The sequence below is a fragment of the Oryzias latipes genome, chromosome 15 (genome assembly GCF_002234675.1).
Source record: "Oryzias latipes chromosome 15, ASM223467v1".
Taxonomy (NCBI): domain Eukaryota; kingdom Metazoa; phylum Chordata; class Actinopteri; order Beloniformes; family Adrianichthyidae; genus Oryzias; species Oryzias latipes.
The window spans coordinates 4,082,536-4,370,893 of record NC_019873.2 but is presented as its reverse complement, the minus strand read 5'-3'; the positions used below and the strand labels follow the sequence as shown (position 1 = coordinate 4,370,893).

The window sequence follows — 288,358 nt, the reverse complement described above, 5'->3', positions numbered from 1 at the left end:
ATCTAAAAACATTTTCCATCTCCAGGATTTCAGCTCTTTGTTCATCCAAACAGGCCCTGATAAAACATTGAGTAGTTAGGAATATAAAAGATCATAAAATTATTTTTTCTTTGTCTTTATTTGATTCTATTAAAGACATTTTGATAAGAATGACGGTACAGCTTAAGCTGTTTTAGGAAAAGTCCCGCCCCTTTAACTGTCTCCGCCAATCATTCTTGAAGGCTTAATCACATGTCATCAGTCTGACCAATCAGAAGTGGTTAAAGTCTTCACTTCCTTGTTCTGATTCTGTTGATAAATTCTCTCAGTTCCAACAAAAATACAAGCTAAAGCTCGTCTTTAGCGGTGTAGCTTTCCACAGAATCCGGTATCAGACCGTGGAACAAGTGAACAAAACAATGAAGCTCAGAGACGCTTGTCTATCTGCCCTTTTGCAGCAGTTTTCACACCACATCTCCCATGATGCATTGGTTTAAAGGGACAGCGTCTCAGCGCACAATGAGTCGTCCTTGTTAAACGTCTTGAAACCACAACGAACACACATCAAACAGTTTTTCAATTTTCTAACTTAACTTCTATTACATCTTTTAGAAAAAACCGCTGCAACTTCCTGCTTTTTCTGCCACAATTATCAGAAAAATGCATGTGAGATTGCAGGGGGGGGCTGTCAATGCAGACTATGAATTCTTTTTTTTTTTTTTTTTGGTTGCTTGTGTGCCGCAGGATTTTTGTCAAGGTTAAAGTGTGCCGTGGCTCAAAAAAGATTGAAAAACACTGGTCTAGATGACCCAACTCCCAATGTTAAAGTGCCTAGGATATCACCAGGGTTAACAAACTCAAGGCTCAGGTATGCTGCAGTTCTTGATCCTGAATTTTGACCAAAACATCCAAGAGTTTAAAGCTATAAAGATAAGAGATTCTTTTTTGGTTGTTACCAGTGACTCCACTGAACCACATATACACAGAGATCAGTGCTATTTTTTCTTTATTTTTTTATCTGTGTTAAACTCAATTCATTTAGGAAAGTCTAGTATTTTGTGGCTCAAATGCAAGTTAACTCCATACGATGAGTGTTGTAACCTCAACTTGTACCTGGGTTGCTCCTCGGTCATGCTGTCTCCCTCCTCTCTCTAAAGGTCATACCTAACAAGCATAAAACAGCAGATCTGGTTTTCACCATAACTTACGGCAAAACTGGAGTGCTGTGTCACTGATATTCATCTGAACCGTGACCGTGACCAGGAAGCAATTTGTTAGGCTTAAAAAGCCCTGAGGAAAATGGTATGTCTTCAGGTCAACATAGCACATTAAAGTCCCTTCAGGTCTCTCAGAGGTGAAGACTTGATGCCGGTTCATTTAAGGAAGCCATTATGTGTCACAGAGAGTCTAACACTCTATTTACCAGTGCCAATGGAGTGAACTCTGTTTATGAACATGAAGGTCAGTTAAAGGCTCCAGTTCATTTGGCACTTTGAGTGAAATGCTTCTCTGCTGCTCCGAGGATGGATTGATCCTGGAAGCCACAGCAGCGAAAAGACAGAATAGATCGTTGTGGTATTCAGCTTTTTAATCCGATTCACCACTTTAAATCACAAATTGTTTAACTAATCTTATTGTCAAGTGCTTCAAACATATTTGGAAGTTTGAAATTAAAAAAAGACATCACGAAGAAGCTCTTACTATCCACCTCCTTCCATAATTTCTTATTGCTCACATCCTGCTTGGGGGCCACAGCCACTTCCAGCCAACTTCCAGCTTCTGACTCGTCAGAACATTTTCAGTCAAGTCTTCCTTTTGGATCTCTCCCTTTTCCATCCACACCATGGTGAAACAGCTTGAACCTGCTCCCACTCAGTAAGCCGTGCTCCTTTCTCGTCTGGTCTTTTTTCCATCACTTCAGCCAACTCCCGAGTTTTCCCTGTCAAAGTCTGAACATCCAAAGTTCTTTTTTTATTTCCAACTCTCCTCGCTTGCTTTTCTTCTCTCCTCCAGCCAACAAGAGTTCAATTTCCGCTAGGACCCAATAGGTTAACAGCTTCTGTGGCGATCAGTGCTAACCAGTGCCATGACCAATCTGGTTGTAGGGAAGCTGTGAAACACTTGATAGACATGGCTTATGTTTTAGGTTAGATGCTCTTCTTGACAGAAGAGCCTCTGGATTTACCTGGATTGGGACCTAAAGTTATTGGAGCATGATTCCCTGTGGCTGGGTTATCTTATTATTAAAACAAAAACACAATTTGATTCAATTCAATTTATGCCATTTAATGTGTGAACAGGTGATTGGGGCTGTGACTGTAAAGCGCTTTGGGCTGTCTAGAAGGTAACAAGTACACAGCATTTACCATACAAGCACTTTTGTTCATGGTAGCACAAAAATGTAAGAGTCATAGCATCCTTGAAGTACAGTCATTCTAACTGTATTAGAGGGTTAAATGAAGTACAAGCATTGCCCTTTTGTTAACATTACAGTTGGGTTTGAATGATCTTTGTAAGAATCTGTCCTGTCTGTCCTAAGCAGATTAAAAAAAAAATTGGCCAATTTTCTTTTACCACCAGAGTATTTGTGCAGATTGTATAACTTACATTTATCTACTGCTAGGGCTTTTGACTCTACTAGAGGAAGTGTTTTAAGCCAAAAAGATAATTCAACTGGACAATGGGCAATAAAACTGCAGTGAAGCCCAAGTCAACTGAATGCATGGGAAAAAAGTGTCCAAAGATAAAGAACATAGCCAGATCCAAAGTAGCTCATAAATAACATGGCTCAAAATTTGGACCTTGTCAGTTCTACACATGACAGTTTCTAAAATTCCCTACCAGAGATCAGTCCAAAGTAAACAATGGCTAAAGGAGGTCACAGAGAGGGACTCAATGGAAAAAGATGGAATAGGGAGACAGAAAATAGCCACCGGGCTGAACAACAAACTACTGTTCAGGATCGTCACGCTCCTAGAGGACCTGAGCTTTGCTGAGAAACCACTACAGACAGTAAAAGAAAATGATTATTTATATATCTTAGATTATTTGAGTTTTTCTTTTTTATACCTAAGAGCTGCTAAAATCCGATGCTTTACGCTTTATTTTGACTTTTCGAGAGCTTAAAAAGGGCAGCATGGTGGCGTAGTGGTTAGCGTTCTCACCTCACAGCGAGAAGGTGCAGCAGGGGGTTTTCTGTGTGGAGTTAGTATGTTCTTCTTGTGCATGTGTGGCTTCTCTCTGGGCACTTCAGTTTTCTTCCACAGTCCAAAAACATGCTTCATATGATAATTGGTGAGTCTAAATTGTAGGTGTGATTGTGTGGCCCTGCAACAGACTGGCGACCTGTTCAGGTGTATCCCATCTTCATCCGACAGCAACCCATGACCCCAAAGGGATTCAGCAGGTTCAGATGAATTAAAAATAAAAAAACAAAACTCATAGGGGAGCTTTTGAGCATCAGAGACACTGGCTTGGTTTTCTTAGTTGTTCTCCTTTTGGTTTTATTTTGTAACCATGTTCAAATAATAGAATATTTATGCACAAATTCACTCTGATCCCTTTTGTTTCCCTGATTATCCTTTGTTCTTCTCGAAACTCCTTGGCTTAAGTCTTTGTCAGATTTTCCGCCTTGTTGTCTTTTTTTTTTGCACATTCAGGGTTAAATTTACAGCTGGTAAGGTTTTGGTTTTCAGGATTTTTAATTTACTGTAGTTTATTTATCCTCTCCTGGATTAAAACCCTTAACCGTGTTTTTTGAAAGTACTAACTTCTTTGCATTGCCGTCCTTCATATAGACTTTGAATTTTACGGTTTCCCTTCCATTTGTTGGCACCTTGCAGCATTCCATGTCTCATTTGGCTGTAAAATTCTCAGCAGGAGTTTGTTTCAGCTCACCTCCACGTAGTCCTTCCTTTCTCCACACACAACAACTCACCCAGAACTTCACATGACCCTGCACTTATATGAATTTCTGCATTGCTACATTGGTTTTTACAATGGACCGTCACACATCTAACGTCCAGCCAACACATTTTTTTAAGAACCAGATCGGCTGTGCAACATTTCACTCAAGGAACTTGAAGCTCTTAGGAAGCTCTTACCCTCTGAGAAAGAACAAACCAAAGATGGGCACACTGGGGAGACATTTGACTTTTAATGCTCTTCAGTTACCCCACCTCTGTTTATCTAAGCCTGGCAGTTTCAAGCAAAGTATTGTCAGAGTGCACAGCTAACATAGCAGAGACATCTGTGTCTTCCAAAATGAAACTTGTGAATTTCTGTTTCTAGAATTCCATGAAATACATCTGTAATCTTCAAAACATCTTTCCTCAAAAGCTATACTGCATCGAGTCAAAACAACCAGAAAGTAACTCTTTCTTTGACCTAAAATTTTAGTGTGAATGGACTTTATGTTGTTGTTGATGATGATTTTAAACAATAAAGTAGACTGAAAAAAGTTAAATTCAGTTCTAAAGGAACGCTCCTTCCTTGGCCAAAAGAAGTTTATTTAAGTGAGGCAGTACAACTGAATTTTACATTTTATCTAAACTTATAATGTTTTAATTCAGTCTAAAGAAGTATTTAGAGTGTACACTTCCTACACTACACGTACATGGATTATAGTAAACTTGCTAAACTTATAAACTTCATAAATAATAAACAATGAGTGTACTACTTTTCGCTAAGGGCTGTTCAGAGTGTCATCGTCTGGGAAATGCTTTTTGTCCTCCCCCTTAGAACAAAGTAGTTTATTGAAGTTTACTACAATTATACTTAGTCTATACTAAAAGAGAGGCAGTATACTTGAAGTTTACTATAGATGTAATATTTATAGATTGTAAAGGTAAAATTTTCTAATTAGGTTTGGAGAAGTTTCCAATTAGTATACATCCTACACTACGTGTACATGATCTATAGTAGACTTGCTATACTTATACTCAAGTATATTTACTAAAATAAACTCTAAGTGTAGTACTTTTTGCTGTTGCAGTTCTTTAATCAAAATGTGTGTTTTTGTTTGTGAAGGAGCCTCATAAGGCCTAAGAAAGTTTACTTTGATGTTACATTTTTACAAAAGTGAAGCCACTGATGATTACCCAGGAATTTAAGACAACTTGAACTTAAATGCAAAAATTGCGTAAGTAGGAACACAAGCCTCAGAAGCCATTAGAGAATCCATCAAAGGATAATGTTTTCCTCGTGTGCTTCCATGCTGTAAACAGCTTAGATAACAGCTCTGCTTACCTTTAGAACAAGGCAGCCAACCATCAGCCTGCTGTAGCAAGGCAAGCATTCATGTTGATAAGAAAAACATCTCAGCTACAGTCTGTTTCCATTCCATGAACATCATGTGACCTGAAACTGCTCTGACTGAGCAAACATGGGAAAAACACAGCGTGTACTGTATCAGGGAATGAAAACATTAGACAAACATCTTTCCCTTCAAAGATGCTTTTAGAACGATCTCTAAAACAATCTGAGGGGGTTCCGTTCGTGCTCAACCAGTGCTTTCTGGAGCATGCTCCTCTTTTACCAGCAGGTGCAGGGCTGTGCTACAAAATATTGTACCGGTACATTGAAATATCTGTGGCTGCATGGTGGTATAGTGGTTAGCGTTTTCGTCTCACCGCGTAAAGGCCCCCGTTCAAATCCCAGCAGTCTTTTCTGTGTGGAGTTTGCATGTTCTCCAGGAACTCCAGCTTCTTCACACAGTCCACAAACAGGCTTTAGGAGTTTATTGGTGATTCTAAAATTCCCCCTAGGTGAGCATGTCAGTGTGTAAGTGAGTGTGTGACCCTGTGACAGACTGGTGACCTGTTCAGGGTGTACGCCACCTGGGATGGCTCCTGCAACCCCGTGACCCCTAAAGGGATGGATGGATGGATGGATGGATGGATGGATGGATGGATGGATGGATGGATGGATGGATGGATGGATGAATACAATTTCGGACACATCTTCTCTAGATTATACAACAAAGTGCCCCAGAATCCCGTAAAAAGATCCCCATGCGGATTTCAGGTGTGTAGAAAGCCTTGTGTTTCACACACTATGGTTTCAATGGAAAACAAATGTTCCTGGTCTACTTTACCTGGTTCACAAAGTTGCACAGACAAATTTGACATGGATTAGTGCAACCTTTTGTACACAGAATCCTTATTAGGACTATACTAAAATACTCCCACTTACATGAAATCTGATCCAAAAACGGCTCAGTACAAAAATGAACTTTGCGGTTCGGGGCAGTCGCAAAAATTAAGAAGAGCAAAAGAGTTTACAAAAGTTTATGTGCTCTTTACCTAAAATTAGGGAATTCAACTGGTTAACATTTTGGGTTGCTACCCATCCGATATTAACTTGCCTGAATTTTCTTTGCTCCTCTCCTGACAGACTATTTGTCTAGTTTTTGGCCTTCCTACAGTTTTAGTGTTTTGTCTTCAAGAAAAAAGGCAAAGCTTTGTGATGTCATCTTTGTCTGCTGCCTTCAAACCTTTTCCAATTTTCTTTTGTTCATTTATTCACAGAAAGTGCTGGTGATATAGACGTGAACTGACCTGAAACGGCAAATCTTGAGATTTACGTCTTCTGATTTTGAACATTTGATGTACCTGTATATTATTATGAGACAATTCTGGGATAACAGGAAAACTGTTTGTTAACACATTATCACATTTCAGCACAAAATTGTTTTTATTTTTAATTAATTCATTCCCACAAAACAATCACAAAAACAAAATGATTTTTTGTGACAAGAAAATAAGAACAGAAAGAATAAAAATATTATTTCTGCCTGTTTACGTTATAAAGTTATTAGTACACGTTTTTAGACTCTCAAAAAAATAGACAAAAGGAAAATATACAACAGACAGCATGAAGCATCAAATGTTAATTCCTTAATCTAAGCACAAAATATAATATTAAAATCTAGACAGAACAACAATACCCCAGACATCTCACCATGCCTTCTTTGGGAAACAGCAAAGGCAGTGATGAGAGGGAAAATCATCTCTTATTCAACGCATAAAAAACGTAAAGAGGAACCAGATTTATTAGAATTAGAAAATAAAATCAAAACCCTGGAGACTGCTTATGCTGCTTCTGCACAGGAACACATTCTGGGCGACCTGAAAAATTTAATCATTTAATCATAATCATTAATAAACGAACACAATTCCAAATACAAAGGCTACGACTTGAAAGATTTGAAAACTCTAATAAATCTGGCAAATTTCTGGCTAATCAGTGTAACCGTTTTCTGATCTCTGCTCTGCGTTGTGTGATTTTTGTGCACCATGAAGCCACGAGACACCGGAGGAACTTTCTTGGAGCAGTTTTCTTTATTTTCTGCATGTAACAAAATATGGCATCAACACGTGCTGCAGTCAGATAATGCCCCAAAACTCTTCCCGATTAGAATTGCAAAAGGGAAGAGAGGGAGGGGGAGCATGAATTTATACCCAAGTCTAAAGGACCCTGATGGCATGCTAATTAATTGCCAGATGTAAAATAAATTAAATAAAATAATACAATTTTGTGTAATTATATAATACTTCTGTAAACCTGTTACATTTACCCCCCTAGAATTACACAAAATAAAGCATGTATAAAGGAACCCAAAAACACCGGTCCCAACACTCTGAGGAGTAGGTACGATACAATTACAGTTACAAATCCCAGTTTAGAAAAACATCCCAAAGGATCAGCGTGAAGAAAGGAATGGCCAAAACCCATCCACACACATAGGGAAAAGAATATGCCCACTTACATATCACAAACAAATGCAACTGTAATACATGACTCCAGGAAAGAAGAAAAAAACTGAAAACACAAAAAGACAACATTACAAAAATGTTGCAAACACTGTTAGCATAAAAAGAAACCTCAATCACACTCCTACATTCAAAAGGCCGACGGAGATCTCTGGTGCATCATTTCAATAAGTCGAGTCACTGGTCTCAGAAAACGTCCAGCTCTAGATCTGCGGGGAGGGACTCTGTCAACTGTGAGCACAGTACAGTCAGTAGTCAAAACAGAGTCAGGGGCAACAGTCTCCAAGTCTGGGCATATTGCAGGAATAGGGTCGCACACTCCAGCATTCGCGTCTGATGCGTCATCACCCACTGCAACACCCTGCGGACCGTTTTCCTCAATCGTCAAAACACTGCCAGATGCTGACGGCAGCTCAGACACCCAAACTCTCGTTCTGAACTCAACTGATGCAGAGGAAACATCACTTGCAAACCTGTCATCCCTAGCATCCACAGAGCTTGAAACCGAGGAAATACTTGGTTCCTGGGCAGTGATGTCAGAGTCATGAAGAGGCAGAAAATTAACAGGCATGAGCAGATTACGATGAACAACTTTCGAACGCCCACTCGTGGGGTTCTGAATCTTGAAAGTGTGGCTCTGATCATTTTTCTCAAGCACGACATAGACTGTATTTTCCCACCGATCAGCGAGTTTTCTCTTCCCACGTTCACCCTTGTTGGCTAACAACACATGATCACCCACATCTACTGGTGCACCACGCACTTTCCTGTCGTACAGTTGTGAATGGCGCTGAAGTTGTTTCACTGCCATTGACTGCGCCACGGCCATAGCCTCTTTCATGGTCTTGCGCAGGGATTCAACGTAACGGTCATAGTCCACAACCTCCTGATCATGAAGAACAGAGCCAAACATAACATCCACCGGCAAACGTGGCACTCGCCCAAACATTAGCAGAAACGGGGCGTAGCCTGTTGTTTCGTGCACAGTGCAGTTATAAGCAAATGTTAAGGATTTCAAGGCATTAGGCCAACGATGTTTCGCTCTGGGGGGCAGTGCTCGAATCATGTTGCCTAGAGTACGGTTCATTCTTTCGCACGAACCGTTACCCATTGGATGGTAGGGGGTAGTATGCGATTTTTGTACCCTGGCAACACTCAACAACTCCGCGATGAGCGCACTCTCAAAAGTGGCACCCTGGTCAGAATGTAACCGTCTAGGAAATCCATAGACACAAAAGTAGTTGTGCCAAAGTTGGTGAGCAACTGCTTTGGCCGACTGATTAGGACACAAGAACGCGTGCGCCATTTTGGTGAAATGGTCAGTGACGACGAGCACATCCAAGGACCTGTTGCTGGAGTCTTCAGCCGACCAAAAGTCAACACAAACCAGTTCAAGAGGTTCAGAGGTATGAATGCTCTCCAGAGGCGCCCTAGCTTCAGGCTCAGGTGCTTTAGAAACCACACACCGTCTACAGTGTTTAACATACTCCGCCACATCGCTAGAAAGCCCAAGCCAATGAAACCTCTGTCTCGCCAGGTAAAGAGTCCTATGCTGTCCCTGATGACCCGCTTCATCGTGAACACCACACAAAACTTTGCGGCGCAAGGAAACAGGAACAACAAACTGGTAGGATTTCTTTTTAGTCACAGGATGCACAGCCACACGATACAGAACCCCATCTCTCATAGTGAGTTTCCCCCAGCTCCTCAAAAAGTTTACGACCCCAGCAGATTCCATGGCTCGCTCCCTCCTTGATGGTCTTCTTCCTCTTTCTAAAAAGAAAATCACTCTGCTCAACTCCAGGTCTGTCCTTTGTTTTTCTGCCAACTCATCGAGAGAGAAAACTGCTGAGCCAACATGTGGGGCATCAGGACTGTCTGGGGAAACTGAGGCAAAAGCATAGCATGCTGGACCAACTCCGAGTTAAAATTTCCGACGCGGTCGAACACAGCAGCAACTTCATCGGACGAAACAGAACCAGACTGAACAACTGTTGCGCACTGCATAGCGACAGGTTGACCACACACTGAAGTCACATCACATGGGTTAGCAGACCATCGAAAAGCATCCTGGATGCCAGTGGCCCCCACTGCAGCAGCCCCAGCAAGCAACTCAGCATATGGCATTCTGGTTAAGAGATGAGATGCGCTGGACTGCACAAATGGCTCCCTGCTCAGAGCATCAGCAACGACATTACGAGGTCCCGGAATGTACTTGATGTCAAACTGAAACGGAGCAAGTTTAGCTATCCACCTCTGCTCACACGCATCCAGACGAGCTTTGGACAAAATATAGGTTAAGGGGTTATTATCCGTCCACACAGTGAACGGATGACCCTTTAACCAATAGTGAAATTTATCACACACTGCCCATTTGAGTGCGAAAAACTCTAATCTGTGCGCAGGATATTTTGACTGAGCAAAACTGAGGGACTTGCTGGCAAACGCTATAGGTCTCGCTATTTTACCACCAACAGGAACTTGTGACAAGACAGCGCCTAAACCGTCAGCAGAGGCATCAACAGAGAGCAAAAATGGTTCATCAGGATGAGCAAGCATGACCTGGTCCAACAATGCCTGTTTGAGTTTGCTAAAAGCTGACCTACACTCATCAGTCCAATCATCAGCACCAAGCTTCGTTTGAACATGGCGCTTTCTGCCAACTCCGCGTGGACGTCCAGAACCAGATGTCAGTCTGAACAGCGGCTTAGCTATGGCGAAACAGCCCTCAATAAACTGTTGGTAGTACACCACCATACCCAGGAAAGAACGGACCTTGCGGCGTGAAGGAATATTCGTGCCGTTCTCCATAAGGTCAGATTCCGTTATGGATGTGATTTCCGCCACTTTATCTCGGTCAGACTGGATGCCATCGGCACTGATGAAATGTCCCAGGAACTTAACTGAACGTTGTAAGGATTCAGTGGTTTGGTTTTCTTTGTCATGTTTTTGGTTTCCTTGTCAGTCACACCTTCAGGTTCATGATCCACAGCTGTCTTCAGTTCAGTTAATTGCCCTCAGCCTATTTAAGTGTCTTGGTTTCTGTTCTTCCTTGTCAGGTCAACTGCTCTGTTTTGTCACAGGTTTTTTCCCCTCATAGTTTTGTCATGTTTCAGTTTGCTAATTAAATGTTTTAGTTCCTGTCATCAAGCTTGGTCTCCTGCATTTGGGTCCTCCACCCCGAGTTCGTGACAGAATGACCTGACCAGCTTGGTCCCAGCAGGGGAGTTTTCCATCATGCCCATTCCATGCCTTGCCAGATGAGTTCCTGCAGCATTGTTCATGCCATGCCCTTCCACATCAAGCCTATCTGTTCCTGAGGGGGATTGCCGGGACCATCCTTCAAGCATCAAGTTTCCTGTGGAGGGTCACCGGGGCCGCTCCTCTTCATGTCTGTTCCTGAGGAGGGTCACCGGGCCCACACTTCATGTCCCCTGTCCCGGAGGATGGTCACCATTCCCCCTTGGCTGTGTCACCTGGTCCACAAGAGGGTCACCAGTGCTGCTCCCCTTCATGGTTCCTGTCCCTGGGGAGAGTAATTGGGACTTTCTACACTTCATGCCTGTTCACAGAAGGGGTTCTGATGCCCCTCACTTCCGTCTGGCTGCAGGAACCCAAACTGTTCTGGACTTGTTTTTTCATTTTCTGTTCCTCCAGGTCCCCTCCTCCTAGGGGTTTTTGGGCATCTGGAATCTGCCCTTTTCGGGAGGGGTACTGTAAGGATTCAGTGGTTTGGTTTTCTTTGTCATGTTTTTGGTTTCCTTGTCAGTCACACCTTCAGGTTCATGATCCACAGCTGTCTTCAGTTCAGTTAATTGCCCTCAGCCTATTTAAGTGTCTTGGTTTCTGTTCTTCCTTGTCAGGTCAACTGCTCTGTTTTGTCACAGGTTTTTTCCCCTCATAGTTTTGTCATGTTTCAGTTTGCTAATTAAATGTTTTAGTTCCTGTCATCAAGCTTGGTCTCCTGCATTTGGGTCCTCCACCCCCAGTTCGTGACAAACGTCTCAAGAAATTACATTTCTTTGGCGCGAGGTTGAGGTTGTGTGACTGGAGTCTCTGAAAGACCATTTCCAAACGGTCAAGGGCCAGACTCTCAGTGGGAGCAAACACCAAAACGTCATCCAAATAACACAACAGACTGAGAAAGTTCTGATCGCCAAAAATGCCCAACATCATCCTCATGAACGTCGCCGGACTGTTACAAAGGCCCTGGGGCATCCTGTTGTACTCATACAAACCAAATGGCGAAGGGAAGGCTGTAAATTTCTTGTCGTCCTCATGAACTTCTACATTGTAATAGCCAGAGGTCAAATCCATCGTTGAGAAGAAGGCATTACCACCTAAAGCAGACAATGCATCCGCCGGATGGGGAAGCAGACGTGCATCCTTGACTGTGCGAGCATTAAGCCAGCGGAAGTCATTACAAATTCTTAAATCCCCATTTTTCTTTAAGACCACCACAAGGGGTGACGCATACTCACTGCTGGACTTCCTTATGTCACGCTCTTCCATTTCATTCAGAGCTTCTCTGAGTTTCTCATACTGGGTCGGTGGTATGCGCCTACATGGAAATCTGAAAGGTTTGTCATCTGTTACTCTGATACGGTGTAGGCAACCAGTGGCCTTACCACAATCTAACTTCTCCCTAGAAAAGATAGACTGGTATTTCACAATGAGATCTGTCAATTTAGCTTTGTACGCCGGAGAAACTTCACACGACTCAACATCAATGACTGATAAACCCAGTTCACCCAACTTTGACTGAGGTGAACTGGCTACAGTGAGTGGTCCGACTTGAGGACGGTCTGGCAAGGTGGACGTGTCGAACACAAGGCTGGACACGGTCACACGGTCGCCATGGAACTGCACTTGCTGACTAACTGCAGACCGATCAGCATCAAACTCCTCAACCGTCTCACAGAGAGACACATCAGCCAACTTAGCGTTTCGTTTAATGGTTACAGGTTTGTGAGATGGATTGATCACTTTGAGAGGCAGCCATCCATCCTCCCTCAGAATAGCAACTGATCTTCCGACTATAACTGATCTTGGTCTGGTTCTAGCACGCGTAGGCTCAACTACCACTACACTGCCTGCAACCTGTTTGTCCACCAACTGCAGCTTGGCCCACACCAGATGTTCGGTCACAGGCTCCAGAGTGACAGCTTTCCTGAGTTTGACAGTTCCCACCGCATCTGGGACCTTTGTCTCCACTCCAGCTATTAAACTCAGCAGTTGCTGTCCTGAATCACTCTCGCAGTCACGCGCTGTAGTGTCACTGTCAAGACGTTCCTTCTCCAGGCCACTAATCACGTATCTTAACAGGTTACTGCCAACAATCAAGACCTCGCTCTGGTCATCCACCACCAAAGTAGGGACTAACACACTGCATCCATAGAGTTCAATCGCAATGTCACACATGCCCACTGGTAAGGTCTTCGAGCCCCCGCACCCAATTAGCACAGCGTCCGTAGGTTGGAGGTTGGGGTCCTTCAACACAGCATGTTGTAACAGCTGAGGAATTACTCTAGAGCTTAGAGTAAAAGCCATCGAACCACTGTCCAGTAATGCCGAAACAGTCACTGTACCACCCAGCATCACCTTTTCATAGAATAAGTCATCATTCTGTTTGAGTCTTCGAACATTCTGAATCACCGGTATCCGTCCCATTTTACTCTCCTGGCACACACTTTGATACACTTGATCCATATCAACTCTGTCATCTTCAGGGGGAACACATTCAGGCCCAACACTTGCCCCTACCACATGCAGGCCACCTAGTTTTCCTGCTGCCGTACATTTTGTTTCACTGGACTGGAAGACTCTGCCTTCGTGTGATCGGGTGCAAAACAACGAAAGCACAGACGGTTAGACCTGCAGTGGTAGACAGTATTGTGCCTCGAATCTCCACAGACAGCACAGGGCACGGTGGCTTTAGCTCCAGGTTTCCGTGTGGGCACAGCGCTGGTACTATGCGACCTAGGCTGTTGTTGCGCAAGAACACGTTCAAGCATGGAAATGACCTTGTCCAGGCGATCCTGAGAGCTCTCAATTGGCTGTTCGACAGGAGGCGCCGCAGCTGCAGCTCCCGCAAAGACAGGGGGTACACTTTGCTGCGTAGGAGATACACCCTGCTGTCGCAACAACCAAACACTGTCACCATGTTGCATGGACTTGCGTTTGTGGACCTTACAATGTTCAACCAACCTTTCATGAATGTCTGCAACGGTCCAATGAGTCATGGGCTTACACCTCAATATCAATGACAGTTCAGGGTCTGGACAGTTCTGAATAAACATTGTGACCAAGTCACGTGACAAACAGTCAAAAGTCACATTCTGTCTTTTTAAGGTGTCTTCAGTCAACTCCAAAGCCCTGTTTAGTCTCAGCCAATAGTCAAATGGGTGTTCACCAGAGTGGGGTCTCGTCGCATAAAAATCAGCTAAGGGCAGATTAGAGTTCCCTGTGTCACTGAAATGCTGTTTCAATAACTCAAAAATCGGCTCTGGGCCTTCAGTCAACGTTAACACTGGCTTGCTACGTATGCCCACTTTAACGACCTCACGCGCCCTCCCAGCTAATTTTGATAAAACTTCTTCAGCTTGTTCAGGCACAGGGATGCCCCTTTTTTTCACATAGGACAGCATCAAAACTTCCCACTCGGTAACAGAACATGTGTCGGTACCATCTCCTCTAAAACTCACTGGTTCCTTGACATCCTGTCGTAAAATGACATTTAACATAGAGGAGTCATTGATGGCTGACCCAGACACACCTGTAACAGCACCACCAAATCGTCGCTCGATACATGATGCAATGCTCTCACCAATAGAAATGCCCACCTGAGAGGCTATCTCGGCTAATAGTTTATCAGTGACACCATCCTTCGAGTTTGCAGTCGCATCACATTGTGAAGAAACATCAGCGACTCGGGACAATTTTTCAAACTGTGGTTTAGGTGTCGATGCATTTGGAGGAAACATGGCTGTACCTCTGCCTCTACCATGTGCAGGAGAGAGAGCAAAAGATCCAATAGATCTTTCCTTATCCATAGTTTGAAGAAAGATTGGGAAAAAAAACAATGCAGCTTGTGGCAAAACTAAAATAACATTATCATCTAACACTCTCTAAATCCCCTATTTTTTTTTATTTTTTTCTTCAAAAAAATACTCAAGGAATTGAAACCCAAAATGTCACATCACCTGTTGCATGAAACCTTTCTCACACACCTAATTTACTGACGTCAACCGTCCACGCAGGTGGAAATCAGCTCCACCGGATACTCTTGTCAATCACTGCTGACGTGCTCGCGGCCCAGGTTAGATGACGAACTCCGCTTCGATTCCTCCGCAGTGTGCTGCGCAGCGATCCCCCAGATCAGGCGTGTTGGGCGAGGAAAAACCTTCACGCCCGCCTGACGAATCCGAAGAACGGGTCACGGCACCAATGTAACCGTTTTCAGCTTGAAATTAATAGAGAAAAATCAACAATCACTTCTACTATGGACCAAACAGGAAATGTCACTCACGACCTGGTCAAAATTAATAACGCATTTGAAAACTTTTATAAAAACTTGTACACATCACAGATCAATCCGTCAGAGTGAAGTATTGACCCATTTCTTAATCATGTAAACCTACCCAGGCTAAATGAGGATCAAATCACAAACTTAGACTCTCCGCTCTCGCTGTCTGAACTTCATGAAACTCTGTTACTAATGCCTCATGGTAAAGCACCAGGGCCTGACGGCTTTCCTGCTGAGTTTTATAAAGAATTCTGGGAACAGCTGGCACCAACATTTTATAAAACGGTCATATCTATCAATGAAAGTCAATCACTACCACCTAACATGAACTCAGTCAACATAATCCTTCTTCTAAAACCAGACAAAGATCCCACTAGTCCTTCAAGCTATCGCCCCATTTCTCTAATCAATGCAGATGTAAAAATTATCTGGAAAGCAATAGCACAGAGAATAGAAAAAATCACTCCTCACATAATTCACTTTGACCAAACTGGATTCATCAAAGGCAGACACTCGGATGACAATCTCCGAAGACTTGTCGGGGAAGACTTGTGAATATAATAGACTTTGCCACCATTAAAAACCAGGAAATTACTATATTATCGCTGGATGCTGAAAAAGCTTTTGACAGAGTTAACTGGAAGTTCCTTATTGCTACCCTCCATAAGTTTGGCTTTGGAGAATCATTCATCAATTGGATCAAAATATTAAATCACAACCCCAATGCATCAGTTAGAACCAATAAACAGACTTCCAACAGATTTTTTCTTGGAAGAGGAACCAGACAGGGTTAGCCACTCTCTCCTTCTCTTTTTGCTATATTTATTGAGCCTTTAGCTGCAGCAATAAGACAGAATGAGAGCATTAAAGGAATTAAAACCAAACACAGCCATCATAAAATTAGTCTCTATGCGGATGACATATTACTGTTTTTAAGTAATTTACATTCTGTAAATGAAACAGCAACAATCATTAATGAATTCTCCTCCATATCAGACTATTCCATTAATTGGAATAAGTCTGTTTTATTACCACTCAACAGGAATGCGGAACAAAGACTCACAATACCAGTCAAATCAGGAAATATCAAATATCTCGGTATCTACTTTTCCCCCAAACTATCAGAACTGGTGCAGCTAAACTACACCCCATTACTGAAAAACATACAGGACGATCTAACACGCTGGACCAACCTGCCTCTGTCCCTTATGGGCAAGGTAGCCACGGTTAAAATGAAATTCTTACCTAAAGTTAATTATCTCTTCTCAATGATTCCCACACAACCGCCACTAAAATGGTTCAAAACATTAGACTCATCCATATCAAGCTTTTTATGGAACAATAAACCTGCAAGAATTAGTCTAAAAACTTTAAAATCTGCAAAAAGATGTGGAGGATTAGAACTACCTAACTTCCACAAGTACTTTCTTGCAAATAGATTGCAATACATCTTAATATGGTTAAAAAAATAATCCAGAAACCAACTCATGGTTAGACTTGGAACAGGCGTTATGTGGAAAGATCAACCTGTCAGATCTACCGTTTATTAGCCAAACAGTTAAAAAACAGGATTGTTTTCAAAGTATTAATATAAATACGACATTAACAGCCTGGTGGGAATTTCTCAAAATATCAAAATCATCAATTCAACCGTGCAAAATGACACCCATCTGGAACAACCCAGACATCCTTATAAACAAAAAAATGATACAGTTCCCATCTTGGCAAGCAGGGGGCGTAAAACAACTAGAGCACATAATTATTGATAGAAGATTCATTGCTAAAAAAAACTATTTTAATAAATTGGAAAAACAAGAAAAATATAAATATAAGTCAACACAGAAATCTGCTGCTTGATCATATCAGCTTGGAAAAATGTCAGCCCAAAGTTCAAGTAACTTTGGAAAAATTCGGTCTCTATGGTCTTCCATAGCTAACTCTGTGACTTAGGGGGTGGGGGGCCTGGTCATCGCCGCTCCTTGTCCTTCTGCCGTGGTCGGGGTGGGGGTCGGCGGGGGGGTGGTGGGGGCTCCGTTGGTCGGGGGGCCAGGTCCGGTGCCTGGGTGGGGCGGGCTGGGGCGCTGCGTGGTCCTCTGGGCTTGGGTGTGGGGGTGCGTGGTGGGGGGGTGGGGTGGCGGAGCCCTTCCCTGGCTCTGGGACGGGACAGGACAACCCTCTTGGGACCCCCGGTCGCTCTGGGGGTCATCCGCTTTGGTCTGGGGTGGGGTGGGGGGCTTGTCGGCCCTGTCCTGTGGGGGGGCGTTCTGTGGGGGAGGGGGAACCCACTATCGGTACGGGACCTTGGGGGGGTTGACGGGTCGGGGTCTCCGCTGAGGCAATCTGTGGTTGCCCCGGCCGGTTGGCTGCCTCGGTCCCGTCGAGGCCTGACCAGAGCTCTTCTGGGGGGGGGGGGTTGGGCTTGCTCCGGGGGGGGCGGCGCTTTCTGGCTCCTCTCTCTCTGTGTGGGGTGGGTGGTGCTGGGCCTGGGGTGTCGGCGCCTCGGGGGATGGGGTCCCTGGGCTGGGGTGGCCTGGCCCCTATGCTGGGGGTGGGGGGGGGGGGGGGGGGACAGCTGTTTGACCACCGGGGGGACAGTCTACCAGCTGTCCCCAACCTACCCCCTTCCTCATATAACCTCATATTAGGGTGAAGGGGTGGGGGGTTTAGCCTGCGATGCGCCTGGGGGGGGGGCTACTTGGCAGTGGTACCCCTCCCATGGTTGCCGTATGGAGTGGCCCCCCCTCTTTCGGTTTTATTTGCACCTTAGACATGTAGGGCCCTTGGTAGAGGGGGTGCTTGGACATCACTGCCAGCAAGCAGCGGATGTCCTCCTAGCACCCTACCTGCCAATTTTAACCGCACCTTAGACATTTAGGGCCCCTTGGTGGGGAGGATGAGGGGACATCACTGTGAGTAATCAGGAGATGTCCCCTCAGTGCCCTACCCGCCAATTTTAACTGCACCCCCTTTAGTACACACACCCCTTCCCCCTCAAAATATACACTCCAACATAAAACACACACACGTGCACACACACACGCCCTCACAAACACACATACACGCACACACATTTTGCAAGGAAGGGGGGACTTAGGACCATCAGTCCCCTACCCCTTCCCTGGTGGGGGGTACGAGTCCCTTGGCAACGGCTGCCGTGTCCCCTGGGTGCTGGTCTCCTGGGCCCGGCGGTACTCTCTCCGCTCGGGGGGGGGTTCACATTACACCTGAGCCGGGGGGTGTCCGTGTCCTTGGGGGTGGGTTCTGGTTCGTACCTGGGGTTGGGGCGGGGGGATGCCCGGTACTCCTGGGGGGTGATGGGCTGCTCGTCTGGGGCTGTGGGCACCCCTTCTCGGGTGGGGCCCTGCGTTGGGCTGGGGCGGCGCTCCCTTTCCCCCCGTGCCTCCCTGCTCTCTGGCTCTGGGGGCCTCGCGGCGGTCCTGCTGGCCCTGGCCTGGGTGGCGGACTGGGTCGCCCGGGGGGGCGATTGTTCCCTGCCTGCTGCCGTGTGGCGTTGGGGTTTCCGGCTGCCGCTGATGCTGCGGCGGGGTCTTGGTGTGGGGATGGCTGGGCACTGTACTTACTTCTTTTCACATTCCACCGTCCATTTTAGAAAAACATAAACACTCACCTGAGCACAGGTGTTAGCTCACCTTTGCATTAACAGTTTGCATGATTGAATGACTGAAATATTTCACACTAGTTGGTTTAAAGGCATAGGTATGCGTGTGTGAACACTATCTGTTTTGTGTACATGTTGACAGGTGGACATTTTTGCAGCTAGCAGGTATGTTGATAACGTTTGAGTGTGTGTGTGGACGGGCCCCGCCCTTTTGTACTACATTTGAACCTTCCCTTAATGATAAACAACCAGTAAACTTGTTGCTTTGTGCCACTTCATGGTCTTATCCCCTCCCTTCCTATTATCACCCTCTTACCCCCCCCTCTCTAACATCCCTCTCTCTTCTTCCCTTATTTCCTTTTCCGTCCGGTCCAACACCAAAGATTTTCAAACATGATTGAAATTAATAAAGTTTGGCCTCAATTACAAAAGGGGTTTATTCAGACATACCTTTGGTTTGTCTGAAGATTAACAACCCCTGTTGTTAAAGTAAAATATGTGCAACACAAGAGGCCGTCAGCTCTCAGCTGCCTGCCCAGCTGTTGGACAGGACAAGTTAAAAAAAGAAAATATCTAGACAGAACAACTAACAATTCTTATTGTTCATATTTTTGAAATATTACTTTTTTACCATGCTTTTTGTCCTTTCCCTTAGCACAAAGTAGTTTATTTAAGTTTACTACAATTATACTTAGTCTGTACTAAAAGAGAGGCAGTATACTTGAAGTTTACCAGAGATGTGATATTTATAAATTACCTTAAATTACCCCGGGGAAGACCCAGGACACGCTGGAGAGACTACGTCTCTCGGCTGGCCTGGTAACGCCTCAGGGTTCCCCCAGAGGAGCTGGAGGAAGGGGCTGGGGCGAGGGAAGTCTGGGCATCTCTGCTGAGACTGCTGCCCCCGCGACCCGGTCCCGGATAAGCGGAGGAAGATGGATGGATTACTTTTTTAAAATGTTATTGGATTTACCCTCTTTGATTTGTGATTGGAGATTAATTCATAACCTCATACTCAGTGTCTTTTATTTTGCCATGATAAAGATGTTATGCAAACAGTGGAAAAAATCTAAGCAATGATGGAAGAACTGAACAAGTACATTTTTAAGATTGCAGGTTGTCTCTGAACGCATTTGCAAAGGTGTCCTTGGTTCATTGAAAACAAACGAAATACTTTAAAACCACAAATACCTCCTTTAAATGATGGGAAGTGGATCTGGATGGTGACTCTGCTTCACTATGAACTCAAACATGACACAAAGAAAAAGGTGCTAAAAGTAACTCAATCAACAGGATTTCCTCATTATCAACAGGAGTTCTAAGGAAATCCAGTGTTTGTTCACAGGCTCTGTAAATCGCAGGTTTTTATTGTTTCATAATGCGTCACTTTGCAGTTTATCAAGCATTACTTTTAGGCACAAACATATCAGCTTCAGCCTAATGATACGCTAACAATTAGGGGACAAGAGGCTCGTTTCAATCCAAAGAAGTTCCTACCTTTTTTCGTTTTTGAGGACAATAGGATGATTATTTTTCAGTCAGGCCAAGGACAGTATGACAGTTTCCTCTCAGGCCACATCCTTCCCGCTGTCTCTGCTTATGTCAGACACCTTTCATGGTGTTGAAACTTCTAAATAAAGCAAGTGCAATGCATTTGTATCATCTGGGCTTTGGACAAACACCATTTACAAAGACAACTACACAATAGGTCAGCTAAAACAAAAATTATATCCAAACAGGACTCAGAGTCAAGAGTTAATTCCATTTTTTCATCCATAAGCCAGGTTTTAATCATTTTTAGCCGTGTCTGAGTCCGCTGACAGAGAAAAGTTCTTCATCATACTTTCCATGTTGTACCTGCAGTGGCCCCCTTCGCCCTGTCTCCATGGGTTACTGAATGGGTGCGTGGAACTCACAAGGTGACCAAAAAAGAGTGAGAAAAAGTCTTTACATTAAGCAAACCAAAGAACAACCAACTGTGGGCAATGAGTAAAATATTCAGTTCATTAACTATTCACTTTTGGACACTTAACTGCAGTGTCTAGTTACAAATGTGGTTGTTAATGAAAATAAGACCAGAGTTTAAATCTCTATAGGTTTTCAGCCGACTGATCTCTGATGGAACCGTCAATGCTGCACCGTCGATGCTCTGTTTTCAGACACATTACATTTAAGGCACCACGAACTATAAGGTCCCTGAGCCAGTCAGACTTTATTAACTGCATTTACAATAATTCTAGACTTCTTTAACACACTACACATTATTAGAAAAATTAGCCACGTTAGCGTGTTCACAATACTTGTAAGTATCAACCACATTTACAACACATAAAAGCAGACTGACACCACTAAAACAAATGTTACTGTGACTACGCTAACTCCAAAGTAGAAAAGCACAGTCAGACACCGCTACATGTTAGCTGCGTTTGCGCATTGACACTATCATTCAACCTTTCGATGTAAAAAACAAACTGACAGAGCGCTCCACATCAGTAAACACAACCAGAATCTATAAAAAAGGCACTCTGAATCCGACATTTTTGTTTAGTCTGACTTATAGTGCAGAAAATCCACAAAAAAAAAAAATTTAAACAAAAAATTGACAACAAACAAGTATTCACACAGTTGACAGATATTAAATGTTGTCCATTTCAAGACGTTCATAAAAGAAATATGTCTCTCTAACAAGTTGAGAATAGTTTTAAAATAGGACTTGGCAAGGAAAAACATGGTCATGTTTTTTCAATGTAACACAAACCTGTTTGTCTATCAATATGTGCTTTTTTCCCTTTGCAAATATTTTCCAGTAAATTCAAACTTTATCTATGTATAGAGCACTCTTACTACGCAAGAACTCAAATTGCTTTACATAAAAATATAATCAAATTTAAAAACAAAAGGACAAGACAAACATATTTTGTTTAAAACCGCACAATGCCACACCTTGATAAAATGATGCAATGTAGAAACCTGGCTTTGTACTGAAGTGGGGAAACAATGTTTTGGGGACATATCCACATCAGTGACCCCCCCACTCAAGTTCACAGAATAAACTGCCACAGGACCCCCCCAAGGACACTGACTCAGACCCGGGGGATCAAGGCTCTGTCACTAATGTGGAGGATCCCTCTGACTAAAACACTTGAGTTACAACTAAAATGTAAAAGAAAAAACATGACAATTAAAAGAGATTTAAAACAAAAAACTAACAAGTACATAAATAAACATTAGAGCAAGTATAAGACAAAGCAGAACAGCACTTCACTTATCTGGATGGCTGAATGTAGTTTTTAGTTTTCAGTCATACAGCTAAAAATGTATGGGAAATCTATGTGTTGTAGTTTTTGCAGATTTGAGCAACTAGTGTCTCAAGCATATTTTGGTGGGGAACGGTTGATGGAACTTCATTCATCTGACCTCTCTGACCCCAAATGTTCACTGTTAATTCAGACCTTTACTGAGTCTGGTTCTGCTGGTTTGTTCCTATTTATCCCTTTTAAGACGTTGTTCAAATTCACAGCTTCACCTCTACATAGTTATGTGGTGGGGTGATCCCACCACAATCCTTTGAAGGTCATAACTTTAAGCCATCTTTTACATATAAAGGAAATTATGTGGACTTATTAGAATCATTTGGACCAAATTAGATGAAAAAATATTGAATAAAATGAACCATCCATCTATCCATCCATCCATTCATCCGTTTTCCACCAAGTTTTCATTTGTGTGCATTGGGGAAACTCAGAGCTCCTTTACAAGTGTTTTATTTGATTTGCAATAAAGGTGCGATTATAGAGGACTTGGTTCCTCGTCTGTGTTTACAGCTGCAGCTGTGAGCCTGATCACTGATGCTGGGAAAAGGTTTGATAAAAATTATTTCTCAAAGTAGCCCACTCACACCCATTATGGGGTGATTGCAGTTTCATGTGCACAGCCACTGAAACAGAGTAAAAACAACAGTTGTCTCTTTGTAGTTTAAGTGATTCATCACCCATTTGGTTTAGAAATGTACCTTTGAAAGAGCCATTTCTCTCTCAAATGCTCTTAAAATGTCATTCATGAAGACAAATGAATCAGCCTCTCACAGCCAGAATCCCCACTCACATCTGCTGAAATGGTCATTAACAAGACCAACAGATCCTGAGTTAACACTGGGAGTGATGCCTGTAACAGGCAGTCCAGTCAAACACAGAGGGAAACTGCTGTTGAAGACTCATTTACCATTGAAGAGTTTATTTATCATACCACATTAAGATTTTGTTGTTGTTGTTGTTGTTGTAAAATATTAAGGGTGGTAAACTGTGGAAGATTGTATGTCAAATATGGTATTAATAAGTTGTTTGCGGTCACAATTTTTGGATTGCTCAGAAAAGTGTTTCCAATTTCTTATGTATTCAATTACAGCACTCTGGACCTGATGTTTTGTTCCGTTTTTTTCTTTCCAGATTATCTGGAATGAAAAGAAATACCCCTCACTGGTGTAAAAGTAAAGGTCAGAAGTCTGTTATAATAAGAAAACTTCATAAAGCCACTTTATTAGTTGTAAATTGATCGTTTACTGTGTCACATTGTCTTAAATTTAAATGAAATTGCTTTAAAATTTGTTTTTTTACAGCACTTATAAGTTTAAAAAGTAGATTAATAAGATAATTAATCATAGGTCACGATTAATTAATCCAAAAATTTGAATAACATGACAGCACTAATACACAGACGCATATCTATCTATCTATCTATCTATCTATCTATCTATCTATCTATCTATCTATCTATCTATCTATCTATCTATCTATCTATCTATCTATCTATCTATCTATCTATCTATCTATCTATCTATCTATCTATCTATCTATCTATCTATCTATCTATCTATCTATCTATCTATCTATCTATCTATCTATCTATCTTTCTTATCTATCTTTCTTATCTATCTAATCTAGATAAAGATACACATGATTTGTAAGACAGATTCAGTGTTAAGGCTTGTGTTAAGGTTTATGTTTCTTCTGCGTAGATGTCACAGCTATTTTCTGCACTTATTTTTTATGATAATGTGTTTATTCACTATAATGGTACCGTCAAAGAAAACACTGATTTTCTTTAAAAGGTCAAAGAAATATGAAAGCTCACCTTGAAGAAGGATAATATCACAAGGAACATAGATGTGACATTGAGTTTTTCTGTTAAGGAAGCTCAAAATAAATAATCACATGAGTTAAAATCCAAATGTTTTTCTTCTGTTATTACTTGCTAACAGAGGTAATGGCTCTCTTTTGTTGTTTAAGATGGCAGGTGGCTGAAAAAGAAAGGAAATGTTTACCTCAGATTCTGGTCAAGGACGTTGACTTTATAAACACAGAAGAGGTCAAAGGTCATGGCTGCAAGTTGGTGGGAGCCTGAAGGTTGCCAAATGGTTTCCTCCAAATCTGGGGAAGAAGACTAGTCAGAGGTCAAACTCTGACCCCATGGATCAGGACAATCTTCCTAGAAAATTTAGCTTATGTTTTTTTGTAGTTGGTTAATCGTCATTACATGTGAATTAAATGTGTTTTAATTTCATTTTTGTTGTATGTGCACTGAGCTGTCCTGAAATGATAAATATTGCTCAGGAGTATTGCTCTTCCAGGTCACCAGTCTGTTGCAGGGCCACTAAACCACCTTGGGGCAATTTAGAGTCACCAATAAACCTCCAAAGCAGGATTTTTGACTGTGGGATGAGGCCGAAGTAAACCCATGCATTCTCGAGGAGAACATGCAAATTCCACACAGAAAGGTCCCAGCTGGGATTTAAACCAGGACCTTTTTGCTGTGATGTAAGACTGGTAACCCCCACACCACCATGGAGTCCTCAAAAAATGTCAGTTTTGTCAACGTCACAAATAAGGTCAGCTAATCAAGTAATTTCAAGGAAATAAAATGGTGAAATTAGGATCATTTTCAGCCTCATTTAGGAGTTAAAAAAGACAAAAAGGCAGCTATTAAAGGTACATTTACAATGACTTTGAAAATAAAAGGACAGAAATCTACATTCTTTCTTTTTTTATCTTTTAAATCAACCCATGCAATGGCAGCAAGGTTTGAATTCCACAGCTAACCCTTGCACACAGCTCCATCTTAGTCCCTGTTGCACTAAATATAAACACGGACAGCTGGAGAGGGCAGGACTCGGTGCTTCCTGGGGTTAAACTGATGATTTACGCCAAAAGAACACCACCAGACCATTAACTGCAATGTTCATGGTTGGCACTAAGTCTTCATGGGATTGGGTGACTTTCAGTCCAACTTAGTTGACTCACATGCAGCTGTGCTGGCATATCATCTGCTCCTTTTAATAAACCAATGCTGATATAGGCTGTCAATGAAAACGATTTTTGTTTGGGGGGGGAGGGGGGGTGTATTAGGAGCATAAAAGTGAGTTTGTAGTAATAAGTTGTCTCAAGTGTTTAAACAAATCTGAGCTTTATGTAACAAGATTAATAATAAGATGCTGGAATGGTCACACACAATGTTGAGCCAACACACAAAACCCACTCTGCTTTAGACTTTTAATACAAACTGCCTTGGATCAGATTTGATCCAGCCTTTCCACAACCATCATGGTTTCTTTTTTAAACTCCCTACACTAGGCAGTCCCAACTGTGATCCTTCTGCTGACACCCCATCAGCTGCTTCCTGCAGGATGTGGCAGTGGAACCAAATTCTGTCGGTGGCTTCAGATTCATCCTGATAGACTTCTCTGGTTTTTTGATGCAAAGTTAACCCAATGAAGAAATTGAACTTATTATTGTAATATTAAGATAACGGGAGGTCTAAGGTATTGCGTTTTAATGAAAGTAAAAATTCTGATGAAGTAACAATTTTGGTGTATTCCCACGGGGAATTTAGCTGACGGACGTGGCTCAATGTGGGTCTGTGAGGTGAATATCCAAAGTCATTGACTATTAAGCTTCTTTTAACAATGGGGATGTTGCCTGTGACACCTAAATAACACACGTACTGTGACATTTCGCAACTCTTTTACCGCAATCAAAGTAAATCAGCTGATTCTGATGCAGAGAAAAGCAGTTTTTGTCATGATTTCACAAGGATGAGGAACCCAGATGCTGCAACCCAGAAGGAAGACAGGTAAGTGGAGGATGAGAATGGATTTATTGTTTGCTCCAGATGTGAAGATGGCTGGTTTGAGGAGTGTCCAGGTTAGACGTGGCTGTGGCGTGGCTGGAGGGTCTTGAAGCAGTTAGCGGCTGCCGAGAGTTTCCGTGCTCCTGAGGCGTAGAATGGAAGGTCCGTGCTGCTGTCACTCGTGAGCGGTAGGATCCTGAGACAGGGAGCAAAGAATTAGTTAGAGCCAGAGACTTGGAACAAAGCTGTAACGAGGCTAGAACCAGAGCAGTCACCATAAGGGGTAACAAACTGGCGTCGAGTAGTGGCGTTGATCTCCTTTTGAATCCACAGAAGATGATCAGGAGAGTGATGGCAGCTGGTGGCAATCAGGAACATTAGGGCAGAGCTGGAGGGGGGAGGAGACCGCCAGGCACCGTGACAGTACCCCCCCCTCAACGACCGCCTCCAGGCGGTCCGGGACGCCGATCCGGGTGGGCACGGAAAAAGTCAGCAAGGAGGACACGGTCCAGGATCAGGGAACGGGAGACCCAAGAGCGTTCCTCCGGACCGTAACCCTCCCAATCCACGAGGAACTGGTGGCCGCGACCCCGGCGGCGGACATCCAAAATCCGACTGACCGTATAAGCCGGGGCACCATCGATGAGCCGGGCGGGTGGAGGGGAGGCGGACGGCGGGCAAAGCGCGCTGTCGACGACAGGCTTGACCTGAGAGACATGAAAGGTGGGATGGACTTTGAGAGCCGCTGGGAGGCGGAGGCGGACACAGGTGGGATTGATGACCTTTTCCACAGTATAGGGACCGATGAAGCGGGGGGCGAGCTTGCGGGAGGTGGCCTGAAGAGGAATATTACGGGATGACAACCAGACTTTCTGACCAGGGTGATATGTAGGACCCACCACGCGATGACGGTTGGCCGTACGGCGATTGGTCTCCTTAGTCTGGAGCAGAGCAGCCTTGGTCTGATGCCAGATGCTCTGGCATCGGCGGAGATGGTCCTGAACAGAGGGGACAGCGAGGTCTAACTCGTGGGAAGGAAACAGCGGAGGCGGGAACCCCAGAGCAGCCTCGAACGGGGACAGGCCTGTGGCAGAAGAGGGGTGAGTGTTGTGCGCATATTCGGCCCAAACCAGATACCTGGACCAGTCAGAGGAGTTCCGGTCGGCGAGACAACGCAGTGATGTTTCGAGCTCCTGGTTAGCTCTTTCAGCTTGGCCGTTAGATTGGGGATGATAGCCTGAGGACAGGCTGACTGTGGCCCCCAAGGCCCCACAGAAAGCCTTCCAAACCTGGGAGACAAACTGGGGGCCCCGATCCGAGACAATGTCCACAGGAATACCATGGTGACGGAATACATGCTGGACCAGGATCTCCGTGGTTTCGGTGGCCGTGGGCAACTGTGGGAGCGGGATGAAAAGGACAAATTTAGAGAAGCGGTCTATGACGGTGAGGACGACCGTGTTTCCCTGAGAAGGAGGGAGACCGGTTACAAAGTCCAGGGCAATGTGGGACCAAGGACGCCCGGGAGTGGACAGCGGATGGAGGAGACCAGACGGTGGTGAGTTGGAGGTCTTGGAGCGGGCGCAGGTGGTACAGGCAGCCACATACTCCTTAACGTCCTTAGTCATGGAGGGCCAGAAAAAACGCCGACGGAGGAGGCAGAGAGTCCTGGTGACCCCGCCGTGACAGGCAAGACGTGAGGCGTGGGCCCACGTGATGACGTCGGACCTGAGAGATCGGGGTACATAAAGTGTTCCGTCAGGAGGTTCTGGGTGATTGGGTTCCTCACCTTGAGCTTGCATCACTTTATTCTCAATGTCCCAGGTAACGTTTCCAACGATGCAGGTGGAGGGAATGATGGGGTTCGTGGTGCCGTCCTGGTCATCAGAGGAGCAGTACTTCCGTGAGAGGGCGTCGGGCTTAATATTGCGGCTTCCTGGTCTGTAGGTTATGGTGAAATTGAAACGGTCAAAGAACAGGCACCAGCGGGCTTGACGGGAATTCAGTCTCTTGGCGGAGCGAAGATATGAAAGGTTCCTGTGATCAGTCCAGACAATAAATGGATGAACCGCACCCTCCAGCCAGTGTCGCCATTCTTCCAATGCTAATTTAATAGCGAGAAGTTCACGGTTGCCCACATCATAGTTGCGCTCAGCAGGGGTCAGTTTCTTAGAAAAGAAAGCGCAGGGCTTCAATTTGTTGGAGGACTCTTCCCGCTGAGATAATACTGCCCCGACGCCTGAGTCGGAGGCGTCAACCTCGACCACGAATTGTCTAGCTGGGTCGGGTTGTATTAGTATGGGGGCTGTAACGAAGAAGTTCTTGAGAGTGTCAAAAGCTTCTTGGGCATCCGAGTTCCATTGGTAGGCCCGAACAGTGGAAGTGAGTCGCGTGAGGGGAGCCGCGATGGAGCTGTAATTTCTAATAAACCGCCTATAGAAATTAGCGAACCCTAAAAATTGCTGAAGTTTCTTACGCGTGGTAGGGGGTTCCCACTTGGAGACAGCCTCGATTTTAGCGGGGTCGGGTCGAATGCTACCTGCCTCGAAGATGTACCCTAAGAAGGGGACGACGGTGGAATGAAACAGACATTTTTCGGCTTTGACAAAAAGCTGATTTTCAGACAATCGTTGGAGTACCTGACGAACGTGGTTTCTGTGCTGATCAGGATGTTTAGAGTAGATCAGTATGTCGTCAAGGTAGACAAAAACGAAGCGGTCGATAAAGTCCCATAGAACGTCGTTTATGAGGCGCTGGAACACGGCAGGAGCGTTTGTTAACCCGAATGGCATGACGAGATACTCATAATGACCGAGAGGAGTTTTGAAAGCGGTTTTCCATTCATCACCCTCCTTGACCCGTACGAGATGATAAGCATTTCGTAGGTCAAGCTTGGAAAAGATACGGGCCTCCTGAATCGAGTCAAAGACAGAGCTGATGAGCGGAAGGGAATACTTGTCTTTTGCCGTGATCTGATTTAGTTCTCGATAATCTACGCACGGTCGGAGGGTTTTGTCCTTCTTCTCGACAAAAAAAAACCCTGCACCGACAGGGGAGGAAGAAGGACGAATGTGCCCCGAGGAAAGTGCCTCTTGAATGTAAACCTCCATAGCGGCTTTCTCGGGGCCAGAGAGATTGAACAGCCTACTTTTAGGGAGAGGAGCGCCGTCCAATAAAGTGATTGAACAGTCGTAAGGCCGGTGGGGAGGTAAGGCACCAGCCTTAACTTTGCTGAAAACGGTGTGAAGATCGTGGTAGCAACTAGGCACGTTAGACAGATCGATCTCCTCAGGAGATTTAACGGAGGCAGAATTAGCGGGTGGAACAGCGGATTGCAAACAGTTAGCGAGGCAGAACTCGCTCCAACCAATAATACGACGATGGACCCAATCAAATTGCGGGTTGTGGTGACGAAGCCAAGAGTACCCCAGAATAATGGGGTTCTGGGGGGTTTGAGTTACGAAGAACCGGGCGAGTTCTCTATGATTACCAGAAGTAATTAATAACACCGGTTCCGTACGGTGAGTAATCACCGAAAGGTGTTGACCCCCCAACCCAGCGGCTCTAATAGGGGAAGGAAGGGACTCTGTAGGCAGGGACAGGCGAGTAACTAGGCTGTGATCTATAAGGTTCTGTTCAGCGCCGGAGTCAATCAAAGCGTGGAGATCCAGAGTTTCAGAAACATGACTTAACTTGACAGGAATGCGGAGAAAATCTTTAGAAGATGACAAGACTTGACCCGCCCGCGGCCTGTCCTCTAGCGGGGGGTTTTGGAGTTTAAACGCAGGCTACATTGGTGTACCTGGTGTCCTGGTTTTCCGCAATAAAAGCATGCCCCTTCGATCCGGCGTCGCTGCCTCTCCTCTGCGGAAAGCTTGGAGTGTCCAATCTGCATGGGCTCGTCGGTCTGACTGCGAGAGGTTTCAGACTGGGTTATAGGAGAAATGTGTGCCGCCGTACCTTGTGGTGGATTAGCAGGACTTCTGCGTGGAGGCTGAGGTCTTTCATGCTGTCGTTCACGTAAGCGGGTGTCCGAACGGAGAGCCGCCGTGACGAGCTCCTCAAAAGAGTGGGTTTCTGGTTGCGAACACAGGTGGTCCTTAATGACTTCATTTAAAGACTGATAGAAGACCCCTCTCAATGCTGGATCCGTCCAGCCGGCTTCCACCGCCAGGATTCTGAAGTCTATGACGTGGTCGCTCACTGAGCGACTTCGCTGCTTAAGAGCCAGAAGCTTTCGTGAGGCTTCCTCCCGCTTACGGGGTTGGTCAAAAACCAGCCTGAATTCATTAATGAAGTGCTCGTACGATAGGTGGGTGACAGGATTGGCGGCCAGGAAAGCCTGAGCCCACTGCAGCGCTTTATTGCGGAGTGAGTTTATGATCAGGGTAATCTTGCTGAGGTCGGAGTCATAATACCTCGGGGCTTGCTGGAACAGGAGACTACATTGCAGCAGGAACCCTCCACAAGCTTCGACGTCGCCGAAGAAGGGTTCCGGCTGCAGTCGGTAGTTTTCTGGTGACGGACCGGAAGCGGAAACTGCGGCGATGCTGGAAGCGGGAGGTGATGGTGCGGGGGTAGCCCCCTGGACAGTTAAATTCATCAAAGTTTGCGTTAGACCATCCAGGCGCCGAAAAAGTTCCTGTTGGGCAGAGGATACTTGCGACAGAGCGTCGGCTTGGCGGCCCAGGGCGATGCCTTGCTGGCTGACGGCAAAACGAAGTCCCTCTGGATCAGCTGGGTCCGGAAGTTGGCCAGTTTGTTCTGTCATGATTTCACAAGGATGAGGAACCCAGATGCTGCAACCCAGAAGGAAGACAGGTAAGTGGAGGATGAGAATGGATTTATTGTTTGCTCCAGATGTGAAGATGGCTGGTTTGAGGAGTGTCCAGGTTAGACGTGGCTGTGGCGTGGCTGGAGGGTCTTGAAGCGGTTAGCGGCTGCCGAGAGTTTCCGTGCTCCTGAGGCGTAGAATGGAAGGTCCGTGCTGCCGTCACTCGTGAGCGGTAGGATCCTGAGACAGGGAGCAAAGAATTAGTTAGAGCCAGAGACTTGGAACAAAGCTGTAACGAGGCTAGAACCAGAGCAGTCACCATAAGGGGTAACAAACTGGCGTCGAGTAGTGGCGTTGATCTCCTTTTGAATCCACAGAAGATGATCAGGAGAGTGATGGCAGCTGGTGGCAATCAGGAACATTAGGGCAGAGCTGGAGGGGGGAGGAGACCGCCAGGCACCGTGACAGTTTTTCATGTTTTCATGCCACTTTTCTCCACGACAAAATGAGCAGATACTGTACACACTATACACACTACATCTATGCATCACTACTGCATAGTGTTGCATAGATGTATTCAGAATCTGCTGGAATCTTGGGAGATACATTTTTAATCATAAATGTATGATTATACTTCTAACCTGTAAATATGTGTGCAGCCTTTGTACCCCCCACTCTAACCCCTTATCCCCCATCTCTGACATCCCACTCTGTTTCTTTCTCTCCTCTTTTGTTTCTTTTTTCCGTCCGGTCCAACAAGGAATGCATAGAAATCTAATTTTCATAAAAAAAGCCTCAAATACAAAAAGGATTTATACAAATATACTCCCAGTCTGTCTGTAGATCCATGAACCCCAATTGTAACAATAACATCTGTCCAATACAAGAGGCACTCAGCTCTGATCTACTTGCTCAGCTGTTGAACAGGACAAGTTAGTCAAAAAATAAAATAAAGTAAAAAATAAAGAATCTGCTGGAATTACATGAATTGCATACACGGTTGAGGAGTTCAAAATAATCAAAATAATGTCTGGAGCTAAAGCATGTAGCAGTAGTGATTACTGAGTTTTACTGGTGAGTTTTTCCTGTGAGGAATGCTCAGTCAGGTGCTGTAGTAAAGTTGTCCATAGGTAAGTGCAGCATGCTGCTGGCCCAGAATGGATGCTGAAACTAAGGCCGAGGCATTTCATCCTGTGTAATCTCTGAAGGGCGATTGGTGGCATCTGATTGGTCTTTCAGTCACATCAACTACAAAAGCTGCCTTCATGTTTTTTCAGCTAACAGTTGAGCTGCAGGCTGTTATTAAGGCCTATTTGTTTTGATAGCCAGAGAATCTATTCACATGAACGGTCTAAAAAGAGGACTAAGTTCAAAGAGGAAACATGCAATGCATTAGACTCTTATGTGTTAAATAAGGCTTGATAAGGGTTTAGATTCACTTTAAAATGATAAGAACAACTGTGATGGATTGGGGACCTCTCAATGGTACGTGGCACATATTTATATAGTGCTTTTCTACCGTCTTAGAAGGCCCAAAGCGCTTTACAGTCACAGTCCCATTCAATCATGCTGCACACATTCACACACTGCTGCCCAACACTGGCGCCGACCTGTAACCACCAAGAGGAATGTGGGGTTCAGTGTCTGTTCAAACATTATATAAACAATAGATACATCTAAACACTCGCTGGTAAATGTAATCAGTCATTCAAAAGAGTGTCTATTTGATCAAACTTAAAAACAAAACCCGTATCTGAATGGGAGATATTATCTGTCTGAAGATTTATCAATCATCAGCACATCATTATCACGTCATATAAATAAATAATAAAATAGACACCCAGGCAATCATTTCCATTATCACAGGATCAACAGAAAAAAATGGTCATATGACTTTTATTCATTTAGGGATTTCATGTAAGATAGAAAATAATTTCTTTGTATCTGTTTTTGAAATGACAAATGTTTGGACATTGTTTTGCGTCTGAATGTAGATTATTCCACAGTTTGACTCCAGTTACTGTACTTGATCCAAACATGAATTCTAAGTCTAAAGGTTGTGTTGAAAATCTGGTTCTGGCACTGAAGGCCCTGTACTTTACAAAAGTTATATGTGGGACTAATCTCTAAAGAAATTAGCATCATTGTTCATTTAAAATCATGGAGACTGGGATGGAGGTCCCTCTTTTTAAGAACAGGTCTGAAGGGTGTGCTCCAACTACTCAAATCCACTCCAGGATACTGGCAAGGAGAATTTAAATGGCCTATCTCATTCTTGGTCAGACAACTTGATCTCTGAGGCTCCGCCTTTCGCTCCGTGTGGGTGCCGCCCATTTTATGACATTAACCTCGGTCTCGGCAGCTTATCATCATTTTGCCCACGAAAACAAACAAACATCCAAGCTTCTGCAAAGATGGATGTGCATATAGTGCATTTAAAAGGAAAGCATTTTGCCGATCACCGCTAGCTTAGTGGAGAAATTGGGTGTTTGTGTTAGCCTGTGGACGGTGCTGGCAGTGCAGACTCCTCTGTTCTCCCTGGTCTATGTCGGTTCGTGAGAACCTGGTTTGGAAGGGGCTGGTGCTCAGAGCCCAGGTTTTAAGAGGAATACTCAGAAATGTGTCAATGGATCAAAATATTGCTTTGGGGTTTCTTTTTGTTAGGAATGAACATCATGATACACTTAAGAGCTCAAAAACATAATTTTGCATGGTATAGGCCCTTTAACAGATAACGGCTTGTGTAGAAAGAAGGGAGCACTTTTCCTTCCGGTTGTAGAGCAGTGAGATTTTAAAGGAATCCCCCCCCCCCCCCCCTCCACCCATCCAATCTCCAAGTGCTGAGTGCATTTTGAGAAAGGATTCAGTCTAGTTTCTGTGGGGGGAAGTATGAGTCCAAGGCCTCTAAAGGTGGTCTTGCCTCTACAAGACCTCAGAATTTCAGTAAACATAGCCTACAGTAGAAAACAATTTATTATCAATAAGTATCTAAAGGTTATTTATTAACAGAGAGAGGAAAAAGAACAAGGGGAAAACAACACATTTCTCATAAATAAAGCACTAACGAACAAAAAAAGGTTTTGTGTTTCAATATGTAAAATAAAGCTGTGGAACATAATCAGTTAATGCTTGAAACAATATACAAAAATAAAAGAGTGCAAACAAATACAGAAATATGATTATTGATAAATATGTACATATACACAAACAAAACATTGGCATTTGCAAATATGCATGCTTCCAAATGAGACTGTTTAATTAATTTGGGTGTTCCATGTGCAGCTGTAACAGAATGTACTCTTAGCTTGGGCACTGAGCTTCAATAGTGGCTGTACTGAGTTATGGAATACTACTGACAGAAGGTACGCATTGAGAATATTTCATTTCTTTTTCTTTTTCTTACTCTCTTCAGATTTTTGTTGTTTACATACTTTTATCTTGCTTTTTGCTCTACATCCATTTTTACATGTCTGTTTTTTTTTGTTTACACTGACTTGAACCTTTTGCCTGGTTTGCACAGTCAGGGGTTTGTGCTCAGCTCCCTGGCACAAGCAGCATGCAGCTGGTACAGCAGGCAGTGCTGAAGGGTGTGGCTGCTAGTTTGTCTGGGATCATTTCAGCTGATTTAATGTGCTCACATTCTCAGAACTTCTCAGCACACTCACTGCATGACTGTCTGGTTGACTCTGCTTCAGAGAACTCGGCTGCAAACGAGATCCTTTTCTTTAAAGCCAAGGAATTGTTTGTAGATGTCAAATAGCAGAGTCCTTGCTCACGTTTGAAAGGAAATTATATTATATTTTATTAAAGGTGAGGGTAAGGATCTGGATGAACGGCAGACTCTGTGAAGATCTTTCTCTCTTTTCCTCTATTGCATACTGGAAAGTGCAACAATGTGGATGTTGGATGTCATGTAAAGTTTCTCTAACTTGAATACTATGAATTGTACTTGAGGACCGGACACTGGTAGGTGGAAGAGTGTGTTTGGACGATGTTTAAGGAAGTCCACCAGAGGTATAGTTTCTTAGAAAGGTGTGGAGAAAATCTGCTGCAGAGAAAATCAAGACTCTCCTGAAGATGACACAGTTTGCTGTTTGCTGTGATTTCTAACTGTCTCTTTATGTTTTGCAGGTGAGCTGTCACTCCTGGATGTACCCACCCACCTCCCCTGTGGCTCTTGGTGAAGGAACGTGCAGCTGCCTGCACTTTGTAATCAGTGTCATTTGAGTTTCAGCGTCTTTGTCCTCAGTGTCACTGCGTCACTAATACTAATACTTCCTGCCATGCCAACACTAAGGTCTGTTTGGCCTTCTATCTTATTTGTTCTACCTTTGAATCTTTAATTTATACTCTGCATTTTTTGCCTCTTGTGAGGTGTTTTGTTTTCCTGATCTCCCCTAGTGGTGTTTCTGGGTATTAAGTGCTACTTAGTGCGTTCCCAAGTCTCAGCTTGACTTCTCTCTGCATCTAGTTATTCCTTGCTTTACAGAAGATGAGGGGGTCAGAGACAGGAACCCAGACTGAAGTGCTGGCTTTGATGTGGAGTGTGAGTCGGTAGTGTGAGCTAATGTCTGGACATAGATTAAAGCTGGAATGAGCAGGTAAACCACCACAGTATGGAGCACTACTATACTACCACTGAGAATTGGAATGTATGTATTTCAAGCAATTAAAACCAAAGAAGACAAGAAAGAAACTTAAGATAATTAGTCATGATTTTATTAGAAAATAAAAAACTGAAAGCAAAAGAGATCTATATATACATTCACGGACACATTAATGTGTTTGTCAAAAACATTTTAACTAATTGCTTGAAAAGGAGAGGGAGGACGAGAACCCACCCCATTTTATGCTTTGATTAACTATATCACTTGTGTTTTATACATAGTTTTCATAACTAAAATTAAAGACATTGCTTTTCTCCAGAAATCATTATACATTTCACAACCTTCACCACCACCACACATCACTGATTCCTGGTCCACACATTTCTCCATTATATCGATCCCGTGGTTTAATTGTTCATTCAGGGCTCATTATTTTTTCTGTTAGCTCCGTTATGCAGTCCATGGTCTGTGCAACTCGTTTGCTAAGCTCCAGCAGTGGCTTCTGTTAAATCTTAATAATTTTCACGCTCTCAGCTAAGTCTTCAAGTGCTTTTTTGAAATCTTCATATTCAGACGTTGTTGGGCCTTCTTCGAGGTCATGGTCAGCTCGCTTTTTGCAATACCTTTTTAATAAAATAAACCTGTTTCAAACTAACTCAATTTTTAGAGCTTTAAACTGAATTATAATGTTCGTTCCTTTAAAAAAACAATTCCAAAGCAGTTTTTGATCCATTCCCACATGTCTGATCATTCCTCTAAAAACCTCTGCTCTGGGAATCACCCCTCCCAACCCACGAAAATGAGCGAGTCCTCACATTGTGACATAGACCAGTGAGAACAGCCCCTTTCAGGAAGATTCTGCACTGCCAGCACCACCCCCAGGCTAACACACACCTACTTTCTCCATTGACCTAGCGTTGATCGGTAAAAACACTTTCCTTTTATATGCACAATTTGCACATCAATCTTTGCAAAAGCTTTGATTTCAAAAGTTTGTTTTCATGGGAGAAATGCAGACACGCTGCCGAAGCTGACTCTAGGTTGACGTCATGACATGGGGGGAGCCCACAAGGAGCAAAAGGCTGAGCCTCAGAGATCAGGTCGTTTTACTTAGCACAATACAAGCCCTTTAAATTCTCCTTGCCAGTATCCTGGTATCACAAGAACAGGTAGACGGCTGGATCAAAATGCAGCAAGTTTATTAGCTCAGCTATAAGTCCTCAAAGCTTAATTTAGGGTCAGACAGGCATAGGAGTCGATAACAGGCAATAAGTTTACCGGAGAAGAGAAAGGGTAGTCAAGATCCAGGCGAGACTCAGAGTCAGGGTTAGAAAACAGGAGATCAGGTCCAAATATAACACTCGGTAATGAAGGAAGAGTGGCACAAACAATACTTCGCACTGAGTTGAGCTCAGTACAGTGTTTGAGTATGCTGTGGATGATTGAGAGAATGAGAGTCCGGTGTTTGACATTCCGGAAGGAGATGGTTCCCGCTGGTGACCAGAGGGGGAGACAGAGCTCTGACTTCTGACACCTGGAGTGGACTTAGGCTAAATAGTTGGGGCACACCCTTTAGACCCATTCTTCAAAAGAGGGACCACCACCCCAGTCTCCATGATTCTAAAATAACAATGATTCCTTTAGAAATTATTCACACAAATAACTTTTGTAAGGCACAGGAACCTTTCTTCATCCAGGTAGGTCGACTAAATGACGACCTGAGTTTGGCTGGAGAGAGAAACAGAATCACAAAGTAATCAAAATTACATACAAATAAAACAGGACATTTTCACACATCACAATTTACTTTTTTCTAACCTTTATTCATCCAGGAAATGTCCCATTGAGATTAAGAATCACTTTTTTTAAGAGAGCCCATGCTAGGGGGAAACAATAAATTACATTTACAATAAAAATGTAAACATTTAAAACGTAAATTAAATGAAAAATACAGCTTATATAAAACAAGATTCTTGATTCTTTGTGGAGAGGGCGAAAAAGACAAAAGCTTTTTTTCAAATCTCTTTCAAATCTTTCAAAAATTCAAATCTCCTAAATATGAACATAATAGAAATGAGAGTGGCATCAGACAGTTAAACATGAGGAGCTCAAACCCTTTGGAACTCTAAAAGCGAGACATGTCAGAAAACCTCTTTCAATAAACTGTTGATGGTGTATTTAAGTAAACTTTTAAGTCAACAGGATGTTAAAGACTTCACATCTTGAACATCATAAACCAAATAAGTGTTTGGTTATGGATAGTTTTATCTGTTATTTGAGGTCCAGGGTTAGGGCAGGCCAAGCCATGACCTTTACATGAGTTCTGCTACAACAGTTCAAGTGTTTCGTCTGCATTCGGCAGACACGACAGAAAAAAAGTGGTTCTATCAAATAAAATTGCTCTAAGACCGCACTTTCCTAGGTCTCCAAAAATAAACCGCTAAACAAACTCACTCAGTGTAACTGTTGTCCAAGTTAAACTGTTAAACTGTGGCTTATTTAGAAATCCAACTGCTGCTTTAAGTGAAAGTCTGAAAATATCATTTGAAATAACATCTTGTTAATGATGATAATAACAGCTAATAGATGGGTGGGGTTGTTTTCCTCCCCTTTTCCTTTGCAGGTCTCTCATACTTTCATTTTGGTTAACTTGTGTGCGTTATTAAAAAGGAGTGCAAGAGTTTCAAAAATTGAAAACTATTCTGTCACTAGAAACAGGGCGGAGTCTGACCACCACATCAGTTCATGGTGTGCATTGGAACAAGCAATTTACTTCAATTCTATTTGCTGGGAGTGTTGCAGCTGTGTGCTTTACTTATACGGAATAGGATTTTAAAACATAAAACTAGAAAAACACTATTTAAAAAAAAGCTAATTTGTTTTTAATATGATGTCTATGCAATGCATCCAGCTTAGTAGACTATTTAAAAAAAGTTTTGAAAAATCTTTCTTTTTTAAAATAGGAATGGATGATCACGCCCTGTGAAGACTGTCCTCTCTAGTTTGTTTTGTCTTCAGTTGTTTGCTTGATTCATGTCATCTTCTGCTTCCAGGTTTTCCCACCTTTCAACGACTTTTATGGTTTCATTTGACAAAGTTGCCTATATAAATAAGTCAGTCATACATTATAAATCAAGTTATAAATCAGTCATCCTCTGTATAAGTGTGTATTTTTCCATGTATGCCATAGCCGCTCCCGTCCGGGGGGGTTGACCTGTATGGGTGCTGCAGGTTTTTGGGCTGTCTGGGCCCGTGGAGAGGCGCAGAGAGAAGTGGCTGCATCTTCAGTGGAGCGCAGGTGTGTCTTGCAGTTTTCTTGAGTCTCATGCAGCTACCTTAAGGAATGTGATGAAAATGGAACATACCATTGTCCTGCATGTGGGAAGTGTATCGTGAAGTATTTGAAAGGAAAATGTAAGGTGCATGTACTTATGATGTACAGGTGATGCTGTTGTACAGTGTCCTTACACCACACTCTGGTCATCAGTAGGTGTGATTACTGGCTCCATACTGGCCATATTAAAAAACTGCATGCAATTCATGTAAGTGCTCACACAAACTACCCTCTTATCGATAGCATATCGGCAGAAGAAACTGTGTGTGAACATGAGCTAATACAAGCTACAAGCTAATTTAACTCTTGTGCTATCTTAGATGACCCCCCCCTTACATTGACGTGTTCTCCCTACCATGACAAAGGTGGATAAAGGTGGAAAGATTTCATGTAATCCATGGACACCAGTGAAGATCACAAATCGTTGAAGAAAAAAGGTTCAGAGCACTGTCTAGTGGGTCTGGATGACCCAACTCCCAACGTTAAAGTGCCTAGGATAGCACAAGGGTTAAGTGGGAAATAGTCTTGAAATTTTGGGTGGGCCACCTGCATGCCCTGTAAAGGTTTGCCCATTTTTTGCCCGCATATAACGCGTATCCATCTGTTAGGGGTAGTTAGCTAGCTGGCGTCCAGACAGAGACCCACTGTAGGATGGAGAGCCAGGCTGCTCGGGCCTCCAGAACTTTATGATTTTTCCCCCATTTTCATCGAGGCAAAAATAAAACAGGTCCCCCGATTTTCCTCTTATTATTCATTTTACATTCTCTGGTTAATCCGGGACAGCCGGGAAAGCCTTCAAACTCGGTCGGAGAGAGAAGACAAATGCAGAGAACACATTTGGGACTTTAACTCTAAGTTTCAGCTTAAAAACACGCAGCCAACAACAAAATTCAGCTTTGGACGCACTTAAAATATGTGCGGGCATTGCAGCAATGTACCGTCTTCTCTTCTCCCACACCTCAGCTAATGTATACGCTAGACAGGGCAAATCAGGGTGCATGTGCAATGCGTGTGCACTCCTGGGCCATTGGGACACCACAACACCCCATTAATTCAAACCGAGCGTTTAAAAGCGATTTAAAAGGAGAGATACTCAAAAACCCAGAGTAAAAGAAATATCTTTTTATAACATTTGTTCTCTTTCACAAGTAAAAGGCACCAAGTATATCTCAAAAACTCAAAAAACTTTATTTTAATTGGAAATATAAAAAGACATATATACACTTTTGGCTCCGCCTTTAAAGTGGAGTCAAGTATGTAATTATGTTTTCCCCTGTGAGGAGTTCATGCATTTATCCAGCAGCAGCTCTCTTTTCACTACTTTTCTCCCTCATTTCCCATCATAATAGTAATTTATAAATTAATCCATGCAAATTTCTTCTGCCAATGTTTATTGTGCTTATTAGATACAAATCGTCATGCCAGCTTGAGTTACCTAAAAGTTAAGTTGAACTAAACTGGTGTCTCTTGCTTCAGAGACAACCCAAAGTCATAAGCCACACTCAGTCTGCTTCATTTTGTGTCCATTTTGCCCGTTTGGTGGGAATCAGGCTTTAAGAACTGAAACCCTCATAGTAAAGTCATCATCCCTGAGCCTGGAAAATGCCACCTTCATCCATCTTATCTCAAGATTGAAATGGAGGGAAATTTTGAAAATGGTATTGATTTGTTTCCTGGAACAGAGTCCATATTCAAATCAGACTTATAAGCATAAAAACAAAGCCTTGAGATAAGATGCACTGTTCTGAAAGGCTTAGGTCTTTATAATCACCCCTTTATCCACCATAGAAAATTTAGCAGAAAGGTCCACCGGTTGGACTGATGTCTGACAAGCACAATCGTGTTTTTTTTATAGGCAACTTTGCTAAGAGATCAATTGCTAATTTCAGATACAGATGGCTTTCCCTTTGCTTCCCTGTGCTTGTTTTGTTTCTGCTTGAAATAATTTTTTACCACTCCCCAATTTACATCGTGAAACCTCAAGATATCTGGCTGTAATTTCTCATCCCGAAAACTAATTAGTGATGAGGCACAGGACGGTGGTGAATGGAAGGAATTCAGAAGAAAGACACCAAAGAAATCTAATAAGCACTTTGCTTTTTGAGGGATGTTGCACATGGTGCTTCCTAATGAGAAGGCTACGAGTTTGTAGTCATATTTAAAAAAACACTACTTACAATGTGTATCTCAACACACTATTTAATATAATCTAAATTCTAATTTCTCATCAAATGTGCCCGTTTTATCAACAGTGCTGTTAAATGGTAATAATAGGTGGTTCAACTCGTATTTTGTGAGTCACAGAGGGAGGAAGGGAAGACTTTACTTTTACAACAGTTGCTTTTTATTTATTTATTTTTTATTTTTATTTTTTTTTTAACTTGTCCTGTCCAACAGCTGGGCAGACAGATGAGAGCTGAGGGCCTCTTGTGTTGGACATATTTTACTTTAAAAAGGGGGGTTATTAATCTTCAGACAAACCAAAGGTATGTCTGAATAAACCCCTTTTGTAATTGAGGCCAAACTTTATTAATTTCAATCATGTCTGAAAATCTTTGGTGTTGGACCGGACGGAAAAGGAAAGAGGGGAAGAAGAGAGAGGGACGTTAGAGAGAGGGGGGCTAGGGGGTGATAATAGGAGGGGAAGGGGGATAAGACCATGAAGCAGCATAAAGCAACAAGTTTACTGGTTGTTAATCATTATGGTAAGGTTCAAATGTAGAAAAAAAAAAAAAAAGAAAAAAAAAAAAGGGCGGAGCCTGTCCACACACACACTCAAATGTTATAAACACACCTGCTAGCTGCAAAAATGTCCACCTGTCGACATGTACACAAAACAGATAGTGTTCACACGCATACTTATGCCTTAAAACCAACTAGTGTGAAATATTTCAGTCATTCAGTCATGCAAACTGTTAGTGCAAAGGTGAGTTAACACCAGTGCTCAGGTGAGTGTTTATGTTCTTCTAAAATGGATGGTGGAACGTGAAAAGCAGGAGGGAGAGTGCCCAGCCATCCCCACCCCAAGACCCCCACCGCAGCAGCAGCGGCAGCCGGAATCCCCCCAACGCCACACGGGAACCGGCAGGGAACAACCGCCGCCCGGGCGACCAAGCCCGCCACCCAGGCCAGGGCCAGCAGGGCCGCCGCAAGGCCCCCAGAGCCAGAGGCCAGGGACGCACGGAGGGAAAGAGAGCGCCGCCCCAGCCCAACCAGGAGAGCAGCCCCCCCGCCGCGCCGGGAGAACCCAACGCAGGGCCCCACCGGAGAAGGACACCCACAGCCCCAAACGAGCACCCCACCACCACCCAGGAGTTCCGGGCATCCCCCCGCCCCAGTGACGTGCAGTCAGGGGAGGCAGGTGAGGCTGTGCCTCACCTGTTATTATGGGAGGAAAAGAGAAAAAATAGATTAAATTATTATATTTAATCAGTAATTTGTGTTTTGCAGTCATTTTCCATTTAAATGTACCATTTTTGGGTGTTTTTTCTTTTCAAAATCGCTGAATTTCCGCATTTGCCGTTCAGATACTAAGAAGCGACGTGCGATGAGGCACCAGCCCGCTGAGCCTCACCTTGGATTGCGCAATACCTATGCAGTCAGACGGTACTGCTGTCTCTCTGTATGTTGGTTCAATCACTTGTACTATATTAGCTGAGTTTACATAATTTAGCAGATTTATTTGATGTACAGTGTTTGTTTTTATAAATAACTGTATGTGAGGGACGTGTTTCTTGTGCTGAGCGCTAAACGCCGGCGAAAACGCCACCGGGTGAGGCCAGAAGTTCTCGTGCCTCATGTTAGGGGGCGCCGGTGAGCCCTGAGATTATGACGCTAAAAAATAATAGAATAAGTGATAGCAAGCGCGGCAAGTCATTTACCGCCTTCCAGTCATTTTCAACATGGAGGATTACATCTCTAACCTCAGGAATTTTTCCAAATTGGACTTTCAGTCAAAGCAGGAGATTATTTTGAAAGGAAGACCAACGCCGGATTTACGGATCCTACAGACAACGGGACAGAAGAATCGGTCATTCCAGGCAGAGTGGTACAGACGAAAAGACTGGCTTTGTGGATGTCCAGCAAGAAACCGCCTTTTCTGCTTTTCCTGTCTTTTGTTTTCCACCTCTAAGAACGTCTGGACTGAGATTGGATACAGCGACCTGAAGAACTTGCAAAGAAGTTTGATTAAACATGAGCGGTCCACTGCGCACATCCAGAGTCAGATCGCGCTTAAAACATTTGGGATGTCCAGGATCGACTTGGCTTTGGATGAACAGCGACGACTCAACATTAGCATCCACAATGCTAAGGTGAGGGAGAACAGGGAGATTTTAAAAGATCTCATAAATGCCACCTGCTTCCTCGCCAAACAACAGTTGGCATTTCGTGGAAATGATGAAAGTGCAGGCTCAGCTAATCGTGGGAACTATGTCGAGTTATTGCATGCTTTTGCAGAGAAAGATGACAGGCTAGCTCAACATCTGGAGACATCTACTGTATTTTCTGGCTTGTCAAACAGAATACAGAACGATTTAATCGAAGCAGTTGGTGATGTTATAAGGAATGACATTAAAAAGGAGATCGGTGCAGCCCCATTTGTTGCTGTGGAAGTAGACGAGACCACAGATGTCACAAACCACGCTCAGATTTCCGTCATATTACGGTACGTGGCTACATCTGAAGCAGGCTGTGAGGTGAAGGAGGCTTTTTTGGGCTTTGATGACGTGAGTGAGGACAGACGGGCTCCTGCCATTGCCGAGTACGTCCTGGGAGTGCTGGAGAAATATGACTGTACTGACAAGCTTGTCGCTCAGACGTACGATGGTGCTGCTGTAATGGCCTCAGAGCTTAATGGTGTCCAAGCTAAAGTTAAAGAAAAAGTGCCGGAAGCAATTTTTACACACTGTTACGCACACAAGCTGAACTTGGTGCTCATGCACTCAGCAAAGTGCATGCCGGAATGTCGCACGTTTTTTAAAACAGCTGAGGGACTAGCATCATTTTTCAGCAAGTCCACAAAGCGCACTCACTTACTGGATGATGTTGTCAAGCGCCGTTTACCCAGAGCGGCACCTACGCGATGGAGCTCTAACTCTCGGCTGCTCCAGACAATAAGCATGCACCAAAATGATCTGCGCACCTTATTCCATATAATTATGGAAAATGCCGACAACTGGGATAATGACACACTGATGATGGCAGCGGGATACGATAGGTGGCTCTCAAAAGCATCAACCTGCTTTCTCCTGACAATGTATGAGGACATTTTCAATGAAACTGACGCACTTTTTAGAGTGCTGCAAAACAAAATCATGGACATTGAATACTGTCGTGCACGCATCCGCGACACCGTTGCAGCTCTCGAGCGGATGAAACTGACGTATGACAGTTTTTGTGACCGATTTCAGCAGAAATGCAGCACGCTGGGCCTGACAGAGAGCGGAGACAGACAGTCGGTCAGATATGAACGAAAACGACTATTTTGTAACATTCTGGATGACGTCAACTGTCAAATGAAGACACGCTTTGATCATTTCGGTGAGCTGGCTTTCCTTGGTTTGGTGGACTGCGCAAAATTCAGTGAAATGTCGCAACATTTTGATGAGACGAAGCTGCGGAGCCTGACAAAATATGCCAAATTCTTTGACTTTGTTAAACTAAAAGCGGATCTTGTTGGACTGTATGGCTCACAAACAGTGAGGGATGAATGTAAATCTGCTAGACAGCTTCTCAACTTTTTGGCTCAGAAGGATCTTATCCCAACTGTTCCTGAAGCGGCAAAGTTGCTCCAGCTCGTGCTCACTGTTCCCGCTACTACAGCATCGGTGGAGCGGTCCTTCTCTGCGCTGAAAAGAATCAAAACGTACAGTCGCAACAGGACTGATCAAGCCCGACTCTCTTCCCTGGGAGTGATTTCCATTGAAACAGAGAGACTTTCAAAACTGAAGAAAGACAAGGAAGACTTCTACAAGCAAGTTATCGATTCTTTTCTTCAGAAGGAGCGGCGCATGGACTTTACTTACAAGTAAAGGTAAGACGATAATAACGTTTGTGCTTTTTTCTATGCTGCAGTTTGTATATGAAAAAAAACGTGTTGAAATGATATTTTAAACAAAACACATTAACTGTTGTCAATCAAATGGTGAATAAGTTACTCAGTATGGTTCATATGTTTGTAAATCTGACTGATGACGTCAGTGCCTCACCAGCCATAAACCCCACCGCACGTCACTGCCCCGCCCCAACCCCAGGTACGAGCCAGGACCCCCCAAGGGAGACCCGCTCCGCACTCCAGGCAGCCACCCGCCCGGCCCACGGTTGGTCCAGGGAGGAGCGAGGCAGGGGCCCGCCGCCCCCGCCCAGGAGGGTGGAACCCCGGGGAAAAAAGAGGGCCCACAAGGGGTGTTGTAAATATGGCCCGACCAGGCTCGGCCACAGTTGGAAATTTGGCGGGGCCCAGCACTCAGGAGCAAGGACCAGAACCTACCCCCCAGGGACCAGACACCCCCGGCTCAGATGTAATGTGAACCCCCCCCACCGCGCGGAGAGAGCACCGCGGGGCCAAGGAAGCCGGCACCCCGGGGACACGGCCGCCGCTGCAAAGGGGCCCGTACCCCCCACCAGGGAAGAGGCAGGGGACAGACTAAATGTCTAAGGTGCGGTTAAAATTGGCGGGTAGGGTGCTAGGAGGACATCCGCTGCTTGCTGACAGTGATGTCCAAGCACCCCCCCTGCCAAGGGCCCTACATGTCTAAGGTGCAAATAAAACCGAAAGAGGGGGGGCCCACTCCATACGGCAACCACAGGAGGGGGGCCACTGCCTAGTAAAACCCCCCCCCAAGGCTCATCGCAGGCTAAGCCCCCCACCCCCTCACCCTATTATGAGGTTATATGAGGAAGGGGGTAAGTTGGGGACAGATGATAGACTGTCCCCCGGTGGTCAAACAGCTGTCCCCCGCCCCCCCCCCAGCAAGGGGGCCAGGCCCACCCAGCCCCGGGGCCCCACCCCCGGAGGCGCAGACACCCCAGGCCCAGCACCACCACCCCCACACAGAGAGAGAGGAGCCAGAAAGCGCCGGCCCCCCCGGAGCAAGCCCAGGCCCCCACCCCCAAACGCCGGCCCTAGAAGAGCTCTGGTCAGGCCTCGACGGGACCGAGGCAGCCAACCGGCCGGGGAAACCGCCGATGGCCTCAGCGGAGACCCCGACCCGTCAACCCCCCCTGCCCCGTACCAATAGTGCCCCCCCCCCTCCCCCAGAATGCCCCCCCACAGGACAGGGCCGACAAGACCCCCACCCCACCCCCCCCAGACCCCGCAGCCGAAGCGGATGACACCCAGAGCGACCGGGGGCCCCAAGAGGGTTGCCCCGTCCCGCCCCAGAGCCAGGGAAGGGCTGATCCCAGCCCCAGGTGTAGATGGGAGTTACTGACTAATAAATAATCTAAACGAGATTGTGAATGGTGAACTGGAGAAAAAAAGGTGAACCCCTTAGTGTTTGGATGACATGAGCGCCACGCGTCACAGAGACCCAGATCATTCATGTACTGCTTTAGAATACTTGCAGACTGCCATGTACGCTGGTTTGCTGCTGTGCTGAGTCTGTCAAGTTCAGGGTCCAAAACAAGGTTGACGTCTCCTCCTATAATGATTGTGGAGTCAGAGTGAACTGAGAGTGAGGTGAAGAATCTGTGAAAGAAGGAAGAGTCGTCAACATTAGGACCATAGATGCTGGCTATGCAAAAGTCCTTATTCTGAATGGATATATTAATGATTACAAATCTGCCTTCTGGGTCAGTAACTGTATCCTTATGAGTAAATGTAACATTTTTATTAATCAAAACTGCAACCCCTCTTTGTTTGGAGTTGAAACTGGCAGAATACATAGCTGGATACTGGGAACAGCACAGGAGATGACCAGCTGATATAGATAAATGGGTCTCCTGCAGCAGAGCTATATCTGCTTTAAGATCATTCAGGTGATTTAACACTTTCAATCTCTTTGGTCCAGAGCCAAGTCCACGCACATTCCAGCTAACGATGTTAAGACTGCTCATAGCTGTTCTAACCGGGAGAGTGCAAGGCTAAATAGTGCGTGTGCCCGTCCGTGTGCGCGTGCCCGCTGTGCGTTCCTGCTACACTGACAAGCGCTGTGCGTTGTGGGTGAACGTGTCTTAGCTGTGAGCTGCATGTTGCGTGCATCCTGTGTGAGCCTAAGTGAGGTTTTTGCAGTTTATCAACGTGTGTGTGCGGGATCGCGTGTGCATGCTCTTATGCGCGCTAGTATGCGCGCGCGCCCGTTCCGTGCATAAATAAATACTCACCGTGGTTGCGTTGACTTTACCTGATTCACATATGAGGACATGGGAAGGGGGGGGGGACAAGAGAAAAGAGAGAGGGAAAGAGAAAGAACAAAAAACAAAAACAACGAAACAACAACAGAAACATGAATGTGAGAGAAAGAAAAAACACTTTTCCTGAGAGGTGTGGATTATTGATGATTCGATTATTTCCTATTCAATTAAATAAGTTTGCGGGTTTCTTCTGGGCAGCGCAGATGTCAGTGCGCCTCTGAAAGCCTTCAGCACAGCCAGGGTGTTACCTCTGGGTCCCGGAACAGCTTGCCATTCACAAAAAGTTTATCAACGGCAACCACCGCGCGTGCTCCAGCAGACAGGTGCTTCCTCCTCAGCGGGAAGAGGATTTTCCGCCGGCGGAGGATCTCGCCTGGAAACTGATCATTCACGCTATAATGTTTGTCTTTCAGCTCTCGCCCTCTGCTTTTTACCTGCATCTTTTGTTTATAATGTTCAAATTTAGCAACAATAGGACGGGGACGCTGATTGTCCGGCCTTTTTCCTCCGAGCCGGTGAACCCTGTGAAAGGAGATCTTCTGGACCTCTTCCTTGGGGAGCTTCAGGTGGACCTCTATGAAGGACTTAACAATGTTCTCCGGGACTTCTCCTGCCTCTTCTGGAATCCCTGCGAACACTAGATTGTCCCTCATGCTCCTCGCCTGAAGATCCAGGAGGGTTTCTTTGATGGATCGGTTTTCCTCAGAAAGACGGGCGGTGTCGTTGCTCAGGGTCTTCACCGTCTCTCTGAGGGCCTGGTTCTCCGCTGCGAGCTCCTGCCCCTGCTGTTGGCTGAACTCCAGAGACTCTCGCAGACCTTGGAATTCCTTATGGAGGATCTCCAGCAGATTTAAACGACAATCAAGGCTGGAGAGCCTTTTATCAATTGAATCCAGGATATCACTCATGTTGCTGCCTGGGGAGGAGGCAGCCCCCGGGGAGTCTTCGGGACGGTTGCGTTTGGTGGACGGAGTGGCGGTGTTGGATTTCTTCATGAGGCAGGTATTGAAACACTCGTCGATGTAATTCTCCAGATCCTCCAGGTCCTCCAGGTCTTCCAGGCTGGCAAATGCTTGACAAACTTTTTCAGATTTTTATTTTTTAACTTTCTGGATTATTTAAATATGGCGGTGTAATTAAATAAATCAAAAATGTTTGTTCACAACTTACGCGCCGCCAAGTAAACTCACCACACTCCTCTCGTCGGCTCTCGCGATACTACAGCATCACGTGCTCGTCCACAGTTGCTTTTTATTGATGCAGTGCTGGAATATGTTTCTTCTGTTTAAACCTTGCATCACCATTTAAAGCCCAGTCAGAAAGATCTGGGAGTCGGAGACACTGTAAAATCATTTCTACTGTCCTATAGTTTGCTGCATTATAATAATAAAAAAAAAAAATATATATATAAATATATATAAAAATATATATATATATATATATAGTGTCTTGCCCAAGGACACTTCGACATATGGCGGGAATCGAACCAGCAATCATTCGATCAGAGGTCGGCTGCTTTATGTGGAACAGGTTTAGCAGTAGTGAGAGAAGCCATGTTGTTGTTTTATAGAATCTGATGCAGAGACAGGAAGCAGGGCTGGAGGTTGCAGAGATAAAGATGTTGAGGTTCTCTTTGGGAGTGACCACGATGGAGAGGATCAGGATTTGGACATGTCTGGTCTAGAGGAACACCACAGAGGAGGTTCATGGACAGAGAAGGGGAACATGAGGGTGGTTAGTGAGAGCGAGGAGGATATATAGGATATGGTTAGATGGAAGAAGACGCTTCACTATAACAACCCCAAAAGGGAGCAGCCAAAGGGCAATGATTCAGTCCCAGAATTTAAAAGTTAATTCAAAGAAAAGCATAAAAAGTTCCCTTCCGAGAGACAGTTTCTACGGTGGATCCATTTTTTTTTTAAATCTTTATCTCATAAAGCTATTAGAGAAAAAGACTGCAGGATTTCTTCTATAGCAAATTCTTCACCATGTCCATATTGACATGATAGGATTACATGCCAATCTCCCGTTCCACCACATCCCAAAGGTTCTCTATTGGATTGAGTTCTGGTGACTGTGGAGGCCGTTTGAGTCCAGTGAACTCATAATCAAGAAACCAGTCTGAGATGAATCCAGCTTTATGACATGGCGTCTGATCCTGTTGGAAGTAGCCGTCTATAGATGGTACACTGTGGTCTGCCTTAGAGTGCGGAAAATATTATCACTATTTTTGGCTAAGGAAAAATAACGTTTTACAATGTTTCATACTAAACGGCTGCTGACTTTTAATGCAAAGAAACCCCCCAAAAAACAAATATGTGTCGGAGCAAATATTAACAGAGTACAACTGAAAGCCAAAACCAGATGTTTTCACTGAAATTAACAAAAAAAGAAAACGTTTTCAAATGTCTGAATAAAAATCGTTCTAGCAATGATTGAGTGATTTAACAAATCTAGAAAAAGTCTAGATTTGTTCAAACTTGTCGTTCTGTGTTCTTTTAAAGTACAGAGAGTAAATAGATGTAGTCTTAATGTTGCTCACCAACTCTGGAACCAATATTCCCCTGCCAAAGATGATGTGTGTTACCACCCTTGAGTGAGTCTCTGAACACTTTCATTTATGAGCAGCTGGAAGTTGGCAGCCTTCAAACACGTTTTCACAGAAGACATTCAGAGTGGGGGAGAAACAGTAGATGAAGACATATCGTTCCTTCTTCCATCTTCTCTGGGTTTCTGTTTCACTAAGTGTGGGTAGATAATTGCAAACAGACAAATCCTTTCTGTAAAAAAAAAAATACATACACTTCACTTTAAACCGCACTGTCACACTCAATGTAAAATCAATGTGGAAGTAGTCTGAGTAACCCAAATGAAACAAAAGGTAGAATCTGACTATTAGGTTACAATTCATGATTTAATTTTAAGGTGAAATGATGTGTATAATTCTGCAGTCGTCTTCATAATCAGGCCTCTAATGTTTGCTTTTTTCAAGCCATTTTATCAAAAACAACAAAGACTGTCTGTGTGGGTTAATGGGTTCATCGCTTAAGAACATTCAACAAACTTGAATGTTTGGTTTGATGTTAATCAAGGGATGTTAATTCAGAGTGAAACCAAAAACATATAAGTTGTCAGTACAGTATTCACTTGTTCCTTTTTTGATTTGATTTGATTTGAAATGGTTTATTTCAAGCAATTAATTAGAAATAATACACAACAGCAATATAAACATCAGTTATACATTCATACAGTAACTAATCAAACTTAGGATAATTAGACAAATTAATAAATATTGCTTCTTCACTTTCACTTCTACACTTTCTCAGACAGACATGAACCTTTTCATTCTTTTCTCACTTGTTTAAACTTTCAAAGTTCAAACCTTCAAAGAAAACAAGTGCACAAAGATAGAATTAAAACAAAGATCTGAACACACACTATTTGTCAAGCTGAAGGCTTTAAAGGAAGGACGGCACTGTCATCCATGTGAGCTCTAACATGCCATAAGAAGCTATATTTGATCAAGCAAACCAAAATACCTTTTTGAAAGAACTGCACACACTGACCAAAGAGGCTGAGGACCTTAGTTCCAAAGACATCAATATTTGACGTTACAGAGTGGGCATATGAGCAGCTGGCAAATGCACTAAAATATTTTGTCTGCTCACACAAAAGCACCTGTAGCGAGAAAGATCTTACGTCTTTCATTAAATCAGCGCTCCATTAAAACAAAAAAAGTTTGCAGTTAAAAAAACAACACAGAACCAGTGACGCTGAGCATTTTTGGACCCATAACACAAATTGGGATAGTATTTTACCCCAATGGTTCAGCAGGGATGATGATGATGATGTTGATGTATCATTTTAAGTGACAAGCAATCAAAGTAAAAGACCACCATGGATTCTAATCTTTAGGATTAAACAGGGATAAAAGTAATTTCCCGTTTTTGGAGTCACAGCCACAAAGAATTTCACATAAAAATGAAAAATAAGAAACGAGATAAACACAATAAAATTAGATCTGCGTGAAAGCTGTTGGGAAACACGCTCTAAATTGACCTTTATGTATCTGATCTACATCACAGCTGCTGTAACAAGATGAGTCTATTTTAATCACATTTGATTTTAATTACATGATTACAATAAATTACGTGGGTACTTTTTAAAGTCTGCAGTCAATAGAATCGTAAAGCCAGCTGGACATGTGCTGTAATGACAAAGATACACCACACACGGAGTGATTACCTGGAGATTGCCTCATTATCTTTTTGTCATGAAACCTGAGGAGGAAACACATAATGACTACAAATGGCTGACAGTCAATGGAACTTCATTTCATCTGACCCTATCAGAAAAATACAAAGACAAAAAAATATTTTTGGGTTGAATGATGTACTCTGAGTCCATTGAAAATTCCCCATACTTTATTAATAACCCTCAACAAGTTTATCTTTGAGAACCTTCCAAATTTGAGAACCTGCTTGACTGACTCTTCTGTTGGTCTTCTTGGATTGATTCCAGTATTGTGTCTCAGGTCACATTCAGTTGAGTTAACTCTATACATTATTATCTCACTCTTCCCCAGTAAACCCTGGAGTTCCCCAAGCCTGTGTCCTGGGACCCCTACTCTTTATTGCCTATCTACTTCCCATTGGAAAGTTTTCAAGCATTATTCAATATCTACTGCTACGCAGATGACACCAAGCTCTACCTGTCAACCAAATCCAACTCCTCACTCCTCCTTTTCTTCCTCACCAGTTGTCCCTAAGAAGTTCAGTCTTGGTTTCCCTCCAACTTCAATTCAAAACCCACAAAATAGAACGTCTTCCCATTGGTACCAAGTCCAACCTCTCAACATCCTCAAAACATCTATTCCTTCTGCAGGGAAAACTCTACAGTTGTTTCCATCTGTGCATTATCAATCTTTGCCCCTCCCATACCCCCAATAGCACCTTCATCCTGCTGCACAGCCTCATTACCAGCTGCATTGACTTTTGCAACTTTCCTCTCTTCCACCTTCCCAACAAATTCCTCACCAAGCTCCAGCTGATCCAGAACTCAGCTGTGTGAGTAGTTGCATCCTCCCTCATTCCACCACATTACACCTGTTCTTCAAATTAAATCAAATACAGAATTGACACAAAATTTCTGCTAACTCCTAACTTTTGAGAACAAGTGACGAAACACGTCAAAATAGATGACAGATGCCATGACTCGATTTCAAGACAGCTTTACCTAAATGAATGAGAATCTTCATCAACATATTTGAGAGAATACTCATGAAGATACTTGTTTTGTTAATAAATGTTACATTTGAGTTATTTAGTAGTACTTCAGGCCATAACCTCCTCCAGAAAAGGCGAGAAAGGCATGTGACCAACATGAGTGACCAAGCATGCTGCAAAAGTTAGCATTTTTGATATTTTGGAATTTAAACTGTAAAACTACAAATGTTTACCGCTGTTTCATGTATAGAAACTGGGACAGATTGTCATTTTTGTATGTTTGATTTCTTTTACAACTTGGATCTTGCTTGATACTTAACCCTTGTGCTATCTTAGATGACCCCCCCCTTACATTGACGTGTTCTCCCTACCATGACAAAGGTGGATAAAGGTGGAAAGATTTCATGTAATCCATGGACACCAGTGAAGATCACAAATCATTGAAGAAAAAAGGTTCAGAGCACTGTCTAGTGGGTCTAGATGACCCCACTCCCAATGTTAAAGTGCCTAGGTTAGCACAAGGGTTACAGGCTAGGACTTAAGATTTATATGTGACTTAAACATTAGTGGCTCACTACGCACCTCTGAACTGTTGCAAGATGTTATATTCTTTATTTCATCCTATTGTTAAGTCTTTTAAAACAATCAAAAAATGTACCTCTCCTGCTCTTGTTGGCCTAGACAATAGATGATAAAAATGTAACTAATTTCCCAAAATGGAAAATGACAAAAATGTAATTGTTCATCAGGTAAGAACCGCTGACAAATGATAAATATACAAATTGAAATTTATTTGGACTATTGCTTCAAAACTGCAGAAAGATGGGACATTTAAACAAAATGACTAAGTAAAGGCCTCATCATGGTCGGAGAGGACTCACTGTGGTTCCAAAAAAACAGTTCATTGTTGGTCAAATGAAGATGGAAGACGCTGAAAACAAAGGATAGCAAAGATTAATCCTTAACTCTGGGAACAAGAGAACAGTTGGTTCAGGAATAAGGAGAAGAGAAAAAAGTGATGCAAAGCAGGCAGCAACTATTGACTAATGTTTTTTATTCAATAAAAAATATTTTTAAAATTCAAAAAGATTCATTTTGCTTAGTCTTCCTCTAAATGAGCACTTTTCAAACTTCATGCCTGTTTAAGGCTTATATGTATTTAGCACAATCCCAAAAACAAAAAATGGAAAATCCTAAAAAGAATCAGTGTTTTAATGAGGTATAGGGTCTTTTAGAAGCACAGCGGGTGCCAACTGCCAATAACCCTAAAAGAAGATGAAGTAAAAGCTCTCCAGTCTTTGGAAGAGTGCACATAAATATTTAGGCGACTCCAAAAAGAGTTTGGTTCAATGTTTAGACTTTGTAAATTGTATCATCTACAGTTTTAAACAGCATGCTTTTTTTGTTTGTTTTGTCTGGGTGCTTATTTGTTCTACCGTCATTACATATCGTTTAACCTAAAATTGACACACGTGTCCACAGATTCTATAGCAGCTGGAGGATACACGGTTTTACAAAACATGTCAAACTTTTTTTTTCTAAGAAATGATTGGTGTTCTCCTGATCAACTGTATGTTCCACACTAAGGAACACTTAAAAGCGTTAATTCAAAAAAACAAATCTACCTCCGGAGTGCCTCGCGTATGGATTATGGCCTGCAGCAGCAGTCACTGACTGCAAGGACCATACTGTTAGCAACGATGGAGATAAACTCAAAAACTTCTATACTGTTTCTCCTTTGTTTCATTATTATTATTATTTTTTCTAGTTGTGTTTACTGATATTGAAGAGATTTGGTACGAGTTACTAGGTTGGGTGTCATTGTGAAAACACCAATGTGGCTAATGTGTTGGTGGTGTAGAATTGCTGTGAACGCAGTTAATAAAGTTTGACTGACATACTGTCTTTCTCTGACTCTTTTGTCTCACTTAATGCGCCTTAAGGTTCAGTGCGTCTTATATTTGACGTAAGTTCAAAAATAGATCATTCAACAGTGTGCCTTATAATCCTAGGGTGCAGAAAATGTGGTACTTGTTGCAGGTATGGCATCTGAAATGAATCTATTTTATGGATAAAACAGAATATGTGGAGAAAGATTTATCCTCTGGCCCATAAATGGTTAACTCAGCTTTTGCTCCAGACATGCAGACTGGAAAAGGAATCCAAACTTCATCCATTTTCAGAACTGGCTCAATCCCTTTTAGGTTACTGAGGTTGCTGAAGTCAACCCTGTTGGGCAAAGGCAGGGTTCATCCTGAACAGGATACCGGTCTATTGTAAGGCCAATCGACTGCATTCACACCTATAGGGCCAATTTAGAGAGAGCAATTCACTCGTAACCCTTGTGCTATCCTTGGCACTTTAACATTGGGAGTTGGGTCATCTAGACCCACTAGACAGTGCTCTGAACCTTTTTTCTTCACTGATTTGTGATCTTCACTGGTGTCCATGGATTACATGAAATCTTTCCACCTTTATCCACCTTTGTCATGGTAGGGAGAACACGTCAATGTAAGGGTGGGGTCATCTAAGATAGCACAAGGGTTAAAGTGTGTAACCAAAGTGCCTGAAGAAAATCCAGAAGAACTCCACAGAGACAGGTCCACCAGGACCTTCTGGATGTGAGGCGAGAGCACTAACCACTACACCACAGCCCTGAAGAGTTTAAGGAGATAAAGAAACTGGTGTATCTCTTCAAGGTGCACTTTCATTTCATTCATTTTGATAAGTCTTTCCTACATCACTTATTTTGCTGTTTTCTTGCTTGTCTATTAAACATTCAGAACATTTTTGTTTCCATATGATTTGATTAAGGACAACAATAGAGGCGGATCTATCAGAGCCTTATCTGGATGAAAGTGCGCAAAGAATCCAGTAAAGCCCAAGATCGGAACTACAAAAAGCAAGGCACAGTGTTGTTTTGATCCGGACTTGCAGTACCAAAGCCAGATTTGAGACCGTGCGCCCTGGCTTTGCACACCCCTAAAAATATCTCCACCAGCGCGCGGATCAAAGCGGGCGCAGCGAGGCTGCCACGAACCGCGCTCCGGTATTTAACCTCAGGCCTTGTCAGAGGAGGGGCGTGCGGAGCGAGCAAAGGGCCCGCGGCATCCGAGGCTGGGAGGAGGAGAGGGAGGCTGAGGCTGGCTCGGGTTTCACAGACGCGCTCTGACTGCAAAACCTGCCGCACCGCGTGCGCTCTCACAGAGCAGAGCGCGCGGGACTGGGAGAGAAGCCGAGGAGGAAAAGCCGTATCCAGCAGGCCAGCAGCTGCTGATGAACTTACAAACTATTTATCGTATTAGCTGGATGAACTTCTGATTACGTTGAAGAAGGCAGGAGTTTGATCACCGCAGAGTCACAAACTGAAAGAAGTACTTTTTCTGTTCTATTTGGTGCCCTTCACCCGAGGAACACGGGAGTTTCCTGGTTGATAAAACTAGTTAATAGCTTAGAATGGAAGTGGATCAGAAGCGGAGTACTGCGGCTTCAGCAGGTGAGAAGAGGAGGCTGAGCGCGGAGCGTCAGCATCAAACTCCTAAGCAGCCCCTGCGGATAAACTGGAGGCTGTGGTCAGCTCTCAGCGGCTGCATCGTGGTCTCCTTCCTCTGCTTTGGAGTTTGCGTTTTGGTTTTCCTACGGAGCTCGGACCTGCAGACCAGGATAGTAAGCGTGGAGCAGCGGCTGCAGGACGCGCAGTTGTCCGCGTGGATGTTGTCTCCAGAGCAGGTGGAGCCTCTCGTTCTGGCCCGACTGGACCAGATCCTGGAGGAGGTATGAGCTGGAAAAGAGCTAGAAAAGGGTCCAAACTTTGAAAAACGTGTTGGCCTTAATTAAAACTTTGAAACTTGTCTGAGTCTCTTTGAAGCAGACGATGATGTATTTAAGAAAAAACGAAATTCACAGGTTTAGGACCTTTTTATTTATCCCTATGAAGCTATGAAGTTTCATTGCATAAGAATATATGTTATAATTGTATTCTTTGTAGTCATATCTCGTTGGTTATCATTACACAGTCTACTGCCAAAGAAATGTTGAACTGCACACTAAAAACTCCATATCCAACAACGCCATGGTTTTAAATGCACTAAACTAACTTGGAATATTTGATCTCAGGGGGAAAAATCTCAGGAAAAAAACTAGAAATTGTGTTCAAATAAAATTACTATGACCCAAACAAAATGTATTGCTCTAAAAAGTAATCAAAAATATATTCCAACATGAATAATCCAATAATTGGGTTTAAGAAATAACCGAATGATTTTAAGAGAGTGCATGGTAAAAAAACAGATAAACAATGTAATTCCATTATATATGAATAGGTAAATACAAGTCTTGCCCAGCAGTTTCTTAATTGCTGCCTTACACTTTTAGTTTTCCAAGCTGTCCTGTTCCTCAGAAAAGCCATCACTCCCCCAACACTACCTCATTTGGGTTTAGATTTGTGAGGGTCTAACTAACTCAAAATCGATGACACACCAGTGTGACTGCAATAAAAGATTAAAACTGCCTTCCTTGGCTATTTGGAGGCAGTCCTGTTGGTACACCTTTATTCACAAGGCCAGGCTTGGTTTGCTCCCCCTTTACATATGTTCCTTACGCTGAATCTCCCTCATTGAGATCGAATGAGCTGATACTGTTGACTGTGCCTTTTGCTCATACAGCTGGAGAAAAAAGCATTTGTTCACTCTGCTCCTCCTGGCTGGAACACATTACAGAAAGATTGGAAGCTGACAGATCTGCTGCCTTTAAATGCTTTTAAAATGGTCTTTGAGACTGCTTCATTAATTTGGAAGAGAGTTAGAAATTTTAATGCAATATAATGGTTATTGTCATCCGTTTAATGTGCGTTTTTTTTTTTTTTTTTGAAATTGCTCCCTTTTGGCCAGGACTCACTTGGACAAGAGGTTTTTAATCTCTATTGGACCTTCCTGGTTAAATAAAAGTTTAATAAATAAATACATTTTAATTTGAAAGTTTATCTTCTGAAATTAGGCAGCGCTGCAAACATTAAAAAAAAATATATGTGAATGAGTGATAGCTTCATTGCTGTTCTCCAAATATGATCCTATTTTTGCTAAAACCATTTTTTTCCAACACACGTGAACAGTCGCGGGATGAAGAAGAAGTCATATTCAGTCGTTGCTTCCTGCTGAATATAACATTTGATAGAGCTTTTAGAAGCTCTCTTTGTCGGCTTAGTAAATGTTTTAGACAACAGAGTAAAGAATAAAAAAAAAATCCTTATAAATCCGTTTTGAGTCAGGTTACATGAACTATTCATTAAACCCCATTAACTGTTTTGAAATCCAGCGTAATCTTCAGGAGGATCCGTGTCTGTTGAGGGCGCCGAGCGTCAGTGAAGGGAGGACACATTTCCGTTCCTCCTCCCCATGTGAGGCGTTCTTCAGAGGGGTGACCATGTGGCAGAGGCATCACTAGCTCATCTTTGCAAAGATAACGCCCGGCTCTCTCTTGGCTCTGTCACATCTGTTGCTACAGCTCTGGTCGCTGCCCTTCCACTAATCACAGCTAACAATAACTAACAAGCGGTAACTAAAGTTGCACTTCGCCCCCATCCCCCCCCCCACCTCCGTTTTCTCTCCTTTCATTTGGTCTGGGGCTAGCTTTCATCATCCCCCCTCCATCCTGACTCTGTAGGGGCATTGTCACTGTTGGGGATGGGACTGATGTTTTGCAGAGAAAAAAAAAACAGCATTATTTTGACTTGTGAATATTCTGACCCGCAAACACAAAATTTCGAGGCGATCTGCTAAAACAAGCCATAACTGTCATCCTGAGACACAGAAAGCTCAGTTGTCTTCTTGTTGCAAATGTGTCTATTCAAAGAAATACTCTGAATTGATGTTTTGTGCACAGTCCGCATGCCATTTTTCTGTTTGTAGACTCTCACAGGAGCAGCCCATCACTCATGTATTTTAGCTGCAGCTTTGCATTTGGACAGAACTTGCTGAGTTATATCTCCCTGCTTAATGTAAAGCTGGGCCGATGCTCTGACGGGAGCTCATGCTTTCCTCTCTGGGGAGTTCAAAGCTCAAAGCAAACATCAAGACCTAATAAGACAAGACCATTTATTTTCAGAAAGTTGTGTGCTGAAATGTGCACTGCAAACAGTTGGTAGCAGTTTGAAGTTAGAGGTTCACTTGTTTCCAGCTAATGATTCCTTCGAGATTGTTGTAGTAGGAACTATTTATCTAAAACCAGAGGTGGCGATCAGGTTCTGTTTGAGTACTTTGTCCTGGAGTTTCTCTACGGGGGCCCAGCCAGGAGGATTTCTCTGCAGACCAGCTCGGGGCGATGCAGGCTGCCTCTCTGTTTAGCTTTGCTCGTATAAATAGTAATTATTAATGGGACACAAGCACAGATGTGGCCTTTTGAACAAAGACAGAGAGAAAGAGGGCGGACCCTGCGGTACTTTCACCAACACTGTCCAGAATCCACCAGCCTGTCTGCTTCAGTGATGACCGGTTTCCTCTGCTGAGGAAAGCACCGTCTGGCCCTGCAGCGTGTCTCTGAGTTTGAGCTGCCGTGTTTGTACTCTTGTGTTTCCTTAGTCGCTGTGAAGAGCTGATGGCTTCTTTGAATTTTAGATTACACAGTCAATGCACTGAAGTGTTCTTTTACCTCAACAGAAAGTATTTCCTGAATTTAGTTTCAGGAGTCAGGTGAAGAAATGAATGACTCAAGTGTGCCTTATGTGGAATAATCAGTGAAACTGTCATCTCACAAATGACCCTCAACAAAAGTTTACACACTTCGACATTTGGCTTGATTATATTCACAAAAGCTGTGACGGTCAGTTTAAATTTGCTGAAAGTGATCATTTTCCACTACAATCAGTGGCTGTAGTGGCTGTGTATAATTGTTGAGTAATGGCCAAAGGCTGCAGTGACTTTGGACCTAATCAGACAGGAAAAGAAAAAAGAATTCTCTAAAGGTCTATCCAACAGAATCAGTAGGGAAAAAAGATCCGAAAAGTTGAAAATGTCCAGTAGTAATGCTCAATTTTCACCAACTTGTATTTTAACACTATATTTTCCACACTATAAGGCTGTCGGATGTCAGAACTCTGTCTCCCCCTCTGGTCACCAGGGGTACCTTCTCCAAGTTTTAACCACACTACAGTTCCCAGCAACCCCAGCGTGTACTTCCTGGTTGCCACACACCTGACTCTCATTCACCCAATCAATCACAGCATACTTGAACACTGCACCGAGCCTCACTTAGTGTGAAGTATTGCTTGTGCAGGTCAGCCTTCCTTACTCAGTGGTATACCCAGGCCTGATCTTCTGCTTTCCTGACCCTGTTTGCCTGCCCCCTGCTGACTCTTGCCTTGATCCGGATTACTCTAGTTGTTTCTCTGATGTTCTCATCCTCGTATTTGACCCCTGCTTGCCTGAACCTGATTTAGCTTTGTTGACTCGTAGCAGAGCTAATACACCTGCTGCATTTGCATCCAGCCGTCTGCCAGTTCTTGTGACAAAGGCACGCTTAAAGTAGTGATGAGTAGATGAGGTTTCGTGAAGCGTTTCGGCACATTGCCCAAACTGTATTGATACTGTCACTCAATACTGATCCCTGCTGGACCAAAAACGTCATTGCAGGCAACCACGTTCTCTCAGCTGAAATACTGTTTAAATTTAATCTAAACACAATATTTGTCATTTTAGGTCCTTATTCTCATGTATCGCTCTATAATATCCCAGAATTGAGGAGATGTTTTTAAGTTTGCCAGGTCTACTGACAAATACCACTTCTAACCTCCAAAACAGAAAATTATTCATTTCAAATAAGAGTCAGTTTAATTCCACGAACCTCATTAAAACACCAAATTCAACACCTAAAGTAAAGATTCAGTAAAATAAAACCTCAAACACAGGTGGACGGGGAAAACGGGGTCTCGAGAATCTGTCAACAGCTGGAAGCTGGGAGCGCATCCAGGGCATCAAAAATCCCCCCCACCACTATTCTGTTAAACTCACCGCCGGACTGATTTAGTACCCAGGTGACAGAAATGTAAGCGAGAAGATCTTCAAAATAAAAGATAGCTCAGACTCATAATAAAACTAACTAAAACCCGCCAAATTGATGCGAAATCCGCCCTAAGCAAAATTTCTCCACTATATCAAAATCACCCAATTGGGTGGAAAACTGCAGAATCTGGCAACACTGCTGGCTGATGCACTTCCTTGTGTGACTCCTTTGTGACATACCGACACAGTGGCTCGATAGGTCACATGACTTTTCCTAGAGCGATACGCACACCGACAGGTCTCACTTTATGAGCTCGACTCGTGAGCCGACGCGTCGGTGTCGCAGGACTCATCGATACATAAAACCCTTTTTTATCAAGTGCAATGAAAAATGCAGAGCGCCTCATACATGGGTCAATTGTGATTTATTACTGATGTCAAAGCCATTTTGAGAGGTATACAGCGCTCCGTCAAAGCGTTTGTTTGGAAGTTTTTGAGAATACGCTAATGTGGCTAACGTGTAGCGGTGTCAGACTGTTTTTTCGCATTTTAGTAACAAGGTCGGGAGTCAGCGTAGCTACAGTAATGTTTGTTTTATCTCTATCAGCCTGTCTCTTTAAGTGTTGAAACAAGGTGGGAGTGACAGGTCATGTAGTTTCCGACTCAATTGAAATCGGATGTTGCATCCCGATCAGGGATTGGATATTTATTTCATTCTCTTTACTTTGGTCAGCACTATATATTTCCGGTTTATTATTACATATGAATACTAGAAGTCTGCAGATCATAAAAAGATCACAACCTTTTTATTCCCTTAAAATGCAGCAGAATGCAGCAGCAGAAAGCATCTAAAAACAGTTCTGTAGTGTTAGTAAGATGCACACATTTGGCTCAAATATTTCCTTCTCAAACATTTTAAACTAATGCAAAAAAAGACCTACAAAAGCATTTTAAAAGAAAAAGTTATTTTTATTTTTAATGAGCTACCAAAGTGGAAGCTCCATTATCTCAAAAACAACAAAAACTCTTAAGTTTTTACATTAAAAATGATCTATTTGTCATGATTTGAACTTGTTGTCTTGTTTTTGGTCCTTGTTCTGTCTTGTTTCTGTTTCCTGTTTTATTTTGAAAGTCTCCTGTCTTGTCTGTTTTCTTGAGTTTTACTTCCTTTGGTCCCCATCAGCCCTGATCGTGTCCACCTGTGTCTTGTCTGCCCTGTCTTTATATAAGTCTTGTCTCTGCCTTCCTCCTGTGTTGGTCCATTAGTATTCCTGTTCTGGTGTTCATGCCATGTCATGCCCTGTTCCTCGTTCCTTGTCCCTCGCCACGCCACAGTGAGTTTTCGTTTGGTTTTTGTCATCCTGCTCTGCAGCGCTTTTGTTTGTGTTTGTAATTAAACCCCTTGCCCCGGAACTTTGTGCCTCCTGCCTCTGCATTCTGGGTCCTACCGGCTCTCGAGCCACCTCACCGTGACAGAATGGACCAACCAAGTTTTCTGGACCCAGCAGAGCGGGACATGCAGCTTTTGGAGGCCTACTGCCTCGAAGCAGAGAGGACCAGGTCCTATTGGGACTTTAACACACTCCAGTTCTGCACTCCAGCTATGGAGGGGAGCCATCTCACCATGAAGGGGGGTCGTCGCCGTCGCCGCCACCGTCCCCGTCCATGTCCCGTTCCTGTTCCAGAGGTGGTCCGGCACGCACCACATCGCTTTCCAGTGGTGGTGCCGGATGCACCCCATCCCCGTCATGTTCCGGTGGTGGTCCCGGACGCACCACAGCCATGTCCAGTGGTGGTCCCGGACGCACCCCAACCCGTCCCGGCTCCCAGGGGGATGCCGCCTGCACCCCGACCCATCCCAGCTCCCAGGGGGGTGCTGCCTGCGCCCCGACCCATTCCTGCTCCCGGGGGGGTGCCGCCTGCGCCCCGACCCGTTCCTGCTCCCAGGGGGGTGCCGCCTGCGCCCCGACCCATCCCTGCTCCCAGGGGGGTGCCGCCTGCGCCCCGACCCGTCCCTGCTCCCAGGGGGGTGCCGCCTGCGCCCCGACCCGTCCCTGCTCCCAGGGGGGTGCCGCCTGCGCCCCGACCCGTCCCGGCTCCCAGGGGGGTGCCGCCTGCGCCCCGACGGGTCACCGGTTCCACTGCCAAGCCTGACTGCTGGCCCGACCCGCCAGAGCCTGACTGCTGGCCCGACCCGCCAGAGCCTGACTGCTGGCCCGACCCGCCAGAGCCTGACTGCTGGCCCGACCCGCCAGAGCCTGACTGCTGGCCCGACCCGCCAGAGCCCATGCCTGACTCCATGCCTGACTCCATGCCTGACTCCATGCCTGACTCCATGCCTGACTCCATGCCTGACTCCATGCCTGACTCCATGCCTGACTCCATGCCTGACGACTCCATGCCTGACGACTCCATGCCTGACGACTCCATGCCTGACGACTCCATGCCTGACGACTCCATGCCTGACGACTCCATGCCTGACGACTCCACGCCTGACGACTCCACGCCTGACGACTCCACGCCTGACGACTCCACGCCTGACGACTCCACGCATCTCATGCCGGACCTGCCACGCCGGACCGCTCGGCCCCCCGGCCGTCCTCCGGACCTGCCACGCCGGACCGCTCGGCCCCCCGGCCGTCCTCCGGACCTGCCACGCCGGACCGCTCGGCCCCCCGGCCGTCCTCCGGACCTGCCTCGCCGGACCGCTCGGCCCCCCGGCCGTCCTCCGGACCTGCCTCGCCGGACGGCGCGGACCCCGGCCGTCCTCTGGACTCTTGTGCCCGTCGAGGTTTTTCCTCCGGGGCCCCCCCCTCATGTGACTTTTGGAACCTCGGAGCGGTTCCTTGAGGGGGGGGTACTGTCATGATTTGAACTTGTTGTCTTGTTTTTGGTCCTTGTTCTGTCTTGTTTCTGTTTCCTGTTTTATTTTGAAAGTCTCCTGTCTTGTCTGTTTTCTTGAGTTTTACTTCCTTTGGTCCCCATCAGCCCTGATCGTGTCCACCTGTGTCTTGTCTGCCCTGTCTTTATATAAGTCTTGTCTCTGCCTTCCTCCTGTGTTGGTCCATTAGTATTCCTGTTCTGGTGTTCATGCCATGTCATGCCCTGTTCCTCGTTCCTTGTCCCTCGCCACGCCACAGTGAGTTTTCGTTTGGTTTTTGTCATCCTGCTCTGCAGCGCTTTTGTTTGTGTTTGTAATTAAACCCCTTGCCCCGGAACTTTGTGCCTCCTGCCTCTGCATTCTGGGTCCTACCGGCTCTCGAGCCACCTCACCGTGACACTATTCATGAATTTGTAACATCATATTTATGTTATGAGTTTAAATGAAAGTCATCATTCATTCATGATGGAGATTTAAAATCACACCTGATATTAAAAGCTTAATAGAGCTAAAGATTCTAAAACCACAGTCACCAAACTTAATCACATGACTAATTATCTATTTTCCCTGGTGTTCTTTTCTCTGGATTAATAAACATGTTTATAACTGCTAAAACTGGTAAAAGGTAGGAAGTAGTCAAAGAGTGACTACAACTTTCTATCAAATTGTCTGGATTGGCTTCATGTGGATTTCTAAACTTTTTTTGCAGGTGTCAAAGGCATCCTCATTACTTTCTAGGAGTGGAGGATATTGACGCAACAATAAATTCAAAGAAATTGGCACACAAATGAAAAAAGAAGGGAAATTTGAGAGTAATAGTGGAATTATATTAGATGAAACACTAATAGAAATAAATATAGTGCTTAGAAATCACAAGACTCCACTTTGCCTTTTTTTTTTTTACCAGAGTAGGTTTATATATTTTTTCCAGAAGTTCCCATTTTCACTCTGAAATTCAGCTTTAATTATTATTTGAATGTCTTTATGAACTTCATGTCCTTCGTCCCTCCAGTTGTAGTGAAATAATCATAAAAATGTATTTATCTGAGCTTTTTCCAGCTGCTCAAAGCGCTTACATTATGTCCATTATTCATTCACTCCTCGTTGAGACTTGATGATGGTATCTACTGATGTACCACAGCTGCCCTGGGGCAGACTGACAGAGGCGTGGCTGCCAATTCACGCCTACGGCCCCTCTGACCATCACAGAGAAATTCATGCAACTTTTAACGCACCAGTGGAGTCACACTGGAGGCAGGGAGGGTGAAGTGTCTTGCCGAAGGACACACCGACAGTTGACTGGGAGGAAGGGGATCGATCCGCTGACCCTTTGATCATTGGCCTGAACTACTGCCGCCCACAATGTAATGTGTACTTTATAGGATTGAGGCAGAAAACCAGTGTTATTACATTTAACAAATTGTGTCAAAAAGGCTTTTTCATGTTCAAAAACTATTCGTTTTTTTCATTCGTAGAACTGCTAAGTTTCAAAAGTGTGACGATCCAGAGAAAATTTGTGAGGTCTTCAAATTCAGCCATGCCTCCCAGAAAAGAGGTGCTACGAAGCAGACCTCTGAAAAAAAAGCTGACCCTTGGTCTGCCCCTCTCTCTGCTGTTATCTCACCCTCAACATGTCCCCCTTTAACACTCATAATTATCCTCATAGCACTCACAGCAGACCTGCTTGAAGCTTGGCGCACAGATTGAGTGAGGAGGTCTGATGGGAGCTGGAGACCATGCTGTGAGGTGTGGAAATGTGTAAAATATAGCCTCCCTTTGCCCTGGTTTCCTCACTGTGATCCCCAAAGAGTTGTCACCCAGTTCACTGTGAGGCCCACACATGCACAGGCAACACAAGTACATGGAGATGAATGCTGGAATGACCCACGTGCTAATCAGACAGCCCACTATAAACAGCCAACTCCAGCAGAACTGCAGGAGTCACCTCTGCACTTCATCAGAGCACAGTTAACGATTACGCCACCCCCCACGCACAGACAACAGGTCTAACCTCACTCAAAGGGCATTACAGCTGATCGTGAAGCTAAGCAGGACAGTTTAAGGGTTTTCTTGATGAAACGACACGCTCACTGACAGGATCAGATTATTAGGAAAAAAAGGTTTTAAATCTGCTTTAAGTCCAATAAAACCATGATCTAGGCAAGAAATATGGATGCGCTTGGACGCATCCTCACTGATGTATCCTGAGAACATGCGGTGTTTCGGGTCTCACAGCATCATACACCCTCACCCAGGCAACGCTGGGGTTGATCAGACCCAGACTTGTGTTCTAGTAGTAGTCCATGGATCAGCCCTCTTAATCCACAGCCACCTCGTGGCCTTCTCTGCGGCTTCGCTCACGGATTGAATGGCCCTCTTCTTGGCCGCTGCTGTAGTGCCTAAATGACAGAGGACTTTGCAAAGAGAACCTCCGGCAAAGCCTCTACAGCCAACTTCTACAGGCTCATACAGTAGACGGTTTTCCAGCCTCTGTCCCTTCACCCCTCCACCAGTTCCTGGTACTTAACGCGTTTCGTCTCATTTGCTTCCTCAATACGCTCTTCCCAGGGCACCATAAGTTCCAGCATGATCAGATGTTTTGAAACCTCAGAGATAACGGACATGTCTGGGCGGAGATTTGTATTTACAATGGGAACCTCAGCTGTTTTTCTAGGCCGACCTGCAGTTGCCAGTCTGAGGCTATGTGGATGAGGCCTGTTGTGGCAGCGCCTGAGGTTTCTCTCCAGCTTTGATGAAGGGGACTGACTTCTTTGCAGCGTGATGGTTTTTGCTGGTTTTATGGGCTGAGATTAAGCTTTCAGCAAGTGCCAAAAGCACCTGGTCGTGGCTCCAGCGGTAGCGACCATCAGCCAGAGCCCTTGGGCAGCTGCTAAGGAGATGTTCTAAAGAGCCTCTTCCAGAGCAAAGAAGGCAGGATGGCGTCTCGCTCTTCCCCCAGACATGGAGGTTTGCTGGGCTTGACAGGGCATCATAGACAGCTTGTACCAGGAAAGGGACCTGATGGAAGTCTGCCTGCAAGATGTTTGCCCAGGTAATCCTGCGCTGCAGCGTACTCTCACACCTAGTCCATGCTCCCTGCTGCCCAAGACCCGTCGCCCTGCTCACTCGCTCTTTCTCCACACCTGCTCGGACCTCTTCCTGGAGTAGATTGTGTCTTTCCTTGCCACGGGCCTGGCTGACCAGAGTCTTTGGGAAGCTCAAGCCCGATCTGCCTTTCGCCACAGTGCCCACCCATGCCTTTTGTCTCAGATGTGACTCTGCCCCCTCCACTGCTTTTCCAGCCTTCCATTTCCTTCCTGTACCGGCTGCAGACACTTTGCAGTCCCTAGAATCCCTATACTGTAGGGCTTCTCTTCTGCAAACCACTATAAATTCTTCCGTGAGGCCACCGAAGGGCAACTGCAGGATATTACTCGTCCCATACAGTGCAGCACTGGTAAGACTACGTGGAAGGCCCGGCCACTTCCGAAGAAAGCCACTGATCTTCCTTTCTTGGGACTCTACTGTTGTCAATGGGACTGCATAGACCAGCAAAGGCCAGAAGACTTGGGGCAGGGTGGAATGCAGGTAGATCCAAGTTCTTTGTTGGATTTCTGAATTGCAGCAGAGTCTTTCAGGCTGGAGTCAAAAAGCTTCCTCAAACTCTTAACAGGTTGCTCTGTGATAGTTGAGATGACAGTCCCTGAGATAGAAAAACTGAACTTGTCAACCACTTTATACCTCTTCAGCACCATGGACCTTGACTTTGAAGGCTTAAATATCATCCTTACCCAGGTGAGGAGTCTCTCAAGTCCTTGTAAGATTCACCTGCTTCCTGGGACCAATGTCATTGTGATGGTGAGGTCATCCATATAGGCTCTTATAGGGGGCTGTCGTACTTGGTTAGGGACCCTCTGCATTCCACCTCATGATTCCAAATTACTGCATGAAGGTAATATTTATTTATAGGAGGCATAAGTTCAATTAATGGTGTGCCTTACGATCCGAGGGTGCAGAAAATGTGGTACTTGTTGCAGGTAAGGCATCTGAAATGAATCTATTTTATGGATAAAACAGAATTTTTTATGATTTCTGTTATGTTGTTTTACAAATGTTGGTGGATGTGATCTCAAAAACTTAGATAAAACATAGAAAATTCCCACATCTGTAGATGTGGAGAAAGATTTATCCTCTGATCCATAAATGGTTAACTCTGCCTTTGCTTCAGACCTGCAGACTGGAAAAGGAATCCAAACTTCATCCGTCTTCAGAACTTTACAGATTTGTTACAGAGTAATTGTAAGAGCAAACCTGAGAAAACTGTTGTGATTTTCTTTTCTAAATAGCTTTGATCTAAACTTATCTGACTGGGTATGTGGGGGAAAAAAACATGCATGTGCTAACCAACTGTCAACTGTGGGATTCAATCTACAATACCAGTTTATTTTGTAGCTAATTCATTTCTTTCCAGGGGTTGAAAGGAAATTACTCAGAAAAAGAAATTAAGTGATTTTACTAATTTAATTTGAGCTATTTTATCACAATAGCTCTACATTTAAATAAAAAAGACAAACAGGATGGTCAGTTGTTCTCAGTAAAAGAGGGAGAAAGACAAAAAGTTGAATACATTTGGTGTATTTTATTAGGACTTTTTTTGGAAGAAACCAATGCACAGAGGGAAGCTACAGAAAAAATAACATCAGGAAGAAAAATCCATTAGGTTTATAAAAATAGAGACCTTTTTGTTTTCTGCAATATAGATTCAAATTAAAGTTTGGACTAAAATACTTTTTCTGGTTTAAAAAGGAAAGACCACTGTGTAATCTGAGCAGCAAATTGATTACAATGTAAGATAATGCATAAGAGGACACAAGTTAAAGTCTAATGACAGTCCTTGAAGTGTGGTCATTATGTTCTTCTCCTTCTGTCAGACTCTGCTGCTGCAACCTTTGATGAGGCTAAAGTTGCAGCTCTTTCTCGTTTGGCAGGAACTTGCAGCTTGATTTGAAGCAAGTATCCTCTCTGCTTTATCTCCATTATCTAGTTTGGAAAATGCCTATTTAAGTTTTCTGCCTTCCAGCTGAAGTTTAGCGAGCGAGGTGGAGAGCGGATACATGGCGCTTTGGTTAATGGTGCTGAAGACTTTTCCAGTTGTGAGTGGGGCCCGCCGGTATCAACCACATAAATTCCTTCCAGTGCTTATGAATAGTAAAGCAGGCAGAGGGAATTTGGTGAAAGTGGACTCCTGCAACTGATTTTGCACTTTTGAATGATGAAAGCACTTCACTTTGGAATCTGATGTTATTTTGAGGTAATGGTAGTCTTTAGAGAGTAGTTTTCTTTGCTGTCTGCACACTTAAGAAAGAAAACACATCTATTTATTTTTGGTTCTTCTCAAAGTCTCCACATGTTTTCTCCTCAGCTTTAAAGCCTCGTCTGACATCCGCACACTTAAAAAAAAAGCTTGTGGGATCATCTAACACCGTGTGAGCTTGTCTGTGAAACTCAGACTTTCAGCTCAGTACTTTTCAAAATATTCTGATTTGCTAATTTTCTCATGAGTCCAAATGGTCGCAGGGTCTTAGAAAAGGAACTTTGCATTTCTGCACCATAAGAAATATACATAGCTGTCACTTTTTAGTGGCCTGCTTTAAAGTATAGCAACAGTACAGGGGTTGATCCGTGCTGTAGGTTTTTAAGGTGTCCAGGTCGGTAGAGGGTCGTGGGGAGGAGCGACTGCATCTTAGGGGCCGCAGGTATGACTTGCAGTTCCCTTAAGGCTTGTTAAAAATGGAATGCATGGTTTTTGTGCATGTGGTAAGTGTTGTTTTTTCTTTTATTTCTATGCACTTATGACATATGGGTGATGCTTTTCGTATGGTGCCTTTACTCCTTTACTCTAGTCGTTAGTAAAGCCTTTTGCTACATTCACATTCAATGGGATTTGTGCATTTCATTCACATCTGCTGCCTCTCTTTTGAGGTGCGTCAAATTCTCTGCCAGACGCTTTTCAAAAAAGCATTCATAAGCTCGACACCTTTGACACGTTTGGGAGGATCTACCGTCAACTATTTATAGCCTCACCGCTACATGACTGTATATCCTATACCAACCCGTAAGGACAGTTGTGACCAAGCCTTTAGATGTGCTCTTCTTGTACATTCATTCTTTGAAAAAGGAAGCAGACAAATGCCTTTCATATTCTTCTAATGACCCTAAGTTTCAACCTAAGCTATCTTCTCAGTTTGGGTTTATTGGACACACTGAGGGCGCATGCTTTACCCAGAATACCAGAGCAGTGCTTAGAATGAGAGTGCCTTAATAACATCCCATTCAGCACCTGTTGATGGCTTCTAAACAGCTCCGCTGCCATTCCTTTACGAGGAACCACCACCAAAGGGACTAACTGCTATGCTTTGAAGAATGTACTTGGATGGTTTTGTGTTCTGCTCAGGGTCAAATGATATGCAAGCTTGTTATATTGACGAGGTTAGCTGGCACACTTTGATACAATGAAAAACAAAACAAAAGGAAGAACTCCTGAAAAACACATTTCCCTTAATCATCTTGCAAAAAGATTATTTTTATAACAGACAATATTACCACAAGGAAACCAAAAGGATTCCCAATGAAAATCTTGATGAGGGCCTTTACAGTTATTCTTTAACGCTGGTGTAGATTTTATCTCAAAAATCTCTTTAGTTGGAATTAGAAATTGGCACACGACATTTCAGTTTGGTCGGTCGGGTGCATTAAGGTACAAAGAATGTTCTGACAATACTCTGTTCCTGTCTTTACAGAAACTTGCAGTTCGATTGGCGAAGACCCGGGCGGTGAGGGAAGCTCCCTATGGGTGCCTGTGTCCCCCCGGTAAGTTCCAGAGCTAAACTCACTCAATCATCCCTCGTCTCCGTTGCTGCCTCTCTCATTTTTGGGAGATCGAATCATTTGTGTCTGCTAGCTTGACTTCCTGTTCTAGTTTGCAGTACTTGGACTCTGAATCCAAGCAGCATCTTGTTGGGTTTTTATCCAAGCTCTGTTATAAATATTGGAATGACTCTCAGCCTCTTCTTCATGGCGTAAGTTTAGACATTTAGAAAACCTGGAGCTTTCTTCAAAGTAATGCTGGGCAATTTGGCCTAAAAATAAAATCTCAGATTTTATTTTCTTTAATTCGATTTTTTTCTGCCCCCCCCCCCCCCCCCCCCCCACTTAAGGAAAGCAATAAGTACAAACGGCAGAAAACTTCAAGCAAATTTTGCTTTTATTTAATCAAACACAAGACAGATGTATCCCCCGTTTCTGGGATGAATAATAAATAAATGAACACACTCTTGGAATCAAAGTCCCAGCTGTGTTTTATGTCACACTTTGTAGTCTAGACTAAAAGGAGACAAACGTTCACCTTGAAAGTAGCACCATTTTCTAAAGGATGGTCTAAGGTTTTAATTAAATTAATAAACCCTGTCTTCTCCACGGTATATATGGGTACCATGTCTCTGGCTATATGCAAAGCGACCGCTTCGGTGATTGTTGTCCACCGTGCCCCTTTCCTATGAATGGGTACCGAGCCCCGGTATTGAACGAGCCCTGGGGCTACATTCTTCAAGGCCGCAGTATACCTAAGATCTGACCTCAACGGTTCTGCTATCGGTACTACACTCAAAAAAATAACTCATTGGATGAACTCAATTTAATTGTGGGCAGGATTTCCATCCAATAAATATGAGTAGCCCCACTTCAAAGAAAACTCTTCCATGTAATGAAATATAATTGAGTTAGTCGAACTCAATTTGATCAAGAAAGGCAAGACACAAAATATCATCTGACGCCAGTCTTTAGCCGGTCTCGAACCTCTGCATGCAAATCCCAATGACTAATCTACTGAGCTAACACCTTTGTGGCAACTTGCATTCGTCAGTATAATGACATAGAATCATTTTCTCTATAAATGAGGTTTGTCGTGTTTAACCTGATTGGGAGAAACTGAGTTGAAACGATTCCAAGCCACAGTACGATTTTTTACGTGGAAAAACACGAACAAAAGTTTTCTCTCTACGAAAAGTCGAAGGATTTGAAGGACCAAAAGTCATAGCAGACAATAGACAAAAGAGGTGAACATTTTAATAGTTGAATGGTCAAAATAAGGTGAAAAATTGTAGCCGAAAAATGTCAGAAGATACTATAAAAAGAATAAATAAAGAGAAACAGGAAAACAGCATTCAACATGCGCACAGCATGCCCCCTTACTTGAACTCATTTATTTTGGATAACTGGAGTTTATAGGTGAAACTATTAATACATTTTATGTTAGGTCAATTAAATGTAGATACATAATTTTAAAATGAATATATTTAAGTAAAAAAAACAGAATGTAATTGTGTTACATGAAAGAGGGGCTTGAATCATTTTTTGGGTGTAGAGAAGTCGCATTTTTTTGTGTCCCACAAGAACACTGCCCCCGCCCCGTCGCCGCCAAACACAAAATCCTCCGGCGCAAATGAATACAATTCATAATAACAACGCAGTATTCTTTATTAACAAATAACAGTAACAACTAATTATCTAACTAATGAACTATATAGGTGTAGTAGAATGACTATGTGTATGTGTGTCAGCACGCTGTATGTGTAAGAGGAAAAAGCGAGTGCCACACGAGACTGAGTGAGAGCGTGCACAAGTGTTGGGGGTGCGCATGCAAATGTAGGCAAATGTTGCAGCATGTGGGGGGGGGCTCTTCCTCCACGTCTGTGGCAGTAAACTCATTCCAGTTCCAAACAACAGATGATTTTATTCTTTCCCACTCTCACTGTTAGCCATGCTGTTGCTTGCTGTTTCGTGTGTGCCATGATGTTGTTGTTTGTCGCTCGCCATACCGCTGTGTGAAACTAACGCTACGGAAGCTCTGGAGAGTCAAAAATGTGCCATTACACAAAAACTCGATTTAGTTCTTTTTTAAATCGCCCGTGACAAAAAATTCAAATTAATTCATTTGATCGATTTTTCGCCCAGGCCTACTTCAAAGCTTAGTAAACCATAACTCCAGTCCTTTTTGTTGTGGAATGTAACTTAGTTACTTGGTGTCTTTTAACCTTTTTAGCATAAAGTTTACAGCAATTATTTGTAGGACTTGTGCAAAGGTGCAATTCATCTTTTTGTTAGTGTTTCATGGAATCAGCCCACCACATGAAAGGAACCTTGATAGTAGGATCAGATCTGACCAGTTCACACACCACATTTCCATATTGTAGACAAAGAACATTCATTTTATACATTTTTAGGACAACTTTACAGCTGATTTTTTTTAAATACATGAAAAAAGGACATCATAATCAAATTTTAATAGTAAATTATTTCCCTATTATTGTATAATTACAACATGTAATTATTATTCATTAATTGTTTTAGTAATACACGTTTTTGTTTTCATTTCTAACATCACTAAAAACTAATCGTTCCTATTTTTTTGATGCAGGGATGCACTTTTCTGTCACGACAACTTGATCTGAAGAATAATTTATATTTAATTGGGAGCACTTTATGATGTAACAAAAATGAGGCAGAGTTTACTAAGATTCCCATCTCTTTCAGCACTTTGAACCGTCTACGGCGTGATGCACACAGAAAAGTCCCTGCTGTATTGGAAGCTGTGTGAGAACAGGGGGAGGTGCTGGTCACCACACATTAGTGCTAACTGGTGCTGTCAGTAAGATGTTAGTGTTTTAACATGCTGGTAAGCGCTTGTGGGAAGGCTTGTTAAGGTGGCGGCTTGCATGCTGTTTCACAGCAGACTCTTCAGCTGCAGGTGTGGATGCCTTTCAACTCTTAAGTGTCCAGATGGTCTGTCACTTTTGCAGCTTCCTGTAATTTTCTGTTTGGCCCCTTTTGATAGGGGCGATAGTCTGCCACCCTTTAAAACCTGTTTAGGATGAGACCAAATAGCAACAATGTGAGTGAAGCTCATTTTAAAACTAGACAAAGCAGTTTTATTTCCCAATTATTAAGAAATTAAATCAAAAACAATAAATTCACGGGAAAAATAATTTATTTCCTGCAGGCAACTGTCCAGCTGACTTCATTATTCAGTATTGATAAGGAATACATCTGCAACTGTCTTGGTAGAGAACTGAAATGTTTTTTGGAAACATTTTTATAATTGCTTTAAACTTACATCAGTGTTATTTTTTACACATTAGCTAGTATTTATTCATTGCCTTGTCTTGTTCAATCAGCTTCTCTGAGAAGTGAACAATCTTACAGTCAATACAGTTAAAGAAAAGCACAAAACATTTCATTAAAGTTCCTCACTCGATACTCAGGTTGGAAGGTTTTTCTTTTACATTTTTCGAGAATACTACAAAACCTAGGGCATACCTTTTTTTTTGCGAATTTCTCTGGTGTTCTGAAGAAAATATAAAATGACCCCTAAAAGTATTATACAGTCAAAAACATATTTAGCTATAGAATTTGTGCGTTTTGGTGTAAAAAAAAAATTAAATGATCAATTCCTCTTTCTTTGTCAAACTTGTTTTCTGACTAACATATCAGGGATATTCTGAAACATCGTTTTGTTTTATTACTTTTCTAAAGCTGAACATGAGGTAAATGTAGAAAACTACAAAATCCCTCCAGAGGTCATAGAGGGGTCAATGTGATGTCCAAACGCTGTCACCTTCCACTCTGAAATTTATGAAAGAATAGCTATGATGATAGATTTGATTAGAATTGATCAACTCTTGTCACCTTGTCAGGCTTCGGCCAGGCTGCAGTGAATTATGGGATGTATTGGTGCCCAAATGCTGTCAGAGCGTGCCTGGTGTCCATCTGGTGCTTGTCACTCAGCACTGATTACATGTTTGAATATTGGGTCCAAATGGCTGCAGAGCTGTTTATTATTTACACCAGCCAAATGTCTGAATGTGGAAAACTTTGCGTTGAGTTGGTTTGACACATTTTTAATAGGCATCTCCTATGGGATTATCAATGCCTAAACTTTGTGCAATAACCTAATTTTGGAGGACTAAATGTAAAAAAAAAATAAAAAAATTGGACAATGGAAAATGGTATCCAATAACCCTGCACAATACATCGCAAATTCATCGTTATCGCAATATCAAGCTGTGCAATACGCTTATCGCAAAAGACTTCGAAAATTGCAATAAATGGTTACCTTAAAACAATCTTATGGCGCCTTGAAGTATTTAATGAATCAAATACATCCATTTCTGCATTTGACCAATCGGATGGACGCCTTGACGTTGTTGACCAATCGGATGGACGCCTTGACGTTGTTGACCAATCAGATGGAGCTCTTTTATGTTAGATGTCTGTGTCCTAAGTCGACGAGGATGATTTGGAGTGTCATTTTTAAAATGGGAATGATGTTTTTGGTTGTTTTGCTATTTGTTTATATACCTCAAGTGTTATCGTTATAGAAATATTGATCACTAATATCACATAACGCGATTTTTATTCATATCATGCAGCCCTAGTGTCCAAGTTAGTAAACAAAGTTAGTAAACAAGTTTGATAAAGATGTACATGTTGGATATTAAGGCTAAAACCTATAACTGAACCTAGTTGCACACCGTTTACCTGAAGGACACAGAGCTTTATTCTGAGCATGGCATGTTTGGGGGTCAGCCTGTAAAAAGGGAACTACGTCAGTTGCTATAAGTGGACACTCTAAATGTTGCACACTTTAGACATCAATGGTGCCGCAGAGTCTGTTGTCTTTCGAATGTTTATCCTGCGTGTGAAACCCAGAGATAAGCCTAAAAATATGTGGATGGAGAGGAATTGTGCACATGGAAGAGGTGGCATCAACCGCCAGACTATTGATGCATTACTGATAGCCACATGATCCTGTTGGGCTGAAGTCAGATGAGCTTTTTATGCTTAGCGGTAATAGAAAAAACTAAGCTGGTACAATCAGACAGCTGGAGCAGCCTGACTCACTCCAGTCTGGGTCATACGTACCTCCTGTCTGTGTGTAAAACTACATTTTACCTGTTATAAGCACCCAACAAGTGTTCAGTTTAAAATTCTTTTTTTAAATTATGTGCCAGTTTAAGCCAAAATCTATCTAGTTGCTTAATAATTCATGCTAATTTCATCTACATCAGTCCATTTCTGTTTTTAACAGAATTCTGGTCATTTAACCCTTTAATTGTTTACATTCTTTCGACTACTATTTAACTGTTTACTCAATTAACGTAATTCCAGCAGATACTGAAGTGGAAAAAAACAGCCGCCGATATGCAACACTTTACAGTAGTGAAATGTTTACGAGATCAACATGAATCTGCTGATTAAGTCATGCAAAGCTTTACTTTAGTAGTATGTCAAAGAAAGTGTGTTGATTAGATGTTGTTGGCGACATTTAAACAAATGGTGAAAGGGTTAAATATATTTCACATCATTCTATTTAGAATTCTTTTCTAAAACCAGATTTCAGTTTAGAGATATTAGAAGTATTCATCACCAACATCTTTCTACAGTCTAGACCAGGGCTGGGCAAACTTTTTAACATGTGAGCCACAAAGGGTTCTCAAATTTGACAAAAGGGACAGACTACAAGCAGATGCATGGAGTATTTTAGTAATCCACTTTATAAAAGAAAGAAATTACATGAAATCTGAACAAAAACATGCTTTATTTGGTTTGTATTAAAACTTAATAAAACACTTAAAAACAGAACATTTTGGAGTTTTTATTTCAAAACTGTGTCTTTTGTTCTCATTTTAGAGCCAGTTGCACCAATGAGTTGAGGTCCCACAGGAAAAAACTGCAAAATTAGAAAAATCCTGCGTCATGGAGTGTTGGAGTGATTGTAAAAATGACTCTGCGACTTGGAAAACCCACATGAACGTGAGAAAAACAACAAATCTTCCAACACTTCATGAATGGAGAATAATTTTCTGCACCTAAGCAAGGCTCAACAAATTGATAGTGGAGTTCCATGGAGAGACACTAGAATAACAGGAAAAATCAAACTTTAAAAAGAATCATCAATATCATTTATTTCAGTTTGGCGGGCCAGATTAAATTGTTTTATGGAACGCAGTTTGCCCACCCCTGGACTAGACCAATGGTCTGTCATGGACTGTCTTCCTGATATGTATCAGTCATGGCATACCACTTGGTTCTGTAATCGACCCTCTTTCTTTCAGTTAATATTTGCAGGAACATACATGTCGAATAATTCTGTGCTTGTACTAAAGAGCAGCTACTGAAGAAATCTAAAATGAAAGAAATATTGTCTCTTCTGTCAGTTCCTATTAGATAACATGGTGATCTGTAGTGAGATCAGGAAGCAGGTGGAGGGACAACAAGAGAGGTGGTTTGCTTGGAAAAGAAAAGGAATTCAATTCCTAATTGTAAATGAGAAGAACTTATGAGGAAGAGTGAGGTTACAGGGAGCAGAGGTGAAGAAGGTGGAGGACTTTATGGACTTTGGGTCAAGACAGTCCAAAACAACAGAGAGTGTAGGAAAGATTTGAAGAATTATGTGCAAGCAGGTTGGAACAGGTGGAGGGAGGTTTCAGTTGTGACGTGTGACTAAGGAGAGTCCTCAAGAATGAGAGGAATGGTGAAGAAGGCTGTGGTGGGAGCAGACATTCTGTTGGTTTAATGCAGAGACAGGAGGCAGAGCTGGAGGTGGCAGAGATGAAGACTTTGAGCTTCTTTTTGGGAGTGACCAGAATGGATCGGTTTAGGAACGAGGACATCAGAGATCATGGTAGATGTTCTAGAGATGAAGGCAGGGAGGCAGATGGAGATGCTTTGGACACATTGAGAGAAAGAACAAGGAAGATGTTGAGAAAAGGTTGGAGCCACCAGGAAAGAAGGCTCATGAGGTTCATAGATGTAGAGAAGGAGGACATGAGGTGGGGGTTAGTGTAAGCACTACCAACGCAGAGAAGAGGGTTAAAACAAGATGGATGACTCACTTTGGCGTGATTTACTACTTCGGCGACTTCTAAAGGAAACAATCAGAAGACAAACAAGACACTTTTTCTTATTGGAACTCAGAATATGGCTTGATGAGAAGGAGAAGCTAAACTTTAAATGTCCAGAGACGTCTTTAAAACAGACAGAAGTGGACATGTACAATAACGTTTTGAGATTATTTAAACTGTTCACGCAATTAGTTTTGCTTTCTACAAATTGATGAAAAAACTCACAAAGCCTAACTAAAAATGATAAAAAGTAATGTCATTCTTACTGTTCAGAATGATTTATAACCTCAGGATCAGTGTTGTCCAGGCAAATGCGGACTGTTGTACAGCTGTTGTCCACGAGTTGCTAGATCATAAAGGTTAGTGTGCATGTTATTGTTGAGATGCTGTTTGGTAACAAACTCGCATCAAAGTCCTTTGCTTGTAAAAAGTCTCTTAATATCGAACTGCTATTTATGTGTCATGTAAACCTCTGCAAAAGGAACGTGCTTTGATATCAAGTGTATAAATGAGCGAAGGAAACAATGTGACAGTTACTCAAAGTTCATCAGAAGGTTTGTTGAAGACACCTGCTGGTGAGCAGGTTGGGTTTACAGATTCAGTTACCATGGAAACCCACCAAAGTGCTACAGTGCAGCTCTCATTGAGGCCTGTGGAAAAAACCCATCAGGAGTGTTTGTGTCCTCATCTGGTAAACAGAACGCTGCGACTTTCGGTGTTTCCGTGGTTCTTTGTGAGTTTAAATTATTGCACATTCTGTGTACAATATGCAGTGACTTCTGACTGCACAAATACACAGGCAAAAATATTTTAGCTTCATCCCAACATAAACAATACTTGCATTTCAAAGAGGGCAAAGGAGCAAAAAAGACAAACAGTTTTTTCTGAGAAAAACACACTTAAAGTTGTGTGGTCCAGTTGTTAGCATGAAGGATAGCAAAAGAAATCTAAGAGTCAACTAAGCAAAAGAGAATAAATAAGTCTGGTAAAAAGGTCAATAAGCCTTTGGTGTTGATTTGTGATCCTGAAGGTTTGTTAAATTGGAACGCTTGCCTGATGTTCTGAGGGTTTGATAGGATGCACAGGTGAAATACTTTTGTCATGAATGACAACATTAGAGTTTGCCAATGTAGGGCTGGTATTTTCAACCCTGAGATTGTTTACCTGCAAGATGGTAACACAGATGGACAAGGGAAGGAACAATCTTTAAACATCCCAGTGAAAGAGGGGATGCTGAAAATGAAGCTACGTTCACACCGCTCTCAGCACCGCTTGCGTAACCCTTGTGCTATCCTTGGCATGTTAACATTGGGAGTTGGGTCATCTAGACCCACTAGACAGTGCTCTGAACCTTTTTTCTTCAATGATTTGTGATCTTCACTGGTGTCCATGGATTACATGAAATCTTTCCACCTTTATCCACCTTTGTCATGGTAGAGAGAACACGTCAATGTAAGGGTGGGGTCATCTAAGATAGCACAAGGGTGAAGCGACACTTTCAATGGAAAGTTTACGCAAACGCAAGTAATTGCTTCCGCTTTCAAAACTCTTGTGCTACCTCATGGCTACGCAATTTCCTAAGACAGTTTTTGGGCTCCCATCACTTTACAGATGCCCATTAAACGCGTGTTGAATGTTAAACCAGTTGAACTCTGACTAATCAGGGATGGCATCCGTTTTAATGCACTTAAGTGCCATTCATTTCAAATTTGACCGTTGGGGAGAAATTAATAATTGAGGCTTTTGTCCGGCTAGAATTATGCAACAATAAGTCTTTCATGTAGCAAAATAGAGGTGTGAAAAAAAAAAGCCTGGAGGAAGATTCACCAGATTTGAACCGCTTTGGCTTTTACACCAAGCCTTTTCCAACTGTAGGTGGCAGAAATGCGCTAGTATCAAAAAGCAAAAGAGAAAGAAGGCGTTCTTTAACCCTTGTGCTATCTTAGATGACCCCCCCCCTTACATTGCCGTGTTCTCCCTACCATGACAAAGGTGGATAAAGGTGGAAAGATTTCATGTAATCCATGGACACCAGTGAGGATCACAAATCATTGAAGAAAAAAGGTTCAGAGCACTGTCTAGTGGGTCTAGATGACCCCACTCCCGATGTTAAAGTGCCTAGGATAGCACAAGGGTTAATATGGATAACAGCCTGGTGTGAACATACCCTAACACAAATGCAACTTGACAAGCAGGACACGTGGCAACCAAATGTTATGAAGGTTTTAGTGGATTTATTTACTCTCTATTTTTATTGACCTGCATGTTCATATTGTCATTATTTTAGAACCTCCTGTTACTGTTTTCACACAGCTTTTAGGGCCTGTGATGGAATGCCGCGACCTAAATCTCCCAAGGCCAGAGTTGTTTTCTAGTGAGTAATTTTTGAATTCATAGAGCCACTTTATGCCTGACCAACTGTCATTGTGTTGGAAATGCTCATCGGACAAGAAGTCTACTAAAATACTAAAAGAGTACTGAATGAGACTGCTTAAATTAGGTATGAGGTCATCTTCCAGAATAGCTAGTCTATCATTCTTCAGTCATTTAAGCAATTTAAATTAAGATTTATTTTTAGTCTATTGAGTGTAACTACCACACAGCATAAAGCTAATAACAAGTAACAGAAGTCTTTTCATTCATTGACATGTTTATTCGCTGTATTTATAGTTGTACCATTCTCCTGTCTTCATTTAATATTCCATAGGATGAGTTTATTGACATGTTTTCTTTTTGAAAAGGGAAAAACATTTTCATTTTGATATCATCTGAGATCTGTGCCATATTTTTCAGGTAATTCAGAGTCTTAATGTTTGTAATTCCTTGTTGAATTCTTTTATGACAAATATGGTGCAGCAGAGAAAAACGTGACAATCCCCTGTCTAAACAAGCCACTTCCTCTTATATGCACAGCTGACATGGGGTAGGAGCCGGTTATTTAAGAAGCTCAAGTTCACCTTGACATGTGTGCTGACGGAAGAACACACAGCAGATCGCCTTGCTTTGTTTGTGATACGTTTACAGGGCAGCTGCCAGTAGTTCAGCCAAACCTGTAAGAATGTCAGAGCAGCATGAAAAGTTTATTTTTAAATTAAGTATACAATTTGACAATACTTTTTACATTTAAATTCAGTTTGAAATTCTTTATTTCGATGGATAAAAAGTTATTCTGGCCTATTGGCTCTCATAGAGTTTTTGTGCCATCATTCTAAAAAAAAAAAAAAAACAGCCAGCTCAGCTTAGTTTATTAGATTTGCTCATCGTCACACTTTCACAAATCTAATGGCACTTAATGCCTCATCAATTGTAAGGCAAAAGAACAAGCAAAAAAACTACTGTGTTCTTAGAATCATCAATAATTTTAATTAAGGTTGTATCTGAATTCCTTTACTACTCACTATAAAGTGCACAATATAATGCGTTCGCCATTTTGTCGAGCTGTCTGAATCTACAATTCCAAAATGGAGTGCCCTAGAACTTTCCCAGAAGTCTCTGCGAAAAACCAGTGTGCATCAATGCTCACTAGATTGACGAATATAGAACACAATGGATTGCGTCGGAACAATTTTTACCAAAAAAAAAAAATGCATTTAAATTTGTTTTTTTCAATAAACCATCAACCTTTTTTTATCTTCAGAAGACAGTGGACTCATAAATTATAGCCGCAAAACGCTCAAATCAGTTAGATTTTAACTTCGTGACGTCAATAAAAAAAAAAGTAGTGAGCATGGTGTCCGAGTTGCTTTCAAAATTCAGGGCTCTAAATTGTGCCACACTGTATAGTTTTTTATTTACCCTTTTGCTATCTTAGGCACTTTAACATTGGGAGTAGGGTCATCTAGACCCACTAGACAGTGCTCTGAACCTTTTTTCTTCAATGATTTGTGATCTTCACTGGTGTCCATGGATTACATGAAATCTTTCCACCTTTATCCACCTTTGTCATGGTAGGGAGAACACGTCAATGTAAGGGGGGGGGGGGGGGTCATCTGGACCCCATAGGATAGCACGAGGGATACTTGAAAAGAAATTATAGAAAAGAGGCACATTTTAACCATCAAGCTACATACATTATTATTTTTATTTTTTTTGCTTCATTATTAATAGAGAATGTGCTTCAGCTCTTAAGCTTTGCCTCAGTTAAAATAAACATTGAAAATGTTTACCTGAAGTTCCTATGTTATCCCTGCTGGGACCTTCTTGCTTCCTGTATGGAGTTTGCACGTTCTCCTCCTTCATGTGTAGGTTTTCTGCGGTTTCCTCCAACACTCCTAAAACGTGCCTCATAATTGGTGAATCTAAATTTCTACTCAGAACAAAACTGTTTTCCTTTTCAGCTGCTTGTCATTTCAAACCATTTTCCCTTATTCTGGTATTTTTTTAAGTTGCTAAAAAAGCAATAAATAATTGTCTTTGTTTTGTAGTTTTTACACATGAAAACATTCATGTTTATGTTTCCAGTGCATCTATGGAATATAGATTTTTTTTCTTTGCGACTGCCCAAATCTTATCCTGTTTTGTAATTTTTCATCTGCCTCGTCCCTCAGATGAGACGTAGAATATCCTAAAAAAAACTGCTATTACTTTCTTGTTATTTTGTCAATTAACTGTAAAATTGTGTATTTAACTTGACAAGCTTCAGTACTCCAGCTCCTCAGCATGTCACACATTGCAAAGCTCTATATTATTCTGTTTGTTTTGGAAAGCCCTTCATCTTCTTCTTCTTCTGCTGCTTTGCGGTCAGGAGCAAATACTGATACACATACCTACAGTGCCCTCTAGTGTTGGAAAACAACCACTAAAGAGCAACTGGTTGTTAGGGGAACATAATGAACATATGAGTCTATTTAATTTTTAAAAAATCACAAAACTATGAGAAAGAAAACGACTTCTACTTCAGAAAATTTGGTAGTTTAACTTCTCTGTAATCTAATGATAGCATTGGTCTTTTCTTAATCAATTAATATATTGTAGTCAGCACTGTGAGTCAAAGCAATTGTGGGCTGCATTTAGACTGTACACATTATTTATTTAGAAGACAGAAACAATTCAAAACATAAAGCTATTGGTGCCTGCTGAACCAATTCCTTGGCAAACGCTGAGCTTTTAAAAGTTAAAATGAAGTGGTTGCTAAAGTGTTGCTCTGCAGAATGAAATATGTGAATACAAATCATCATGTGTTTGCATTGGATCAAAAGCCTCTTACATGTGCAGCTCAGTTTATTTGCTAGTGGCATGTTTTTCTCCTGCTCTGCAAAGTTCTTTCCCAGATGGTGCTGAAATCTACAGCAAAGTCATTTATGGCATTCAGGGTTTTTACCTTCAGCGCAGACTCACCTGCTGTTGGGCTTGTATGGACATTTACCTTAATGTATTGGAATATTTCTTAACTGTGCTGATTACTAACGTTTCCTAGGTGTCACTGTGGAAAGTCTGCTTGTTTAAGCTACACTTCTAACACCTCCTTTGTCACATTTTAAACTGTTTAATTCATCTCCATGTGAATAATAAACCTGAGAAGGTTTGCAACATTGTGTCAGTGGGGCTTTCCTAATTTAAAAGGTTAAATAATAACTCAACTTTATCGCTGGACTTGATGTTAGTTGCCTTTCGTGGTGCACCTTCAGACCACTTCAATCCTTGTACCGCCGCTTCATAAAGAACCAATCTGAATTGAATAGAATTGTAATTGTAGGTGTGACTGAACAATGTCATTTACCTTTCTCTGAGACCAGCATACAGCTGAGGTTGGTCTCCATCATAACAGAAGGTTAGACAGCATTTGATGTCCACAAAGAAAAACCAAAATGCACACCCAAAGAACTTCTCAGATTGGCATACGCTCAGGGAGACATTTATCGCTCGGATTCGGACATCCTGTAGGTATCCCTGCGATTTAGCAAACCTGTGGCGAGGAGACTCTTGAGTGATCAGAACTGGGCTACCAGCCAACAACAGTACACTTCAAAGGCATTTCCAGGACGGGAATTTAACTCTTCTTTTCTTTTTCACGTTCATGCAGGAGTTCCTTTGTGAAAAGTTTCATACCACCTTCAGAGTTTGGTTGTAATAAGAGATCATACAATCTACAATCAAAAAGAGATGCTTCCAACATGTGATTTCAAAGAAAAAAGGAAATTAGGTTTGCACAGAGAATTCTATTGCTGAGATATAGTCAGGAATTGTAATAGAATATCGTATGTCTGTTTTTAAAAGGAAAGCGATACTCATTCATTCTGCTGCTACATTTACTAAGCATCTGACAATAAAAGGGATTTTTCTAAGTGGCTAATAATTCAGTAATGGTACAATCACGTCAAATTGGTGTAAATGTTAACTTAGATGATGTGAGCAGATCCTGGACCACATTAGGTGAATTTTCTTTTCTTGCTACTTTAGTTTGAAGTCAAGAACCCAAACCAGCATTAGAATGTTTATGTGCAGAATATTAGAGTAATACAATTATCTTCATGAGAAGCGGCCTCCAACTAATGGCCAACTAATCAAATTTGATATCATGGCCCCCGATCCATGTCAACAGCCTACGTATAGTGTCTGCGCTGCTACCATACGATGTCTAACAATCGGACGGTAGCAGTGGGACAGCAGCAGCACAGGGGCAGGGTGTTGGCCTGAAGGTGGCAGTCCGAAATTGGCCAATCATCAGAAAATTTTGGGGGACTTGGAGACACTCCTATCAGTCAATTATCCCACTGCTGCCTTCCTGATGACCTACAAATGTCCCTGGGCGGCCACAGACCAATGTCAAAAATGTGTCTAGTTGCCGTTTACTCTTAACATTTCTGTTAAAATCTCTGCAGCTGCTGTGCAGCGTGTAAAAACCTGCCGATTTTGCTTATAAACTTGCATTTAGGTCGCCGTGCAGCAACATTCTTGTATATGTGACTGTAGTCTGTCAAAGCTCAGTGATGACATGGATGAGGAACTAGTCAAGTTCTGGTTCCTGTGGTTCAGAATAGAATCCTAAAGGAGACTGACTAAACAAAACAGAGGGATAATGACAACAGTGGGGATGCAGAACTGAGGAGAGGTCCGACAAGGTGAGGAGCTACTACAGGCAGGTGACAGAGAGGGAAACAATGGCAGGCAGAGGATCTGCCGTGATGTTCTTACTCCCAGAATACCACAGAAGGGGATGTAGGAGGAGCAGAAGTAAACAGGACCCGTCCTGAAGAAGAGTGGTAGGAGCCTGGGACTAGTGATTATCCAATAACTGACTCAGGTGGAAGTTGAAAAGTCCAAAGATGTCATTCAGATCCAAAATAAAAAAAAACAGACAACATATATGAATTCAAAGGCAGACTCTGGGTCCAAAGCCAGAAAAAGGACCAAAGGATGGAGAATGCAGCTGAGGAAAATAAGCACTTCACACCAGAATCTGGTCCTAAAATCACATCTAAATGACTAAATAATAACAATTGAGAATCAGATTGGTGCATTTTAACACTTCCGTGTAAAATACACTTTACAGTGCAGCACTAATTTACTGTTGTGACTTCTTCTTGCACTAATGATTAAGGCATTATTGTTTTTTCTTGGTTATGACTTTTCTTGCACACAGTTTACTACAGTATGCACACCTTAAGCCTGACGGTGCTAGCTGCTCTTTTGTTGCAGTGTTACAGAAAAGTCTCCTTTAATATGTTTCAATAAAAAATCAAAGCGACAAATGGTAAATGTGACTCTACTGCCTGGCTTCATGCTGCTTTTATAATGAAGCAGACTTTTCCAGATGTGACCCTGCTAAAGGCTTCTGCTGTACCTCCGGAGTGCTTACCCTTCATGTTGGATATACAGCTCAGTTTTGTCCAGTCTGTCTTCGGGTTGGACCAAACTCCAACTTTGCTGGGATTAAGATTTCAAAAGAAGCCCTTATTCCACAAGATTTTTGACAACTTTGACAATTAAGTGGTGGGATTAGATTATTTTTCTTGTATAGAACTAATTTTACTCTAAACCCCTACTTTATCAGCATCCTTCTTTGGGATCTCTTATGCAGAGAATTAGAGGAAGAGCAGGTAATAATTTAGAAAGCAACACAACAGAAACCTTTGTTTTTACACGAGATACTTAGCTGTAACTCACCACAGACACATTTGTTTATATTTATTTGTGGGTTGTGACTTCTTAATATCTTTACTAAAATGAATTCCAGACTTTCTACTTCAAACCTTTATTTTAAATAAAAAGCAGCAGAGCTGCCATGCAAAAGATGCAAAGACCACAATCACCGTTTAACCAGCATAAACAGAATAGATCTTTGTTAATTAATGTTATTTGTTTTAAACTACAATAGAATTAAAAAAAACTGTATTCCCTCAGAGGGGAAATGACTTAATACAGTTATCTCTCATTCATTGTAGGACTTTGGCCCCATAAATAGACTGGGGTGGATGAAATCTGTAAACTTCCAAGGCTGTAAAACTCCTCACTCCCCACTTTCTGCACTTTTCTCAGACAGACGCGAACATTTTCACACTTTTCTCTACCGTATTAACTCTCAAAGTTCAAACCTTCATCAACAAAAAGTCCAGTTTGGAATGAAAAAAAAGATCTGATCGCAATCGAGGATTTATATAGATGTAGCAAACTGAATGCTTTCTGTACAGGAGACATGCACAAGTGAGATTGATTGACAAGGTCTACAGCCAATCAGGACGCAGAACAGAGTTTCCTGTGAAAAAAAAATCAAAGGAAGAGTGAGACTGGAAAAGGTGAACCTGCGATATAGTGAGGGAATTACCAAATAACTTTTTCCCCCTAATATTGTTCATTTTAAAGAGTCCGTCACATTCAGCATTGTGGAATTAGCTTTTTCTTTCACCCTGTATGCTTTATTTTTCATTGTTTGTCTTTTTTTTACTTTTATTTTGAACATTATTTTCCTTTTGACTTTTTAGATCTGAAGACCTGGCTTCCACAACACAGAAATGATCTTGTTACGATGCAAAACTGTTGAAAAGCGTTACGTTTTCATCGCTGTGAAAAGGGAAGATAGAACTGTTTTTTTTTTCTTCATTCCTTACAGGCTCCACACATTCTGCTCCTACTTTGACATCTGATCTCGTATAGCTGCTTTTGTAGATGCTGAAAATGTTACGGACACAACCAGCAGCCATTGTGTGCAACATATAAAAAAATAAATTCCTGCCTTCTTTTCATTATGTCCTCTTTAAATCAAATCAAATTAAATTTTTATGCATTATTGTTAGTAGTATATTAGTGCAAACGTACAAGTGTTTTGCATCACTATCATAACACTATAAAAGCGGATGTGTAACATTTCTGTATTTTTCTGAAAAAACCTGGAAGTGTGTCTTGGATGAGAGACGGGAAGGAAAGAGCTTGGACGTCTCTCCTTCTTTGAGTTAATGATGCAGAGAAAACAAACAGTTAAGATTAATGGCAGCTGAGTTTTCCTCACGAAAAGCACAGAAAAAACAGAAATGTTCCTTCCTGGTTGCTTCTCAGATGAAAATATTTCTTTTAAAGCAAACAAATCATTCCCCTTCAAATGGGTCTTTAATGTGTGAAACTGGACATGGATCCAAAGTGCCTGAGATTCTTCTCAGTAGCTAAAGAATGTGCTGTACGCCCACATACGTACTACTTGCTCCTTGTTGTCTTGTAAAGACGTTAGTACGTCGGGTCTCCGAGGTGAGTTGAGAAATGCAGCAGGAGCTCAATGGCTTTACCAGAAGAGTTCAGGAGCAGTGAAACCCACCATTACTGGATCATTTTATTGCAAAAAGGTGAGAAGTGAATGAGCTCCGTTGCGGATCTCAGGTTGCATCTTTATGTGACACCCTGCAAGACATATTTGATCCAGGAGTGGATGAAGAGGGAGAGGTCATTGAGGCTCTTTTCACAGAAAAGGACATATCAATCCTTCAGCAGCTGAAAAATCACCTCCAATAAGCTCTTCATGTGCCTCCTCAAAAGTCTTTCCTTTTGTTTTCTTTGTCAGGAGTGCTGAACAAACTAAAAGCTTAGGTGAAGTTTTGTGTTGCATTTGAGAACTCATTTTGCTGGATCAATGTCTTTTCCATAATCATTTTTCTACACACCTGGAGCTTCGTGTGACTCAATTGTACGAAAACACGGCATCATGTCGAAACTGTTAAGCTATTGGATTTTTGTGAACCCTTTAACACTGGAGACGTCGCTGTTGACACCTACATACAACATGCTCTTTGACATACCATAACCCTTTGACGGGTCACACCAGGGGTGCTCATTACGTCGATGGACGTGTGGGTAGATCGCAGGCCATCAAAGATTAGTAGACAAAAAGTTAAAAAATCTAATGAAAGAATTTGCCATCAGTGAATCATCATCCTCGCTGTGAAGTCAAGAAAAGGTTAATCGCAGGTTCTTGAACATTTAGCACAAGGTGTTGACACTGGACTGTTGCCTCCTGATACTAGCGCATCTCCACCACCCACAGCTAGGAAAGGCTGGGTATGACATGTGGAAGCGGTGGCAATCTCACAAGTTGTGCTCCAGCCTTTTTTTTTCCACAGCTCTACCCCAGTAAATGAAGGATCTGGTGTTATTCCACCCGGGCACAAAACCTCAATTATAAATATCTCCGTCATGATGAATTGTCCAACAATTATCACTTCCATGAATTAAGGGGATGCCATCCATACATCACTACCAAATCTTTGTCCCTGATTGGTCAGACTTCCGCCTGGTTTAACTTTCAATGCACATTTTGTACTTGGAGTCTCAGATCGGTCATAAAAATATACGCAGCTATATATGAGAATTTTTTAACACCGAAGCCTGAAACACTTTTTTACACATTTACATAGTCTTTTCATTGGAAGTGGTTGCTTGAATGTGCGTTGCCAAGGGGGATGTGAACATAGTTTAACTGTTGATTCAATCTGTGTTTCCTTGTTAGTCTAATTTTAAAGTGTTAGTTGTTTTATCAATCCTATTGACTTGGTTTAGTCTGCAGTGTGGTTGTCAACAAAACTGATAGCAATGCTTATACCTTCATCTTTATGGACATATTTATTAACTTAAAGCTTTTGATCTCAACCTTTTACAGAAATAAATAAGACGTCAGCATAACCACTAAGGGTTCACCAGAACCTGAACAGACTGGACTAGAGATGTGAGAGTCTTACAGTAGACCCCCCCCCCCCCCCCTTCAATTGTTTGGTTCCTGTTTGGTTCCAAAAGAAAGGTGAACATATAAACATGTGTCTGATTATGATCTGCTAGGTCACGCAATATTCACACCAAATCGATTTTTTTCTATGTGAATGTTTTGTTGGCAAATGACGACACAAGCACACAATCTGTTTTTAAATGTGACGTGCCACAGGTATTGTCTGGAGATTTCTGTCAATCTTTTTAGTTAGGTTGCCGATCACTGAATACGTCTAACTAAAAGTATGGTCTATATAATTCTGTTTATTCTTGCAGACTCCCCGGTTGTGAAACGGTTGTGTACCAGTTTCGATTTGGTTATTTTCAGCATTGATTACATTGAGGGAAGACACACACACACTGTTGCATTTCACAAAGTGCAGAGTTGGTGGGATGGGAAGTTTCTTGTTTCCTGTTCTCAGAGTGCCACTCTCTGAGCTTAGAGACTCTCTGACATGTACTAATTGGAAGTGAAGTGATGTCCTGTCTCCAGGGATCTGTACTTAGCAAAGCTCTTATCCAGAGGGGTCAGAGGTCAGGGCCCCACCCCCGGGCTGTCTTATGGTGTTTGTGAGCAGAGGTAGATGATGACACCATGCGTGTGTGCACAATGACTTCCCCAGCTGTGAAATGAGAGTGGGTTTTGTGCTCATTGAAGGGGAGCGGGAGAGCGGGATTTATTTCATTGTTTTTCTTAAGGTGAGATGGCCTGCTGAAGCAGCGTGACGGGGGAAGGCAGGATCAGTGGACATTTGGTTTGGTCATCTAACTGTTAGCCAAGCATCCTAACCTTGTTTACTGAGCAGGTGAACTCAGGCAAATGTTTTAGGCAAAAAGTTTAGAGCTGTGGTGGTATGTGAGGAATGGTTCCACCCATTCCTCACATAAATCCTAACAGCACCACTTCATATTGTTTTGACTCCAATTAATGCTTAAAATAAGAATAAATCAAATCAAATGACTCCATCGTCTGCTCTAAGTACCTGAGGGCCTCACAGCATTAAACATGTTTATTCATGGTTGAGTTTTTATTATTGAAACTGCTGCAGTTCCAAGTTTATTAAGAAAATCTGATGTTTTGAGACCCCAAAAGAGTATATACTCTGTGTGTGCTTTGACTCAGGGTTTTGAGCAACCATTATGTTTGAGGATTTCCACTTTGTGTGGTGGGGGATGACTGTGTGTGTGTGTGTGTGGGTTTGTGTGTCTGCAAGGAGAAACCTTGGAAAAGCGTGTGTTGTTCTTATTGTTTACCTTGTGTCAGCATCAACTCAGCAGGAGGCAGTGACTGAGACTAATCTGTAGAGAGCGAGCGCGAGAATGCTGCTCATGCACCCTCCCACACCCCCCCTAAAAGAACAACCGGGGTCCTGAAGCCACGTCTCTCCCGTGCTGTCACAGGAACTAAACTGTGTATCGCCCAAACTCTCTCACAACATTGAATGTTAGCTCGGTTTGTATTTCTGTATTTAAAATTAAAGTTAAAGTCCCAAATGTGTTCTCTGCATTTGTGTTCCCTCGCTGATCGAGTTTGAAGGCTTGCTGTCCCGCAATGACCAGAGAGGGTAAAAATAAAAACAAGAATAAAATCAGGGGACCTTTTTTATTATTGCCTCCATGAAAATAAGTAAAATATAACAAAATTCAAGAGGGCTGAGTTAGCTGGCTCCCCATCCCGCAGCAGGTCTCTTTCTGATCACCAGCTCGCCTCTTGGGAACCTTTTTATTAAAAAAATGTTGTCATGGGGGACTTTAGGCATTAATATAGGGGCAGACATACTGTAAAATAAGAATGTAATTCTTCTCAGTTCTTCTTTCCAGTCATGAAGATGAGTGGACTTATGTCGCATTGAATATCTTTGATGGATCGTGGTGCTTCATCAAAGGAATAAATAAACACACTGAAGAACACAATTAAAGATTTTTATAGAACGAGCAGTACAGTTACGGCTGTGGATCGTTACTTCGGTGGTGATCCGATTCAACTTAAGAATCAAGATCCACGATTCACAAATTGAACCAGGATACTTACCATTTAATGTAAACATGTCTGAATGGTTGCTACATGTGTGTTTTTTTTGTTGGATGAATGAAAATTCAAATAAAAAAAAAAATTAATCCAGCTGCACGGTGGCACAGTGGTCAGAGCTTCCTGGGTCTGACTTTCCTGTGTGGAGTTTGTCATGTTCTCCTCATGCATGCATGGGTTTTCCGGTTTCCCCTCACAGTCCAAAAAGCGTGCTTCAGAGGTTCATAGATGACTCCAAAGCAGAGGCTGTCACTTAAACTGGAAACAGTGTTTCCAACACACATGTTGTATAAAATGACTTCTTTTGATGTTTAGAGGAAAAAGATCACAAGGATTTGTGAATATTCCTTAATTCAAACTAATCAAATTTTTTATATACTATTTTTCTATTATTTCTTTATTCTAGTCTATTGATTAATTTTGTAATATATTTCTTATAGATTTAAAATCATATGAATTTACTTCAATAAACTGAACTTCAGGTTTTTTTTCAGATATGAAAAACACTCAATACTTGTACTTTGAAATTGAGAAGCTTCACCGACTATTTACTTTGTAAAGCAATAATTACTCATTGTGAATGCTCAAATATTCATACTCTTATTGGGAACAGATTGCAGGTGGTCTTGTATTTGGATATTTGTTACAGCCCTACTAGCTAAGGCCATGTGATCGGCTGTGGAGAACTGTCCAGATACACCTTTGGCCTGAAGTCACTAGGATAGGCCCCAGCAACCCCCAATGACCTCACACAGAACCAAGCAGTTGAAGATGGATGGACCACTTTCTGTTTTGTTCTCACTGGATTAAGTTCAGCATTTTTATTACAGTTGGTGCAGCTGAAGCTGCAGATGGAGAACTGACGATGAGTGATTGCTGCTGCATGTGAGACTGATGGGATTAGGATGGTGTGACAAGTGCTTGTAAGGTCGCACGAGTATTTGATGATTTAGGAATACAACTGTATAGAACATAGCCTATTTGACACATGAATTAAATTATTTTTTTTGTTAATTTTTGACCTTTAGAATACTTTGTTTTCTTGTCCATGGTGGCCAGATGGCTCAATTGGTTAAGTGCAGGACTGGCACATGGAAAATCAAGGTTTGATTCCTAGGGGGCGTTGAGCTTCTTCCAGTGTGGGTCCTCCAGCAAGACCCTGCACACTATTGCCTAACTATGTAGCCACCAGGGGGCCCAAGCCTAGATAAATACAAGGTTGCATCAGGAAGGGCATCTGGCGTAAAAATCTCTGACAAACCACCTGTGTGAATCAGCGAAAGCTGACTTCTTGTGGTGACCCCTGAAGGGATAACACCAATCAGTGTTAAATGTTGTGACATTCTCTACTTTTAACCTCACAAAGCCTTCTGTATGAAGCATTTTCGACAGACATGTCCTGAATTGTTTCCGGCTCCGAAAAAAGGACAAACTCAGGAGTGTAAGACACCAGATGTATTTATTCCTGAACTTGAAGGAGCCCAGGTACTGGAGATACACAGCCAATGCACAGATGTGAGATGAGTGTGATCCACAGGTAGAAGAGAAGGGCAGAGTGAAGTCCTCAGTAAAGCAAGTGGGTGGAGGTGTGGCTCCAGACAGAACAGTCAGAAAAGAGAGGGACGCTCATTGGAGCGTGGCAGAACTCAGGAGCCTGGAGCTCAGTCACAAGCACCCTTGATTTTCCAATCCAAATAAATGATGTCCAGAAGGTTCTGTGGGAAACACTTCCAAAAATTGCAGAGGAGGACTTACGAGGCTAGGGGCAAAATGGTGTGGCAGGGAAACAGGAACAGACAATGGTCGTAGAAATGAAGCTGAGAGCAGAGACAGGAGAAAGGCTGAGCAGGTTAGCAGGAAGCCAGGCTGAGTGGAGGGCAGCCAGGTAGACTAGCTGGCAGTGACACCAGAACAGGTGAGTGACTGAATGCTTGCAGTGCAGCGATGCAGCAGAGTGAAGAGCAGAGGCAGAGATTTATAGGTGGAGAAAATCAGACAATTAACACCAGCAGGGCAGCTGCTAATTGGGACATGACAAGTCAGTTGATTGCATTTTACATGGATTGATGCCCTTATGTTTTTTTTATTTCTATTTCCAATCTCATTCTCTGTGTGGCCTTTTTGAGGGCCGGTAGCAGCGGGTGCCACACCCACGAGTTCTTTAGTTTGAAGAGGTATTGACTAATTGGGTCAGCTGGGACAGAACTAAACGCTACCCTTTAGCAAAGCTATACATTTAAGTATATAGAAAATTTTTAAAGAAAACTATGGAATTTATATTGACGACAGATGCGCAATGGGTGTTAGTGATAACATGATTCATTTGTAACATTTCCACATGAGATCTAAACTGAAGGATTCATGTAGGTCAGGGGTGGGCAAAATGAATTATATTTGCGTTTGGGCGCCCCTACTGTCCCGTCAACTATCTGCTACGATGACCGTATGATGCGCTGTCTGTGTGAAGGGGTGGTTGCACGCGGGGAAAACAACGAACAGGTAGAGAGGTGGGGGGCGGGGCTTAGACTCAACGGTTATGATTCCAGACCCGCAACAAACCAACAGCTGCTTCCTAACAAAAAATAGTTCTCATCCATAAAATTAATATACTTTATTGTGTTTACTGGATTTAAAGAAAAAATAAATAGAATGGAGTCTGCATCAACGTGAATCTGTTTCCAACATCTCACTCATCAAACACAGATGGAAAAGTCTGTTCAAGGTTGTGGAAAATGGAGAAAAGATCAAAGGAAACATAACGCTCATAAATAATGAAATACTTAATTAAATATCCTGACAGCATTTTGAATCAATACAATTACTGCCAAATGAACTTTAGGGATATAACTATATATATATAAACGATTTTTTTCTAACAGCATTTTTCAACAGGTTGCTGACCCCTGATCTAGATGAACTACCTCTGTTTCCATCCACACTAAGGGGCCATGTTTCACAGATCAACTGGGTTTATTTGGTTGGACCGGCTAATCTGCTGACATCTATGAGCGTCTCTTTGCTGTCTGCTGTCACTAGAAGTGTCAAGGACGATGCACAGAGCTTGTTTCAATGGACAAGGACTCAAATCCCAAATCAGAGATATCTTTATGCAACACCCAACAACAGTTGTGCTAAGAAGAAAACTAGATTGTAAAAAGTCAGTGCTGGAACCGACACAGAAAGAGATTTGTCATCAAAATTGGCAAAAATAAACTTGCAGCAGCAAAAAATGTCATCTGCAAGGCAAACAAAAAAATAATTCATCTTAGTTCATTTTTCTATGGATCATATTCAAAAAATCTGTTATAAGATCACAGAAACCAAGAGATATAAATTAGGAGTGAAAAAAATGTCATCAAATCACAAAGGATTGAATTTGACAAAACAAGAAGAGACATTTGAAAATGAACAAAAGAAAGAATCAAACTAAATAATTTAAACAAAAAAATTGATTTGTCACAATAATTTAAAACAGAACCGACTTCCTTCTGATAACTCCATCATGCAGCAGACACACCTTAGTGGTGAGATCATGGATCCCGATGTGTCCCCAGCTCAACATTAACAGCGCGGTCCAGGATGCAGCCATCAAGACAGCCACAGAAAGATCCAAGTTCTGGTTCCAGGATATCCTCCTCCCATCCTTAAAGCCCTCCGTGAACCTTTTTCTATCCGTCCACATCGATGTGAATCAAAGAAGAAAGACTAACTCTTCCCTATAGTTCCAAGTATTTAAATTCATTTTGGAATAAAAAAAACAGAAAATAACAACATTTAGAAGAAAAAACAGTTAAAAGTGTAACAGGAAAGCACCATCTGTTAAAAAATAAAACTGCAGACACCCACATTGTCCGCTCCATCCAAACAAGTCAGTATTTCCTGACAGCGTGGTCTTTTCCTCCTTCCCTGATCAGCACAACAAGTTTTTCATATTTTATGAAACAGAGAGCTGTTGTTCCTGAAGATGGGAATTTATTTAACTTTCTCCTTGTTGCCTCCAGACTGGCCAGGATTTTGTTTTGGTGGTTTCAAATGTCAAGATTCCTGTTGAAACTTAAACGTAATGTAATGAAACTCCGCTGTGGCTGATCACATGACCCTTCAGAACACATCTCAGCTGCTCACCTTTAACCTGCAGCTGGGTCTCCCTTTAAATAGTGGCAGTTTTACTTTTATGCTGTGTCTTCTGTTTTTGTTGAGCCTCTCTCGTCTTTTCACAGGTGATAACATGAAATCAAAGTGCTAATGCTTCATGCTACTGCAGAATGGTAGCATGGTCATCACAGTGCCTCTCTGCTCTCTATTTTAACACTGCAGCTCCCCCGTCTGCAGCACCGTGTCAGTGTGTCTGCCCTGATGATCCCAGCAACAGACGTGCACGTTTCAATAGGAATACTGTGCACGCTATGCTGCAAAAGTGGAGTAATAAGTCAGGGTAAAGAAATCATAAGGGGCTGGGGGGGGGGTTCTAGAAGCTTCTAGTGCCTCCGTCAGATTTTCAGTGAACAAAGCCACACTTTACATTTCTTGAATACTTAGTTTGACCTTTGTGACCTTTCAGTGACAGAGAAGGGGAGCAATTCTGGGGAAACTCAGAGAGGGAGTCGAAAGTTTTCAATCGTGTTTCGGAAGATTTACTACAGTCCTACGTACGCACACCCAAACACACATTCACACTCTGAAAGGACCTGGAGCATGTTGGCTCACATGTTTTATCGACTCAATAACAAAAAACAAATATGCAGCTTAAGTTCCTTGACATCAATTTTTGATGGCTACTCCTGTAAAGCATCTCATTAAAACTCAATGCCATGGTTTGACTATGGAAGAGTTTATGTTGATAAAGGACTGACACAAAGGCAGCATGATGTACTTTCATTTAGGGCTTAACAGAATCTGGACCAAGTGCTCAAAATCTATCAATCTTTATGCAAGTTTTTTTTAAATCTGCAAATGTTTTTACACAAATGACACACCAGTAGCGACATTATGTAACAATAAAGCATCTACTAGAATATTGTAGTTTGTGACTTGCTTGTTCTTTCTTCTCTTAATTTTTTAACAAAGAAATACAAGGATATCAAGTATTCCTGTGATTATTACTCACCACTTCATAAACAATGAAGGTATGAAGTTTATGCTCTAAGATTTCCATGTGTGTTTTGCAGAGAAGTATTTAAAGAGCATTCATTTGAAAAAAAAACCTTCAGTTTTCCACTCGTTTACACATAAGCATTTCAAAGTTTTTTTAGTTTTTTTAATCAGTTTTGTAAAGGTCAGCGCTTGGAGAAGTTCTCCTTAGTCAACGGGTTTTTCTCTCCGTACTCATTTCACTCCAAATCTGTCATTTCCATTTCCAAACCACAGACTCTGAGATGTTGCCTATCACCTCTTTAGAAAACATTTTAGCTCTTCAGCATCATTTCTGTCTTCTGTTTGGCTCCTCTCAGATCAGGACTGGGGGTTGTTGGTGGTAAGATGAGGGGATGCTGTTGCCCTCAAAGCTGGAGGTAAAGTGCCTCTTTAGCAGCCAGGTCTGGTTTTGTCGTTTGGGGGAGCTCCGTATGAAACTAGATCCCATTGTGTGATGGAGCTTTTCATTTTGTTTGCCTTTGCAATCGATGCTGGGAACCTCGTCAGCTTTTACTGTTTATTTTAATGGGTGGGTTTGGAAGTAGAACGAAACCATTCACTGACCACCAATATGAGGTTTGACCACAGGAATTACAATGCCCTTCAAGTGTGGGTCAGGCTCTCATTAACCATATGCCTGCTGGAGCAGATTTAACGAGCTCTATTATGCTTAATGCGTGCTGTGTGCCGTCCTCAGGCACAAAACTGTGAAAGTACGCATTAGTGGCTACTGCTGCCTTTGCTCTAATGTGATTTCACTTTGGTGTTTGTATCAGAATCAGAAATACTTTATTAAATTTGTTTGTCACCATAGCAACTGACAGCAGAGGGAAAAAAAGACTTAGAATTAAATAAAAAAAGCAAGAACAAGAAAATGTAGCATAAATGCAAACATCAAGGTATTATAATATAAAAAGCCATTTACAGATCAGCTCATAGTTCATCCATGTTTAAATATCATCTGCCTTTGATAAGGCTGATGTTCTTTATTATACAGTAATAATAATTAAAAAAACTCAGTATATCAATCTAAATGAATGTATTTTCATAATAAGTGTTTCAATAAAACTTTATGAACAACTTCTAAAAGAAAGAACTGTTCAGTTTTTTATAGCACCAATACAAGTACTTCACCAATTCCTGAATAAAATATATTCTAATGTTTTTTTTAAATAAAAACATTTTTACTAAAAGAAACCTCTATTGAACTAATTGTTATTTCTTTTAAATCGTTTTATTTACAAGTAAAGATTGATTACAGTGAAAACTTTACAAATCAATCTATTACTACTATTGCTCTGTGATATTAAAGTCCCACTCTGATCTATTTTCAAAGCGTTCCCAGTGCTCTTTATTATGATTATGCTGTAATGACCCAGAATTTAAAAACCCTGTGTCGTTGGGCAACTCCTGGGCTAAAGGGCCACATTCATGCTTGCTTTCCAACATACCGACTCTCTCATGTTCTAATTGACTAGACACACCTGAACCAGGTAACCTGTCATGAGTAGGGCTTGGATATCTGGAAATCATGCAGACACACCGGCCCTTAAGGCATGCAGATACTGTTCTAGGACATAGTTTCTCCAGAGCAGTGGCAGCAAGAGTGCATCTGAAATTCAACTCTGAGTTGTGGGTGGGACTGTTGGCGTGGAGTAGGTCCTCCCCCCACTTCCCATTGTGTATCTGTTTACACTTTCACGCTAGCTTACAGCCCCTCACAACCCCAACCCAACATTACCAGATTCCAGCTCAGACAAGGGAAACAGAGACGTACATGGATCTGTTTGTCTGCTAGTTGATTCATCAGAATGGAGCAGAGCAGGGAGCTTGTGGCCCACTGATTGTAGTTGGTATGTAACAGCTTCAAAGTTTTGTCTAATGGCATTTTTTCATCTGCTCCAGATTCACAGTGATTTTAGTAGATACTCAGAAATGCAATTTTGCATTTTGCTTTGTTTATATATGTCCTGCATCATCATAAAGATCCCTTAAGAATATGTTCAAAACACCAAAAACACTTTTCACGAACCAATTCTTTCAGAAAACAGAGTAAGTCTTAAGCTTACAGCGTAGCAGCCTTCACACTTTCTGTTTTCATAAACACCTAACATTTTGCCCAGTTTGAGGAATCAGCTGTGTACTGTTCAGAGGCGACAGCTGACACACATCATGTCCTCCTGGGCACATGATTCATCTGCTGTGGACACCAGAGTCCAGCTGACGAATGCTGGCGATGACATCTCCATTCTGGGGCTGGCCTTGTGACATTTAGGTGTCCCTGCAAACGACAGACAGCCTCCATGGTTTCTGCTGTTTTCCTGGTACACTAATGCTCCAATTTGAGGCCTTACTTCTTCATACTCTGTATTAGCCAATAATATATAGAATGATGTCAAGTTAAAGTATAGAGGTTGATAGGTAATAAACAAAAGCTACATTTACACAAAATAAATCCCTAAAGCGAAATTAACTGAAGAACTGCATTCATAGGTAACTTTGTTTTCAATAATGCTTTATTTTTCTCGGTTGTAGTATCTGTTTAAGGCACCTTTATTCTATATTTGACCTCAAAATTGTCCAAATGCCCTTTCGATAGAACATGAAGGCTCACCTCTAAATAAACTCTTAAAATACTTAGAAAATAATTCTTAGTATATTTTTAAAATAAAGTTCAGTAAAAGCTTTTCTAGTTTCTAGTTCTCAGCAGTCTGTCTCCTGTCTGTCTTTATGTCTCTCCTGCAATCCGTCTGCTTTGGGTTCAAGGGCATGGAATGGCTTCCTTAGGTGTCCAAAGAAAGTGAAATCAGAGTAATGTTGTGGTTGTGGCTCCACCATCAGACTACACAGGGGGGCATAAATCTCAAGCTCAACTTTCTGGAGTCTAAGAACTTATATGTCTGGAAAGACCTGGATGTGAGTTTGAGAAATGTGACATTTCTGGGGTCTACATTTTACAGAATTTTCTTTCTTATTGACTTGGTTTAACATCTTTCTTTTTCAAGTTTTGCTTTACTTTCAGCTATTTTAGGCTATTATAAGAGTCAAAAACTAGTTTTTACCCGGCATTATTGAAAAAAGTGTCTGACTAAAAATGTCTATTTTCATGGATTTTATAACCTGATCAAGTTTACCCTTTAATGCAGTGGAGATGTTCTTGTAACTTTTCAACTATTCACAGAGTTGAAATCCCATTCCCATACAGTTTAGATCCAGATTGCAGCTCAGACAAGGAAAACAAAGACGTTCATGGATCTATTTGTTTGCAAGTGGATGCATCAGAATGGAGCAGAGCAGAGAGACTGTGTCCCGCTGATTGTAGCTTACTCATCACTGTTCCAGGCTTTTTTCATCTGCTCCTGATTCACAACAGTTTGAATATAGAAATACTCAGAAATGCAATGTTAAGCTTCAGTTTTTAAAGGTGTCCTCCGTCTTCAGAAAAATCCCACAGGAACATGCAAAAAACACCAAAGATGGCCTTTTGATTGGAGGTGGTCTTCACCGTAATTCCAACTGATTCTGATGTTTAATGTTTTAATAGTTTATTGTAACATACCATTGCCATGCAATATAACTCTGGACTTGTTTTCATCTAACCCTTTATGCTTCCCTTGACTAAATCAACAGTTTTTCATTTCAAATTAGTCTAGTTCAGATGTTTTCATTTGATCTACTTAAATTGATCAATACATAAAATAGAAAAAAACTTGACTCAGATATAGTGAAAGCAACTTGTTATTGTGGGAAATGATGTGATCTTTGAGTTATTCCGCAGTATATTTAGCTGAGACTGGGAGAAGATAGAAGGTAAAACGAGGTGGGGGAAGCATGAATGTAGGTATATTTTCTTAGTGCCAAACTCAGGAAGAGCCATGTGTTTATGAGCTAACTTACTTTAATCAGAGATGCTTTTTGTTATCATCTTTAGATGTTTATACTGGAGGTTCTGTTTTCGTTCTTAGACAAACAGGCAAAAGTCATCAGAGAAAACCTTCCTTTTAATGTGAAGAACTGTGCAGAGTGAGGCTGGACAAATACCAAAGTCCCAAAGCACATATGGTAAATGCATTCAGCTTTGTCCATTTATTTCAGTCTCTCCCCCCTCTGTCTGAGCTTCTGTTTAAATAGATCACATATTCTAGCGTGTAGGCTACCATTTGTTCTGCCTGGTAGCTCAATTAAAGGGTGAATCACATTATTTAATTTTTACAGCTGCTTATTCTTAAACTTGGCCAAAGAACGACTCACGGAGTCCCAGTCACACTCACCTAACTGCTGCTCCAGGCGCCTGTGACGTTTTACATCAGCGCTGAAAGTATTCGCCTTGATCTGCAAGCTGGGATGATAGAAAAGAGTACACATAAGGGATTACTGGGAGACCTAAAGGGTTTTGTCTGTTTTAAGACCACAGGGTGGCCAAAAGTAGCTACCGTCCATGTAAAGCCCTTGGAATAAAAACATTTGTCAGAAAAATCAGAGGATAATCTGTAGCTGTACAGTGGTCCCTCATTAATTGCGGTAGCTAGGTTCTTAAACTAACTGACAATAGGTGAAAAGTAGTTTAGTTTGTACAATTATTCTAGATGATTTAAGGCTATAAACCGTGGTGTCCATTATCAGAAATTATACCATGATCTGGGTGAAAACCTGATTCTGATTGGCTGCTGGGTGTGCATTAAAAAGTGATAATGTATGCCTTTAAAAGAAGTTCCAGTCCATCCAATCATTATCAGTGATCATGCACCAGTCTCTGTAAACATTTCTAGGGAAAAATCCACACCCTCTGGTACAACCTGGAGGTTTAATACGTCTCTGTTAAAGGACCAGGAATTTCTTGAATTCTTTAAAAAAGAGTGGGCAACCTTCTTAGACTTCAACAATACTCCAGACATCCCACCGTGCGTTCTTTGGGAAACAGCAAAGGCAGTCATGAGAGGGAAAATCATTTCTTATTCAACGCACAAAAAACGCAAAGAGAAAGCAGATTTATTAGAATTAGAAAATAAAATCAAAACCCTGGAGACTGCTTATGCTGCTTCTGCACAGGAACACATTCTGGGAGATCTGAAAAATTTAAAGCTGCGGTTAAATGACATCATTAATAAACAAACACAATTTCAAATACAAAGGCTACGACTTGAAAGATTTGAAAACTCTAATAAATCTGGCAAATTTCTGGCTAATCAGCTTAAAATTAACAGAGAAAAATCATCAATCACCTCTATTATGGACCAAACAGGAAATGTCACCCATGACCCGGTCGAAATTAATAACGCATTTGAAAACTTTTATAAAAACCTGTACACACCGCAGATCAATCCGTCAGAGCAAAGTATTGACTCATTTCTTAATAATGTAAACCTACCCAGGCTAAATGAGGATCAAATCACAAACTTAGATTCTCCGCTCTCGCCGTCTGAACTTCATGAAGCTCTGTTACTTATGCCTAATGGTAAAGCACCAGGGCCTGACGGCTTTCCTGCTGAGTTTTATAAAGAATTCTGGGAACAACTGGCACCAACATTTTATAAAACTGTCACATCTATTAATGAGAGCCAATCAATGCCACCTAACATGAACTCAGCCAACATAATTCTTCTTCTAAAACCAGACAAAGATCCCACTAGTCCTTCAAGCTATCGCCCTATTTCTCTAATCAATGCAGATGTAAAAATTATCTGCAAAGCACTAGCACAGAGAATAGAAAAAATCACTTCTCACATAATTCACTTCGACCAGACTGGATTCATCAAAGGCAGACACTCGGATGATAATGTCCGTAGACTAGTTAATATAATAGACTTTGCCACCATTAAAAACCAGGAAATGACGGTACTATCGCTGGATGCTGAAAAAGCCTTTGACAGAGTTAATTGGAAGTTCCTTATTGCTGCCCTCCATAAGTTTGGTTTTGGAGAAGCATTCATCAATTGGATCAAAATATTATATCACAACCCCAATGCATCAGTTAGAACTAATAAACAGACTTCAAACAGTTTTTTTCTTGGAAGAGGAACCAGACAGGGCTGCCCACTCTCTCCTTCTCTTTTTGCTATATTCATTGAGCCTTTAGCTGCAGCAATAAGACAGAATGAGAGCATTATAGGAATAAAAACCAAACACAGCCATCATAAAATTAGTCTTTATGCGGATGACATATTACTGTTTTTAAGGAATTTACATTCTGTAAATGAAACAGCAATGATCATAAATGAATTCTCCTCCATATCAGACTATTCCATTAATTGGAATAAGTCTGTTTTATTACCACTCAACAGGAATATGGAACAAAGACTCACAATTCCAGTTAAAACAGGAAATATCAAATATCTGGGTATCTACTTTTCCCCCAAACTATCAGAACTGGTGCAGCTAAACCACACCCCATTACTGAAAAGCATACAGGACGATCTAACACGCTGGACCAACCTGCCTTTGTCACTTATGGGCAAGGTAGCCACGGTTAAAATGAAAATCTTACCCAAAGTTAATTATCTCTTCTCAATGATTCCCACACAACCGCCATTAAAATGGTTCAAAACATTAGACTCATCCATATCAAGCTTTTTATGGAACAACAAACCTGCAAGAATTAGTCTAAAAACTTTAAAATCTGCAAAAAGCTGTGGAGGATTAGAACTACCTAATTTCCACAAATACTTTCTTGCAAATAGATTACAATATATCTTAAAATGGTTAAAAAATAATCCAGAAACCAACTCATGGTTAGACTTGGAACAGGTGTTATGTGGAAAGATCAACCTGTCACAGCTACCATTTATTAGCCAAACAGTTAAAAAACAGGATTGTTTCAAAAGCATTAATATAAATGCCACCTTAACAGCCTGGTGGGAATTTCTCAAAATATCAAAATCATCAATTCAACCGTGCAAAATGACACCCATCTGGAACAACCCGGACATCCTTATTAACAAAAAAATGATTCACTTCCCAGCTTGGCAAGCAGGGGGCATAAAACAACTAGAGCACGTAATTATTGATAGAAGATTCATAACCCCCCAGGAACTTCAAGACAAACATGGAATAAATAACTTCTTGGAATATCAGCAACTTAAATCAAGTATTACTAAAAAGTATAAAATTAAAGACGACGATTTAAAGCTACCAGATGTAGTTACCACTCTGATTAATTTTTCAATGAATAGAACTCTCTCCAAAATTTACAAACTTTTATGTAATTTAGATAACAATATTGCCCTTCCAACAAAAAAATGGGATGCAGACTTGAGCATCAGCACAGATGAAAGCTTCTGGTCAGAACTTTGTCTAAACACCTTTAAACTGACAAAAAGTCCAAATCTGCAGCTAATCCATCTCAAAACTCTTCACAGAATTTACTACACTGGACAGAGGATGTTCAAGATGGGTCTCAGTAACTCAGACATTTGCGAGCACTGTGATAATAATCTACCCGACAGCTACATGCACGCACTGTGGTTCTGCACTCCTGTCCAAGCTCTCTGGCAGCAGGTATGTGCCGATTTATCAGTCTGGCTTAAGGTTTCAATCACTGCCTCACCGTCACTTTGTGTGCTTGGTGACATGAGTGCCATCGATATAGAAGAAGGATTAGCATCTATCATTTTCATAACTCTTTGTATTGCCAAAAAAACTATTTTAATAAATTGGAAAAACAAGAAAAATATAAACATAAGTCAACACAGAAATCTGCTGTTTGATCATATCAGCTTGGAAAAAATGTCAGCCCAAAGCTCAAGTAACTTTGAAAGAATTCAGTCTCTCTGGTCTCCTGTGGTTGACTCCATGACTTAGGGGGTGGAGGGCTTGGTCGTCGCTGCTCCTTGCCCTTCTGCCGTGGTTTGGGGTGGGGGTCGGGGCTTCCGGTGCCTGGCGGGGGCGGTGGGGGGCTCCGTTGGTCGGGGGGTCGGGTCCGGTGCCTGGGTGGGGCGGGCTGGGGCGCTGCGTGGTCCTCTGGGCTTGGGTGTGGGGGTGCGTGGTGGGGGGGTGGGGTGGTGGTCTGGCTTGGCTTGGGGGGGTGGTCCCTTTGCCTGTGCTGGGGGGGGTTGGCGGGGGGCCCTGCTCGGGTGGGGGGGGCCCAGCGGCGCCGGATGGGCTGCCCATCTGCACCTGGGGCTGGGATCGGCCCTTCCCTGGCTCTGGGACGGGACGGGACAACCCTCTCGGGGCCCCCGGTCGCTCTGGGTGTCACCCGCTTCGGCTGCGGGGTCTGGGGTGGGGTGGGGTGGGGGGCTTGTCGGCCCTGTCCTGTGGGGGGGCGTTCTGGGGGGGAGGGGGGGCCCATTATTAGTACGGGTCGGGGGGGGCTAGCGGGTCGGGGTCTCCGCTGAGGCAATCAGTGGTTGCCTCGGCCGGTTGGCCTCCTCGGTCCCGTCGAGGCCTGACCAGAGCTCTTCTAGGGCCGGCGTCTGGGGGTGGGGGCCTGGGCTTGCTCCGGGGGGGGGCGACGCTTTCTGGCTCCTCTCTCTCTGTGTGGGGTGGGTGGTGCCGGGCCTGGGGTGTCGGCGCCTCCGGGGGTGGGCCCCTGGGCTGGGTGGCCCTGGCCCCTTTGCTGGGGGTGGGCTGGGGGACGGCTGTTTGACCACCGGGGGACAGTCTACCAGCTGTCCCCAACTTACCCCCTTCCTTATATAACCTCATATTAGGGTGAGGGGGTGGGGGGTCTAGCCTGCGATGCGCCTTGGGGGGGGGGCTACTTGGGAGTGGCCCCCCTCCTATGGTTGCCGTATGGAGTGGGCCCCCCCTCTTTCGGTTTTATTTGCACCTTAGACATGTAGGGTCCTTGGTAGGGGGGGTGCTTGGACATCACTGCAAGCAAGCAGCAGATGTCCTCCTGGCACCCTACCCGCCAATTTTAACCGCACCTTAGACATTTAGGGCCCCTTGGTGTGGAGGGTGAGGGGACATCACTGTGAGTAATCAGGAGATGTCCCCTTAGTGCCCTACTCGCCAATTTTAACTGCACCCCCCTTAGTACACACACCCCTCCCCCTTCAATATATACATTCAAACATAAACACACACACATGCACACAAACACCCTCTCAAACACCCATACACGCACACACATTTTACAAGGAAGGTGGGACCTGGGTCCATCTGTCCCCTACCCCTTCCCTGGTGGGGGGTGCGGGCCCCTTGGGGATGGCGGCCGTGTCCCTTGGGTGCCGGCTCCCTGGGCCCGGCGGTGCTCTCTCCGCACGGTGGGGGGGTTCATATTACACCTGAGCCGGGGGTGTTCGTGTCCCTGGGGGGTGGGTCCTGGTCCTTGCCCCTGGACGCTGGGCCCCGCCAAACTTCCAACATGGCCGAGCCTGGTCGGGCCATATTTATAACATCCCTTGTGGGCCGCCCTTTTTTCCCCGGGGTTCCCCCCTCCTGGGCGGGGGCGGCGGGCCCCTGCCTTGCTCCTACCTGGACCAACCGTGGGCCGGGTGGGTGGCTGCCTGGAGTGCGGAGCGGGTCTCCCTTGGGGGGTCCTGGCTCGTACCTGGGGTCGGGGCGGGGGGATGCCCGGAACTCCTGGGTGGTGGTGGGGTGCTCGTCTGGGGCTGTGGGCGTCCCTCTCCGGTGGGGCCCTGCGTTGGGCTCTTCCGGCGCGGCGGGGGGCTGCTTTCCTGGCTGGGCTGGGGCGGCGCTCTCTTTCCCTCTGCGCCTCCCTGCTCTCTGGCTCTGGGGGCCTCGCGGCGGTCCTGCTGGCCCTGGCCTGGGTGGCGGTCTTGGTCGCCCGGGGGGCGGTTGTTCCCTGCCTGTTCCCGTGTGGCGTTGGGGGGGCTCCAGCTGCCGCTGCTGCTGCGGCGGGGGTATGGGTGTGGGGGTGGCTGGGCGCTCCTCCTCCTTCTTTTCACATTCCACCATCCATTTTAGAAGAACATAAACACTCACCTGAGCACAGGTGTTAGCTCACCTTTGCACTAATAGTTTGCATGATTGAATGAATGAAAGATTTCACACTAGTTGGTTTAAAGGCATAGGTATGCGTTCGTGAACACTATCTGTTTTGTGTGCATGTTGACATGTGGACATTTCTGCGGCTAGCAGGTGTGTTGATAATATTTGAGTGTGTGTGAACAGGCCCCGCCCTTTTTGTACTACATTTGAACCGTACCGTAACGATAAACAACCAGTAAACCTGCCTGCTCTATGCTGCTTCATGGTCTTACCCCCCTTCCCCTCCTATTATCACCCTCCTACCCCCCCCTCTCTCTAACGTCCCTCTCTCTTCTTCCCCTCTTTCCTTTTCCGTCCGGTCCAACACCAAAGATTTTCAAACATGATTGAAATTAATAAAGTTTGGCCTCAATTACAAAAGGGGTTTATTCAGACATACCTTTGGTTTGTCTGAAGATGAATAACCCCTCTTGTTAAAATAAAATATGTCCAACACAAGAGGCCCTCAGCTCTCATCTGTTTGCCTAGCTGTTGGACAGGACAAGTTAAAAAAAAAAAAAAAAAAAAAAAAAAAAAAAAAAGAAGTTCCAGTCATATGGTTTAAATGTTCATATCACTGCGCTGGCTTCTTTCAAACAGCCTTTTGCTTCATCATCTGGACAAAAACAAGCGGTAAGAGGCGAACTTTCTCTCTGAACTGATGCTTTATTTATCTCATCGTGACGATCAGCATTTATATGTCGCTTTCCTCTGCCAGCTTAGCTGAGCTGGCTAAGGGGCGCGTTGTCACTGTAACGCACATAACAAATAGACAGCTTTTTGTGAAAAAAAGTGATCCAACTGAAAAAAAAACAAGACTAAAGTACTAAAAACTGATTGAATATTTATTTCTTTAGTAAATGACCATGGTATAAGTGGGTTAATGGCCTTCGAAGTGTGCATTTGCGTCAGACGGTTCAGGCTTCCACGGTGTGCGTTAACTTCTGATAATGCACACTACGATGGACTTTAACCCGTACTTGACAGAAGGCTGAATCATCCAACGCCAAGCAGAGGACGGCTGCTTTAACTGTAATTCAACTTAAAAGAAAAAATGGAACCATCTATGAAACCAAAAGCTTTACTGTAGAGTCAATTACTGCTTATAAAAACACTGCTCAGGTGGTTGAGCGGGTCGTCCAATGATCGAAGGGTCGGCGGTCCGATCCCCGCTCCCCCCAGTCAACTGTCTTTGTGGTCCTTGGGCAAGACACTTCACCCTCCTTGCCTCCAGTGTGGCTCCACTGGTGTGTGAACATGCATGAATGTCCTGGTGGTGGTCAGAGGGGCCGTAGGCGTGTACCGGCAGCCCCGTCTCTGTCAGTCTGCCCCAGGGCAGCTGACGCTACATCAGTAGATACCATCAGCAAGTTTGAATGAGGAATAAATGAATAAGGTAAATAAATAGTGCTTTAAGCATCTGAAGAAAACGCGGATGAATCTAATCGACTAAAAACAAAAAGTACTTTGAGGAAACTTAAACGCTGTAATGACTCCACTATAGATCTCTAGTGTTGTCTCCCTGTTACTCTGAGTTTTAACTTTTAAAGAAAAGCACCATGCTTTTAGAGTTTTCTGACACTTTTTCAAACATTTGAACTTTATTCTCACCTGTGCTACCTGTCTTCCCTTCACACTGGTTTGCTAATGTAGTTGTTTGTAATGTTAATCTCTTGTTGCAGTCAGTGATTGCTTTCCCGTGTGCCAGGTCAGCATCTGGTTTTCTCCGCTGCATGATGTTGAATTTCCTCCTTGGCAGCATTCTCACTTTGTTTTTGCTCAATTTGATACCCCGTGTATTTGGAAGCAGTTGGGCCTCGAGCCTCACCATGCAGAACCGTAAAAACGTCTCAGTTATGTTTGAAAGTAAACATGCAGATGAGTTTGATGGAGCAGTCACAGACAAATGGGAATAGATGGTTACAGCATCTGATTAGGAAAACAATCAACAGAAATAGTTTGAGGTCAGACTTTTTATTCAAAAATGAAACATTAAACAAAGTGTTCCATACCCATTCTGCCTTTAGGGTAGAATGAATCGGGAATAATTGCAGGTTCTAGTTGGGTAGAGACATAAAGCAGGACTATTGATCACACTGACTAATAGCTAGAAGGTTCTTGTTCTAATCCTGGTTTCAACAGCATTACCCTGGTTAGTTTTTGCTCTAGCCTTGCCTCCAGTGGAGCAGCTCAGTGGAGTGGAAACCAATCATCCTTGAAAAGGAAAGTTCTTTCTCGATAACCCACCTTTGAAAAAGCTTAAAGGAGGTAAAACTGGTCAAATAACAAAAAAGAGAGTAACCTTTTTAACAAAATTTAGACTAAACATGAACATTTCTTACATGTTTTCTTTATTTATTACTTTATTTATTATTTATATATTTACCGTATTTTCTGGACTATAGAGTGCACCTGTATAAAAGCAGCACCTGCTGTATTTAAAAAAACAAAAGATATACAAGCCGCACCGGCCTAAGCGGCCCAAGCCGCAGATATCTATGTTGAAAAACTAACATTTACTGCATGAACAGAATGATTTTGTACTGTAAATAAACATGTACCTGAACAGATTCTTTCCGAACGGCGCTTTTTAACATGGCAGCGACTTTGCTGATTAACAAAACCAAGAGAACAAAACCGGTATTTATTTACCTTCATTTCTCTAATGTTTGAAACCACAAGTTGCTTTAAACATCTTCGCTGAAAGCCATGAAGTTGTCTTCTTCAGTTTTGGAGTTGAACAGCCTCAGAAGCGCTTCGTCACATCTGTCTCCATCGGTCTTGCTCTCCGTGTCACTGTCATCCTCCGGTAAAGTTGGCTCTGAAGGTCCGTCCCCTCTCTTTGTGTAGCAGTCCGGCCTTTCGGGAGCCGTTGTTGATGGTGGATTCTTTCACAGCACTCCATGCTGTTAGGATCCACTGACAGACATCAGAAAAGGATGCTTTTCGCATGCGGCCAGTTTTTGTGAAAGACTTCTCACCACTTGTCATCCAAGTCTCCCACTCAATCCGGAGTGCAGCTTGAAATCCCTGATTCACACTGATGTCAAGTGGCTGCAAATACTTTGTTGTACCTCCAGGAATCACAGCTGGAATGGAGTTTGTTTTCTTGATCGCTACTTTCACAGAATCTGTGATGTGGAGCTTAATGCAATCCAAAACAAGCAGGGTTTTTTCCGGGGAAAGGGTCCTCCCGGGCACTTACCGCAGTTAACCATTCCTTCATTAGGCCTTCCATCATCCACCCTTTGGTGTTCATTTTGACCACTCTTCTTCCTCTTGGGGGTTGTTCTTTCATCATAGTTATGCGCTTAAAAATCACCATCTGTGAAAGTTTTTGTCCAGATGCCGTGCACACCAGAACGCAGGTAAAGTGCGTCCTCTCGTGTTGTTTTCAAGAACACGGATGATGCTCCTGTCTTGGTCAGAGGTAGATCAAACGCCAAAGGAAGTTCATCCATATTTATGATGTCGTCTGGTCCAAGGGAGTTTTTGTGGACGTTTTCAACTTTTTCCTGATAGGCAGGGTGGAGTTGTTGACAGAGAGTATTCCGTGCCCGAATGGACATGTTTTTACATCTGCTTTTACACCAGCAGCGCGGTTTCCTTCCTGGATAGCAATCTCGATGGCCTTCAACTTAAAACTTGCATCATATGAACTTCTTCGTGTGGTTTCCATGAGGAAGGGGTGAGGATTTGAAAACTAATTACCACTTAGTAATTTGTCCTGCGTGGTCTATCTGCTAAAGAAAAAGTAGCGTAGTCTATTCTTCTTTGCGTTGATTATTCGTCTCTTATTTTTACATTTTAATTCCGATTATAGAGCGCCCCTAGGGGTGGAAGAAAAATCCACAGAATAGCCGCACATTTGTACAAGTCGCAGAGTTCAAAACCTTGGAAAAAAGTAAAGGCTTACAGTCCTGAAAATAGGGTATATAAAAAAGGCAACCATACCAAAACCTCCAAATAAGGGACTGATATTTTAAAGTGCTGTACCTTACATTGGTGAGAGTTAAGATGATTTTGATATTTGAAGCGTTAAGACAATGAATAAAACCAACAAAGCTTGGAGAGGATTAACTCTTGCACCAACAAACAGACTTCTTTAGGGCTATCATTATAGGCTACCTGTAGCTTCTTCATGCTGGATGCCCTGTAGTTGGTCCATAGGTGGCCAGTTTACAGTGGTGTGCTTTGAATATAAGAAGTTTAAGATTGTCAGAACATAAATCCAACCTGTGTGAAAGCATGTTTGCCTGAGCATATGAAATATACCCCTGTCTGTGGATATCATCATCATCTGTCAGTTTATCGTTTATGATATGTCCAAGATATTTTACTTTGTGACAGACATTAAGCTCAGAATCAGACAGTTAAAAAGCAGGAACATTCAATGTAACATCCTCCTTTGTATGACAAATCAACTCAGCGCTTTTACTGGAATTGTGTAAAATATCATTCTTAAAACCAAATTCAGGACAGACATTTAAAAGTTGTTGCAATCCAGAGTCGCTGGAGCTAAAAAAAGAAAAAGAAAAAAGAAATGCAGTTAAATCCTATGTATAACCTGGAGCATTGCTCTGTGTCATTACACTTCATTCATACACTTTATCATTTGAAGCATGAACTAGAAACAATAACACACAAGACATAGAAAGAGACGCAAATGTCTAGAGGAAAAAATGAAGCAGGGACAGCGGTTCAACCTGCACAATACACTGCACTGTTGTTGTAACCTGTGCAGAACACAGGTTACAGCTTTAACCTTTGCTGAAATGCTGTTTGTCTGGACTGAGTGATGTGTCCTGAGGTCAAGGAGAGGTGGAGTTTCCTCCACTTGTCACCCACATCCGGCCACTTTAGTGGGGTTCAGAGGAAGCGTGTGGTGCCTGTATACTGCTGACAGCCGAGCTACCAAGTCAATGGTGAATTGTTAGAATCCGCAGTAAAGGGGAATAATGCCAGATGGAATTATTTATGATAAAGACAAAATGGAACAGCACAGTAAAATAAACATACGACCAATCTCTGAGGATGATTAAGCATCAGTGAAGAAATCTTACTGATGTCAGTGAGGATGAGGAAGGTTGTGTTTACTAACATTGGAACGGCAAGGAGATCACATGATGTGTTATATTTGCCTTTGATAATTCTGCACTTTCTGGAATCCTGTTTTTAACTACTAAATTGTTGGAAAAATGTAAATAACATACGTCCTTTGTGGTGATAGTGAAGTTTCTTGGCTTTACTCACAGAGCAGATGTGGCATAGATCCTATTGAAGCCTTTAAGGTTTGTCACTTTTCATGTTTTTTTTCCTTAGAGATGCATAAATAAATATGCCAGACTTTTGGAACAGGGGCATTTTGCAGATTAGTGTTCCAGACCCCTGACTTTCCAAGCAGCCATTCATCTTTACCTCTAGTGTGTGCATGTATATTTATACCACAACTTTACCAAACACCTCAGCCAGTCAATTCACTGACATGTATGCATCCAGGGTAAAATAAAACTGATGAGAACAATGACCAGCAGCCTGTGATTCCTACTGTTGCTACATTAAAACCAGGCATGTGGCGCACTTAGCTAAAGGTGTTCACACTGGACTGTCGCTACCCAATAATAGTGCGTGTCTGTCACCTACGGTCAGAGATGTGGTGTGAAATGTCAGAAGTGGTGCAAAAGAGGTGAATCTTGCTGCAGGCTTTTTTTTACAGCTTTAATCCGATATATAATAATAATGATAAATCATGTAACGAAAATGGTTACGGTAGAACAGGGGTGCGATGATATAAGTTTGTTTCCTTCCACTCCCTTTCAAGCAATCTTTGGTTTAATGTGTAACTATCCTACGTTTGAAACGTCTTTTTACGAATGTATAACTGCTGATTGTATTGTTTTGAGCATTATCCTCACTTTTATTGCTTGAAATAAACCATTTCAAATCAAATTTAAATATGTGAAAGACTTGGTGTCATAGAAATCCAGCAGGGAACAAACTGCAATTATTAATTTCTCCTCCAAGATTAATTTTCAAACAATTGCTACTTCCATGAATTGAAATCCATCCATTCGTCACTACCAAATCCCAGTACCTGATCAGTCAAAGTTTAAATGGTTTAACTTTCATCGTGCGTTAAGCTGAGCCCAAAAAACACTTAAAACTTGCCCAGAACAGTCATATACAGGCGTCTAAAAAGACTGTTCGTTGAAAGTAGTCGCTCAAACCCATGTTGCTGAGGCTGGTCTTAACGTAGCTTCAGATGCTCCAATGATGCACCTGTTTGGTGTTATTTGGGATTATGAGTGTTCTTTCTTCAGTCCTATGTTGATCTTACTCTTTAGAGCAGTGGTCCCCAACCTTTTTAACACTACGGACCGGTATTACGTCACATAAAGTTTTCACGGACCGGCCTTTCACATGTAGGCTGATGAGTAATAGAGCAACACTAGAACGAAGGGGGAACAGAGGTGTGTCAAAACAAACTATGAGCTTTTATTTTGACACGCATGACATAGTACATCGCACAGGTGTCATCATTCTCTCCCCTTCCCACACTCATGGCGCAGAAAAGAAGTGCTGTCTGTTAAATGTAGCTTTCTTTTTTTTTAATCGAAGGCTCCTCTTCTGTCTCCTGGCTGGGCGTTTTTCCCCTTGGCAAAGAAACGTTCCAGAGATTTTTGTTTTTTACTCATTTTGCTAGGTCCTGGGTTTTATTTTAGCGGTGACCTATCACGTGACAGAGAAGAATGCCTTGGCCTGCATCTAAAGCAGGGGTGGCCAACAGGTTTGACACCAAGAGCCGAATTGTTTCGCTGTGAGAGTCAAAGAGCAACACCACACCTGCCAATACATCAACACACAAACATGCAATTAAAGCCATATTATTTTCCATAACACACTCCTCTCCCTACAACACAACAGCAAGTATTGTACTTGTGTTTATTTCAAGTTTCATTTCAGTTGAGTGTAGCATAAATTAATTTTAACCTTCAATAAAAATAAAAATAAATCTTTAATAATTTTTTTATTTATAGTTTTACAATTGTTTTTTGTCATGAAAACCATTCAATTGATGACAAGTTTATGTAAATTGAAATGACTCAGCTTGTTCACCACTGTAGTAAAGGAAACAAGTATTGACCTGCTTCCTACCAGCTTTTCAGTTTCCTGTACATATCCTTGTGACGGGGTCCCGCCGAGAAAGGATGCAGAGGAGCCAAGGTGAGGAGGTTCTGTCTTTATTTAGGACAGTAAGCACCACAGTTGCTACACGCAGGGCCGCACCAGCGCGTGGCACCTCCGTCTCACTCCTCATTTCACTACCTGTGGCTCCCTTTTGAAGAGCGAGCCCCTACCATTGGGCGTGGCTCTCAATTATTGTCCAGGTGGCACCACAGGTAATGATTTTAAACATAAAATACATGAATACATAAATAATAAAACACAGTGTGGCCCCCCCTCGTCATCTGACGGTGCCACACCGTCACAATCCTACTCCTATCTTTATTTTATTTGTATTTTATTTAACTTAACCTTGGCATTCGGAGCAGACAGCAAAGTACGAATTTCTTTGTACAGGGAAACCCGTTTCTAAGTGTTCATATGACAATAAACCCTTTGAATCTTGAATCTTGAATCAATTTCCTTCCACCAATCAAATTTTGAGTTGGTGTCAGCAGGGCCTTCTAAACTCAAACTCAAACTCAAACTTTATTTATTTATATAGCGCCTTTCATTTCAGTTAAAAACACAAAGGGCTTCACATAAAAGCAGATAAAACAGTCATAAAAACCGAAAATTGTTAAAAACAGCAAACAAAGGACAATCACACAAAGATGGGACCCCTCCCTCACCACCACCCCCCAACCCACCCACCCACACCCCACCTACCCAGTTCCCCCCGTAGAACCCTGAACAGAAACAAAGAACTGCAGCTTAAAGAAGCAGCAGGCTTGGGCAGCGTCACAGTATTCAGACCTTCTGATTGGACAGAAGTTCCAGGAAGTCACATGCAGCCTTGCCCAGTTTGACACAGAGCCACCGAGCACTTTTTGATCTGTCTCAGTTAAAAACAGAGCTGACTGTAATGTCCTCCATAGAGGATTAAGCAAGAAAATCTCCCACTGAGATCCTTGTCTTCTTTCATCAGAAAAATCTGTGTGAATCATGAAGCAGCTGTACAGATTTGTGTGTTTGTCAGTGACCATCCCTGTGTCCACTGTGTCTGTCGAGCAGACATTTTTGGCCCAAAACTGAATTAAAACCTACGCAGAAACACAACTGGACATGCTGGGCTCTCAGCACTGGCCTTGATGGTAACAGAAAAGAACTTCTTGATGGAACTGAAGCGATAATCTACATGACAGGGTCATGAACTGTTTTTGAGGAAAGAGAGGAGGATGGATTTTGTCTTTAAATAATCTGATTGTTTGATGAGTGAAATGATGAATATCATAACAAATAATATTCCAAGTTTATGTGGTTGTTTTCAATGTTTATTTCTGGCTGTAGTTGCATAACGAGATTTGTTTACTCTTTTGTGCAAAGCTCCTTTCTGCATTGTAATACGGTTCATGAAGGGTTGAGGGATTCAGACATAGAACTACTGAAGGCCCAGGTGTGGAAGGCACGGTCCGCCACCTGTATGTACAAGTTGCAGTAAAGCTAGATGTGTCCAGCGTTATGCCATTATGTTCCTTGAATGGGCTAACAACCACAGTTAATCTTCAATAGCTCAAAACAAAGCTGTTATTACTCCAGCCCTACACTTCCAGGTGAGCATCACTTTCAAATTAGCTTCACTTCTCAGCTTTGTTGCTCTTCTGTAACGTTTGTGAGTGCAGCTGTGCTTTATACTCAGTGCCTAAGGCCTCAGTCAAATGCAGCTGCACGGGGGTTGACCCGTGTGGGGGCCGCAGGTTTCTGGGTCAACAGGAGGGCCATAGAGAGGAGGGGCTGCATCTTAAAGGGAGGGCAGGTGTGTCATGCAGTTCCCTTGAAGCTCATCGGCCACCTTAAGGGATGTCATTAAATGCATCGTACCATTGTTGTGCGTGTGCACTCACTGTCGTACAGTGCGTTTTTGCCGCACTCTAGTTGTCAGTAAGGTGCACGCACTGTCTCCTTACTGACTGTGTTAAAAAAGACATGCCTGTCGGACACCAGAATATCCTCACAAACTGCACTCTGATTGTCTAATGCCATCATTTGTATCAGCCAGGCTGCATGCACAGTGGGCGCACTAATCACTTTAACAGCACTAAGCACCCCCTTGCACTGCGCCTGCGTCTCACCTACTTAACCTTCAATTACCCTTAAATGTTGTATAAGTGTTCACTAAGACCTGTTTCCCGCAGCATGCCTGTAGAAAAAATGTACAACATGCACTGAGCGGTCTACAACCTCAATATTTCGTGTGGACCACTTGTACAGGTTTGCCCATTCTTTGCCTGCAGACAATCCATATCCACCTATAAGGGCAGTCTGGATTAAGGTTAAAACTAAAGATAGAAAACATTCAGGTTACGCAACTACATTAATGATGTGCCTCTATTTCAGTCACAGCCATTGTACATCACATACAAAAAGAAACCTGCCCTTCCTTTTGGATGGAGTAGTTTGGAAGTTATAAGACATGCATTTTCTTTTTCCTGAGGGCAGATTTTGGAATGACGACAGAGGACGGTTATTAGTTGCGTCTCACATGAAGATACAATTTCATCTTTGTGCTAATCAGCTGTTGAACCACTGTGTGATTATTTAATCCTTGTCAGAGCATTGTTTTTTTGTCTCCTTTCTGTCTTTTGGCCGGTTAAATAGTCCAGTCTTCTTTTTTCTAAAAAGGTTTCCGAAAGGCCTGTTAACTATTTTCTTCCTATTTCAGAGCTGACAAAAATCAAGTAACATAAAACAGCTGGACTGAGCCCTTTCCAAATTAGTAGCCTTGATACAGGCCAGGTTAATCAGCACTGAATAGATTTGACCCATTGCGTATTCCATATATTAATGCATACATGGGTTTTTACAGCTACCATATGGATATTTCATCAGTGAACAATGTGCCTTTAAAGCATATTGGCTCCTTAGCCTGTTCTCTGGAGCTTTCAAATCTCAAAAACTAAGTAAAATTGCTCTTAAGATATGACTTTCTGCCTTGAACTTCCCTTGTCAAAGTGAATGGCATGAAGGAAATGGAACCAAATCAACTGAGTATGTTTCCTAAACTTTCGTACAGGTTCTCCACTACAACAAGCATCATTTTTTATGCATTTGAGTTTCTTTTATTTCTGCGTTTTTAAAATTTTGTTTCCTATGTAAATTGATGTCATGTTAGCCTAGAGCCAGACAGCTGTCAAATTCTGAATCAATGTTTTAAAAGGCAGGAGAGGTGTAACAGCAACATGAGAGAGGCAGTTTTTCCCTTCTAATGTGGTCATTCCCTTTCAATCAATAGCATATAAAATATCATTTGACCTCAGTTGGATTCAGCTGTTTATTTTCATGTTATCATGCTTTGGACCTAAATTGGTGGTTTCATTAGTGCCTAAATGGATTCAGCCATAACAAAGCAAATATCTGTTTTTATTAGCTTTTTTATCAATATGCCAGCCTTACAGCATTTGCTTGTGATACAGTTAGTTCACTTTTCTAATTAAAAGTCTACAGACCTTCAGGTATTAAAAGTAGAGGGCAGTTTTTGCAGAGTGGTGGAAATGCATGAATCTGTTTTCCATACTCGTTGGCTCTCAGTGCAAAGTGCAAAAGTTCATTTCTGACAAAGACACCGCCCTCTGTAAAGCCATCCACTGTGTGCACAACTGCAGCACAAATCCTTCAAATATGAATTTGAATTCACACCAAGCTGTGCTTTTTATCCATGCAAGTCTGCAAGCTTCAATAGTTTGGTCTTCAGGTGGCAGGAATTAATGTTTGGCTGCAAAGGTGATTGGACATGTTCTGCTAACAGGCTTTTTTTTTTCATTTTCCTGTCACATTATCCACAACTGAAAGCTTTTGACGTCAATGTGGATTGAGTTTGGGAAAAGCTCTCAAACTCACAGCACTTGCAAAACTCATCAGGGCGCTCAATGAGGAGTTTTGTTGGATTCACAGAAAAACTACTGACTGAATGATTTAAATTTGTATTTTTAAGCTAAATGTTTTTGCTCTCTAAAACTGAAAAATCACTGTTTCAAATAGCAACCCTATGTCAAAGCACTCAAAGTATTTCTATATATAGTATTCATTAATTAAAACTACATAATTTACAATGATGTTCTTTTTTTATTTATTATAGGGCATTCTCACTGTAATACTGCCATAGAAGAGGTAATAAAACTTTGTGGGACTTACCAAATTATTTATCAAGTATGACTTCCTAAGACAGTCATGTAAGTCATTTATTCAAAGCCTGAACCTTTAGTTTAGTCCCATTCTTTTCTCCAGGCGTTGTGCTTTACACATTTGTGGGGGATATTTCCATTTTCTGGAAGCTTTCCTATAGTGATCATGACAGTCAAAAATCTCTTCTCTATATTTATATAAGTATAGGACTGCCTGGCTTTAATCAAAGTGAATTTTTTAAAGTTTTTTTTTAAAAATGTAGCTGTGTTTACTAGGGAGGCCACAATCCTTCAATTAGAACCTAACTGTTTGCTCCACCATTGAACCAAATCGTGGAGAAAGTGAATTGTTGCATTCCCTACTGTAATCCAAAGTGTTTCCATTAAAGTGCTTAGTATAGAACAACTAAAAGGTCTTCACTTCATTGTTACCTGATTATTAGCAAACAAAAAAAATTTTTGTTGTACTTTTGTAATGCACAAATCATATTGAACCTAAACAAAACCAAGACAAAAAAAAAGAAAGAAAGAAAAAATGTGAACCATAACATTGGGAAAGGGAATCATTATATATATAGTGATTACTGTGAAGGCCTTTGAAATTACTCCTTAAAAAATATGTACGATTTCATAACATTACTGAAACTTTTCCATTTGAACTGGAATAGTGTTTTTCACTATAGACAGACTATAAGAAAGTGTATTTGAACTATTTATTCTCCTTTGACTTTGCAACGATTCCCTGTAAACACTAACTTAGTTTTTATCTTCCATGGCTTTGCTAGCTTAAACATCTTGGTATCCTCGTCCCCTTTTCATGCCCATTTCAAATCATCTTTTGAATGCAGGCAGCCAATTCTGCACAAAAATGTCTTGAAGTCTCTTGTTGGTGCTCACCAACAGAAGCCTGACAGCCGACACATTTGCACCAGCCACTGCTGTGTGTTTACGATGGCAATCGGAGAAGCGAGGAATCTGACAGACAGGCAGGGATGATGGGGAAGCTGTCCTTGCTGTTTGTGTCTGTATATTTAAAGTGCTAAAATTCCATACGTTATTCTGGGGTCCACATGCAGAGATGGTCTCAGGAAGGTCGCCCACCTGCCGTTCACACCAGTTTCCTCGACGAAACACAGAAGATGAAGTAGGCCGAGGGAAAGTGCATCTTACCAGTTTAGAATAGAGCGGAGACAGAGAACTTCAGCTACATGAGATATAAGCTCATTAAAATCAAATATAGAGAAAAGGGTTCTGCTACCATAACAAATAAGGTAGCTGTTCTAATGAAGATGAGGCGTCTAGTTATGAATTGTTATAGTTTGCATACAGGTTTACAGCAGAGATATAACTGAAGTCCTGTTCTGCTTACATTCTGCTGTTGTTTTTTAGAACTCTGAGATCTTTTCGTCTTGAGACATACCTGTGAAATGAATGATTTAGCTGGTAAACTGGTGGGAAAATTTGATTTTCACTGTGTCATTTACTGAGAGACCCCATGAATCAATCCTAAGTGAGTGACATTTCTTCTCCACATTTGACCCATCTCTTGGCAGTCGCAGACACCTTCAGAAAGGTTTTTGTTGCCGCATTGAGCCCCTGGTATTTTCAGCACAACAGCAGCTCTTTACTGTCTAAAATCCTCATCTAAAGGAGCAACAACTTTTAAACATGTTTGCATTTATCATTCTTGTGACTGTAATTGTTACATTTGTTCACAGATCAGTACGTATTGCTGTGCCTCAGAATACGTGTGTTGAATATAAGGGGGTGCCCATGATTTTGCATGATGGTATGAAATATCAGATGTCCATTTCCGGCTGCAGTAAAGCAGTGCTCTTGCATAAGCAGAAGCAACAGGTGTTGGTAATAGACAGCATTAAGCCCAGCGAACAAGAAGCCTTGGAATACATGATATCATTGCAGACGAGCAAATTTCCTTTACAAGCTGTGTGTGTGAGTAAAGTTTGTTTCATGTTCTGCCCAATGCTTGTTGCACACAAGCTGTTGCTTCAGAGGCCCCTGTCAGGCGCCACTTCATGTGCTATATTTGAATCGACTTCCCACAGGCCTCTGTGAGTGCCTTTGGATCAAGGTGATCTACAGTTTGTCCCTTAGGTGAGCGGGCCCCGCCAGCAGAATGTGATGGCAGGCCAAGAATGCAACATGAATCTGGCTTCTATGTCCAGTTCCTGCATGCTTGCATGCAGAGATGGGTTAAGCTTAGCCTCTGGAACACAATGTCTGGAAGTGAGATGATTTGTCCATTTTTGTCTCTGGATGGGGCGGTTGGTAGGGTTGCACAATTTTGGTATAAAGACAAATTGGTTAAGTATTAAGTGATGGCTAATGCAATGGCTAATGTTATGGTCATGTAAATAATAGCTTTTTTGTGGCTTGGTGTTTTCGCCAAATTCCTTTGTTTTAACTCTTAGTTTCTCACTTTATTTTTCTTCTTGTGAATGGAGATCCTGTGCAGTAGTTGACATGAGAGATGCTTTGTCCTCAAAGCCTAATGATTGGTGTTTGTCAGGCATTCAAAATACTTGATTGCTGCCTTTTCTGTTTGAAGTGACTATCTAGATTTAGTAGGCAATCACTTTTCTAAGAGAGAATGGTAGGTTAACCCTACAGTTTTTGTAAAACTGAGAATGTGTGCGTTGCAACCCGAGTCCAGGATCAGTTGGTGGAGGGGGGGTTTGTTTACAGCAGGTCTTTGATAAAAATCACTTGCAGTCAGCAAGCAGCAAGCCACACCTTCATAAACAACAGGAAATGAAAGAATAATGGTCTTGTCTTGTAGGGGGAAATATTGTCACCCTGACAGCATCAACAGTTGGTTCTGGAGATTTTTACACACCAAATACTTTGTGCTTTATGAAAAAGAACCTGTATGTTTTGCTGAAGTAAACAATGCAGGATGTATGAAAGAGCCGTCATAGATTGTTTTACGGCTTTCCTGCACATTTATAAAGTTACTAACATAAATGACATGCATACAATATCTCTTAAAAACTACTTAAATATTTTTTTTCACATATTTAGCTTTTTAGTGAGATGAAGTTTAACTGTTTTCTTCCAGGTGTAGATAGACTGGTCTGAATAGTAAATAGAAGTATGGCGTTTCATGGCCAATAATTGAATGAGCGCAAAGATAACTGAGCGAGTGTATTCAGGAACTGAGTGTTTTAATAGCATAAAAAAGGCGGATGTAACATGGGTTAAAATATTAACCAACGTCCTAAGACCAAGGTAAAAAAGTGCAGCGAGTATTTTGTGCTGTAAGTTTTTCCTACGTGAAAATAATTTTATACGTTAACGTTTTAATCCACGTTCCATCCACCGTTTTTTTTTCTATTAAGGCCTAAAAAAAAATGAAAATCCCGCCCCGCCGCTTCGCCGGATTGGGCATGGAAATTTCAGCCAATCAGATCAACCAGAAAGGTTACCGCCCCCAAGTGACAAACACACTCTCTGATTACCGCGCCCAAACCCAGCAAGCGGGCAGGAGCGCTGCTCAGTTAGCATATCAGGCGTGCAGTTGTAAAATCCGGGGTTGCTCGGTTAGCATTGCATCTGCGTGGTTGTAAGGTTCCTCACTCAGTTCCTGAATACACTCGCTCAGTCGTCTTTGTGCTCATTCAATTATTGGCAGCCATGAAACGCCACACTTCTGTCTACTATTCAGACCAGTCTATCTACACCTGGAAGAAAACAGTTAAACTATGACTTTTGTCTTCATCTCACTAAAAAACTAAATATGTGGAAAAAATTATTGAAGTATATTTTAAGAGTAACATTAGAAATTGTAGCATGCATGTCGTTAATTTCGGTAACTTTTACAAATGTGGAGGAAAGCCTTAAAACAGCCTATGACAGCTCCTTCATAGTCCTGCAGACATGAGATTATTGTTTTTTTTGGATAGACTCGTGTTTTATTGTAAATAACCTTTGTAAATATCTTTATCTCTAATATTGTGCTATTATATTGTGTTGTAAAAGTAATTGCTGAACCTTTAATCCTGCCTTAGGACAAAAGATGAAATGTAGCTCCTGTGCTTAACTCTGGCATATTTATGTTGAAGCAACTGCTGAAACATTGTTTAATATGCACTGTCCTCATTCAAATAAATAAATAAACTAAAACTAAACCAATCAATTCTGCAAAGTTAATGGGTTTGTTAGTTTTAATTTTGACATTTACTGATGATGATTGTCATTACTGGTTTCCTCATCTGAATGGAACTGTTGGAACAGCCTGTCTGACTTCAGCATTAATTTAGCTTGTCAGATAACTCCCAGTTCTCCCATTGTGTTTGCAAAAAGGTCAGGGGCAAATAGATTAGTTTTTGCGAGAGGGCTGTTTTATGGGTCTGAGTGTGAGTCATGAGGAGGTCCTGAGTGCCTTAACGTACCACATCATTGATGCAGATTACAGCTCACAGTTTCGGATGGTTTGGATGGATTTTGCTTTCAGCTGATGTATTTACCATTTTAGACAGTTACACGTGTTTTGTGTCATGTGTCACACTGCATTAAACCAGATCATTTACCAGACTGCTAATTTTTCTAAATGCCTTAAAGAGCCTAGACTATGCAAAAACAATTTTGGGGGGCTTTTAAGTGTATTATAGAGTTCATTCCTCACAAAAAATAACCACAAAGGGGTATTTAGATCTACTAACACATTTCTGAAAACCTGCTCTCTGAGCAACAGCCCCTCCCAATCTACGAAAACAAGCGGGTTCTCAGATTGTGATGTACAGCGGTGAGAACAGCCCCTTCCAGGAAGAGTCTGCACTGCCAGCACCGCCCCTAGGCTAACACATACACACACATAAATAAATAAACACAAACAAACACATAAATAAATCCAACTTACTGACACTTTCTCCATGGAGCTAGCGGTGATCTGCAAAATGCTTTCCTTGGGGCGGCACCCACAAGGAGCGAGAGGCGGAGGAGATCGAGTCGTCTTACCTTCCGGGTAGAAAAATTAACTCATGAAAATAACTCATATTTCCTTGAAAATATGAGTAAATAGTTCTTTAGTGTGCCAAAGGTAATATATTATCATATAAATGGATATTTTTTTGTTAATTTTTTTATGAGAAAAATAATAAAAGACAGGGTATGTGTGCATTAATGTAAATAAACTACATCACTAAAGGAGAACTCATATTTTCAACACTAAACACAGAGTACCACTTGAAAATGTCTAGATATAGTACAGTATAAACAAAGTCATCTTTGTACTGATGGACTTACTTCTGACTTTCTTGTGTTTAGTTTGTCCTGTAAGTCCACTAAGTGCAGTCTGTCAGATGAAAGTTTTCCTTTAAGTCCCACTCTGATCCTCTTTGATCTGTTTTCAAAGTGTTCCTAGTCTTCTTTTAATTATGAAAATGACATTTTAAACTAAATAAAAAAAACCTGTGTTGTTTTCATAGTTTCTGCAGAGCAGCAGGAATTCATTAGAAATTCACCTCTGAGTTGTGAACAGGACTGTTGGTGCAGAGGAACCCCGCCACCCTTCCCATCACCTATGACAGAGCTCTCTCTCTGTGTATGTCATCTCCCGCTTGCTTAAACCCCCCACAGGCCCAACCTAACATTAACAATGCACCAAAAAGGTGAACAATATTGAAGCTATCCATTGTACAGTTTTGATCCAGATTCCAGCTCTAATGAGGAAAACAAAGACGTTTATGGATCTGTTTATCTGACAGTGGATGATTAGAATGAAGTGGAGCGAGGAGCTTGTATTCTTTGCAATTTTAAGCTTTACTTTCTTTAAATATGTCCTCCAATATCCCCAAAATACCACATGTTAAAAACACTAAAAAATGATTTTCATCAGACAGGATATTTAAAGACTGATGTGGATATGAAATAGAAACTCTCCAATTGCAACCTGCTCTGGTTACAGATGAAGTCTAGTCTGCCATCTCCCTCACTTCTTCCTTCACTCCCAGGACTGATTGGAAGGCAGAGTATTTGACGTGCTGCCAGCTGGAGAAATGTTGTCAAGTGTCAGAGGTCTCTGTGGTTCTCCCAGGGGAGATTACGTGTAACCTCCCAAAGGCACGATGGTTAACTAGTGAAAAGAATACTGTGCTGGGTGCTTTGATTATTGGGAATGTTTTTCATAACAGACCTGTCATGGTTTTGTGTGAGATGTGTTCCCTTTCCCTTTGTTTTTGTTTTTTTTTGGCTAAAAGGGAATGGTACAAAATGTGATTTCCATGTATGAAAAAGATGTTTATCAGAACTGATGAAAAACACAAAGACTCTTTAAATTGGGTAAACCAAAGACTATCTTGATATTCAAAGTACCACTATGACTATCATTATTTAAGACACTGTGCTGTCTGTGTGTAACATCCAGTGCGCCAAACCCTGGATTTAATTGTTTCCCTTTCTCTGTTTTTCTTGCAGGACCTCCGGTAAGTAGACCTGCTGCCCGTTGTGATCAGCATGTGGTAAAGTAATGCTAAACACTATTTCAAATAAATGACATTAACAACCTGTCTTTACACACTTACATTTTTCCATATCAAAGACTGTTCTGATGCATTGGCTTGACATGTAACCTTTGGTGTGGCATTAGTGTAACAGTTCAAACAATTCTTACTTCATGGTTATTCGCAGACAGGTTTTGCAGATTAGTTTTTATAAATATGCATTATTGTTTTGATCGGCTATTCTTTTTTCAAACTCAGAAATTTCTTTCTGGGTTTCTTTTCAAACAAATGGCTCCCTATCTTTAGGCTGGAATTGAATGGGTTAATTGGTTGTTGGTGTGGTTGACTATTGACTTAGACAAAACACATCCTGCCTCATTTATTAATGCATTTGTGTCTGCACACAAAAAGTGAATTATACTTTCAGTTCAGTGCAAGCAAACAGTTAAAAATGGGAAAAGGAAAATGTTCTTACTTCTATTTCTTAGGGCCACATGAATAAGGAAACCTGCTCCAAACATCTGGCTAATCGGACGGGTTCAACAATGAAAAATATGCAGCCCTGCTGCTGTTGCAATCAGCTTTTCCAAATATTAAAAGAAGAAAAGGTTAAAAAACAGTAAAGATTGTTTGTAATTTTCAGGGGAACTTTGCCTTATGTCCTTAAGTGAAAAAGTAAACCCCTTTCTTTGTTTCTGTTTTTTTTTTTGTTTCATCAGAAAATCCTCTTATTTGCATCAGCTTTAGAAATTGAAACAAAAAATGTAATATGGCGAGCAAGAGATGATATTTTTCTACATGACATTTTTGTACAACTGCAACCACATTGGAATCATGCTAGGATTACATGTACACTTCATGGACCTCTGTCTTGGTAAATCACATTTAGTAGCAGTGACTGTAAATCCCCATGCATTGGCAGTCTTCAAATTTTGTCATCCATGATTTACATATTAGCCTTTTTGCTTTCGATTGGTGTCTGTATTGTGAGAATATGTTTTTTTGGACACTTTTCAGCAAAGTATTAGCTGTAGAAAATCTTCTAGAAAACTCAGGTGTCAAGAAAAACATCAGTTGACTGCAAGAAGGCCTGGTCCTGAGTGAGAGATGAAGTTGATGAAATCAGCACCTCTCTACGGTGTTAAGCAGTTTAAATGGGATGTTTGTACTGCTGCTCTTTGGTTTTCTCCATGTTCTGGGTTGTGGGGCTCTGGGAAGCTTTCCATTGGCTACTCCTGACATGAACCCAGCCAAGTTTAAAATGTCAAGGATTTAGATTAGTGAGTTAATGAGCAATCTGCCAATTAGTTTGTTAGAGCTTCAGTTTGTAAACGTCACAGGTAATTGGGCAAGACACCAAATCCCACTTTGTGGTGAAATGTGAGTTCCATTGAATCTAAAGCTGCTGCTAGATTGTTCCTGTCTTTAGACACAATAAGACCAGGATGGACAAGAATGCAAAAACATTTCAGACTTTCGTCTCATTTAGCATGCTTTTATGTTCCACATATTTTTGAGAGAAGACCAATCTTCTTGGAAATTTTATGCAATTACAACAACTGCTAGATTGGGGGCTGGTTTTGCCTAAACTAAGAAATAATAAGAAATCGAAAAGTAAAGAGAATAAGAACCAGCAATTCCTGTGAGTTCTCTGAAGAACATTAGATGTTGGTTAGCGCCTCTACACTAAATTATATTAACACACAAAAGTTTTTCGACATTTTCTACATTAATTTATTTTTTTTGTTTGCACTAAGGACTAATCCTATTCTCATGTTTAGTAAAGATAAAAAAAAAAGTCCAGTCAAAATCATTTTTAATCTCACAATAACTACAATTCCTAGAGCCTCACCCTTTCACATTTGGTGTCAGAACAGTTCCAAATATCCTCTGCAGGTAACAAACAGAGTTTATTAGTAAGTGTGTAGTGGTTGGGAACTAGTCCTGTTCAGAAATGTCCTCTACAGAGGACAAATGTGCATTTCTGGTAGTCAGGATAATGATGCAACATGATGTTCACACCACTTTGGTCTCAATTTGATTTACTCACATTCACTTGGTTTGCTAGAAGTCTGTCTGCATTGTGAGTGAAACAGTGCAGGGTTTGATTGCAAGTAAAGATTGACTTTTAGGAAGACCAGTTTATCAGTACAGTCTGCATCAGAGTTAACATGGACTTTCATTACTTGTAAAAAAAAAAAAAAAAAACATATCCAGGAAAATAGCGTTGGTCTGAACGAAATATCTGTGATGTAAACACACCAACACTGTATAGCAGGGAGTTCAGTTTTGCATGGCACTAAAATGACACAAGCCAAAACAGAGAGAGCAGTTTAATGAAACCTCTCTCCTATACAGCCTAAAAAACGTTGTATCCAACAGAGTAGGACACAGGGGACTATGAATCCCACGTACAACTTCCAAATATATTCTTCTCCTACCACCCCCTCCTTTCCTTCCTATACAGCAGCACTTTGCCAAATGGGAGCCACATGTTGGAGGGTTACTGTGTAATTTAAATGAAGGGTTCCTTCCGCCGCTGGGGTGACCTTCACCCCTTGCAGACAATCCCTTGAGAGCCGGTGGCTGAGGGGCCAACATCTTAGTGCAGGGTGTTCACACTCAGCACTTGGCAGCTATGCACCTTTGTGTGCTGCTCTGTAACTGCATGAATTAGAAGAGAAGGTGTAAATGTGAGTCATTATACCAGCCACAAGGATCTACAATTCCAGACTTAATGACTAAATGTGAGAAACCTGTGTTTGTCCACAGACTGCAGTGTGTGTACTGTTTGAAGGGAACTAGCTCACCAGACAACAATGAAGAGCTGACGTTTGCTAGAAATGTTTTGAAAGGTTCTCTGTAAATGCAAACCCTGATTTGTTGGGAACGAGTACCACATCAGAGTTACAGGGCAATAATCTTTGAGGCAGGTGACAGTTGATTTTGGTTTATTTGGAACTGGCACATGGATGTAGTATGACATGGAGGAATAGTGCTGAAGGAAAAAACTCTGAGTAACCCTCCTCCTTTATCCGGGCTTGGGACCGGCAAAGTGATGGTAAAATAAATCTGGCTGAGTTACTTTTTTGTCTTTTTTCCAAAAACTACAGAATTGGTGTGGGAAGCAGGAGTACCCAGAGAGAAACCCACAGGCCACTTAAAAGAGCTCACAAGTTAAAATCTATGATGTTTACAATTTTCTATTTCATTATTATTTTATCGTAAATTTTTCAATTATTTTTATTTCTATAGTGCTTTATTTTACTCTATTGTATCTACTTTTCAAAACTTTAGCTATTCTGTTTGCAAAATTAAAGTACATTGTGCAGTGTATTGCTAACTATTATGCTGCTGTAATGACTTTATGTCTGCATTGCCCCTTATTATGTTGTACTTTATTTATTATGCTATTCTAATTTTAAGTTTCTCTATTACTAATGCTAAAGTACATCTACCATCCAAAAACACGCTTCATAGGTTAATTGGTCAATCTAAATTGTCCCTAGGTGTGAATGTGAGTGTGCAGGGGTGTTTGATTGGGTGTTTGATTGCGGCCCTTGGACAGACTGGCGACCTGTCGACCTTGGGACCAGGATGTCCCAAGGCTTCGCCCGCAAGTGGCCGGGATAGGCTCCGGCAGCCCTGTGACCCCGAAAGGGAATAAACAAATTAGAAAATGAAAAAAATACCCTTTAAATTAGACTAGTGAAAATATAGTATAATTCAGAAATATTTTCAGTACAAAATAAACATTATAAATCAAACAAAACAACAATGATGTAGAAAATTGCAAAAATATCAGAGTTTTAAGTTTATAAGCTCTTGCCATGACAAGTGGGGTTTTTTCCGGGTACTCCGGTTTTCCACACAAATTTAGTTGTTCAAATAGTAGATGTATTGTAGTTTTAGTAATAGAGAAGCAAAAGAAGGAATAGTAAATAAAATAGGACTATTTTACATACAGAATGGAAAATTAGGCTGATTTGGCTGCATAAAAAGAAGCTTGACATACCAAAATGTACTTTAGTAGTAGTAATAGATCAGTATATGTCATGATTTGAACTTGTCTTGTTTTTGGTCCTTGTTCTGTCTTGTTTCTGTTTCCTGTTTTATTTTGAAAGTCTCCTGTCTTGTCTGTTTTCTTGAGTTTTACTTCCTTTGGTCCCCATCAGCCCTGATCGTGTTCACCTGTGTCTTGTCTGCCCTGTCTGTATATAAGTCTTGTCTCTGCCTTCCTCCTGTGTTGGTCCATTAGTATTCCTGTTCTGGTGTTCATGCCATGTCATGCCCTGTTCCTCGTTCCTTGTCCCTCGCCACGCCACAGTGAGTTTTCGTTTGGTTTTTGTCATCCTGCTCTGCAGCGCTTTTTGTTTGTTCTTTTTGTGCATTAAAACCCACTAGCCCTGATCCTTGCCTCCTGCCTCTGCATCTGGGTCCAACCGGCTCTCGAGCCACCTCACCGTGACAGTATATTAATTCAAGTAGAACATAATTAAGGAAGAAACAGAAATGTTTTGACAAGTAGATACAACATCATGGCTTTGGAATATAGAATAATAAAGGTGGTACATGTTTACAGTAGTTTGACCAAAAAACTTCCAATGAACATACCTTAGCTAAAAGAACTGATATTATGCAGCTTTAAGTGTTTTATTATTTGCTGGAAATAAATAAGCATGAACCTTTTCTATCATTGTTATTAACCATTATGTCATTTCAGCTTTGCCAGACTGTGTTTAGCCTCGTTCTCTAACAGTGTTTTTGCAAAAGTCTGATTTTCTACAACATTAAGCTTTTAAGGTTCATAATAGCTAAGCTCTAGATGACATAACTAAGTTAGGCTTTTTCCTAATTGTTGTGAGAGCATACCATGTATAACATACACCAGAGTTTTTCATTGTTATACTGCTAGTTATGGGCTGTTTTCAATGTATACCATAAATATAGCATATACTATTCATATTAGATTTTTTTCAATTAATATTCAAGTAACATTTCCTAAATAAATTAGCCATTTAGGCTTGTGTAAACACTATTTAACTTTTTTCAGGTAATTTCTGATGTCCTTCACCTTACTCAGTTTGTCTTTTAATCTATACTGCCTATTCTGGGAATTCTTTGTTTTAGAGGTCTTTTTTTTTTTTTTTTTGCTTTTATGGTTTTATACTAAACGTTGAGCCATTTCTTTGTCAGAAATAGAATAAAATAAGGAAGGGGCACAGTTTTAGTGGACCTACTAGTGATGTTACACCTTCTCAACAGCTCTTCAATTTATTACCATTGATAACTAAAACACTGCTACGACACAAGTCAAATGTGATAGATGTTTTTAAAAAACGGCTTTATCAGCCCTTTAATATCAAACAAAAGAAATGTTGTTTGCCTAGATTTCATTCAACTGGCTGGATTAAAGTTGCTTTTTAGTTTTCCTAACAGCTCATGTTTGCATGTGTAATTGACTTCTGTAGTTTAAATTTTTACCACCAGTATCAAAAAATTACAACAAAACTGTAAATGTCAGCCAATCTGTCTCCAAGACCACGCTATGCATTTTATCAGAACAGAAGCATCTAAATAATAATTTCAGAAAGTGTCCGTTTTTGATCCATCAAATGACAACTTAACAGTGACCTTTTATAAGTAAAACTGGGTTTGTATTTCTTCAAAACATGCAATTTCCTGACAAAATTGTTGAATACATATTTCTTTTGAATATAATCAAAATTAATCCACTTGAACGCTTAAACTGTCATTACTTTCATTTGCATATTTGTACTTCATCTACTAATTAAGATCACGACCTATTAAGTAGTTTAAAAAATGCAGCATTTTAAAGTTCCGGTTATGTGTCATTGACAACCAATGGACGCTAGTTGTATTCTGCAGTAAGCGCAGTCTTGAAACTTAATTTAACGCAGAATTACTGCAAAGAAGAGAGCTGACCATGGCCCCAAAGAAACACAAGGCCACAAGTGACAAAGACATAAAGAAAAGCGCTTAAAAACATGAGTAAGTGCATTACATTCATGAAAACCAAACTAGCTCCGCTTCTGAAGCTAGCAGAAAAGATAAGGAGACTTTGAGCCCAGAATGAACGACGAGAAAAAACAGTATCGATATACTCGAGCAACAAGTGGACGACTTGGAAATACACTCCAAGATTAACAACGTGAAAGGCTAACGCAGCTAACACTAATGGAGCTAATGCACACAATACTTTTGACCCCGGCGGGGCAAGACTCTGTGGAGCAACAGGTTGAGGTTTTCTCAGGTCTAAAGGAATTTCCCTGGATCTAAACAATGTTGAGAACTGCCACACATTTGACAGTAGAAAGGAGATGATAAATCAGTGATCATCATCATCAGGTTTTTGAAATAAAAACACAAACCAGCTCTAATAAAGCAAAGGAAACTCATCAAAGGATATACAGTAATCCCTTGTTTTTCGCGGGGGTTACATTCCAAAAAGAACCCGTGATAGGCAAAATCCGTGAAGTAGAAACCTCTATTTTTTTTTTTTACAATAATAATCCTATTAAATACTCTTTATACATTGAAAAGAAAGAACAAACCATTTTACAGGCTCAAGCATTTGTTTCACAAATAAAAGTACTTTAGAAACGTTTTTTTCAACAAATAACTTCTGTACTGTACTGTCAAATAATAATTTGAATCATCAATATGAAGGCTTCAAATCGCGGAGATTAGCCCCGCCCACCGCCACCCGAGTATTGGATTAAACGGGAGAAAATTTAAAAAACAATTATGAAAAAAACAAAGTACAATTGGACAAATAGTGACTAAGGTGTATTTCACTGCTCTTCAGACTGAGCTGCTGCATCCTGACTCCGCTCTGCAGTGTTTTCTTCTTTTGAAGCCCTCGGTGCAGCTGTGTTTGTTCGGGAGAAGAACATAGTGATAGGCAGTTGTTGTCGCTCTTTTTTCTATGGGTTTTAGAGAAACTCCAAATTGCAAGATGATTTGCACGTACGTAATGTACATATTAGACTGCAACACTATTGACGCACAGGAAGAAGCGGAGTGACTTTTTAGCCAATCAAAATGCAGAACACAATGCACGATGCAAATCCGTGAAGTAGCGAAACCGTGAAAAGTAAACCGCGTTATAGCGAGGGATCACTGTATTTATCTGATTGAATCAGCAAAATATTCAAACACCTGGGTGAGAAATTGTAAAAGATAAAAATAAATATATGAAACATCCAAGATGCATGAGTACATCAAGCTCAAGGCCCCAACTGACAGTGTGCTCAGTGAATGTCTCAGGCAATGGAGAGCAGAGGATACAGTGCTGGAGGACAGATCCTCATGGAAGGACCAACCCCTGCATGGGATGTACCAACGGACCATAACTGAAGTGGCTGATATCAAGAAGTCCTACCAATGGCTAGAAAGGGCTGGCCTACAGGACAGCACTGAAGCACTCATCCTGAGCACCAGAGCCATAGAGGCTCATATCTACCACACCAGACAAGACCCAAGGTGTAGATCTACCACACCAGACAAGACCCAAGGTGTAGATCTACCACACCAGACAAGACCCAAGGTGTAGATCTACCACACCAGACAAGACCCAAGGTGTAGATCTACCACACCAGACAAGACCCAAGGTGTAGGCTGTGCAAAGAGGCGCCTGAAACAATCCAGCACATATCTGCAGGGTGGAAGAGGCTGGCAGGGAGAGGCATACATGGAGCGCCACAATCAAGTGGCTGGAATAATTTAACCCTTGTGCTATCCTATGACCACACCCTTACTTTGACGTGTTCTCCCTACCATGACAAAGGTGGATAAAGGTGGAAAGATTTCATGTAATCCATGGACACCAGTGAAGATCACAAATCGTTGAAGAAAAAAGGTTCAGAGCACTGTCTAGTGGGTCTAGATGACCCAACTCCCAATGTTAAAGTGCCTAGGATAGCACAAGGGATACAGGAACATATGTGGAGAATTTGAATTGGAAACCCCAAGGTCAAAATGGGAAACACCTCTGATGAAAGTGGTAGAGAATGAAAGGGACAAAGATCCTGTGGGACTTCCCTTTCAAGCAATTAATAAAACTCTTTTGACAAACTGAATATTTTACAGTCTTATGTGTTATGTTCTGTATGCATATATCCATATATCTATGCATACATATATAGATATATATGTATGCATAGATATATAAAATACATATATATTTATACTATTTATGATTAAGTGTAACATTTGAATTATTTATAAGTGTATGTATTTTATGATCTATGGCACAACTAATTATCCTAGGTTTGAAATACAGTATCTGTGTACAGATGTATATTTCTGTTGTTTATTTAGTTTAGTTTTAGCAATTTTGTTTGCTTGAAATAAACAATTTCCAAACCCAAATTTCAAAGTGCTATCCATTCACGCAGACTTGCAGGAACAACATGGTATATTCTGACAAAATAGATAATAGTGTTATCTGGAACATTCTAAAGTGGTGATGCTGCTATCGTGGTTGGCCCTCATAGAAAAGAGCCAGTGCTTCTGGGCCTTCATGCCCATGTCTGTCAGATTTCACTACAAGCTTATATTTGTCAAAAGGAATGTTTGAATAAAGTTTACATATGTATAGGTAACTTTTTTGTTTTAATTGATAATTACATAAGTCAGATTTTGTTACTATTGTTTAGGTGACCAACTTCATGTTTTTATTTAACCAACTGTTGTAGAAAAAGACTGTAAAGGCTTCAGCATACAAGAAGAAGCGGTTAGCACATAGCGCTTGTTAAAATTTCAAGCCTCAGCTTCTTCTGTTACAATGTTGAGAGTTCCTGTATTACTTCCACCCAATTAGCTCAGCATCTTTTATTTAAGATCCACTTCTTCAAGTTCTTTTCATTCTGCAGAAGAGAACACACTTGACTTTTCATAATGAAGTCCTGGTTGATTCCAGGCATTGTGAGACAGTTTCTTGTTATTTGTTTTAGGTAGAAGTCAGAATGGCACCAAATTGTTATGTCTGTACTAGCAGGATACTCAGAATTGAATTAGTGAAGAGGGCTGAATCACAATTACTTAAAGCATCCGTTTGGCCAATTCCAGCGCTCAAGGTCTTCTTTTGAAATGGCATCATTCTACACCAGAAAAATTAAAACAGAAAGACAAATAAACCAACAACACAATAACGCCAAGAAATGACCGTTTTTCTTCTAGTTCTCATTCTAAGGTTTAATTAGACCTAGGTCAGTCTGGTCTTGATGTTATAAAATTTGCTTTTTTCTCTTTGTACCAATCTTCTTGCACCCCTTTTTCAGGGCCCTCCTGGACGAGCAGGCTTTCCGGTAATTGACATTCTAACTTGTAATTGTGTGTTCCTTTAAGCATGCATGAAACATGCACTGTTCTCTACTCATCACTTGAGTCTGTTTTGGTGAGATGACAACCACAGCTTTCTTAAACACATTTTTTATTTCCTTTTAAAGCAGAATGTCTGTTGCTTGCAAACTGCTGAACTAATTAAACCGTGGCTGTGCAACTTGTTAAGAAGAATGCAAAGTACACAGGCTAAATGACACATTTGGTCATTGAAAAGAAACAACCTATCTGCCTCACTGTACAACTATTTAACTTGTTACGCTAAAACAATGTCAGCAATCAAAGAAACTGTTTTGCTTTTTTGTAAGTGTTTTGAGAACAGGTGGTAGAATTTCTGAAATTGTCAGCTAGTAATGAAAGCTAAGTCATGACTTTACTGTCTGATAGAAGGTTAGGAGGACATAAGTATAAGATTCATCAAGTGGCAGAACACTAGACATCCACATCTGTCCTCTAAAGACACATTTATTAAGTTACTGCTTTTTCCACAAGTACCATCAACCAGTGTACTTGTGGATGTACCATGGTTGATGGTACTTGGTGGAAAATAAGCAAAAACATTTTTTTTCCTTTTTGGATAGATTGTTTTCAAGAGCTGAGAGAAGAGAAGACAAGCAGAAATGTCATTTAATAGGAATATTACCAAATGTGGCTTGCTAGCTTGTTAGAATTGAAGGATGGAACGATCTTTAACACATACAGTACAATTGTTAGTACCTGGTACGTGCATAGTACCTTCATATCAATTGAGTTGTACTGGAATACATCAGACAGTAAAAAATATCAAAGAATCATAATGTATGCAGTAAATACCACAAAGATAGTTTTGAACGAGTCCTTTTTGTCTTTGGGATGCGCAGTATAAAGAAGAACAGCAGCTTCAACCATATTTCTGTTGAAGCAGTTAAAAAAAGGTTTTAAAAACTTCTCAGTTCAAGTGATTACTATAAAACGTACTCTGCTAAACCTGTACTTTGCGGTCGCTGCAAAGAATCATGCTTTGCATTTTAAGAAGCACCCAGATTTAAATAAAGCCACATTTGGAAGAACCACATGGTCTCCTTGGGGACCATCTGTTGAGGTTGATCAGTACCTTGGACAGGGCTTGAAAGAGCTCAGCTGCATTTGGTTGACTTTTTAGGTTTAAAAGGATACACCACAAACTAATGAAAGAGACACTAGCATATGCTGCACAAAGAAGGAGAAGAACCAAATGTTTGTTTTGACTCAGGGTGCATGGAAGACCTGGGATGGAAGTTTGAGTGAAATGTAAAATCTTAAATCGTAAAAGGATTTCATCTTTTCTACTCTGTTGTTTCCAACAGGAAAATCAAGAAATTTCTTAAAGTAGTAAATATGAGGATCCAGTAGCACAAAGTGTGTCTTTCTTGCATTTCCATAAGACCCAGATGATGATGATAATGATTATAATAAATGTAATATTCAAAATTTGTTTTTCTGCTGTCTTAATACAAAGAGGATTTCTATTTTTGAAATGTCCTTCAGGATTGAGTGTAATTTAGGATGTTTCTCTGTGTGTGATCTTGAGTTAGGTGGCAACCTGTCAGCAAAACAAATTCATCCTTCAGTAGCTGGAATACGCTCCAGCAACCCCCATGACAAGCGGATATTTATCATGGAAGGATATCTTTAACATATATTATTCTCAAAACGGTCTACAACATTTTTAAACAGAAATAACTGATCAGGTTAGCAAACCCATAACATATGGGCAAATGCATGACAGCAAAGCAAGAAAAAAAAGATATCAATTAATTTTGTCCTTACTTTTTTTTATTCAATCCTGTATTTTGCTCAACCATCACTTGCTAAACTGCAACACCAGTATTTGTACTTGCTTTTTTCAACACCTGTAGTCTGTTCTCTTATGCTATGTTCACAGCACGCATGTGACATGCATTCTTGAACATGCATTTAGCCCATAGTGTTCACACTGGACAAGCAGGGAGGGGCTTTTTCTTCTTCTTTTCCTGCTCTTTACTATTGCATGTCCATCACCTACAGTTGGAAGAGGTTTGGTGTGAAATATCAAAGTGGTGCAAATCTTATTGAAAACTTTACATAAACTTTTCATTAAAAGTGGTTGCTTGAATGTCCGTTGCTGAGGCCAGTGGGAACATAGCTTCACAGGAAGATCAATCACTCAAAAAAATAAATGAAGATCCTATTTATGTCCACTGATTGGTTATTTGACCAGATAAATTCGAATATAGTTTGCAAGCTGCTCTCACACACATTGTTTCAAAAAACAAAACAAAAAACTCATAAAACTTTACAGAAAAGAAAATAATTCAATTGAAGAAAATGTTTTAAAAAACAAAATGTTAATGATAACAGTATTTTTAAAAAAACAAAATGAACAGTATATTTATTGAAATAAAAAAATACAAATGGGAAAATCTTCTCTAGAGAATCTGTTGCTCTGTCAATCATTCAGCTCTCTCTTTCTTAACCCCTTCACGGCTGAATTTATTTCCAGATATGATTTTTATTGCTTTCATGTAGATGCTAACTTGAGGTAATTTTAAAAGCCACAGTGATTTGAAGCATATTTCCGTCACAAGCCTTCATGCTGTTTATTGGGAAAGTCTGATAGGTGTTGATTTCTGCTTTATTGTTGCGCTGTATGTGGAGGAAATCATTAACAACATCCTGTTACTGAGACTTCATTTAAGTGAATGGAGGAGAAAAGAGTTCCTTTTCCTCCTTTCTTTCCACAAAGCCTGACATAGATACCCTGTTTGGTATTAAGTTGTGAGGTTTGGGTTAAGTACAACACACAGCTTTGCTATACAGTTAATGAAAGACAACAGTTCTAAAAACTAACACAAAAACAGACTTTGGCTGGTTTGCTTTAGCATGTCATAAGTCTGTTTAAGCTCTGGGTTAAAGGATGATTGCATCAACTGAAGTTTTCTGTCATGGTGCAATGATGACTCAGGCACGGCATGTTCTAACTAACCCAAGTATAATTTTGATCCTTAAAGGGACACTATGACAAACTGTCCTAGCAGATATTCTAATGTTGATATGCAGTGGAGTTTGTTTAAAATGAATAAATAGCTAAAACATGTTAGTGCCGTGTCTTTTTGATGGCAAAACATGTGTAACTCTAAGTGTCACAGTGTCCCTTCAAGAGTTCATGCCAGTTCGTTGAGCCCTCTCACTTTTGAATCTGCATTGGTCAATAGGGGGACAAAGGAAGCATGGGAATTCCTGGAAGAATGGTGAGTCCACGTGGCTGCTGCACTCAGATGTTAGCAGAAACAAAACAATATTCAGGACCTAAGCTATTCTAAATAGAGCTTTTATTTTGGCAAATACATCTGGTCCATTTTCCTAGTATTTGCAGACAGAGAACATGGGGCCTTACATTCAGCAAATATTTTTCACAATTTGGAATTGTTTTGAAGGCAAAATGTTTAGTTTTCCCGTTAATGCCAATTAAACGACCTGATATTCATTACAGAGAGATGCAGTTTGATTAAGCTCATATTTTTAAATGTAGTCTTATTAGGAGCTAATATAGTATTGTCGATTAAGAAAACTAACAATGCTACTATGCTTAACACAGTAAAAGCGTGTCTGGAGTTGTCAGTTTGTAAATATTTTTATAATATCTGTAACAAAAACATCCAAACATATGTGCAGTATTTGATTGTTATCTGAAAGTATCACTTCCAGTTGTCTAAAACGTCTGTTTTTCCAGGGTTTGGTTCTATTCTTTACAGTAAAGTTCTCCACCTCTCTTAAGCTTTGTTCACCCTGAACGCGATTGGCAAGGGGCTTCAATTTCAGTGTTAAGTTAATTAACAGACACAATCTGAGGTCCTGCAATGCATTTTGAGCTTGAAGCACTGCGTTTCGCGTCCAGAGTTCAAATATCTGAACTTTGGCAAAGAATTTGTCAACTCGCCTCAACCAATCAGGAAGTCATCTTTGGGGTGTGTAATCAATGGGTGGAGTCCAACACCAACTTGGAGGAGAATCTGATCGTCCCCTCCTGAACTTTATGATATTTTTCTTATTTGTATAGAGACAATGATAAAAAGGTCCTCTAATTTTATTTTCAACTCCTCGGACTAATGCGGGACAGCAAGTCATGAAACTGGGTCACAGAGAGACAGAAGTACCGCTGAAAGTGCCATCATTCAGATTCAGCTTCTGCAGTAGATGGTGAAGTTCACCGTACTGGAAGAATCTCTGAATGATGTCATGGATCCAGACATGGAGACGTGATTACGGATATTTTTGTAGAGTTCTTTAAAATAAATAAACGTGATCTTTCATCATCATTGTAAAAAAAGATAAACAGTCAATGCTTCCATGTAGCAATGAGGCTAAAAACGTTTGACGGTTCCTCCTCCCACATGCGTCCGGAGGATCAAGTGCATGAACGCACTTCTTGACAAGCAACCCGCATCGAATTTGAAGTGTGAATTGTGTTCCTGAGAATGTAACATTTGAGGAACATCAAAGTTAGATGGAATAGATTCAGTGTTTTTTTTTTCATGCTACAACGTATATAATTAGTTAATATTGAAATACATTTTATTATTAGCCATTCAGGAATGTTAACAAAATAATCTGACATGACTCCAGTTAACTAGGTATTCACAAAATCCCTACGTATAATTGTAGCTCCTATTTACAGGGCACTATACAATTGGTGTGTGTGCAGACTCCAATATCTATTACTACTCAAATAAGGGTTGAAATTTCAATGAAACAATTTATGAATAGATTTTTTTCATCTTAACTTTTCAGTATCCCTGACAGAACTTAAGGTTTTGACCACAGCAGACTGCTGAGAAAGAGATTCTTCAACTCCTCCATATGAGATTTTGTCTTTAAGAGATGCCTTTAGTTCCCTGACTTATTTTTGTACTTGTTAAGATGCTTAAGTTACACCAATGGCAGCACATTTTAATATACCATAAAACATGTACATTACTTAGGGAAGATTTTCCAATATTTACAGATCAATTGTCCTAAAGGCGAATTCCAATGGGGAGTTTGGTCATTTTCTGATTAAGACCAAACAGTTTTTATGTTTTCAAATAAAAGATCAAACATGTAGACAAAAAAATAGGTCCAAAGCAACAGCGGATGTGACTTACAAACTTAACGGTGAGTTCAGAGATACTCACTGTCTCAAAGGAACTTTAGATGTTATTTTAAACAATCAATAACCATTAGGCATTAATCTTCAAACTTCTGAGTTTTTTAAATACATGAACGACTTCATTAATTTGCCATGTGTCATGAAGAAGCGTTTAAACGTTTCCAACTGGAAAGCCTTCATATATTCAAATACACAACAGGACGTGTAGCAGTTTTATCCAGTTCTGCTTAACCTCCACATTTATTCCCCAATACTTTACCAACATCCCATCACTTGTCCTGAGGATGCTGCATGCCCCAAACCCTCTCCATGGCTAACACTGGTTCCTCTCTTGTGTCTCTTTCTCCTCCCTTCACACCTCTTGCATGCCACTGTGTCTGCTGTGACTGATCCCAGGGCTTAAAAGGACAAGCAGGGGAGAAGGTAAGTTTAGAAGCTTATACTATTTGCAGGATCACATAAAAATGTCATGTAGTACATGTCAACAGCATTTTTATTCTGTTCATCCTGGTTTTCTTTGTGACAAAGGTCCCTTTAGTTCAGCTTTATAAACATGCAAAGCATCAAAACACACAAAGCAGTGTTGGATGTTGTGCACTGCATTGTGAGCACACTGTGTACAGGTAGTCCATGATTTATGTCGCAGGCTTGGACCTGTATTTTTAAACAGCACTTGGGTCATACTCTAAATGGTTTCCCACCCTGGTTGGATTACCTGAACCCTTTAGTCTGTGGAAACACAATAGCAACTATTTGTCACATAAGGATCTGAAAGCTCTAATTTAAGACTCCCCAAAGAAAGTGGAGACACATTTATTGGAGAGGCTCCTGACGATGAATACTTGCAGAACTGTCTCAAATGAACACGGTTACAGTTATGGATTTGATCATGTTGTTGTTAGTGGTGTGTGGCCCCAAAGCAACATCTTAGTTCTTTGACATGTTAGAAGGAGCATTGATATGATTTGCAGACAGTTTTTTTAAAATAAAAATCTGTCCCGTGTGTCTCATGGGGACCATGGGGCCAGAATGCACAGAAGAAGTTTGACTTTAGGTTTCGCCACAGTCTGTTTAACCCCTTGTGCTATCTTAGATGACTCCACCTTTACATTGACGTGTTCTCCCTACCATGACAAAGGTGGATAAAGGTGGAAAGATTTCATGTAATCCATGGACACCAGTGAAGATCACAAATCATTGAAGAAAAAAGGTTCAGAGCACTGTCTAGTGGGTCTAGATGACCCACCTCCCAATGGTAAAGTGCCTAGGATAGCATAAGGGTTAAGCAATCTGCCATGGCTTAACTATCTTCAAATATTACTACTAACGTTTTTGAAACATTACTCTATGACATACAGTTACTTGCAAAAGTGAAATGACGGTAAAATTAGCTGAAAGTCCCACTCCAATCATCTTTGGATCTGTCGTTCCCAGTAGTCTTTAAATTATGAATATATCATTTTTAGGCAAAATCAAAAACCTGTGTGGTCATTTAGGGTAGAGGTTATTAACCTTTTTGACTCTGGTGCCCAATCTTTCTAGTACAAAGTGATTCGAGGCCCATTCCAATATTAACATGCTAATTTATGTTGACCTATGTCTTGTTTGATTTGTATTTGATAATCAAGTCCTTTTATGGTTTATCATCGGACAACGTTTGCCCAAAGTCAACACACTAAGCCCTGCCTAACTGCCTCTGTTGCACAAAGCCAACATTGATAAAATCAGGGTTGTATTTGTAAATAAATTTAACCTTTCAAAAGGGACTCGCACAAATTTTTTCTTCATTTTTCTTGTTTTAAAAACTTCTCCATGACTTCTGCGACTGACTTCATTTTCTCCTGTGTAGCAGTTTTAAGATTGTCGAATGCGACAGAATGAATCCACCACACCTGGAATCAAGATCTTCAGTTTATTCTAAGTAGTATCAGAGCACAATTACCAGACAGGCACATCGACGACACTCTCTGCTGCTCTCTGCAGTGAGTCAGAGGAAAGGAAAAAAAATCTTCACTTTTTAACACAAATATAGTGAACATTGTGGCAATCAGTCTGCGGTAAGATTCCTAGACAAGGTAATAATATGTTTAAGTTACTTTTTCACAAAGTTTGGACCAAAATAGATTGTCTTAACGTTATTAACAGAGAGACCATTTTAGTTCTACTGGTACTTTAGTAGTCTTAGCATCAATCAGATCTCCTGGTGTTTGCTCATGAAACTTCAGCAGCGCAGAACGTGGAGAGTCAGCAATTAGTGGCGTGTACCCCCCACTTCAACCCGCTACAGTGGCTCGATAGGAACTAAGACGTCATAACAGCAAGAAACCTGGGTTAAAAAAAGCATATAAAAAAACAAGTGGGGAAGGTTTTGAGAATTTTTACTTGGATGATAACATTTTTTTGACTCAGGTACACTGCATTTTGCCGCATGCTACAACACCTGACTGACTCCTCACTGCCACCAAGTGGTAGGAAGCTGCATTCAGGTTTTAAGCTAAATTTTCTTTATGAATATCCTCCATCATGTGAAAAACGCTATAAGAACATGTAAAAAAATATATATATATTCATCAGAGTTGAAGCAGAAAGAATGCTGCTCCATATTTACTTATATTTACAATAAGTCTTTCTTAATTTTCTTATGGGATTAATTATAGAAAACTTTTTAGTGTCTCAGTTTTAAGTCATTTTGACAAATTCTCAACTCCTACACTGCAGTCTGTCTCTAAATGTTTGGTGCGAGCCATCAAACAAATATATATGCCAAAAATGAACCTAATGTTCATCACATAACAGTCAAATTCAGAATTTCTGAGCATTACAGAAAATGAACAATAAGTTCCTGCATGGACCAAGACCTGTTTGAGATTTGTTGGTCATATATAGGACTTCAGTCAACCGTATGCCCTGCAAATGACTGAAAAACCATTCAGGGTATACTTTACCTTTGCCTGACTGTGGGATAGCATCCCTGTGACCTCAGAAGAGTTAAGTAAATGGATGGATGGATTATTGCCGTATAGTTTCATATAATTTATAATAATAAATAATGGCTTGTGGCCTCTTACAAATGACTGGTTAGTTAAAACAAAATCAGTTTTATCTTTCAGCTCCATCTGCTGCCTTAATTATAGCACAGCACAGAGATAAGGATGTGCTGAGTCTCAGAGTGGTTGCTTTGGTTGACAGGACAAAGGGATGCAGAAACTGTAAACGGTCTGGTTGGCTGTAAGAGGCCTATGAGTCAAATATCCTAAAGGTAACCACAATGAAAACATGAAACAGAGGTTTTCCAGAGCTTTCTACTCCCCAACACCTCTGTGAGTCTTGTTGGAAAGGGTTTAGGCCCAGACGCTGGCCAACTGAGCTGTAACAGATATGTGAAGGCTTCACAGGACATATCGAGAAAACAACACTCAGCCGAAAACTTCGAGGCTAGTTTAGTTGAAAAGGAAAAGAGATCTAGTTTGTCTGCTCTCATTTGGTGGTCTTCTGTTTACATCAAGTGACCTTGGCCATATTGAAGAGCTTTCTTTACCTTTTACTTGTAACCTTGACCTCTCGCCTGTTGTTGAGTCAAAGTAATCAAATCTCCATGAATGTATCGGCAGATGTTCACTTGTCTGATTCACTGAAGCAGCTAAAAAAACCAAGGAAGCATTTGAAAAATGGCCTGGGTATCACAGCTGCTCTTATCACATTCCTGTGATGAAATGTCTAATGTTGCGGTTTTGTGTTTTGATTAGTCTGGCAGGCTGGGACTTCTCCTGGATGTGAGAGTCACAGCTTCAATTTAGTTCTCATTAAGCTCCTATATAAGGTGTGGCTTTCTCGTGTTCAATGTCTAAGCGTCTTTGAACCTTCGTTGCTTTTGGTTCTGTTCACTCGGGTTTTAAAACATTTAGTAATTCAGGGACCTGTGTCATGGCCTTCCTGCTCCTGGATTTCATCGTTTGGTATTTAAACATATTTCTGGATACATTCTTTGTGTCATATGGATATCTGGTCCTGTCAGACAGATCCTGGTTTTAGGTTTCCTCTTCGGAGCAGAGGAGCTGATTGGAGAGGCGGCTGGAAACCCGAGTCGGGTCTGTTTGGGTTTTCTGGTTTATGCCATTTGAAGAAAGGACCAGACGGGTTGCCATGGTGGAAATGAAGCGCTCTTTGCCAAAAACAAAATCCCAGAGACACTTTTCTGTTTAGACCACAGCACGGATGACAGTAGGAATGAACTGTGAAGAAGTGCATGCAACCCTGCCATAAGATCTGAAAACTGATACATCCAGCATTCAACCCACAGAGGACAAAAGTTAGATTGTGCAAGTTAAAAAAATCAACTCACTTTTCATAAATAGAATCATGAGTTGCTCTTCTACAAAGACCTAAACACCAACTAATCTCAGCTGGAGACATGTTGCCTAAAAGCAGTGTTGATCTTCAAAAATGGTGTGTGGTCATGAAGAAATGAAGTGCAGCAAAACGCAGATTATTATCAAAAAGTTGATTATTCTGTTTTTCCAATTTAGTGAAATGTCTAAAAAACCTAGCTTGTTAACCTGGGCTCAGCGAGTGACTCCTGCAGTTAGTTTACTGCTCGCTGGTCTCTAAGATGAGCCAGCTGAAGGCTCGTAAAGTTCTGAAGATTCACACTCGAGCATGTTGGTGTGCTGAGGTGATGTGTCAGGTGTTCATTTGTGGCATGACCTCATAAATGTGTGGGTTTAATGTTTGTGGAGAATTTGACGAATGAGCTTGACCATAGGAGGTTTTAATAAACAGTGGGAAAGCATGTGTTTCTTTAGCTGATACTTTGATAGCACATCTTGTCCTTTTAACTAAAATCAATACAGATATTATCTTGTCATTTCAATGATTTCTCCTACTTCTCCATTCTGATATGAGTATGTTTTTAGATTAAATGAGTTTGCTCAAACCATATTATTTTTCACAAAAGCAGAACATTCATTTATTCATCTTCTAAACGCGTTTTGTCCCTATTGGGATCATGGGGTTGCTGGAGCCTATCCCGGCCAATTGTGGGCAAAGGGAGGAGACATCCTGGACAGGTCGCCAGTCCGTCACAGAGCCACAATCACACACCCATGCACACTCACATTCACACCTAGGGACAATTTACAGTTACTAATGAACCTATGAACCATGAACCAGAACTTGTAGTTTTACTCATACTTGCAGGTTTTTGTGCCAATGTTAAAACAATTAAAAAAAGGTTGACAGTAAGTTTTTTATATTAAGATAAATGTATATACATATATATATATATATATATATATATATATACATCAGCCAACTTTTTAAAAGTTGTAATTGCAGAAGTCTTTGGCACAAGTAATGTGTACCAAAGTTTCAATAAAGATGTGAAGAGAGTAAAAAGAGAACACAAATGGTAACAGAGAGAAAGCACACTCTACTGGCAAAGTGAGCTATGATTTGACCTCTTGACATTATTTTGTAATAGCTATAAAAGCAAGATATTTAGGTTTTATTGAATAAACTGAGAAAAAAGAAGATTCACTACTATGCTCAAGTCTGAAGTGAATAGCTTGATAACCAATTAGTGTTGATTTAAAAGGACATTTTTTTTTATCATTTGTTCAACATTCAGCTGTTACAGTGACATTAAATCTTTGGCAATTGCTGTATTTATAACTTTATAATATGTAAAGTCTTACCTATCAATCAACCCATAAAAACTGCTTTGAAGAATGAATGAAACTAGAACTCAGAATCCCGATTTACATCAACCTGCTAACTTTGCATTCTCCATAGCTTGAATTCCCAGCTGGCCAGCATGTTTGCAGTTTACTCATTTGCTGCAAGTTTGACCTCTAACCCCTTCAGATTGTCTGCAGGTTGCCTCAGTGTAAAACCCCCAACAGCTGATTGAAACCAGCACTCATGTCTCTCAAAAGAATATGACTTTGCTACAGTTGCTTACCAACAGGCCAATGCACTGCTGGTATCATGGTTTTCCTTCAGATTTCTCCAAAGGTGATGGAGAAACATGAAAGCGAAAATATGACATCTAGTTTCAAGTGTTTTTAGTAATTTCCGCTCATCTTTTTTTATTTTTAGGGAGCCCCAGGTGAGCCAGGTCTATCGATTATTGGACCCAGAGGACCTCCTGTAAGTGTCTTTGTATGAGGAACTCCTTATGAACTTTTGTAGTGGACTTGGAAGAAAAAACAATTTTTTTTCTTTTTTCTAAAATATGCATTATTCAGGTTAAGGGCTGTCCATCATTACTTTGGTGGTGATCTGATTTAATTTATGAATCAAGATCAATAATTCACAAAGCAAACCATAATTCTAACTATTTAATCCAAATATAATATTCTGTAATCTATACTTATTATATTTTTATTCTTGTTATTATGTTTGATTATATTGTATATATTTATTCAAATTGTAGTCTATGTTTAAAGCAAATGAGTTTGTTTTTCAGAATTTATTTCAGTAAAATAAACCTCAGTCTGATTTTTTAATCAACAAAATACTTTGGAGAATCATTTACTTCAGTAACACATTAGTTTAGTGTATATACTTAAAATCCAACAATATTCTTCATTTTAGAGCAATGATTACATTGCCTGAATATATATGATATTTATAAAGATAGCAAACCAGCAAAACATCACAAATATTCATCCTCAAATTTTCGCGAAGTTTTAAGTATTAAGATACTCGGTACAGCTCTATTCCCATTCGGTTAACGCTGGTCAAAACGTCTTTGAAGACAAGAGGCCTGATGTAACAAAGATGACTGTGAAGTAAACACAAATAGACTTCAAGAGAACAGCGACAAAGATTTGGTGATTTACACTTTTTATAAAAATTAGGTAAAGTTTTGTGCTTTAACGCTCCTGACTGAAACACTTGAAAGGTGGAGTATTTTGTATAATTATTGTTGCACTCCTAATTTTGAACATACATTGATAGATAACATATCCATTAAGCAAAGGTAGAAAAAAAAACCAAAAAAAAAAACAATTTAGCAGCCAGCTTAAGCCAAGCACACATCTGTTTTAGTAATTGATGATTATTGTGATCTATGTGCCTGAACTCCCTGCATGGTTACGGGCAGTTATAATGAAAAACAAGCTGCTGAGAAACTCTGCACAGTAGGAGCCAAGACCTGATGTCAGAGAAGCAGTCAGTTAGAAAGCCCTGGAAGCCGTTCACCTCAGCATGTCGGACCGGCATCGGAGGCTCCAGTCATCATTCTGAGATGGAACCAGGAGCTTTTTTTCAACACTGGCATGAAAAAAAGAAAAATAGTGACAGCTATGACGAGCTCAGGTTGTGGCGTCTTTATTACATGATCACTTTATTACAGGTTAAATCCCAGATGTGTGGATGTTTACCACAAAGGTTTAAAGCTGGTTTGTGAAATATTCAAGATAATGTAGAGAAACTCATTCACCTTTTTTGTTCTGGTACATCTTTGTTTGATCACAACTCGTCGTTTTTCATCCACCAACCGTGCTTAGACTCACTTAGACATACGTATTATTAGAGAGCGTGTTCTCCTCATGTCCAAATCAGTTTCATTTGTTACCTAGTGTGTTGCTGAAGGAGAACACTGATCTGATTTCACTGCTCTGGCTTCAGCACATCTCTCTGCCAGACTCTAGGAGGTTAAATGCTGTTTTTCTTTTTCTCTTCAGGGACAACCTGGCACTAGAGGGTTTCCAGGCTTTCCAGTAAGTCACGGCCATGCTGAGTACAACTCAAGTAAATGATCGAAGGCTGATTTATGTACCATCTGGGTATTTTACACCAGCAAACAAACAAGTCACATTTGATCTCTTTACATGTAATGAGGCATTTTAGCAACAGTCAATCATCATTGATGAATAAATCAGCTAGGTTTAAACACCGTCTTTCTTAATTAATCATTGTTTAATATAGTGTGTTTGAGAACATATATCTATTATGTCTTAGTATCTCAACATTTAAGTCTACTGTAAAAATAAGTTTTTTTTCCTGATGTCAATTTAAAAACTTAATTTGTTTATTCATTTACTGAACCTTATTTACCTTAAACTACTACTTCCAATGCACTTAAATGTTCCCAAAGATACGGGATGCTGATTCCTGATCCTTTTTTGTACTAAAGCATCCTCTTCTCAATTTTCTACCCAGGGTCCCATTGGATTGGATGGCAAGCCTGTGAGTTCTCTTACATTACAATCTAAAAGTTTAAAAAAATGCACGAGCACTGCTTCAGTTTGAAGAGAGAAGTGGTAAAAATTAGAAAGTTACAGTAAAAATGACTGACTTCATTGTGGCCCTCGATGTTCTTTCAAACGTCTTGATCTGTATTAAAACTGCAAAGGATTGAAGTGATAGACCTTTCTCTGCAAAGTTTGTTTGATTTCTGACCCATCGACTTCCTTCATTGTTGAACTCTCCATGCAGGGCCAGAACGGGCTGAGGGGGGACACAGTAAGTATTCATAAAACACGTCCTGCATGTTGTGGCACTACAATACCATCACCACCGTGGTAGCACTTGCTTTACAGCAGTCGCTTCTGCTGCTCGTTTGTTTTGTGTCTGGAGGGAATTCAGGAAAACAGAGTGGGTTCTAGCTTTATGCATGAACAGCTGAATGCAGGAGAAAGTTTGACAGATGGGAGCTGTTAGGCACACTCCTGTTTTCAGTCTGTGTTAGTATGACTAAGAAATCAAACGAGCACAGAGGGATTCTAGCCCGTGCTTTTGAAAGCTTGATAACACTACACCCTTTTAACATTAGAATGAGATATTTTAAAAACATTGGACCCTGTATTAGCCAACAGTGGACATTATGATACAGGTAGAGCAGGACTAACTGAACTGCAGGGAATTTATCATTTAAATCTAAGATGTTATCTAAAGACATTTGGATTTTTACACAATAATAAGCCGAATAATTAAATAAAGCAGAATTGATGCAGGTGTATTGTTTTGTCTTCATTTGCCTGGGCTTCTTTGGGTTACAGGTATGATGATGAGGATGATGTGCCATGTCTAAAGATCAGTGTGTTTATTAGGACATACATTAAATGCAAAATGTGCTCTTGATACCTACAGAGCTGGAGTTGTAAAGGATCAGGAAAGCAGAACCATCAGGTCTATGGTCGTGAGGGAAATTCAGGCATAATGGTATCATGACCCTGGCTGTGTCCGAATTCACTCGACATTCCCAGTGTAGTGCACTGAACAGGGTGTTCACCATTTTGTCAGGGTGTCCACCGCCAGGGGTGGCAGTGGCCCAGGCAGTAGAGCAGGTCGTCCAATGACTGAAGGGTCGGTGGCTTGATCCCCGCTCACCCCAGCCGGCTTTCGTTGTGGCCCTGGGCAAGACACTTCACCCTCCCTGCCTCTAGCGCGGCTCCACAGGAGAATTATTCTTGATCTGATACCCTTTTCTTGACATCTTCTCTTTTTTAATGCTATTTTTTTCTGTATTGCAAGTTATTAAAGTTATAAACTGACCAATCAAATGCCTCTATAAAAGTATAGTCTCACGTCAAAGGTTCAAGATGTTTGAATGACAGATTTTGTGTAGTCAAGCGGTGGTCAAGTGCTTTCAAGTGGAAGGGGTGTGGCCTTCCAACAAGCTCACTCCTGATTGGCGAGAGTGGTTGCCATAGAAACAGTAACTCAGACTGACTCGGACCAGTCAATGCCTTTTGATGTATTCTGGCTCAAACATGGTGACGTAGCGAAAAATTGCAACTGACTTGACTTCATTTGATTGGAGCTGGAAGTTAAGCGTTTTCCATGGGTGATGTCAGACTCAATCAGTCCAGTCCATAGTCAATGATCCATCACCGCACAGATTCAAAACAGAGGTTTGAAAACTAATAAATGCTCTTATTTTCTGTTACAATAAAAAAACAGAGTAAATGTTGATGCCAGTAAAGATAATTGTCTGCTTTTCCTTTACAAAGACCTCCAGCTTCATTGAGAATGTAGTGCTTCTGTTTAAATGCTCACAGTTGTTTATTGCTGCTTAGGTCAGTTCGGTTGCAAACCTGAATTTCGTAGGGAGTATGTAGACGCTTGTTTGATTACATTGGGGAGTTTATGCCTTCTGGCCCTGTTTTAAGGAGCTCCATTCCATTCAGTCCAAGTATGTTGTCTGAAGCCAGACGGGGGACTTAAAGTCAAATGTTGATTTATGGGCCCATCATGAGCTTAAATGTTAGGGATTATTGAAATTGGCTTTGAGGACTGATTTGGTAAATGTACAAATATCCTCTTGTGTTCATTACATGGCTTTGAAGCTGTTAAACCTGTAGGGTCACCAGCATGGGGTCTGCTGGAGGTTTCCTACTGGGTCTTTTTCCAGAGTTCATTAATCAAGCAGTGACTGAGCTTTGACAGCTGCCTACACAGGAATCGGCTCGCCTCTAATGGAAAGTCATATGGAGCGTCTGTCTCCAACAGATGACTGCTGCTGTGTCTCCGGAAACAATAACTTCATCAGTTTGATTAACATATTTGCATGTTTTATTTGAAGACGCGGCATTGTAATTTGTGTTATCAACAACTGAGCTTCAATTAAAACCAACCTGTGTTGCCATTGTTTTGCAGGGTCCGCGTGGTCCAATAGGACTTCCAGTAAGTTACTAAAGTTTTGTACAATTCTTGCATAAAGGTTGAGATAAGCCGGACTTTCCTTGCTTTATCTGCTTAAACTATCACATGGTGTTAATAAGGGTATCTTTCTAACAAGAAATGTATTCAAATCTTGAATTACTTTAGTTACTAAAGCTAAAAACGTCTGATTGGGTAAATTTCATCAACAGTCAGACGTTATTTCAGATGAGTTTGTGCACAGGCACTAATTGTAGAAAATAAGCCAAAAAGATTTTTTTTTTTTTAGAAAACAACATTGCAGAAAAAAATACTCTATAAATCACTTGAACAACAGTCGGCTCCATGAATTCCTGCTATAAACAACAAGTCTGTGCAAAATCTTGATCAGTTTCTTAACCGTTTGTTTTGTTTTTTCAGGGAGAACCAGGACCCAAAGGGGAGAAGGTAAGATGTGGATTAGAGTACTTTTTTGCAAATGACAATAGTTTAAGTGTTTCCGTTTAAGATGTAAATATTGTTGTAAAACCTGATGTCTTCATGCAAGCTGAATGTAAAGAAAGCTCCATTAGGGTAAAATGATGTGAGTTTTAAGTTTGGGATTATTTTTCTACAGGGTGTTTGTGGAGACTACACACACCGGGTAAGCAAACACTTTTCTGGTAGTAACTGTTTCTCATTGTTTTGCAACATAATTATGTGTACATACTTCAACAGTGGTTTAATGAGACTGACGGATGCTGCTTTTTTTTCCACTTGCGTGCTCACAGTGAGCTCTCCACCTCTGTTGTGTTCTGTCAGAACAAAATAAGAAAGTTGGGTTGGGGAGTAGATTTTGGGGCAATAGATGGAAAGGAGAATGGCGGGCGGCACAATGATAGGAAGCACATGTGGAGCTCTGCGGCTCCTTTCCGTGCTGTCCCTAAGGGTTTGAGAAAAATGATGGCAATTATCGGTGGCTTGCAGGAGCGCAAAGTCAGATGTGATAAGAGCCTGTGTGTGGTGTTGCCAAGAATAAGACTCTTTTGTGTAATTGCATGTTTTTCTGAACGATAACTCAATTTTTAGTGTAATTTGAGCTTTTAGCGAAGAAGAGTACATGAAAGCGCCAGTAGAAGTATCTGAAGCTGTGATTCACATCTACGGTCACTACCAGCTGTGGGACACTCAACCTAGAGAGAGAACATTCCAGGATTCATGGGTTGAAAGTCTCACTGTCCAGAACCTATGGGCCTCGTGAATTTGTTTTTCATAGTCCTCTCAGACCCCCCCCCCACAGCACTCTGTCTGGGAGGTCCATCGGCTCACGCCCCGGGTCCCAGCCCTCTAGTGAGTCCCTTGGGTTTGGGGTTGTATGGAGATAAATGTTATCTTTGAAGGAGTTTTTTCTGTTTACTAAATACTGCAAAGTATCTATTCTAAAGCAGAAATTACATTGATGGCAAACACGAGTGAGTCATTTACAACTTCAAATGTGTATGGTAACTTTTGAAGGAGAGTTCCTCACCACCATTTCTGCATGTCGGTTAGTCTTGGCGATCGCAGCCTTGTTTTCAGCCACACAGGACTTGATATAGACTTAAGATTTTTAGATATTGATATTTTTAGATTGATAGATGACAACAGTCAGTTTTAACTGTAAGTTATGACCAAAACGTTTGAATAGATGAAAGATTCAGACTATGAGTTGTGAATGTGCGCCAAAGCCAAATTATGTCTGCAGATTTAAGCAGCCAGATTTAATAGTTTCATTATATAAGTAACGTAAGTCTAAAGTTCCATTTAAAGTCGTACTGGTATTAGCAGAGTCAGGTCAGCTGTTTGTAGCTTGATGAGATGCTAAAGTGGTCTCAGTCAAACTCCAAGTCTGCCTTCAGATCATCTTGATATCCATCTAAATGAAATGCATCTTTTCAGACTCCGGTGAACTAAATATTGACAGCAGTACATTATCACGGGGTTTGCTGCTATCTTTACTGGCTACTGTCCATGCCCCCCCCTCCTGACTGATGTGACCGCTTCCTTTATGTGTAGACTCTCTTTGTGCAGGATCTTCCTCTAAAAACCCTGGCTGCCTTGCGTTCCAGTCAGGCTCTTACGTTGAAGGTTTGTGGGTGCTTTTGAACACCCTGATTAATGACCGCCATTGTGGGTGTCGCCAAGTCGTGCCACAAAGAGAGCCCTTACCTTCAGGCAAAGGCAGCCCTCAGCCTTCTGTTCTCAATGGCCGAGAACCGCTTTTGACTTGAAAAATGTACATTTTACATGAGATTTGTTTTGTTTCATCTTCTGTCATGGCTTACTCTAACATAATTATTGTAAAAACAACCCAGAAAACTGTGGACCTCTCTCCACTTGTGGTGAATAGATGGGATTTGTGAGGGGAATTGCAGCACACTTGCCTACTTTTTTTAAAAATGTATACCCCTAATTTTATTCACACAACATGCTGTACATATTTCAATGCAAGTAGTACCTCTGGTATTTTGTTTTCACAGATCTGTATTAAATTATTGCATTGTATCACACAAAATGATCTATATTTGAGTTGCATATGGAGTACCAGAGCTGTAACAGGTTTGATAACGTGATCGTGGACATTAGCTTTGTTGCAACTGTGGAAATAAGTACAGCGTGTAGAAAAAAAAGAGGCAAGTTGCAAGCAGTTGGCATTCCTTGGTCTCAGCTGGGAAATACTGCTGTAGTGGTGGGAACTGCACTGGGCTATGTTAAACCTGTACCTGACAATGCTGGTCATTTCAACAGAAGCGGCGTATTGTACAGCCCTGTGTTGGACAGTTGGCTTCAGTAAGTCTGATGTGCGCCGCAAACATACATCTGTACTCTCTTTGTGGCAAGACTGACGCCCACTTCTCCTCCGCTGCAAGCTGGGGGTCTGGATGGCATTTCATTGGGATGCTGGTGCTTTTCCATGAATTGAATACTCATTCATTTGACATGAATACAAATTATTGCAGTGAGTTGATACGATCTTCTGAGAAGAAGCTTACCTGCCATCCCATGTGCCCTACCAGGCCCATAGTTTGCTCTGCAGGTGCCTCAACTTCACAGTTTTTCTTTCCAACCTTGTTTTGTTTTTACTTCCCGTTTCTTTGCTTTTCATTATCATGTTCTATTTCTCTTTCCCTCCACATCCCCTCCCCATCTCCGTTCACTTTCCTGGTTCTGCCCTGTTTCTTTTCTCTGGCCTCCTGGTGATCTTTGCCCCGTGACCTTTTTGCACTGCTGGCCAACTGTGCTTTGTGACTCCCCCCTGGCAGATGTTGCCCATCACCGTCCGCAACATGCCCTCAATAAGCCCTCTAATCCTAAAACGCCTCAAGGTACAATTCTCTCTGCCCCATTACCTTGCTCCGTCCTCCAATGCCCACTTTGAGAATGTCAGCCGCCATCATCAAATCCTCCCCGATTCCTCATGATGCTGCTATTAACCAACCTTTGGCTGCTACTGCTTCAGAATGCTCCTTCATGATCAAACTCAAAGACATTTTTGAAATAATATATAAGCAAACAGTTCGTGTTTTAAAGAGGATTTAACTTAAAATGATGAGCACGAAATAATTACATTTGGGTCAAACTTACAAAGTAATTTCACTTTTTTCTCAACTGTTATCATCAGTTTTGCTTAAACTTAAAAAACTAAAATGAACAATCCTTTATTTTTGAATAATTTGACCCCAGAATGGCAAAATGATTAAAAAAAACTTTTTAGTATGTTGTTTTTGGATTGCAACTGTGGATGTGACATAGCCTCAGCAAAGCTGAGAGGCCTCACTACACCACATCTATTGATGCAAATCTTGAAATCACAGCGGATTTGTTTTAGCAGGTTTAGTTTTCCACATCAAGTGGATATATTTAGCCATTTTCAGAGTTCTAATGTACTATTGCTTCTAGTGTTAGGTGTACAGTTGTATGCCATTTTTGTTGAGCTGGCATCAAGCACAACAAGAAATCGACTGAAAAGAAATTATGCAGATCCCAAATACAGTTCTATGTTTGTGTTGTTGTCTTGTTTCGTGGGTAATTTGTTTTCTGGCCACTCCAGTGACCATCTGTTCATAGGCATACTAAATTCAGATTTCAGTATTACCACATACGATGCAGTTTAAAGTCTGTGAAAGAAAAGTTTTAAAATAAAGCTCTGACACGATGATGAAACTATTTCCTAAATCCTAAAATCCAAGTAGCAGAGAGGAGTCACAGCGGAAGTGTCTTAAGTTTTGAGCCTATGCATTTTCAAACAGCCATCTTTGCACTTCCATTTAGTTGTGTCTTATGAGAAACTGTCACTCATTGTAACTTTGAAATAAAGATTGTTGAGCTAGGAACAAGCGTCAGGCCAGGAGTTTTAGGTTTAAAAATAGAGCAGACTCAGGCTGGGCAGCACACAAGGTGCATTGAATTAGCCAGTTACTGATATCTTTAAGGAATTCATCAGAAATTAATATTAAAGTTTGTTTTTCCTGTATATTTTAAGCATTACGTCCATGCTGTTAATCTGAAAGAATGTGTGTTTTTTCTTGTCATTGTAGACCTTACAATGACAACAAAGGTCCTTCTTGTTACCCCACTTTCAATACACAGTACACAGTAAAACACACTAAAACTCAATAATAAAAGAATGTTGAGTCATAAAATTTGATTGTCTATCAACAATAAAGTCTTGACCTTTCCGAGTGTTTGCTGTTGACTGGCTCATCACTCATTTATGGGGAACGGTCAGTAAATTGACTTGCAATTTTCTGAAACTCGTTTTTTCTTAATCCAGTAATACGTCATTTGAAATAAAGTCATGTTTGAAAAAGAGCCAGAAAAAAAAAAACTTTCTTGTGTCATCTGAGTTCAATAATGGCCCAAAGTAAACAGGTTTTAGACTTTTGAACACTGATTGTTCTTGCAAAAACCTTTCATTAGGACCGGTGTTGACCTGAGGATGTACAATTTCCCAATAATTGAACAAAAATGTGCAGAAATGTTTAAATGTATAAAAAGATAGTCCTTAATGCTTCTATGTAAGGTCAGTTCCAATGCATACGCTTTAAAGCTGCTTGCCTTGCTCTTGAGCTAACCTTCATTTCTCAAATGCCACTGACTTTGCTCCTTTTGCTGTGGTGTGTTGGCATGGCTTGTGTGGCAAGGCTAAGAATTACAAATGAATGAAAGTTAAAACTCAAGGTCTCTCAGCAGGGTGAACCGGGAGTGCAGGGGCCCCCAGGACCACCAGGACCCCCTGGACCCCCAGGTACCCCAGGGCTTGATGGTGCCAGTGGTGCTCCGGTGAGTGATCCATACAGTATGTCGTAACAGTGATGGGGCCACTGATTTGGTAAAGTATTGTCAAAGTGTTCCCAGCAGTCTTTTAATTGTGATGATGCTGCTTTAAGCCAAAAAAAATAAAATAAAGAAACTGTGTCATTTTCTAGAACATAGTATCTGCAGAGCAGAAGGAGTTCATAAGAAATTCACCTCTGAGTTGTAGTCGGGACCATTGTCGTGGAGCAATCCCGTTCCCACTTCCTGTCACCCACAACCGAGCTCTCTGTTTACACTCTCTCCTGCTAGCTTACAGCCCCTCACACCCCCAAGCTAACAGTAGCAGAGCAACAAAATGGCGAGCAATATTGAACCTATCCAGGCGTACAGTTCTGATCCAGATTCCAGCTCCGACGAGGAAAACAAAGACGTCCATGGATCTATGTGTCTGTAACTGGATGCATCAGAATGGAGCAGAGCAGACAGACTGTGGCCCACCCAGCTTATATTCTACACAATAGATGGAATCTTTTTCCAATGGCATTTTTTCCTCTGCTCTTGATTCAGAAGGATTTTAATAAAGAAACAGTTTTAATCTTAGATTTTTTTTAAATGCCCTCCATCATCAGAACACACCACAAGAAGATGTTAAAAACAGCAAAAACCCCATTTTCATCAGAGCTGGTCATTAAGTCTTAGAAATTGAATCCTGGGTTTGTGTGACTTTTTGTGTTCATGGGAAGCAAAGTCTTTGGAGTTAAAGTACTGACAATATTTACATCAGCACTTTACATCGCACAGCTTCTATGTATGTTCAGCTTGGTCAGAATTAATACAACTGAAAGGGTTTGAATTTGTACCTCTCTTTTTTGTTTTTTGAAAAAAATGTGCTTAAAACGGTCTGAAAATATTTCAAGTATCTGTTCCTTGTTTATACATAATTAACATACAGTCTGGGCAACGTCTTTAACCCAACACTGCATTTGATGGCCAACTTTTTAACACAAAACAGACTATCCACACAAAGAGAAACAGACTTGCCAAGGCGTCACCAAAACAGATCAAACTTGCAAAAAGCACAGGACAGTAACTCTCAAAGTCCACTGCTGATTCAGAGTCCAGAAGAAATGCGGAAAAAAAACATTTGAAAAACGTACAAACCTTAAGTCCTTCTATCATGAAGCGATAATCTGGCAGCTAAATCCTGAGCTGCACAAAGGGCTTCAGGGAATACATCAGACAGGAGGTAAAACAGACAGACAGGATTTACCATGATCCAAGTACAGAGGAACCACTCATACAGGAAAAAAATCAGAGCAGTTTCCGCATACAAAAGCACAAGAAAAGAAGACTGATGGTCAATACATGTCAGCAAAATGAGAGCAGCCCAAATGCAACCAATGCAAAAAGGATTTTTTGGAAAGGTTAAGCAGTTATATCAAACATGGAAATACGAGTGACTCTTACACTCTCTGTTGGTTTAATGAAATTGGGTTTAAATTTAGGAATACACATTTTAATTTTGATATTAATTATAAAACCAAAAGATTATCTTGGAATCAACTTTAGCAGTGCAGTACTCTTTGTCACTGAATTTAAAAGCCATTGAAAACATATTCTTTCCAGTAAATCCTACCACAGAACATGTGCTGTTCTGTTTTTGACATTCAGATAGATGGGTCTGGGTTGGAAAATTACATGTCATCCTGAATAGACTTAGTTTGCACCAGATCCTAACCTCAGAACTCTTTGAAATAAGAAATTGAAATAAAAGAGATTAAAATAAAAAAGAGACTAAAGACCCACTCTAGTGAAAATCATATTTCTGGTGCTTGTAACATGTTCATTTTTCAGATGAATAAAACTGTGTTTTAAGTATTTTATTATTCAAATCCTCATGGATCAGGAGTAGTTACCCCTGCGGTTTTAAATAGCTCTCAGTTGTAACGCAACAGCTGAAATGGGCTGGCCGAAGTCTCTGTGTTCTGCTCAATTCTGGTGCATCCACTTGAAGACAATTGAATCAGTTAGTTCAAAAGGGGCCCAAGTCCACAATTTGTCAAAAAAGAGATATTAAATGTTCTATGGTCTTCAAGGGAAAAGCTATCTGATTATGTGCAAAAAAGTCCCAATTCCGTTGTAATGTATTGACTATGCTTGACATTAAAAATGCATTAAGTGCAAAATTCCTGGACTTGGGCCTCTCTTGCATGGGTTTAGCTTTATCTCATAGATGGCAGCACTAGTTATCCAATATGGCAGCACACCTGTTTAATTCAAGAAGGGCCCAAGTCCAGAGACTTTAGTTTGCTAGTCCTCTGAAATGATAAAAGTGAGGTGCTTCATATTATAACATTTGTAAGCTATGAACTGGTTCTAAATCTGGGTAAAGTATTAATCATTTGGTGTAGCCTCCCTTTAAGCTATGCAATTAAAATCATTTCCTGGAAAAACAAATCTCTTGGACTTGGGCCCCTTTTGAACTAACCGATTCAATTGGACCAACAAACGTCATTGTTGTCCTCGTCTATGCTGGAATCTGGATCTAAACTGTACAGCTGGATAGATCTGATATTGGTCACCATTTCTGTTGGACTGATAATGTTGAGTTGGGGGTTTGAGGGGCTGTAAGCCAGTGAGAGAATGTAAACAAGGGGATGATGGGATATCAACACAAAGCAGTGATTTCCAACCATGCCGCTGCCCTGCTTGTTTTGCAGTCAGTCAGTCAGTCAGTCAGTCAGTCAGTCAGTCAGTCAGTTAGTTAGTTAGCAATAAACCAATTCTCAATCCATTATACTGCCTTTTTTAATTGTTCTAGAAAATACAAGTTTTCAGATGTGCCTGGGATTGTAGAAAAACATTTTAATTTGTTATTTAGTGTGAAAATAATGATGTAATTTTCCCAGGGTAAACCTGGGGAACCAGGAAAACCAGGAAAAGACCCAAGGGTAAACAAGCTCAGCTTCAATATTCTATCATTTTCCCAAAGTAAACCTAAAACATTGCTGTGCCACTAACATGTGTTCTTATGGTAACCCAATTGTGTGTTTTTTTCTGCAGCTATTACAAGGACTAAAGGTAAACATTCTTGTCTCTTGTCTAGTTCAAAAGTTATATTTTAACCCTCATGATGACTGCCCGGTTCGGACAATCAAACACACTCCAAGCAAAACGTGACTCAAGTGGTTTTCTTAATAGATTTTCTCTACTGAAATATCCTATCAATGCAAAAATTGAAAGTTTTTATGGTAAGTCTTAAAAGAGCCCCATAAGTATCTCTTACTGCAATAAACTCACACAAGGAATTAGCTTTCACTGTAACAAGCCTCTAGAAGAGGGAGTAATAGCTGAGCTTTGCTACGGTGCCACCAGGGAAACATGTGGATGGAAAACATACGGTTGTAGCTCTCAGACAGCCAAAACCACCTGCTTTTCTGGACTCTGCTCAACATAAAATAATGCACTTGTCGGCCACGTTGGATTTGTGCTTCGTAACAAATATTTTCTCACTTTGCTTTATTTTTCCAGGGAGAGCCAGGTGTTCCAGGACAAAAGGTGGGTTCTCTTCTGTTGCTTAACCTTTGAACCTGAATATATTGAGCAGAATTGAGAGTTTTTTTTTATTTCAACTCAATTTACATAGATACGCTGTGTCTTTTTTCATTCCTTAGACCAAAATTTCAATATTTATTCTGATACATATTGTTTTCCTATAGTCATCAACTTGAACACAAAATGCTTGTTTTGAACGACGGCTTCTAAAATCCACCTCTTTCCTCCTGGATTGCAAAGGCCACCGTTTGAGCTAATGCCCCAGACTCTGCATCCCCGGCCACCTTCTCCAGTTCCAAGGCAGCTTGAGATATATTGGTTCAGATTTTTACGACCCTAATCCTTTTGAAAAAATGTATTTTTGCTGGAGATGTTTTTGACATTCCCACTTGGAGACAAATTCAGTTGCAAAGTTTCAAAGTGAATTTAAAGCTCCTTGAAACTGCATCACTTACTCAAGTGTCGTAATTCTAATGTAGCTGTTGGTGTTTTATTGACAGATTTAAATGGTGACAGTTTTTCAGAACAGCTGTCACAACATGCTCAGAGGCTAGACAGACAGGGTTATGGCAGGAAATGCTGGAATCCTGTTTTCTGTCCTTTCAACATCTGTTTGCTATTAATTAGCTCCTTTATGTCAGCATTAAATTAATACTTACCTTCCTGATTCCCTTTAGGGTGATCGAGGCGATGTTGGCCCCCCAGGTCCCGAAGGCCCCAAGGTGTTCAGCTTGCTGCTCTTTAAAATGTTGTTTTAGCAGCACAGGAGAAACATGACATTAAATTCCAAAGTTCTGGCCATATTTTTTTTTAATCCAGCCTCACTCTGAGGCCGGATGTGTATTGTAAATGTGAAGGCCAGATTTGTCATTGGGTTCCTTTTTAAAATGACTTTTTATCCAGATTTCATTTATAAATTGAAAATTTTTTTAGAAGTTGTGGTACGTTAAAACACTTGAGGGCTGGGACCACCACATTCAGATTATTTAGATCAATCTAGAATAGAACCAGGAATCAAAAACTGTCCTGAGATTCTCAATTTGTCTCTCAAGACTTAACAGCAATGAGGTTTTTTTTGAAGAATACTTTTGTCAGCCACCTATGAATTGTTTGCTGAGCAGTGTAAGTTTCTTGGCTAATATTGTGACTGTTAAAACCAAACCTACAGGCAGCTGTGTGATTTGTGGTGTGGTGGATTTTTCCCAGAAAACAGAGAATTATAGAAAGAGGCTGTTGTGTTGTGAGGCTGAATTCCCCTCCATGAAGGCATGTTTATCTGGCTTCCCAATCTAGCTAATAAAATGTTTTTATATGAAGATATTTAGTTACATAAAAAAGAATCTGTGATGTTGTCTTGTAAATCTCTTTAGGAAGACGTTAAAAAAACACTGTGCTCCTACTGAGACACTGTGGACTCAAATTCATGAATGCTTCTGCAAACAGGAGCCTCATTGCCATCCTTAGCAATCAGTCCCACTTTGAAAATCAAGAAAGGAAAAGAAGTATCTTAAGTGTCAATCAAAAGATGAATGACTGGATGCCAGGCAGAAGCACTTCATTCTGTTTTTTTCTTCAGGAAACAGTAGAAGTTGTCTTAAATGCAGACTAGAGAAGCCGTTCCTCTTGTGTGTTTATTAATCTTTACCTGGCAGAAAGTGATTGCAGCTTCAGTTGTGACTCATTGCAAAATCACATACTTTGTATTTCTAGTTTAATAACAAACACCTCAACAACGATTGTAGAAAACGTTTCTGTTGACCAGTTTCTTTGCATAATAAGCAATTATTAAAACATAAATCTCAGTGTTGCCAAGTAAAAATATTTTGGAGTTACAGCTCTAATATTCTGACATTTTTGACCCAAATAAACAATTTCTCCAGACTTATGGGAGAGGCATTGGTGCAGTCAGTGAAAAAACTTGCAGCCATTCACGTTCCCGACCATTCAGTTCAATGGTGTAACCTGTGGTTCAGTTTAAAATCAAGTATTGTGGTTTCTGTGTATAGATTTGATCTTTCATTCACATGCTTGCATACATTGACTTAAAAAGATTTAACCTTGGCTCAAGAGCTGCGAGGGGAACTATGCACACTAAGCTCCTGCTCTTATCCATGGCTCAGATAATCTGCAGGGACGGGAAGCTCCAATGTGGCCTTTCCTTTCCCTTTAAGTTTTTCTTTGATGTAGCAAATCATTTTTAATGTCCCATCGCAGTAAAGCCAAATGACAACACAGAACCTGTGAAGGAACCAGAGGTCAAAGTAGGCAACCTTAACTAAAACATGTGGGAATGGCAGTGAATCCAGATATGGTTGGGAGTTTCTCAGACTGGACTAACCTTGCCACTGTGAACTTCTGTGCATAAAACTGCATTGAAGCACATCTGAGCCGTTCTTCCGTCTCACGCTGCTTTCCCATGAAATCAGCCCAGACTTTATGTTTTTCCTGCCGAGGTTCTTACAAGCACATCAGGCCAGGGAAGGTCACTGAGAGGGCAGGAGACACTCAGATCCAGCCTGGTTTGGTCAGAATTTTGAAGTAGGTTTTGTGCGCCACCTAGTGGACTACAAAATTCCCTCACAAAGGCGAATACCGTATGTCTTTTTTTCTTCTTCTGGATTCTCCATCTAGTCAAACATTTTCATCAGTTTGAATATAACTTAATACTTTTATCATTTTTAACAGATTGACTTCTTTTTCTTGTGTTTTTTTTTTTTTTTTTTTTTTTTTTTACAAAAAAGCTTAATGATAGACCAACATACTTCCAGTAGTCCAGCCAATGCAGCCATCTCTTCCTGATTCTTCTTCTGGTCATGACTGAATAGTCAGATGTCCAGCCGTCATGAAGGAGGGTTCTCCCCCCGCTGGGCTAGTTTGATGTATCTCTGGTTGAAAGGCGTGTCAGCTCGTCCTGCGCTGCTGCTTCTCTCAGCTGATCTTTCCATCTGCTTTGCAGGGAGATGAAGGAAAGAGAGGTTTCCCAGGAGAGAGGGGCGAAAAGGTAGGATCACAGCAAAGCATGCAGTTGTGTGTGGCACTATGGAGTTTATTTATGCATGTCAGCCTCACAGATGTAGCTGCTCATGTCAAGATGGTGGAAATTTGGTTTTGACGGACATTTCTGCAGAACAGACTTTTCCAGCTGTCTTTGAACACAATTGAGCTGTAATCCCTCACGATGTCCTTCTTGGGGTCAAGTAACAACACTGTTAGGATTTACTGATGCAATCTATTGCAATTCTCAGAAGCTTTACTAAGTATTGATGAAGACTGAGCACCTGGTTGTTTGATCTCCCGCCTTTACCTAAATCTAAAGGTCACTTTCAGGTCAAATGTATTCTCCAAACAGTTTTGCAGCTACTGCCTCATACCTGCTGTGCCTTCTATAAAGCATTAAATCTATTTACATTTCATTTATTTGAAGTGTGAGGACAGAAAAAGATCTGAACTGATATATGTTGACAGTTTCAATGATATGCATATAGTCAAACTCGAACGAACAAGCAATATTGTAAATATACATTTATACCTACCAAAGATTATGTACAAGTATGTATGACTTCTGAGATCATAGAGATAAGAATTGATGTGGAGAGTTTGAAGATTAAAGTCCAGGCAGTTGATGCTTGCTCTGTCATTCAGCGCATCCTGTCAGGGATCACCACAGCTTACACTGATTCGCACATTTGATTTGGCAGAGATTTTATGCCGTATGCCCTTCCTGACACAACCCTGCATTTTATCAGATTGCATTGACTTTTGAAAACTAAAGGGCTTTCATTGTTGAAAACAGTTCATACAGCGTCGATGTGCTTCTGCAGAAGATCTACGTTCTCAGCTTGAAAACATTTGAAAAGTGGATGTGTCCTCTTTGAAAATCAAGTATATTCTTGTTTTTTATTTAGTTTTTTTATTGGCGTTGTCTTATGTAGATAGCACCAGAGGAGTAGATAGGCTCTACTCATCTGGATGATTGCTATCATGTGTGGTCTAGAGCGGCTCTACATTTACTTTGACTTTTTCTGAGAAATGTTCCTCGGAAAACTTTTTTCCTAAATGTGAAGGAGCTCCTTTACTTCTCTAATTTCGATGGTCCTGCTGAAGTGGGCTTCAGTTCTTCAGTTTGCCAAGCGTAAAAACTGCCTACACTTCAATCTTCAAACTCTCCAGATCAATTGTTTTCTCCAAGATTTCAGAAGTCATACATACCTGTACATTATCTTTGGTAGGTATAAATGTATATGTACAATATTGTTTTATCGTTGCTGTTTTTTTTAAAGCTGAGAAAAAAAGAATGCAGACATTGGTTCTCAGTCATTTCAGTAAGAAAATCACGACAACCAAACAGACATTAGAACAATTAAGTATTCATTCCAATGAAAACTGTGATTTTGATGTTTTTAACATGTTCTTGTGGCATGTTTCTAAAAATGGAGGACAGATATTTGGAAAATTTAGCTCAAAAGCTTTTTTGAGTATCTGTGACTAACATTTACACCAGACAGTGGATAAAATATGTGTAACACAAGAGGCCTTTAGCGACTATCTTTCTGTTCAGCTGTTGCATAGAAGTAAAAAAAAAAGAATTTAATATTGCAAGTATGAGTATTCTGCATTCAAGTCATTGTGAATCAGTAGCAGAAGATATAATCTTTTTCCAATGGCATTTTATCCATTACGTAGAAACACAGTCTCTCTGCTCTGCTCCATTCCGATCATCCACTTACAGACAAACAGATCCGTGCTCATCTTTCTTTTCCTCGCCTGAGTTGGAATCTGGATCTAAACTGTACGGCTGAATAGCTCCAATATCGCTCGCCATTTATGAAGCACTGGTAATGTTAGTTTGGAGTTGACAGGGGCTGAAAGCTAGAGGGAGAGGGTGTAAACACGATGGATGTCGGGAAGGGCGGGCGGTCATTCGCTCAACCAATAGTCTAATAACCTACTGCCACTCTGCAGAAACTATGTCCTAGAAAACTGCACGTCTTTTTGACTTTGGCTACAAACCTGCATCATTAGAATTAAAAGACCACTGGGAACGCGGAACAAAATAGATCAAAAGATGGTCAGAGTGGGACTTTACAGCAACAACACGGAAGAGTAGCAATTTATTAAATGCTAATTTGAAAAGTGTAAATGAAATGTTTGTCAACTTATATCTGAACCATGTGTCATCACTATCATTTGAAAGAGGCATGTAATACGGCGCAATATGAGCACAAGTACATCATGTGCAAAGTAAACAACTAAAATATTTACAAATCAAATAACCTTAAAAAAAAGATAGAAGGATGTGGGTCTGCATTTGCACAAGTCTGTTATCTTTTATGTATCAGTTTTACCTTTCCTGGCTATCAAGTTTCTCTGTTTTTCATATGTCTATGATTCATTATAACTGAATCCAATTTGCCTTATATTTAACTTCATTCATTCATTCATCTTCTGCTGTTTTAACCCTTTTGGGGTCAAGGGGCTGCTGGAGCCTATCCCGGCCACTTGTGGGCAAAAGCAGGGGTCACCCTGGACAGTTTATCGCAGGGCCACAACCAGGGACAATTGGTCCCCCATTGGTGTTCTGGTTCAGGTCCCCCAGCTGGGAATTGAACTGGGGACCTTCTTGCTGTGAGGCAAGAGCGCTAACCACTGCCCCACCGTGCAGCCCAGCCGACTATTTAACTTCACTGATGAAATAAAAGTGAAATGATGCTCACTCTACAACACAAAACTAGTTTGTGTGCAGAAAAAGACATGTAGGTTTGCTGTGAAATGGCATTTAGGAAGCTGAGGGGATTTATCAGGCGGATTCTTTGGTGTTGATGATTGAGGAGTTTGAGCTTTCATCAGCTCAGGGAAATCGGGTTCCTGTATAGATAAGAACAACCTTGTCGTACCCTTTCTTTGCTATCCAAGAGCAGCTGCAGGAACAGACTGAACCCCAGTTCTAATGAAAATCATGTTTTTGGAGTTTTAACATGTTCTTGCAGCATTTTTCTCATGATAAATTTTATTTATTTATGATTCATTCATTCATTTTCTATTCCGTTTATTCCCTTTTGGGGTCACGGGGCTGCTGGAGCCTATCTCGGCTCCAGCAAATATGAGTATTTCTTTATTTAAATCATGATGGATTTGGAGCAGATAAAAGAAAACACAGTTTGAAAAGCTGTCAGTTGTGATGTAGTAACTGAAATGGGGGGGCCAAAATCTCCCTGCTCCGTTCCATTCTTACGCATTCACTTGCAGACAAGTAGAAACATTAACGTCTTAGTTTTTTCTTGTTTTGGCGTCTGTTCAGCCGCATGGCTCCAATATTGCTCGCCATTTTTGTTGCACCTGATTGTTGGCTTGGGGTTGTGAGCTGCTGTAGGCTAGAGAGTGTAAACGAAAGGATGATGGGATATCAACGGAGGTTTACTTCTGCCACCCAAAACTCAGAGGTGAATTTAAACTCCTGCCACTCTGCAGAAACTATGTCCTAACAAATGAAAGAGTTTTTGATTTGTTCGAAAGACCCATCATCCTAAAAGATCACTGGAAACACTTTTACAATAGATCAGAAGATGATCGCAGTGCGACTTTAAAACAGACCTGTGTCATTTGGGGACAGTAAAATACTCCAGAGAGTCCTGATACAGACTGTAGTCCCATTCTGCAGACTTGATTGTATATAGGAGATAAAAATGCCACAACAACATATTAAAAACACCAACAATATGATTTTTATTGGAATGGGTCTTTAAAAAATCTCATCTCATCTGCTGCTGATTATCATGTGTTTAACCAATAAGGAGCAGGTTAGTTGGAAAACATGTTGGACACCGGTCCTCTAAGCATAAAGTCTGACCTTTGGTCTGAGGAATAAGATACTGAAATAATTCTAAGTCAGATGTTACCTGTTTGAAATGGGAAAATATGTTTTATGTTTTTCATTTTCCTCTCTTTCTCTTTATGTTTCTTTTGTTGTTTACTTTTTTCCCTGTTGGTTGACTTTATGTTTGTAAATCAACTTAAAACTTGAGTCTCTGCTGCTATTAAAAATCTGTAATCATCATTTATTTAGTGGTAGTTTTCAATATTGAGTTTCTTGGATCAAAACTTGTGAGAATCAGCACAGATCAGTTGAAACAAGTAAAGCCAACTTCAAGTGCAGCACAAAGATTTGACAGTTCATGTTACATTTGTGTGGCATGATTTTTGCTTTACTGTTGATTTCTTTCATTTCCTTTTTCCCCTGTCCTTTTTTTTTTTTTTTTTTTACTGTAATCTTTTCTTGGGTGCTGTAGGGAGAGCCAGGTTTCCCGGGTGCCCCCGGGCTGAAGGTAAACTTCATTTTCAGAGCTTTGATAGATACCTCATTGGCCTTTAACCTCAGTGAGCAGTAACGGCTTCCCTCTGTGACTAAGGGCCAGGCTGGAATCTCTGGTACCCCTGGCATTCCTGGCAAGAGGGGCTACAGGGTAGGACTGGAATGGAATGAGCATCCAAAAACGTCTGGTTATGCATGTGTCTGCTGAGTTCTCTGGAGTTTGCTTGCTCACCTTGGTTGGGTTTTTGTCAGCTGTCTTTCTGTCAAAAAGGGTTAGTTGGTGATTTAATGTTGCCCCAGGAGAAAGATAATGAAAAAGATAGATTGATAAGGTCATGAGACAGGAAATGGCTTGTAAATGTGGAAACTGGTGTACCTTTTACTTGTTTGACTTGTTACATGTGCTTAGAGGAAGCCTCAGGGGTGAAAGGTTCAGGGTACAGTTCACCACCAAAGCCTTCCAATATCTCTATCAACTACTCAGTCACTTTCATTTAAATTTCCACACATTTCAATCTGCTGGCATGTTTTTGTGTGTAGTTTGCTGTGATGGAACACATGTTCTAAAAGTTCAAAGGAAGAGTTAAAAAAATTCCCGACATACCAGGGGGGTATTCCAGGAAGCACGTTTAAACTAGCCTGACTTTAAGCCTGAACTCTGGCTGAATTCCGCCTGAACTTGCTTACTCTGGGTATGTCGGTTCCAAAAGACGGATATGAGTTGGCGTAATTAGGCTCGACTCGGTAACCCTGGGTTACAGCAGGTACATAAAGACATTCTCAATGGATCGCCGATTTCCGGAGTCACCATGCAAACGCGTGGAGAAAAAAAAAGAAAGCGCTATACTTTGGTGAGACCGAGTCTGAGATTTCAGTCACGGCGTATGCAGATTAGACGTCCATCAAAAAAGTAACACTGCTGCATCAGCAAAAGAAAGAGTTTCTGCTTGGAGAAAAAGAACGGACAAACTAAACACACAAGGGTAATTGAGTAAAATTTTTTCAACCTAATTTCCTAATTTCTTGCGTCTATCCAACATAGTAGTTTTTTGTAGAACTCAAATTTACATATTTATCAAACTAAATGTAATATTACTTGAATTCAATTAAATGTTTTTTCATCTTAATTTATACTTCTTCAACACTCATATGTCGAAGTTTCTCATTTTAATAACATTAAAATGAATGATGCAGTGTGGATTCACAATATGTAAAATACATTCAATCGCCATGATTCTGACCGTAACTTCGGTCCTTGTAATGTTCAGTTGCACTAGTGGTGCTAAATAATCTCATCATCCTCTCCCTCCCTCTCACTCATGGTGCTGAAAGAAATAAACTTAACATGATAAAATAATTCTGCAAAACACAGTAAAACAGCTAAACGACTAAACACATTTGGAAAAAAAGCCACACTTAAACCCAAATCCGTCCAGACAGGCAAAGGGAATGGTATCCCAAAATCCCTTGTGCTAACAGGGGCTCCAAAGTTACACCTACTTAATTGAATTAATTTGAATGAAAGTAAAATAACTGTCTGTGTTATTTTTAAGCTGACTTAACTAAAAAAAAGATTTATCTCAACTGAAGCAAATAATTAAATTAGATCAAAGTAAGCAAGTTTATCTTTCCAACATCCATATGTGGTCTTATCACCCTCTCATGGTGGAAAAAGTATTATCTGAGCTTCTTCATCCACTAAATCATCTTCAAATGGACACGCCATGCTGCTTCACCTCTCTGAAAACAAACTAACCTTCAACTAAACCTGCTCCAGACCTGGTTATGTTCAGAGCATGAGTTGCTATGAACTAAGCATATCCTGAAACATACCTCCATTTTTGGAACCGAAAGCTGAGGTTGTCAACTTCCTTAGCTTCAAACTTACCGTGGGAGCTAGCATAACCTGCTTTCTGGAATACCCCCCTGTTGTCCTTTGAAGTCTGTACACTAGATGTTTCTGGTCTTATAAATCTGGTTTCAAGGGTGAAAATGGGTAAAAATGGAGATGATTCCCAACTGTGGCTTTTGTTGAGAGAAATGTTGAGATATGTTGTTGAGGAAAAAGCTGTAACCTTGATCAACCATTAAGGTTGAAACCTTGACAGGTAAAAGATTTCATCAGGTGAATAATGGAAACTTTATTATTGAACTATGTGAAAACAAAGAGCAAGACCAGCAAAAAGGGACTTGGAATATTTGGTTGACGTTTTAATGAAGACACACTGCAGTTAGGTTCTGGTTCTGTTACATCTGTCTTTTGGGTTTGAGTACATTCGCTTCATTTATTGTGTGTTCAAGTCAAGCCACCCTCACAGAATAATTCTTCTAACCTACAGTTCTTCTTTCTAAGTGAAAAACTGTACTTCCTGTAATTTGCAACTGAAAAAGAATAATGAGAAAGATGCCTATAAAAGTACCTTTGAAGTTTAAGGAAAATTGAAAATGTATAAACAAACACTAACAGAAAAGCTACACATAAAACAATTTGCTGTTTTACACCATCAAGGCTACCTTAAGACAATATTTCTTCGAGGTTTTTGACAGTTCATCTATTAAAAAACATAAATAAAATGTTTAAAATGATTTGAAGTAAATCATTTAAAACAACCATTGATCATTTCAATAAAAGAGTCAGAAACTGTTTGGTCAGGTTAACAGTGCTTAAGTATCTTGCCTGTTTGTATGGCAGGGGGAGAAGGGGGAGCCAGGAACTTTGCCTCAGGGTATGAAGGGAGAGCCGGGTTCTACAGGACTGCCAGGCCCCATGGGGCCCAAGGTAAAGTGGATGTGTGGTTTTTACTTTTGTAGTCACAGATTAATATAGATTTCTTTTGAAATTTATGAACACGTTTGGGCTATTTCAAAGTACTTATGGGGATATTCTTGTTTTTTAGGGTGACAGAGGTGATAAGGTAAGACGGTTGCTTCATAAAAAGTGAAAACTAATAATCGGGCATTTTAATGGCCATCGTTGTTTCATCTCCAGGGGGATGTAGGGCCAGAAGGTCCATCTGGACAAAGGGTAGGTCTCTCTGGTTTGTCACACACACACAAAAAAGTATTTTAAACGAAAACTAAGAAAATATTGTGTATCATTTTCCTAGCCTTTTAACAGTCTTTTTAACCCTGTTAGGGTCTTCCAGGCCCAGCCGGAGAGCCAGGACGAGCTGAAATCCAGTCCAGTGAAAATGTATGTGATTCTTGCAGTTATTGTTTTGGCATAAGCAGAAAGAGAAAGTCACTCAGCAAAAACTCTTTTTTTTTACAGGACATCCGAAACATACCACTGATGGTGAGTCTATTCAAGCAGTTTTTTGTGCTTTGAGACAAACATTTGTTAAACTATAGAGACAATTATGGGCTGACCAATATGAAATGGTGTCCTAGGGTCCCCCTGGATTGCCTGGACCACCCGGAACACCTGGTGTGCCTGGCACCAAGGTATTATTTATAAAATAATTGATAATTATATGTTTAGTAAATAGGAAATCCCACCAGAGACCAAAGAAGAGTACACACACCAGACCCTACTACTAAACCTTAGTTGGTCATTTCATCTTCTAACATATTCAGGGGGAAGTTGGGCTGCCAGGTCCTCCAGGAGTGGATGGAGAAAAGGTAACATTTTTGACATTTCATAAAAATAGTTCTGATTTTTACTAATCAGATGGCAACTTTCATCAAGAGAGAGTTATCAAAAAGAAACATAAAATGCAATAATCAAATTTACAAATAAAAATGTTGATGATAAAATGGAATGAGAAAAGAAATGAGTAAAGATAAACCAACAAATGCTTGCAAATTGACAGAATTGTAAAACTAATTGTTCTTTAAAACTTCCACACTCTTCATTTATCGCTTTTATTTACTTGTACTAAAAGTACACAAGTTTGGAAAAGGTGTTAGCTCCTAGTAAGGTACTGTTGTTACAAGAAGGCAACATGTTAATGGCCTGCATGCCTCTTTTCATGGTTAATAAATCCCTTGTGCTATCTTAGATGACCCCACCCTTACATTGTCGTGTTCTCCCTACAACGACAAAGGTGGATAAAGGTGGAAAGATTTCATGTAATCCATGGACACCAGTGAAGATCACAAATCATTGAAGAAAAAAGGTTCAGAGCACTGTCTAGTGGGTCTAGATGACCCAACTCCCAATGTTAAAATGCCTAGGATAGCAGAAGGGTTACGGAGTTCAGGGCAACAATATAGAAAGTCCTAAAACTTTGTACGTGGCTTTTTATGCATCTTCTTATGCACATGACCCCAATATTTTGAAATAATGTAAAACCTATAAAGGTCATTTCCGAATGCTCGCTGAGCCGCTGTTGCTCTTTTTATTGTTAAGTATTTAGGCTAAATCGATAGTTTAAGTTATTTTTGTCCGACCAATTTTTTAGTGAATTGATAAAAAACAACAGAATATTTGAAAAATAACTGAACTAAGACTCGTGTCATCGTATTCTCCAGCATAAGAGGGGCATAAAAATCTGTTTGGGACAATATAAAGTATAACCCCTAGAAATTATTATCATACTTTTGAATGTCAATAAATGGAAGTTTTTTTAATTTCATGTGATTTTAGGGACCTAGAGGGAAGCCCGGAGAGCCTGGTCCAATGGGCCCCGCTGGTCCTGAAGGTCCCAGAGGAGAGAGGGGTGTCATTGGCTTAACTGGACCTAAGGGCGACATGGGTCCATTTGGAGCACCTGTGAGTCCTGGTTGTTCTTTATCCTATGTCAAATTGTCAATACCCAGGAGGCCTATGGTTGCCACCATACTATTTGATGAAAGACAACAAGCAGCTCAGCTTGTGAATTGCTTTGTTATGGATTTGGCGTAAAAAGCGTTTACAAAAATCTTTGCACACTTTGAACACTGGCAGCTCCATTTCTCACAACTTTATTTTCTAAGTTTAGTTTGCGCTGATTTTATTGGTGTTTTATATCACTGTTTTACATCGCATCAAGTACAACTAAACCTGAAACCATGAGGTTATTGAGGTACAGAATCTCGTGACAATAAACGTTTTAAAGGAGCTCAAATAAAAAGCTTTACCCTCTGTGCTATTGGTTGCAGTGCTTCCCAACCCCAGTCCACAAGGAACACTGTTCTTCATGCGTTCCATGTCACCCTGCTTAACCCTTGTGCTATCCTATGGGGTCAAGATGACCATTAACGTGTTCTCCCTACCATGACAAAGGTGGATAAAGGTAGAAAGATTTCATGTAATCCATGGACACCAGTGAAAATCACAAATCATTGAAGAAAAAAGGTTCAGAGCACTGTCTAGTGGGTCTAGATGACCCAAATCCTAATGCCAAAGTGCCTAGGATAGCACAAGGGTTAAGCACACCTAATTCAGCTCATTATCAGGCTCTGCAGACACCTGACAGTGACAGTCATCAAAGGCAGGTGTGTTTGAGCAGGGTATCATTAAGAAAGACTGGACAGGGTCCCCGAGGACCAGGGTTGGGAAACACTAAGTTGGTGTAACATTAAGAAATGCTTAGATGCAGTCTAATTTTTTCTTGGTCTCAGTGATACTCTTTCATCACTGCCCTGCTGATTGTGACGCATCTTTCTACTTCCTTGTTCTGTAGGGTTTAGATGGCCCTACAGGTGAAAAGGGGGCTACTGGGGCCCCTGGCCCTGTTGGATTACCTGGCACAACGGTATGCAGTGGTGCTCTTCAGGCTGCATTGGTCCTAATCTGTCTATTATCCTGAATAGGGAAGAAAAAAAAATCACATTATTAGTAATTTAAAAAAATATGGGCAAAGGAAAGAAAATTCTTTCTTTTTTTCAATGTTTTCCCTAACATACATGAGTAAAAAACAAAAATTATCATCTTAATTATCTGATTTTGTTGTATTTCAACAATGAAAACACTTAAAGATTGTACATTGGAGTTTTTAAAATTATGAAATAAATTAAAATTACATTGAAAAACAGCCTAGCATTCAGACGAAATGAAGGGAAAAATATGTCAATATGGAATTTGGCTTAAGTTTTCACCAAGCTTTATGCAACAATGCATATGACTTACAGACCCACTCCAACCTGATCCAGTCATCTTTTGATCTATTGTAAATGCGTTTCCAGTGGTCTTTTAATCATGATTATGACATTTTTAGCCAAAAAAACACAAAAACTATGTCATCTCTAGGACATAGTTTCTGCAGACTGGCCGGAGTTCATCAGAAATTCACCTCTAAGTTAAGGGCGGGGCTGTTGGCACAGAGTAACCCTGCCCAACCGTCCCCTTCCCGTTGCTGAGACTTCTCTGTTTACACTCTCTTTTGCTGACTTACAGCCTCTCACACCCTCAACCTTACGTTACCGGTGCAACAAAAACGGCGAGCAATATTGTAGCTATCCAGTCGTACAGCTTAGATCCAGATTCCAGCTCAGACGAGAAAACCAAAGACCTTCATGGATCTATTTGTCTGACAGTTGATGAATCAGAATGGAGCAGAGCAGGAAGCCTGAGCCCCACCCAGCGTATTTTAAAAATCCAATCTTTTTTAATCTCTTGAGACCTGAGGTCTTGTTTAATAGCCTTTTTCTTTTGTAGTCACAGGCCCCCATGTAGAGTTAACTATAGTGGTAAAAAAAACACAATGTGATGTCCTTGTATTGGGATGCCAGGTCTCAAGAGGTTAAAGTGCATTTGTTTTGTCTGCTTCTGATTCACAATGATTTTATAAACTCGTATTACAGGGGGGTCAAACTCAGTCACCCAGGGGGCCTAAATCGAAAACACGCTTTAGGTTGCGTCCGAACAAGATAAACATTAAAGCGAAACTTTTAAACCTTTAAAACGTAACTTTTTGAACATAAATATGAATAAAGAAAAACAGGAATATTTATCCAGAATAAATTAAGTTAAACCTGAAATAAGGTATAATGTTTTGCTTTCCATAAAAGTATATGCTGTCAAAATTATACAAATAATAATATATGAAAATGCTGCAGAAAAAAACAAACAAAGCCTGGAAATATTAATAATAACAAATCATATCATTCCGTTTTCTTTGATATTTTGTCAGTTTTATTACAGCTGGACTCCCGGCATCATTTTTAGCAAGAAGTTCATTTCTTGGTGTGTGACGTCCTGTGTGCGTCTTTGTGAAACGGATCAGAGAGGTTTGATTTTTTTCAAAACCTGTTAATGTTTATATCATTTTTAGGTTTTATAAAACATTAAAAACTAAATCGTAGAACTCATCACTGGGATTACGTCAAAAATATTTGCCATTTCCCTAAATTGGTGCAACATCAACAGTGGAAATCCTTTAAAAACCTCAATACTTTCATAAACAAATGATTTATTTTTATTTATGATCTTATAAAGTGCAGCTGTTTTGTCAAATGTCAAATACTGACACCAACTACACCACAGGGAGACAAAGAATACATTTATGGAAAATAAAGACACGTAATAAAAATGTCTACAAAACTTAATAAAGAATTGCATTATTAGCATGAAAGGCACGGCATGATCCAGGTGTTGCGCAATCGTGGCTGCGTTCCTCGCCGCCCTTCGCCCCTCCCCTTTTTCTTAACATGCATTTGCGGCTTCTGCTCTAAGACCGGAGCGCGTGCAGCTGGAGGGGCGCCAATTCGCAGGTTTCAGGCCGTTTCAAAGTCTGTGATACAACAGAAAACCAATATTTATTTTTTCAAGGACGAGGATGGCGCCCCCCATTTAAATTTGCACCCCGGGGAAATTGCCCGTATTGCCCGAGCCTAAAAAATGCTACTAACAGTACTAGCCGTGAACTGTATTGCATAATACATTTTCTAAAATGTATAGGATTGGTTAAAGATCAAGTATTCTCAGTGCTGACAAACAACAACTTGAAACCACTGCTGACCAAGCAGAGTGTGACCTTCAAGCCTCAAGGTAGCACTTTCTGAAACTGTTATGCTGGAGTAAGGAAAGTAGGGGCTACATTAGCTGGTTTTGCCAAACCACTATTGCTCTCTGCAGGATCCAAACATGTCATATGAACTAAAATTCCAATAGAGGAAGTCAAATAGCTTCTCTGTCCTACAGCCTCGCAGAGATTCCTGGCCATCAGTTCGTTTCAGATGGACAGAAAGACGACAAACCTCTGTACCACATAATGAGTCCACAATTCAGTTGGTTCATAAACTAAAGCCAAATACGACAAAGACCAAACTGGAGATTGACAGACGGAGTTGAAAAATAGAATGCCGTAAGAAGGCCAACTCGACATGCCATGATGATGATGTCCGACCTACTCACTGTATGCACAGATCATCCTGGTCACTGTTGAAAATCCCAGGCTGTTCATTTCAAAGAATGACATCAACCAGTCATTGAGCTGCTGGTCTTGCTCAAAGCTTCATATACAGCTTGTATTCCGGTTTTTCTGTAAAACTTACATTTCTTTTGTGCCTTACAGATTGAAATGCTGCGAGAAAATGTTAGTGTCCCGTCCCAGGACACTAACATTTCCTCGGAACCTGGAAATGTTACAAGGAAATCTGCTAATGATTCTTTTTGTCGCTTTTAGAGAAGTTTATACCATTTCCAAAATTACAGTTACATTTTATTATTATTATGTTAAATTCTAGCGACATTTGAATGCATTTATTCAGATGCTTGCAGTAATGATTTGTCCAAATCTTTGCTTCTCTGTGTCCTTACCCCCTTGTTGTCACAGGGTCCCAAGGGTGAACCGGGAGTTGGAGGAAGGTCGGAAATGGTATGTCAGAAGCCCACAAATGTAATTCACACTCTTTCAGTTTAGAACCAGATCAGAAAATATGTGTTGTTATAAGTAACCACTTTCTAAATGTAGCATCACTGTTGCTACTGATTATTTCTCAAAATGCTGTTTGTGTCTAGATCTATGGTCCTCCAGGGCCTCCAGGACCTCCAGGACCAGTTGGCCCTGCAGTAAGTAAAACAGGATGTCTGTGCAGAAAATCTCTGACAACAATTATAGGAAAGCTTTTTATTAGAATATGATTAAACTGTTAAACATTGTTTCATGACACAACTGTTGTGAACAGTTTTTGTTTCCCACAAAAGAAGATTCAGATTGCCATCAGGTTTTTTAAATGCGCAGGTTCAGTCTTTATTATTGTTTTTAAACTGTTTTTTTTTAAATAATAACAAAGAAAAATGCATGTTATTCTTCTGGTCCTGTTTGTCAATGGAAACACTGATCTATTATGTAGTAGTTCATGGTAATCATCTGGCTGTTTTTGCTTTGTTTAGGGATCACAAGGATCCTCAGGACCAAAGGTTGGCTTCAATCTCTTTAAGCACCAACATGTTTGCCTGGTTGTTGTCTGCATCCCTGTTTTGTCTGTGAATCTGTTGCTCAGAGATCTGGTCTGTTTCAGGGAGAGCCTGGTATAGGAATCAAAGGAGAAAAAGGAGCGTCGGGTCAGAAGGGGGACAAAGGAGACAGAGGCCACCTCGGGCTCCCTGTGAGTATTCTTCCAGGGTTTTCTTTTTTCTAACCGTTTCTGTAATGAAAAGGTGTCACAAAAATACACGTGTGGGAATGTTTCATATTTAACAATAAGCTTGGACATGGCCCTGCATTTTAGTCTCTCGGTTACCAGCCAAAATAGGTTTGCAGACACATTTTCTTTTAAAACAAGAACAACAATCAGATGTGTGTTTGTTATGTGTTTTCTCTGTTTCCAAATCGTCAAAGTAAAAAAGAGAAATCAATTCGAATTCAACTTTATGTCTTTTTGGTTACAAGTTTAATGATAAATGCCGTTCCAGAGCAAAAAACTGTATCAAATTTATTGCTGAGAAACTATTGAAGTGCTAAATTATTAGTCTTTGCGGGATTTGTTGTGGTTAACTGCAATTAACACATCGCTGATTGAAAAAAATGATGAGGAACTCAAGGGGGTGAATGTCATCATTAAATAGAGGTAAAGCAGATTCACCTGAATTCAATAGATAATATCAAGTCAAAACTTGGATTTTCTCTACGTAGATCTTTAGTTTGAAGCAGTTCTGAAGAAGACTCTTCTTCATTGTTTAGGAAACTAAAGGAAAGCATTTCTACCAAACTGCAATTTACATGCTTCTTCTAAAGTATAACTAAGAGGCAAACCCTGACTGTCCAGCTGTTTCTGATATATACAAACTTATATCTGTAATTAGTGGCCTGCTCAGTTATTTATTTTCATAGAAAATATTAATTTTTTTGGAAATGCTTCACCATTGATTTAAGTTTCATATGTTGTTTGTCATATTCTAGAATGCTTCACAAACCATTAAAACAGGCTGCTGCTGCTGTTCAATGCAGAATATTTAAACAAACAGTCTGATTGCAGTTATATTCAGTCCAAAATTGGAACCTTATTGTCTTCATGACTGTAGGTACTCAGTCTGTCAATATTTTTGAAAAATGGTTTGGTTTGGTTGCTTTCTTTTACCACCACAAGTTTGTAGTGGTGCTGACTCTAGATCTCAGTTTTTATTGTGTTGCAAAACTGCAAAAAAAGCTTTATAACATGACGGATGTAGTACAAGGTTCTGCATTTGATAAAAAAGAGGAGCCCTGTCCATCCTGACACTGAGCTGCATTAGCCTCCACCCTCACAAGTGCTGCAGAAGGCACCGTTTGTCTAGATGCGTGGTGTCTAATCACGTCATGACAGCTTAAACAGGAACCCACATGAACACGTCTGTGCAGTCGTCCATGTTCATGTCACTCACTTCAGCTTCACCACCACCACCCCCCCCATTTGTCATCATCTGAGTGTGTTGTTGATGTCACAGCTTGACTCACCTCCCCACCATCCCTTTTCCCCCCACCTAAACCCCCACTCCTCTCCTACCTTTCTCCCCATCACCTCTACTGTCTAACTGTGTACGACGCAATGCAGGGGGCTCATGGGTTAGACGGCAGACCTGGTCCAGTGGTGAGTGGCTCAAATGTCCAGTTCTGGTTCCCTAACCCCTTCCTTTAATCGTCCTCTTCCTCCTTGAGTCTCCCCCCCCTGCTGCTGCTGCCTCTGCTGCTTGCTCTATGTCTCAGATGTCTGCTTGTCTTTCTTTTCTTGTTGCATTTCTTTTTCTGAATTAGCTCTGGGAGGACAGGACAGTCGAGCCCTGAAGAGATTTCCTGATGGCTGAAGGAGCCGTTAGAACTTTCAACAGTATTGCTAACATCGTCAAACAAAAATCTATCATTTACAGATAAAATAAAAATGTCTGAAATAGGATAAAAACCTAAATACAAAGGATCAGTAAAAGTATCTTATAAGGAATTATCTACACTCTGACAGTTTAAGCCCAAATAATCAGGTTGATCAGAGTGTTGTGTCATAGTTCGATAAGATTACCAGAAATACATAACACAATGGCATTACCGCCTTTTCAGGCTCGGAAAGACTTAAAGTTCCATTTCCAAACTGTTAGGATTACTTCTTTGCACGAGAGATCATCACAGACAGTTCAGTGCAAATCTGATCATTAGGATCGAGCCAGGTAGTCCTTTTTATCTTTGGTAACTTACCTCATCTTTGCTAAGTAAAACTGAAATAAACAAATTTATGTCTGAAAGAAGATTTGTTCGACATTGAATCAGAACACAGCTCCCCGTCTGCTGTGGAGAGGGAGCAGTGGATGCATGACAACGGTCTGCAGAAAGAACCTGACCAGAACCTCTGTCGATCACACAATATTGTAAAATCTAGATTCTTAAAACCAAAAAATTGGTAAAGCTTCTCACTACAGGTGATGCTGTTTATTTCTTTTTTTTTTCTTTTTCTTTACGAGGACACAGTTGCAGGTGCAACTTACAAAAAGGGTAATGCCCTAGTGTTGCTCTCAGATCTCATTTCTTTTTTAACCCTTTTTCTCGTAGGATTTTGTTGAGTGCAATCGCTCGGTCCCCTGTCCTATCTCAGCAGTTTCTTTTCTCCTGATCCTGTATCAGCCGAGGGCTGCAAAGCAAACCAGTTTCCAGAATGATGCAAAGGGAGCATGCAGAAGTGTCTTTCATGCATGAAATCAGTGATAGTCTGTCTGGATGGCTCCTCTCCATTTTGCAAGTTACATTATGTGAACGCACCATTTGTAAAGACTTCCGTTTTGATTTTTATAGACACTGTTTGCATTTATTTCCCTTTCCTTCTTTTTTTAACAGTACGATCAGTCAGTCAACAAGCATGGTGCTCTTTTAAAAAAAAAAAGCATTTTGTTTTAAGTAGTTCATGGCTTCCATAAAGCTTGTTGGTTTACTGATTTGACACACATTTGTCATGTTGACATTTCCTCTTCCTGCTCTGCCTGCACCAGCTTCCAGGTATTGAAATAATATTTTTTCTTTTTGTAAAGGGTCTGATGGGACCAGCAGGTATGCCTGGGCCAGCAGGACCAAAGGGGGAGCGAGTGAGTCATCCACTATTTCTCTTTGTGTTTCTCCTAAAATCATCTATAATGGTTTGGAATGATTTACTAAAGATCCTTCACTGCAGGGTGAAAGGGGAGAATCAGGATTACCAGGACCAGTAGGACCACAAGGCAGCCCTGTAAGTTGCTCTAAAGACTTCGAAGAGGCTAAATCTAAGAAAACAAGAAGTTAAAGAAAAATCTATGGATTAGGATAACGCTGAATCTGTCAAAGTCTAATCGTGACATTTATTATACAACCAATTTTGATAAAATAATTTTTAATCAACCAAGATAATTTACCTCTTTGTACCATATGTCAGTAATGCAGGGTGGCTGGGTGGCTCGGTTGGTAAGGTGACAAGCTACCATGCAGGAATCCAGGGTTCGATTCCCGGAGGGGAGCAGTTAACATCACCCAGTGGGGGTCCTTAGGCAAGGCCCTTAACACTACTGCCTCCCGAGCGCGGTTCAGCTGCAGCTCACCGCTCCCCCAGTGGATGGGTCAAATGCGGAGAAGAATTTCCCCATTGAGGGATGAATACAGTATTAATTAATTAATTCACAACAGACCATTAAATCCAGGACTCCACTTAAATTAGCCTCACTTCTGGAATGGAAAAAAAAACATTGAAGAATAGTTTTTATAACTCGCATGATGTGGTTAATAAAAACAAAAATGATAAAAATGACAAAAGTAACAGTCATTCTTATTATTATCTTTACGTCCTTCATTGTAGTGCACCAACACTTTCTAACACTTGTGAGCCAAATGGGTAATGTTGAGAAAGTTATAAATCCCCCGTTGACTGTAAAGAGACCTGGACTGAGTGAGTGTTAATGTCACCCATAGAAAATGAATTCCAGTTACGACCACATGAAGTCAATTCAGTTGCAGTTTTTTCACGAGTCAGAAATCTTCATTTTGGAGGCAGAAGACGTCAGTAAGCAGATTTAGTCTGAGTCAACGTTTCTATGGCAACCACTCTCAACAGTCAACAGTGAGCTTTTTGGAATTCCAAACTCCTTCCACTGAAAGCAGGCTTGGCAGAATCCGTCAATCAAAGGTTTCAAGCTTTTGTAGTGTGACCACCTACTTTTATTGAGGCAGCTGATTGGTCAGTTTATTACTTGAATAATTTGCAATAAATAAAAATTATCCAGAAAAAAAGAGGATTAGAAAGAACTTGTTAAAAAAGGAATCAGATTCAGAATGGTTCTTCTGACCAATAGAATGACTGAGTAACAGCTGTTTATTTCTCTATAGAAGTCTATGAGATTTTGGCTTCTCGGAGCCAGCAGGTACTTCCTGTTTGAATCCCCAAAGGCTAAAACTAAAAGAATATTTTAAAAAGTTCATTAATCAGCTGTAACCTTGGACATTCTGCAAATGTTGTTTGTTCTTTTGAGGTCACTAAATCATTACATGTCCCTATTTTCAGGGATTACTTGGACCGAAAGGAAACCGGGTAAGACACCATCCACAGCACAAAGACTGACATAATTCTGTTAATGAACAATGTCAAGTTTTAGAAGAGTTTTAGATTAGTCATGGGTTTTAGCAGCTTATCTTCTGTAGTTGGCGACAGTTGTTCCTCAGGTCAGGTTAGTGGTCAGGTCATTTGTGCATCTGCCCTGTGGGGTGACCTAGCCAACTGGGTTCAGCTTCAAAGATGCTCTTGAGGCAGAGAGTTAAGGAGATGCACATCAAGAACAGATGTCCACTTTGATATTTTGCATGAATATGAATACATCATGTCCAAATGTGTTTTGCCTTTTTATCAGGCAAACCCCTTGTTTTGCAGTGGCTTTGATTTGAAGATGAGCGTTATAGCTACACTTCAAAACCAACTTCATCACATGAAAAGCCATGAATATGTTGGATAATGCTCCACCTTCAATCCTTCAACCAAAGGGGAAATGATGATGTTTATTTAATGTAAATGGGAATTTTTCCGAGACATGGTGCAAGTCATGGCTTATCAGAGAAGTGTTAGCTTTAATATTATGCATTTCCCCAGATATGAACTATCAATTTAACACACAAACCAAGTCCATGAACATAAGTAGTATTCTTAAGATACTCATCATCATCAACGGGGTCTGAAAATGGAAATAGCCCTGCAAAATGATGTTAAACTGTTTCTCTTCCCCAGATTTTTGTGAATGAGAAAAGTGTTAAACTGTGCACACACCTTTCCCCTTAGAGAATGTTTGTCTTCATCCCATTAACCTGTGACCCTTTTAATATTTCCTCTCCCATCTATTAAGCCATCCTCTTTCATGAGCTCTTTCTCGGCACATTCAACTTGGTTCAGTCTGAAAGCATCCGGCAGCGTCCGGTTGAAAGTGCTGAAGTCAAAGCTGTACAGTAGTGTTGGTGTTTTCACTCTGTCCTGTCTTCTTTGTTTCCGCAGGTCTTCTTATTCCCTTTTCCCTCCCTCCACCTTGTTCTGTGGCCTGTGGCTCTTTTTATTGGAGGGGTTGCCCTCTCTCCCTCTTACCAACCTTGTCCTCCTTCTCCTGCATTCTAATGTAGACCTGCCTTAATTATTTTCCCTTTTACCCCTCCCTCTGTACTAAACACTTCCTTTCCTTGCAAGTTCCTTCAACCCTTGATCCTCTATTACATATCTTAGATTGGCAAGTCGTATCAAATTGTATTGTAAATCTTTTAAACAGTGTGTACTTTTCAGGTTTTGCAATCTTTGATGTGGGTGAGCTGATGTTCTGTTAAATAACCTGTAAACTGCAGCCTTTGGGATTCCTTTTTGTCTTTTTGCCTCCTACTGCTTCATTTTTTGTGGTACAACTTTGAGTATTTCTGTTCGCTCAAATTGAATTTAAAAAAAAAGGAAAAACAAAAGACCAGAGAAATAAAATGCTGTTTGAAAAAGCTTGTAGCTGTGATGTAGAACCGGAACTGGAAGTCTTCCCATATCATTAAAAAAAAAAAACTTTATTTTAACTGGCAACCCTAACAGCTACAATTTCTCCCATTTTACGCCTTTTTTTTTCAATTTGGAACACTTTTTGGGCAAAAAGGGTCAGGATAAATTGTATAATATGTGCTTCTACCCAATAATTTCAGGCGCCATCTTGTCCGCTGGCAGGTCTCTCTCCTGTCTGCTTTGCTCCATTCTGATAGATCCACTGTCAGACAAATAGATCCATGACCGTCTTTGTTTTCCTCGTCTGACCTGGAATCTGGATTGAAACTGTATGGATAGAAAGCTCAGATATTGGTTGCACCACTCATGTTAGGTTAAGGTTGTGTGGGGCTGGAAGCTAGTGGGAAAACACATAAACAAGATGGGTAATGGAAAGTGGGGATGGGATTATTCTCCGTCAACAGTACCACCCACAATTTAGAGGTGAATTTCTGATGATGGTGCTCTGCAGAATCTACTTCCTAAAAAACGACAGATGTTTTGATTTTAGCCATAAATAGAAGACTACTGGGAATACTTTGGAAATGGATCAAAAGAAGATCTAGTGGTTCTATGTTCTTTAAATACATAACTTTAAATAATGTGGTTTAAGTAAAATCAACACAATTTTTAAGTGTAAGCAGAATTTAGAAAAACCGTTTGCAAAGACGGATGTGCATATTGTGCATATAAAATGAAAGAGTTTTTACCGATCACCTCTATAGCTCCGCTGAGAAAGTGGGTGTGTGTGTGTAAGTCTGGGGGCGGTGCTGGCAGTGCAGAATCTTCTTGGAAGGGGCTGTTCTTCACCTTCATACGTATGAATGTGAGAACCCAATTGTTTTGGTGGGTTAGGAGGGGCTGGTGCTCAGAGTGCAGGTTTTTGGAGGAATACTCAGAAATGCATTTATGGATCAGAATACCGCTTTGGGGATATATTTTGTTGGGAATTAACTTTATAATACACTTAAAAGCTTAAAAAGTTGATTTTGGAAGCTAAAGGCCTTTTAATTAATTGATTTATTGATTTTTAATTTAATTAAATTCCCTAATTAATTAATAAATGAATACATTTCATTAAAAATCTGCTTGTTGTAGCGTTGAGTTGATCTATTCAAGGTTTAGTATCATAAAAAAATGATCAATAAACATAATTATGTTAGCTGAATATGATGCATTATTTCAAACTACAAAAAGCATTGACTGAACCTCACTGAGCACCATTGTAATATACTCCAACATTCTTTATACAGCTCAGCAGTTTACAGGTTGTTTGATAGCAAACTGTCTTCACCGACTGCCTTAAGCTCTGACTTTTCCTCCCTAACTCCCTCTACTAATTTTCCCTTTCCCCCGTATTGATGTACACGACCAAGTTGTTTTTCACGTCTATTAGTGGTGGAAAATAATAGTGCATTAAAATACTTCTTTATAAAAGTGTCCAAGTTACATGTACATAAAAATAGATGAAGAGCATAATTGTCAAGCTCATGAAGGAGGATACTTTATTTTTTAGATTTAAAAAACAGTTTTTAATACGCTGTTGTTTGCAGGGAGAGAGGGGCAAGAAAGGCGGCAGGGGGGCCAAAGGGGATAAGGGAGACCAAGGAGCACCTGGATTAGATGCCCCTTGTCCGTTGGTATGTCAGTGGTTTAATGTAGCAGACCAAGAGTCAAAGGGAAGGAACACTTTGCTGATAAAGCAGCAAAAGCAGAGGATTAACTTCCTTTTGGCTCTGGTACTTTTGTTCTTTGTTGACCTATGGCAGAGCTTTAGCTGATCCATCAAAAGAATAAAAACATTTTTTGGGGATAAAGAAAATCTCCCAATATTACCATTTTTTTAAAGGGGGATATGTTAATATTGATGGTAAATGATCAGCCATTTCTCTGCTTTAGGTGCCTCTTTTCCTTGCAGGTCAGTGAGCGACAGGAACCGGACAGCCACTTCAAATGAGTTTCAAGGAATTTCCTCATGTTTTAACATCCTTCCTGTACTTTAACAGATAGTAGGACTCATCTCAATTTAAACATTGGAGGACACTCTTTGTTTCTTTCAAAAAACATTTAGATCTCAGCCTAAATGCCTAAACCAGTATTTGATGCCACTGGTTCGGTTGAGTAGACTGACACAAAGCCAAAACAAAGTGAAATGACCGCTTTGGGGAGCATGGTTCCTGTTGGTCCCAGGTTACCTGCATGCTTAGGAAACCTGCCACCTGCTCACCAGCTGGAGATCTTTGGACATGTTCCAGCCATCAAGCAGTAAAGGGAGCTCTGCTGCTCAGGATCTGCAGAAGTGGAATTTAAACAGCTGATTTCATAAACAGGGTGTCCATGGCTTAAAAGGGGTGAAAGGTGAACCAGGCGTTCCTGGCCTGGATGGGCTGGATGCCCCTTGCGCTGTGGTATGGTGCCCTTTCCCTTCACTTTTCCCAGCATGTCTGTTTTGTCCCTAATTAAACATCTAACTGATCTTACTAAGTTGCTGTAACTAAAACGTTAATGCTGCACACAAGTGCATATGAGTTTACATCAGTTAACCTTTGCTCCGAGGTTTTTCATCCTTTTCTGTCAGGGATCAAAGATCACTCCAATCCCAAATTTTGATTGGCTTAACTAATAACATTTTATGCTCGATTTAGATTTGTTAGATTTTTATTTACTAACTAAATATTAATCACATAACTCACACAATAAAACCTATTACATTACTTCTTAAATTACATTTAGTACCCATCTCTTACACTGAGATCCCCCCCCCCCCGCCTCAAAGCAAAAACCAAACATTACCCGTCACGCATCTGGTTTCAAGACTAAGGCACAAAAAAGCAGAATTATTCATTATTTTGGTCATATTTATAATTCTCTCTAAAATGTACCTCGGATTTTATCAACAATTTTGACAATAAATGAGCAGAAATGTTTCTACCTAATAATTCAAATAAATGTTTCTATTTTTCTTAAGTCAGACAAAAACATATAAAGCTTCCATTATGACACTACTATGCCAAGTCTTTTACTCCTAAACAAAGTCCTATGAAGCTTTATCTTTGTAAAGCAAGAACATTGTTTTTTTTCAAGATTTCTTGTCCCGTGTAGCCGTCCTTGTCAGATAATATTTTAGTAAGCAATAAACCCTAGTTATGTAAGAACTAGGTAGATTTGGGAAGATTGGGATGGCAGAGTTTCATGCAAAACTCCACCTTGTGTTTCATCTACTAAGACTGCCTTCTTGTCATTCCCAAAGTTTACAACTCATGTAAAATTCTTGTTTGGCATTTTCCAAAGTCCCAATAGAAGCTGTTTCCCTATAGGCTCAAAATTTGTTCCTGTAGCCACTGTTAACTAAGTCCATTCAAGTGACAATCTGTATAAACAATCTTTGATCATCCAGATGGTGCTCTTTATTGTGCTCGCCTCAGTTTTGCACATTTTTTGTCTTTAAAATGTTTCCTCTGAAGAAAAAGTACAGAGAGCAGAGACTGACTAGCTTTAAAAATGATGGACATCAGTGCTAATAAACTTAACTTATAAATTAAACTAATTTTACTGTTGTACAGAACACATAAATGTGTGAAACAACTAGCCATGAGCAGAAAAAATGTAACAAGTTTTTTTTTTAAATAATAAATAAAATTATATCTTATCAACGATAAGACAAGAAAAAAATAGTATGTCTGTTATTGTTTTAACCCTTGTGCTATCTTAGATGACCCCCCCCTTACATTGACGTGTTCTCCCTACCATGACAAAGGTGGATAAAGGTGGAAAGATTTCATGTAATCCATGGACACCAGTGAAGATCACAAATCATTGAAGAAAAAAGGTTCAGAGCACTGTCTAGTGGGTCTAGATGACCCAACTCCCAATGTTAAAGTGCCTAGGATAGCACAAGGGTTACGAAGTACACTATCTTCAGTTCCCATGCTTGCATTACATTATTTACCTTTCGTTTTTTATTAATTTTGCCAAATCAATCTGGAACTAAAGCCCCGAGCGGCGTTGTATGGACCGCAGGCGATACCCGCCCTCGATGCCCACCTCTACATGCCACCCGCCCACCACTACGTTTTGACCCAGCCCATACGCTTAGCAGCCACTATGCACATCTATCTCCCTCTTCTGTAAGGCTAACTGAGCTGCATGTGGCTAAAATTGCTAGCATTGCGGTCAGCATCATCAATTTACTCAGTAAAAGACATTGCTTCTGATGCTAATTAAATGCTAACTATGCTAGTTATACTAACATGATTAAAAGTGCTAGCATTGCGATCAGCATCGTCAACTGACTCAGGAAAACATATTGTTTAATATGCTAATAATGCTTACCATGCTAGCTATGCTAATGTGGCTAAAAGAGCTAGCATTTCAATCAGCATAATCGACTCATTAAGAAAAACACATTGGTTAAGATGGTAACTATTCTAATATGGCTAAAGGTGCTAGCATTGCGGACAGCATAGTCAACTGACTCAGAAAAACACATCACTTAAGATTCTAATTATACTAACTAAGCTTGTTATGCTATTGTTTATCTTTAATTTTCACTTTTTTGTTTCTTGCCATGTGCTCATATCCATGAAGTCACCTCTATTCTAAGTAACAACTGAGCTGCAGATTAGCTTTCTGGAATATTTCAATAATCTTTGGTCACATGCGCCTGCAACATTTCTCAAGTGGCATCAATCTTTAAGATCCAAATCAAAAAGGAAGTCAAACAGAGGTCCAGTTCCTTCATGCTGGAGAAGAATTGAACCACACAGGTTTTTACCAAGTTCAACTTTTTGCCCAAACAAAAGTACATTGCGAATGTTTTGATCTGGTCATGGTTTAATTTATCTGTTGATGTAAGGAGGCAGCGTAAGTCAGTGGATAAGAATGTAAACAGAAGGTTAATGGAAAGTTAATGGCCCCGGCCCCGTCCAAATTATAGAGGCGAATTTTTTAATGAACTGCTGTCGCTCTGCAGAAACTATGGCTACGTTCACACCACAGGCTGAAACGACCCAATTCTGATTTTTCTGCCCCTATGCGACCTGTATCTGATCTTTTCATGACAGTCTGAACGACACAGGTTTTTTCAAATGCGACCCAGGCCACTTGGGTATGTGGGCCTGAATCCGATACGTATCCGATCTTTTCAAATGCGACCGCCGTCTGAACGGCCAGGCCACATGTATCCAGGGATTATTTTTTTCTCCCTTTCCGACCGTGGTCAGAAGCGCGGGGCACAGAAGGCGGATCCTCCTCCGGGATTCACTTACCCGTTCGGACCCTTAGATTCTCCAGAGCGGGTTAATAAAGAGTCTATAGCAGTTCTACTGGGGGAAGCCTTCTTTTATTATCGTTCTACTTCCTCCGTAACACACAACATGAATGCGCGCCTCCATTGCCCCTCTCACTCCCTCCTGCGCTGCACGTGCTCTCTCCTCTCTCTTACACACAGCCCCAGCACACACACATCTCCATTCCACAACACTGGGTACAGACGATCCTGGCTCCATTGCCTTCTTAAAATGAGAAGATTGTAATTGTGCTGGCTCCTTCGTGAAAATAAATGTATTAATGCAAAAAGAGCTCTGCTGTTGACAACACTGTTATTGACATCCATTGTTAACGTTAGCTACTTTTGCAAACGAGTGACGTTGTTCACCGTTGAGTACTCTTCTGCGCATGCAGGTCACTTCTGGGTCATTTCACGGTCACACAGGAGATCACAAAAGTTTGCATTTAATTTGAAATGTGAACGGCCTTGCTAAAAAATCTTATTTAAAAAAAAAAATCGGAATTGAGCGTTAAGCCCTAAAGTAATGTTAATATAGTCCAGTCTACAAGTGATTAAAGTCTCTGCACTGATTCTGAAGAGAAAAAATCTGTCTGGCAATATTTAAAAAAAAACAAAAAAACTTTGTGTTTGAAATGTGCGGAGCCCTTAATCTGACGTGGGTAAGATAAATGAATATTTAGAAATAACATTCCCTTCCAACAAAATAATATTCCTTTCTCATGAAAAAATGTTGCGTTACGACGAAATAATTTGTGCGAACGAAATTCATCAACACGAATGTTAGCGATGCTTGGATTTACAGCTGATACCCTCACATTTCTGTCTGTGTCTCATTACATTGCATGAAAGACGTGGAGGATGTTTAGAGAAGATTTATTTCTTTTAAAAAGCTCTACAAAAGCATCGGTAATCGTGTCTCCATGTCTGCGTTCATTCACATCCCGGAACGTTCTCCGTCCTGCCGAAAAAAGCCGCTTTCTGCCGCTACTTCCGTGTCTCTGTGACCCACATTCGTTCAAGAGGGGAAAAATAAAAACAAGAATGATCTATTTATTATCGTCCCAATGAATATAAGAAAAAGATCATAATATTTAGGATGTCCAAGCTTGCTGCTATGTCCGCAGTGATTCTCCGGACATAGCTCGCTCGAGCTATGTGCTATGAGCTCCGGCGCGCTGTGGAGCTCTTCTGCTTGTCATGCCGCCATTTGGGCAGCAGGTTGGCCGGTAGACGGACAGCCAATATGGGATATTGTAGTTTAGGGTCGAATAGGAAGAATAATATCCAGGACTTGTCTTTTATTAACGTACTCGTTGCAGTCACTTTACATCCGACGGCTACATGCTACGTATCCCATCATGCATCACACATATGCCAAAATGCATCTCTACCAATCATTGTGTCCCTGTAACTGTGGTGCATTAAAAAAAATGTATGTCAGAATATTATTCCGTTCCCACGCATTCATTATTCCATGGGAACAAAATATTATTTTTTGTGGGAAATATGATTTCAATGTTAAGATCTGCATCAAAGAAAACTCCAAGAAATTTTTCCAGGTTTTTGCCTAAATTTCTAAATACCAAAGCTTTGACATTTGAGTGTGTCTTTTTTCCTCATTTAAATACTGCTGTGTGCTGTTTTTTATTGTGTAGTGGTTCTTTTGAATCTGTCCCAAATATTTTCAGAAAGCAAAGAATTGAGGGTAACCTTAAACCTAATAACATTATTGTGTGTCATTTATGCTGTCATGAATAAAAAAAGAGAACATATTAAGCCGTATTTGGATTAAAAAAGTACTACTTCCAAAACCCTGTTGGCCAAAGACTATATAGTCAGTCGGTGACGTGTCAGTTCAGCAGTGGTCTGGGATGAAAAAAGAATATTCTGTGGTGTTTTGCATGAATCAGCGTATCTTACAGAATTTCACATTTTTACTTAAACCTTTTTTTCTTGGTTGCTAGGGCGACGATGGCTTACCCGTACCAGGATGTTGGAATAAAGTAAGTCACATTGGGCTGCAGCTAAACGTAGACACGCTAACATCATTGTTTGTACTAATATTTAATGTTTTGCCGTTTGCTTTCTCTTTGCAGTGACGATAACTTTGGAATGGATTGTGTGATTGTACATAAAATATTTATTTTTTTACTTCTCCTTTTCTGATATATATGTAAACTTTTTGCTAAAACGTTTTGTACAGATTGTTTATTTTATGACAAAGTGGTTACTCAATGGATTTTCTTTAACAGTTATGCATTATTTTGATAGGATTAAACTAATAAAATGATTAAGTTGATACATATGCATGATATTTGTGCATTATGGAAATGGATAATGCTTATTAACTTATTGCATTATGTTGTTGTTTTTTCATATATAAGACCATGCTGCACTGAGTTGTGAAGCTGGAAACTGTATTTGTATTTAAAAGACCTTAGCTGATCCCCTCCTCTATGATAAAGTGTTAAAAAAAATAAAAATAGTCTCCTCATTTCAGCTCAGTGATACAGCCAGTGACTTAGTCAGCAATGTGAATGAAACATTGTTCTATTATTTCTTAACAATATTACTAAGCTTTATGATAATCAAATTATTTTTTAGAATAAATATGAGTTATGATCACAGGACTGCACTATACTGTGGATGGTCTGTAGACTCTAGAATATTGGATTTTGAAAAAGAAAACAACACTGGTTGCTTTGGTTTTAATTTTTGTAAATTAGTTATGTAACAATCTGATGTTCTACGTGTCCAACATTTCAAACTCAACATATTTTTCACACTATAAGGTGCACCTGAAAGTTTTGATTCTTTCAAAAAATGACAGTGTACTTTATAATCAGGAGCGCCTTAGATGTGGATTGATATATAGCGATTATGTGTTTATATCATATATATATGGTTGGGTGTTATTGTGAGTACGCTAGCTAACCTGTAGTGGTGTCAGACTGGGTTTTGTATTTTATGTGTAGCACACCACATTGAGAGTTAGCGTAGTCACAGTATAGTTTGTTTTAGCAGTATTAGTCTGTTTTTTAATAATTGGGAGTTATAGGTATTGCAAATATGGTAATACTTCTAATGTGGCTAACGTATAGTGTGACAAACAAGCTTGAGGTTCCCCAAATTTACACTGGTCTGTCTGCGGTGTATCCCCGATGTGTTGGGTCCATCTGACGACCGTCAGTTAGCTTACATTAGCTCCGTTGCGTCTCCCCCTCCCCCATGGCGCCCGTAGAAGGGGTTTGTCCTGCCACCCCCATGTTGAGTAGTTTGTCCTACTCTCTTGCTAATCTCTTCATTTGTCAGTCAAGCCCCGTCCCCTCTCCTTCCTCTCTAAGGCCTTGTAAAAGGCCTGTTTTTTTGTCATAAATGATGTTGTGTTATTGTACTTACAAAATTAAACTTTTGTCATCCGTGGCAAAACTGGACAACAGTGTTATCTGCGATGTTAACGTGCATTATCGCATGGGCATGTCACCTTACACATAGAATACAATTTTGTAAGGTTTTATTTTGAAAGTGTTCGGAAGTGTTGGTTTTGAAGCCGGGACTTGTATCTGTTTTTCTACCATGAAATTGACGTGTCAACAGACCGCAAATAGAACTCCTGCATAAAGCTTCCATTGGGATACAGAAAGGCGAATGTCAGACGCAGACATTATGGCGATGGAAACATTCCCTTGATTAATGACGTTCTATCTTTGGTCAACGGAATGGAGACGCACTGCAAACTGTCCTGTAGAAACCAGCCCTCACTGTGAACACAGTTAATAAAGTGGGTCAGACTTTATCTCTGGCCTATCTCTGACTATGTTCTGTCGTTTAATGCGCCTTATTGGTTGGTGCATCTTATATATGACAGAAGTTTTAAAAAAAGGGACCATTTATTGATGGTACGCCTTATAATCCAGTGGTCCCAATAGTGCAGAAAATATGGTATGGGATGTTTTTTTGTTTTTTTTTCATTGAAAATGTTGACCATGAAACCATAGAAAATGTTACTTCAAACTATAAAATGTAATGATAAAAAGGCACTGATTTGGACAAACTTATTGTAGTGAATTTGCTGTGCTGGCACAGCAAGCAGATTTTTGTAAATTGCACCAAAAAGCAACAGTGTGTGATTGGTTGTTTCAGGAGGGTTTGTTGGTTTAATAATTACTCTCGTTGCATATATAAAAAATTCGCAACAAAAAAATTTTATTCACACAAACTTAAAATAATACACAGAGATCTTAGTTGTTGTTTTTTCAACAGAGAGGAACCAGCGGCACCATACATGAAAATAAACCCACAAACATAGACAACATTTCAGAGAACTAGTTGCCTTGCTGTTGAAGGTCCAGCACCTTATTGGCCACAGAAGTTTGGAGAAAGGAGTTAATGGAAAGGAGAAATCTGTTAACACTGGTTCCATGGAGGAGGGCTTCAGTTAAGATCTTCTAACCAAGTCATTGGTAAAGTAGAGCACCCTGCAGAAGCAGAAGTGAAATGGATGTGATTTCCTATGAAGTTCTGTTCACTGTAAATAGCTAAGTGTGTGTTCATGTGCAGCACTTTTCTTCTTCATAACAGACTGATTTTATCGTATCGAAATAGTTTGTAGACAGTTTATCCTTTAATCTAAAGCTCTGCCAACCTGCTCAGAGGAAGGTTTCCGCTCATTTCTGCTGAGGATCCATTGACAAAAGATGAAGACTTTAAATAGAATTGAGACTTTTTTTTAGTTACATTTTACAACTACGAGCCTGCAGCAGCTATGCTGTACTCAATAAGCTCGACTTGTTAACTTTACTGAGTAACTTAGCTATGAAACAAAAGATTTAACTGGAGTAAAGCTTGATCCATGAAACTTCTGCATTTTCCTCCACTTTGCCTGAGCATGATGTTGCCAATAGATTTTATTGTTTGGATCCTTGCTGCAGTTCCTGATGTCATACTGCTGAACAGGATCTCACATTAACTTACACCTCAGACATCAACTGGCCATTATATTTGCCCTTTTTGTCATGGGAATGTACATGCGTATATGTTAAAATGTCAGTTGTGTTAAAGGTGACTGTAAAATTAAAAGAAAATTTCTGAAGATTCTGGACTTTTCAGTTAGTTTTGTGGTGTTTTAGAGGCTTTATTTTAACTTGGCAACTAAAATGCCAAGGTAACCTGTGATAAAAGGACTAAAATTAATTTTGCACACATTAACATTTTGAGTTATTATTCCCAAAAGAGTCTACAAGTGAGATTTGATCATTTACACTATGTTGTTTCTGAAAGCCCAAAGGCAGCAGCTTTGTGCATCTGTTAAAGCCATGCACAATCCAAAAAAGGACAAAGCTTTCTTTATACATCTATAATAACTTGTGATATTAAGTGCAATCTAGAATTAGCTTTTGATTTTGAGAAAGACAGCAAAGTACTTCATTGAATTCTCCTATATAAACTGATCCAAGACTGGACTGAGGAATCCAAAAGGCAAACTAATGTTCTCCCATAATCTGGTAGGTAGAATAGTAGTTTGTAGGGTGTTAGACTAAAGCCTCCTGAAATATGGATCATTTGGCTTTACAGTCAAGTTCAGCCACTAACCTTGAAGAAGACCTGGCCCACAATTCTGTTCTAGTTTATCTGTAAGGGTTAGTTATTAACTGCAACAGATAATAACTAGGGAATAACCTTTAGTTAACAACCCACTCATTTTGGGATAGATTTTACATGGACATTAGTGTACTATAACCCTTGTGCTATCTTAGATGACCCCACCCTTACATTGACGTGTTCTCTCTACCATGACAAAGGTGGATAAAGGTGGAAAGATTTCATGTAATCCATGGACACCAGTGAAGATCACAAATCATTGAAGAAAAAATGTTCAGAGCACTGTCTAGTGGGTCTAGATGACCCTACTCCCAACGTTAAAGTGCCTAGGATAACACAAGGGTTAAAAAAAACTGTGGTTCACGTACACAACTGGAACCAAATATGCAGATTTTTGGACTAGCAAGGATTACACAAGTCTGCCCCAAAATCACATTAATCCAACTCCCCTTGTTTTTGGTTTGTCCTAGTTAGTCCAGGAGGGGGCTGGAATCTAACCCTCTACTGACATGGGCAAATTTTGTTTTACAACATATTAAGAGTTTTGATATTTCAATTTAAATTAAACTCATGAGCAGCATATTAACTATATCAGAGAACTGGACCAAGTGAGTCCATTTCTGGCTCCAAAATGAAGTAAATTCGGTTCCCATTTTTATGCGATACTGACTTCCAATTGTTGGAGTCAGATGACATCATTAAGCAGCAATTGTTCTAAGTCGTTCTGTCTATGTAACTATGGCAACCACTCTTTCCAATCTAAAGTGAGCTTGTTGGAAGTCCAAACCTCTTTCACTCAAAGCAGGCTACTCAAAATCTGTCAATCAAACCTTTTTAATGTTCAAAGTGGGGGCCCCACACTTTTATTGAGGCATCTGAGTCATCGGTTTATAACTTGAATAACTTGCAATAAAGAAGAAAGTATTGTAACCGTTGTGCTAAAAGTCGGAAAAGGGCAGATAAAACACATTTGTTTCTCCCATAAACAATACTGAAATTAAGTTAATTTCAAAATAAGCTATTAATAAACTAACTAATAAATTAATCTCAAAATGAATCCAAATACCCCTTGTGCTATCCTAGGCACTTTAACATTGGGAGTTGGGTCATCTAGACCCACTAGACAGTGCTCTGAACTAGGGTTGTGTGATGGGTGACTGACATCCCGATGGAGAGACACCATCGTGATGCCACGCCCCCGCCACGTTGCGCGTCGACACCATAAGCCGCGGTTACATGTGCAAAATATCTTGATGGGATCAAGGGTCGGATTAGAATCCAACCGTGTACATGGCACAGAAAAATGTTTTCAGATTATAACAAACGTTCACCGGAAAAAAACCGGAAGAGGAAATAATTTCTGCCGAGGGGCTATTTTTTCCCCCAAACTTTATTGAATGTAACAATTCAATACAAAACGATGTTAAACAGCCCCGAGCGGCTATATACATTGACATGTCAGCTCGGTAATATACGAGAAGATTTTCTAAACGTGCTTTTAATAATGTTACGGTTATTATGAAACACCTGTTCGCTCATCATTTGAATTTTAATCCGTGTGGTCAGAGCTTTTTGTCAACGAATCCAGGATTAGCAGTATGCTAACACGGGCTAACAACATTAGCTTTGGGTGGCGCTGCATCCTGGCTGCATGTAAATATGTGGGAATAACATCAGCCTTTTTTTTTTGTCGGGACACAACTGGAAACACAAATCCACGTGATTGTTTGAATGTTTTCTAAGGACTGAGCGACATTTCTGCTTTGAAGCTCAAACCGCTGTGTGTGCTGACGATCCGAGCTGTGCTCAGACACACACTTTAGACCCGGTTCTGAGTTCGGTTGCTTGTACCCCTAGAGCTGCGGGACGGATCGCAGTCTTAAATCTCCCACACATACCGCTCATGTAACAAAGAACCCCCCCCCCCCCCCCTCCCCTCAAACACAAAGCTGTAAAAAGTGCGGGAGCGGACAACACTTCTTTTCTATTTTGTTTGTTACTTTTTTTGTTAAAGTCATTTCCCTCAGTTTATACTGGATCATCGCGGATGGGTCATTAGTTGGGAAATAAAATAAATAAAGTAAAATAACGAATAACGAATTATATAAGACCGAAAAATGTAAAAATAGCCCCCCCCCCCGACGATATCATCGTCCATCCCGATGGTTGACAGCAAACATCGTCAACGGCCAATTTAGGGGAAATCGCCCAACCCTAATCTAGACCCACTAGACAGTGCTCTGAACCTTTTTTCTTCAATGATTTGTGATCTTCACTGGTGTCCATGGATTACATGAAATCTTTCCACCTTTATCCACCTTTGTCATGGTAGGGAGAACACGTCAAAGTAAGGGTGGGGGTCATCTAAGATAGCACAAGGGATAAAAAGGTTTAAACATGTCTGAAAGGTTTTACATCCTGAATGCTTATTCTGACCAATAGAATGACGGATTAACAGCTGTTTATTTCTCTTTACATGAGGAAGAATGGGTCATTCAGTCCAGTTCGCTCATATAGTTAATGTATGACCCACAGCCATAATCCGCCCTTCACAAAGTTAAAGGTGGACGATGCTTCAGTTGTAGTTATAGACCTAATCTGACAGCATTTGAAGGAAAGATCGACCAAAACAAAAATGGGAAAAATCTCCAAAATTCTCACATTGCCACAATATGGTCACCAGTTGTTTGTCCTGTAACTATGCCATAATAATTGGAAAACTTTCTTTGGATATCCCCGACACACATGCTTTGGCTTCATTAGTGGATTTTGAGTACTTCTTCTTAGCCCCATAAGAGATTATGCCCCCATTCTTTTTTACAGTTTCTCCTGCTGTGATGACATCACAGTAGGGGAGGGGGTGTCACTCACTATGTCAAACATTTAGTTTTACCAGGTATTGGCTGTGTGCTTTTTTGGGTGAGTTTTGGATTATGAGTAAAACGATTCTTGCTGTCCAGAACTGCTGCGAGACAAAACTAGGGTCCTGGTATAATAAAAGAATAGCGCTGCATAGTGGTGACTCGTAATGGTATAAAAACATCAAAACAATGAATGAACCACTTTTATGTTTTCACAGGAAAAAACCGTGGCAAAGAAAATGAAATTTAGAACATTTATTGAAATGTCCTCCCATTATGTGTTAAATAAATCGAGAAAATCTATTCCAAAAAGCAGCCTGTGAGTTTCAGAAATATACAAAATATGTGTCTAAATATGAACAAACAAAATACAGACCGTCAGACCAAATGCGTTTTCACCCCACTGTACCTACAAGTTCAACTGTACACGTTTACAGTGTGTCTTGTTAATAATCATGATTAAGTTGTGATAAAAAGGGCACATTTTGAAAACAGCCAGGAGTCAACAAGACAAAAGAATGTGCTGAAATGTCTGAAAAAAAGAAACAAAAGCAAAAACTTCCTCGGACTCTGTTCCCTTTTTTATGTCTGATTTGAATGACTGAAAACAGTGTTGTTTTTGCTCATGGGAAGTGTCCTCAATCATGTTTCCATAGGGTCAGCATCCATTCCAGCTGGCTAAGAAGTAGCTCCGTGAAGCATCTTTTCTTGAAGCCACTGAGAGGAAAGTTGAAAGAGGCACCTTTGAGTTTTTACCCAAACCTGGAGTTGGCCTTTCAGCGTTTTTAGGAGGCTGGGCTCAAGACTTGTTTGGGTCTCTATAGGGCATTGAGCAGATTTCGTTCAGGAAGGATACTTGGCAGAGTTCTCTGTTCATCCTGCAGCTCATCATCTCAGAATATGTGGACGGGAGTCAAGGACACTCTCCCCATCAACGGCCTTTCTCATTTGACTGCCTATGCTTTTTCTCCATGTCATGGACACTTCCACTGGACACCTTTTATTGTGTTTGAAGTGACATTGTTTCTGTAACTGTGGGACAGAACTGAGGGGGCAGCTCACATAGCAGTAGTGTTTCCATAACATTTTTTTAAAAAGCAGCGAATATGATTCCTTTTTCATAGAATCTGACCTTTTCAGAAAGATCCCTGTAGCTGCTTGCTATGCCATCTGCTCTGAATGTAAAAGCTGTAAAGGGAATCCTCTGAAACCAGCATCACATGTCAGGCCTGCAAACCTTTTCTTTCTTTTTGTTTTGAACTGAGGTGCGAGATGATCCCACGATCTATTTGTAAGTATTGTACAAATTAAGAGAAACAAATTGTATGTATAAAAGTAGAGAATTGCTGTAAATAATGCATAACAAGGAATGTGCAGAAAGGGAATATCTATTGTTACGGAGTGGCATTTTATTGTGCAAAAAATATCACTTTGTGAGCTATTTTAGCCCTTCTTTTAGAGTTTTATAATGTTTTGTACAATATTTCTGAATTAAATCTACATTGCTGTCACACAAACAATTACTACATGGAGTATGAGTAAATATGAAAGTGGGAGCAAGGCAAATAAAGCAATTGAAATGTTTTCTGCTGCTTTTGCACATCAAACAACATTTGTCTAAATCTAAAAGAACAATCTGAAGTGGTATTCATCAGATTCCTTTACATGCAAGAACAAAACTTTCCTGTTTGGTTTCCAATCAAATGTACAAAAGCATTCCTTGTGTCATATTGACAGCTGCCATGCAAACCCAAACCTGTCGAGGTATTATCTTTTTGTTGTTGCCGTCACATTTTCTTTTTCCAGCTTTCCACTTCAATAGTATGGAATTGAAGCAAAAGGAAAGGTGTTTTAAAATGTTTTGTATTTAGAATTGAACATATCACAGCCAAGAGAGCTCACTATGTTTAAAAAGAAACCAAAAATGAAAAGAAGGGCAATGACGTCACGCCTTCTGTTTGTTCATTTTGGTATTTTGTTCTTTAAGCACGTAAATACTGTGTTGTTGTTGTTTTGCTTTTTGTCTTGGATTTTGTTTTCTAAAGTTGCTTTCAACATGAGATGTATGAATTTGCAGAACTGCATTGTGTGTGTCATTTTTAACTTGTTTAGTGTCATCAATTGTCTCCCTCATGTTTTGCTGAGATAATAACCCTTCCCATAGTTACTTAGTGTTGGCAGGAATCAGGTGCAATTTAGCTGTAATTTGACTTCAATTTTTGTGTTTTGGTTTCTTTATTTTTGAGGATTTTCATCTAAAAACCATTTAAGTCATTTTACAAAATGAATTGATGAAACGTCAACATTCTTTAACCCCTTCGGACAAACAATTGTGACGTCATTTTACCACTTTATTTCACATTTTAATGTCAGCAGCTACTTTTGAAGTAAGAAAGGAGAAAAAGATGCAGGTTTTGAGGTTTTTGAGAAATACGAGGGCATCCTAAACTGTTTCTTTCTTTATATGTTTCTTTCTTGTACAAACACATGTTGACTTGGTGGTATTGCCGCAACTTTTCTGTATCTTGAAATAGTAAATTACCAGAGTTCCTTCATGTTAAGCAACCATCTCTTTTCTTGAGTGCATGTAGATTTAAGAGCAGGATAAATTCTTCATGCAGTGGTTGTAATTAATCTCTAAATGAATCTAAATACTAATGAAAACTTCATGATTTGTCCTGCTGGCTGTCAGCTCCTAGAACATGTAAGAATTCATTTAGCTTAGTTCTGTCTGACCTTGATAGTTTTAGCAACCAACCACCTTCAGCAGAACATGTCAAAGTTCATCATTTAACTCCCACAGATTAAGATCAGGATTGGGTCATCTGTACTGTAGGTTTGAACAAAAGATTCGACATGAACAAACAGGTCAATGCGGTGATTATTGTTAAAGATAAAGACAAAAACTTTATTATATCATCTCAAATGGAAAAGGACAGTTAGAATGGTGCCTGGTCGATCACTTATTGCAAAAACTCTAAAAAGATATTCTGAAAAAATGATCCTATTCTTCTTTTTTGTTTTGATCATTAAACAATCAACAGTTTTTCTGTAAGACGACTTTCTCCAAGGATAACAAAGTGGGCAACACTCAAAAACTGCATGTGTTTGTGTAGCTTTTATTACCCTCCTCTCTCCTAATTTTGATATAAGGTTTGATTCTGCAAAAGCCTGCAGTAATCTGCCATCTGAGTAACGTTTGTGCAGCGTTACAGTCAACAGAGTTTGTGTTTTTTTGGGTTTACTGTGCAGCAGGTGAGCCAGTCACTGCCTCCGACACGCTAAATCTCTGTCTTTTATTGTTGTGTGAGAACATAATGTAGGGACTTCATGTTTCTGTGTTGTAGTTTTTTTAAATCATTGAAAAAAAGTGCAGCTGTTATTATTGATTAATTGCTATAAAAACTGATTGTTTGGTCCAAAAAGTAATAATAAAATAAGTGATTTTAAAATGGATTTTCTTTTCTTTTGCTTTCTTTTGAGTTTTGTGAATTTGAAGTTCCATACAGTCAAAGTTTACAGGATTACCCACAGTCTTTTCATAGCCAATTATCAGTCAGTTTCCTTACAGATATTATTTAGGGTCTTCTCCTCTGCAGAGTCACTCCATCCTCTTTTTTCTCTTCAATGGTGAATTTATCTGTGGGCTTAAATTGACACTTTAATTGTGTTTCTCCTGCTTTAAAATGAAACAAATTTTCCTTTCTCACTTCAAAGGTTATAACTTTGACCTTCACCATGCACTCCAGTTTCATGCAGGTCTTTTGGTGGGCTGTGGCTTCCATCTCTCTATCTTATCTTCACAATGCTAAAGTCAGATTTTTACACTTCTTCAGATCAGTCGCATTCCCATGCAGGCTATTTAACCCTTGTGCTATCCTAGGCACTTTAACATTGGGAGTGGGGTCATCTAGACCCACTAGACAGTGCTCTGAACCTTTTTTATGGAGAGAAATTAGACTCAGTCGGATTTGTGCATGCGTAATTCTTTATTTGTGCGTAAATTAGGATTTGTGTATGCATATTCTTGCTTTGTGCGTGCGTAAATTAGGATTTGTGCATAAATTTGGATTTGTGCGTGATTTGTTACTCACATAATACGTTTTGTGTATAAGTTAAAAAAATATAAAATGAAAAAAATACAAAATGCAATTTACGTATTCACAAATTAAGATTACAACAGCTTGAAACTACTTACACGCACACATCTTTAAAAAACACGCACGAATCCCTTGTTACGCACACACGAAGCCAAAGTTACGCACGGATCTACCGTGAGACTGTTTTCACATCTCACAAATTCGTCCGTAAGTGCTGCGTTTAAATACCAGTGGAATGCTCGGTCATTAGAATTTTCCTATCAGCCTTCCATTCTAAACGTATCCAGAAATTGACTCAATCAACATGAAGACAGTAGATGTTAGTGTTGAACATAGAGGCTACTTACTTCGGGGCGCTGACCACCGAGATGGGCCGCCATTCTTCCCGTGACTCTCTCAGTCTGACTGCCTTTGATTTTTCCGGAAGAAAAAAACAGTGTCTCCTACTGGTCGTTCCTGTTACGCATTTTGTATCAATTCGGTGTCTCTGAGAATAATATACTTTTAAAATATATATTAGCGTTTAAAAGTGAACGTCATATTCTCAGATAATAATTTTTATTTTCCTTTAAAGTTTTTTTAAGCCCTGCTACACCCACTGAAGGAAATACGTTTAGAAGGGAAGGCTGATAGGAAAAGTCTAATGACCGAGCATTCCACTGGTATTTAAACGCAGCACTTACGGACGAATTTGTGAGACGTGAAAACAGTCTCACGGTAGATCCGTGCGTAACTTTGGCTTCGTGTGTGCGTAACAAGGGATTCGTGCGTGTTTTTTAAAGATGTGTGTGTGTAAGTAGTTTCAAGCTGTTGTAATCTTAATTTGTGCATACGTAAATTGCATTTTGTATTTTTTTCATTATATATTTTTTTAACTTATACACAAAACGTATTATGTGAGTAACAAATCGCGCACAAATCCAAATTTATGCACAAATCCTAATTTACGCACGCACAAAGCAAGAATATGCATACACAAATCCTAATTTACGCACAAATCAAGAATTACGCACGCACAAATCCGACTGAGTCTAATTTCTCTCCATACTTTTTTCTTCAATGATTTGTGATCTTCACTAGTGTCCATGGATTACATGAAATCTTTCCACCTTTATCCACCTTTGTCATGGTAGGAGAACACGTCAATGGAAGGGTGGGGTCATCTAAGATAGCACAAGGGATACTAATGAAAACTGATATTGCTGGGGAAAGTGATACTACGGGGTCGATGACCTGACATGGGTAGAAAAATAATTAAGTCTTTCCCATGGAATAATAATTTGTTTCCATGAAATAATATTTTATTCCCACGAAATAATAAGTCACGTGATTAGTCATTCATCAACACGGATGTGAGCAATGCTTGGATTTACAGCAGATACCTTACATACATTTCTGTCTGTGAGTGTCTCATTACATTGCATGGAAGACGTGGAGGATGTTTAGAGATCAGATGTATTTATTTTAACCCTTGTGCTATCTTAGATGACCCCACCCTTACATTTATGTGTTCTCCCTACCATGACAAAGGTCCCCCCCCTTAAAATTAACTGGTGGTGTCAGTGTGTGTGTCTGTAAGAATACATCATGGCCACCAGGGCCCGCCAGATGCTTCTAGATCAAAAGCAGCCCCAGGAATCCCTCCCATGCAGCCAAAATGTGCATCACTGCGTTGTGAATGGCAACAGAATGAGAAAATACAGAATCCCTGGATAAGACAGAGACTTCCCTCAGGAGTGTTCGACGATCTCTGGAATATTTCCCTCAGCTGCTGTGTAAGTAAACAACAGAAAATGTTGTCTGAGCCGGGAACATGTTAGACTATATCTATAGCAATGAGTAAACGATTGTGGTTTTATACATTGTGTGGAACACAAATAGTTTGGGTAGATTAACCTCATGACTTTAGTTCTATTTCAGTATGAATAACGGTTACTGGTAAAGAAGAACTCAGATTAGTGTGAAAGGATTCAGCAATGCTCAAATTAGTTATTTCAATTTTAAGTCATGCTGAAAAAATCCTGATATGTGACAGTGCAGTGGTTTTGGTGAAGCCTAGAGTGGATTCAAAAATTCTCCATTTAGCTCGAGGTCCATCCCTATGGTGGCCAGCCAGCTGCTGGCCATGGGTAACGGTTCGGTCAAAGCCCCCCGGGCGGAAGAGAACAGCTGCCTGCCCTCCATCCACGCAGATGCTCCTCACCTGGACTCTGACATCCTCAGGTTAGAATTACATTTTATGTTCAGAGTTGACCACTTGACTTCTGCAATGATACTGGTATCTTGGTGGGTGCAAAAACCGGATTTTCTCTTAGCTTAAAATGTTGGCTTTATATGACATCAAATTGGGGTGCTTTTACAAAACAATGTAGGTCATATTTAACTCTTTCCTTCCTGTAAAATTTCTAATATACTGTAAGGTTTTAGCACAATTTGATCATTTTAATTTTGAATGACTAAAACAGTCAGGTTTATCAAAAATGAATAATGGACACGTTGTAAGCGCTTTGAGCATCTGGAAAAGAGCAGATAAATCTATCTATTATTATTATTATTATCTAAAAATGAGATTGACTATTTTCACCATTTTGACGTGCAGGGTGAGAATTACCTATCTGGAGACCGAACTTGCACGTCGAAATCAAGAGTTTCAAACGCAGGAGCTCCAGCTGCGACGTCTCCAGAAGGAACTAGAGACGAAGGTCTCCCAGATCGAGAAGCTCCAGGATGCAATCCATTCCCACCAAACTGTTGGACTTTCTCCAACTGCCCTCTGCCACCACAGCTGCCGCCACTTCAGTGCCATCAACCAGGGGCGCTTCCACAAGGTGGCTGTGGAAGTACATCGTCGTCTCAGAGCAAAGGAAGGGGTCTCTGCGGAACCACCCTCTGCTGACAACTTCCTGTGGCGATACAGGCCATCAAGCGTGTCCACTGCCAGGACTGTCCACAAAAACTCCGAGTAGGTCAAATACACTGTTACTAAATCACATAAAATAAGATGTATAAAATGAACCAGACTTCACTTTTATTTACCTTAACTGTCATGACTAATGACAGGCCATCTAATGAGGGGGTTTTATTGCAAGTGTGCACGCATCCATCTATTATATATGTAGATATACATATGGAAAGGACTAAAAGAATGGGATCAGCTTTGTCATGTTTTTTGTTTTGCTTTTTTCCATAGAAATATGTTGGAACTGGACACATACAAGTCTGATTTTTTTTATTAAAAACAATCTATGATGAACTTGAAATGTGGATTTCACCATATGTTTCCGTTATAAAAGAAATATTTTGAACAACAGCCACTATTCGATCAACTATCCCTGACACAAATGCAAGTTAAAGTTAATTGAATTTAATAAATAGGTTAATTCAGATGGCAGTAATATGGACTAAAACCAAAGCAGGCAATAGATCACATGGGTATAAATGCTAAAACTGGGTCATCGTGGACTTCAATCACACAACCCAAGCTTGCCCAGTACTCAAGAACCAATTAGCATGCCTCTTTTTCCTGGATGCAGAGGCAGATCTTTTGTGTGATGTGATAATCAGGGATACATACAAGTACACACAGGAAATCTGCTGAATTAATTGGAACAAGCATTATGCAATGGCTTGATCCCAAGAATCAGCTATTAAAAAAATGCTGTTTGTGTGACAAATGAGCTTAGTAAGTCGGAGCACGGACATGGAGATGCCAGGTGGGTATCACCTCCATTAGTACAACCCTAAACGATTTTGTGGTTTGTGAAAATTCAAAAATGAAGCCTCACAGTGAACACCCCCTCCATCCTAAACAGAATCATGTGGCCTTTTTCTAATATGTTAACTTTTTGTTTAAATACCTTTTTTAACTCCAGTCTAGTTGTGATCAACCTCTTAAGGTATTATTATTTTAGAAGAAGAGCTTTTGTGGGAAATACTCCTCATTACAATTTCTATAAAACTAATCCCAGAAATCATTTAAATTTAGCTTTTTTGAACAGATTTATTTGAACTTTGACAAACAAACATTGTGAGGCATTAAATATTTTTTAACCCTTGTGTTATCCTATGGGGTCCAGATGACCCCCCCCCCTTACATTGACGTGTTCTCCCTACCATGACAAAGGTGGATAAAGGTGGAAAGATTTCATGTAATCCATGGACACCAGTGAAGATCACAAATCATTGAAGAAAAAAGGTTCAGAGCACTGTCTAGTGGGTCTAGATGACCCAACTCCCAATGTTAAAGTGCCTAGGATAGCACAACGGTTACACGTTTTGTCACATTTTGTATAATATTAGCTGAGTAGTGTTACATACAAATGAATTAGGCTTGATAAACAAATAATTTCCTTCACTTGATTATTTTTGCTTCTTTTTTATTGTCCCAGCACCAAGAGACTTATCAATGAAGCCATCTTGAGCAATGACTTTTTGAAGAAGCTAGAGCCACAGCACATGAGGGAGATGGTGGACTGCATGTATGAGAAGGTTTACTCTGAGGGACAGCTGGTCATCCAGGAAGGGGACGCTGGAAACTACCTGTATGTCCTGGCAGGTCAGTGAAAACAAACTAAAGAAACAAAACTCTTTTTATTTTCTTCAGCTGTTTATATGATAAAACGTGTTTGAAGTTTAAACTTCATCCTCCACCGATCCTGAAGATTTGGGTAGATTCGTCAGTGTTTTAACCTCCTAAAACTCAAATTTATGGAGCTTTGACCTGACATTCGGTCTCACAAAATAATAATTTATTCCCACTGAATGGTTAAATCGTTCTCTCAAAATATTAATTCATCTGAACGAAGAATTATTTAAAAATTACAAAAGCAGACTTTTTATTTGAACCGGAAGTAGTTATTTGTCGGGCAGTCGCTTTACTGGCTAACCCCGTTTTTGTGTTAAATAAAGTGAATCTACTCATCTACTTTACTTTCTTTACAACTTTCTTATTGCACCATTTCTAATAAATCATTTATGGAAATAAAGACAAACCAACTCAAAATCCCGTCTCCATGCCCTGGGTTCATGAGGTCATTCAGAGACTTTCCTGCTATAAAACCTGCTTTCCATCGCTCTTCTGCACCTGATATCTAGGGGGTGTGGGACATGACATAAATAGGAAAGAAATAAACCTTAATGCCAACAAGTAAGCCCCCAAACCACCAAAATACTTAATAAAGCTGATAAGACCAATTACTATACAAAATATTGAAGGGTTTATTGTCCTAAATGTATATAACATCCCCCAATCCGCTGCAGCAACAAGTTCTTCGTGCAGCAAAACAGATCACCTGAAACAAAATTCAGATAAATTTTATTTCTAAAGCACCTTTCATGTAAAGGAAACAGCTCAAGGCGCTGTACATAAAAACAAACAAGAACGCAAAAACACCAATCCCAACTCATGCATTAAAATAATTAAATAAGCCCTCATGATAAACTACCCAAAAACAAGTAAAAGAGAAACGACTAAATAAAAAAAACAAAGAACCCAGAAGGCGCCGTCCGCCCTGTCCTCCTGTGGGCTGGGGTGTCAGCATCCATGCAGCATGACTCCTCCCCAGAACCTCCCGCCCCACAATCCCCCAACCCCCGGGTCCAGTGCGCCTGACGTGGCCACACCAGGCCAGGCACCTCGGAAGACCCGGAACAAAAGACGCCAGAGGACAAGCGGGGACAAAACTCTGGGAGCCCGAACACAAACCCCCCAGCCAAGGGGGAGAAAACACTCGTAAACAGTTTAAAATGTAGAAATGCTAAATAGTAAAGGTAAAATATAAAAACTGCTAAAATACGCAAGTATTCATTAAAATACGTTCATGCATATCTTCTTTCTCTTTCGGCTTTTCCCATCAGGGGTCGCCACAGCGAATCATCCTTTTCCACCTCACTCTATCATGGACATCTTCTACCCTAACATTAGCCAACTTCATGTCCTCTGTTAAGACATCCATGTATCTCCTCTTTGGCCGTCCTCTTGCCCTCCTGCCAGGCAGCTCCATCTCCAACATCCTTCTACCAATATATCCACTATCCCTCCTCTGAACATGTCCAAACCATCTCAGTCTGGCTTCTCTGACTTTGTCGCTAACACAGGCAACATGAGCCGTCCCTCTGATGTACTCGTTCCTTATCCTGTCTAACCTGGTCACTCCTAAGGAGAACCTCAACATCTTCATCTCCGCTACCTCCATCTCAGCCTCTTGTCTCTGTCTCACTGCTACCGTCTCTAACCCATAGAGCAGAGCTGGTCTCACCACTGTCTTGTACACCTTTCCTTTGAGTCTTGCTGGCACTCTTCTGTCACACAACACTCCTGACACTTTCCTCCAACCGCTCCAACCTGCCTGCACTCGCCTCTTCACCTCTTTTCCACACTCCCCATCACACTGAACTGTTGACCCCAAGTACTTAAACTCCTGCACCTTCTTCACCTCAGCCCCCTGTAACCTAACGCTTCTACCTTGATCCCTCTCGTTCAGACACATGTATTCTGTCTTACTACGACTGACCTTCATGCCTCTTCTTTCCAGAGCAAACCTCCACCTCTCTAGCTGTTCCTCCACCTGCTCTCTACTCTCACTGCAAATTACAATGTCATCCGCAAACATCATTGTCCAGGGAGATTCCTGTCTTACCTCATCTGTCAGCCTGTCCATCAGCATAGCAAACAAAAAAGGACTCAAAGCTGATCCTTGGTGTAGTCCCACCTCCACCTTGAACTCCTCTGTCTGACCTACAGCACATCTCACCACCGTCATACTTCTCTCATACATGTCCTGAACTACTCTGACATACTTCTCTGCCACTCCAGACGACCTCATACAGTACCACAGCTCCTCCCTCGGCACCCTGTCATACGCCTTCTCTAAATCTACGAACACACAATGCAGCTCCTTCTGACCTTCTCTGTACTTTTCCATCAACATTCTCAAAGCAAAAATGGCATCAGTGGTGCTCTTACGGGGCATGAAACCATACTGCTGCTCACAGATCTCCACCTTCTTCCTAAGCCTGGCTTCCACTACTCTTTCCCACAGCTTCATTGTGTGGCTCATCAACTTTATTCCTCTATAGTTGCTGCAGTTCTGCGTGTCACCCTTGTTCTTAGATCGGAACCAGAACGCTTCTCCTCCATTCCTCAGGCATCTTCTCACTCTCTAAAATCCTATTGAACAACCTTGTTAGAAATTCCACTGCTGCCTCTCCTAAGCACTTCCATACCTCCACAGGAACGTCATCAGGACCAACGGCCTTTCCGCTCTTCATCCTTTTCAGAGCCTTCCTAACCTCATCCTTTCCAATCTCTGCTACTTCCTGCTCCACAACAACCACATCTTCCTCCCTTCTTTCCCTGTCATTTTCCACGTTCATCAGCTCCTCAAAATACTCCTTCCATCTTTTCTGTACACTCTCCTGGGTTGTTAGCACCTTTCCATCTCTGTCCTTAATCACCCTTATCTGTTGCACGTCCTTCCCATCTCTGTCTCTCTGTCTGGCTAGCCTGTACAAGTCCTTCTCTCCTTCCTTTGTGTCTAACCTGTCATATAGCTCATCGTAAGCCTTCTGTTTGGCCTTTGCCACCTCTCTCTTCACTCTACGCTGCGCTTCCTTGTACTCCTGTCTACCTTCCTCAGTCCTTTCTACATCCCACTTCTTTTTAGCCAACCTCTTCCTCTGGACGCATTCCTGTACTTCCTCATTCCACCACCAAGTCTCTTTACCGTCTTTCCTCTTTCCAGATGACACACCTAGCACCTTCCTACCTGTTTCCCTGATAATTTCTGCTGTAGTTTCCCAGTCATCTGGAAGCTCATCCTGCCCACCCAGACCCTGTCTCAACTTCTGCCTAAATTCCTCACAAGTTTCTTCATTCTGTAGCTTCCACCACTTGGTCTTCTTTTCTGTTTTCCCTCTCTTCTTCTTCCTGACCTCCAGAGTCATCTTACACACCACCATGCGGTGCTGTCTGGCTACACTCTCTCCTACCACCACTTTGCAGTCAATAACCTCTCTCAAATGACCTCGTCTACATAGGATGTAGTCCACCTGGGTACTCCTACCTCCACTTCTGTATGTCACTCTATGTTCCTCTCTCTTCTGGAAGTAAGTGTTGACTACAGCCATTTCCATCCTCTTCGCAAAGTCCACCACCATCTGTCCCTCCAGATTCCTTTCCTTCACACCAAACCTTCCCATCACCTCCTCATCACCTCTGTTGCCCTCACCAACATGCCCATTAAAGTCTGCTCCAATAACAACTCTCTCTCCTCTGGGGAAACTCTGTATGACCTCATCCAACTCACTCCAGAATCTCTCCTTCACTTCTAACTCACAGCCAACCTGTGGCGCATACCCACTGACTACATTCACCATCACCCCTTCGATTTCTAACTTTAAGCTCATCATCCTGTCTGAGACTCTTTTCACCTCTAGAACACTGTTTACAAACTCCCCCTTCAGAATCACTCCTACCCCGTTTCTCTTCCTATCAACACCATGATAGAACAGTTTGTATCCTCCTCCAATACTACGTGCCTTGCTGCCCTTCCACCTTGTCTCCTGCACACACAGTACATCTACCTTCCTTCTCTCCATCATGTCTGCCAGCTCTCTGCCTTTCCCTGTCATTGTGCCAACGTTAAGAGTCCCTATTCTCAAACCTATGTTCCTGCCTTTTCCCTTCTCTCTCTGGCCACGGACCCTTCTGCCTCCCCTCTTTCTTCGACCAACAGTAGTCAAATTTCCACCGACACCCTGTAGGTTAACAGCATCGGTGGCGGTCGTTGTTAACCCGGGCCTCGACCGATCCGGTATGTCTAAAGTGTTGTGGATGATTCGCATGGTTATTTTGGCAATTTTTACGCCGGATGCCCTTCCTGACGCAACCCTCTCTATTTATCCGGGCTTGGGACCGGCACAGAGGCAACTGGCTTGCAACCCCTGTGGCTAGATTCTAATACGTTCATGCATATAAAAAGTGTATAAAAAAGAAAGTACCATGAATGGCTCTCCTGGCTGTTTCCACCTTGACTGCCAAGCGTTCTCTTACTGTCATCTCCTGCAGCTTTCAACAATAAACTTATCAGAAGCTGCAAAGCAGAAAGGCAGACTGTCAGTACCTCAGACAGGAATGCTCCAGGGTCTGCGTAAACGCGCCTCTCCGCTGCGTCACGGCGGGGCAAAGAGTCTACACACATACAAAAAAAAACTTACCCCAAACACTCAATGTAGAAGAACCAAAGTCGCTACTGAGACCCACATTAGTTCAAAAAGAGAAAAAAAATTATAAACAGGAATCAAAACCAAGGGGGCTTTTTCTTACTATCTCAATGAAAATAAGAAAAATATCAGAGGATTTAGAAGACCCGAGCTGGCTGTCTTCCCATCCCACAGCGGCTCTCTGTCAGCCGTCCAGTCAGTTGTCCAGGAGCCACCCGGCGTAGCGAGAGATCGCTCCAGCCCCATGGGCTGTTGGGTTAAAACAACCTTCAATATCATAACAATTCAAAAAGTAAAGAAAGACAAACAGTTCCAGCCCCATGGGCCCTGCAACAGGCTGTATTCCTCCTTTGCCCAACAGTAGCCAGGGCAGTCTCCGGCATCCCTGCGGCCCCTGTGTGTGTTAAGAAAATTCAGGAGCAAACTGGCTGCCTTGCAGAGTTGTTGGTCACATTACTAATTTAACCCTTGTGCTATCCTATGGGGTCAAGATGACCATTGACGTGTTCTCCCTACAATGACAAAGGTGGAAAGATTTCATGTAATCCATGGACACCAGTGAAGATCACAAATCATTGAAGAAAAAAGGTTCAGAGCACTGTCTAGTGGGTCTAGATGACCCCACTCCCAATGTCAAAGCGACTAGGATAGCACAAGGGTTATTTCGAAAAAAGTGTTTCCATTGTAGTTTTGCAAAATATGTCAATTTTGATGGGGATCAAAACCACCAACTCTAAGCGCAAAAACTTTTTTCTGATAAATGCGAGCTTTATTGAAATTGACCCGTTTCCATTGAGCACATTTGTTATCCCAAATCAAATGGTCACAATTATTCCGAGGGAATGAATCAATCTTTCATTGGGAATCATTTAGTAATTTTTTCACGCATGTGAGGCTCTGTACGAGTTCATATTTGAGTTAACCCTTTAAGCATGTAGTCACATGGCTCCAGTCAAGCAGAATGAACTAATATGGCAACCCAAAATATGATTTCCACACATGTGGACCCCAGGTCTTAAGGGGTTAAAAAAAACAACTTTTAACTAATTTTTTGTTTTTAAAATGTTACATTTTAAACTTTTAGAAATTAAAAAAATTTGAAGTTCCAAGAGAGTCCAAACCTTTGTGATGGAACCAGCTCAGGGAGATTGTGGGTTTCAATCACCATTTGAGCCAGACTCTAAAAGCGAAACACAACCCTTCTATCCTTAACGCTCTCCATCAAATGGTGCAGCTCCATGCACCTTCCAGGGATGGGTCAACGGGAACAACCTTGTGTGACAACTAATGAGACTTCAACTTTGACTTGAACTGTTCCAGACAACAATAAAAACATGAGTCACAGATGGAACTGTCATCACTTTTCGTGGATCATCTTTAAAATAGGCCTTTTTTGTGAAGACCACAGAGTATTTATGACAACACTGGAGCTCAAAAGTTTCACAGCATAAAATAAGCTCTAGTTTTATTAATTTAAAAAAAAAAGTCGAATTATTGTTTCCTAATTTAGTCAAATGAGTTAAAAAGTTCAGCATAGACAATAAAATCTTAACATGTGATGGACCACAAATGTAGACCTAGAAGGTAGACTACAAAAGGTCAGGACTCCCATAAAAGAAAAGATCTAAATATTACTTGAATGTTATTAAATGCTGTGTCAAGCAAATTTATAGTTAGTAAATAGTTGAAGAATGACTGTTTTGTTTTTATATCAGAGGATGAAAGTGTCTGAGGTTTTTTCTCCCCTTTATCTTGGTCCCATAGAAGGTTTGCTGGAAGTCATTCAGAACGGAAAGTTGCTGGGGGAGATGCATCCTGGCACGGCCTTTGGAGAACTGGCCATTCTATACAACTGTAAAAGAACAGCGACAGTGAAAGGTGAGGAATGCATATGGTTTTTATGAATAAAAGTAGTCATTGTTTAGTGTTCATAGGGTCTTTGTTGCAAAAGGTTGTAGGAATCCTCACAATAAAAAGGAGCAGCAGAGCTTCAGTTTTTATTTGCATTTGAACACAAAAAAAAAACACAATTCAAAAGTAACAGTCCTTTAAACAGGTCAACATTTTTCTTAATTAAAACACCACATGAATGGCTAAGAGAAAAACTGTTTAAATATGGTTTTGTGCTAAATTTTTTGGATTGATTTATTTTTCAATTGATTTCCATTCATCTGTTAAAACATACGGTGGTTCAGAAGAGTCATACCACAGTACTTTAGATTCCCAACACAACACAAAATAACACACTACAGTTAGTCACAACACGAAACAATTAACTCACAACAAGACAAAATCAATTCACAGCTCAACTCTTTCTCTAAACGGAAGTATACCTGCAACGAAAGTTGCAGTGCTTTTATTCTGAAATTTCCGCTGGGCTAAAACATCAGTAAATCACATCTCCATTCGGGGTTCATGAGATCGTTCAAAGATTCTCCCGGTACCAGCAGCTTCTCTCCCCGTCTGTGTGACAGCCGCTTCCGCTGCGTTTCGGTGTCTATGTGACCCACTTTGAAGGCTCATTGTCCTTGACATTGTCATTAACCCGAGGGGGGAAAATAAAAACAAACAGTAGCATAAGCGTCAGTATCTTTAGAGCTATTGTCGGATTAAACAATCTGCAACATCAGAATAAAAACATAAGGAAAGAAAGACAGACCAAAGGTACTTTTTTACGAGGAGAGCGAACAGAGATAATACTCAGCAATAATCTCTCTCCACTCTGGCGCATATTCTGTCGCCTCCTCCTTTATTAAGTTTGTTAAATTACACATGCCCTGTGCTCTAAGGAGGGTAAGCAGATAAAACACAGCTGCAGCACTATTAGAAAACATTAATTACGACATGTCCGTCTTTTCACAGTCTTCCCACATCCTCTTTGGACCTGCAAAGTCTTTTCTCACAGATAACACAGAGCGTCCATTAATTCCGGTAGATAACACAGTTCTCATGCTGATGCTCGGAAGACGCCAAGATAGTTGGTTTCCTCCCAAGAGTTTCACCTTCACCTTCCGGTGAAACAGAACTTGGACACAGACACTGTCAAGTTATTTTGCTCCACTTGAAGGGGAAAGCATCAAATGGAGGAAATGCCAGCAGGACTCCACTCATGACTCAAGAACGTGTCTCTTTTCTTTATTTGTATTTGACATTAGACAGAGACCTTTTCCTGTGTTAATGAGTAGTTGAAGAAACCAAACAAGGTGAAAAACCTGTACAGAAATAATGCTTATGAAAATATATTGTAACGATCCGGCCGGACCGTCACTTTAGTGGGGTAGCGAAAGCCAACTGCTCATGAAGAGGTTCTAATGGAGAACTGTCCGTGCCCCACACACCGCACGACCCCGGACAGTCTCAGGTTGGAAGAAACGTAGAGAGAGGCAATATTAGCTTTTAAGCAACAAGCCTGTTTATTCCAGCACACATACAGCCCAAACAGCATGGAGGGTCACTTCAGCTTCCAGCCCTCTGACTCAAGGTTTCACCCTAAGCTTCCCACTTCCCATGAGCCTTAGGGGCTGAAGGCTACACTGCCCCCACCTAAGAGGGTTTGTGTCCCCACAACCCTCACATAACTGCAGAACTGAACAACACAACACAATTAGCAAAACACAGGAACACACTGGCTGGAAACTCCTTCGCACAATCCTGGGTTTCGACCGCCACCGTGTACAGTCCTCCTCTTAACTGGCTGGGTTAGCACATCTGCAACTGACACAGTTCCATGCCAGTATGTGCCCAGCCAGGAGAACCAGTCCCCGCCTCTGTGGAAGCACCACCATCAGGGTGCACGTCACCATGGGGGAGTAGACTCTCTCCAAGTGAAGAGCTGCACACCAGCAGCAGAAGGTCCCCAGGCATCCCAGGCGATCGTCTTCATCACTACGGCTGCTGTAGGGTCTGCTTCGTCAAACCCTCCTCCCCAAAGCGAAGCTTTGCTGTCCGCGCTGACAGGTCTCGCAGCTCCGCAGGTGGGAGGTCCAGCAGTGTAGCGCCCTCTAATGCCAGGCCTGGGTGTGTGAGAAGTCCCCTTCGGCGTCTAGCCCTCATGGCCGGTCGCCAGGTTGACCTGAGCCAGGTGTGGTTCCAGTGTTGTTGAGCCATTGCGTCGTGAAGGTTCAGCTGGGCTGCGCACCGTCATCACAGTCTGGTCCAGATGGTCTAGCGCTGGCGTCGGGCAAGGCCAGGCTGCAGATGACGGTGGGTGCTCGATCCATCAGGGAGTTGATGTCGCCTGTACTCCTCCCTTCTCCCGAACTGCCTCCAGAATGGCGTCAGTCCCCGCGGCGTAGCTCTCCATGGTGTGGCTCTCTGTGGAGTAGCAGTGGCTAAGGATCCCACTTCTGACACCAATGTAACAATCCGGCCGGACCGTCACTTTAGTGGGGTAGCGAAAGCCAAATGCTCATGAAGAGGTTCTAATGGAGAGCTGTCCATGCCCCATACACCGCACGACCCCGGACAGTCTCAGGTTGGAAGAAACGTAGAGAGAGGCAATATTAGCTTTAAAGCAACAAGCCTGTTTATTCCAGCACACATACAGCCCAAACAGCATGGAGGGTCACTTCAGCTTCCAGCCCTCTGACTCAAGGTTTCACCCTAAGCTTCCCACTTCCCATGAGCCTTAGGGGCTGAAGGCGGGGCTAACCCCCAGGTCGCTATAATATACTGTTTTACAATTAAATTACAAATAACTATATTTTAATTTCAAATAACACAATATATTTCAAATTATCAAATTTCACACAACGATCCACCGCGATCAATTAATCAAACAGACATAGAAAATAAATTTCAAACAATTCACGTGTAGCGCACCGATAACGCGATAGACAGCTGATCTCTAAAGCGCCCCTGAAAATGCCATAAGCTGATCAACCCCCGATCACTTCCGCATCTTACCGGCTGCCTCTCCACTTTTTTAGATGCCTTGGGGTGGATTTTTTTTCGTCCGACGGTTGGCCCGAATGTCTGCTTCCTTCAGCTCGCCTGTCAGATCAGTGATCAGCACTTTTGCGCGACACGTAAATCACCATGCGCACACACAGGCGCGCTTACGCGGGTTTAATTAATCTCACCTGTTGCGGTTGACCTATTTTTGGAATCTTATTTTTCTTTTTAAATATTTTCCTTAAATTTTATAACTCACTTTCCAAATATTCAAGTTTTTTTTCTTCTTTTTTTCTGATCATTAAGTGAGATTTGACCTAACAGACACTTCTGCATGTATGATCATATTACTTATATAGCTAGGAAATGCATAAAAGCAAATATGAGATATCTTATAGATATCTTATATACATTTTTCCAACAGCTATTGAGCACCTTATTATGATTCATATCACTATTCAAATGTGAAAAAATATATACAGTACAATAAAGATGGACTTTCTCACAAAATATTTATTTTAGCATGAATATGTTGACGAGTCCTCATTACCAGCTCATATAACTTTACCGAATTGATGTTTTTTTATTTTTAATTAAAAATTTACAATTAAAAAATGGCCCCCTAATTGTATTTATTTCTGTTATTTTGCCCTCTTGGGTTATTGCGGGACAGTGAGCCTTCAAAGGGGGTCACAGAAACACAGCGGAAGTTAATTGTTACATGTTGTGAGTTTATTGTTTGGTGTTGTGAGTAAATTTTTTTGTGTTGTGACGAATTGTAGTGTGTTATTTTGTGTTATGTTGCAAATCTAAGGTGTTGTGACCCTTCTGGCCACCATAAAAAACGCCTTGTTTGAAATTTCAATTGTGTTGAGAGAGTCATTTTTAATGTCTTCCCTATTCTTCAGCTGTGTTACAGTCGCACATCTGGACCCTGGAACGTCAGACCTTCCAGACTATCATGATGCAGACCACACAGGCCAGACACCAGGAGTACTTCACCTTTTTGCGCAGGTACCAAAGCACTGGCAGCTGGAAGACGGCATGTGACATTAAAGTTCAGTACAAATACAGATCTCTGGCCTTTTTCTTTGCTTTGCTAAAAACGTTTGATTTCGATTCAACGCTGGGCGGGCCAAAGTCTTCCTGCTCTGCTCCATTCTGATTCATCCACTGTCTGACAAATAGATCCATGTACTTTTTCCTCGTCCTAGCTGGAATCTGGATCTAAACTGTACGGCTGGTAGAGCTCGGCTATACGGCCAAAAAAATTTAATCTCTGTTTTTTTTTATTCCAAATTTGATTTCAATCTGTTTTTTCCTGCTTTTACTTTCTTTAACAAATGATAAAATAACAAAAACTATTTTATGTCAACATCTCCTTCAGAAATTGCCTTTAAATCCAAGCTGTAAAAATGTTTGCAGTTGAATGCAGCAGATGTTTTGTGAGCTGCCGCTAGCCAAGGTATTAATAGTTTTGGATTTTTTATTAGTTTTAGTTTTTATTTTGTTTTGAATTTTTGTTTTTAAATTTATTTAGTTTTAATTAGTTTTTAGAAGCAGCTTTACTAGTTTTTATTAGTTTTTATTTTTTGAAACTGCTTTGTTTTAGTTTAGTTTTTATTAGTTTTAGTGTTAGTTTTAGTTTTTCCTTTTTTTTTTAAATTAGGATATTTGTCAGGTGCATGATTCAAAATCACAAGAATAAGTGTTGTATAATAAAAACTCAATCAAAGATACATTTTGAAACACTTATTATTCAGAGGACACAAGGACAACCATCGTTAAATTAAAATACAACAGCCGATAACAGCATTACGTTACCTGCTCTCGCTTCTTTTCCGGGGGAGGGCGGGCGAGAGGCTAGCTTGTCTAGGTAGTGTTGATTTGGGTTTTTGTGTGCGCTTTTTAGATGTACTTTTAGATTCGTAGGGTTTTTCCCTTTGAGGAGCGTTCCACAAATTTTGTCTCCTGCTTCGACTACAAGGCACTTACTTTAGTTTTCAACGCTGTTATATTAAAAAAAGTCCCAAATAGGACTCTCCCGCTTTCTCCCAACTTTTAATGCAGCCATCACGCTCATGTAAATGTCTATGACCACGCTAGCCGGCAGTGTCTGACAGACATCATGTGACGTCACAGACAACGTGATGCCGTAGGGGTCAAATACACAGTAAAACTAGCAGCGTGAAGTAAATAGATTTTATTTCAACCCAAAAGACTTATGTATTAACAAAGACGAAAACTAAGTATTTTTTAGGGGTTAATATTAGTTAGTTTCATTTCGTTTTATACACACAACAAACAGTTTTATTTAGTTTTTGTTTTCTTTTTAACTCTCGTTTTTATTTTTATTTCAGTTAACGAAAATGTTTTTTCAGTTCTAGTTTTAGTTTTTTTGTTCATCTTAGTTAAATATAATAACCTTGCCGTTAGCTTGAGCATCTCAGAAAGACAAACACTAGAATGCATTCGGCAGAGCATTTTTGGTAGCAGCAGCCTTGAAACGGCTGTCACAATTCCAGAAACCAAAATCTCATTTTTGTTTTACCAGACAAGATTCCATTATTTTACAAAGAAAAACTATAGATGTTATTTTAAAAAATGATATTACGTTAAATGCCAACATCATGAAAACATCAGATAAAAAAACAGTTTTCTTTTCTATGGAACCCCTGTATTGATTTCTAATCAATATTTGAAGCAGAAAAGCTTTTGGTGTTTTAACACCACCTATGAAATGATTGATTTTCAATCCCACATGAGTTCTTTGTTTTCTTGCTAAAAAACGCCTCCATGAGAAGACGGTTTAAGTCAGTCACCTGTAGTCTGAACCAACTGTAAAAATTTAAACCTGCTGAGAAAACAAGGACAGATTTACCAAAAGGGGAGCAGATTGACAGAAAAGGCACTTTTTAAACTCAGTCCGTTATTACAGAACAGCTCGTTAGCATGGCATGATAGAGTTGTTGCATTTAGCATGGTAGCAATAGTGTGTAAGGACACCGCTGTCCCCAAATCAAAACTTTAATTGAAACTTTCTGTTGCTGCTGTATTTCAACAGGTTTTTCCTCCAGTTCTTTCTAGATCCTGTTATAAATCATCATGTTCTGCTGCTTCATCAGCTTAAACTGAAGCTACAGGAGGCATCTAGCAGAAGTCACTAACACTAGTGTTTTCTTTTTCCGCCTCATGGAAGAAGCTCCTCTCTGCTTGCTGCTGTTTCCACATCTGCGCTCTGAGAGAGACCGACGGACTGACTTTACTCCAGACAACGGAAACGCAAGAGAGCAGATAGCTGGGAAACTAAAATCTAGATTTTCCCAAAAAAAACAAATCATTTAAAACAAATTTGAATCAAACGATTAATACCATTAAATGCCCAGTCCAGCTGGATCGCTCCAATATTACCTCCCATTTTTGTTGCACAAGTAATGTTATCTTGGGGGTGTGAGGGGCTGTAAGCTAGGGAGAGAATGCGTAAACAGAGACCTCCTTTTTTGTTGGGGGGGGGCCAACAACTCAGTGAGAAACTCATGCCAATGTGGAGAAACTTGGTTCTAAAAAACAAAAGGTGTTCCTTTTTGATTTTAATTTGAGCTAAAAACAGGACAATTAAACATTATACGCATATAATAAAATCATAATTAAAATAACACTTTAAAATACATTAAAAGATGATCAGAGTGGTACTTTAGTACAAAATTTGTATTCCAGACTCTAAGTTGTTACCCTAAAATTTCCGAACGGATAGTGGTTTTTAGTGCTGATTTTTGTCCGTTTCTTTGCTTTTAAGGTAAACAAAGAAGATATTTGTAAGTCCAAAATGAAATAGAAGCGTGTTTCTTGTGTTTATTTAGTTTCTTTCTTTCTTAGTGTATCTCTGCTTAAACAACTGCCTGAAGAGAAACTGGGAAGGATTGTTGATTGTCTTGAAGTGGTGAGTCCTTTTCCTGAATCTTTCCATGCTGCTCTGTAAACAAATCTATAAAGAGTGCAGTAACTGACTGTTTTGTTCCAGGAATACTTTGAGAAAGGAGAGTATATCATTCGAGAGGGTGAAGAAGGCAACACTTTTTTCATTATTGCAAAAGGACAGGTATGATATTAGCTGGCAAATGTGACAAACCGATGAAGCACTTTTTTGGAAGGATAACCACTAAGTTTACCAAACTCCATCCCTATAAAATATCTATGAAATAATGTATTTATATCCATGCAGCTACATTTAACATAGCAATAGATGCTGTTAGAAGACAATCAAAAATATTAACTTGTTTTAACAAGATGAAACAAATCTGCAAATAAATCTTTTTTTTTTACTTTGTTTTAGAATAGATAAGACTATTGTCAGTCTTTTATTGAATGTTTTAGTAAAATAGACCAGTTTTTAGTAATTGCTCATTTGTTTGGAGATATTGCTTAAAAATAAAAGAAGTTTGGGTTTTGTTTAGCAAAGTTTTTATTAGTTTTTCAGTAAAGTTTAAACTTGGAGAAAAATAATATTGGGGTGTGATACTTCATAAGCATGTGTCTCCACTGCCATCTGAACATGAATCTGCTGCTTGATCCTGATGTAATCTCATGAAGTGTTTTAAATGTAGGTCACAGTCACACAGAGCTCCGAGGGATTTACTCAACCTCAAGAAATTAAGACCTTAGGAGTCGGTGACTACTTTGGAGAAAGAGCTCTCATCAGGTACAAATAATAATTACTACAGAAATAATATTTCTGAATCCATTACATTAAAATGTGTTTGTCTCATACAAGCATAAATAAAATTGTTGGAATCTTTCTTTTATTTAAAGACAAATCCACAATTCACTAAAGCAAAAAAAATTCACAAATAATAAGTAACAATTTGAAATCAGTCCACCATTAAAAATCAGATATTGTTTTTAATCTGATTTAATCTGAAAAAAATTGTTAAAAAAATATCAAATGACACCGATCTGGACAAATTTAGTACCTCACAAAATCAAAATCTTTTTTCAAAAGTAAAGGTCAAGTTTTTTCCCTTTCGGGGTCACAGGGCTGCCGGAGCCTATCCCGGCCACTTGTGGGCGAAGGCAGGGGATGCCCTGGACAGGTCGCCAGTCTGTCACAGGGTAGAGTGTCCACAATCACACACCCATGCACTCTCACACTCACACCTAGGGACAACTTAAGTTGACCAATTAACCTATGAAGCATGTTTTTGGAGAGTGGGAGGAAGCCAGAGAATCCACGCATACACGGGGAGAACATGCAAACTCCACACAGAAAGGTCCCCCATTGATGTTCTGGTTCAGGTCGCCCAGCCGGGACTTGAACTGGGGCCTTCTTGCTGTGAGGGAAGAGCGCTAACCACTGCGCCACCGTGCAAAATTTTTCTGGCCTTTATTTGTTCCCACATCGTGAAAAACATGGATGATGTTGAGCGAGAAGCTTTGGTTTTTGTGTTTAGGAGAGATCTACAGAGGCGCCAGCAAGAACGTCGCCGTGTCTGGGTTCAATAACTTGAATTAAACCCCAAATGGCCCTTCATCTAACACGTCCATCTAACATAAAAGGATTCCATCCGATTGGTCAAATGCATAAATGGATTTATTTAATTTGTTAAATACTTCAAGCTGGGATAAGATTGTTTTAGTACATTTAAGGTTACAATTCATCGTAGTTTTTAAAGACTTTTGCGATATGCGTACCGCACAGCCTAATACCGTGATAACACCTTAAATTTGCGCTTTATTGTGCAAGCCTAGTTTGAGGTTTATCCAAGAGGGGAAAAATAAAAAATAAAACTAGTGGAACTTTTTGTTTTTTGTTGTTCTCTGTCTGCCGGGCAGCTAACCGCCCGCGGACCAGTATAGCAAACGCCGCCGCCCGGGGTCCAGCCAGACCACGGATGGCGTCGCGGGCTTGATCGCTGGCGACCTGTCCAGGGCGTATCCCGCCTTTGACCAGGGCAGTCTCCGGCAACCCCGCCACCCCAGAAGATTAAGAAAATGGATGGAAGTTCAGGAAGAAAATCCTCGCATTACGCAGCCATATTGGATACATTTTTCTACCTTGTGATCGAGTCACTGAAAACATCACGTGCCCAAAGCTGAGTCTCTGATTGGTTGAGGCGCCACATCATCTCGCTGTGCTGCGTCCAAACTACTCCGCAGGCCCTCAGATCGCGTCTGTACATTAGGTTAACATTAAAACTTGACATCGCTGATGCATAAATTGAATCTCATGTGAATGCAGCATAAAGATCATTTGACTATTTTAGCGAATGTAGTATTGTGAGTAAAGCTGCACATAGGCAAGGCAAGTTTATTTGTATAGACATGGACAAAGGCAATTAAAAGTCTTCATATTATTATTAATATTAACATGGCTGCAACTGGCACATTTCTTTGTGAACCAAAAAGTGTATTACTGTGTCTGTTCTGACTGCAGTGATGACAGAGTGTCGAGTTTTGTGTAAATCTTGCTATTTTTTTATCTACTGGATCCGACCGCAGTGAGGATGTCCGCTCTGCCAACATCATTTGTAATGAGAATGACACACAATGCCTGGTGGTGGACAGAGAGTGAGTAACTGTGTTTTGTGTTTGTGGTGTTGTTGTGTAGCTGAAACCATACTAAACAGCTTTTCACCAGCTTAAATCAGTCATTTGGATGCTGCAAAAAAAATCAGCATTTAACAAATCAGTTGACAAGTTTGGTGAGGAAAAGTTCAGCATGAAAATGTAACTGCATTTATCTGTTAAGCTGAATAAATCATCATCATCAGCTTATCTTGGACATTAAATTATGTTTAAATGTAGATTTTATTTATTGTGTGTTTGAAATTATACTAACATCGTGATTGGTATGCTTTTCTGTTATAGTTAAATTTGAATACATAGGTTTTTTGTTGAAACCATCATTTCTTCAAACTGCCATCTGGTTCCAACCCTTTTATAATTTAACTATAGTATGATGTTAGTATTTGTGAGGTTGGCCTTAAGAGTTCTCAGATTTAATTTAAAGACATTTCACAAGACTTTAGAAATAACTGGAATACTTACCTGAACAGGTAAAACTTAATTTTTTAATAGGAGTGATCACTGAAAAACTTAAACCTCAAACAAAGTTAAGAGCTATGTTTTACTGATTGCATGGTTATTTTGAAATTGACATAAAATAAATCTCTCTTCTCCTTTTATCAGCAATTTCAACCAAATGGTGGGGACTTATGAGGAGCTTCAGACTTACCTCAAGGAATATGTAGGAGAACTTTCCAAAAGCGATGAGAGGAGACATTTTCTGTGAGTGCTGGAATGCTGCAAAAACGTTTTGTTTGTTCATTAACAATACAATCTGTTTGCTGCGCAACACAATACTTGTACCTCAGAGTGATGGTAAAAACTCTAAATTGTCTCTAATCTTTGCTACCAGTCCAGTACAGAAAGGAACTCGCAAAAACACACAATACTGTCTCACTCAAAATCTAGAGCAGTCAACTGTGTAATCAAACTTTATCATAAGACATATACAAACAACTGATTATTGCTGTTGTGTGCAGTAGTGAATAGAAGAACAATACATCTTTCATTTTGTCTCTCAGACCCCACTCTCAGCAGAGTGACTCTCCAGAAGCTCAGGAGCTAAGCAGGCTAAGGGAGAGGACTGCTCGCATTCCTGCAAATCAGCCTTTCCAAGAACTTGAAGTCATAGCAACTCTGGGCATGGGAGGATTTGGACGAGTTGAATTGGTGAGATGCACCGACATAGTCATGGTTCAACTGTCAACTGGCATTTCTCTCTTTGAAAATGAAAATATTTGAGGAAAACTTGTTCTTTCTTGCTCATGACATAATTCAGTAAGGTCTTGGGCCATAACCAACAAACAAGGATGTCCACGGGCCAAAGCCTATCTAACTCACTAAAGACATTATTTAGTAGTGAAAAAGAATGCATTGGCAAAAGATACAGTAATTATTTGGTCCATGACAAAAGTTTACCTCAATACTTTATTTCCCATTTGTTGTGGATGACAGAGATAAATCATTTTCCTACAAGTCTTGACACAGTTTTGACACTCTTGCCTGTATTTAAGTCATTCTTCCATTCTCCTTTAGAGCAGTGATGTTTTGGGACTGTTGCTAGGCAACTCCCTCCAAAAATATTCTATGGGGTTGAGATCTGGAGACTGGCTGGGCCCCTCCAGGACCTTTTAAAATGGTTGCTATGTAGCTATTCCTTGGTTGCCGAGATGTTCGTTGTCATCTTGGAAGGTCCAGATTCAGTGGTCTTGTGTGTCTTCCATTTCTTAATAATACACAGTTGATTTCTTCACACGTATTTCAAATCATTCCCAGCCTAGATCAACAATTGTGTTTCTGGTGTCCTTAGACAGCTCGTTGGTCTCGGCCATAGTGGAGTTTGATGTATGACCGTTTAAGGGTATGGACAGGTGTCTTTTATATAGGTTACCAGTTCAAACAGGTGCCACTAAAAGAGAGAGAGGAGCCTCAAAAGATAAGTTACATGCCTGTCAGAGCAGGAATTTTTGCTTTTTTATAGGTGAACAAATAATTGAGTATTTTACCAATTATATAATTAAAAATCAGATTATGTAAATTCCTAGATTATCTTTTTTCTGCCATTCTATCTTTCACACTTAAAGTGTATGATGAAAATTACAGGCCTTTTGCTTTTTAATTTAGAGGACTTGCACAATTGGTAGCTGACGAAATATGTTTGCCCCCGTGTCAGATGTAAAATTCATAGAGCCTCTTTTCGATCCCTTAAACAGGTTCCATCTATCCATCCATTCTTGAGCTTTCTTTTATGAGGGGACAACAGTCCAAGCAGTGGTGGATTGTACCTTTCACACCCGGGCCTACAGTAGTGCTACGTCTGAATCACTCAACCCCTCGTGAACCATATTACAATGCAGAAACGAGCTTTGCATTGCTACTTGAAAATTCCTGCAGCCACAATTATTCCACGAAATAAACGGAATATACAAACGAGTAAACCCATTTCATTATGCAAATACAGCCAGAAAAGAACATTGAAAATATGCCCTTAAATTTGGAATATTATTTGTTATGATATTCATCATTTCACTCATCAAACAATCAGATTATTTAAAGACAAAATCCATCCTCATTTCTTTCCTCAAAAACAGTTCATGACCCTGTCATGTAGATTATCGCTTCAGTTCCATCAAGAAGTTCTTTTCTGTTGCCATCAAGGCCAGTGCTGAGAGCTCAGCATGTCCAGTTGTGCTTCTGCGTAGGTTTTAATTCAGTTTTGGGCCAAAAATGGAAGCAGCATAACTATCACTAACACAGTAAAAGGAAATGGATATTTAATGAGTATGCATGGCCAAAATATACTGAACACATGATTCAGATATTTTTGAGGCCTTCAGAGAAGGCCCTGACGGCCCACCACTGAGTTCAAGTAAGGCTTAACCAGACCTGTCTGTCTCCCTCCAGTTCCTGATTGGATTAACTTCTAATTAAGATTGTGTCAACATTTTAAGTCCTCAATATTATGAGAACTTAAAATATATTTATTTTGACAGTTTGCTTCTCTGCTTATTCTCAGGTGAAACTAAAGGATGAGGAGAGCACGTTTGCTTTAAAATGTATTAAAAAGAAGCATGTTGTGGATACCAGACAACAACAGCACATCTACTCTGAAAAAAAGATCCTTCAACAAACAAACTCTTCATTTATCATCAGGTTGGAACACAGTACAGCATCACACACCTTGAAAAACTGAGAAACAGTCATGTGAACATATGATTTGTGCTCAGTATTATAACCTCTGGTAGGTTTTTACACAGTGCAATACCGTGTAAAAAAGTCATGTCCGAATTCCCACTCTAACCCCTAGTGCACTATAAAGTGCGTTCGACATTTTGTAGAGCTGTCTGAATCTACAATTCCAAAATCCAGTGCCCTAGAAATTTCCCAGAAGTCTCTGCAAAAAAACTGTGTGCATCGACTGGTAGATTGGCGGATATAGACCACAATGCACTACGTCTAAACAATTTTTACCAAAAAATATATTTTAATGTTTTTTTTAACAAATCATCAATGTTTTTATCTACAAAGCACAGTGGACTCATAAATAATCGCAGCAAAACGCTCATAATAATTAATCAATGACGTCATATCCACTTTTTGAAAAAAAAAAAAAAAAAGTAGTGAGTATCCGAATTGCTTTATTAATTCAGGGCACTATAGTGACGCATTATATCGTTTTTAAGTAGTTAGGGGTAAGGGTGGGAATTCGTACACAACCAAACATGACTTCATTTGCCCTCTAAATTGGAGAAAAGAAGTGTTATACTAAGGTTGGTGTCGCCAAGGATCTGAAAAGAGAATGTTGCTGACCTAAATTGAAACTTTCTCCAAGATTTATCTGGACTTTGACTTTACAGAACTAAAGACTAGTGTGAACAGTTTGTTGACTAAAGAAAGTTCAGCCTAAATGCTCCTCTTTCTTTTGCACCAACTACATCACAGCCGTCACTCTTCTTGCCGTCTAGTCTTTTTTGTAATACGTTGAGCTCCTTGAAAAGCAGTACCAGCTTTACACGCAAATGTGGCTTGTTTCTTTTATTCTCTTTCCTTTTTTGTTCTTCTTTTAACAGACACTAATTTCTTTTCTTCTCAGTGTGCCCACTTTTACAGTTTTATAGTAAGCATTAAAGTGACAATTCTCTTTATCTGACAAACACACGTAACATTTCATTCTCATTGTAAATCATATATATTTTTATTTTGGAGAGGATTGACAAGTTTACGTTGCTCTGCCTGGATTCCAGATTATTCCGGACATTTCGTGACAATAAATACATTTACATGCTGCTGGAGGTTTGTCTCGGTGGAGAGCTGTGGACTGTGCTGCGGGACATGTGAGTGTTTGCACCTTTGGTTCAACAAATTATAGTGTTTAGAATCTGGTGTTAAAAACAACGCAACTCAACAATTACTGCACAACAGTCTGCCACGTGAACAAGAAACGTTAGATATCAACAGTTCAAATATTTGTGTAAAGAAGATATCTGACAACATGAGAGTGATAGGATATGGGATCGATAGACAGTACATAAACATTTACAAAAATTCATAAACATTGTGTGAAAAATTATTAAGCCCCTCCCACACTCAAATTCTCAGTCTTTTCTTCCCTTTCTAAGGATGAATGGCAGGTGCAATCAGTTATTCTAGAAAAAATCAATTGTAAAATCTTTATTGAACCAGTTTAAACACAGAAACCCAACAAAAATTGGCACCATTCCTATAAGATGGCAGTAACAAAACAATAAACTGCCTCTCAGTGTTCAGAAATGTTTTTTTAGACTGCCACATCACTTCAGTTTATTACTGTAAACTGAAATACAGTAGAGTTTCTGTATACTGTGTTTCATTTTACAGTAATAAAGCTGTAAAATGGATCACAGCACATACATACTGTATTTTATCTTACAGTTGTACTACTGTAAAATGAAATACAGTAGTTACTGGCATTCAGCTGCCATTAGTTACCATACATGTTCCTACAGTAATTGTACTGTGCTTCCTTTTACCATAATGTTACTGGGTTTTCATTTCCAGATTTTTGACTGTTCAAAAAAGTACTTAAATAATGATTTGGGTTTCCTTTTGACTGTTTTGAGCAAAGACCATCTTCTCTTAGTTCATTACAAGCTGTTTTTAGCCAAGGCCATATTTACCCTGAATGAGCTTTTAGATCAGGGGTCGGGAACCTTTTTGGTTGAGAGAGCCATAAACGCCATATATTTTTGAAATGTAATTTCGAAAGATCCATAGAATAATGTAGCGTCCCTTTCCCACACTGAGGCACGGAGACTTAACCTTTTTTAAGGTTCTTCATTCTGGTTACTGTAGACCATAACCAGCACCGTACAGCTTATTCAGCAACTCCTGAATCTCTCCCGCCGAGAGCGCTTCACCCAACTTTCTATTCCCTCCTCCCGCACCAGCCCTCCTATTTCCCTTATGCAGCCCATAGCTGAACCCTGTTGGTCCAAACTTCCCAATAACAGGCTGAGCGACAGAACTGAGGGCCAATCAGCATCTCTACTTGATGCGTTCAAGGAACTCCGGAACTTAGAACGCGACCCAACAGCCGCCCAATTCAACTCATACAATATGTTTAAAAGTAAAAATACAAAGTGAATGTGTGCATTTGATGTAATTCCAACACTTTTAAAGTACAATACGTCTGTGGATTCTTTTCAATAACATTGTTATGCTGTTGCTAATCAATGATATTTCTTACCATTAACACAATTTCTGGTGCTGCGTGGTTTTGCTGACCGTTGCTGATGGTCTTGTCTGGTTGATACGTTATGCCACATCTAAATGTTGTGGTTGCCCTCTAGTGTTTATGTTATTTTGGTTACGTTTCTGGCGGGTTAGCTGTGGTCCTTCCCTGATCTATCACAGCTGCCTGCAATCATGTTGCTTCCTATTTGAGTTCTGTTCTTTGTTTTGGGATGGAGAGTCTTCTCTGTTTGGATCCTGTTTGGTTCAAGTCAATTCTTAAATCTTGATGAATTTGTTTGAGTCTTCCTGCATCTGGGTTTATCCTCTCTGACCACCTGTAACAAGAAATCTGTTACAGTGTTACAAGTTATGTCTGTAAACACAAGACTGTGTTAAAAAAAACAGACACCAAGAGCCGAGTACGATTTCTCACATGGAGAGCTGGAAACAGACAACCCTTTGTCACCTTTGCTCCAAACCGCTCTAAGGGTGTCTGCCCTCTCCTCGCACCTGTATTCAGAATTGGGTTGCCTCAGTTACATGATAGTCAAATACATCTACTGTAGGTCACTAGGTTAGTAGTTATCAAAATATTATTTAATTTTCTGCTGTAGTCACAGGACGTTCTGTCTTTCAGGATTAAATCAGCTCACATTCCAGACACTCCTTTCTTTCCTGGTGAGGTGATCACTTCTCCAAATGGCACTCAGAAAAATCCCAATGCAACAAATTTAATTGTGTAAGACAAACAGAAGATAAAAAACAGTCTTAAAAACAGCAGTTAATGATAAATAAAGTATATACATTCCACAATAGGTAATTTGCCTTCTGCTCACACTATACTTGGTGTGTTAACCTCTTTCAAATTGAAAAGGAGTTTTTTCTTTCCTCTTACCTATAGTGCATATTTTAGGGAAACAAGTTATGATCAAGCTAAAGGAAATAACTTGGTGAGAAAAACGAAATGTAACTGTTTTTTTGCTGTTTTGGCTGTTTCCATGTTAAGTCTATTGCACAAAACACATTAAAACATGCTTTCTGGTTTATCATTTCTTTTTCTAACCCTTTAGGAGTTGTTTTGAAGAGCAAACTGCCAGGTTTTGCATTGGCTGTGTCCTGGAAGCCTTTGATTATCTCCACAGTATGGGCATCATCTACAGAGACCTGAAGCCTGAAAATCTGCTGCTTGATGCTGATGGTTACGTCAAAATGGTGAGCCATTTATTTCGGTGTCTGTTAATTAGTCACTAAACATTTTGTTTTGTTGTTTGTTTTGCAAATGAGACAAAGCTACGATAAGTGTCCATACTTGCTTGTCTGTCAGAAACAGACTTTTTCCAAATAATTCGAATATCATGGAAAGTGTATTCAAAAATTAAACTTTCATAAAATATGGTTTCAGAACCCATTTTATAATTGATTTCAAGTATTCATTTGTTTATTTTTACATAAACTGGGGTTCTACTTCATGAAACACCCAAAAGCAGGATTTTAAAAAGATAGAATACTGTAGAGAAATCAACATTTACTTCTGAGTTTTTGTAGAAAGATTAGGAAAGACATCATGATCACATCAAATAAACCCAAATAAAGTATTTTAAAATAGTAACTCAATTTTCAAAACTTCAATCGAATGGGCCGCGACCATCTCTTTTGCTGGTTCATCAACATTTTGTCCTTCCGTTAGACTTTCTGTTGGTCTCCTTGGACTTGGATCAATGGTGGTTTTCCGCATAGTTGTTAAGTTTGAAGTCTTCCCCATATTCAACTGAATTGAGACAATAGAACGAAAGTGAACCAGTTTGACCCTTGTTTTATCCTAGGCACTTTAACATTGGGAGTGGGGTCATCTAGACCCACTAGACAGTGTTCTGAACCTTTTTTCTTCAATGATTTGTGATCTTCACTGGTGTCCATGGATTACATGAAATCTTTCCACCTTTATCCACCTTTGTCATGGTAGGAATAACACGGCAATGGTCATCTTGACCCCTTGGATAGTGCAAGGCAAAAGGACCTGGGGAAGATTCCAAACTTAACAACTATCCCAAGCCTTAAGGTCTCCTCCCGATAGCATCATTCAGCTCTATCCACAAATATATTTCTAGGATTAGCATCCGTTTCACTGTAGGCCACTTCACAATTACCCAGGATTTGACCATTATAGCCATTTAGCCTCGAGGGTTTTTAGTTGAGTGCTTTGATTCATTTTGTTTGTTGAAAGATCCATGACCTGGAACTCAGACCAAGCTTTCTGACACCAAGCTTTGCTCCTGAATCCCTTGTTATTGATCACTTTCTTATTTTGTTACTATGGTCCATGTTTAGTGTGGTGCACACCATGTCACCAAAAAGCACAGTAACTACTTGTCGCCCTCTAAAAGGCAGACTGACTGACTGCATGTTTGAAGATACCCGTGATGCCAAGTAGAAGTAACACCTTCATTTAACTACGTCTTTTTTAGAGGTTTTAGATAAAATGAGAAATTAAGTCGCTATCTCAAGAAAACAGCTTCTGTTTTCTCTGGATTGTTACAGATTGTTGATCACGACGCTGCAGTTGTCTACTCAAAAGACAATGTTTGTTTAGCTTTCATTTTAACGTGTCCTCACTAAGCTATATTCTCCAGGCAGACTTTGGATTTGCAAAACAAATTGGTATTGGAAGGAAGACCTGGACTTTTTGTGGGACTCCAGAATATGTGGCACCAGAAGTTATCATGAACAAAGGTCATGACTTTGGAGCTGACTGTTGGTCTTTGGGAATCCTAGTATTTGAACTGCTAACCGGCAAGTAAGTTAATTCTCCAGACTTCTTAGCAATACTAGGATGTACACTGTACTACATAAGTAAAACATTTCATTCAAAATGATGGACTCCAACTTAATAGAATACACGAGTCATTGTATAAAGCCTTTTAGTAACTCTCTTCACCTGATTAAAAACAATTGCAGAAGGAAATAACATATGCAAAAATACTATATAGCGCTTTTCTACCTTCTTTGAAGGCAAGAGGGGTTTACAGTCACAGTCCTAATCACCCATACACACACTGATGTGTGTGAATTGTGTACTATGCTGCTGAACACTGGAGCCAACCAATAACCACCTCAAGCAATGTGGGGTTCAGTGTCTTGCCCAAGGAACACTTTCGACACATGGGGGCACATAGCGGAACTGAGACTGGCTCTCTTGTTGCACTAAAGGAGAAATTGATGAAATACAAGATTTAAAATCAAGAATATAAACCTAAGAAAATATTGCATGTATTTTTTATTTATATATATTTTTTAAAAAATCTACCTTTCGCATCCTTTCTTTTTTTCTTCAAATATTGTCTCTTTTTTCTTTTAAATTTTCCTAAATAAAATACTATATATCTGTGATAAAAAATGTGTGCCCACCCCACCCTCTCCTCTCTGGTTATACAGATGTTTCAGAATAAAATATGTAAATATGTATGTAGTAAACATAGTTGTTTTGCTTGCAGCCCCCCCTTTTCTGGATCAGACCCTATTAAGATTTACACAATGGTCCTCCATGGCATCGATAGGGTGGATTTTCCCAAAAGAATAGGAAAACGTCCAGATGATCTTATAAGAAGGCTCTGCAAGTATGGTGAAGCCCACACTTTTACATGATAGGAGAATAACATCATTATCACTGCTAGAGATGTCAACCTCTAGTCTTTGAGGGCCACTGCCCTGCTTCTTTGGACAATTATAACAACGCAATGGTAAAGAAGCTAGTTGTGTAACAATACTGGACAAAATGCTATTTCAAGCCTCACTTTTTGCCATGCCAAGTAGAACTTCTTTCTGTTTTTAAATGTACTTGATGTATCTGCATACAAATATTGTATCTATTTTTCCTTACAGACTTAACCCGGTGGAGAGGATTGGAAACAAAAAGAATGGTATCATGGACATTAAGAAACACAAGTATGATCTTTTTCTGTATGATTTTTCCTTCTCTAGTTGTGCAGTTTTAGTTCAGATCTGGCCTACATTTCCTGTTGTTGTAGTTGAACAATTTTTCAATTGCGTAAATGTTTGGGATAAAAAAAATACGGTTAGAATTTTACATTAAAATACTTAACCAAACACATGAACTCTAAAAAGTAAAGAAGACCTATTTAACTTGATACTGACTGATAAAAAAGTTATTTCGGTTTTTTCATTTTATTAATTTTGCCAACTTTGTTCTGCAAAAAATGGTTTGCAATTTTTTGTGTGTACTGTAGAACTTTGCTTCCTACAGTTGTAAATGTATTGCATTATGTGGCCCACTCTTAAGTATAATGTTAATAAATTAAAAATTAAAAAGTCTGAACACTTACTTTAATTTCAACTGTTGAAATTTCAGGTGCTTAACTAACACAGTTAGTGAGCAAAAGGTTTATGTTTATTTAGATTTTAATTGTATACAGGTTACATTTTTGAAGTCTTCAACAAAAATATTTCCATCTAAGATTTAGTTTGTTTCCAGATGGTTCCAGGGATTCAACTGGGAAGGTTTGCAGGGTCGGAAACTGCCATCACCACTGAAGAGAGAGGTAATACTCACTCAGAGCCAAATAAAAGCCAAAAAAATATTTCCTTCAGTTCACTAATTGCATTTTAATGAGAAAAACATGTAAACTTAACAGTTAATCTAAAAATGTACATGCAGGTTAGAAATTCTGCAAGTTTTCCCACTAAAAAACACGCGAGGTCTATAATGTTCATCATGGTAGAATTCAATTGAGAGACGGAATCTAAAAAAAGAATCCAGGAAATTATACATAGTATGATTTTTAAAGAACTCTATTATGTAAAAGCGGTCGCCTGTCTCAAACATCTGGAAATAAAACATGGTATCTGTAAGCAAGCATATCACTATTTGATTCTCGGGGTTTCAAATCCTTGCATCTATGGACTTCCCAGGGTTTACAAGGATGGAGTTCCTCTCAAACTCATATCCAAAAGCACCAACTCTGTTACAAACAACATTTCCAAACATCTGGCTGCAGATCTGGAACATTCAGATGATCACATCCAAACCTCAGAGCATTTTACCGTGAAGATCAGGGGACGGCAACTGGACACAAAACTTTGGTGTGACAACACAGCGTCTCCACCACAGCCAATGCAAAGCTGTCAGAGGAAGACAGCAGAAAGATGGCACCCTGGCCAATAGAAGCAGTCTCATCCCTGGCAAGTCATGTACACTCCTGGACCTGTGCCTGAACACCACTTAGTGCAGCTGCTTGGGGGAATTCTACCTGAAGTACAGGCCTTCACAGAATCCATACGTTGACCGCAACATGCTATCTTAGATGACCCCACCGTTGCATTGACGTCATTCTCCTGCTCTCTACTGCTCTTGCAGTAGATGGTGAAGCTCACAGTACTGGGAGAGTCTCTGTATGATTTCATTAATCCAGAGATGGAGACGTGATTTCCGATATTTTTATAGAGCTTTTTGACGTGTTCTCCCTACCATGACAAAGGTGGATAAAGGGGGAAAGATTTCATGTAATCCATGGACACCAGTGAAGATCACAAATCATTGAAGAAAAAAGGTTCAGACCACTGTCTAGTGGGTCTAGATGACCCAACTCCCAATGTTAAAGTGCCTAGGATAGCACAAGGGTTACAAGGAAAAGGATAAGCTTTGAGTAAGAAGACTTTAAGCTTTAACCTGGAACAAAGAGAATTTTGAATGACGTATTGCAGACCGTCCTTAAATTTTTATCTATTTTTTATTTTTTTGTCCTGTCCAACAGCTGAGCAAACAGATGAAGACCTCTTGTGTTGGATTTTACTGTTACAACAGGGGTTATGGATCTTCTGACACACCAGAGGTATATTCGAATAAACCCTGTTTGTAATTTAGACTGAACTTATTCATATTAATTATTTTTGTAACAGTTTTTTGTTGGACCGTGCAGAAAAGAAAAGGAGGGAAGAAGAGAGAGGGATGTTAGAGAGGGAGAGATAGGAGGGTGAATACAGAAAAGGGGGGTGTTAAATCATAAAGCAGCATAAACCAACAGGTTGCTGGATGTTTATAATCACTAATGTCAGGTTTGGATGTGTAACAAACCTAAAAGGGGCGGGGCCTGTCCACACACACACTCACATGTTACAAACATACCTGTTGGTTCCAAAAATGTTCACATACACACAATTAAACATGGACATCAAACAACCGATGTTCACACATGCATACCTATGCATTCAACACACGTGGAACATTTCATTCAGTCACACTAACTATTTGTGCAAAGGTGAGATAACACCTGTGCTAGAGTGAGTGTATCTGTTCTTCTAAGGTGGATGCTGGAATGTAAAAAGGAGGGAGAGAACCCAGTCCTCCCCACACCAACCACCCTTCCCTGTGTTTTTAAGTGGGACAACTTGCAGAATTGATGACCGCAAAACATTTTTCCCCATTATTTATCTGCACAAATGGGTTTAACAATTCTTTCTGCAAAATATCCTGACAAAACCAAGCAAATAGTGGAAGAAAGGCCAATTATTCAATTTAAGGATTGAAATGTTGGAACTGCAGAGTTCATATTTATTTATACAAATCTAGCATTTTTGAATCTTGTCAATTTTATCAATATTTTGTACATTTTATCAACAGAAATTTAAGAAATATTTTCCTAAATGAATTTGTAGTTATATTATTTACAGGCAGAGTTGTGTTTTTTATCCACCTGTTTGTGCTATTTTGCTTAAAACTTTTTGCATTTTTTGCATTGCAACTTAAATTCACTCAGAGTGGCGGCTGACCTGAAATAGATTTTTGTCTCCTGCCCTGATGGGTGAGAGTCATCTGTCCGTATGTGGCTCGAAGATGGGGTAGAAATGAGAGTAATTTCTACTCCATTGTTGGGCTTATTTAAAAAAAGAATACAATGGTCATTCACTATATTGCGGTTCAACATTCATTGTCTCCATGTTTCATGAAGTTGACCTATTTTTAGAACCTAACCTCCGTGATGAATGAGCGAACACTGTAAAAGCTTTTCATAGCTAGGAGGAAAATGAAATTCTTGTAATGACATGATCCCAACTGTTGGCATTATTTTGCAGCTGAGGGGGCCTATGGATCACAGTAACTTTGACATGTTTCCACCTAACTCAGAGGAGGCTCCAGATGAGTTGTCCGGCTGGGATAAGGACTTCTGAGGACTGGAATCTGTCTGACAAAACAGTGAAATCAGACCAAGGCTGAACAGTTGACTTACTGGGTGGACAATAGGGTGCATGCTCTTGTTGAAGAGTGACTAAATAAAACAAAGTTCTTCCTACATGAGTGCTTCTGTTTGCTTGTACTGTGTGACAGCATATTTGACCAACTCTAACTCAAGTACAAATGTTATTTTAATACTTTTTTTTGAACATTGACTGCACATCAGAGAACTCTAGAGAGTTTTTAAAGGTGAAAAAATGATGAGTGCTTATAATTGTCAAGAAAGCATTGTGTTGGTCTGTATTTTAAGAGTATACTTTTTTTTCCATATAACCATTTTGTTATGTGAAATGCAGTTTGACTGCATTTGGATTGGAAATTATATTTTAAAACAGAGCATTTTAGAGTTTTTATTTGGAAACTTTTGTTGTCGTTTTAGAGCCAATTGCACCAACGGCTTGATGAACCTCGTGTAAAACTTAGAGAAATGCTGCGTTCATGTGGTGTTTGAATGATTGGAAGAATGAACAACAACAAATCTTCACACACCACATGGATGCTAGAGCGGAATCCCCAAACATTTTCTTGTGAGGGCGACAATAATTTTTTTTTTTTTTTTTTACTTTAAACTTCTTTTGTCTTTCTTTTAATTGTAAAGCCCTTCAGGGAATTGTGAAGTGCTATATGTGTCATGGTGCCTCTGCCAGCTCTCCTCCCCCTCCCCTCTCTGCTCCGGACGCGACCAGCTGGTTCCACTCAGCATGCAGCCTCTTAAGGAGATCCAGAACCAGCATTCAACGCCAGTTCGTTGTTCCTCTACGGAAAGATCACCACAAGTGTTCCTCTGGTCGCTGTTGTCTGTCCACGCTCCTCGTCCAGTCAACGTATCCTGTTCAAGCCAAATCCTCCGGTTACTGCAGCCGAACCCTCCAGCCTACCTCGCCTCCGAGTCAAGATTCCAGCTCTTTATCGGACATCATAATCTCTCACTGTGAAGTAAAACATTTCTACTTTCCTGACACTTTTTTCTGAGTTTTCTTCCGGGTTCCAGCATTTGGGTCTGCCAAGTCTCGTGAGTTTATGACAATATGAATAAAGTTTCATTCATTCATTCATTCATTCATGATCCTTTTAATAAAATAAATAACACTATTTATTAAATAAAAAATGACCAAATATCTGTGATTTTCAAAGACAAAAAGTCAGGAAAAAAAACACTGATTCATTAAAAAAAACAATAAATAGTGGATCCTCTCCCGCCATAATCCCATAGAGGCTTTGAAAGCTGCAGCTCATCACACGTCTCACAGTTTGCGCTAAACTTTCAGAATAAAACTGAGCAGCTGCGCTGTGTCCTGCACGTCTGTTTCTCATCCAGTAATAATGAAAACAAGCAAATTTCTTTGTTTTCTGCTGCAGCTACGCATATATCTGTGTTACCTTTTCACCAGAACAGAGTTCCATCGGTTATTGCAGGACTTAAAAGTGACGTTCTAAAAATAACCCGTGATTGGTGAAATCCACAAAGTAAAACACCTCACTATGTGTGTGTGTGTATGCTGAAGGTGGTGTTGTCTGCGCTCGCGCGTGTCCAGGAAGAGGGGGGCAGGACCGAGAGTGAGTGTGTGTGGAGCGCGTGTTCAGTTTTTGTGGTGAGTTACGGAAAATCAGTGATAAAGAAAATTCCTCCAAAAAGAACAGAGACTGGTTCTTTTGTTAACCCGCTCTGGAGGCTCTGACGGTCCGAACGGGGTAGTGAACCCCGAAGGAAGATCCGCCTTTGGCCCTGGAGAAGATCTCCCCTGCGTCTTCCGACCACAGTCAGAAAACCACACAGGAAAGGTTCAATACGACAAACTACAAACCACTTTTCTCAGACAGACATGAACATTTTCAGCCTTTTCTCTTGTTTAAATTCTCAAACCTTCATATAAATTAGGTCCAGGATCTTAGAATGAAAACAAAGATCTGATTGATCACAGATTTCTGATCTGAAGAGCTGCGCGTTTCTGTACAGGAAACACGGAAGAGATTGATTGACAAGGTCTCCAGCCAATCAGGACACAGAACAGGGTGCGCTGCTTTAAAAAAGCAGCATAATCACTCTAAAAGAAAGAGCTAAACCGGGAAAGATGAACTGCGACATAGGAAGGAAAGACTGTATTCTTTTTTGTTTGACAGAGATTTTAGAGGAATTCAGATTGGGGCACAGACTGCAGAACGGTGGATTAAAATGTCACTTTCTATGCGGGTCTCGATCGTGTGGCCAGACTGAAAAAAAATCATGCGTGTCTGATATTGTTAAGTGGGCGGGACCAAACATGGAGTCAGGCCGTATCCGTGGGCCTTAGTCTGCCCACCCCTGCTTTGGAGCATAAAAATGTTCATGCGTCTTCATTTTTGTCTTTTGGCTCCATCTTCCTTACTCACAACAAACCCCTTTAGATCTTTCTTCACAACCTTAGCTGCTGCTGATTACCTGGATCAGGTGGGCGTAGTCATAAGGACCTTCAAGGAAAGGTTGGTTTGAAAACATGGCCCTGGATTTGGGCACCCCTGCTCTAGGGTTCCTTCCTGGCACTTTCAACCTCAGCATTCTGTCACCAATATTTATATCCCCGTCCTTTGAAATGTGTCCAATGCAAAGGTCATGTCAAACATAAAGTTCAACTAAACTCATCTGTGGCTTGTTGTTACGCTGTAGGACAGTATATTACACACAAAGAAATCTAAAAAAAAAAAGGATCCGTTTTTATTGCTAACAGGGAAATAATGGTGGGGATTTTTCAGGAGCTCGAAGAAATGAGGAGGATATGGCAAACAGGAAATACTTGAGGTGATTGTAAACTTAACCCAGATGTGACCAGGACAGAACAGTTTAACCAAGCAGAAAAAACTAACTAAACACAAGAACTTGGCAGAAACCACTGACTGTATAGCCAACAGAAAACCGTTTTCTATGTCTGATGGTCACTCTCACTGGTCCGGTTCAAGGGTTCTATCACAAAAATTCAAACTCCAGACCCTACAAATTGAACATCATAATTGAGTTAATTCCTTAATTTCTTTTTCATTTTGGGAATCTACCAATTCATTTTAGAATTTAATAATTTAATTATGTATCTTTTAAAGTATTTCCTACTGTCTTTTAGTTTGTTTTGCATATTGATTTTACTCAATAAATCAATGCAATAAAAAAAGTACATTTATTTTGTAATTAAAAGTCTGGACTTTATAAACGTATGACACAACGATGAGGTTTTAGAAAAAGCTGAGAAGTTTCGCTCCACACCGTCCCTCAGGAGAGATCCAGCCCTGCCTCTTCTGTCTCCTGCTCATCCAGTTGACGTCATCCACTCTGTTCTGCACCATGGCCCGATTATTCTTCAGCCTCTGTTGTGTCAGGAAACACCTGGCATAAGCTACCATCTTGCACATTTTATCTGATATCAATATTAGTATTGACTTTTGTTTATCTGACTTTCTGTCTCACCTGGGGGGTATTCCAGGAAGCATGTTTAAACTACCCTGACTTTAAGCCTGAACTCTGGCTGAAATCCACCTGAACTTGCTTACTCGGGGTATGTCGGTTCCAAAAGACCGGATATGAGTTAGCGTAATTACCCTCGACTTGGTAACCCTGGGTTAATGCACGTGCTCGTCAAGTACATAAAGACATTCTGAACAGATCGCCGATTTCCGGAGTCACCATGGAAACGCGTGGAGAAAAAAAAGAAAAAAGAAAGCGCTATACTTCAGTGAGACGGAGTCTGAGGTTTTAATGAAGGCGTATGAAGATTATACGTCCATCAAAAAAGTAACACGGCTGAATCAGCAAAAAGAAAGAGTTTCTTTTAGTAGAAGAACAGACAAAGTAAACCCACGAGTTTCTGATCTTATTTCCATTTTCCTTGCGACGCATATATATATATAAATTATCCAATTTTGCCAACTTAAAAGAATTACTTCTATTGGTAACAAGTAATTGAGTTAAATTTATTCAACCTTATACAACTCAAATTTACATATTTATTTAACTAAATGTCATATTACTCCAATTCAATTAATATTTTTTCCATCTTAATGAATTATAATTCTTGAACTCTCATATGTCTAAGTTTGAGCTGGTAGATATGCTCATTTTTATAACAATATAAAGAACAAAACAATTTGCACAGAGGGCATACGTTCATTTAGGAATTTTACATCATTGTCGTTACACTACTATAGAGTAGGGGTGCTATATAAATTCATCATCCTCTCCCTCCCTCTCACTCATAGTGCAGAGATAGATAGTACAAAATGACTCAGCAAAACACAGTAAAACATCTAAACAACTAAACACATTTTGTCAAAAACCCACACTAAACCCAAGTCCGTACAGACAGGCAAAGGGAATGGTATCCCACAATCCCTTGCGGTGCCGATCTAACAGCATCACCAAAGTTACACCTACTTAATTGAATTAATTTGAATGAAAGTAAAATTCCTGTCTGAAAACTACGTGTTATTTTTAAGCTGACTTAACAAAAAAAAAAAGATTTATCTTAAATGAAGCAAATAATTAAGTTAGATCAAAGTTAAAAAGTTTATTTTTCCAACATCCATTTGTGGTCTTATCACCCTCTCACGGTGGAGTCAGGTCATCTGCTCTGGGTCACCAGTTTGTTTGTCCCCATAGTTTTGTCATGTTTCAGTTTGTTAACTAATGTTTTATTTCCTGTCACCAATCCTGGTCTCCTGCATTTTGGGTCCTCCACCACCCCAGTCCATGACAAATCATGGTTGCTCATAGAAATGAACTTTTCGAAAACATAGACATTCAAGCATTTTTCAAACCAGAATGAAAAGAAATGAACTACCACCATGCTATGCCAAACAAGTTAGCTATCTAACGATAGCACGTGCCTGTTGCTAGCCAATACACTCCAACTCCAACGCGTTTCTGCATTATGGGCCGCCGCAGACATGTCTTGTCTCGTGACAGAGTTAATTGAAGGCGCTCACAGATGTAATTGAAGGTGGATCTCGTCATTCTAAAGTAACTGATAAATTCTGTATCAGTAAAGCCACTCACATCAGTATCCCACCACTCCTGGCTGCGACTCCGCACCCAAATTGTCCTCTCTACCGACGTTGCTAGCACAGCTCCACTAAACGCCATGGCCAAAACCCTTGCTCTCCTCCTTTTTAATATTCTTCTTTGTTTGTTTTTTAATATTCTTCTTAAAGTGAGAAGATTGTTATAGTTCTGGCTACTTTGTGAAAATAAATTCAATAATGATAAAAGAGCTCCGCTGCTGACAACCCTGTTGTTGGGATCCATTGTTAACGTTAGCTACTCCCGCAAACGAGTGACGTCGTTCACCGTTCTGCGGGTCACTTCTGGGTCATTTCACGGTAACACTACAGATCACAAAAGTTCGCATTTTTTTGGAAATGTGAACGGTCTTGCAAAAAAATCGGATATTTTCAAAAACATCCAAATTGAGCATTAAGCCCTGCTGTGTGAACGTAGCCTTAGGGGCCGTCAACAAATTAACAAGAGCATGAGATGGAGAAGATTTTAGATCAAATCCAAGACTAAATGCTTTGCAAAAAGAAATTAATTACTATAAAACATTTACTCATGTTGTGTCTAAATAATTGTATTTATTTTGCAATGTTTTAATAAGAAAAGCTTTGCAATCAGATTCTCAATATTTTATAAGAAAGATGGTTTGAAGTAAACAGTCTGACCTTATGATTGCATTGGTTTAAGACATGGAAAAAAAAGCCTGAGCTGAGCCGATATGGTGCAGACAGAGGTCTCTGGGGCAGGCGCTGAGAGATGACATCACTTACATGATAAAGAAGCTTGCAGGATGGGATGGGTGGGCAGACAGTTGTGAGTGACAGCAGTTTAAGCTTTTAGTTATCGGTCCATTTTATCGGCGAGTATTTTTCTCATCGGAATTATCGGCATGACGTCATAATGTCCAATATCTGCAGATAATTATCTGTTTCCGACATTATTGTGCAACCCTAGAAAAAAGTATGTTACATGTCGTTACACAACAACAAAGCTTTTATGTTAGGTTCTTCCATGCTGGCATTCATATTCCGTAGGTCATTCCTCCCCACAGCCATCAGACTGTACAACACCGTGTTAAAGTGAGACTCCACGGTCCCAGGGGTGTTTTTCTTTCTTTTACTCATTGATTCATTTACTTTTGTTGTTGTTTTTACAATTTGTACAATTTACAATTTAAAAAAAACAACAACAAAAAAACTGACAAAAAAAAAAAATTGACAACGAATCGAGCATTTGCAGTTACTCCATTTTTTTTATATATATTTTATTTTTATTATTGTGATTATTATTATTATTATTGTTATTATTATAAGTAGTAGTATTTAATATTTATTCATTTCTTTATTATGAATCTAATTTTCGATAATAATTTCAATAATAATTGTAATTATAATTTTTAATAATTTAATATTCTTAATAATTTAATATTCTTAATAATTTACTATGAATGTCATTTTTTATGTCCTATTTTATGTTATATAGATTATTTCTGAATGTCGTTTTTTTGCTGCCACAGATATATGAAATTTCCCCATTGTGGGATTAATAAAGTCATCAGCTATCATCTATCTATTCAGGTATGTTGAACTCAGATAAAATGATTTAACTTAAACATATTTTCATACCATCAGTAGCTGGTTTTCATTTTTTGTCTTTTGTAAAGTCTTGGTGGGTTTGAAAGCATTTCAAGTATTTGTTGTTGGGCTCCAAAGAAGGAGGATCTGGCACAGACTTCTTTTTTTGTTTTACTGGAACAGAAGATTGGTCTGTTGGTGGAATCCAGTTTTCTGAATAGTGACTGTTGACTAGTTGCACAGTTTTGACATTTGGCTGGGAAATATGTTGAGACAAAGAAGGGAACAGTTCAGTTCCTACAGCTGTGCTTCAATGAATTCCTTTGTTGACAAAAAAAGACCCAACAAAAACAATGCAAGATACAATTTTTGTTCTGGACATAATTTGCCTAATTTTGACGCTATATGTCATTCTACATTGGAAAACGAAATAACAAAGTGTAACTTTTGTAAGGACTGTACTGTACACCTTACAGCAAACTATACAACAAATCATGAAATTGTTGGAATTTTTAAACTTTTTTTTATTATTTAGCTGGTCCCTAACATTTTATTCCTCATTATTACGGGAGTCTTTTTAAAACAAAAAAGGGTAATGTAAAAACTGCTTTATTTATTGTTGATAACACCAAAAAAGCAGTTTATGGTTTAAGAAATTTCCCTTCTGAGAGAGCTCTGCATTTTTTAGGTGGACTTCAAAAGATGAAGTGTTTTGAGCAGACAAATTTCTAATTTAATCTTGCTCCTCTGCTGCTCTCTTCTGGCTGTTACATGTTTAACTCTTGTAAATCCTATGCGGTCCAGATGTCCTGATCCTTGCATTGACGTGTTCTCCCTACAGAGAAGTTGGTGCCAGAGTTGGACATAGCAAGCAAAGTGCCTAGGATAGCACAAGAGTTAAAAGTACTATCACTGTGCATACTGTGATTGTAAAATTATGTAAAAGAGGGTGGTAAATAGCGATATTGTTGTTTTACAGCAGTGTTATTCAACCTTCTTCCAGCTAAAGTACACTTTTTCCTTGACAAAAACCACAACTCAACCCCTGCAACCAACAATGTCAAAAAAAAGAAAATTGCTGAATGAGTTGGTGCAACTGTTTCTCCACAATGTCACGTGCATTTTTTTTGTAAAAAGTAAGGCAAAACATGCTTGAACTTTCACCTTTTTTCTTTCTAAAAGTTGCAATAAAGGTTGAATAGTTTTCAATTGTAAGGAGTCAGAGCTCGGTGTCCCCTCTGGTCACAAATCTGGAGCCATCTCCAGATTTACTAACACACTTCCTCTCTCAGCCACTGGTGGGTGAAGGCAGGGGACTTCCTGGAGAAGTTGCCAGTCTATCGCAGGGCCACAATCGCCCATACACACTCACATTCACACCTAGGGACAATTTAGAGGAACCAACTAACCCTTGAAGCATATTTTTGGACGGTGGGAGGAAGCCAGAGTCCCCAGAGAAAACCCACGCATGCACGGGGAGAACACGCAAACCTTCCATAAAACCGTCAAACCTTCTGTTAACAAACTTGCTGTACTCTAATTATTCAGCTTACTCAGCAGTGTGAAGTTGGGGTGTTTCGAAAAAAAACGATTCTGCAATATATCGCGATAGTTCATTTGGCGATACTTGTATCGATTCAAAATGCAGTCATGACGATATTTATTTACAGTTTTTCTCAGTGGCTTTAGTACAATTCTCAGATCAGAATGAAATTCCCAAAACTATTTGTTCAATCTTCACATCATGATGTCACTTGTGCACATCATATAAGCAGTTTCTCACTTCTTTGAACAAGTTGCAACTGCTTTTGTACATCCATGCAAATGATTACGACAATTCTCTGCTCTTTGCTACATTATCAATTGTTTATGTCATGTTGATCAAAATGTATTATATAGTTCACTGTGCAATAGTCTTACTCCTCAAAACACCTAGTCATTAGTTAATCGTATAAGTCATTAACTGCAAAATGGTTGACCAAGTTGTTACAATGTGACAAACATATTTCGCTGCATTGCAAGAGAGGATATTCGCTGTGATGTGGATGAGAATTTGTGGCCTAACATACAGGAACGACAAGAGGTGTAGGAAGACCTCACCAATTCCTACTGCACTGCCTGTACTGTTGTACAGAATATTGTCTTTCTTTTTTTTCCCTTTGTGTTACTGTTTGCAGTGGGTTTTTTCTATGTTTGTATGACATGGTCTTTCAAAAAATTACAATATGAACAATAAAAGTGTAAATGGGAATCTTGTCCAGTCTCTTGCAATCAAACAAAAAAGGTGTAACTTCCATTTTACAATAATTGTCATAACTTTAGCCATAGTTTCCATCAGAACCTCCCTCTAAAGTACACAGTTATATTGACAACATGACTAAGTCATTTGACTGTCTTGTTCGTAGACAATGACACAAGGACTTGACATTCTGATGGCACTGACATGTTCAATGACATAAAGACTTAGTTTTGAGAGATGAACTAAAGATTTTGAGCAAGTTACAGGCTTTTGCAAGAAATCCATAGTGTCTTGCTGTTTGTACAAATTGTTTTGAGAAAGCACACATGTATTTGCAAACTTCAATTCTGATCTGAGAATTGTATTAAAGCGACTGAGAAAAACTGTAATTATTGAAGCAGTGTAGCTGCACAGCGGCTAATAGGCTAATGCACTTAGCAGCAACCAAAATGCTATCGGCAAAGCGGGCCAAAGTTCTGCAGAACCTCCCAGCAATAGATTCTAGTTCAAAGACCTGATCGATCAGAGTGATGAGTAAAACGCTCTGACAAAAGGCCAACATCGTGGCAATCAGCGGTGGTGTGGTGGAAATCAAGCAATGCTGACTGTTCCCTTTCTATATTATAAGTTACCAAAATAAAAGCACTACAAATTTGCCTGGGTAAAAGCAACTTATACATGAGATACAGTTGCAGTGCTTAACATTATGATCATTAAATAAACTGAATTTGACAATTTTATTACAACGAAAGCCGTATTTAAACTAATGTAGAGTTTTTCCTAAGTCCTATTTTTTTTAAAGAGAAAAAATGTTTTCCGGTACAATATCGGGATATGTATCGTATCACTAGACTCTTGCCAATACACACCCCTAGTGTGAAGAAGAGAATCCATGGGATTTAACACTTCCACGATATCCCCACCAACCCTGATGGACAGAACAAACCAACGCCAAAGTCTTTGAAAAGTGTGAACACCACTGAAAAAAAGATCTGTTGCATTTACAAAAAAAAGATTATGGACTTTGGTTGCACGTAAAAAACATGTTATGCCACCATAGTTATTGCACATAAAAAAAATGATCTTCTACCAAAATGAATGCTTCCTTTTTCCACCACTTAAAAACTTTACAAAGACAAATACAATCTTATCATGCAATTTACCTTAGTTTTTTGTCATCTAGACCCACTAGACCACATATGTCAAACTCAAGGCCCGGGGGCCAAATGTGGCCCTCCATGTCATTTTATGTGGCCCCCGAGAGCATATAAGTTTTTGATTTCTTAAAATAAAAAATAAAAATTAGTGTGTATTTATATATATATAGGGGGAATCTGCCTTGAAATATCAGATTGGACAACTAAACATTAGGACTTAAACACTGTCCATATAACCTAACCTGACAGAATCAAATTTAAAAGGATTTATGATAGAGTAAACCACTAATCAATGACGTAAAAATATAAAAAGGCACACTGTTGATGTGCCTTACAAAAGCCTGACTTTGACATGCAAAGGTTACAGGTTTTTTCAGAGCATGAATGTTTTCTATGCAACTGTAATTGTCACTTTCAAAAGTTATAATAAATAAATAAATTAGTTGTTTAACATTAAGGAGTAGTTACATGTATGTTTCATTACATTTAGTTACATGTATAAGTTAATGTATAAGTCCATAGATTACATGAAATCTTTCCACCTTTATCCACCTTTGTCATGGTAGGGAGAACACGTCAATGGAAGGGGGGGTCATCTAAGATAGCACAAGGGTTAAGTGTGCCTTGGCTCGAAAAAAGGTTGAAAAACACTGCATTACATAAACACCTTTGTCTAGCAGAAACAGTAGCTTATGGTCTCAGAGGTCTGAGGAACTCATCTCAGTCCCTAAAGGTAGTCAGGCTACCGCTGGTGAGCCCATGGAGATCTGCGCAGCCCTCCAAAGAAATGCCAGCCCAAACCATTACTGACCAACTGGTCAAGTTGGACGATGTTGCAGCAGAATGTTCTCCACGGCAGAATCCCAGGAGGTTTGTGGAACTTCCTGAGTTTTTCAGGACTTTTTCCACCCGTTGAGCTCCTGTTCTGAAACCTGATTCCACAATAATCACAACAATGACCAAGTTTAAGCACCTTCAGCAAACTGCACTTTGCTTCATTTCTAAATGTTTAATTTAATTTAACCACCAAGAGTATTTTAAAGCAATATTGAGTTGGTGTCGTGGGTCCCTCGAGGTGAGAGTGTTCTTTCTTTAATTCAAGAACCTTGAGCACTTCATTTGCTCCACACAGGGAACAACAGGTCATGACACCTCCGTCACTCTCCATTTTCACTTCCTGTGATGCTCCCTTTTAAATGATAAGCCCCTCCCATAGGGCATGGCTCTTCATTATCTTCCAGGTAACATCACAGGAATCAATCTTACAATCACTGACAAGACAAATGTACATAAAATAAATAAACAGTGTGGAAACCACCACCAGCTGACGGTGCCACACTGTCACAGTTGGATTTCCTTTTTCCTACTTTCACACTTCTCATCTGATCTGTGTGTCGCTGGAACTGTTCTATTCTTCAATGTCAGACTGGAGTTCTGATCAAATTCAAAGGGGAGAAAAAACAAACTTACATATCGCTTTAACCCTTATATTATCCTATGACCCCCCCCCCTTACATTGACGTGTTCTCCCTACCATGACAAAGGTGGATAAAGGTGGAAAGATTTCATGTAATCCCTGGACACCAGTGAAGATCACAAATCATTGAAGAAAAAAGGTTCAGAGCACTGTCTAGTGGGTCTAGATCAGTGTTTTTCAACCTTTTTTGAGCCACGGCACACTTTAACCTTGACAAAAATCCCGCGGCACACCAGCATCCCAAAAAAAAAAAAAAAAAAAGCAGAAACTCATAGTCTGTTTTGATCTACAGCCGCCCCCCCTCCCCCCCCCGGCAATCTGACGTGCATTTTTGTGATAATTGTGGCAGAAAAAGCAGGAAGTTGCAGATGTTTTTCTAAAAGATGTAATAAAAGTTAAGTTACATACAAACTGTATGTTCGTTGTGTTTTCAAGACGCTGTCCCTTTAAGTCAATGCATCATGGGAGATGTAGTGTGAAAACTGCGAGAAAACGGCAGAAAGACTCGCGTCTCTGAGCTTCATGGTTTTGTTCACTTGTTCCACGGTCTGATACCGGATTCTGTGGAAAGCTACACCGCTAAAGACTAGCTTTAGCTGATGTTTTTGTCGGAACTGACTGAGTTATGAGCTAAATTGGAACAAGGAAGTGGAGACTTTAACCACTTCTGATTGGTCAGACTGAGGACATGTGATTAAGCCTTCAAGAATGATTGGTGGAGTCGTGGAGACAGTAAAAGCTGCGGGACTTTTCCTTACACAGTTATAGCTGCAGCTATTTCGCGTTACCGTCATTCTTATCAAAATGTCTTTAATAGAATCAAATAAACACAAAGAAAAAAGTATTTTATGATCGTTTATAGTCCTAACTACTCAGTGTTTTATCAGGACCTGTTTGGATGAACAAAGAGCTGATTTCCTGGAGATGGGAAATGCTTTTAGATCAGTGAATGAGGGCAATTTCTCCATGGCGCACTTGACCATCTCCCACGGCACACTAGTGTGCCGCGGCACACTGGTTGAACAACACTGCTCTAGATGACCCAACTCCCAATGTTAAAGTGCCTCTACATGAAATCTTTCCACCTTTATCCACTTTTGTCATGGTAGGGAGAACACGTCAACACAAGGGTGGGGTCATCTAGGATAGCACAAGGGTTAATAAGCACGACCAGCCGGTGGCAGAGTATGTGGCGGAGTTGAAACGGAGTGCTGCCCATTGCGAGTTTGGTGCCAACATTGACTCCTCCCTCCGCGATCGTTTTGAGAGTGGAATAAATAATGAGGCTAGCCAGCGAAGATTCCTCTCAGAAAACGACCTTTCTTTCACCAAAGCTTTTGAGATTGCCTTAAATATGGAAACAGCGGGCAGAGAAGCCCGTCAGCTGGTGGTGGTTGGAAATAAGAGTGTAGGAACAGCCAATGTCCACAAGGTGGAGCCGCGACACAAGACAAGAAACTGCTACCTAATAATACAATAAGTTGGCATTTGGCAGTACCTCAAGCCCCCACTCTTACTCAGACATGTTTATGTTTTTATTTTATTATTTACAATAATAAATAATAAAACATAGTTTGTAAATTTCTTTTGTTTTACTTTTTTATACTTAGTTTCCTTTTTCCCTATAATATTTATTAGTAGTTGCGGTTTGTTGCTGTTATGTCCTTTTTTAGCCCCTTTGATGTTAAAATAGACGTTGCAAATGATCCAGATGCTGATATTCTAATAAATAGACAGATTTGTGAATGGATTATTTACAACAGAAGTTCAACACTATTGTGGGAGCAGTTTCACGACTAAATAAATGTAATTAGAATAAATTCCTGATATTTTAATAGAGATTTTAGAATTTCATCACAAACTGCAAGTGACGTCAATTTCATGCGCCAACTATTTGGAGTTTTCCTGTAATCTGTCGTTTCCTCTTCCTTCTGAGAAACATTTGATGTACTGTTTCTTTTCTTTAACTAACTGCATAACAAAAAGTTTGCATTAGTATTGGAAATGTTATTTTCTGTAAAATGGCTTATTTTTAGAACTTAACCCTCCCGATAAACGTGGGACCAATCACAAAACCAGTTTTAAGTGCTCCTCAGTCCGTCACCCAAATGTTTTTTTTATTATTATTATTATTCTCAGTGTGTTTCTAAACTCAATTGGTTAATGTTGAAAAAAATACGCTTGAATGGAGGTAATGTCATAGTACATCCATGTAATCCATGAGCTCGGCTCACTTGCTTCTTTTATCAAGCCCTCTGTCAGGAACCTAGGTGTAACTTTAGACCCGGTTTTATCCCTGGACTCCCATGTCGGGTCACTCGTTCGCTCTTGTTTTTATCATCTAAAAAACATTGCAAAATTGAGTCCAGTTGTGTCCCGTTCTGAGATGGAGATGCTCATTCACAGTTTTATATCCTCCCGTCTCGACTATTGCAACTCCATCTTCACATGTTTAAGTAAAAAATCTCTAGAACGGGTCCAGATTGTCCAGAACGCTGCTGCTAGGCTTTTAACCAATTCATCCAAGTTCTCACACATCACCCCGTTGTTAATGCAGCTGCACTGGCTCCCCATTCACTACAGAGTGCATTTTAAAATCCTGGTCTTAACATACAGAGCTCTTAATGACCAAGCACCAGTCTACATAAAAGACCTGGTGCAGCCATACACTCCCAGCAGGTCACTGAGGTCATGTGACCAGGGTCTGCTGGCTGTTAAGAGAACCCGTTGAAAAACTAAAGGAGACAGAGCCTTTGCCACGGTGGCCCCATCCCTCTGGAACTCTCTTCCTCTCAGCCTCAGATCTGTGGACTCAGTGTTTTCTTTTAAAAAGCAGCTAAAAACATATCTTTTTAAAATAGCTTTTTCTTAATTTCTTTTTAACATGTGTTTTTACTGTGTTTTACTGTTGTTTTATCGTGTTGTACTGTGAAGCACTTTGTGATTTTTATCTGGAAAGGTGCTATACAAATAAAGTTTATTACATGGGTCCCTAGAAATGTTATAAATGTAAATATTAAGCCTCAATCGATCTTATTTTTACGAGATTTTCCACAGAAAAAAAGAGAAACTCACGTCACGTGACCCCCCCATCAGCCCACAGATATGAATGGAAAAGATCAAACGTTGTGAATACATTAAAATGTACAAGAATTTGAAAAAAATAAATCGCAAAATAAACTTAAAGAACTCTTTGGTCCGTTCCTGAACTCAACATTCTTCCGGTTTGTTGTCAAATGTCATTCAATGTCGCATCAACACATAACATGAAACCTGTACACGGGTCCGTAGAAATTGAAGTAAAAGTAATTATTAAATTGGAACATACCTTTTAACGAGATTTTCTACATTTAAAAAAAGAGTAACTCATGTCACGTCTCGTGACCCCACGTCAGTCCGCAGATATGAATGAAAAAGATCAAACGTTGAACGTAACACACAAACATACTACGAACTGCCTGTCTGCAATGAATGGATGGTCTGAAAATAAAGGGTATAAGTGCTGCTAGAAATGTTATCAAAAATAAATATTAATCTGCAATCGATCATATTTTATGGCATTTTCTGCTTAAAAAAAAGAGAAACATTTTAGTCACGTGACTCATCCGCACGTCTGCAGATATGAATGACAATAAACGTTTTTCTACGATATCAGAGCCTTTTGGAGAAAAAGTTGAAGGAAACAAAGAAACTAGAAACTGTATGTCCAAAATAAATGCATGTTTCAAAAGTAAAGGGCATATTTCTCGTTAGAAATGTTTTCAAAACTAAGATTAGTCCTTAAAATATCTTATTTTGTGGGATTTTCCACTGAAAAACAAGCAAATATCCACCAAATTGTTTGTTCAGGGCAGGCAAAAACTCAAGTCACGTGATCCTGAAAGGCTCATAGAAAATGAATAGGAAAATGAAACATATCGACCTCACATTTTGAGACCCTGTTATTGTAGAAGTACTAAGTTTTTTTATGTGGACAAACCCATGTCATCATTTTGATGGGCCATCAAGATTTAAACACTTTGATGCCCCCTTCTCGATATGATTGTCCTCAGCAGTACTTTGAGGAGCCACCAAGGAGAACATTCAATTTCCTATTGTCAAACATGAACCTCTTCGTATGAATTTTGAAAACAGAAAACAACTTTTTGAAAATTGTTGCTTTATTGTCAGCAGAGTCTAAGAGACTATGTGGTATAAAATACTAATTTCTTTCATCTAATCTTAAAAAGAACTCACCCAATACAAACGGTAAACCCATTTATTCACTTCTGTTGCTGCCTGGACCTGTTCAGGGTCACAGCGATTACTGGGGGCTTCTCCCAGGTACTCAAAGTTAAAGGTGGGATCCACCCTGAACAGTTTGCCAGTAGGAAAGTAAACCACAGGAAGGAATGTGTCAAACAAACGCAGACTTCTCATTTTAAATATTACCAAACAATGACTGATCTTACAAAAATCTATGAATATTTAACGACAGAATATCAAAAAAAAAAGAAACAGCTGGTCTGATGATACAGGCTTTCTCTTCTCATATAAGAACATTCTTTACATGGTCTTTGAACATCCCCAAACAAGGTGTTTCGTACACTTTACATACAAAGGAGTTTTCTTTTGGTGTAATTAATCAACATTATCACGTTAAGTTAAATATAAAATATTGACAGTGTCGTTCATAACTGATTTTGTTGCGTCTTAATAAAACCAAGTTTATTGGCATAACAAGTATTAAAAAAAACAACCTCTTGGTCTCTTATTTGCTATATCCTCTTCACTTCATAACAGGATCACTCATATACTCCATACTTGTAAAAAATATTTTACAATTTATATCTTACATGCAGTTATTCTTCTCTCTCTCTGCCTAGTAAGCAGCAGCAGCTGCTCCTGTCCTCTCATTTTTTCATTCCATTTCCCCCTAGAGTTTTCTTTGTTCTTGAATGTTGTCTGTATGACAGGACATCTCCTTGACTTTGCACTTTAAGGACCTGCAAAGGATACAGAGACAGAATTTATGAGGAATAAATAAACGAATAAACTGGTCAACGTAACTGGCAACACAGTAAAATCAAAATTTTCATTATACGTGAAAGTCTTTATGTCACATAACATTAACTAACTGCATCAAATTTACCTTGTTTTTGACATTTTCACTTTATTTTAAAAATCACATTTTAATGTTTTTTTTTCTTTAAAGACTTAACTGTATTCTCAATAAGGGAACGCTTGTCTACAAATGTAAAGCAACTGGAACATATCTGTAGTTTCTATGTTGCCTATATCTGGTGTGGTTTCTAAATACATGAAGAAAGAGTTCAAGTGAAGCTTGATACAGTCCTCTACTTGTGATTTGTTGATCAGTTAAAGACTGAGTTGGTACTTGCAGCTGTGCTAAATCTCACTTTTTAATTGAATTTAAGACAGATTTAAAACCAAAAAGAACACATTTATAACAAGTTGACGTGAAGGTCCAAATAAAGTGATAACAATGTGGAACAAAAGCTAATTTCCTGTCTTCACTACTGTTAAAGGATCAAAGAAAAGACAACAGACAAAGCAACAGCACTGTATTTTACCTGCGTGTTCACTGCAGCCAAGGCAAGTCCAATTTGGTTTGATGGCCCAGAGCAATCATGGAGTTCCTGTTCCTCACAGCTGGTTCTGCCAGGTTCAGATCCGGCCTGTGAACAAACAGTGTATTTAAAACTAAGAACAATTGGCTTTGGTACTGTTATGAGTATTATTCATAGAGGAGGGTAACTCTTAGCAAAAAGTGACCTGTATCCATAATTCACCAGGCTTCAGTCTACAGAGAATTCTCCCACTCCTTCAGGCATACCTAAGGTCTGCCTCTTTAACCTCCTTCTGCGTTTGGGCTGGTGCCAAACTTAGATCAGAATGGAGGGGGAGGCTGAAAGACCAGCAGTCCTCCACAACACAGCGTTCTGCTGTGTAGCTCCCAGCTAAAGAAAGGCCATGCTTTACTTTCACTCAGCCCTCTTATCTCACAGGCAAAAACTAAGGAGCTGCTTCTATCTCCTTCTGCCAAAAGCCTGCCAATCTCTCCCTCTTGCCCAACTCTTGGTCAACAGTTTTTTACCCCCAAAAATGCTTTTTTCCCCCCTCACTCTGGCTTTGATTCACTGTAGTTAGATAACTGGCATTCCTTTCTCCACTTTCAAACGTTTTTTCTTCAGAAACAACAGAAAGAAGAATGCCGCCTTTTAAGTGGTTATACTTTTAGATCTTGGAGTTTTGCATAGCTCTACTTTCAGATTCTTATTTTCCGCTGAAGACCAATTATCATCCAAAAAAGGGGGGGGGGCAGTTTTGATTATTGTTTCCCATCTTTTAGAAACTATTAAAATATACCAATAGTATAGAACATGTGGATGAGGCCTTACCTGTACAGCTGTGGACAGGACATCTTTAGAGAACTGGAAGTCAATCCAAGACGGTTCTGATTCCCTACTTTAGCTTTCCTTACAATGTCTTTGACTCTGCCCCAAGTGTAGTTTTCACTCAGCTGGGTGTAAGAAAACACAAGAAAAACATTTCAGTTTGGAATCATTTTGTCAAACTTAAAAACAGTGGGTGTTTATTTGTCAATGTAACAGGCAGACAGTACTTATAAAACAATGTTTGTCATCTTTTACAGAGCCACAGCACATTTTTTCAATTAAATGACCTTGGGGCACACCAAAATAGCCCAATATTACACTCAGTAGTCGAACATAGAATGTATCATAGAATATTCCTAGTAATGTAGTTTTTCCAACAGATTCTGAAAAGGCAGCTGTTCGCTGGGTCAGAATCAGTTGGTTTACGTTGATTGCATTAACACTATAGTGTTGGATGAATTGATGACTTAACCTTTTACTAATCCCAGCAATATCAGCACAAAGTTTCTCGTCTTCAGTATCCTCTTCCTGTAAAATGTGATACAGAGGACATTTTCTTCATATCTATTATTTATTATTACCATTATTTTCTCTGGTTTTAACAATTTATCACACATTCAGTATCCTCAGTTTTTTTGAGTGGTACTTCATATGTAGCAACAAATTGGCATAGGTCAAAGGCATAAGTCAGAGAAGAAGTCAGTCTGTTGTGGAGAATACCATTGTTTTGTAAACCGTGTCTCCTTTAGCCACAATCATTCCTGCTATAAATGTGCTCACTCACTCTGCGATGGGGGATGGACCCTTGTTGTTCCCTGTCATGTAGGAAGTGGGTGCCCCCCTCATTGTAACTCCTTCGATTCAGGCTTCTCTTCCCCCGAGAGACAGATGTCACACATTCATTGCTCATTCCTGAAACAAATACCACAGAGTTTCAGAGATCATGAAAATGAGGCCTCTGTCAGATTTGGACAGGCCTTTAACAGCTTTTAACTATGACAACCTCCACTGACATTTAAAAGAAAGATGTACTGGAAATCCAACAAATTGAAAGATGGAAAACTTTCAATCCTTGTTTTGTGTGTGTGTGTGTGTGTGTGCGTGCATGCGTGCGTGTGTGTCTCCTCTCCATTGAAAAAGACATACCCATAAATCACAATGATTCACAGGGGATTCATATCTATACAGACATGGCACCCAGAAGGTTAGGCTACTGCTGTTGGGAAAGCCTGAATTTCACATTCTGTTATTGTTGCACATTTTTTGTTTTACGGGTTAATGTACAATAAAATGCTGCAAGCGGCCCTTTTCTGACTTTGAGCCCATGCTCCTCTATAGTCATGTGCACATGCCCGTCTGGAGCGTGTAGCTGTCGACAGGGTAAATATCAAAGCAGAAAACCTTCAAGGTTGTTTTTAGGTCAAGAGGTGAAACCAAAACCATCCAAAAAACACAGGTACATTTCAGTTTCAAGGAAAGCCTGCGCTGTGCGAGGGAGTGTTTGCTGACATATCACTGGAGTAGGTTAATAACGGCTTCTCCTTTAAGTAATTAAACACTAAAGGTTAACTTGGGGTAGTTTCAATAAAGGCCAGGGGCATTCAGCTGTAAACTACAACTTAAAAACATGACCTCAATACTATTAAAAACCTTTGGAGCATCCTTAACCTTGTGCTATCCTAGGCACTTTAACGTTGGGAGTTGGGTCATCTAGACCCACTAGACAGTGCTCTGAACCTTTTTTCTTCAATGATTTGTGATCTTCACTGGTGTCCATGGATTACATGAAATCTTCCCACCTTTATCCACCTTTGTCATGGTAGGGAGAACACGTCAATGTAAGGGGGGGGGGTCATCTGGACCCCATAGGATAGCACAAGGGTTATGCAAAATATCTATGAGGGTGGAAAGCAGTTCACATCCAGACAGCAGCTCTGGGAGGCTATTCTGACATCCTGCAGAGAAATTCAAACAGAAACTCTCCAAAAACTCACAAGGAACTTGATCTTTTGCGATGTTTTGAATTGGAATAGCTTTAGATTTTAGTAAATATGACCTAATTCAACAAATTCAACAAATGACCATTTTCTGTTTTTTAGAATTAATATAATAATAGGCTGAATCCATAAATGTAAATAAATGAGTACATTTTAAATGGAGCAAGAAATAATCTCAGAGGTGAAAATCAATTAGATACAAAACACAAAAACAGACTTGAAGAAAGGCAAAAAAACATGTTTAATAAAGCATGCAAAAGTGTTAACGCCTTTCAGCAGCTTTTCTATTTCTATAATTCACATTACAGCATGCTGTGTATAAATTACCTGTCCTGGTGGATGCAAGAGGCTGCTGAGTGACCTCAGGTATTGTGGACAGATCAGATAGAGTGCCAGTTGGAGACGAGATTTCACTTCTGGAGGACTTTTTCTGAATCTCATGATATGCTAAGATTGCTTCTCCACAGCTGCAGTGCTCCTGGAAAAAATCCTGTAAAAGAAAATTATTTTTTAATATAATGTTAGTACATTATAACATTTTATTTTAATTGTGTTTTCCTTTTAGAGGAAATTCTTTTGCTGAATTGCTTTTTGTGAGGTGAGGTTTGATAGATTTACTGAATTTATATGTCGCATGTGCTCAATCCTGTGTTATGAAATACATTTTCAAAATAGATTGTGAATATTTCTCATAAAAAAATCCCAATTTCTTGGTCATGTGAGATGATAAGTAAAATAGAGTGTTGAGTGTGGTCATTTATCACACATTTGTAATGTAAAAGTTAGAATGAATCAATTCTCCAAAATCCTTTACTTTTCTGTGTAAACAACATTCTAACCTGACAAAGAAAATCCCCCAGAGAGGGGCTCGGGTGTCACAGTGCTCTCCTGTGTGACATCACTGAAATGTTCACTGACTCAAAACATTGTTGCCTATTCAAGTTTATTTTCATTTAATAGGACCACAAGTAGCCGTAACTTGAAAGAATCTTCCCTTTTTGTGTGGTGAGGCCACACACAGGAGTTCACCTCTCCGCTGGAGTTCTAAAGGGGTAACCCCCTGTTAACCACTGACCTTTAATCCATTCAGAGGGAAGACAGCCCTTCCAGATATTACAAAGTCAGTGAAGGAGAAACTGCTTCCTTTCTTAGAATAATTAAAGACGGTTGCCGACAACAGGTGGAAATTCAGCCATAGTTAACACATGAGTCTGAAATCTTTCCTGGCAACACTGTTGGTAGATGTTACTGTCATTGGAAAGATGCTGCTGCTTGTTTGCTTCTTTTTTGAAAGTGAACTAGATGTCAGACATACCACAAATAGTAGAGTGTGTGTGTGTTGTATGCTCCCTGGCCAAAAACATCACAGCATGTCTCAACTTCTTTGAGAATCCTTACGTTGACAATTTATGACTAAATTAAACATTTTGCTAACTTTTGGTGAAATTATCAAAGGTATGATACATATTTACTCTATCTTTGACATTCCCCTTTTTTTAAAAAACATAAAATCCTACATTTATGTAGAATATTCATCCACAGCTTTAATGAATCTATTTTAGATTTTGTCAGTTTTAATGTAGATTTTTGAGGCATGAAGGCCCGGGTCAGAAAGACCCTGTGTAAAGCATTAAAAGTGCAGTGCTTCAATGTGTCACTTCCGAGCCTGGATAAATCCAGAGGCTTGTGTTAGGAGGGGAATTTGACATAACAAAAAACCCAAATCAGTTATGCAAGTCACTAACAGAACTTTCATACCGGATCAGTCAACGGCATCACCTGTCCTGTGGAGCTACAGAGGGTCAGGGGAAACTGAACTGCTGTGAGCACGGGCAACAAAGAGAGCCACAAATGCAATACTTGCTTTGAGGATGTTTCTTTAGAGGAATAGAGAAGGTCTGAGGGAACTTCATTGTGTCTTTGTGTATCTAGAGAAAAGCTGTGACAGGATCCAGAGAGAGGGAGCTGTGGTTTAGATGAGAAAGTCTGAAGTGACAGAGAAGAACGTTGGAGTTGTTAAGGAAATGTGTAACTGCGTTAAGACAGTGGTAAGAAGTCCTGGAGGAGTGACAGAGGAGTTATGGTTGAGGTGGGAATCTCTGGTGATGGACAGACTGACAGATGAGGTCAGACAAGAACCTCTGTGGACCACAATGTTTGCAGATGACATTGTGATTTGCAGTGAGAGTGGGGAGCAGGTGGAGGAGCATCTTGCGAGTCCAGACATGCAGCTTTACAACTATTGATGTGTTGTCTTTGTGAAACAGGTGAAATTGTTTATTATTAAACCGGTTTACTAACCTCTTTACTTTGTGTCCTTCTATGATCGCTCTGCAAAGTGCAGATCTGCTCCTGCAGCCTCAGGTTTGTCTCCTGCAGCTTCCCAATATTTTCAATGAGATGGCAGATGTGCTGCAGGTAGCTTAGACCTGAGCAGACATGACCAGGGCTCTGCTGCTGTGCCTGTATGAACATGAAATGTGCAAATCGGTTAAGAGTCCACAAATTGGAGGTAAATTCACTAAGAGGAAATGTAGAAATTTTTCGTTTTTCAGTCAAAAAAAAACCCCAATGAACTTTGAGATGTTGAAGTGATTAAAAAACTAATCTAGTTGCAAGTTTTATAACAAAATACGAATTTGTCTTGTGGTATAAAGAAGTGCAGAAGAGGACCATCATTATCATTAAATGAAAAAATCAAAGCATATATTTATTGCTTCTATCAACAAGGTGAAACAACAAAAGCAGGATGCACACTTAGATCAGGGTCTCTCCTTCCTATGCAGCAGACATAAAGCTTCCAGTGATGCAGCTGGAAACAATGGCCAAATCAACTGGGAGCTGACTTCATTCATTTCCTCTGACAAATTCCACAATTCTAACACAAACAGCACCTGCGAAACAAGAAGACCTCCACAAAATTTAGCATAAAAGGGAAAAGAGGTTTGAATTTTTACACTGTTATTTTTCAATAAATGTATGGGCTTGATTGGCGGTCACCAACAGTAAAAGAACCAATTTCCTCCTCAGGCCACTTCTCCTAAAAGGTTGCTGACTTCCTTAGCGACTTGTGCGTAGCGGGGGTGGGGGTCCATAATCAGAGGCCCTTCCAGCCTGGCACCGATCTTATCTGTCACTCCTCAAATCTCACAGGGATCTCACAGCCAGGGAGAATGTGTGGTATATACAGAATTGCCCTTTTTTTGCGTGTGCAGGCCCATTTCGAAGTGAACACGCCATGTAAACAAACACACATACACAAACACACACCCTGCTGCACTTCCTCTCAGTTTCCACTGATCACATGAGTAATGGGAAATCCTGTATTCCACACCAAACGGTTGAGAAACAGATGAAAAACTACAAGGGTAAAACCAAACCTAACCCTTGAGTGGATCAAATCAAAGATTGATGAATGCATGCATGTCTTAGTGTGAACAAAACAGATATCTGTCTAATATGTCTAATCAAGTATACAATCTACAATTGGAAATATCCACCAAAAAAAAAGAAATCTATTTCAATTATCCGTTGTCCAATTCCTTTCCACTCTTTCATTTTAATATAAATCAGGATACCCCATGAAAGTTTTTTGAATTTTAGAAGATTTATATACGTTGTTTCATATTTTTGTGTTTAATCTCAATTCCAATAGTAAGAAGTAAGCAACAAAAAAAAACTGAAACACAAGAAAAGAGTCTTCAAGATCTTCTGGTAATGTCCCTCTACAAAAATGCATGTCCTAACCTTTGGAATGAATGCAGCCATTTATCCATGCCTGGCGTTGTTCTAAAAGCCAACTTCAAGTTTCACTTTGTAATACTGTTAAAACCAAACATGTCCTCTTTTTTGGTGTCTCTAAATAAATAACTGTTGGGACCATCTGTCTAGAAAACATGATTCCAGAAGTCAAGGGTTTTGTTAGCATTCACTTTCAGTTTGGTCTTGGTCTTGGTGCTTCCCTCATGCTGCGTTCACACTGAACGCAATCCCCCCCCCCCTCTCTCTTTTGATGCGCATCAAACTTGTTGCTGGATGTTTGTCCAAAATTGTGCTCATAAACTTAATGTTCCAGACAATTGTTTTTAGCCTCATTGCTACATAGAAGCATAGTCTGAATATCTCATTTACAATGCATGAAAGACGGATGATGTTGAGAGATCAGCTTTATTTATTGAAGACTTCTATAAGAGCATTGATAAACACATCTCCATCTCTGAATTAAAGACATCATTCGCACTGATTTCATTGGTACTGTGGTCTCTCTTAAAGACTTGCTGTCCCGCATTAGTCAGATAAGGGGGGGAAAAAGGGAATTAAATTAGAGGAACACTGTATTATTGTCTTGATGCTAGGAGAATTTTATAAAGTTCAGGATGAGAACGATCAGATTCTCTTCTGTGTTGGTTTTAGACTCCACCCACTGATGATGACAACTAGACGTCAAGCCCCAAAGCTGAGTTCCTGATTGGTTGACTTGATACAAATTCAACCACAAATTTCAGACGTTTGAACTCTGGTTGCGCTGCGACTGCTCAAATCATGCAGCAGGACCTCTGATCGTGTCTGTACATTGACAGTGTGGGCACAGCTTTAGAGGCTAGGTTTTCTCCTTGCATACAAGTCAAACATATACAGTTTCTCTCTGACAGCAGATTGTCATTTTCTCTACAAGTTTTTAGTATTGCAAACAAAGCAGCTTTGGATTATGTGCGTGGTGCAAATGTATTGGAAAGCAAAAAACTTCAGATGCAAGTCCAAAGGCTCTCTTACCATACTTGAATAGAATCACTGTAAAAATTCAGGACCTTTTAGAAAAGAAGCAGTGGGTATTGAAATTTGCGAATAGAAAAGTGATCATTAGATCAGCAGATGTGTTCTGCAGAATCTCTTTCAGTCTTTTTTTCACATGTCGAAAAGAATGATGAAGTGAAAAAACTGTTTTCAAAATATTTTGGGTGTTAAATCGCCTTTCAGGGGTGAACTAAATCATTGCACTTAAATGTACTGAACTTTCTGTCAGTAGAATGTCCCCTGCCTGCCTCCCCTTTGCTTTCATCAGCACAAGGCATTCATTTGAAGAATGTCAAAGCTGTATCACATTCTCTCTAATCGTTGACGATAATGAAAGACCAGCAGCAATGTTTTCAGGACCATCAAATAGGTGGTATTGACTTTGCAGCTTTCCCAGCTGGCAGGTGCTCTCACAGAGACCAAGAAGCTCTTTCATCTTAGATTTAAACCATCAAATAAACATTCCTAAACACGAATTCCTAACAGTGATTTACTCTCATTTACTCTTGGCAATAAACAAGAGTAAATGTGTTTTGAGCGTCGCAGCGCGATTTGAGTGTCGTGGTGCATCAAGAGTTGAAATATCTGAACTTTGGTAGAGACGATGCATCACATCAACCAATCAGGGACTAAACTTTGGCTCGTGATGTGTCAATGACCTGATCAGTGGATGGAGTCCAAAACCAACATGGAGGAGAATCTTGTTCTCCTCTTGAGCTTTATGGTATTTTATCAAACAATATTACTTTGTTTTTTATTTTTTTCCTCCTCGGACTACTGAAAGCATCCGTCATTGTCCTGCTCTCTACTGCTCTTGCAGTAGATTGTGAAGCTCACAGTACTGGGAGAGTCTCTGAATGATTTCATTAATCCAGAGATGGAAACGTGATTACCAATGTTTTTATAGAGCTTTTTAACCCTTGTGCTATCTTAGATGACCCCCCCCTTACATTGACGTGTTCTCCCTACCATGACAAAGGTGGATAAAGGTGGAAAGATTTCATGTAATCCATGGACACCAGTGAAGATCACAAATCAGTGAAGAAAAAAGGTTTAGAGCACTGTCTAGTGGGTCTAGATGACCCAACTCCCAATGTTAAAGTGCCTAGGATAGCACAAGGGTTAAAAGAAATAAACCTGATCTCCCAGCATCATCCTCGTCTTCCATCATTGTGAATAAATTAAATATACAGTTGGTGCTTACATGTTCCATGATGAGGCTAAAAACTTTTGCTGGTAGCTCCTCCCACATGCATCAGGACCGTCAAGTTTTTTTTAAACAAGCGTCCAGCAGTCACGTGACGCGTGTCTAAAGAGAGGCATCTGACGTGAATTTAAACCACAAATTGCTTTCGATGTGATCACAGCATTAGACTGTTTTCTCAAAAACGATGTAGTCTTATAAAGTAAACAGAACCAACCTGACTCAGTCTGTAGCATTCCTCCATGTATTCCTCGAGGCTGTCACTGGTGTTGCACCTCCTCATGGAGTAAGTATCTTTTTCTGAGCTCCTGCTGTCATCTTGCAGTCCCACGAAAGGTTCTTGGACTGACCTGATGTCCGCAGAACAGCCCATGTCTGTCAATACGCTGGTCTCTTCAGAAAGGACTCCAGGGCTTGTTCCTGAAGGTCTGTTCTTCTCCTCTACCTTATTTATATGCAGTTCTGTTTCCTCCAACAGAGCGCTGTGTTCATCTCGGTATATCAGCAAGTTGCTTTGAGTATCCTCTCTTGTGTTCAGATTGTTATCCATAGTCTGCTTTATCTCAGAGCTTTGCACATTTATAATGAATGTGTTGGGCGGGGAGGTATGATCAGAGTTGGTTTTGCAGGAATCACAGGAAGGCTCTCGACTGTGCACCACAAAACTCTTCTCTGAACTTGTTGGGGTCAATGGCGAATTGGCTCCACTGTTGAGCTCCACTCCAGAGTCCTCTGATTCAAATTTGTACAACCTAGGAAGCTGAGAGTTTGAAAAAATAGCCGACAGGTAGTCTGAGCTGGACTTCGTGTGGTACTGTGAGGACTTGTCGTCGAGGTCAGAGTTCACCTCAGAGACTTTGATATTGTTTAAGATCTGCTGATCGGAATCTGACACTGTAGAGATGGTGGACATACAGTCATCAGCCTTAAGCGGTCTTTCATTGAAGTTGTTGAAGAGCTTCATTTTAGTCAGGATGACATCACTTCCCGTCACTGCATCCCCGTCTCCTTTACCTGAAGGACAGACCATTGGGTTATTAATGTCATTATTTCTTTATTGGAAACAATTGTCCTATCTGATGTTTGCAGTCCATTTTTAAAAAGCATTCAGTGACTGCAGAAAAGTTAAATAAATTTCATTTAATTTTTTTCATGTTCTCCTCATGGGTTTCTCCTCCGGCTTCCTCCCACCCTCCAAAAACATGCTTCATACTTCATAGCTTAATTGATTACTCAAAATTGTCCCTAGGTGTGGATCGGTGTGTGATTTTGGCCCTGTGACGGGCTGCTGTACCCCGCCTTTACCCAACAGGTTAGGGTCCGGCAACCTCGTGACGCCAAAAGGGATGAAACAGGTTTAGAAAATGAATGAAATACTCAGAGATGAAACTTTAAGATTACTTTTCTTGACATATGTCCTCCATCATACGAAAAATGCCTAAAGGACATGTTAAAAACACCAAAAAGACAATATTCCTTGAAAACAAACAAAAGGCAGGAACACCACGAGGTATTAGAGCAAGGCTATTCAAATGGGGGCCCACACTCTAGATGTGACCAAAGAGTAAATTCTGAGTAATGTCTTAGTGGTTCAGACCATAATCTCTTTAAAACAATGCAACTACTTTGCAGCAACGACACGATCCTTATTCTTCATCTCCTAAATCCTATCACGAAATAGAGAAAAAGCATTTGCCTTTAAAAAAACATGTTCACATAAACATGAGCATAAACCTTTTCAGTCTGCGGGCTCACAGAGTGGTCAACGACCTTGATATCTTGTGCGGCCCACCTGCCTGTCCCATAGAGGTCTGCCACTTTTTTACCTGGCCTGTCAAGTTCAGTTGTGACTAAAGCTCAAGTAGGTAGGCAGAAAGACCAAGTGGCCACAACTCCTCAAATTCCTCCAACTTGGCTGTTTTCACATTCACTGAAGCCAGCAGATATGAAAGTGTCCTTCGCCTGACTGAGAGATTTCAAACACTTTAATTACACAATGGCTGAGGTTTAGCTGTGATTAATTTAAACGGCATTATGGAAGAAAATTAAAGGCTGCAGAAACACAGGTATTTAACTTCTACATACTTTGCCAACATCAAATTACCAACATTTAACTGGAAGAAACACATCAGAAACACACAGAGAGACTCGATGTTTGAATGATGTCCAGTGAGTCTTTATATAATCTTGAATTTATTCTCTGAAATACCAAATGAGTGAGACAATTCAGTTGTTGTCTGCCTTCTACACGACTGTCCAGCTTTGATCTGAAGCCTCACCTAAAATCATTACAGGGAGCAGTCGTATGTGTCCTCCTGCCTTTTCCACTACAAGTAACTTGATCTGACCTGATCTGAATGGAATTAAGTTCCCCCTTTTTCTCCTTTTCCATGCCTGCACTTTAAAGAGCAAAAGGAAAAAGCCTTTGCTCAAATCTTTGAACTTTCACTAAACAGAGTTAGAGTGCAAAGATGTGAGAAAATACATACGTTTTTGCTTTTTTCTGCATTTTTCAAAGATGTTTTTAAAAGTCACATGTTCATATCATTCTGTTATTACTTAAATTATTTAAAATACTGACAACGAGTGCAAAGGTGAAACTAGAAGGACGTTCAACTTTCTACCCTGAGTTTGGAGAAAGGTGATAGTTTTGTTGTTTTCCTTATTCAGCCACTAAGAATGGACCTTAAGACAAAAACAACAAAAAATATCTGGTGCTTGAGAATACAAAAAAAATAATTATTTCATAAGTATCCCATGTAGTGCATCTCTTTTAATATCAGTAGTATCCTATCTCTCAATTTGTGAAGAACAAATCTGTCTCAAAGGACACTAAGTTTCCTATTTAAATCATTAACATAGGTTAGGACTTTAAATTCAGTATCCCCTTTTTGCTAGTCCGTTTTTATCTTGTTTTTTAAAAAATGTAATGGTCAAAATTTTCCATACTAGACCTTTTATATTCAGTATCTAAATGTACTGCTCAACTTTAGACCAAGAACAAGTGAGAAAAGCAGTAAATCATCAGAAACTTGAATCAGAGTTGAGTCAGTCCTGTTGTACTCCACTGGTTACAGACATCAAACCTAAATAAATAAGACAGCATGCTTTATTGACCAGCAAAGACTGGATTACATGAAGGCCTGTGACTCAACTTCTCACATCAAAAAATGTAGAACTTTATCCAAAAGCTTAACTTTTAATCTAAAGAAGACATTTCCGGCCAGCTTTAGACCAAATCCCCAAATCACTGTCAAATGTGTCCTCTGCCCTTTCCTCATTGCTGTTTTCCATTGGCCTTAATTCTGGAGTGAGTATGAATATCAATTGAAGAATAAAATGAACAAAAGAAGAGAACGGAAAAGCGCAAGGTTATTCTGTCAAAATAAAACACAAATCCATCAGTAAACCAGCAAGTAACCAATAACAATAAAGTGCTCAGTGAATACCTCAGACAGCAAAAATTAAGGGAGAACAACAGATTTACTATCATGTCAGAGCAAGTCTCTGCAGTGTGTGTTCTAACTACAAGAAATGGTTATTTATCAGAAAATCTCCCCAATGGCTTGACTGAGGGGTACCACAAAAGTATTCATGAGGTTCTGAGTACAGAACCAAAAAACCTGGCGTGATAACACCAGGGAGGAACCACGGTGCAGGACAGATGCCCCAGAGACAACACAACACTTAACAACAGGGTGCAAGCAGCCATGGGGTGAAGGAAATAACGAGACCCCATAAAGTCTGCAGAACATATTTGTAGCAAGTAGGTGTTAACATTCCTATCGTCAAGGTGAAGACTACCCCCAAAAATGGAAATTTACCGTAAGCTGACGGCAAACACAGACAACATGCTCTGCTTTAGTCTGCATAACTCTGTCTGGAACTGAAAGCCTTTTTTGTTCTTCTCAAACACAGAAGTTAAAAACAAATTTAGTTCAGCTGCTAAACTTTTGTTTTCTGTACAGAGATCATTTGTCACTACTACCAAGACACTGTTTATGTTCAGTTTTGCAAGGTAAATGTGTGTTTACTCTCACTCTAAAGGTTCCCTGCAGCCGTTTTGTCAGCAACCATGAAAACAATACTTACTGACAGACAAAAAAAGGATCTATGACATCATGGATAAAAAAACTTTTGCCTCTCATCTAAAAATGTCTTTGAAGACCGAGTTGATGCCACGTCGCACAACCCAAACACCTCCAAAGATTCACGGTAAAACTTTAGAACACGTGTGTCAAACTCAAGGCCCGCGGTCCAAATGTGGCCCGTCGTGTCATTTTATGTGGCCCACGAGAGCATAAGAGTTTTTAATTTCTTGAAATAAAAATTGGTGTGTATTTATTCATATCTAGGGGGAATCGGACTTGAAATATCGGATTGGGCAACAATACATTAGGACTTAAACACTGTCCATATAACCTAACCAGACAGAATCAAATTTAAAAGGATTTATGCTAAAGTAACAAGCAAACATATGTTCTCTATGCAACTGTAATTGTCAGTTTAAAAAGCCAGAATAAATAATGAGTTATTTAACATTAAGGAGTAGTTACATTTATTTTTCATTACATTTAGTTACATGTATAAGTTATATCTGGCCCTTTGAGGACAGACACTATGCTGATGTGGCCCCCAGTGAAAATGAGTTGGACACTCCTGACTTAGAACAAAAGTTGTCTTTTGTTTACAAAGAGCTTTATGTAAGATGAGCTTTCAAGACTGAACAGATTCTACAGCAATCTTATTTTATCAGAACTTCTTGAACCTTTTTTTTGTCTTTAACTTTTAACTAAACTGGTTTGTAAAACGGACCAGTTTGATTTTAGAGCCCACAGCTAAACAAGTATTAAGCTGTGAAATATTTCTTTGGAAGGACAATGACAATTTTTTGTCTCTATGTTAACCTAAATTTATTATAGATCTTGTTCGGTTTGCTTTAAAATAAAACCCTACTGGATCTTAACTTCAAATCTAACTCTCTAACTCAAAGAAAACATCACTTAAACAAAATCTAAATAGTATAATTATTCCATCATAGCACAGAGTTCCAATCATCCGTCTGTCCATCCATCCATTTAATAAACCTGTGAAGTCCTGTTTGGGGTCATGATGTCTCTGGAGCATCCTCAGCTTGACTTTCAATGAACAACGTATTGATCAAATAAGTGAAAAGACCTGAAACAAGCTTTGTCGTGTTAAAGGTTTTGTAACTGTCAGCCTATACGGTTAAACCTCCTGCAATTGATTTAAACAAAACTGTGAAACGCATAACAGGTTACAAAGCTCAGCAAAAACTACAACAGTATCTCTTGAAAAGCTCTGAACTGCTTTCAGACAGTCTCCAGTCTGGTATGTAATCAGTATTGTGGAAGTTTGGTTTACACATCCTGAATGTGAAGAAATGAAGATAAAGATACGTTTAAAACGCGCCTTCAAGGATCACTTTTAATAAAAAGTCTACGGAAACGTGCGTAAAATGTACTTCAGGCTTCTCTATCCAAAACTCACAAGTTCTTATGACTGTTTCACGCTCTGCATACAAAACGTACGGCCACTGAAAGCGCATTGCAAGTTAAACCACATTGAACTTTGACCAATCAGGGACTTGGATTTGGCTGTGACAGTTTGATGGCGTCCCTTTTGATTTACAGAAGTACCAACCGTTTGAAAATTGATCATGGAGGAGCAATTAATAATTGATAAGCATTTCAGAATTCAGCATTTGGCACTTCACACCACGCCTCTTCCAACTGTAGGTGGCAGACATGCGCTAGTAAACAGCAGAAATAAAGAAGACGATGCCCCTCCTTGCTTGTCCAGTGTGAACACCACGGGTTAAATGCGCGTTTAGAAACCCACATTTAGAGAGTTCTTCATGTATTTTTCCCAAAATAAAGATAGAGAAAAGAGAACATTATGGTTAGTTGGTTTGATCAGGATTTACATGATCCAGGTAGTCCCTTGACAACGTCCAAACCAACTTTTTCTTCTTGGAGAAGTTACCAGCGGAAAACTGACCTGTAATTATTCAGTTTTTTCTTTTCAGAGACACTCGAGTCCAGCCTCTAAAACTAGCGGCTGTTGTCATGGATGATTGCAGACAAACAGAAAGTTAATGAATAGAGCAAAACGTACAAAAGCACAAATTAAAGGCCTGTTTAAAAAAAACAGTAAGACCTTGTAAATGAAAAAGGTGATACATAGAATACGGCAAACACAAAACATGCAGCAGGTGTGGACAACAACTCAGAACAGGTGATCTACTGACAGAGCAGAGGCAAAAAAGGATGTTCAGAGAAGCCTTCACGCAAAACTGAAACACAAAGAAAGCCAATACAAAAAACCCACTTAATGACCCTTACAAACATAAACTAAGCTGTAAATGTGTTAGTTTACTGTGATATACAGTCTGTGTTTTTTGTTTTGAGGTTTTGGCATCAGTATTTGCTACTGAAAGCAATGCAGAAGAAGCACTTGCACAGAGTCTGGCGGAATTGTTCCAACCCAGCACAGAAAATGAAGAATGCAACAGACTTAAGATTGAAAGCATCACTCCAATCCTCTTTCAATCTTATGTAAATTTGTTCCCAGTGTTTCTTTAATTCTGATTATGCTGTGTCATTTATAGGACTCTGATGGAATATTTCTAGGTCACGGTTTCTGCTGAGCAGCAGGAATTCATTTGAAATTCATCTCTGAGATGTGAGCAGAACCGTTGGTGCAGAGAAAGCCTTTCCTCACTTCCCTTCATCCTTTCGTGTACACTCTCTCCCGGTAGCTTACAGACCATCCCAAGCTAACATTAGCTGTGTAACAAAAAGGGTCAGCAACATCAGAGCTATCCAGCCATACAGATCCAGATTCCAGTTCAGACGAGGACAACAAAGACGTTCATGGATCTACTTGTCTGACAGTGGAAGCATCAGAATGGAGCGGAGAGCTGGTAGCCCACCAACTGGGCCACCTAAGTCACTCCTAAAAGCTTTTTTCAACTGGATTTTTTTTGTCTGCCTCTGAGTCACAACAGTGTGAAAAAAAGAAATACTCAGAAATGCAAATGTGAGCTAAATTTCTTTTATACATGTCCTCCATCAGAAAAATGTCACAAGATCATGTTAAAAACATAAAAAACACCATTTTCATTGGAGTGGGTCTTTAAAGTAATATAAGGAGTTCAGTTGAGTTGTTAGTATTGTCTTTATTTTATGGCTATCTAAATAATTGTTCATATGTCCAGCCCTATACTATTTTCTTCCTGTTTCATGAAACTAATCAAGACCGTGTTATGGTAGTGAAGTGCGCATATATTCAGTCTATTATTGTTTTCTGTTCTTTTATTATGATTTGCCCTTTAAGTTGAAATGTTTCCCATTTTGTTAAAGAAGTTTCTCCCCAAAGTGTGACTTGTGCTCCAGTGCAACGTATCAGTTATTCTTTTTTCTTTACTGTGCTCTTTTTTTTTTTTTTTTGCTGCTTCTGTGGTTCTCACTCCACAGCAACTTAAAGTCAGAAAAGGTGGTAATCATTTTAGTGTAATTATGATGTACGTGAATGTACAAAGAACCCAATTACTTCATCCGGATTGGCGTCACCGGGGCCCCCCTTCAAGAACCAGGCCTGGGGTTGGGGCTTGCAGGCGAGCGCCTCTTCCCAGGGACCCCGGTCAGAGCGACGTGGGAGCACTCTCCCATGGGCCCACCACCCATAGGAGACCTCAAAAGCAAGGTGCAATGTGGTTTGGGTGGCAGTCAAAGGCGAGTGCCTCGGCGGCCCATACCCCGGTCGTGGAACTTGGCTTTTGGGACATGGAACGTCACCTCTCTGGGAGGGAAAAAGCCTGAACTTGTGCAAGAGGTTGAGAAATACTGTCTAGATATAGTCGGGCTCACCTCCACACATAGCCTGGGCTCTGAAGCTAAGTCCTTAGAGAGGGGTTGGACTCTCTACAACTCTGGAGTTGCTCATGGTGAGAGATGGCGGGCTGGTGTGGACTTACTCGTGAGCCCCCATCTCAGCCGCCATTGTTGCAGTTCACCCCAGGGGACGAGAGGTTGTGTTCCCTTTGTAAGTCAATGGCCAGGGTACTGGAGTGGAGAGTCCATCCGATAGTCGTACCTCAGATCCAAGAACAACAGTGCAGTCTTTAGGGTGCTAGAGGGTTCGTAGGAGTTCATCCAGTCCACATGTGTTTTGTGGATTTGGAGAAGGCGTTCGACCGCATCCCCCGTGGTATCATGTGGAGGGTGCTCTGGGAGTATGGGGTTTTTATGGACAGAATTTCTAGGCGCAGCCATGAGCCGGAAGGGGTCTGGTTTGGGGACCACAGGATTTCCTCTCTGGTCTTTGCAGATGATGTTGTCCTGTTGGCTTCATCGAGCCGGGACCTCCGGTGTGCACTGGGGCGGTTTGTGGACGAGTGTCAAGCGGTTGGGATGAGGGTCAGCACCGGTAAATCTGAGGCCAAGGTTCTCGACAAGAAAGGTAGTTTGCCATCTCTCTGTGGGTGGAGTGTCCCTGCCCCAGGTGGAGGAGTTTAAAAATCTTGGGGTCTTGTTCATTGGAGCGTGAGGTTGACAGGCGGATCGGAGCAGCGTCCGTAGTTAGCGGTCGCTGTATCGGTCCATTGTGGTAAAGAGAGAGCTGAGCCAAAACACAAAGCTCTCAATTAACCGGTCGATCTTCATCCCAATACTCGCTTATGATCATGAGCTCTGGGTCATGACCGAAAGAACGAGGTCCCGGGTACAAGCAACTCAAATGAGCTTCCTCTGTAGGGTGGCTGGGCGCTACCATAGAGATAGGGTGAGAAGCTTGGTCACCCGCAGAGAGCTGGGAGTAGAACCGCTTCTCCTCCACATTGAAAGGAGCCAGTTGAGGTGGCTCGGGCATCTAGTCCGGATGCCTCCGGGACGCCTTCCTGGTGTCCCACTGGGCGGAGGCCCCAGGAAAGACCCAGGACACGCTGGAGAGACTACGTCTCTCTGCTGGCCTGGGAGTGCCTCGGGGTCCCGCCAGAGGAGCTGGGGGAAGTGGCATGGGAAGTCTGGGCATCTTTGGTTAGACTGATGCCCCGCAGCCCGGTCCCGGATAAGCGGAGGAAGATGGATGGATGGATGAATGAACGTACAAATGATGTAGATAGTGCAAATAAACATGTGGATAATTGCAAGGATAACTGCACACCTTCCATAGCATTTACCACACAATATTACTTAATATTTGCAGCCTACATAACTCATAGTTAAGGGCTAACAATTAATAAAGTCCATCTAGATTTTTCTGAAAGTACCTGTTTATCCAGTTTTCTTGTGCACTGTTGCAGTTATATACAAGCAAAACAACACAGAAAAACATAAAACAAATAAATTCAAAAGATCACAAATGTCTCAAGTAAAGAACTGAATTCAGTTCAAGAACTGCTCAATTCCGCCTAATTCAGATGTTTTTTTTACTGGAAAACAAACTCAACTTTAACAGATTTTTTCATAACATGCCTTTTCTTGTAGAGCCGCAGCAGACAACGGGAGGGAGGGGAGGTTTGCCTCTAATTACATGCTGAACTCTTAGCCAACTCAACCTTATAATCTAACTTCTTGCCCCTGAGTCAGTCTGTGTCCCCCCCCCCCCCCCCCCCACACACACACAGTCCCCCTTCATTTAGACCAGTCACCACAACCTGGACAGGTGTTACCCTGATCTGCTTTTCATCACCCACCACAAGCAACACAATTATGTTCTATCCTGTAATTGCCAGCATTGACTGACTCAGCCTATTTAGGGCCTCTGTGTCTGACTAAACCCAACAACATGTCATTACAGATGGTACACCTCCCCCAGCTCATCTCAAACTCATCTTAAAGCTTGTTTTCTGCTTAAAAAATAAATAGCATCCCATTTCCTGTCATGTTCATTTCACATTCCAGACCACCCTTGTCTTTTGTGAAGTCTCAGGGTTAGTAAAAGGAGGGTGAGTATACTACCCTGTCGGCTATTGCTGATGCCTAAGGCTCAACTTCTACAAAAACAAGTTGTAAACTGCCCAGAGCCAAAAAATAAAAAGGTCACCTTCCAAACAAAAAGGTTTACAGACATCCGAGGGATGTTGGGATATTTAAAGATCCTTCATTTAAACTGTCCATAGACATACACATAAATACCAAAAAACCTCTAAACAGGCTCAAGAAGTGGACTCACTTAACATATTTAAATGTTTTATTGTTTAAAAGTTGTTCCTTTAAGCCTCCAGAGCCTTTATGAATCTCACTGAATCACAGCTTTTTTTCAGCATGAAGCATTCCAGTCTCAAGCTTATTCACGAGTGAGCACTCTGCAACGTGGACAAGTTAGGTTCATCAAGAAAGAATGTGTAGAATGAAGAAAAAAAGGATGGGTTTGGTTCTGTATCCTTGATTCAAATTCCATCTAGACTGGGATCAGACACAGATGTTTCAGAGGTTATATTGTTTCAAAGAAAATGAGAATTCAGCCACTGTGCCAAAGGTCAAAGAGTCAGCTCAGAGGAAGAGCTTGTTGAAACATGAGGGTGAAAGGAATGGATGGAACTGTGATGATGGATCTGAACTCAAATAAAACTGCTCCGATTTCTGTTGTTCATTTTTGCATCACTTGTTGGGTAAAAAAATTCCATCAAAAAAATAAATATGTAAGGGATAATGCCAGATGAAGTGTGCATCATCAGAAATGAAAACGATCCACATATTATTTGTTGGGTGACGGGTTGGTGTCATCTACCTTATAAATATGTGGATCATTTTAGCAACAATTTCCGAGTGGGTTCAATAACTGGATAGAGTGTGTTGATGCTTAAGCAGACTTCCAATCTGAGTTTTTGTTCTTGTAACACAAAGAGGTGGTTATAAAAGAAATATTCAACTAAAAAGACGTTTTTTAAAGCTATGGCACTGAGTTAGAATTCTAATGTTTGAATGTAATACTGGTTGTAATTTTAAGTGTGACCAACAAGTGGTGAATTTGGAGGTTTTCTGATACATGTCTAAACATTCAAGTTAAACATTTGACTCACTCAACATAGTTGCTATTTTACTGGGAAAAGAGGTCAAAAACAGGCTTTGACAAGCCAGCTATTTTTACAGCCCAAGCAGGTTATGAGTAAGTCAGGGAGTCAAGGTGATCAATACTTCAGACTGAGTGCTGATGTCCTGCAATCCAACAAAGAGCTCTGATACTTCAAGATCATTACACTTTGCCAGGGTGGATGTGTTTGACAAATATTTCCAAAAACATTATTTCATTCATCGCTGTTTTCACAATAGGTTTGAAAAAGAAACATAAATAACATTTATACAGTTTTACATTTGGAAGCAGTTTTAATATTTCAGGAAAGGAGACGTTTTAGAACATTGATCCAATTTCTGCAGCTTGTGTTATTTGTAAATTCCACTTTTACCTCACATTTGTAAAAACAACCTGACTGTTTTGTGTTTCTATTGGTGTGATTAAAACTACATACCATCCAGATAAAGCACATACAACAAGTGTGCTTATAAACCTCGTGACAGCTTACTTCTGTCAAATAAAGAGGACACCTAGTATGATGAAATATAGATTTGGTCAAAGTCCAGTTCAGTATCAAAAACAAACTGCACAAAAGGAATAACAACAAAGATCTCATTAAGAGATGTAAAGCAAAAATGTCATAATTGTGAATGTTTGTGGACATAAATGAACCAGACTAAGATAAAAATACAAGAACAGGTGTTGTTTCTCCCAAGAAACAAAAGTAATATTCTGATAAGAACCAAAATAAATAGCCTGAACATTTATTCAGATTTCTGATATTATTGTTTTATGTCAAACCTGAGGTTAGACCTCTACAATAACACGGGTGTTATATTTTTGTCAACGGGTGATATTCAAATCTTCAGAGCCAAAATGATTACTGAATATGTTCCAGCCATAGACTGTCTCTGAGAAGTGCACCAAGTCGGTGTGATGTCACCAACAGAAAAGGGTTTACTTCCAGCTCCAACCCAACAATTCAGGCACTATTTTTTCACAATATGGATGCGGCCATGTGGGAGCCAGATGATGTTGGCAAGCAGTGGTTTGTCCAACTTGGTCTGAGCCATTGTTTCTATGGCAACCAGAAGAAGAAGAAGAAGAAGAAGTGAGCTTTTTGGAAGACTAGACCCCTACCACTTCAAAGCAGGTCAAATGTTTTGAATACTCGACCTGAGACCACCTACTTTTTTGAGGGACCTGATTGGTCAGCTTATAACTTAAATTACTTGAACTATAGAAAAGAATAACATGAATACATTAGATTATCAATAACATGTTTAAAAGGTATCAGATCAAGAATGGTTATTCTGACCAATAGAATGACTGAGTAACAGCAGTTTATTTCTCTAAAGAAGTCAATGAGATTTTGGCTTCTTGGGATCAGCGGGCACTTTCTGTTTGGAACGCCAAAGGGGAGGGGTCACTCAATCTACTTCTCATATACAGTCAATGGTTCCAGCACCTGTTAACAGTTCTTTGTCTCACTTGTTTTCCAAAAACAGGGCTTCAGTTGAATTACTTCCAGCTGTGACAAGACCAAAAATATGGAAAAGCGTTTTTGATAAAAACAAGAAAAAAGTTTTTTTCCTCCAAAAACCTAAAAGGTTTCAAAGAATGTCTAAGTAATGAGTCTCCAGGGTCTTATGAACTTTTGAAAACAAATTTTGTGGTCCTTATTAGCTTGTTTTGTTGAATTTTGGTACCTGGCCAGTTTTTTAGGAGATTGAAAACAGGTTCCTTTTTAAATGTACTGTCCAAATACACCTGGTAATTATTTGAATCTGCTGCATTTCCAAATGTTGATTCCAGCAAAATAAGTTGTGAAACTGAAAATAAGTTACATGAGAAACATTGAAAAGAACAATTAAACCTGAAGAATTGTTGAGGAAATATGGGGAAAAAAAGAAAGTCTGAATCCTAAGAGTGCTATATGAAGGACACATAAAGGTATCCAATGTTTTTTTAAGCCTGTAGAGTGAAAAGTTCCATTGTTTTCTGTTTTATTTTAGTGTATGTGTATTTTGTATATGTGTGTACTCGTGATGCCGCTGACGTCCTTCCTGCACAGCTGGATGTAATTAACTGGGTGAATTTCCTCACAGCATCACTTCTGGGTTAGATAAGAACTATACAGAAAAGGTGGGGATCTCCTAATAAGAGAAAAAACTCTAAAAACAGAAAGGGACACTAAGAGGGCCCTTCCAAGGAGCATCTACCAGTGGAGTTACACCCAGATACAGACCACGGGAGTTACAGAGGAGGATCTGACTGAGACCGTGGGGCACAATAATGAAATTATTATCAAATTATTTTCTTTCGGGGATGGACGTGGCTGGAAAGAGACCAAGATCAGAGTGAGACTCCCTGGCATTGACCTGACGGACTGGATAAGATCATTTCAGTTTTTTGGTGTTTTTTTTGGAAGGAGATCTTGAGTTGGAGCCGCCTCTGCGTTTACGGGCAAAGGGCGCTACATGGGGTGCCATTGTAAATATATGAATGGACTTATCAAATGTAAATAATATGAGCGCAGAGTTACATTTTAAAAATAACCGTGATCGGTGAAATCTACGGAATCTGATTACAGACGTTTATGGCAGTAAAACTCCTCACTGCAGACTTTCTATACTTTTCTCTGACAGACATGAACATTTTCACATTTCTCTCTTGTTTAAATTCTCAAACCTTCATAGAAAATAGGTCCAGGATCTTAGAATGAAAACAAAGATCTGATCGATCACAGATTTCTGATCTGAAGAGCTGCGCATTTCTGTACAGGAGACACGGAGGAGATTGATTGACAGGGTGTCCAGCCAATCAGGACACAGAACAGGGTATGCTGTTTTTTTTTAAAAAGCAGCATAATTGCTCTAAAGCAAGGGTGTCAAACTCATTTTCACTGAGGGCCACATCAGCATAGTGGCTGTCTTCAAAGGGCCAAATGTAACTTATACATGTAACTAAACGTAATAGAAAAAATATGTACTTACTCCTTGATGTTAATTAATTCATTGATTCTGTCAAGTTAAGTTATATAGACAGTGTTTAGGTCCTAATGTATAGTTGCCCAATCCAATATTTCAAGTCCGATTCCCCTTAGATATGAATAAATACACAACAATGTTTTATTTTTATTTTAAGAAATTTAAAACCTTTATGCTCTCGCGGGCTTTGAGCTTGACACATGCTCTAAAAGAATGAGCTAAACCGGGAAAGATTAACTTCTACGTAGAAAGGAAAGACTGTCTTCTGTTCTATCTGACAGAGATTTTAGAGGGTTTCAGGTTGGAGCAAAGACTGCGGAAGGGGGGAAAATGTCACGTCTTGATCATGTGGAAATGGGAAATGATGTAATGTTTCATGTTGTGAATCCATTTTGTTTCAATCATTTCATTGTTATACAAATGAGTATATCTGAAGGCTCAAACTTAGACAAATGAGAATTCAAGTACAATAAATTAAGATGGAAAAACATTTAATTGAATTGGAGTAAAATGACATTTAGTTAGATAAATATGTAAATTTGAGTTGTATAAACAATTATTGAGTTGGGTAGTTTTAAGAAATTAAGTAGAAAAAAATTAACCCAATTAGCTGTTACCAATTGAAGACATTCATTTAAGTTGGATAAGTTATATATATATATATATATATATATATATATATATATATATATATATATATATATATATATATATATATACGCATCACAATGAAAATAGAAATGAGATAGAAACTCGTGCGTTTACTTTGTCCGTTCTTTTTCTCCAAGCAGAAACTCTTTCTTTTGATGATGCAGCCGTATTACTTTTTTGATGGGCGAATCTCAGAGCAAACCGAAGCTCAGTCCCATTGGAAACAAACAGAGACCACCTCCAAAGATGGGTCAGTCATCGGTTTCTGGTTCCGGACCACGGTCCGCCTGGGTGTATATTCAGACTGAAAACTTGTTCCAGATAATTGGGGGAAATGAACTCTGGTTCATTTAAGCAAACCAAATGTCTGAAGTCTGAATACATCCTAAATCTTTTCTTCACAATAGAACAGACCTCGAAACTCTAGTGTACGTAGTGGGCTACAGCATACAGCAGCTACAACAAATTGTAAACATCCTTAATGGAGGAGGCTCCATATTTAGTTAGTGTTTGCAAATGTTTTCATGTCGTTTTCTCTGTCACCAACGTGCTCATGTAAAATAGTCAGACATTCAATACTGTTGTTACTAAGTTCCTGTGAGGCGTGCCAGTTATTTAGGTTTGTTTTAAGAAATTAGTTTTATAAATAAGCACAAGCCTACTTTTTTATTTCCTGAGTTTCATTTTCTGCTCGTTGATTGCTCTACCTTCACCTCATAATGACTTGCTTCAGCTGCTGCAGCGCCTTGAACACTTTTAGTTTTATCTGTCTTCTCTTTCTAATCCTGGTGTTGAGTTACACCACATCCTTGCTCAGCCTGGAATGCTGCTCCCGTACAGTATGAGCTTCCACACCTGCTCACGAGCAAATCCCACAGATGTTGGCAGTGGGAGGGCTGACAAATCTACTCATTGTTGCTGCTGTGAGGGAGCGTCTTTGAAATCAGCCACACTGTTTGCCCTGTTACTAAGAAGAAAGGACCATTGTAAGGATAAACACTGTATGCTTCAAAACAAGGAGTGATCTGTGACCGCAAGCTCGAATGTCTGTTATCATTTTTTTGTTGCACTTTCAGAGGAGAGCAGGAGCTGAAATTACTATTTGTAAAATCTGAAGAGACAAGAGAGCTCTCAGATTTCCCTCCAAACATTCCAGGGCAAGTTGTTCTGCAGCATGGAAGCAGATTCAGTTCAGTGCTGGGCTGCATCATGAGGGAATAGTCAGCCATTACTCATAAATGAGGAATTTTGCAGGCAGAGATGAGTGCGATAGGTGTGACTTGTAGGAGAGGAGTGGGTTTCGTCCACCTGGCTCTCATCAAGCATCGACATATTTGGTTAGATGAGGCTGGATGAACGCAAAAAAAACAACTGCAACCAAATCTTCCTGTTTAAAGAATATCTATGAAATCAGAAGTGTTGCATTTTCAACACCATTTGCCTGTAAACTGCAGGTGGCCCATAGAGGCTGGTTTTGTTGTGTGGACAAGAGGCAAACAGGATGTGCAATATGTGATCAGTCAACATTTCCCATCACAATTTAGTGCACAGAAGAAAACAATAAAATTAATTATTTTCTTTTGGGTCAGAGGCAATGCTGACTCAAAGATCCAGTCTGTTTTGAAGATATTTATAGTTTGAGTAAATTACAGAAAATATGCCTGACCTTGGAGGAAATTGAGAGAAAAACATCTATATTCAGAGGCATGAAGAAAATAAAAGGCATTATTTTAGGGGAATCACAACTTAAGGGACAGTGCTTTGGCACATTCTTGTCTTATCTTAATGGTGTCTGATAGGACAGAGCAGAGCTGATAGGTCGAGGTAGTCTGGGTATTGTCCTGACAGAAATCTCCGCTTCACCTGGAGGTGAACAAGAATGGAAGGAAACCATACAGAACCATATATTTAATTGACTCCCATAAACTTCAGCCAGTGTTTCTGTGTGGACGTTTATTTGCTTAAAGCTTGATGGGGATGGAGCAGTTTTTGTTGTTTAATCCATATGGATGCTGCTGCTCAAAAAATCAGGGCAAAAATGTAAAAAAAGCAGTTATTTGACCACAGCAAATAGTTAACAGCAATGTAAGCAATTTTTAAAGACCCACTCCAATAAAAATTGTGTTTTTGGTGTTTTTGACATGTTCTTGTGGTCTGATGATGGTGGACATGTATAAATAAGATGAAAATTACATTTCTGGGTATTTCTTTATTCACATTTTTGGGAATCAGGATGAGAAAATGCCTTTGGAAAAAGAGCTTATTTGTGATGCAGAAAAAACACTGGGTGGGCCATAATCTCCCTGCTCCACTTCATTCCGATGCATCCACTCCCAGACTAATGGATCCATTAACAGATTAGCTTTCCATGTCTGAGGTGGATCTATACTGTATCATCATTTTTGTTGTGCCACTAGTGTTAGATTGGGGTTGTAAGGGGCTGTAAGCTAGCTGTAGAAAGTGTAAACAGACAGCTCTCAGTTACGGGGGATGGGGGTTTTACAGAGGGACATTTTTTATGAACTACTGCCACTCTGCAGAAACTATGTCCCTGTTTTTTTGGCTAAAAATGACATAATGAGATTTAGCACAACATTTTGCTGCTGTAAAAGTCCACTCTGCTGTTTGAAGCCAGTTTGTATCAGAACAGAAAAAATGACAGATTTTAGCTGTTTAAAGGAAAAAGAAGAAAGCTCTCAAATACCAAAGATAAGTGTTTTCAGTAACAACCACAAAAGGTTTCAACTAAATTTGTTATACTAGAACTTCTTTATTTTTACCCAAGTAGCCAAAATATGAAAGCACTCTTGGAATCTTGTTTTTCACTTCTTTTCTAGGATAACTGTCAGTAATGAACATACCGACCAGCAACTTCTTTTTTTTGTTTTTAAAGAAAGAGAATGACGCACACGTGTTTTTAATATCTGTTATTTCAGGCAGCTGCAACAAACACACCAACTCTCATTAAAAGCTGTGTCTTAAAATAGAATGAAAGGGAAAAAAGAATGTTTCATAATTAACAGAGATGATAAAAACTGCTGGAACCTCTTTGATGTCACTGATTTGCTTTCAGATGACTTAACTCTTGGCAGACTATGATGGAACTATTTATTTCTCTTGACTAACACAACATTTGCTTTTTAATCATCTGGTCCCTGTAAGTTAAAGCATGAGGGAGTTTCATACTTTTTGCAGCAGAAAGTACAACAGACTGTTTTCTACCAACATTACTGTTCAAATGAAAAAGGATAAAGGCTTCTTTAAAGGTGTAAAATAAACCACATCACGAATGTAAGATAAGTTTTATATCTTAATTATCCTAATTAACAGCACAGTTGGTAAATATGTAATCGCAGAAGTAGAAGATGACTTTACCCTTCCTCCAAGGAGCCAGGATAGAGAATGACTTCCTCCAGCTGATGACCAGCCCAGACTTTTTCCTTTTCACGCTCATCTTGATGAAATAATCACTTAAATTTCAATTTGAGGTTTCAAAAACTAAAACTTCCTTAGAGATCTCTCAAAGCATTTTAAAAAGTTCTGTTGCAGAGGGTGATGTCGAAAGATAAACCCAAGCCATGGTACCTGTCTCCTGCAGCTTGACTTCTGCCAGATTGTGAGCAAGACTGTGAGATTGTTTGAGTGTAAGCAGCTTCTCCAGCTGAGCAGAACAAAGGGGAGGGACTTCAGAAGTAGCTGTCTGAGTCATGAAAGCTGTGGGAGGAGGAGCAGGAGAAGAAGGAGGAGGAGGAGCTGAAACGAGAGAAATGAAGAAGAGGCAGACGAAGGTCTGGAAATGACTGAAGGTGAACAGTGATCACCAAGAAGACAAACAGGAAGAGTAACGGAGGAACAAGCTGGGATTCAAACTCTCATCTAATTTCAGTTCTAGCTAAAGACCTAAATAGGTTTTACTATTAAACAAACTTAACATGCAAGCAGCCATTTTTTTCTTCAGTAAACACAAAACATAGTTGCTGATTAAAATCCCAGCTGTCTTTTTTCTGTGTAATGTTTACAATCTGGTTGAAAGTACAGAGTACTTTGTTATTCTAGTTTCCTGCATAGTCCAACAAAGTGCATGCTAAGCTTCCTGACAATCTAAAATGGTGCTGTGATGGAACCTTCACCTAATAAAAGCTTCAATTTTATTCTTCTGAAGTGGCATATTTTATGAAAGACTCTGGAAGTCTAAAGACATGTACAAAAAAGGCTGGAAAAAAAAACCTTCCGCAAAATGAAAACTCGCCAACAAAGACAAACTTGTTTGATGAACTTTGAACTGTAAGGTGAGAATCATGTCTATTTTGTCTCAAGCGTTACATGTGGGATCCAACAACTACTAAAGTTCAACGTCTGATATCATTCAGGATTATCTGTCTAAAAAAACACATCAGTATGATGAATGGTTGGAGCCTTCTGGATAACGTTTTAATAAAAATAGCAAAATATGTCTGCAGAAATAAAGACTTGTGGAAAAAAGTGAATCTAAAATAAACAAATAAATAAATAAAAGACAGTTAAAAGATGTGCAGTGGCCAGAATTTAACTTTATTGTCATTGCACGTCTCAAGTACAGTACACAGCAAGAAAATGCAGTTTGCATTCATTTAGAGTGCTTTAGCAAATCTAATTGAATATACAAATGAACATTGTAGAATAAATAGTATTGGCAGGTATTAACAAGTATTTACAGTGTGAAAAAAGTGACAGTTATTAATTAAACAGAGTGCAGGTAGTGGTATAATGAGTGGTTGAAAGTGGTGGAGAAGCGGTTGGTAGGAATTCCGCAAGCAGATCGTCAACCGATCGGTGTGGAAGGTGATCAGGATCCTAACGGGACCCCCCCTCAAGGGACACCACCCGGTGGCCGAAACAGATCTGGATGCTGGCGACGAAAATCCCGCACCAGGGCAGGGTTCATAATAAACGAACAGGGCACTCAACAGCGTTCTTCCGGGCTATAGCCCTCCCAATCAACCAAGAACTGGAGACTACAGCCCTGGTGGTGCACATCCAGGAGGTGATGAACAGTGAAGACCGGATGTCCAACCATCAGGCGGATGGGAGGAGGGGGCACGGATGGAGGACACAACGGACTGGTGACCATCTACTTGAGATGAGATGAACCGTCATAGAGCGTGGTAGAAATAGTTTGACACATGCAGGATTGATAATTGAGTCCGCAACAAAAGGGCCAATGCAATTTCCGAGAGTCCGCGCAAAAAGGAAGGTCCTTAGTCGAAAGCCAATTCTTCTTTCCAGGACTGTAAGCAGGGTCGGGGAGCTGGGAGATTGTGTGACAGCTGTGGATATGGGCCACCACAGATGAAACTGCTAAGTGCAACTCCTCAGAGGGGAAAAAATGAGTCTGGTAACCCAAAGAGGCTTCATTAGGGGACCGTCCAGTGGCTGAGGAATCCTGGGAGGGGAAACCAAATCTTGGTAAGTGCGTTCAGATTGACCATTGGTCTGAGGATGGAAACCAGAAGATAGGCGGGCAGTGGCCCCCAATGCCCAGCAGAAACATTTTTAGACCTGGGAGGCGAACTGGGGGCCATGGCCTGAAACAATGTCAAAAAGGTTCCATGGAGATGGAATACATTATCTATAAGGGTTCTGGCAGTCTCAGCAACAGTAGGCAGCATGGGCAAAGCCACTAAGTGACCAGATTTGGGAAAACAGTCCATGATGGTCAAGATAACAGTATTTCCTTTTGGTCCTGGGAGTCTGGTAACAAAATCCACTGCAGTATGAGTTCAAGGCCAGGAGGGTATGGGAAGTGGTTTAAGAAGACCAGGAGGTGCTTGATGGGTCAATTTCCTAGTGGCACAAATGGTACAAGCAGCGACATAGACCCTAGTTTCTGTGATGACGGAGGGCCACCAGAAGTAGCATTAGAGTTGGGGTAGAGTGTGACGGAAACCAGGATGGAAAGAGAACTGAGAGGCATCGACCCAGGACAACACCTGGGATCGAAACAGAAGCTGGAACATATTGGCGGTTGAGTGGTCCATAGCTGGGGTCTGGATCAGTGGCCAGAGCATGATAGATGGCGGTCTCAATCTCCCAGGTGAGACTAGCTACCACACAGGAGGACTTGAGGGGCTGTCAAGGTCTTCGGGGGTATGTAAGCGGGAAAGAGCATCCGGCTTAAGGTTGCACGACCCAGGGTGAAAGGAAACTCTGAAGTTGAATCTACTAAAAAATAAGGCCCAACAGACCTGATGAGGATAGAGGATGGATGGAGATTCTTGTGAACTGTCCAGACTAGGAAGGGATGGTCAGCACCATTCAACCAATGGTGCCATTCTTCAAAGACCAATATAATGGCCAGCAATTCCCTGCTTCCCACATCATGATTATGTTCAAGGGCGGACAGTTTGCATGAAAAGTAAGCACATGGGTGGAGCTTCCCTTTATCTGTGTGTTGAGAGAGGACCGCCCCATCCCAGTATCAGAGGCGTCAACCCCAGGTGCTGAGGTAAACCGGTTCTCAAGAGGACGGTTATCAATTCTGATTGAAAGCATGATCAAAGAGTCAAGTGAGGCCGGTTTCTCATAATGTAGTAATTCGTCTTTGATAGAGTCAGTCGTCCTTTATAGACAACTTCTTGTGAGGCTCTTGTGTCCCACCTCGCTTCTGAAGCTAGGATGCGGAAGTCAAGAGAGTAATCAGCTATGGAGCGTTTGTCCTGTCACAGACTAAGTAGCTTCGGAGAGGCATCATGTCATTTTTCTGGTCTTTCAAATACTTGTTTGAAATGACCCAGAAAAGCTTAAAAAGATAACGGAGCAGAACTGTGATTAGCTAAGAATGCCTCGCCCATTCCTGACCCGGTTGTGCAATAATCCTACGATGAAGGCTATCTTCCCTTTATCCCAGGAGTACATGACAGATTTTTGTGAAAAAACCAGAGACATTGAAGAAGAAAAACCTCTGGAATGATCTGTGGTTCCGGAGTATGGATCCGGGTTAGGGATACAAGCTTCCTGGACGAGTGAAGGAGAACTTTTAGGAGGCGGCTTAGGAGAAGGAGTAGTGTTGGTTTGGAGCAAGGACTGGAGTTAGGCTAATTGCTGCATGATGGTCTGTTGATTGTGCGAAAACGCGATCATCTGTCCCTGTTGGTCCAGGGTGATGGCATGGGAAGACAGAGTCTGATTAATGGAATCTGTACCTGCTGAGTCCATACTGCTCAGTCTGTTCTGTTATGTTGGACAGGGGCTGGACCCAGAAGCAGGACAGAGACTGTAGTGAGTTGAAAGCTGTTTTATTGAGTCCCAGTTGTGGTGAAGCAGTAGCGGTTTTAGGCACGGGCAATACGGCCAATGGCCCGGGGAGGACATTGAAGGGGGGCGGCGCCATTGGCTCAGTGCGTGTAAAAAAATGTATGCACCACTATTGCTTTACTTATATCACAGAGTTTGTAACAGCCTGAAACCTGGCGGCGCCCCGCCCCGCAGCTGCGCGCTCTCTCTCCTGACTTTGAGAAGTAGACGCAAAGAAGGAGAGTGTCAACCAAAGAAAGAGAAGAGAGGGGGCCCAGCATTTTTTGGTTGATGACCAAAACTGAAGTAGGCCCAAATCTTGCAAATTACGTCATTTTTTATTTTTTAAGATTTTCTTCTTAAACGTTTGCTCTGCCTTAACTTGTAACATTAGTTGTGATTCGTGTGTCTGTCTGCTCTGCTGTAACACGAAGGTTTTGTTGTTGTATAATTAGTTCATAAATGTTAAATGAGCTGTAATGGTTATACACCATACTGCTGCTGCTGCTACTGCTGTTGCTGCTGCTGTTGCTGCTGCTGTTGCTGCTGCTGTTGCTGCTGCTGCTGCTGGTGCTGCTGCTGCTGCTGCAGCCATAACATGCTAATGGGGCAAATAACTTCAGATTGACCATTACTCTAATAAACATTTGTGTCAGCTTAAACGTTTTGAAGACAGCAAACATCAGCTAATTTTTTCTTCTCTGAAGTAGAGATTGATATACAGTAGAACATGACAATTTAAATTTCCAATTCATAAATGTTTTTTATAAGGCTTATATTGCAGATGAGGAGCTGACGGAGCAATGCGAGGCAATAGGCAACATACTGCATTTTGAAGGGAACTGTGATTTGGACAGTAGAGAACTTGTTCAGGAAATCAAGAACTTGCCTAACTTGCCATCACCGACTCTAAGTCTCCTTGAGCTTATCACTTTCATGTCTGATGAGGATCTATCAGAAATATATCCTGACCTTTGGACTGCTCTCAGGGTTGCACTCACCTTGCCAGTCACTGTGACTCAAGAAGAGAGGAGCTTTTCAAAACTCAAGTTGATCAAGTCATACCTAAGGTCAACAATGTCTCAGGAGCGGCTCACTAACCTTGCCGTTGTTAGTATCAATCATTCATGGGATCAGATTTTATATAATGACGTTATTGACGAGTTTGCATCAGGGAAGGCTAGAAAGGCTTAGTCAGGTTTTAGTCAGTGTTTTCTGTTATAAGTGCAAAGGTGCTGCAGTTATATTTATTTTAGCGTGTTATTTGTGTGATAAAAGATTTGTGCTTTATAATATTTATTTTATATTATTTATTCAATATTGTGTTTAATTAAATATTATCCTACGTAGCTGTATTTTTGCCATGCTTATGGTCTTTTATTTTTATGTTAAGAAAACTGTTCTGATGTGGTGCAGAATTCTTATAAACGTCTTTTGTATCAATTTTTTAATTTCAATTAAGATAAAACCAGTCAGTTGATATGGACAAAATGACTCTATGGGGGGGGGGGGGGTATTCAGGGTACAACCGCCTCTGAATGAAGAATACTATTTCAAAATGGGGTATTAACTGGCTTTGCCCTGAACGTCCACCAAAAGACCAGCCTGTTTCTTTCCTCCATCTGTCCTGATTCTTTTTCTCTCTCTTCTCATCTTTCTCTCCATCCTCAAAGCTGTATGATATAAACTTTGTGTTAGGAAGATTTAAAAAGAATACAGTGCCTAAATTATATGTAAAAATAGAAAATAGTTTTTTATTGTAAATGACATTTTTGTTGGATATCAGTTAGTGGTGGGATAAAATATGTGGCATTATGGTTTCCCCTTGGAGGCCGCCAGCAGAAAACTAAAAACCAAAAGCACAGGACTCTCCGACATAGGAAACCAAGACTGTGGGTTTAAGAAAATAGAAAACCTTTATTACAAATAGTATTAAAATTCCTATTCTAAGAGACACCCGAAAAGAGTTAACCAAACCACAAGGGCGATCATGCCCACCCCACACAGTCAGCTGCACCCAGCTGTGCACTCTGTTGCAGGCTCAATTCTGCGCTCCTTGCGTCCAGTGGCAGTAACCAGTGCCAGTCCAAGGTGGTGGGACACTGGGCTCTGGTTGTGGCCGGGGGCGATAGAAGACCGGAAGGGGGAACCCCTTCGATAGCTCTCGATCCGGCTACGTCACGCCGCTCTCCAGTGCGTGGATGAATGGCCGTCACTGAACTGTGTACAGAGCACACACATGATCCCCGGAAATCCCGGCTGTGGTACCGCTCTTGGACAACGGTGCACCAAGGGGTCTTTTCTTTATTGTTGTCAAATATCTCCAAATGTTCAGCTAAAATCCAAATTGTTGTTCAGCCAAAGTGATATTAAAAGCAAAAAGCTGTAAACTAAATAGTGACTAAAAAAAACAATAATTTATTACAAATTTAACAATATAGAAAGAAACAAAAACACCATTTAACCCACCATCACACATACTTCTCCCATCTTCTTCAAATAGTAGCAGCTTTTAACATTATTTAGTGCTGCTACAGTCATAGAGTAAAAACTTTTTCGGTGTTTTAGTACATCTAGATATAGAAATTATTCATATCTAAAGGAATTTCTCTGGATATGTAGGCTATTTTCTATGCACATGCATGTGTCCATTTCCATTCTCATTTATTCTTTTACTTTTTGATTGTATTTATTTATTTATTTTTGTTTTATTTTCATTTAATTAATGATCTAATATCCAATCTATGTTCAATATATCTATATATATTTAAATGTCTTTTTGTTTGTTTTATGTCTTTATTACGTCATGATCAGTGATGTCATCATTAGTCATGTCATCTGACATCATCATCTGACATAATACTCTAACACTATGATGTCATAAGTGATGTAATTTTTGCTCATATTACCAAATCAGATTTTTCCCTTTATAGATCTTCGAAATTCAGGAAAAATAATCCTAACTTAGCAGTTAAGTGAACCTTTCACCAGTAGAGACCCAAGTTACGCACAGTGAATTTTTACGAGTTCTTTCTGAGTTATCAAAGCAAAAAGATGAATAACCCTAAAGTATTCATGCCTGAATTAACTATGGCCAAGATTTCAGGCGCCAAACATTTTTCCTTCCATTTTAAGTATTGCTCTTTTATCCATTCAAAGAGATCCTTTGAACTTTGGGCTCACCGCAAAGATTGCAGATTTCAGCTGCTGGCTCACTTCCGAAGAATTGACACAGCTGTGATTTCAAACCAAGGAACGGCAACATCCAAGAACCAAGTGGACACCCAGAATGTGTTCTCCTTTAGTTTTGGAAACATAGATTCAATCAATGACAAGAATTCTTCCAAACAGTGGGTTCAGCGTAAATTTAGCAAGGATCAATTACTTGCTCGTTTCCGAGGAATCAGTGAACCCGTGTACACAAAAGAAGAAAGAACAAGTGAAATGTTGAGACGAAGCTACAGAGCAAATATTCGTGACCAAATCAGTTCTTCTAAAACTGTCTGGATTTCACCTGTGGCTGATACCTCAGCAGCTAGACCTAGAATGAGTCCCCCTTCTATTATGGATGATTTGTGTGATAGAATGGCCCTTCTAAGGATAAGTGACCCGGTTAAAAATAAGATACCAGGCAAAATCCAATCTTCAGTGCATACAAAGGGCCCTGTTCAAAAAAAGGTGTTTATCCAAAGCCAGGTGCACAATCAAAGATACAACACTTATCAAAGAAAGTTCCACAACCAAAGATACAACACCTATCAAAGGAGGGACCACAATCAAAGATACAACACCTATCAAAGGCAGCCATACAACCAAAGATACAACACCTATCAAAGGAGGGACCACAATCAAAGATACAACACCTATAAAAGGAGGGACCACAATCAAAGATACAACACCTGTCAAAGGAATGACCACAATCAAAGATACAACACCTATCAAAGGAATGACCACAATCAAAGATACAACACCTATCAAAGGAATAACCACAATCAAAGATACAACACCTATCAAAGGAATTACCAGATTGAAAGACAGGTCCCTATTAAAAGACATTGGCAGATCCAAAGACAGGCCACAGTGGAAAAAACCAGGCCAATGCAAAAACAAGCCTCAGCCCAAAGTCCTCATCCTGTCCAATTCCAGATCTCTTGCCAAACAGATACAAATTTTCAAAAACCGGCATATATCCAAAGGCAACAACAAACTCAAAAACAGAGTACATTTCAAAGAAATTTTTACATTCAAAGACACAACACCTATCAAAGCAACGACCAGAGTCAACGACAGGCCCCCTTTCAAAGAAAGGACTGTATTAAAAGACAGGACCCTACCCACATACAGGTTCAAAGACATGCCTCCAACCTAAACCAAGCCCCCATCCAAAGAAAGGTTCTGATTCCTAACCGACGCCTGAACCAAGGAGAACCGCCTAGCCAAATTCCTGCCCCAATGCAAACGGAAGCCTCAGCCCAAAGAAATGGACCTGTCCAAAAACAGCACCCTGTTCCAGAACAGGTCTTCGTCCAAACACAGGCCTCTGTCCAAAGACAGGAACATAGTCAAAGTCGGACTACCATTCAAAGAAATGTCTCCAACCTAAACCAAGCCCCCATCCAAAGAAAGGTTCTGATTCCTAACCGACGCCTGAACCAAAGAGAACCGCCTAGCCAAATGCCTGCCCCAATGCAAATAGAAGCCTCACCCCAAAGAAATGAACCTGTCCAATTACAGCACCCTGTTCCAGAACAGGTCTTCGTCCAAACACAGGCCTCTGTCCAAAGACAGGAACATAGTCAAAGCCGGACTACCATTCAAAGAAATGCCTCCAACCTAAACCAAGCCCCTATCCAAAGAAAGGTTCTCATTCCTAAACGACGTCTGATCCAAAGAGAACCGCCTAGCCAAATTCCTGCCCCAATGCAAATAGAAGCCTCAGCTTAAAGAAATGAACCTGTTCCAAAACAGCACCCTGTTCCAGAACACGCCTTCGTCCAAACACAGGCCTCTGTCCAAAGACAGGAACATAGTCAAAGTTGGACTAGCATTCAAAGACAACCACCCTATCAAAGGCAGGACCAGATTCAAATACAAGCCGCTATTCAAAGAAAGTCCCCAAATACAGGACTTGATCGATGAAATGTCCTTTTGAAAATTAAATCAATAAATTTATTTATTTATTTATTTATTTATTTATTTATTTATTTATTTATTTATTTATTCATTTATTTATTATTAGTGCTGTTGTTTCTATTACTATTATTGTATGATTTATTATTATGTACTTTACTGTTCCATGTTGACAACTGTATGCCTGTATGTAGGTTATTGTACATGCATACACACGTGTCCATTTCCATTCTTTTTTGTTCTTTTACTTTTAATTGTATTTTTTTAATTTATTTTTGTTTTATTTTCAAATCAATCAATAAATTAATATATAATCTATGTTCAATTAATATTATTATATCAGTATTATTATTATTGCTGTTGTTGCTATTTATCCTATTGTTGGTTAAATTGTTATTATAATAAACAATAATAATAAACGCTATAATAATGGGCGGCAGGGGTTCAGGCAGTTGAGCAGGTTGTCCAATGATCGAGGGTCAAATGTCGCTCTGTCCTTGGGCAAGATACTTCACCCTCCTTGCCTCCAGTGTGGCTCCACTGGAGTGTGAATGTGCATGAATGATCCCGGTGATGGTCAGAGGGGCCGTAGGCGCATACTTGCAGCCACGCCTCTGTCAGTCTGCCCCAGGGCAGCTGTGGCTACAACAGTAGGTAACCATCACCAAGTATGAATGAATAATGGACACACTGTAAGCGCTTTGAGCGTCTGGAAAAGTGCAGATAAATCCAATCCATTATTATTAAACTTTATTTATATAGCACTTTTCGAAATCATTATTACAAAGTGCTGAACAATTAACACAAGACAAAAGAGCAGGATTAAAAGCAGCATACAGTACGACAAAATAAAACACAGCACACACACAAAACAGTGATAGTGGTTAAAATCAATCAAATCACTAAAATCAATAATATCATAAGTTTAAACTTAAGAACCAGCAAAATCATTAAAAGCACGCCTATGGAGGTATGTTTTTAAAAGAGATTCAAATACTGGTAAGGATTCAGCGAGACTGATCTCTTCAAATCAAATCAAATCAAACTGTAATTTTGTAGCACTTTCCTATGAAAGCATAAGACAAAGTGCTTTACATAAAAACAAAAGAAATAATAAAAAAAAGGCATGAAATTAAAAGAACCCCCTCCCCGTATCACACACATCCTTCCACTTCTCACACCTCCCACCCCTAACTGATGGGGAAGACAATGAGAAAATAGGCTGAGCACGAAAACAGAATGTTTGTTATTGGAAAAGCTAAAAATATTTAGAACCTCCCTCTCTGTGAACAGCTGCATAGCCAGCCAAACGCAGCATCACAGGCGGGGACCGCTCCACCACAGCTAAGTGGGGATGCAGGTCCCCATCTAGAGCTGCAGCGGCTGAACAGCAGCCGATCCAGAGGGAGAGGACACAACTGAAGAAGCACCCCAAACAAAAATGAAAGATAATTAAAGAGTAGACATACTGATAAAAGCAATGAACAAATAAACATTGAAACAAGGTCAATTAAAATAAATCATTGATAACCTCAAATTCATAAAACAAGGTAAAATGGATAAATCAATACAAAATTATAATTAAATCAATAAATAATAGAATAAAAGTAGTAAAATGAGCTGAAGGCCAGGTTAAACAGATGGGTTTTGAGCATTTTCTTCAAAGCATTAATGCTCTCTGCGGCTCTCAGGTCCTCAGGCAGACTGTTCAACAAACGGGGGCCATGGTACTGAAAAGATGCCTCTCCGTAGGTTTTGGTTTTTACCGGTTGAATGGTTAATAGACAAGTGCCAGAGGATCTCAGGTTCCACGAGGGTTCATATTTTACTAAAAGGTCTGACCGTTAAGACATTTAAAAACTGTTAGAAGTATCTTAAAATCAATCCTGAAGCATATGGGGAGCCAATGCAGGGATTTTTCTGGAGGAGCTGAAGGTTCTTAATGTTAGTTTTCAGAAGACCAGCAGGCAGGGCGTTACAGTAATCAATTTTACTGATAATAAAAGCATGCATTATAGCATCTCCATATTAGCAAGAGAGAGTAGTGGGTGGACCCTAGCATGATTTCTAAGATGATATAAACCAGCTTTAACCACCTGTTTTAAACGAGCGATAAAGTATAAAAAAGGATCAAAGTTCTGGGATAGTGTTCCAGAGTTTTGGGGCTCTTATAGCAAAGGCCCCGTCTCCCTTGGTCTTGAATCTGGATCGTGGGGGTTGTTATAAAGCCTTTTGCCGAAGATCGAAGATTGCGACCAGGTATATAAGGAACGAGGAGAACAACTAGATACTTAGGGGCCAGACCACAGCGGGCTTTAAAAACAATCATTAAAATCTTCAAATCTATTGTAAAACGGACTGGGAGCCAGTGCAGAGACGCTAGAACCCGTTAGGAGTCTGGCAGCAGTATTTTGGACTAACTGGAGTTTATACACCATCTGCTGTGAAAGGCATGTGTAGAGTGCGTTACAATAGTCCAAACGGGAACAAATAAAAGCGTAAATCACCATCTCGAGACATTTCTTAGATAGGAGAGGGGTTATCCTGAATAATCTGTATTTGCCAGAAACAAGATTTGACCATCGATTTGACATGAATCTCCAAATTCAAATCAGTATCAAAGATCCCCCCCAGATTTCTGCATTTTGTAGAAACATTCTTAGACAGATTCCAATTTCTGAGCCTCATCGTTTTGGGCCCTGCAACAACAACGCTGCCGAAGAAAACTTTATTTTGGTTGATGACCAAAACTGAAGTTGGCCCAAATGTTGCAAATGACGTCATTGTTTATTTTTTAAGATTTTCTTCTTATTCGTTTGCCCTGCCTTAACTTGTAACATTTGTTGTGATTCGTGTGTCTGTCTGCTCTGCTGTAACACAAAGATTTGTTGTGTTTTGTTGTTGTGTACTTAGTTCATAAATGTTAAATGAGCTGTGATGGATATACAGCATGCTGCTGCTGCTGCTGCTGCTGCTGCAACATGCTTATGGGGCAAATAACTTCAGATTGGCCGTTACTTTACTTTTCCAACATAGCTGTATTTTTGCCAAGCTTATGGTCTTTTATTTTTATGTTAATAAAAACTGTTCTAATGCGGGGCAAAATTCAGATAAACGTCTTCTGTATCAATTCCTTATTTTCAATGACAATAAAACAAATCAGTTGATATGGACAAAGTGACTCTATAGGGGGAGGGGGGGTCTCGCCCAGGGAGTAATTCAGGGTACAACCGCCTCTGTGGTGGAGAATTCTGGATTGCAATCGGTGTGGCTTGGATGGGTGATGGGGCGGATGAGCTGCTGGTCTGGTGAAAACTGCGATGACAGAAGATTTGGAGCCTGGACTGCTTTCCCGTGGTATGATGAGTGGTTGGATGTGATGGAGACGAGGTGGGCAGGAATTCTGCAGGAAGCAGATCGTCAATCTGTAGGTGTGGGAGGTGACCAGGATCCTGACAACAAGCCTTAAGGTTTTTAGACAAATTTCTGACCAGGAGCTATGATCTGTGCTGCTGCAAAAGTCTGCATCCCATTTTGTTATCTGAATTGAAATATTATCATCAATGGTTGCAAAGGAGATTGTATGATTCAATAATTAACAATTATTCATTAAAAAATTAATCAAAGAGGTAACTAGATCTGGTAGCTTTAAGTCATTGTCTTTGTAATTATAGGTTTAAGTTGCTGATATTCCAAGAAATTATTTATTCCACGTTTTTCTTGTAGTTCCAGGGGTGCATTTTAAAGAGCTCTACAAACCCATCTGTAAACACGTCTCCATGTCTGAGTTTATAAGAGAATTCAGAGGTGTGATCACCGATGCTTTTGTAGAGCTCTTTCTTTTTTTTTGCCACATTCTTTTTATTGAATTTTCAAAGTCATAAAAATACAGAAACACAATTTACAATTATAAATTTCACTTGAGTCAGCCATTACAAAAATTGCAACTTTATCAACAGTTTTTAGGTAATGCTTTCTCTTATTCACAGTCTTTTTTAACCCCCCCCCCCCCCCCCCCGCCTCCCCACCTCAAGAACAAGAGTGCCTCTCCTTGGATATTGACAAAATGAAGAATATAACCTTAACACACTTAAAATTAAGA

At 40.5% G+C, this 288,358-nt stretch overlaps 3 protein-coding genes across 26 annotated transcripts; 2 read left to right on the top strand and 1 right to left on the bottom strand.

The window, feature by feature from the left end:
- The first annotated feature begins 55,417 nt into the window (after nucleotides 1-55,417).
- LOC101166243 (collagen alpha-1(XIII) chain) lies at nucleotides 55,418-197,042 on the top strand. Of its 20 annotated transcripts, none has more exons than XM_023962964.1 (42): nucleotides 55,419-56,086; nucleotides 69,988-70,057; nucleotides 123,208-123,215; nucleotides 132,539-132,565; nucleotides 135,812-135,847; nucleotides 138,142-138,168; nucleotides 143,842-143,892; nucleotides 145,434-145,469; nucleotides 145,912-145,938; nucleotides 146,188-146,214; nucleotides 148,351-148,377; nucleotides 148,774-148,800; nucleotides 148,970-148,996; nucleotides 151,635-151,697; nucleotides 153,565-153,654; nucleotides 156,540-156,581; nucleotides 156,694-156,711; nucleotides 157,162-157,188; nucleotides 157,863-157,907; nucleotides 160,142-160,186; nucleotides 164,472-164,507; nucleotides 164,592-164,645; nucleotides 167,187-167,273; nucleotides 167,392-167,409; nucleotides 167,484-167,519; nucleotides 167,631-167,687; nucleotides 167,766-167,789; nucleotides 167,885-167,938; nucleotides 168,071-168,115; nucleotides 169,083-169,208; nucleotides 170,101-170,172; nucleotides 173,194-173,235; nucleotides 173,379-173,429; nucleotides 173,754-173,780; nucleotides 173,882-173,968; nucleotides 175,394-175,429; nucleotides 176,850-176,903; nucleotides 176,990-177,043; nucleotides 178,346-178,372; nucleotides 181,387-181,473; nucleotides 187,088-187,126; nucleotides 194,242-197,042. In XM_023962964.1, exons 1-42 carry the CDS (start codon nucleotides 55,769-55,771, stop codon nucleotides 194,272-194,274), a joined length of 2,184 nt encoding a protein of 727 aa, XP_023818732.1. In that variant the 5' UTR covers nucleotides 55,419-55,768; the 3' UTR covers nucleotides 194,275-197,042. The 20 variants fall into 20 exon arrangements, with proteins under 20 accessions (XP_023818742.1, XP_023818732.1, XP_023818731.1 ...); XM_023962963.1 differs by having other exon boundaries at nucleotides 153,562-153,654; XM_023962962.1 differs by lacking the exon at nucleotides 151,635-151,697 and adding an exon at nucleotides 150,388-150,459.
- A 2,290-nt stretch (nucleotides 197,043-199,332) lies between these two features.
- On the top strand, nucleotides 199,333-231,379 carry LOC101165996 (cGMP-dependent protein kinase 2). Of its 5 annotated transcripts, none has more exons than XM_020709279.1 (20): nucleotides 199,333-199,460; nucleotides 199,771-199,908; nucleotides 200,285-200,647; nucleotides 202,074-202,240; nucleotides 208,672-208,785; nucleotides 212,709-212,814; nucleotides 215,677-215,740; nucleotides 215,822-215,899; nucleotides 216,405-216,499; nucleotides 218,296-218,364; nucleotides 218,986-219,084; nucleotides 219,384-219,531; nucleotides 221,378-221,514; nucleotides 222,606-222,695; nucleotides 225,144-225,285; nucleotides 226,704-226,867; nucleotides 227,565-227,692; nucleotides 227,953-228,015; nucleotides 228,563-228,629; nucleotides 231,160-231,379. In XM_020709279.1, the coding sequence occupies exons 2-19, from the start codon at nucleotides 199,787-199,789 to the stop codon at nucleotides 228,619-228,621; spliced, it is 2,208 nt and encodes a 735-aa protein (XP_020564938.1). In that variant the 5' UTR covers nucleotides 199,333-199,460; nucleotides 199,771-199,786; the 3' UTR covers nucleotides 228,622-228,629; nucleotides 231,160-231,379. The 5 variants fall into 5 exon arrangements, 3 of the variants coding, with proteins under 3 accessions (XP_020564938.1, XP_020564939.1, XP_004076964.1); XM_004076916.3 differs by having other exon boundaries at nucleotides 199,334-199,460; nucleotides 227,565-227,687; XM_020709280.1 differs by lacking the exon at nucleotides 227,565-227,692.
- A 15,543-nt stretch (nucleotides 231,380-246,922) lies between these two features.
- On the bottom strand, nucleotides 246,923-275,516 carry LOC101165752. Its single transcript, XM_004076915.4, has 8 exons — nucleotides 275,230-275,516; nucleotides 257,391-258,187; nucleotides 253,477-253,638; nucleotides 251,503-251,665; nucleotides 249,963-250,090; nucleotides 249,182-249,303; nucleotides 248,354-248,458; nucleotides 246,923-247,765 (listed from the first exon to the last, which is right to left on the bottom strand). Exons 1-7 carry the CDS (start codon nucleotides 275,306-275,308, stop codon nucleotides 248,362-248,364), a joined length of 1,548 nt encoding a protein of 515 aa, XP_004076963.1. The 5' UTR covers nucleotides 275,309-275,516; the 3' UTR covers nucleotides 246,923-247,765; nucleotides 248,354-248,361.
- Between the last annotated feature and the right edge of the window lie 12,842 nt (nucleotides 275,517-288,358).

What these genes read in the sequence shown, in the direction of transcription:
- LOC101166243 (XM_023962961.1), top strand. Translation starts at nt 55,769, where the DNA reads ATGGAAGTGGATCAGAAGCGGAGTACTGCGGCTTCAGCAGGTGAGAAG. An exon ending in CTGGCAAGAGGGGCTACAGG is followed by an intron (nt 164,646 to 167,186) that starts GTAGGACTGGAA and finishes TTTGTATGGCAG; the next exon opens with GGGGAGAAGGGGGAGCCAGG. An exon ending in TAGATGCCCCTTGTCCGTTG is followed by an intron (nt 181,474 to 187,087) that starts GTATGTCAGTGG and finishes CTTGGTTGCTAG; the next exon opens with GGCGACGATGGCTTACCCGT.
- LOC101165996 (XM_004076916.3), top strand. Translation starts at nt 199,787, where the DNA reads ATGGTGGCCAGCCAGCTGCTGGCCATGGGTAACGGTTCGGTCAAAGCC. An exon ending in AAGAACAGCGACAGTGAAAG is followed by an intron (nt 208,786 to 212,708) that starts GTGAGGAATGCA and finishes CCTATTCTTCAG; the next exon opens with CTGTGTTACAGTCGCACATC. An exon ending in AACTCTTCATTTATCATCAG is followed by an intron (nt 221,515 to 222,605) that starts GTTGGAACACAG and finishes CCTGGATTCCAG; the next exon opens with ATTATTCCGGACATTTCGTG.
- LOC101165752 (XM_004076915.4), bottom strand. Translation starts at nt 275,308, where the DNA reads ATGAGCGTGAAAAGGAAAAAGTCTGGGCTGGTCATCAGCTGGAGGAAG. An exon ending in AATGCTACAGACTGAGTCAG is followed by an intron (nt 253,639 to 257,390) that starts GTTGGTTCTGTT and finishes ATGTTCATACAG; the next exon opens with GCACAGCAGCAGAGCCCTGG. An exon ending in TCCTGTCCACAGCTGTACAG is followed by an intron (nt 248,459 to 249,181) that starts GTAAGGCCTCAT and finishes GTTTGTTCACAG; the next exon opens with GCCGGATCTGAACCTGGCAG.